Below are 221,548 nucleotides of genomic sequence, written 5' to 3'. Positions count from 1 at the left end.
ACACCGATCCTAAATAAATGAGCACCACTACGAGAATGTCCCAGACGTAACCGACAAATTGTGGTGTAAAATTTTCTGTGTAAGTATTTTTTCTTTTTAACAAACCAGGGAGGAGAGATTTCGTTTTTAATGTCGTCTAACCATTTGCCCTCTGTATGAAAAACTTGTTGCCAATAATTCTGAAAGTCTTGCAAGAATGTTCCTTTAAAATGAGACAGTGCATCTGTGTGTGGTATGGGAATGTTCAAAGCAGTATGTATCTGATTACTATTCACAATAGATTTAGCAAGATAATCAGCTTGTTCATTTCCTTCCACGCCTATGTGTGAAGGAGTCCAGAATAAAACAATATCTTTTGTTAGGGATAAGCATTGATATTTGTCTCTAATATTGTAAATGATGAAATTAGTTGTAACATTACATGTAGGATATTGTAAAGCTTTTAAAACACTCATGCTATCTGTTATAACGATCCAACTATTATATGACTGTTCTCCAATTTATTCTAGAGCAGCATATATGGCAGCACATTCTGCTGTGTATATACTAGCCAAGGTATTTAACCTATGACCAAACCCACTCCGCAGTTGTATGTCATAAACTGCCATAGAGACAGCAGTATTACTTTTAGATCCATCAGTATAAAGTTGGTTATAATTTTGCCACTCTGACAGCATACTATATACATCTTCCTTATATTTTAATGATTCATTAATAATTATTTTAATAGGTGTATGTTTTGAATTATATGAATTTAAATAACATGGTAAAGAATACAAGAAAATAGATTATGATCACAAGAAAAATGAAACAAATCAGAGATGCCTTCTACTTGATAGTAAGAATTATTGTCGGTTCGGTTAATATAGTCCTGTATCTTTTTTATTTTTATATGATAGGGGGCAAACGGGCAAGAGGCTCACGGGATGGGGAGAGGTGAGGCAACCGCCCATGGACATCCGCAACAACACGTGTGTCAAGAAATGCGTTGCCGGCCTTTAAGGTGGGAGTATGCTTTTTCTTGAAGGTCCCTAAGTCGTATCTGTTCAGGAAGACCGCTGCCGGTAGTTGATCCCACAAAGTGGCTGTGCGAGGCAAGAAATTTCGAACAAAACGGGCGGTTGTGGAATGCCAGACGTCTACGTGATGCGGATGGTACTTTGCACGTAATGTCCGGTGGTGGAATTCGGACGCTGGAATCAACCCGAACAGCTCCTCTGAGCACTCCCCGTGATAAATGCGGTAGAAGATGCAGAGAGAACCCACATCTCTACGCAATGCTAGAGAATCAAGCCGATCGGAGATGACTTGATCGTCGATGATTCGAGCCGCTCTTCGTTGTATGCGGTCAAATGGAAGAAGCTGGTACTGGGGAGCACCCGCCCAGAGGTAAGAACAGTACTCCATGTGAGGCCGAATTTGCGCCTTATAAAGTTGCAGGCGGTGGCTTTTAGTGAAGTACTGTCTCGCCTTACTGAGTACACAAAACTTTTTAAAGGCCAGTTTGGCCTTCTCTTCCAAGTAACCACGGAACTGAACGTCGCTCGATATATCGACGCCAAGTATGCCAATACAAGCTGTGGCAGTTAGAGGAGTGATCTCGAATATAGGGGATACGACAAAGGGAGACTTTTTAGTGGTGAACGCACAAACTTGTGTCTTCTTGGGGTTGAATTGGACTAAATTTTGTCGGCCCTATTCCAAGATTTTGCAAAGCATAGTCTCGATTTCAGACACAAGTTTGTTCCGGTTCTCGTCGACGCTATCCCGGGACATGTTGGCACGGCCGGTGTAGGAAGCATACCCTGTGCTGTCGTCCGCATAGCAATGAATATTGTTGATTTGCAGCATATCATTGATATGCAGAAGAAACAGCGTAGGGGATAGCACACAGCCTTGCGGGACACCAGCGTTTATGGGTTTTAAGTTGGAGCATGCACCGTTGATAACAACCTTGATGCTCCGATCAGCCAAAAAGCTAGTGACCCAGTTGCACAACTTCTCGGGAAGCCCATAGGATGGCAGTTTCGCTATAAGCGCTTTATGCCACACCCGATCGAAGGCCTTCGCTATGTCCAAACTCACCGCCAACGCCTCTCCCTTCGACTCAACTGCTTGCGCCCATTTATGGGTGAGGTATGCAAGAAGATCACAAGCTGAGCGACCCTGACGGAAACCGTACTGGCAGTCGCTAATCAGCTGGTGCCCCTCTAGGTATCCCAAGAGCTGCCGGTTGATGATCGACTCCATTACTTTGGAGCAAATGGAGGTAATGGCAAAGGGGCGGTAGTTGGACGGATCTGAGCGTACACCTTTCTTAGGGATCGGGTGCACTAAAGCCGCCTTCCATAATTTCGGGACTACGCCTGATGAGTAGGAGAGCCGGAAAAGACGGGTAAGGACCGGCGCCAGTTCCAGAGCACATGTCCGCAGCACTATCAGGGGAATACCATCGGGCCCGCTGGATTTTTGAATGTCCAAGGTGAGAAGCGCCTTAAGCACGGCACCATGCCGGATTTTTACCTCCGGCATATATGAATCGCACCGCGGAATATGCGGTGGTGGTGCACCTTGGTCATCTAGAGTCGAGTTGGACGCGAAGAGGGAGCCCAGGAGATCTGCTTTCTCTTTCGCGTCATGGGCCAGCGAGTCATCATCCCTGTGCAGTGGCGGAATGGCTGGCTGGCAGAAGTTTCCTTGGACAGCCTTGGCGAGCGACCAGAACGCACGAATTCCCGAGGGAAGGCGTGCAAGTCTCTCGCCAATTCTGCCAATGTGCTTGGACTTCGCGTCAGCAAAAACTCTTTTGAAGTACCTGGGGGCATGATTGAAATGTTTTTTAAGTTCGCTGAAATTCACATCCTTAGATAGCACCGCATTGGCCCAAGCCTGATAGCACTCCTGCTTTCGGCGAGAGGCCATTTTGCAAGAGCGGTCAAACCATGGTTGGGACCTGCCACCGATAGGCACAGAGGAGGATGGAATGAAGAGTTCCATACCTTGCAGTACCACATCAGCAACAGCGTCAGCAGCGGTATCTGGATCAGGCAGTGGTCCGACGACCCCAGAGGAGGGTCAACGGAAACTAGGTAGCCGTCCGGATATGAGGTCAACAGCGAAGGTGTATGATCTTGCACATCTGGGATTCGCGTTGGCGCAATCACCAGTTGCGTCAGATCATAAGTCGTGAACAGATTTCCCTGCATTATCGGTGGTACGTGAGCCTAGCCATTCGGCGTGGTGGGCGTTAAAATCGCCAAGAAACACGATCTCTGCAGTGGGGATCTGTTCACGACTGGAACGACCGACGAACGAACGAACACGGAATCTGAAGCCATTTGGATATGTTCGAGGAGCTTGTCAGTCTCTGCGTTACCACTATGAGACCTATAGGTATAGGCATGCGTAGATTCGCGGATGGTCATCGCAGTCTACACGCAGCCAGATAATGGATAGGTCCTGTCCTTCAAGAAAACTCAGGCGTCGAGAACAGACATCCTTTTAGCTTTTACTAAACAAATTAAATGATAAACATATACAAATGCTTAAATATTTTTCAAAAATATGAGGATTAAATACAATATAATAGAAATATTTAATTTTATAGTTAAAAAGACCGCCCTAAGCCTTCAAGAGTTCCCGCGCTCTTCTCACTGTTCAAAGACAATCGTTCTTGACGAGTAGGTAAACTCCAGTCGTGCGTCGGAGCTGACACACACACACTTTTTTTTTTGGTTTCTTCGTCCATTATTACAATAGGCAAAGGGTTCAAGCCCATACAGCCGTATTCATTATTCAAAAATTAGTTCTCAAAGCCATCTTTGCAAGATTTTTACAAAATTGTTCTATCTAAAAACGTAGAATAGCACGAGAAAAAAATAATTTTAAGAATTTTTGCTTTGTTAGGCCAAGAATAACTTCTTGCTTGCATACATAAGTACACCACAATTTATTTATTACTAAAATATCATAGAAGATATAAGAATTTTTAAATCGACTGCTACAGACAATTTTTACGGCTGACAATATTTTGACGGCTTGTCGTTTTTTATACAGATAGAGTTTTAAAATTAAATATTTTTACTTTTATTGTCTGTTATATTGCCTTTCTTGTGGTATATCGTGTAGCTTGTTCAGACAGTAAGCTCAGTGAAAAAAATAAATCGGCGCGCCGGCTCTCTTAAGTTGGCGGGGAGTAACAAATTTTTTATTAATTTTTTTTTCTTCTATTTTCAAAAATTAAATCAATAGAAAAAATCTAACATATAAATTTTTTCATTTTTTTTTTATACTTTGAAACTATCTCTTATGTGTTCGTCCAAAAAAACATCTGTTCGGCCTTAATTACGTTTTAATTTAATTATAAACTTTTTTTATCACACGTTAATTATTTTTTTTCCGCGCATGCGCAGTTATATGCGCCATAGGACTTGTCCACCACAGGCCTTGTGATTAAAGGACGATTAAAAAGTTTGTTTAGACGACTTCTTTCTCATAAGGCCCAATAACATTAAATTGATACTTAGTATTATTATTAGTTATTACTTATGTTAAATAAATTTATGATAGTGATGTAGGTATCTATTATTTACAGATGTGTCTGAAAGAAAAATATTCAGTAAACAATATAAATAAACGTATAAGGTTTTTCTTATCCCACATATTTTAAAAGAAGAATTGAACCATAACTATTTTAGAAAAAAAGGGCGGGAAACTTAAGATCGGTCGCACGTAATTTTAATAATTTTTCATTTTATTTTTAAATTTCATGTAAATATTTAGATATTTTGATCAGATAAGTTGTAGTTTGTATATATTTTAGTAGTTAGTTTTTATTAATGTGTTAATTTGTGTAAATTTCATCCTATTGGTAAGTCTTCTTTTCTTCACTTTTCTATAATATGATGGACCCCCCGGATGATCCTGGGGGGACAGCCCCTGATATAGGTCATGTAGTGACAATCTCTAATAATGACGAAGGTAGCACTATGGATACAGATGGTTCTGTGTCTCAGACATCTAGTGGCCGTAAAAGAGTGTCAGCTCGACCCAGAATATGCAGACACTGTAATAAAAGACGACGAAAACACCGTGGTGATAAGAAAGATATTAAGGAAAGTGATTGCAAATGTGTAGACATTACTGACAAACAAATTCTTTCCAAAGTCGATTCCTGCAATAATTCTTCTATAGTAGTAGAGACAATACAAAAAAATAACACAGACACTCCACAACAGCCACAGCCCCCTGTTGCAAGGCTGTTATATAACTCATTAGATGCTGCTCCTTTTGTTGTATACATTCAGAAACAGTATTCATCTCCCGATGATAATGTTACTTTACATCCAGTTACATTTGGTCGTTTTCTCAAAAGAAATTCTATTAAAAATATTGTGAATGGAAGTTTAAAAAGGATAGGCCGGAATAGGTTTTCTATTTCTTTTTCTAAGTACCAAGATGCAAATGACTTTGTTGAAAACAAAAATTTAGAAAATGAAAAATATAAGGCTTTTATTCCATCATTTCCTGTGAGTAGAATAGGAATAGTCAGAGGAGTACCAGCTGAGTGGTCTGAAGAGGAAATAAAAGATAATGTTTCTGTTCCTATTGGCTGTGGTCCAATGATGATTGATGGACAAAACCATCTTAAATGTACTGAGTCTGTGGTATTTACTTTTGATGGACAGTTTTTGCCTAAACGAGTATATATGTGCTACACTTCTCTTACTGTAGACTTGTATATATATCCTACTATTCAATGCTACAATTGTTGTCGGTTTGGTCATGTGAAATCTCAATGCAGATCTAAACCAAGATGTTTTAGATGTGGTCAAGGACATAGTGGTGATAACTGCTCTGTTCAAGATGATTTTATATCTTGTTGTTTATGTAAAGGTTCCCATATTGCAACTGATAAAAAATGTTTAGAATATGAAAGACAAAGAGCTATAAAGGAATCAAAGGCTAAAAACTGTATTTCCTATTCAGAAGCTTCAAAGATACATCCATCTGTCTCTCGAATTTCATATGCAGATACATTACTCTCATCACCTAACATCACTCCTAATACTTTTCCAACCCAGCATCAACATTCAACACCTAAAGCTATAAACAATACTTCATATAAAAAAACTGTTTTTGTTAAACCAAAGCCTCCACCTACACTTAGCAAAGGATATGACAAATCTGCTCACCAAGAAATTTTAAGGGATTTTAATATTCCCCAACCCTCTAATGGATGTGCATTTATTAACAAAGAAAATGAAAATCCTTTGGAATCCTCAGTAATTGATTTAATTATTTCTCTTATAAAATCTCTTAGTCAATCGAATGAATTTTCACCGTCCAACGCTGCCTTATTAGTTTCTGCAATTACTCAAATTTATAAACCAAATAATGGACAAAGTTCTTCAATGGAATTGTCAAAGCATCACTCCTAAAAAAAGTGATCTTATTTATTTATTAAATAAATATAAACCTTATATCTGTGCTCTTCAAGAGACATGGTTGAAACCAGGATCTTTATTTAAGATTCGAGGTTATTCATGTCTCAGAGAAGATCGTGTGGATGGGCATGGCGGAGTAGCCATGCTTGTGAAACACCCTCTTTCCTTTTCTCTCTTCTCTATTCCTTCTCACAGTAATGATTTTTCTATTATTGCTGCTTTAGTTGAAAATATCTGTTATGTATCTATTTATATACCTCATCCTTCTTCTGCAATCTTAAATGAAATTAAAGATATTATTTCCATTCTTCCGAAGCCTTTTATGATCCTTGGTGATTTTAACTGTCACCATGAATCCTGGGGTTACTTATCTTCTAATAGTTATGGTAACACATTAATAGATATATTTGATTCAGTGAATTTGTGTATATTAAATGATGGTCGTCCTACACGACGTTCTCATCCTAACGAGGGCCCAAGTGCTCCAGATTTAACAGTCACTACACCTAATCTTGCTTCTTCTTTGTCCTGGGATCCATTACGATCTACTTTTGGTAGTGATCACTTCCCACTATTATTATCATTTCCAACCTGCAATAATAACAATAAAGTATTACATAATACTTATTCTCCTCGTTTAAAATATAAGCTTAATGATGTTGATTGGGATTTATATAAAGATCTAATAAAAAACAAAATTATTACACTTCCAAAAATTAATCCAGGTACAGAATCTCAGTGTGCAGATTCTTTAGCAAGAATCTTTATTGAGGTTGCCAATGAGATATTTCCAAGTAAAAATAGCTCTTTGGGTTTTATTCCTTCTCCTCCTTGGTGGGATAACGAGTGTACTGAGGCAGTAAAGAGAAGAAAATATGCTGAAATTACATACTGTCAATGTTCCACTGATTAGAATTTTGAAATTCTTACAAAGAGTATGTCAGAAACTTCAAAATTTCTAAAGAAAAAGAAATTTGATGGCTGGAAAAATTTCTGCTATTCAATATCACCTGATGTCAAACCATCTCTTGTATGGCAAAATATAAGAAGGTTTAGATCTGCATACAAAGATTCATCTCCAAAATCAATCCCTTTTCATTTAGTTAATAGCTTTTTAGATAAATTGGCTCCACCTTTCGTTCCTGAAGACTTAATAATTGGTTACCCTGTAATAAATATAAATAATGATAACTGTTTTGGTTTAAACAGTATATTTTCTCTCACTGAACTAAAAGGTGTATTGTCTCATGTTAAGGATTCTGCTCCTGGACTGGACGGTATTCCGTATTCCTTTATCTCTCATTTAGATGATGATGCTTTATTTTATTATTTATCTCTTATAAATTCCATAGTGACATCTGGTAACATCCCCTCCACGTGGAAACGTCAAGAAATAATTCCCGTACTGAAACCTAATAGGTGTTCTTCAGACCATTCTGCCTATCGCCCAATCGCACTTTCTTCTGTTTTGAAGAAAATTACAGAACATCTTATAAAAATCGTTTAGAATGGTTTGTTGAGCATAACGGTCTATTATGTGAATCCCAATTCGGTTTCAGACGTGGGAAAAGTACTATTGATAGCTTAAGTATATTCATTTCTGATATTCAATTATCATTTTCAAATAATAAATCAGTAATAGCTGCGTTCTTAGATATAAATTGTGCCTATGATAATGTCGTAATAAGTATTTTAAAGAGTAAGCTTTTACAACTTAATATACCTCTGCTATTAACAAATTTTATCATAAACATGCTTTCCGAAAGATACATAATCCTGAAACTAGATGACAGGAAGTCAATTACTCGACTTGTTTCAAAGGGCCTCCCCCAGGGATCAGTACTTAGCCCAATATTGTATAATATTTATACACACGATTTAAAATCATCACTTAATAGTGTAAATGTTCTTCAGTATGCTGATGATCTATTAATTTACTGTCGTGATATTTCTATTGAAAAAGCTAGTTCTTCTATAACACAACCGCTGATAAATTTAAAAACTTGGTTGGACTTAAATGGCCTTGATCTATCACCTGAAAAAAGTACAATAGTTTTATTCACGAGATCAAGAACTCCTCCTCCTATTTCTATATTTTATGAGGGTTATCAGATTCCAGTTAAAGATAATGTTAAGTTTTTGGGAATTGTCTTAGATTCGAAACTAACTGGTATCCCACATTGTGATTACCTAAATGCTAAATGTGAGCGTACTCTTAATATTTTAAGATGTCTGTCAGGTGTTTGGTGGGGTGCGCACCCTTTTTGCATGAAATTGTTATATAATGCTCTTATAAGAAGTATATTAGATTATGGTACATTCTTGCTGGAGCCTGGTAGTGTTAAGGCATTTAAAAAACTAGATCTCATACAGTCCAAAGCTTTACGAGTAGTTTCTGGTGCTATGCGGTCAAGTCCTATCAATGCTCTTCAAGTAGAATGTGGTGATCCTCCACTACATCTACGTCGTCAATATTTAGCAGACAAATTTATATTCCGATCTTTTCAGTTTCTTAACCACTCTCTTTATAACAAACTTCAGAAACTTTCTCATTATATAGATTCATCTGCATATTGGTCAAATAAAAAACCACCTTGTCTAATCAATAGTTTTAAGAAATTTATCAACATAAAAGCTCCTATTCATCGATCCATTAATTATCCTCTTTTCAGTACTAGCTTTGAAGCATTAATGTTGCTTCCAGAAATTAATTTTAACTCAGATTTAAATAAGCACGATATTAGTACAAATTTTTCGTTTAATCTTCTTAAAAATACTGTTTGGGTTGATTACCATCATATTTACACAGACGCGTCTAAACATTCCTCCTCGGATCCCGTTGGTGTAGGTGTCTATCACGCTCAATTTAAAATATCACAGAAAATTAAACTACCTCCGGAAACATCGGTGTTTACTGGGGAATGTTATGGTATTTTTAAGGCTATTGAATATATTATTCTATTTAAACTTCCAAAAACAATAATTTTCTCTGATTCAAAAAGTGCCTTACAGACTGTAAGGCACTCAATAGGTTCCCATTTAAATCAAAAAACATTTCTTCTGTTGTCATAGAATTAAGAAATCTATTAAATAAATGCAATCACTTTGGTCTTTCTGTGTTGTTTGTATGGATCCCCAGCCATAGCGACATTCCTGGTAATATAAAAGCAGACCAACTAGCTAATGAAGCCGTGGTCGATGGCGACATTTTCCCTTATAAAGTTTTTTGCCAGGATCTAGGTGCTCTTCCTATAGTTCACCTTCAGGATTGTTGGAAAAGACTTTGGACTGAAACTGGTCAATCAAAAGGCAGGAAATATTTTAACCTTCAGCCACTTATTTCATTTAAACCATGGTTTTTCCGTGCCAAATGCAATAAGTTAGTATGTTCTTCTATCATAAGAATGCGTTTGGGTCATGTTTGCATTCCTGTTCATCTTAACAGATTAGGCATTGTATCTACTGACATGTGTGAATGTGAATCCGATAAATGTGATCTAGATCACATTTTCTTTTCATGTTCTCTATACGACCGCTCCTCATTCCTGAATGATCTAATATCTCTTAATGTTCCTTTTCCTACCTGTATATCCTGTCTAATTATGTATCCATGTAAATTTTATAAAATATTGTCATCTTTCATTCTTCAGAATCATATCAAAGTTTAAATATTTGTAATGTTGTGTAAGTAGCAAGTATATATGTATATTTATGAAATTTTTAATATCCGTTTCGATCCTCTTTCTACTTATCTGATCCTTTCCCGTGTTCCGTATCCTTTTTTAACTTAGTTTCCCAATCTTTTAATTTACGTTATTGGCAAAAAGTAAACGCTATTGCCAAAAGAAGAAAAAAAAAATAACTATTTTATTACCTAGGTATTGAATTTAAAATAATATAACAGACCTACAAATCACACAATTATAGCTGTAACAAAATACTGCTGTTACTTAGACCTACTAAATACTCCTAATCATTTGTATATTCTATTCTATTCTTCCTACTGTGGCTTTGATTGATTTTGATTTGATAATCTTGTCACAGTGACAACCGGTGATATTTTAATACCTGTGGGGCGTGGGCTGTGACGACAAATACGTCTCACCCATAATTGTGATTGTTTATTTGTAAAAAATATTATTGGCTACATAAAATTTAAGTTTTGTAACTTGTGGGATTTAATGGCGTGCTTATTTATCTGATAATTTTTGTTTGGAGTAGGATTTTTGAACAACAATTCCTTGGACATAGTTGTAGATACTTTTATTTGCGTAGATATCCGATTACTAGATTTGCCTTAGGTAACAAGGCAGTGCTATCAAAATGGATATAATGATAACACTTTTCTACGCTTTATTCTCTTTTTGTGTCGTGTATCCACCTTCAGAGTTTGTGGCAGCTGGCTTTACAATAACTCAAATTTTTGATAACTTCCTTGGTTCAGAGAGCACAAATTTTATAAAGTACCACATGAAAAGGATAACTATCACATCTCTTATCCATGCATCGTTACCGCTCGGATACGTTTGCACGCTGTGGTGCTGCGGTGAGCGCGGGGAATGGATGCCAGCCTCAGCACTTGGGGCTGCAATAATTCCTATGATTATGCTGTTTCAAATAATATTATGGTGGGAGCATGATAAAAGCAAGCATCCGGTTGTACGAGCTTTAAAACCGTATGTGAACCAAGCCACTGGGAGCGATTGGAGAATTTTAGCTGCTGATTTCAATATTGAGTTTCACAGGTAGTCATTAAATATTTGTAACATTTAACTTTATACACTTCCTACAAAATTGAATTATTAAAACTCATGAAAAAGTAGTAATTAAGTAAAATATTCTACCATTAAAAATTGTAATAATATTAAAGGTTATGCAGAAAATCAATATTCAATAATATGATGTATGTTATGTGTAAAATAAAGAATAAAAAGATCAGTCTAAGTTTCTGGTCAAATTTTGTAGTCACAAGCAATAGTCATAACAGCCACTGCTCTTTTACGGTACAAGTTTTCCTACCATAGTCTATTGTCGTTTATAGAAATTAATGCTTAGAGAATGTATAAAACGAAGTTTATTGTTTCATTTGATATGATACTTTTTAATTCTTAGACCAGCACTTCTCATTTGCCAGGTGGCGACCTGGTACCGGTCATCAAAATAAAATAATGGGTCAGAATGCTAGTGCCTTGTTGTAAAAATATTATCTACTATCAATTGATTGTTCAAATTTATCTCTCTAGTATGTTGTAATAAAGATGTTGTTTATAGAAGTGTTCTTAGTAATTCAGTCAAATTACATCCAGCTGACATCTCTGGTACTTTTATTGAATTAGGTGTTACTTTGCAGAAATCCATAATAATTATCGAGTTTAAATAGAGTTTTCTAAAGAAAACTTAAATCATTTGTATCTCTGGTACTAGCAGGATTTTGTCGTAAACAGCTGCTTAGACCGTATTACATGATTGTGATTAGAAAATGATTTTTCAGAGTGGATAAGGTTTTGCTACCTCTGAACAGTGTTAGCAAAGTGATAGCCACCCAAAACTGGTTGATAAAAGTAACGCCATATAATGTAAATATAGTAAAACAACTAGACTGTTCTCTGGTTGCCACGGCTGTGAGTATTATTCTCCTTAATATTTTTTATGATATGCCTGTGTATTGCTGCATTTACAGGCGGAGGAAACAAGCAGGATAAATGAATATGTATCTACGCTTAATGAGAATTTAATGCTATTTTACAGAATTATGTGACAGGTATAATTAAAACTATACCACAATTTAGAAACATATTTTTATTAATATTTTTACTACAATAAACCATATATTTTCATTTACAAAACAGTTGTGTTATGAAATTCTAAACAAATTGTTCAAAAATGTTTATAAGGTAAAAGTAACTACGACATAAAGACTTTCATAATGATACCTCACTTGCTGTTATTTTATAAAATAATTAATTAAAAACCCCATTAGTATTATTATCACTCTTCAACAACACACCTCTTACCTTTCAATGCCCCCTTTAGTATTGGAATAAGTATGTTGTCTCAAAATCTTGAAAATCATACAGAGGTGCTCCTAGTCAGATATGACACATTTAAAAAATGGGAAGCCTCCTCTGGCTTTTGCAAAAAAGCATGGGTGGTGGTGATCACTTGATATTTGATTTATTTATTTATCTACTAGTTGACCCAGCAAACGTAGTATTGCCATATAAAGTAATAAGAAAATTAATAATTAAAATTTTTGGGGTATAAAAAATAGATGATGAATGATTCTCAGACTATATAATATTTAGGTTATATAGTTACCTATTTTATAATTATGTAGGCTAATCATTGACGGGTGTGCAAAATAGATGTCATTGGATAACAGCTGTTATATTTCTGAATGTTGGCCAATAAGTGCTTAGTATCATTTAGAAAGAAAGATATATAAAATCTAATTAGTTATTTATTTTAAATTATTCTTTCAATTTGATTTCTGAACGACTGGGACAGACATCAAAGGAAAAACAAAATTTTTATTTATATTAATTTTTTTCTGAGAATTTTCATATTTATTCACCTTTTAAACCTTCCCTGGACTTCCACAAATAATTGAACACCAAAATAAGCCAAATTGGTCTAACCGTTCTCGAGTTTTAGCGAGACTAACGAACAGCAATTCATTTTTATATATATATAGATGTAGAGGAAACAAACAGCCTTTAAAATAAGATGAACATTGAGCCCCTACAAGAGGTAGAACTTAAACCACAGTTGTATTACAAATTAAGGTGAATTTTGCTAAGATAAAAATAACAGTAGCTGCAGTCTGGTACGGTTTTGTAGTTGAAAAAGTTTATAGTTACTACTTGAAAAGTTATATTCCTACATGCCGGGACATGTTGTACAGACTGATTGTAACTACCACTTAAATAGCGAAATTGATAGTAGGATTGAATCTTTAAGTCAATAAACTTAAACAGTTCTATAAATAAAATATTTTTGATATTGTCCTACATTACTAATATAAAGTGCTGCTTACAAAATCATTGATTTTAGAATATTGTAGTTAAATATTTTAGAAATCCTTTTAGGCTGATACACACAATCTATCACCAAGTGGAGAAGATGAAGTGCAATATGTGAATGTAGAGGTTATACCTTCCCGTGATGATGTCAAGAGGTTCAGTTTCCGGATGTCAAATACTGCACTAAGAGAACTGCAGCCAAGGTTGATGAGGCCAATGAGAGTTCCAGAAAGTATCTCCCTGATCCCACCACTTATAGAGAGATTTGTGGAGGTTTTTAAGACCAACATAGCAAAGAATCCTATGTATTACTATGACAATGATGTAAGTATTGTTTTAATAGGTATCATTAACGTATTTGTATCCAGTTTCTATAAACAAATAACTGAACAAGAGCGACTCTGACGCACCCACCGAGGGCTCACTTCATATTATTAGGTACCATATGTGGGTAGGTGGAATAAAGCTTTTTCTCATTATTCGTCATAAATCTAATACTTTTACCTATTGTAGTAAGTATAAGGCGGTATTACTTGTCAATTTTAAAGTTTTAGGTCATCAGAAAATACCTTATAAATTTTGATTTCTTTTGAGAGTGTCTAAATATATGTATATATTCAAATAAACATTTTTTACTTACAAATATAAATGTCGCTGAAGTCTAAAACGCCGCGTTTTTTATCCGTTTCCAGCCCCCTGCAAAGGGCGCAATAATACACAATCCTCACTAATTTCGATTTCTTTGTATCTTTAGTTATCAAGTATACTTAAACTTTGGATGTGGGTGATAGATATGTAACTAAAGCACCAAACTGTATCCCCATGACTACCTTCAAATGAAGCGCGTACTCTCACCTAGTGAGCCGGTTACGCTCGTGTATTTTCCCTGGTGTTGCAAAAGAATATGGTAGGTGGTGACCACATACCATCCGTACACTTGTTTCTTCTTCTATTCCATTGAAAAAAGATTCGTAAGTGGCTGTGCTCAGCAATGGGATAACAAGTCTAAATGACAAGGACCTTGAATATCTATGATAGAATGAGATGGACGCATGAGGACTCCGACAAATTGAAAGCAAGAGACTTACTTCTTTTTCTAAAAATCAAAAGATATTTTAAGTATTTATTTTTTAACCTAATCAATTTTTTTTGCAAATTTTGCAATGTATAATTTGTGTGAAAGTGTGTCAATTGTATTATTATTATAATTTTTTTTTAGTATATTTAACGTGGCTACGATCATCTATGAGTTATTAATATTTATTCACAGGAAGTAGAGCAATGTATTGGTTGCATGCAGAACCAAGCAGATGTGAAGATAGTCAACAGATGTGAGCCGGCGCAGCCCGGGCCCGCTGACGGCCAGCGACCGCAGCCCCCTTGCTCGCCGTGTAACTGCAGGTATTATGTTGGATTTACATTATATTGGAAAGTTCTATTCTATTCTTCCTACTGTCGCTTCTATGGAAGGTATGTCGCGTTAAAGTAGACCACCAACCTTACAGTATTTTTGTATTCTGATTTTATTGATAGTGATCGGTGCTAAAGATTGAAACAAGTTTTATTTTCTTAGTTAGAATTGTAGTGTCTTGACATCTAGTTTATATTGAATATATTATGTTGACAATCATTGCTTCTGTCATGACATTGACAGTGACATTTAGTGTTTTAACGCCAGTGTCAATCGGACATCTGAAAACAGCATCAAACTTATAGATATTTCTGTTTATTGTGTGTCTACATTTTTTACGTCCATATGTTATCTTCTAATATATAAAATTCTCGTGTCACGGTGTGCGGGACCGAACTCCTCCGAAACGGCTTGACCGAGTTTTTTTTCAATTTTTTTTTTTAAATTTGTTTGATTATGAGTCAGCATTAAAAATACATACAACTTCAAATTTTCACCCATCTACGATCAACAGTTACTTTTGTATCGCGATTTTAATATCGGCAATACTACGTTTGCTGGGTCAGCTAGTGTTTATATGAAAATACTAGCTGACCCGGCAAACGTTGTTTTCCATATAAAGTATAATTCACGTGATAGTTTTATAAGTAATAAATAGCCTATGTGTTATTCTGGTGTGTAAGCTATATTATTGTAAAGTTTAATCAAAATCCAATCAGTAGTTTTTGCGTTAAAGAATTTCAAACATACATCCAGACATACAAACTTTCACATTTATAATATTAATAGGATTGTATTGTGATCGGCCGTTGACGCGTGTGTACTTCGTGGTCTAGTTACACACAGTTACAGCCAGTATGCAGCAGGCATGTAACACCCGCCTGTGTGTTGTAGAGTGCTGTGGTGCGCCTCGTGCATGGCTCGCTGGTGGGCCACGCGAGGGCCCGACGCGCCGGCCCAGTGGCTCAGCAGCCGGGGCTCGTGTCCCGTCTGCCGCGCCACCTTCTGTCTGCTGGACGTCAGCTTCGCCTGCAGCCGGAGCATCGCCCCGCCTGCTGTTCAACACTGAACTGTACAGCTGTGACTCCTTTCTTTAGGTTTAACGGGATGAGAGGACACTTATTCCCGTGGACATGGCGACCCCTTTCGGATGATAATTCTAAGTTTTGTCCATCCATACCCCTTTGGCATATATGCTTGAATAACCTAGAGCTTCCGGGTTGGAATCCCGGAAGGTGCAAACATTTATATGATGAATATGGATGTTTGTTTCCTTACAATATTACATATTTATTAAGTAGAATAGATGTAGATGACAATTGTAATAACCAAAGATAGATCTCTTATTATTATTCCATTAGTTTTCCAGCAAGTCCCTTATTGCTGACGTCTCTAGAGGTAGGCAGACAATCTGTATTAGATATTATTGGACTTGTGTTAGGAAAGTACTTCGATGTTCCTTATATTTACAAATTAAATATGTACATGCGATGTTGCTTTTGATGTTTTATGTAACATAACCTATAAGTACTTATTTTATACATCCCCTATTTTCTTAAAAAACTTTTTTGTATAAAATTTAACATATAATCCAACATATTCGATAAAATGCAGTATTCTCGTAATCCCCCATATATTTTAGATTATGCAGTAATTACCAGATAGCCTTTATTTAATAATGATATAACATTTAGACCCAAACTTTACTTAGAGGGGTATCCTAGCTGCGATTTTTTGGTGAATAAAATCAAGTTCTTCTATAGGCATGCCTCTCCCATTTAGTTCTCGCAATAACGAATTACCAGAGGAGTACCTAACCTTTAAAGTGAGGGAGTCAGGGTAAGACCTACGTGACGGCAGAAGTCTCTTCCAAATATACCTATTTCTCAATTTGTCCTTTATGAAGTGTTTTGAGTGTAAGAAGAATGGAAAGGCTTCGCCTATTTTCATATAATATACCTATTCTTTAAGGCCTATCGCAGACGACAGACTATCCGTGACGCATTTTTGTGTGTTATAAAAAAACGGTGTAATAAACTGTGATAATAAAACCGATAGAATTATATGCAGTAACGCATACGACGAAAAAAGTGACACACAAAGTATCCTCGTAGATCTGACAGACCGCGCCGCACCTCGCCGTACAAAAAGTGTGCCAAAAAAACATAATGTTCGCGTCATCAGTCATCACGCGCTAACGCAGACGACGCTCACTTTAGTCTGTAGTCTGCACTTGCAAGTATTATGAATGACGTGTATCATGGCGCTAGATATCCATATATCGATGTTGATTCAAGAAATAGAAAACAGACCAGAACTGTATGATACATGTTTGGCAGAGTATTAAGACAGTTTATAAAGAAAATTGTGGGATGAAGTGTGCAAATTTATCTGGATATAGTTTTAGAACTGGATGTTTAATATGACAGTCCCTTTAATAATCTTTTTGAAAGAATAGGGTGAACCCAAAATTCTCTATTGCTTCTTTTTTTTATATTTCAAATACGAAATAACACACCGCAAACTCTGTGCTTCCATTGCGTGAATTGAGTCTGTGTAATCTGCCAAAACATTTTGCGCGCAACGCCGACCTTTTGTGTGCCGCAGACTCAAAAAAAAAAAGTGGGTTCTGCAATAGGCCTAATAAAACGTATAAAATAATTATACTTATTGATGGATACCGGTGTCGTTGCGCATGAATATTTAATATGTTTATTAATTAATTATAATGAAAAAATTTTATTTTCATTATATGGTCTGTTGACGGATCTGGTTTTTTTTACATATATAACGACAAGTTTGACTTTTTTAGTACCTACGTATATCACAAAATTACATAAAACTGGATTTTTTTTATCGGTACAAAAAAACTCCATACAATTCTTTACAGTTCTTGTGCTACATGATGCAATATTTGAATTTGAATTTTAATGTTGGTTGGTTTTGTCACAAATTGAATTTATTCACATTTTTAATTTTACCAGGTAGGTACCTAATTGTTATGAATGGGACGGCTTAGCCACATGCTATCTATTCTAAATGTTTTTAATGACATATTTTTATATCAGGGGTTAAAGTATGAATTATATTCCGATTTGTACTAAAAATTGAAATTAGATTTTTTTTATTTAACATATTTATTTAATTAAAATAATTACCATTATTATTGCTGCCATCTAATAGGAAGGTCATTTATGCCTTTGCTATAGAACTGTGGTGGTCTAGATTTTAAAAGAAGAACTACATAGGTACCATGTGGAAAAAGTTTCACTCAAAAATCTCAAAACATGAAGGTTCTCTGTTAATTCGAAGTACCTATTACAGTAAATCAGCAATTTCATACTATAACCCCTATTATAATATTATAGTGGTGCACGATATTGTACTTCATTTATTCTTATACTCTATGATACAGGTTGTCCCTAAGTTATGGGACATGAAGGGAAAGTACCTTAAATATCGAAGATAGGCTATTTTACTGAAAGAAGACTTTGTGTTATTTTTAAAAGTTAGTAATTCTGCATTCAAAGGTTTTCTAAAAATTACTTGCCTCGTCTGGGAATAGAACCGACTTAAATGTAAAAAAACACCCCTTCTCTTATGATGCCAATCGAAAGTATGGCCAAAAACTAATAACTCTTCTTAAGTAATATATTATTTAATCTTTGAATGCAGAATTACTAACTTTTAAAAATAACAAAGTCTTCTTTCAGTAAAATAGCCTATCTTCGATATTTAAGGTACTTTCCCTTCACGTCCCATAACTTTGGGACACCCTGTATGTGTATTAGGTATACTACCTACATATGTCTAAATTATTTTAAACCTAACTTCATGAACAAGACTTATTACGATCGACTCTTTTCTCGATAGTCTCTAGGATCTTTCTAAATGTATAGTTTTGTACTCTATTTTAACTTTTATTTTATTATTTTGTAAGGAATTATGATAAATTAATGTTGCCATTTAGAGTCTTAAGTTTGAGATTCATTTTGAAAAAATACGTTATTTTATACTTAAATGAGAAGGTATACTTGTTATGACGTTTATATAGCTTAAAAAAACTGATTGATTTGTGGTATATTTTTCTATCTGCAACCTTGCTTATTATTTAAAAGATGGGTATAACTTTAGATCAAGGATTGGTCTCCGCTGCGGTCCAACTAGATACCGTACTAGCTAAGAACAATAGCTTTTTAATGTACATCTTGACACTCATTGGCATCTTTCAAATTTTGTAAAATACGGTTCTTGTTATTTTTCATTGAAATTAATAAAATACTTACTGTTAATATGTGATCCCAGTGTCTTTCTTATTTCTTGTAGTATTTTTTTTTACAAAGTTTTACTACGTAAGCCGGCTTTTTAGTTTCAATTATTAGCAAAGTTTACCAGAACATGTGGCACGTCAACGTCACATATTGTTCCAGACTGGCTGGAGTACGCCCATTTGGTCATAGTAAAAGTTGGCGCATTTTGCGATTACGCCTGCAGTATCTACTTGGAGTACAAGAGACCAATTCCTAATCTTAGGGTATAACATAATATTAAAGTGTTGATTATGAAAATAATTCGAGTCCTATGTGTACCTTCTTGATACCATGTAGGTAGCATTGTTAATGTTTGATGTCTATATTATGTAGTTTAAAATAAACGCCATGATATATATTGGATCTTAATCATAAAATATAGATGTTTAAATGTATTATAATCGTGTTTTATTAATGTGTGTCTGTCTGGTACTAAACACATTAAGATGTCTTAAGGCCCGGTACGCACCAAAGCGGAGAGGAGAGGAGACGAGAGGAGATAAGCTGCAAAGCTGTCAGGTAGTGGACATGTGAGCTGTGAGAGATTGAAATCTGTCAAGTGATGTCTATATCAAATATCGCTTTCGGGTGTGCAAGGCGCGGGGAAGGGACGTCTCCGTTCTGCATCGCTCGACGCGGCACAAAATTCTATAGAAAAATGAGACATCTCCTCTCCGCTTGATTCATTTACACCGGAGCTAAGCGGAGAGGAGATTAGGGAATAACGATATCTGATTGGTTGTCAAATGGATACCGGGCCTTAATGAAGTTAGCAACAGCTGTCGTAAACAACGATAGAAGTTGAAGCGATTTACGAGTTGCTAAATTATCATCTCCATGAGGAGCATATTGCGCGAAATTGGCGAAATGTGATTAAGTAATCAGTGTCGCGAGGTGAAGATTGTTGAGTTGTTAAGATTCAGTTGGGATTCCACATGTTTTCATACTTACTCAAAAGAATATTTTATTTAAATGTGAATTACCCTATGAAAGAAAGAGATTCCAACTGCGGATGAATGCCGTGCATCTAGCAGAGATTGTATTTCAGTTTCTTTTGCATTTACTTACGGCTTGTACGATGTCCTATTAAAATAGTGGCTGGAATCGCTACAACAGCTCTTCGGAATAAAAGATTGATGCGACGTCACTAAACAAGTATTAAGCGATATTCACAGATTTATATTAATAATATCATGTATCAACTTCACAGATGATATTAGTAAGTGCGACCCCTGATCGAGTGGTATGTGTGTCTCCCTATTGCAGAAGGGTTGTGGGATCGATCCTCATTAATCTCTCTATACAGTTTCCCGACTATCGTCTTGTACTCCTAACGTCACCAGCCACATGTCTAGTCACAAGAACCTTTTTTTTATGGAATAGGAGGACAAACGAGCGTACGGGTCACCTGTTGTTAAGTAATCACCGCCGCCCACAATCTCTTGCAACACCAGAGGAATCACAGGAGCGTTGCCGGCCTTTCTAATCTGTGAACTGCGCGATCTCTTGGAGAACCCCGAAGATCTGTTTAACCACCAGGGCTCACCGTGCTGCTGAATTCCACTATCGCACAACATGCTGAATCAATCCCTGTATATTTGTGGCGTTCCGGCGCAGTGCAGGAATGAGGTATTATCGTCCCACGTCGATACGAAATATCCTCTAAAAAGCCGACAACGCTCCTGTGATCCCTCTGGTATTACAAGAGAATGTGAGCAGCGGTGTTCACTAAACATCTAGTGTCCCCTATGCTCGATTGCCCTCCTATTACATATACCTACATATAAATAGGAGTATGTACTTACATTTCGTGATTTTTTTTATATTGATTTTCGGCGAAAAAATTAATATAAATAGAGGCACGAGACAAGGCGACCCGATCTCTCCAAAAATATTTATAGCCGTCTTACAAAACATAATGAAAAACTTACCATGGTCTATGCAGGGCATCAGTATAAATGGAAATTTTCTAAGCCATCTACGGTTCGCCGATGACATCATTCTGTTCTCGGAATGTTCACAAAAACTAGAAAACATGTTAAACGACCTATACCATGCTAGTATAAGAGTTGGCTTAGAACTGAACCCAGACAAAACAAAAGCCATGACTAACCACTACAAGACACCCATCTCAGTAAATAACACTCCTCTCGAGTATGTAGAAAAATACGTCTACCTTGGCAAACAGATCTCGTTTAGTAAAGGAAGAGTTGCCCAAGAAATAGGCAGAAGAATAGCGATCACCTGGAAGAAGTACTGGGCTCATAAAGAAATATTTAAATCGCAGCTTCCGATGCCTACCAAGAAAATAGTTATGGACTCTGAAATTCTTCCATGCCTCACCTATGGCTGCCAAACCTGGACGTTTGATTTAAAAACGAGAAGTTCTTTGGAGGAGGCTTTTACCCAAAAGGGGCCCATACAAAAACAGAGATAGAGATAGTAACTTAGAATATTAAACAATTGTTATTTTTTTTTTGCATGGAATCAAATAAAGCTTCATTATTATTATTACTTATATTTCGTGTAATAACAAGGATTACCTACTTAATTTATTTTGATGAAGTAGGTACCGGCCTTATTGATAAATGTAGGTAGGTAAACATACCTCCTAAATATTACGTACGATTCGACGTTTATTTCCTATATGGTATAATTCCTCCATGGGTATTCGAAGTTGATGTAAAAACTAAAGCGGCTCATTTTTGATAATATACTACCTATGTTTGATACGGAGGTAATCAATTAGGTACTATTAGATACATATTATCATGACCTAACCCTGGTTATGACTGATATAAAAAACTGCAGGTAACATTATAAAATATGTGAATTGTAGTTCTAACAAAATAATAATCAGCTTTTAAAGCTAACACGATCAGCAGTCATATTATAATTACAAGTTGTAGATCTGATCAACAGAACGTTTAAAATCGATTTAAGCTGTAGTTAAGTTGATAGCGATCAACAATTAACGTTAGCGATTCTGTTTGAACGACGACTTTTAATGGCTCCCATTTAGTACAAATTATTATTAAAGTGGAGATATTCAGTGCTCGTGTAGGACGAACAATAAGGCCCGAAGACGAAATGAAGACTTATGTTTGTGTTATGAAACACTTCGTTAAGACGACAACTTTGCATGGTTTTAAGTATTTGTGCGCCAAATGCTACTACGATCGGTAAGTTCACTATCATGGTCACTTATAAGAGTCTTTTCTATACCCACAAGAGTAAACGGGAAAGTGCCAAGTGGCTGATGGAAAAACCCGCCAAAAGACATCAATACCAGACGTCAAGAGATCGGTTGCCGGCCTTTGAGGTGGTACGTCATCCTCATAATCGAGTAGACTTCTGAAACCCATATACATTGGCAAAACAAATAATTGTGTCAACTAAGTCTGTGACCACGTTATCTCTTAAAGCTCATTGGTGAGGTAATATGGTGACTGCACAGGACATGTCTGGGTATCAATAAGAAAGAGTTACTTCACACAGACGCTCACAGTTAGCGCCACATATCAATCATATCTCCCATATTGATCGCGTCTCTGGACTGATACATATCTCAGCTTGCTACTATAACTTGACTCTATACTTTGACTTGCGTAACGTCGCTTAACTTGGTTATTTTATCGCAATTGGCATAACACCTTTTGATCAGAATATACTTTATTATTGGGAGGCAATACAGATTACTCAAATCAGACCGAGAGGTACCAACATTTTTTACACATGTGTACAGTTTTTAATCAAAATTTAGGTCGTAGGAGGTAGTTACTATTTATTTAGGAAATTTTGGTTAATTGACTGATTTAGCTTAAAACCATCTAATGTACTTACCAGTAAGATTACCATCCGTCCGGATTAATCCGGACTTTTAGACTCTTATCTAATTGGTCCGGACTTTATTTTAAATTAGATGGAATATAGAAATAAAACTGCTTACATATTATTAACTAAGATCAAATAAGTCTTCAATCTTAATAAAAAATTAAATAAAAATAAACAGATTGCTTGTTTGAACAATAAATCACAAATTAAATGGTTTTTGGTAATAATGTCTCATGATTAACAAAATCAACAACCAATTGAGCTGAAAGATTCACTACGTCTGCGATGTGCGCTTCTTCCTGAGTGGATAACTCTGTGGGTCGACCATATGACTTATTAAGAATGTTTTTGGATTTATTGACGATGGTCGGACGAGGGATCCCAAATTGCTAGTCTGCTTCGTGTGACGAAATTACTTTATTTCGCACGAGATCTTCTGCAATGCTATTGCAGTAATCCGCATAACTACGAGCTCCAGGTTTTCTTCTGCTCCGTTTGTTTTACTCATTTTTTCATTCATCTGCAAAAGTAGAACACTTTATCAAATGTCAACAACGTCAGTCTCAACTACAAATGAATTTGTATTCAGTTTGATCGTTGGAGAAGCCTTTGCACATCATCGAGAAAATTCCCACTCAATAAAATCTTAGTAAAATATATTTTAATGAAATTCGACCCTTGACTATTAGACCCTAGTTTCCAGAACACCGCACAACATTGCCTACCAATTTATTTTTATAAAAACCAGTCCCTTTATTAAAAAAAATAAAGAATACGGTAAAAGACATTATCTTCATATCTTGGGATGTAATTCACTCACGAAAACATCTTTCCTATAGCTAGACCGATGCACTCCCACCGGTTTTTGTCGTACAACTGACGGAGTATGAATGGAGTTACCATTATAAAAAATTTAAATATTATGCTGCCCTAATAACAAATACTTATTCGGAATGATAGAATCAACTTAGTGGAAACTGGGAGTTAGCACCGCATAGTAAGAGGCACATTAAATATAAATCCAAAATGTGAGCGGTCTCGGCTGGTGAAGTCTAAGCTCCGACCCGCACCCATCCATATCCAAAACCCCGAAAACTTTCATCTCGAATTGCATAACCGCTTCGAATGCCTCGGTGACTGCGTAGACGTGGACGAGTATAATAACAGGTTCGTGGCAGATGTTCAAACGGCTGGGTCTAAGTTCTTCAAGGCCAGCCGTTCAAAAAGAACCGGAAAAATCTCAGACTATAAACCTAAAACCTAAAATTGATGGATGTAAGACACCAAATGACCCTTCAGTCCCCGGACGATGCTTCCCAGTGTAGGCAGCTAACTAGACAGACCTCCAAGTCATTGACTCGCGATATACGCCGCCACAATACAGATTGTGTGAAGGCGGCCATAGAGCGTAACAAGTATTGTAAAAAGTAAAAGTATTCGCACGAGATTTGTCTATTGGGCAGAGCCAACTGACGAAGCTGAAGACCGGTGACGGCAGGGTCGTTTCGGCTAAACCCGAACTTTTGAGGGAAGTCAAGAAGTTCTACGGACAGTTATACACGACCCCACGGGCACCTGTTACCAATAATGCTGAAGACTCAACAGCCAAATTAACCCGACACTATACCGAAGATATCCCAGACGTCAGCCTGTACGAGATTAGTATGGCCCCAAAACAGCTTAGAAATAACATGGCGCCGGGTGATGATGGAATTACAGCTCAGCTTCTGCGAGCTGGTGGTACCCTTGTACTTAAGACCCTCCAGAAAGTATTCAATTCCGTCATCCTCGAGGGCAAAACGCCGCAAGCATGGGACAGAAGTATAGTGATGCTGTTCTTCAAAAAGGGCGATAAAATGCTTTTGAAGAACTATAGGCCCATATCACTTCTGAGCTATGTATATAAGTTGTTTTCTAGGGTTATCACGAATCGTCTCGTGCGCAGGCTTGACGACTTCCAGCCTCCCGAACAAGCTGGATTCCGAAAAGGCTTTAGCACCATAGACCACATACATCCGCTGCGGCAGGTTATACAGAAGACAAAAGAGCATAACCAGCCACTATGCTTGGCGTTCGTGGACTATGAGAAAGCCTTTGATTCGATCGAGACCTGGGCGGTGCTCCAGTCACTCCAGAGGTGCCACATAGATTACCGATGTATCGAAGCGTTGAAGTGTTTGTATAGAAACGCCACCATGCCATTTCCAGGAGCAGAGCTCGAAGCCTATCCGACTGCAGCGGGGAGTCTGACAAGGCGATGTCATATCGCCCAAGCTGTTCACCGCTGCATTGGAAGATGTCTTTAAGCTTCTGGACTGGAACGGACTGGGCATCAACATTAACGGCGAATACATCACTCACCTTCGATTCGCAGACGATATCGTAATCATGGCAGAGACTATGGAAGACTTAAGCTATATGCTCGAACGCCTCAAAACAGCTTCCCAAGGAGTAGTTCTTAATATGAACATGGACTAGACGAAGATCTCATACTCCCATAACAATTGGGAACTGTACTCTCGAAATTGTCGACGAGTACATCTACCTCGGACAAACAATCCGGTTAGGCAGGTCCAATTTAGTGAAAGAGGTCACTCGTCGAATCCAACTCGGATTGGCAGCGTTCGAGATGCTCCGTAAAATCTTCTCGTCCCAAATGCCACAGTGTCTGAAGACGAAGGTTTTCAACCAGTGTGTGTTGCCAGTGATGACTTAGTGGTATAGCTGGTGGTAGGTAGCAGCTGGTAGCCTGGTGGTAGGCTGTCGGTAAATGCGACAATTAGGTACTTTTTGTAGTTGTATCATGTAGGGCAGGGTGGGCTGTCGGCTGCCTGGCGAGCGCGTGCTGCGCTGCCGTGCTGTGCACTGTGGTGTGGGCGCGCTACCTGCAGATGCCGGCGCTGCTGACGCTGCGGGAGCTGCGCGCGCACCACGCGAGCGTGCTCATGCCGCTGGTGGCCGTGTGCCCGCCCGCCGACACCGTGGCCACGCTCATGGCCAGACGCTTGTATGTATACATGATGCGTGCACCGTGGTGTGGGCGCGCTACCTGCAGATGCCGGCGCTGCTGACGCTGCGGGAGCTGCGCGCGCACCACGCGAGCGTGCTCATGCCGCTGGTGGCCGTGTGCCCGCCCGCCGACACCGTGGCCACGCTCATGGCCAGACGCTTGTATGTATACATGATGCGTGCACCGTGGTGTAGGCGCGCTACCTGCAGATGCCGGCGCTGCTGTCGCTGCGGGAGCTGCGCGCGCACCACGCGAGCGTGCTCATGCCGCTGGTGGCCGTGTGCCCGCCCGCCGACACCGTGGCCAAGCTCATGGCCAGACGCTTGTATGTATACATGCGTGCACTTTGCGTTTTTTGAATTTGGAACATTACAATGCTCCTGCAATGTTGTATGAAACGGCGTGCTGGGGTTATTAAATACTCTTTGATCGGATCTCTTTTGTAATTCTTGGCATACCATAGTCTCTTTGCTTAGTAGGTACAAATTGCGTTTATGTGGCTGTATAGCCATAAATGAGTTAGCCTGTCGGCACAGATGATAAAAAAAAATTGGCGATAAAGCTGAAAATTCGTCTTGATTTGTTATTTATAAACCTACTTAATAAATATAAACTTAATAATAATTAAAATGAGTTCCAATGGTTCAGAGAGTGAAATGAAGATTGATTGTACTCTACCAGATTTAAGATTAGAACCCAAATTGGCAATGGAAAACCTGTTTCCAGCGAAGTCAAAGGTAAATTAAATTTAATGTATAATTAAAAAAGTGGGTTTTATTTCCCTGCATTCTTTTGAGATAAGCACTATATATGCCTCGGCGGGAATTGCCAATTGCCTGTCTCGTATTTAGTGAAGTCCTCGCCTACGGCTCGGCCTTCAAACGCATGCTCTACCTGCAATTGCTTATTTCCCGGCCTTTGCAATAATGTACTAATACATAAAGCGTTATGAATGGCGATAGTTTATATCTATTCTTATTTATTTGTATATCTTATCGTAGCTCTTTGAATGATACGACTACTCAAAAAATCCGCGCTATATTTGGCAAGGTGTTGCGACGCAAATATACACGAAGCGATCGGCTGGCTCTGCTCGGTGGAATTCTGGACGCACACAAACTGACATTGACACAAGCGCTCTTCAAAATAATGCCCGAGTGTGACCATATCATTAAAATGTGTCAATGGCGGAGAGATACTGTGCCATGCTCTGCACTGTTTAAAAAGGCATTGACGCAGTGGGGAGTGTGCTGCGTGAAAAATCCGCTCAAGTAAGTTCTTTACATAATACTTATGTAACCTTTGGGCTTCCCCGATAATCAAAGTTATTTGTGAGTTCAGCCACAAAACTACTCGTAGGTATATAGTCCCAATATCAGTTCTCGTCTCAGATCTATCGCAATCCAGGAATATCTTGAGCAGTTAGAGCTGGTATAAGCTTTTAACTTTCCCCGAAAGTATTTTAAAGTGGTTTCATAACTATTTCACTTGATTACTTTTGTTTGTATACATAAACCGTATTATGGTTCTTAAACAAATTATCATCACTTTTTATTCCACTTCAAACCACAAAATCTAGGAAAGAAACCTCCTTCAACAGGTTTTCAGGCTTGATAGATGCCACATCACCTGATATAAGAGATTACAACCTAGCGAAACTCTCTAAAAAAAGTGATTCCCTCGATTGTATGAAACGTGCAGTCATTGATAGATTGACAGATGACGGCTATAATTTTGTAAAAAACGGAGATAGCCGATCCACTACGTTTTAAGCAACTCTCTTTTAAAATTAGCCGGATTGTACTTCGTCGCCAGTCTCCATACTGCAATTACTATTTCAAACATTCTGCAAATCATTGCGCGTTTCATACTAAACTAAATTTCAATTTTTACTTAGGCAGTCCCGTCTCTTATTACGTAGTATTTACATCCTCTTTGAGAGATTATAAACGAGGAAATTAAGGCCGTGGTAAGATATTTTTTGATAACAATATTAGATCTTTTTATGGCATATATTAACTCTCTTTTATTTCATTGTAAATGTTGTGCTCTTTTAGAAGTATTGAGCTACTGTGCCTATGCGACAATTTTTTTCAGGGTTGATATCCCCGTTCCAAAGAGATCACAATTAGAAATAAATAAAGTATTAACTCTGGCACTGCAATGCTCGGACGAGGTTTCACTGTACAACTGTGATGTGAGTAGTTTTAGTTTATTATGGGAGTGAGTCTATAACCATAGGTAAAAGCATCTTAAACACGCGGTCCATAAAGGTCGTCGTAAATTAATTTTGTTATGATGATATTCTGAATTATTTTCTTGTTGATTGTAAAGCTAGTACCTATACTTACAGACATTAACATAGTTGAGTCCCTATGGAACTTGCCTTTCGTGAGGACGTGGTTGTGAACCTTAATACTGCGACCATTTGATTCTCCTTTGCAACAGTAGAAGAATTAGGGCATTTATGGATGCAATAAACCTACTATACTACTATACACATTTTTATTTGTATCAAATTTATTACCCCCCAAGTGGTCTAATATAACGGTTGTTAGTGTCCTAAGCCTACTTCATTAAATATCACAGTAAGTATGTTTGTCCCAAATTTTCAACCCCCAGTCGTTCTGTAGAGTCATAACTTCTGTATCCTCCATACATTTCGGTACAAATATAGTATACTATATTTCTTTCAGTTCAATTTCTCCAAAAAATATAAAATAACAAAGTAAATAATAATTAACTACAGTTTTATTTAAAAGCTCTATAACACTGTCTGAACTAGATAATCCTGGTATATGTAGTGAGCGAAATCACAAAAACAACAAATTGATTGTATATTTTATTATTGTCTGTTAGGAACATAAAATAAGAATATTGTTCATCAGTTTTTCACCAAATACGATGTCGAGGAGTGGGTGGAGCCGTTCGCGTTGATTCCCGGCTTTAGCTACGAGGCTCAGTTGACCTTCACGTCGGTCAGCGATAGTGATGAGAGCGGAATGAGTAATCTCTGTGTTTATCATCAAAACTTCTCCAAGAGTAAGTGTTTGGTGAGTACTGAGTAGGTATTGTTATATAACCTATTTATTCCATGAAAAATCGTTAACAAGACAATGGAATTATTTAAGTTATTGATATTGAACCTTTTTTTTAACTCTTGAGTTTTCAGCAGGAATCAATATGCACAGGTTATACAATAATCGGCCACTAATTTAAATAATTATCGGCAACTACTCACATTAAAGATAACATCAATATATAGATTGGTTCATATCCACATATCTCGAGAGGACTCTTCAGATGACCGTTTTTCTGGTACAGCGATGCTAATTAGGTTGGAGTCAATTTTTGATCTTTTTTCATCTTTAAGAACCTCATCATTCCTATTATTTTCTAGAAAAGCCATTTTAATAGGTAAGTACTAAAAATTCTGAATATGTTTTCACCTCAGTTTATGATGCTCTTAAAATAGTCATTCGTTAATATATCAAAGTTAACCCTACTCCAATTATTGTATTTTTACCCTGCCACTCTGTCCACGATACCCCGAATATTCTTCTCCAATTCCACATCTTGATAGCACCTACCCGATTCTTCTCACTTTCACGTATGGTCCAGGTCTCTGCGGCGCGCGGCGTACAGGAAATCTAGAATTTTTATTTAAGTTTTTTGTCCTGTCTGTGTAAAAATTAAAGTCTGTCTGATCTGCCAAGAGATCTGCAAATTGCAATACGCCGCTTGATCCCTTTCAACGCATTTTTGGTTATCAAAATACCATACCAGCATATATTCTGTGCCATTTTGTTCGATGTCCGATCTTACTTCACTCTTTCAAAAAATGGCGTCCATTTTGTTTGACCAGAGCAGGGTGCATCTTGGAGAACAAAATTCCCCGATTGGAACTAACTTTGTATTACTCATACTAACACTGGTCCATAAACATAAAATATGTATTTCGCAACTTGCTTTACACTATTTCTTTTTGAGTATTAGTAAAATTTTAAAATGTAGCGAATTTCTTCATGAGTAATTCACTCATTTTGGAGAAAAAAAAATGAAAAATATGTGGACACAACATTTTACTAAAATTGTTTTCTTTTTTTTATGAAATTTTAACAAAAAAAAATTACTTATAACCCTTTTAATGTTATCAAAACCAGTCAAACACAAATAGTACAGCCGAAGTGATTTTATTACAACAACATAGGCTAATGAAAGAAACAATTCCCAGCAGACGACACAATGTTTTCAGCTCCTGTGTATGGAGGAGCGATGCGGGTGCCTGGATCCGTTACGGCTGACAATGCCCGGGGAGACTCTTGCGCTCGATACTTGTCACGTCCAGAAGTTGAATTGCTTGAGACATATTAGGAGAGGTAATCAAATATTGTGATAATGAAAACTATTAGGAGGTTCTTTAGTCGGGCAGATTACTTATCGTCTTTACATTCCATTTGAAATTAACAAATTGAAATTCAAATATTTTTATTCAAGTTAGGCTTTAAAATCATTATTGGATGTTAAAAACTACACTCATTCGAAAATATATGTCGCAGACCTGAGAAGAAAGGGCGCAAAAAACTCAGCAGGCTTCTTTTTTAATTAAAATCTCGTCACAATATAATATTTTACAATAAAATTTAATACCCATTAAAATCAATCTGTGCCCTGTGGCATCATTAAGAAAGATATTTATTATAACAGTACCACATATATTCCACATATCACCCAACTAGCAGTCAGCAGATAGATCGCGTATGCAGATGACACCGCACTCGTTGTACATGGTAATGACTGGAGTAGTGCCAAACAGCACGCCCAAGAAGCGATTAACATCGTGGCCGATTGGCTTTCAACTAATTTACTCACACTAAATATCAGGAAAACACAAATTCTTCCTTTTTCCTTAACATCTGCTTCCTCGGTTCCACCTGAAAACTCAAATATCATTATACATACTTGTCATCCAATAACACCCACCTGTAACTGCCCCTCTCTCAATATTGTCTCCAGCGTAAAATACCTCGGAATCCACATAGACTCTAACCTAAAATGGCATACACAAATAGAAGCGTTAAAAGTGAGGCTGCGGAAATTAATATACATATTTAAGACGTTACGACACTTGACTGATCCCAATACGGTGAAAACTGTATACCTTGCCTTATGCCAATCACTTTTGACCTATTGTATCCCTGTTTGGGGTGGAGCCCGCGTAACTATTATGTTAAGTCTGGAAAGAGCTCAAAGAGCTATTCTAAAGATAATGCTTTATAAACCTATCCGATACTCTACCAACCTCCTTTACTCAGAATGCCAAGTTTTAACGGTCCGGCAACTATATATTCTTCGGAGTGTATTAAGAAAACATGCGATCCTACCCCTCAACGTGACTGTTCTTGAACGACGCCGCACCCATATATGTCCCATAATAAAATGTAAAACGGCCTTCGCAAAACGTCAATATGATGCTCTCTCCTCTAAGCTTTACAATAAGATTCATGAGAAGACTTTTATCTACACACTAAGCAATTTTGAGGTAAAAAAGAAAACCACCACTTATCTTAACAAAATCTTTTAACAATTATCATATTCAGAAACGGAAAGTCTACTGTAACCTACTCACTAAGAATCACACACACACACACACACACACATACATTCACATTTAATTTTTATTTTTTAAATTTGTTTCGTTTGTCATTGTCATTTGTCGAGGAATCACTGACCCCGAAGACACAGTTTTAACTAGTTTCGGGGTCGGAGGTCTTTTAATATCACTGCAAAACCAAATTTTCAATGTTCAATGTATTGTTACAATTAGCGATAAAAAGATGTAAATAATTGGTATTATGTAATAAATATTGTACATTTAGTAATTTAAGTTATTTGCAGTGAGTGTAAAAGAAAATGAAATAAAAGTATTATTATTATTATTATTATTATTATTATTATTATTATTACTATTATTATTATTATTATTATTATTATTATTATTATTATTATTATTATTATTATTATTATTATTATTATTATTATTATTATTATTATTATTATTATTATTATTATTATTATTATTATTATTATTATTAAAAAAAAAAAGATTCAGCTCTGCGCCATACGCCTTTAGAAAGATAAGAGAGTACACGAATGTTGCGACCGCTAGATTAGTGTAATCCAGTTATTTTCACAGCATCATGACGTACGGTATTTTACTGTGGGGTCACGCTGCTACCATTGATAATACAGTGTTTGCTCTGCAAGTTCTGCTGTTCGTGCTATATATTAGCTTGGTTATAAAGAAAATTTTAAAGAAATAAATATTAGAACTGTTCATTGTCAGTACATTTATGAAAATTTATTATACGTTCACAAAAATCGTCACCTTTTTGCTCTTATATTGTTTGTCATTATTATAACATAAGAAATAAGAGATTCCTTGTAATTAATTCTAACATAATAGCTTTAAGGGTAAATGTATACACTTTTATAAAAAAGTCCCAGCTACTGTTGAGGCATTATCTATAAATAAATTTTAGAAGTTTTATTAAAAAATGGCTCTGTCGTAAATTCTACTACTCCATAGCTGAATATCGGACAGCCTGGGATTATGATTATTTTATAGCAATAGTAATGACAGTACAATATTGTATATTTTATTAAAAAGAGCACAAAAAAAGAATGCTGGGAGAATTTGTTGCGCCGCTTCATCTCTCTCAGAGCGCCATTTGTTTGCGAAGCGGTACTAGTATCTAGTATATTAGCAATGACATCAAAAAGAATTCTAAAGGAATCAATTTTGAGAAAATAAATATTTTTTATGCCGTATATGTTGTAAATACCTACTAATTATCTGATTAAACGTAAAAAAAGCTATTTTATAATCCGTATTAACCATAATTAAACTTTGAACAAAAATTATCTATCTATGATGCAAAACAGAAGTGAAAAGTGATGGTGTGAGTGAAAGGCACGTAACTCCATCATAAGTGCGATTGGACTCACATCGAGGTGCGCTTTAACCGTCATACGGGACGCGTTGTCAGTCAGGTGGCCATTTGCTAGATCCGTCACCAGTTCCTTAGAACACAGCACACAACATACTACTTATATTTAAATATTGAGATTGTACACAGAAACTTATTCCTGCGCCTTTGTCGTGAACATAATATTTTAACCAATCGTGGTTAAGGCATATCATTTAACGGCATGGTTCCTATAAGTTGGTACACTTGCAAACAGGGCCGGATTTAAACTTAATGCCGCCCCTGGGCACCGAAAAAAAATCCGCCCCAATACTGTAATTTTACATAAACATATAGTTTATATATTTTTTTTTCAAAAATAAAATAACTAATAATAATTTATTGCAGAAACTTTATCAAAAAAAATACAAATTAAATTGCTTTAATTCTAAAAAATAAACAAATCGATTATTATTTTAAATCTCCAAGGAAACAAATTGATTAAATCGTTTTTATTATTAATTTTTACTAAACGTGCCAAAATTATAATTTACAAATAATGGATAAAATGAATTTCTTGAATTATCAATTAAACCAAAAAATATTATTTAACAGAATTAATTAATTATATTGAGCAATCGTGATAATATTAAATAAAAATTTTTTCACTTTCAAAATTTTGCCGCCCTGGACACTTGCCCCAACTGCCCCTAGTGTAAATCCACCGCTGCTTGCAAATGTCTGCCAAGTTTAAATCCATGACGATTTTCCGTGATCAAGTAATCCAACATCCAAACATATTTCCACATTTATAGTATTTGATAGCGAGACTTCCTTATTGGCGTATGGGCATGTTCTCTCATGATCTTTGGACAGGTGTTTTAAATGTATGAAGAACCTTTAATACTACTCGTATATCAAAAGCTTTAATTGATAAAAAGATAACGAGTGATGCGTTAACAATAATCTTATTTAAATTGCAGACGATCCTCAATGTAACTGCTTACCTCCGTGCAAAAAAGTCACAACTGGTCTCGCACTAGTGCCAAGCAAAATGAATGCCTTGAATTACTCTGTGAACCCGTTGATGTAAGTAAGGCCCTATAGAGATGTGTTAGGCAACTCAAAATTTGATTTTTTTAAATTCAAATTCACACCACTTTGTTTTTCTAATAAATAGACCAGATTCAATTGTTTGTCTGAATCAAATGACTAAATCAAACGTAAATTGACGTCACAGACATATATACTACTATGACGCAATTGTGGGCATTTCAAATAAAGCAAATTTTTATATTATGCTTATAGCTATAAATTCTGTTTATAGTTAGAACATGTTTTTGACAAAAAATTGAAAATTACGAAAATAATAGGTATTTATAATTTTCAAACAACTATCTTTAAATTGTATTCATACTGATATTGTTTACAGCGCTGCATTAAACAATACATTGGCAACACTTTTGACTATCCAAGTGAGAATCAGTGGCTCTAGAATGTTTGTAGTTAATCCAACTGAAACTTGGATTACTTTGCTTTGTAAGTTATTTATTAACTAGCCTTCCACATTTAATTTGGTCGATTATAGCTAATTCTTCAAAGCAAATTAGATACCGTTCATACGGTATTTCTTTTAAAAACGTAATAGTTTTAGTTCGATGTAAGTTTTTTAAAATTACAATTAAGTAATATTTTTTTTTTCTTTCAGCATCCATTGGGGGAATTTTTAATATGTTTCTAGGCGTAGGTTTCTTCAGTGTGGTTGAGCTTTTATTTTTGTTTTTGTTGCGGTTGCCAATCGCTTTTCGACGATCCAGTGAAATAGAACAATCAAGTTGAAATTAAGATATATTGTGACATTTTATTGATGAAATAAAATAAACATAATATTAGTGGTTAATGTTGTAATAGTATGAAATTCCCGCTTTGTATTTTGTAGCTAGTTAAAATCCATACAATTTTTTGTAAGGTTAAATAATATTATATTTATTTAAACGAATATATTTACCCTTGTTATTTATTTCTGTCATCTTTCAAGCCATTTATTATTCCGGTAGAAGTAGGGGACCCCAATAAAATTAAGGCATTTTATATTACTTCTTGAAAATAATTTTTGTTTGCCATGTAATAACCTTACCGTTCCGGGAAACACTGATCACGCGATCAATGCCTCAGATCGTGGAGCTTGGTGAATAAAGGTTGACGAGTCAGGGCGTTCTCGTTGAATAGGCATCTGTTGTTATTGCTTGTAAATTGACCACCAAAAAGTTACCATCACTTTTCTATGGTTAAGCTTCGCTTTTCGGCATTGTTGCTGCTTTTGACCTGGATTCAACCATTGGGATGTTCGCTTGCGTTCGATTATCCTATAGAATCCACTTTTTAGCACACATCACACGCCTCAAGGTCCCTTTATTTCTGTGCCGGTTCAACATAGTGAAGCTTCAATGCGTGTGTCGCTCTAGGTACAGGTCTCTTAAATAACGGTGCACCCATTTTTCAAGTTTTTTATTTTACCGTTTTGATACAAATTGGTAAAAGTGCTAAATCTAAACCGTGCCAGTAATTCATTTGTAGTTTTTTTTTTATGAAAATAAGGTACGAGACGAGCAGGACGTTCAGCTGATGGTAATTGAAACACCCTGCCGATTACAATGCAGTGCCGCTCAGGATTCTTGTAAAACCCTAAAATTCTGAGCGACACTACAACTGCGCTCGTCACCTTGAGACATAAGTTGTCAAGTCTCATTTGCCCAGAAATATCACTAGCTACGGCGTTCTTCAGACCGAAACACAGTATTGTTTACACATTACTTCTTCACAGCAGAAATCGGCGCCGTTGTGGTACCCATAATCTAGCCGGCTTCCTGTGCAAAGGAGCCTCCCACTTGTAAAGCCTTTCTAAGAAGTAATAAAAATTATGAAAAATATTTATTAAATATAATAAAATAATTCTTGTCTCATTTCTAAGGTAATAAAATGACAATTTTTTATCACTGCACTGTGACAGAAGCTAATCCGTGGATCCGACTTCCACCTGGTACTAGTCTGTATCCCTACGCCAGAGTGTTTTTAAAAAGCTAGAGGTGCGGAGGGTGGCAGGCTCTGCGCGCTATGCAGTTTTGGCTCACACGGCTGCCCGTGCCTAGTAAGTAGTAACGCAAGGGTGGAGTGGCGCTCGTCCCACAGCGCCGGAGATGCATAGACCCTGATTCGTCTCAAATTATACTTGTTTTTTTTTTATGGAATAGGAGGACAAACGAGCGTACGGGTCACCTGTTGTTAAGTGATCACCGCCGCCCACATTCTCTTGCAACACCAGAGGAATCACAAGAGCGTTGCCGGCCTTTAAGGAAGGTGTACGCGCTTTTTTTGAAGGTACCCATGTCGTATCGTCCCGGAAACACCGCACAAGTAAGTTCATTCCACAGTGTTGTAGTACGCGGAAGAAAGCTCCTTGAAAACCGCACTGTGGAGGACCGACAGATGGTAGGGATGATATCTTAACTTGTGGCGAGTTGTGCGAAGGTGGGATTCGGCGGCAGGAATCAGGTTAAACAGCTCTTCGGAACACTTTCCATGATAAATGCGGTAGAAGACACAAAATGAAGCGACGTCTCTACGCAACGCCAAGTGATCCAGCTGATCGCAGAGCACTGGGTTCCCGACATTTTTTTTTAATTTTTTTTATGAGAGGGGGCAAACGGGCAAGAGGCTCACGGGATGGGGAGAGGTGAGGCAACCGCCCATGGACATCCGCAACAACAAGTGTGTCAAGAAATGCGTTGCCGGCCTTTAAGGTGGGAGTATGCTTTTTTCTTGAAGGTCCCTAAGTCGTATCTGTTCGGGAAGACCGCTGCCGGTAGTTGATTCCACAAAGTGGCTGTGCGAGGCAAGAAATTTCGAACAAAACGCGCGGTTGTGGAATGCCAGACGTCTACGTGATGCGGATGGTACTTTGCACGTAATGTCCGATGGTGGAATTCGGCCGCTGGAATCAACCCGAACAGCTCCTCTGAGCACTCCCCGTGTTAAATGCGATAGAAGATGCAGAGAGAACCCACATCTCTACGCAATGCTAGAGAATCATGCCGCTCGGAGATGACTTGATCGTCGATGATTCGAGCCGCTCTTCGTTGTATGCGGTCAAATGGAAGAAGCTGGTACTGGGGAGCACCCGCCCAGAGGTGAGAACAGTACTCCATGTGAGGCCGAATTTGCGCCTTATAAAGTTGCAGGCGGTGGCTTTAAGTGAAGTACTGTCTCGCCTTACTGAGTACACCAAGCTTTTTAGAGGCCAGTTTGGCCTTCTCTTCCAAGTGACCACGGAACTGAACGTCGCTCGATATATCGACGCCAAGTATGCCAATACAGCCTGTGGCAGTTAGAGGAGTGATCTCGAATCGAGGGGATACGACAAAGGGAGACTTTTTAGTGGTGAACGCACAATCTTGTGTCTTCTTGGGGTTGAATTGGACTAAATTTTGACGGCCCCATCCCGAGACTTTGCAAAGCATAGTCTCGATTTCAGACACAAGTTTGATCCGGTTCTCGTCGACGCAATCCCGGGACATGTTGGCACGGCCGGTGTAGGAAGCATACCCCGTGCTGTCGTCTGCATAGCAATGAATATTGGTGATTTGCAGCATATCATTGATATGCAGAAGAAACAGCGTAGGGGATAGCACACAGCCTTGCGGGACACCAGAGTTTATGGGTTTTAAGTGGGAGCATGCACCGTTGATAACAACCTTGATGCTCCAATCAGCCAAAAAGCTAGTGACCCATTTGCACAACTTCTCGGGAAGCCCATAGGATGGCAGTTTCGCTATAAGCGCTTTATGCCACATCTGATCAAAGGCCTTCGCTATGTCCAAACTCACCGCCAACGCCTCTCCCTTCGACTCAACCGCTTGCGCCCATTTATGGGTGAGGTACGCAAGAAGATCACCAGCTGAGCGACCCTTACGGAAACCGTACTGGCAGTCGCTGATCAGCTGGTGCCCCTCTAGGTATCCCAAGAGCTGGAGGTTGATGAACGACTGCATTACTTTGGAGAAAATGGAGGTAATGGCAATGGGGCGGTAGTTGGACGGATCTGAGCGTACACCTTTCTTAGGGATCGGGTGCACTAAAGCCGCCTTCCATAATTTCGGGACTATGCCTGATGAGTAGGAGAGCCGGAGAAGACGGGTAAGGACCGGCGCCAGTTCCGGAGCACATGTCCGCAGCACTATCGGGGGAATTCCATCGGGCCCGTTCGATTTGTGAATGTCCAAGGTGAGAAGCGCCTTAAGCACGGCACCATGCCGGATTTTTATCTCCGGCATATATGAATCGCACCGCGAAATATGCGGTGGTGGTGCACCTTGGTCATCCAGAGTCGAGTTGGACGCGAAGAGGGAGCCCAGGAGATCAGCTTTCTCTTTCGCGTCATGGGCCAGCGTGTCATCATCCCTGTGCAGTGGCGGAATGGCTGGCTGGCAGAAGTTTCCTTGGACAGCCTTGGCGAGCGACCAGAAGGCACGAGTTCCCGAGGGAAGGCGTGCAAGTCTCTCGCCAATTCTGCCAATGTGCTTCGACTTCGCGTCAGCAATAACTCTTTTGAAGGACCTGGAGGCATGATTGAAGTGTTTTTTAAGTTCGCTGTAATTCACATCCTTAGATACCACCGCATTGACCCAAGCCTGATAGCACTCCTGCTTTCGGCGAGAGGCCATTTGCAGGAGCGGTCAAACCATGGTTGGGACCTGCCACCGATAGGCACAGAGGAGGATGGAATAAAGAGTTCCATACCTTGCAGTACCACATCAGCAACATCATCAGCAGCGGCATGTGGATCTCCCAGCGAAAAATAGATCTGCCTCCACGGGTAGGATGCAAAAAAGCACCGCATCTCGTCCCACTCTGCTGACCTATAGTGCCACACGCGGCGACAGCCTAAGAAGCGGGGCCGTGTTGGGCGCGTGATCGGCACGGTGCTCCGGATCAGGCAGTGGTCCGACGATCCCAGAGGAGGGTCAACAGAAACTAGGTAGCCGTCCGGATGTGAGGTCAACAGAAGGTCCAACAGTGAAGGTGTATGATCTTGCATATCTGGGATTCGCGTTGGCGCAATAACCAGTTGCGTCAGACCATATGCTAAGGCGAAGTCGTGAACAGATCTCCCTGCATGATCGGTGGTACGTGAGCCTAGCCATTCGGCGTGGTGGGCGTTAAAATCGCCAAGAAACACGATCTCTGCAGTGGGGATCTGCTCCAACACGGAATCTGTAGCCATTTGGATGTGTTCGAGGAGCCGGTCAGTCTCTGTCAGTCAATTCGAGCTGCTCTGCGTTGCACGCGGTCAAATAGATCGAGCTGATACTGGGGTGCGCCAGACCAGAGATGACAGCAATACTCCATGTGTGGCCGGACCTGCGCTTTGTAGAGTGCTAGAATGTGGGCTGGCTTGAAGTATTGCCGTGTTCTATTGATGACGCCCAGCTTCTTCGAAGCCCATTTGGCTTTGCCCTCCAGATGGCCACGAAATTGGCAATCGCTCGAGATTTCGAGACCCAGTATTCCGATACTAGACGAGGCTTTAAGGGAAGTGTTGTCGAAGAGCGGTAATACGACAAATGGGGTTTTTTAGTGGTAAACGCGCAAACTTGAGTCTTCTGGGGGTTGAATTGGACAAGGTTTAATTTACCCCATTCCGCGACCATCTCGAGAGAGGACTCGATAGAAGACACAAGTTTCTCCCGGCACTGGTCGACGATTTCCCGAGAGAGACCTGCATGGCCCGTGTATACGGCATCACCAGTGCTGTCGTCTGCATAGCAATGGATGTTGGAGGTGTCCAACATATCATTGATTTGCAGAAGACACAGCGTGGGAGATAGCACACAGCCTTGGGGCACTCCAGCATTCACGGGCTTTGGGTTCGAGCAATATCCGTCGACAACGACCTGTATGCTGCGCCCAGTGAGGAAGCCGGAGGTCCACTTGCACAAGCTCTCGGGAAGCCCAAATGATGGAAGTTTTGAGAGGAGCGCCTTGTGCCATACACGATCAAAGGCCTTCGCTATATCCAGGCTAACTGCCAGGCCTTCCCCCTTGCTTTCAATAGCCGCCGCCCGTCTATGTGTTAGGTATACAAGAAGATCTCCTACCAACCGACCATGGCGAAAGCCGTACTGTGGGTCGTTGATCAACTGGTGACCCTCTAGATATACCAAGAGCTGGCGGCTGATTATGCTCTCCATGATTTTGGAGAGCAGGGAGGTAATAGCAATAGGCCTGTAGTCTGCCGGATCCGAACTGTCTCCTTTTTTTGGATCGGATGGACAAGGGCTGGCTTCCATGAGTTAGGGACTACGCCTTTGGAATAAGAGTGCCGGAATAAACGCGTTAGCACCGGCGTCAACTCAGGGGCACACGTTCTAAGCACGATTGGAGAAATGCCATCCGGCCCGCTCGACTTGTTGACGTCCAACGAAAACAGCGCTCGCCTATCATTTTTCTGTCTGAACTGTAATTCAGGCATAGAGCTCTGACACCGCGGGATGGTCGGCGGTGTTTTTCCGTTGTCGTCAAGAGTCGAGTTGGAGGCAAAAAGAGCGCAAAGGAGATCAGCTTTCTCTTTTGCCGTATGGGCCAGGGTGTCATTTCTCATGTAAAACGGCAGCAGGGACTGCTGGTTGAAGTTACTAAGAGCAGCTTTCGACAACGACCAGAACTTGCGTGTTCCGGTCGGGTAACTGGAAAGCTGCTCGCCGATTTTGACGACGTGCTTCGATTTCGCACGGGCGATTTGCCGCTTATAAAATCTGGAGGCACGGTTATATTTCCTCTTAAGAACTTTGCAGTTCGGATCCTTTGTACCCAGCGCCGCAACCCAAGTTCGATACGCCTGTTTTTTTCAGCAGGATGCTGCTTTAACTGACGCATTGAACCAGGGCTGTGATCTGCCACCGGTCGGTACTACAGAGCTTGGCATAAAAATCTCCATGCCCTGTAGTATCACATCGGTTACTGGAACGGCGCAGGCACTAGGATCGTCAGAAGGGAAACAAACCTCGCCCCGAGGGTAGGATGCAAAAAAGGAACGCATCCTATCCCAATCTGCTGACTTGTAGTGCCAAACGCGGTGGGTCGCTGGTGGTCTACAACGTTGGCGTCGGATAGGCACTACACTCTTGACCAGGCAATGGTCGGACGTTCCGAGAGGGGCGTCGACAAAGACCTGATAACCATCGGGATGTGTAGTCAGCTGAAGATCTAATAAGGACGGCATGTGGCTATCCACATCCGGGAGCCGCGTTGGCGACTCAACCAATTGGGACAGACCATACGCCAATGCAAAATTATGCACAGATCGCCCTGCGTAGTCTGTAGTGCGTGACCCAAGCCATTCGGCTTTGTGCCCGTTGAAATCACCCAAGACTACGATTTCAGCGGAGGGAATCTGTGCAGGCACGTCGTCAATTGCCGCTTGAACGCAGCCCATGAGATGATCGGTTTCTGCGTTACCACTATGGGACCTGTAGACACACGCATAGATGCGGACGCGGTCCTCTAAATCTACGCGGAGCCATAGAGTAGACAGGTCCCTACCCTCAAAATTGCCGAGACGGCGACAGCAGATATCCTCCCTAACGTACACACATACCCCGGCATGAGGCATGAAATTATGCTCAATTTTGTACCCGGGGTACGTTAAATATGATGTATGGCTAGGTCGAGTTATCTGCGTCTCCGTAAGGAAACACAAGGCCGGCTGCGCCGTCTCAAGGTGGCCTCCGGTCCTCGACACTAACCTATGCGAGACATAGCGGCACTAGGCTGCTACTTCACGCCGGTATTCTGTGCGAGTGTGGTAATTAACCCGGACGAGTCTGGCCCGATTATGCTGACGTCATAAGATGGCAGCGTGACTCTCCCACTTCTAAAAAGCCCTTAATCGTCTCTTACGACACCCATGGGCCTGGGACTCCCCTATTATTTTTACGCTCCGGGGAAAGCACAGGGCAAACTTGTTGTATATGATCACCCACTTTGAAAAGATGAAAGCACGAAAAAGACGAAAGTAATGGTAATAGAGGTTGATGACCTTAATGGTTAAGGTTTGAAGGGTCTGAGGTCAAAAATCAAAGGCAATCTGCAAATAGTTTGCACATAATTTTCAAAAGTAACCTAGCATAACCTCAAATGAGAAAGATAAATATAAATAAGACGACTACTTATAACGCTTCGGGGTTGAAGGGGGAGTTGCGTATAGAGATACGTCCTTTCCCCCTCCTTCACCTTCACCTTGGATGCGTATTACTACTGCAGACTCCGTTAGTTTTGATACTGGAAGTCGTAGTATAAAAATTTACCTTAATTTTCATCGTATCCATCTTTAATTTTAAAGCCTAGCTAAAATAACGATCGTAAGTCATATAATCTTATGTTGCATTTTTTTATAATGAATCTAGAATGTCACTTTATTATTTAACACAGGTTTTTATAAATTATTTTTGTTGATTCCCTACTATCCACCTAAACGTGGTGCTTATATTTTCTATAAATCTAACCATCCTGTCTCAATAAATTTAGAACTGACAAGTGACAACTGACGCATGACAGTTTTTGTTTTGATAGGTAGTTCTTGTAAGTTGTAATATTCTTCGTAAGTTTGGTCAATAGTTGTTTTGATAACACTATTATTTTTGTCTTTCGAATTTCGTTATTGTACAAGTTTGTGTAAGTTTATGGTGCTTTTTCTTTCAATACATATATAAAGAATTTACTTCCAAAATGTCTTCCTGGAAGAAAGCCGCAAAAGCAAATCAAAAAACCCATAAAGAGAGACATCAGCCAGAGTCTCGCAAACATTTAGGTCTTCTGGAGAAAAAGAAGGATTACAAGAAACGTGCTGATGATTATCATAAAAAGGGAGATACTCTAAAGCTCATACGAAAGCGCGCACTTGATAAGAACCCCGATGAATTCTATTTCCACATGATCAACTCTAAGGTTAAGGATGGTGTAAGTATTAGGTTATGATATAATCTTTCAGCTTATGGACAAGTTTTTTGTTTTAGTTTTTTTTTAAGTGCTAAATTTTTTTAAATACATATTATATCATATTAGGTAGTGATTCATTATTTAATTTTTCTTAAAGTGGTTTATAATCACCTCTATTTGTATATTTTAAGATACATCATGAATATGAAAAAGATGACGTACACAGCACTGAACAGATCAAGTTAATGCAGACACAAGACATAAAATACATTAATATGAAGAGGACTATGGAGACACGGAGAATTCAAAGACTACAGGTTTGTCTATTATGTTCCCAATATTTATTTAAAAGGCCGGCAATGCTCCTGCGATTTCTCTGGTATTGCAAGAGAATGTTTGGGGCGGTGATCACTTAACATCAGGTGACCTATTTTTTATGAAAGTTATTTACAAATCACTGTTGCTAGTAAGTCATTTCATGTCCCTAAATGAGAAATCTAATGAAAATACTATGAATTCATTATTCCACTCAGACCAGCGTGATTATGGCGAGTGCTATCAATGTGTATTATTTTATGTGTGTTAATAGATTGCCTATAATTTGGATGATTTGAGTGAATCTATCTGAAAGCTATTGAAACACATACATAGACCATGCAAAATAATCAAATAAGGGTCACACCTTTTTTTCTTTCTTTCGATTATGGAAGGTTAAAATGTAGTGACTGTTGTTTAATGAATTATTTGTTACAAATTCTTAGAACTTGTTAGGTCCAGAGTCAGAGACCAAAGACAGCTTTTATATTTTGTTGTCCCATAGTTTGTCAGCAAATGTAGCCACCAATACCTTTTGTTTTTGTATATTATTTAGCTTGATAGGTTCAATGTATGTTTTGGAGTTAAATTTAATGCTACAGATTGATATTCTGAGTGCCAACTGTATTTACTAAAAGATACTGCTTAATGGTCGACAGGACATTACACTGATGGAGGAAAGAACTATACTATGTATATTAGAACAAAATTAGTGAACAACTCTTTGTTCAAATATTTATAACAGCATGGTATAAACATAATTACATATAAACTGTATGTTTGTATACTTTTTTCTATAATTACTTTCAGATATAATGTCAAAATTACAGTCGACTAATTGTCATTTTCAAGTTTTTGAACACCATACTTTTTTAACTCTCATTTGAACCAAGGAGAAGTGTATGGCTGTAGGACCATCATGTTATGGCTTATAGAAATAGTATGTCATAAGTTTTTAAATTATCTGATTATTATTATAATTTTTTTCAGTCAAACCTACACATGACAGATCTGGCCGACTCTACACCAAACACACATGTTTTCTTTGTTGATGAAGATGAAGAGAAGAACTTCGACATTGCCAAGAGACTTGACACACATCCTGCACTTATCAATAGAAAATCAAACAGACCAAGATTGTCAGATCTTCATAAATTGAACTTACCTGCTGTAGATAAAAAGGTAAGAAAATATAACATTAATGTTCACATGTCTCGAATTTAAGTCTATATATATAAAAATGAATTGCTGTTCATTAGTCTCACTAAAACTAGAGAACGGCTGGACCGATTGGGCAAATTTAGGTCTTGAATTATTTGTGGAAGTCAGAGAAGGTTTAAAAGTGAATAAATATGAAAATACTGCTTAATTAAATAAAAACAACAAATTTGTTTTTCCTTTGATGTGTCCATAAATAATTTCTATGAGAGAATTTATTGACGCACGGTTTGACAGTTCTGCTGTGAAACAATTTCATTATGACAGCAGGGTGGATATTTTACGAAGTAATAACGTCTGTCGGGTCAGCTAGACCCTATTACAGTACTTAATATTTATTTTAAACGAAAGTATATTCTGTTGTATCATACAAGTTTATATATTTCACATTTAATATGACTAATGTCTACATTGGCCCATTGTATTGGTGCCGTGACATGATCAATAAATTTGAGGCAGGCTTGTCTCGGCGCGTGTATGTCAAAGTGAATACTGGATTAATCATAACGATCCTGAAACATAGTGTCAGTCAACAGTTTGGCTGTTCCAAATGAATCAACACCTACCAAAGTAGTGTTTTAGAAGCAAAAATTTGATTTGCTAGTTTCCTCACTGTGACGGGGATACTTAGTGTCGATTCCATTACAAAATAAAATGCTAAATGGTATACTACAAAATGCTTGCCAGAAATTTCACTGCACTGAGTGACAGGCAACCGAATATGTTCGTGCACTTTCCGCTCAAAACAAGAGACTTCCTGGATACCACACCTGTCAAAGTCACCAGTAACCCTCCTTACAGTTATGATATAGCCCCATGTGATTTCTTTTATTGCATAAAATAAAAAAATTAAGTGAAAAGGATCCAATTTTCGCAAGATGCGCTTACAGCATTTGAGAAGGCCCTAGAAGAGGTGTATGAGGCAGACTGGAAAAAGTGTTTCCAAAATTGGTTTTTACGGATGAGACATAGAGCCTGGTGGAGAGGGCTTTATTTATATTAAATCATTATATGTCAATTTTTAAAGCCATGCACATCTATTGTGCCACACCTGCATTGCTATGTTAACTTAATTGTTTCCCCAAGATATCCTTCATTTTTTCAACCACATCTAAACTATTTTAAAAAAAAATATTCCAATTTGTTCCAGACATTGGATTTTGCCTCGAATATAAAAGAAAAGTCATACAAAGAGTTGTCAAAGAGGATAGAAAGAGAGAAACTTTTAACTGTAGTACAACAGAAGATGGAACTGAAGCGACATCTGAATGATGCCAGAATTATGAAGCCCAAGAAGATACAATGTGGGACTGCAGTCTCTGCCCCGGTCTATAAGTTCCAGTACATCAGGAAGAAATAAAACTTTATATTTTTTTTTATATTTTTTTATTTCTTTATTAAGTTATACATTTGATCTCAATAATAAAAATATGTCTGTGGTTGCCTACAGAATTCAAGATGGTTGAATTCACTGTGAATTAAATACATACAAACCAACATTTATTAACAATTTTCAGTCTTCATAAGACTTTGTACGAAACTATAGACTATAAATTAAATTCAATACTGTCCTAAATATATCTCACTGTTGTCATTACTACTAGTTTGGTACGAGCTGGAGGCTCTTGTAAATATGTGAATATTATCTCAATGGGTATTTTAAGACACCAAGGTTAGCAGATCACAATATCTCAAATGTCATTTATTTGTCATAGTAATATAAGTTTTTTGCTTGTACACATTAAAAAGAAGAGAGAATCAATACTAGGGTATATGCATATTTTTATTCGGTAATTCGTAATTGTTTAAGTACCTACCTAATTTAAAAAAAAATAAACGCCGTAAAAGTTAGTCAAAGTGTATAAAAAAAATGTTTAAAATAGCCAACTGACTGCAGACAATTTGGTGTGTTTTGTCTTATTTCAGATTATCTGTGACTCTGCGCCTCACCAAATGGCGTTATTAGCGTAGGAATTATTGCACTTTTTAATAATTATTTTCTTGCTCAAAATACATAATTCCAAAATTTATTAATCTATTCATTTATATATAATACAAATATCACTTATTTAACACATTCACTGCTAACCTCGGAAAGTGAAATATACTCAGTCACTATAGTGATAGTGAGGCTATTCGTATATGTCTTAACGGTAGTGCGGACAACACGCCAAGCGCGTTATTTCTATGATCCATTATATTAGGACTATGTTCATGTAGCGTCAGAGGCGATTATTTTCTTTAAATAATATGCATATACCCTATTTCATCAGAGTAGCTCATTTTAATGAGCATTCTTGGATACTTAATGCATAATATCCATGATCAACTTATAAAGTTACTGGTAAATATAATATGTACATGCACACCAAAACTAGGTAAACAAATCACCCATCTTGTTATATTATAACATTTTTTATTCTAACAGTCAATACTTAACTTTATACGGGTAACTAAACTGGTAACTAAGTTAACATACATTTATATTATTAAACTTAAGGCTTAAAACAAATGGCCAGCGAGTAACTTTTTAGATGCCGAAGTCGACATTTACAGGGCTTGGGGTCACAACCAGTGATATGTGACCAGATATTTTGCTGATTCTTATCATTTGGTGGAGCTGGAGACAGTAAGTGTTATATGCAAAATTCCCTAATTTTGCAGAAGCAGTTAACATTGAATTTAGTAACGACTGCTCTCCAGGCATGACTACTCTTAGAACTATATAGCGATACACTTCGAGTGGCAATCGTTGTATCAAGAGATAATTCTACCGCAACATGTAACCGATTTACGTTTGGTAACCAGACCATAACTATACAGATGTTTGTGGCGGGTAATTATTGAAGACCGGCCGCTCACCACAGCACGCACTTGTGCTCGGGGTTCATGGGCGACCCGCTCGGACACTGCCAGGCATCCGCGAACTCCTTGAAGTTGCTGAGAGTGCCGATCACGCGGATCTTGTTGGGGCTATGGACTCCTTCCACCATCTTGGACTTTAGCGCGCCCACCGTTGAGTTGCCGCACCAGATCTGGAATTAATTGAATCAATTAAAATATACAGTTAGGGTGTGTGACATCTCTGCCAAGGTATCATATCACAGTATAGTGCTTTTATTTTAAGAAATGCCTGCATAATATTTATCCAGTTTGGTTGTATAATTATATATTAGAAGATCTGAGTGTACAAAGAGATCTTCGTCGAGAGGGATTAACGTTAGGTAACCGTGTTTACCACCATGTTAAAGCTCTTCTTGGTTCATTGGCTCTGCGTGCTGACATGTTTGCGCTCTTGGAGCACCACTCTTCGGGATTACCTGCGCGAATCCCAGGAAGAACAGCTGCGTGTCGGTGTAGGGCAGAGCGGGCAGGCGGCGGGCGGGGGCCCGGCGCGCCGCGTGCAGCGAGTACGCGTGCAGCGCGGCCCGCAGCCCGCCGTTGTCCGCAATGTTCTCGCCCTGCGTGTTGAACCCGTGCACCTGTGTGCGGAGGCAGCACGAGCATTTTATTATTTACACAATTATAATTCAACAACGACGCCGTCACAAGCTAGGTATATATCTGGCGTCTAGTGTGTCAACCTAGCCAAAATAATATAAAAAAAAAATGTGTACCAAAAAAGGGAGTACTTATTTACTGGGCTTGAAAGTTTTTCAATTTAAATCTTAGTGAGTCTAAAGTTGCACAAATAAAACTGAAAACAAAATTTTATGAACGATGCGGGACCGTTCGAACGGTTGGCTCAGTTGGAAAGGGCGCTCGCACGGAACGCGAGAGGTCGCGGGTTCGAGTCCCGCGTCGATTATACAATTTTGTTTTCAGTTTTATTTCTGTAATTTATCCCAGAAGTGATGGTTATTACTTTAAAAACAACAAATCGTTACTAAAAGTTGATGAGTATAAACTAACAGCTACCAGTCGTTGTTCTAGTTCTGCACGTGGTTGACAACATACCGTGTAGTTGGGCAGCTGCGGCAGGTGGTACTGGCTGTACTGCTGGATGATGCACTGCACCTTGCTGTGGTAGTGCTCCAGCGTGGCCGCCGACCACCACTGACTCAGGTTACCCTCCTCATCGTAGCGACGACCTGGATACAAATTAACATCAATGAAATCGTTTTCAAAATCAAGACCAAACACAATAAGTACCTTAGGATACTTAGTGCTAAACATATTACCGGAATGTTATTGTTGTTTTAAGGCGGCAGATATCACAAAACATTGAATAATAGTTGATAAAAGTACGACAAAATGTAATCCCCGACTCGAGTCAAACACTCGTACCTGCTAATTATTATAGAGACATATTTTGAGTGAATAACGCTCCTCAGCCGTAGTCGGCTTGTACTTTATAACTATAATGTACACATTGGGTGCTGAAACACAACAATTGTGGTTAATCGACCTTCAGTGTGGGGCGTTGTTTACAGAACTGTTGCGTTTACAAAAAGATTTAGACACTCGTGCTTTTTTAACACACTCAATGCGTTTTTGGAATAGCGAGGTTGTTATATAGCATGTCGCAAATTGCTCAACGCGGTATTTTGCAGTTTAGATAACATTAACATTTGAGATTTTTGACCTATAATTATATTATGAAGTGATTATCTATGGAATAGAATTCACGCCTATTTATGTACTTACACACTGCTTGTAAAATAAATAATAACTAAGAAATTTCGTTTTATTTCTACAAAAATTAATGTGATTCTTAAACTTAAAAAAAGGACAGAAAATAATTATGTTTTCTTTATTTATATTATTCCTTTATTCTTCCCCTTCCACTTAAATTCACTCTCTCGTCCAGTTTTTGTTTCCTATTTACTACTCCTTTATCTAAAAATACTTCATATAAATATATCAAAAAAAATTGCTACACTTTTACACATAAAATTAGTAACGCAACGATATTTTACAATACAAAGTACTAACTACAATAATTAAAAATAAGACGTATAATTTATTATTTAGTTCTAACAACTGATATAAAATAGGCATTGTTAGGAGCATCTCTTATATTGCACGTGTAAAGCTGCAATTCCCATTTTTAGAACAATACACTGTTTTCAACTTATCGCTGTCGGCACTATAGTGATACCGCGAAAGAGATAAAAATATTTTTGCAAAACTATAATCTTTCGCACAAACGGTCTATTGTTTTATTGAAACATAAAATATTTTAAATAATTCTACGAAAGGCACCTGCATGTCGTAGAATTATTATCAACATTGTATTGAAAGAAGTAGGTAGAATGTACCTTATGGTATTTATTTTATTTAATCTAATTTAGTAGGTATATTAAGTATGTATTTTAAATGTATATGTTATAAAAAAAACATTTAAAATATATTAAAGGAAATGATCGCCTTTGACGCTAGATGAACTCGCAAAGAGCACCCTCTATAATATAATAGATCACAAAAATTATGCGTTACGTGTGTTGAACGCATGACTGTCGAGGATATATATGAAATCGTAAGCAGCCGTGCGGGAAACACACAGCGCGAACAATTGCCGCCCTGTAATGAGTTCCATTCTGAGGTTAGCAGTAAATGTGAAGTGAACACTGACCTTGATCGTCAAATCCGTGCGTTACCTCGTGACCCATGATGGCGCCGATTGAACCATAGTTTAGTGCTCTGCAAGTGCAAATTATAATACAGGTATTAAAATATTTTAAAAGAAAACTAGGTGAACCTGTTTGGCACAGCAACTAGTGGAGAAATTAATACTTATGTAACTTTTTTATTATTAGGCTTCAGACATCAAGATGCAAGATGACGAGTACGTACCTACTTGGATTTTTCCAACAGTTTCGAATTACCTACCTATGTTTCGTTAGTCTTCATGTCGTCTTTGACATGAATAGATAAAGTATAAAAATGTCTCCAACACGTACAAAAATTATTTGAGTTTTCTTTAGTGTTAATTCCGCCAATGTTTGTCTTTAAACAATTCGACACGTATTTCGCCTCTACACGAGGCATCCTCAGGACGTGTTGTCTCCCTAGAATCTCGCACGAGACTGTAGAATGAGACTGACTCATTATAGATTTCCGAAAAGTAACGCCTACTTCAATAAATTTTCATAAAAATGTCTGTCTTTACTGCCCAAAAATATCCAACCATCAATTAGGTACCTACACAATGCCTTACAAGAGTAAAAAAAGCAAGTTAATACTAAATACAGTTCCAGGGTTTAGTTAAAACTAAAGGTATGTAGCACTTTTAAAGCATTTTCGTATCTGTCTCGTAATCATTTTTGTTTTAATACTCACTCAACACCGTTTCCGTAGAATGGCGGCTGCAATATTCCAGCAGGGAACGCTGTAAACAATATTAAAAAGTTAATAATGGCTGTTGTGTTGAGTATACAATATAATAAATCATACTGTGACGTGGACCTCTTAGCTTCATCATCTGAATATTTATTATACAATATATTCAATAGGTATTTTCAAAAAACTTGCCCGTACTTATTCTGAGTTGAAAAATAGCCGCTAATACCTAGCAAGGTGGGGGGTCGGAGTAGCGCGATCTAGTTTGCCTAGCGATTTGTAAATAAAATTTTGATTATATTAAAATGTATAAATATGTCATTTGCAAGTGTCATGGGTTTGGAGATTGGTTTTCATTCATAAATGTGCTCAAATAACTGATATACCAGTTTTTTGTTACGATCAGGCACAATACTAACGTATGTGTTTTCCTCAAAATGTTTATATTTTGTGGTTCATGTGGCGAAAATCGTAAAGTTCAACTTGAATTCACATATGGGTGTGTGACACAGGCTAGATTTTGCTTGGGAGGGGAAAATACTTAGACGTGCCCGCGTATGTAGGTACTGTGGACTTGGCGCTGGGGAGACTAACGAACAGCAATTCATTTATATATATATATAGATATAGATAATGTTATCTATGTATTAATTTAGTTTAGTTTAAAGTTCTACATTAGTCATAAGTTAGGTTAAGTAATAGCAAACAGCCAGGTTTTCCCAGTTTCCTGGATTTCCACCACCAACCAGATAATAGTTTTAAGCATAAAGTTTTATCCATCAACACGTAGATAAGGTTGTAGAAATAAGTTTCTGAGACCTAACTACTATAAGTCTATATATATAAGGCTTAATTGTAATTTGTATTATAAGTAGATTATAAGTAATTTTGTACATATTTTAACAGTAAATACAGATTTTTTTTTTTGCGGACGGCCAGTTCTAATCGGCTATCGGTTGCGAGCGGATGTCCCGGGGTACTATGGTATGGTAAAAAAAGATCAGTTGTTTCACTCGTGACCAAACGTGGAACATTATAAATATGACATAGTTTTCTTAATAATTAATTAAATAAAATAACATAGTTAACACTAATGGGTACTTACTGACTGAGTTGAGAGTTGCCGAGTAGAAGGCGTTGACAGTAGTCGCGGTTGCCACCCATCTACACACACAGATATACTTAAATTATTAAAACTTTCGTGAGACATGATTAACTTATTTAGTAATACGGTTTTTCTGTGGATTTCAAACTACACTCACCCTGATGAAGGACCTCCGAATTGTCCGAAACTAATCGGTACCCACACCGATAAATCGTGAGTAAAGCTAAGCGAGTATTATAAAATAAGATATTACTAAATAAGATATGCTTAACTTATAATATACTGAATTACAAGACTTATTTACTAATTCATCCTTGACATGAGGTATGTTATTAAGACTATTATATAAAAACATTGACGTCATTTATAAGTCAGACTATAGGCATATGGCCAGCCCAAAAATAATAAGTAATTGTCACTACTTTCCCTTATAAGTACAATATAATGTAAGTACAATAGTATTTTGATGATACCTATTTCTGTCCGGCTTTTCTCGCAAAGATTCGAAAGATTTTTTAACAGCGGTGTTCGTCAGCTTCAGGAAACTTTCAAAAAGGTTCCCTTCGACCACTTCAGCCTGAAAATTAAATATAAACGTAAGTAATCAATTGCTAATACTGTTAATAATAATAAATTCGAAAAAAAAACAAATTGTTGAATCTCTCGGGGTAGGATTTATTGTAGATAATCTGAATAAGCAGTAGATACAGCGCGCAAGAGCGTGTTGAACATGGAGAATAAGTGCAAATATATAAATAGAGGTTTAAAAATGAGTCTGTGAACTCACATGGTCGTAATGTTTGTCGAGTTTGTCTGGAGAGAGCAGCCAGGCCGGGAAGCCCACGAAGTTCCGTATGGCGCGCAGCTTGCGTAGTGTGCGCTCACGGGTGGAGCCATCCATCCAGTCCAGGTCTCGCACCGTGGCCGCGAAAGCCTCGCGCACGTCCTCCACCATCTCTATGGCCTGGATCACGAAACAGTGCCCGTACAATTGGGAAACAAACGATTGCCGAGATGAATTACCTAATATAACCATGCAAAATCTTTTTACTAAAACACTCTTGGGTATATTATTGGTACTTTTCAAACAATTTCAACCTCAGCTTGTTAATTAGCTATATTTTCTTAATTTATCATAGTTTTAGAATTACTGACCCTTCTACTTTAAGTTGCTCGAATAGTAATATAGCAATTTGATTTGCTTTGCTAAGTAGGTTATATTCCTTACTAGCCTCTTACCCGCGACGCGCGACGTTCTTTTACCGCGTGGAATAGTTACTTTGGGTAGCATTTTTATTTTTTAGGATACTTTGCAAATAAAACACATGTAACCTGCTCTTTCCGCTGCTGCTACTCTACGATATCCCTTGTCATTGAGGACAGTCTTTTAATAGCATTTCCCTGTGAACTTTAATCTCCTATTTTATCCCCATCTTGGTCTAAGTTTTAAAAATGCTCGATCAAATGTTTATAAATTACTTCTTATCAAGTGTCTAAATAGAAATGTTTATGATTTTATCTCCGAAAATGACGAATTCTCATGCAAACTTTCATTCCTTATTTTCAACCCGTTCATCCGTTTTACAAAAAATTAGTAGCTTATGTCCTTTCCCAAGGTCTAGTCTATTTTTGTACCAAATATAATCAAATCGTATTCCGAGTTAGGCGTGAAAGCGTGACGATGTTTTCACTCTGATTCGAATTTTCACATCCATTATTTCATTTACTACACAGGTCGAAATCTTGAGAACGCTAGGCAAATATTTATTTATTTCTTATCAAATGCCTACATAAGTTTTATGCTGTCATTTTCGATAGTGACGAACTTCAATACAAACTTCCTTCTCCCATTCCAACCCCTCCATTTACTCTAGTCTATCTCCGTACTAAATTTCATCAAAATCGGTTCAGCGGATAAGGCTTGAAAGCGTAACAAACAAACTTACATACACACTTATAATGTTATAGTTAGGATAGTCGGGATACCTTAAGTCTGGAGGTGTTGTCGAAGTGCCTGTTGACGTAGAGATAGGAGAGCGCCAGACCGAAGTTGGCGTTGATATTGGCAGTGCAGGACTTCCAGCGAGGAGCGCGCTGCCGCAGACCGAACACGTTGCGGCTGAACTCGAAGCCGAGGTCGCGGAACCGCTGCAGGGTCATGGGTGACACCGTCGAGAACACGCTCCACCACATGTACCGTTCTGTACACACGCAATGAACATTACTACTTCTTTATATTTTACACTATCTCACCAAATAGGAAAGTTGCAGTTAACTTTACAAAAGACGAAGACTCTTCACCCACCTTTCTTGGCATTACTCTTGATTCTTAATTACATTAGGGCTACATATTGAAGGATTGGCCAATAGAATTAGATCTGCAGCTATACGCGGTTAAAAAGATTAGGTAATTAACTGACATGGCGTGATTAGTTTATTGTAATTATTTTTTTATTTTATTTTAATTATTTTCACAGTATTGTTATGGTTATGGGGCCGTGCAACCGATATTAATTGTGCTGCAAAAAAGGGCTTTTCACGCTATTTATCACCTACTTAGGTTGTAAAGAATAATTTTGAGAAAAAATTTAAGAAATAAATAATTTAACTGTTACCGTTACTGTTATGTATGTATTATATTATGAAGATACATAGGCACATTATTGTATTTTCTTGAAATTCTGATAATCGTAATGTAAACACCAGGAACAAACATAAGTTTGTTATGCCTCGGCTAAGTCAAGTTAGTGAGTCTTGTTGGTCGAATTACGTATATGCTTGTATATCATGACTTTTTTATATATAAGAGGAGGCAAACGATCAAGAGGCTCATGGGAGGGGAGTGGTGAGGCAACAGTCCATGGACATCCGCAACAACAGGTGCCAAGAGTAGCGTTTCCGGCTTTAAGGTTTTTAGTGCTCTTTAGTCAACAGGAAGGTAGTCAAATATTAATAATTATAATTACTGGATTTGACCCAAATAAATAAACAGCGGAAGCCATATTAGACCGTTTAAAAATTCTAAAAGGCCGGCAACGCTCCTGTAGTTCCTCTGGTGTTCACTTAACATGAGGTACCCGTACGCTCGTTCGTTCTCCTTTTCCATAAAGAAATGCTTATGATGTAAATGTTACTATTACATGGTTTTCTTAATGAAACCTCATCTTGGAAACGGAGGCACCACCCTAAGGCTTTTTAGTATAATAATAATCCTACAAATATGTTAATGCGAAAGTTTGTGAGTGTTACTCAATCATTTTATAAATCAGAGAAGCAATAATAATTACATTCTAACTTTGAACATTACTGTGAAGTGTTAGAATCAACTTGGGGGTTGATGAGCCTAGGAAAAATCTTGATATCCATGAGAAGTTAATGATTAATGATAATGAATGTATTTATTGGAAATGGGTATTACCGATGAGAACTGGTTTGGTTTCTGATAGTAGTGTGGCGAGTTTCTGTAGATAGGGCAGGTCCATTACAATGAGGCGGTCCTCGTGCGGAGACAGCTCCACGGACGTGTTGCTGAAGACCAGCTCCAGGTAGCCCCGCCAGTCGTGCTGCAACAATGTTGGAACGTGGAGTTCAGTTAGCTAATGTTTAGTCTTCGACATAATACTTCATTTATTAGTATTATTGATTAAGTTGTATTAAATGTTATGAATATTTTTTTTATATTTATACTGCCAATAGTATTACCAGAAATCCAAAAGGGAGCACTTATTTGGCTCAATGAATCAACCTTGTTAATCAATGTACCATGTCTTGACACTTTTTTGTCACTTGCAATTATGACTAGTATTGTAAAAAAGAACAAATTTGATAAGATTGTGTAAATGAAAACAAATTACAATTCAATAACCAACCTGCTGCCACTCAGCCGGAGCGGTAGAGGAGCCGTTCACGAACTGAGAGACGCTGACGTCGTGGAACAGGTGCGTGCCACTGCGACGGACCTCCATTGGTGTCATTATCTGATCAACATAAACAATCACTTCATGTAGTTTTTATCTTTTTGAGACTTATTTGAAATCTCAATTTAACGTTATAGAGAAAAACCTACGGACATTTATTTTCAGGCGTTACTCTGCGGAAATCCATAATTATCCAAATGTTTTGAGTTTTCTTGTTTATTCCGCCAATATTTATACAAATGATTTAAGTTTCTTTAGTGTTAATTCCGCCAATATTTGTTTTTAAACAATTCGACACGTGTTTCGCCTCTACACGAGGCATCCTTAGGACGTGTTGTCTCGCCAAAATCTGGCACGAGACTCGTGCCAGAGACGATAGTACAGACATGTTAATACATTCTGTACGAACCTATAACTTGGGGAGATTTGCAATCAGTGCTTACCCCCTTAAGCACAGATTGCTCTTTTTGTCACGGTCCTGATATATTTGCCAGGCTTCTTCCACCTGCAACCTACCTTACAGACTCTAGCTCATTTCCCAAAAACTTTCCACATTAATCATAAGAGCATTCAATCTTCTTTCAACTCCTAATTAACTCAACATGTTCTACTCATAAATTATTGTAACTGCTTCTTTTTTTTTCCTTCATGTCGTTCTCTAATGTATGTATTTCTTCTGTCACTGAAATTTAATCCACAATTACTACGCCTTTACGTTGCTTTAATTTTTTCTTGCATTCACTACTGTAAGTGTACGCCTCTATTAACAGCAAGACGTGCCTTACTTGAAACATTCTGGCTGCAAATAATCGCATGCGGGACGATCAGTAATACATTTTCACTCTATTTTAGTATGACCTTTATCGTTTCCATCTCCCGTAAGCAAACTTCCAGGTATGCAAACTATTTCAATTATCACACAACACATCTAGTTCCAATAAGAAGAAATAACGTTACAATCGCTTTCAAGTAAAGGGCTTTGTGAGGAGATAACAACAAATTCAGTAGAAGTGACAAAGATACAAAATAGCAATTGGGTCAGTTCTGTTGTAGATGTGCTAGGTCGTCTTCGTTTTCTTGATGATTCTTTTCATACATTTTGTATATACAAAATGAAATGTATTTTGTGGTACTTTAGTGATATAGATCGCAGCACGCAGTAGGTGCCTTAGATAACTAGCTCTGAAAACAAAATTTTATGCACGATGTGGGACTCGAACCCTCGATCTCTCGCGTTCCGTGCGAGCGCTCTTTCCAATTGAGCTAACTGTTCGAGTGATGTATCGGTCATAAAATCTTGTATTATGCTTTGTTCTGTTTTATTTGTGTAATTTAACCCAGAAGTGAGGATTAGCACTTTAAAAAAATACATCTAACTAGCTCTGCTAATCTCCGATAAACAAATAATTTATAAAAATTATAATAATTTTAAGACTCCATTTAAAACTCTTCAAAAAGAGTTTTTTTAATTGGTCTAAATTTTTGAATATCACGTAATACTTAATTCATGGCAGTCAGACATTTAAATCATTACCTTGGCGAGGGCTTTGCTGAAGTCGATGATATCATCAGCGAAGACGCTGGCGTTAGTGAGCGGGTCCATCACTGTGATCATCTCTCGGATGTAGGTCCGGTACTGCGAGATCTCCTGCGCGAACTGCTCAGGCTGCAGCAAGTAGCGCTCGCTGAAGCCCGGGGTCACTTGCTCCAGCTACAAACCAAGTGACTAATTGTTACTTTCAGTAGCAACGAAATGAATACGGTCTATGTGCCGTTCACTTGAAGACATTTCCTCTCAAGAATCAATCAGGGTGGCAGGCACAGAGTGACAATAGTACAGATTATACAATATGACATTACACTACACTTTATAGTACTTGTTCGATCGATATGATCAAATTGTCGGAGTAGATGCTTCTTAACATCTGCAGTCCTACTAGCTGCTCATTCTGTGACTTAGGTATTGAATTGGTCACGTAAACTGTAAAAGTTAGTACCTATTATTGCAAGATATTCAGAAATTTATTGGAAGACGCCGTGTTAGTAGCCCCTCCCAAGATGGACCGGCGAATTGGTCAAGATCGCCGAAATACGTTGGACGAGGGCAGCACAGCACCGATCGTCATGGAAATCTTTGGGGGAGGCCTTTGTCCAGCTGTGGACGTCTACCGTCTGATGATGATGATTCACTAATTTTAGGGATTTGTGGATCATTTATCTTTTACTTACATAATACTTGTACGACGTACCTACGTGCAAAATAACAATATGTTGATATATTCTAAATACAATATAAGTTACGCAGAACTAAGCTACCGAGACACAATAAAATATTTTCAAGCCGGCTTAGATATAAAATAAGGGTGTAGGTTATCACAAAAAGAGTTTAGAAGAAAAATTTTATAACAAAACGACGGAGTACTTTAAAATTATGCCAAAGGAGAAATGAACTGTAGCACAAGATATACATCTAGCTTCCAAATTTCCACTTTGAAACACAAAAAGAATGGAAAAAAACTTCATAGGGCTCTGCTCCATGAGAAGAGAAACGTAGCTAAAAGTGTCTATCGTTCCTATACTTTGCCTTAAGAAACGAATTACTAGATTAAAAATGGTCAAAAGAAAGCAGTGTTTTTCTCAATTTGACCTTGATCTTCCACGTGTCATACGGAATCAGTTGTAGTACATTAACGCTATTTTTTTTAATTTTTAACAAAGATAACCTTTATCAGAGTTCAAAATGTACATCTACAATGTTATAATAGCAGAGTACATTAAAATAAGCTTTTATGTCGTGCTGATCTGAAGCAAGGACACAACTGGTCACGAATCCGGCGGCAGATTCATATCGACTGGAATTTTAATACGATTAGGTTATGAAGTTCGTGATTTTGACTGTTCATTGCTTTCAATAATACGACTTGTTTCTTTTACGAAAATAAATATTTTGAAAAATAAGCACATTTATTTATGTTCTTCTTTAGTAATTTATTCGTATAGCACTGTATCTTACTATCTGTTCAAAATTGTATATAACATGAAGTTTTTGATTCATAAGATTTAATTCCTTCATTAAAATCTGAATAAGAAGGTAATAGTTAGTAAGTAATAATAAGTTTGAAATGATTGAAATTCTTTGATTGAAACTGAAGGTTTGAAATTGTCACACATTAATACATACGCTTGCATCGCTCAGACGACAACGATGGCATTACTAATAAAATAAAAATATCAGAGAGGATCACCAAGTATCATCAGTATCAGAGAGTATATTTAAAAAAAAACTGTTGTTTCGTTAAAAATACTTACCTACCTCTGATGAAATGTAATATTTTGATTAGAATAGTTGCAGGTTGTGGAACAGTTTTACAGTTATACTGAAATTCACCATATTTTCGCCTTGTTTCACGTCCGCTTTTGAACACAAGTTATTATGGTAAAACCGTACTAAATACATTCAGTTTGAAGAGAATTGGCTCGCTAACATCGTATGGTAACCGATTCTTAATTGATTAAAGCCAAATTAAGAGTGAAAAATAGGTTTTTTCTTCGTTCGTGACGATCAGCTGATGGTAATTGATAAGTCCTGCCCATTACAATGCAGAGCCGCTCAGGAATTTTGAAAAACCCAAAAATTCAGAGCGGCACTACAATTGCGCGGGTCACCTTAAGACAAGATAAGTCTCATTTGCTCAGTAATTTCACTAGCTACGGCGCCCTTCAGACCGAAACACAGTAATGTTTACACATTACTGTTTCACGGCAGAAATAGGCGCCGTTGCGGTACGCATAATCTAGTCGGCATCCTATGCAAAGGATACGCCCTGGTCAGAACTATATACAAATTGTATGCAAGTAACTATCAACTATTCGGAATTAACTTCAATCGTCTGTGAACAAAATGATGTAGTATCGATAACAATCCTTCAATCCTCGTATACATACACCATTGTGTGAGCAGTAACATTAATGAAATTGATTAGCGAGTAGGCTTAGATCTATTCTTCACAGTCGTAGCAGAGGCCAGGCATATGTTAAGTAACGAATTCTTTGACTAAATTCTTAGATCATACTTATATCTACTACTATCATATCGTTGACAGTATTAACTTCGGTGTTCGTAACTATTTTAAACTAATTACGATGAAAATGTAAATCTTGATTTAAAAGAGTGGAAATGAGTTTCTTGCTACTTATTCTCATTAGCTCAACCCTTTACGAAGTAGCGGTAGATTCAATAGGATAAAATATATATTTTTTGACATTCATAAGTGTCATTTCCGTGACTTACATGAATAAAGTGATTTTGATTTGATTTGATTTAGTAATTTGCTATCCGTGAGGACTTTTATATTAATTGTACGGTGTTGGTCTTCCTATATAAATAAAATAAATAAATAAAACACTCAACTATTCTTAAATTATTGGTAAATATCTCGCTCAATAGTGTGCACCTATGATAGTTTAAACCAAAGTCATTGAAAAGAGAATTGAAATTCAATTCATTCAAAACGCTAACGGCAAAGCGCCTATATACGAACTACGTTATTTGTTAAGATTTGTGTGATCAAATAATTTTTCTTTAGAATAGTAGGACTAAGAGGTCACCTCATGTCTAGTGATCATCGCTGCCAAGTCTCTTGGAGCACAGGACTCACAGTAGCGTTTTTGGCCTTTTGTGGTTGTACGCGCTTTTTTTTAAAGGTACCCAATACGTATCGTCCTAGAAACACCGCGTAAGAACGTCCATACCATCATGGTTTGATATTATGATTAGGCTCTGTACTCTATGGATTACGTTGAAGGATTTCCTTGAAAGACTAGCGCTGTGGAGGAACGATAGTCGATACACATTCATACGATGTAACGTGTCTGTCCCGGCTGGTCATGAAATGAAATGCAATTTTTATTATTTGAATTAGGGTATGACCAGATCTTAAATATTACATGTGCCCTCTATTATACACTAATTTAAATATTCATTTAAATTATAGAAACTATTTTCAATCAGCCATTTAAAGTGTTTTGGTAGAAAAATTTTATTTGGCAGTATTTTCAAGGCCTCAGGCAATTTTTTATATAATTTTATACACATGTCATGACTGTTTTTAAGGTCAGCTCACCACGACTCTGTTCCTGCTGGTGTTCCGCACGTCCTCGGCCACCTGCACGCTGACCAGCACGTTGAGTCCCAGGCGGCGTCGCGCGCGTCCTGCCACCTCCTCCCACGTCAAGTTGGCACTGGCCTCGCTGGGCGGCCGCGTCGGCAGGCCCAGGCTCTGCAGGAGGTTCTCAATGGGCTTGATGCCTCCCACTTCCATTTTTTCTAAAAATATAAAACAAATAAACAGTGGTTGCTGGGGCTGCTGCTTTGACTGCCGAAGATGACAATCGTCGCAAATATGTTGATTTCTGTGAGTCATACATCTTTGTGCCGTTTAGTGTCGAGACACTTGGCCCATGGGGCCGTGAGACGACCTTTGGGCCTCAATAAGGCTACTGGAAACCCAAGCGCTGGCAGCTATTGCGGTCAACGGATCAGCCTAGCTATCCAACGCGGAAATACTGCCAGTATTGTTGGTACACTTCCACGTAATGATAGTTTCAATTTAATGTAGTCATAGTATTGTAAATATATTTATAGGATTTGTTTTGTTTGAATAATAAAAGATAATAAATTGTAGTGTTGTCAAACTTGATTTTTGTTAAGCATCACATCATGATGGAAGGATCACTGAACAATAAAGCAGTCCTTAGCCATATCAAGACAAGACGACTAAATGCATAATACGAAAATATTCTTCACGTTATAACCTACACTCATTTTATTATGATGGATATAACAGATAATAATTATTAGTTAAATGTGTTATTACAATAAAGTGCAACCATTAAATTTATATCCATAATAAATTACTTTGACACGCAAACTTGTATAATAATGGGATGAACATCTCAGGAATGTATAGAACCCAAACGCGGAATTTACGAGAAGTTGATTCACTGGAGTCCGCGTCGTGGCAGGACGCTACTGTGAGTAGCGACTTTCAAGATAGCGGCGAAAGCTGCCAATAACCTAAAGCGGAGGAAATACGCCTCCCTTAGTGATGGATATTTCGTAATTTGGGGTGAACAGTTGGGGGAGGGGGGTTAAAATATATTAAAAATAAAATATGAGTTCATTTGGTTTAGTTAAGTCAATTAATTTATAGATTCGAACCTATAAATAGAAAATGTAAAATGCTATAACTGGTCTGTGACTGTTACAAGATTTTGCACTGATATTACCTAGATATTTAATCAGAAACTAAAGCATATTCTATTAAGGAACAATAATATCAGCAAAATACCTGTGTCAACGCAGGTCCTATATAGAGCCTTAGCTTTCAGCACACTCTTAGGAGAATTGGGTTCATCGCCAGCTTCTAGAAGGTCCCTCAGGTCCACCGTCAGCTGTTCCCTGAGTTTTGCGAGCTGGTCCCATGAAGTGGCCCATTCTGGCACAGGGTTCTTCTTGATCCAGCCTCCACACGCAAACTCGTAGAAGTCCGTGCAAGGTGAAATGTCTTTATTCAAAGCTGAGAGCACCCTGGAAGCTGGATGGAAGTAAAACATTTCAGGTGTACTCTAAAAAATAATTTGCCGATAATCTATTTGATATAGAAATTTTGAAACCTGTAAAAATTTGGCAAATGATGGTATTCCGCAAAACTAACATTAATAATAATAATTCTAATTTTGGTTACTTACCTTGCTTAGTTATTGGTAATATACTTTTTATAATTTAATAATAAATATAAAAAATATAATGAGATTATATCTTTTATGTAACCGTCTATTGCATACTTTAAATATATACATTCTTCTTTATGTAGTAATTGAAACTTTGTCAAAGCTTATACGTACCTACGTTAAAAAGCAGTAATGTCATATTAGGAGACATTGTGAATACTTTCAATATAACTTTCTATACCATAACAAATAACTAGGCTGTTGGCACCAGCACCTTTGTCAGTGTTATGATCTAGTACCTCAATAATTTTATATTTATTGTCCTTTTAATAAAGCGCATATGTGAACCGTTTACATAAATTATCGATGTTTGCTCCCAAAGCACACGTGCTTACGAATTACATCGACAACTCATGGCATCTACGCATCACTGGTTGATGCAATCTTCGTAATATCTTACTAGTGAAACGTAATTTAAAATAATTGGATCACCACGTGTACTTAATATTTATACATTAGCAATATAGGTAAAATACAGATGAATTACTACGCAGTTATTATAAAACATAATACTTATATTAAAATTTAATTAACTACGTTATTTAACATTTTAATTAACCGTTATGATGTAATTTATTAAGAACAATGGTTTTAAATAGTAAACTTTATAAAAAATTGTGTTATATTTGCATTTGTTAGAATGAAATGTTTTAATAATATCGTGTTATAAGTATAATCAACATGTACATACCGTTTATCTACTAATTTTATGAATAATATTTAATATAATTGTGGCATAATTATTGTTCATTAGTGCAGATGCGTATGCAAATCTTACACTCGTGTTCATTGTAGGTACATCGACATTCTTTATTATAATGTCAGTCTTTAATAAATCATAGTGGGGCTCAATTAATGTACGATAATTACCAACGGATTATATGAACCTTAAAAATGAAAGGGATCGATAGAACGACAGCTAATAGTTGGTGACAGCTGATAGATACACGCGTTGAGTACTCACAAGTGGTAACGCAAGCTTCTGTGAGGCAGGGCGGCGGGTTGGTGTGTTCTGTGATGAGTAGCACGGCCGTGTACACCCCCAGGAGCACGAGGCACCCCGCCAGCGATATGATGAGGACCGACGAGCATCGGATCGTACGTTCTCTGTGGAAAACACGATATTATGTTATTACTTATAGTCTTCTATTACTTATTGTCACTTGTATAAGACACATATCATCATCATCACCATCAGCCGAAAGACGTCCACTGCTGGACAAAGGCCTCCTCCAAAGATTTCCACGACGATCGGTCATGCGCTGCCCTCATCCAACGTATTCCGGCGATCTTGACCAGATTGTCAGTCCTTCTTGTTAATATAAGAAATGTCATCAGTTGTTAATATAAGAAAAACATAAGAAAAACAATGTAAATTAACATATAGCTCTGTGTAGAAATAAAACTATATGAGGCTGTGTTGTTGACACCACCGTGTGTGTTATGTTATAAATTTATTGATAATAGTCTTTTTTGGCTGTACGCAATTTATTTATTTTAGCTATTTTAGGAGTCTAAACCGAATAAGAAATATATAGAAAATTGTTATTAACGAAATACTAAATGCTATATTTTTTCATATTCATTTGCTAATTTATTTGCATTTTTATATGTACATACTTTTCATACATTTTGTAGACGTCAATCCGAATCGAATCGAAATGAGCCATCGCTCATATTTTTAGGAGCTTTATCAAGAATTAACATTTTTTCCAACTTAATGACTAGCCTACACCGCGACCGTCCAAACAACATGCTCCCAGTACTTGTTTCTAAATAATTAGCATTTACTGTTTTTTATATAAGAGTTGGTAAGATGGCAAGAGCTCGCGTGATGTGAGGCCCAGAGGTCAAGATAAGCGTTACCTTTAAGCTAAGCGGCATCGGTTCGGGCAAACAGCAGCCGGTATTTGAATCCACTAAGTTATTTGCGAGGCAAGAAGCTTCTCGCAAAACTAAAGCGTAGAATGCAATATGTCAACATGATGTTATCAAATGGAACAATCTGGTACTGGGAAGCGCCCGCCCAGAGTTGAGAACAGTACTCTACGTGAGGTCGAATTTGCGTCTTATATAGTTGCAAGCGGTGGCTTGAAGTAAAACACTGTCGTACTGAGTTCACCATTCTCTTTAGTGGCCAATAAGGCATGTAGTTTTTCGTTATTTTCTTGGAATATTCTATAATTTTAATAATCGATTATAGCAGCAAACATAATCATTAAAATGGCGTTTGAATCATTAAATTGTTTGAGGAATTATGAAATTTATGGCATCCCGATAAAGAAACATCTTTGTGAAATAATACGTAGTTGTACCATAAATACTGAAACAAAGAATTTAAAAAAATTCGATTGCAAATTATATTTATTACTTTTACAGTGTGTTAGTTTAATACATAAATATAAACCAATTTAAAATATAAAAAGCTTATTGGAAGTGGTCTCCGTTGGCTGCAATACAGTCTTACAAACGTTGAGGCCAGTTATCAATAAAATCACGCACTCTTTCCATGGGAAAATTCTACCATATCGTACTATTCGAATAATCGTACTATTCTAAGTACCTAAAACAATCCGTACGAATGACAATTCGTACGGTTTGTTTTACGTTCGTTGCCAACCAAGACTGCATAGGCCGAGCTTTATGACACGGCGCCGAGTCTTCCTGGAAGCACCATTCTTGGTTATTGAACATGGTGTTGTTAAGGGGCTTCACTACCTTCTCAAGAATGGTATCTTGATACTTGATACAAATGTGCCGATATTTTGATACCTTTTTCACAAAAGTTGGGCTTAGTCACTCCATCATATCTAATACCCCACCAAACCATCACTGAAGTAGGATAATGCCCACGTTGCACTCTATCGACTAATTGGGAAGCTTCATTAGAGGTTTGAGCATAAATTAGGTCATTTTGTTTGTTAAAATGTTGCTCAATTGTAAAATAATCTCATCCGTAAACAAAATTTTTCTGTGTCCTCCCTTTGCGTACCTCTTCAGCAGTTGTTTCGATTTTACCACCCTATTCTTTTTTAAATTATCAGTTAAGAAATGTACAGTATGTCTCTTATATTTCTTCTATCTGCAAGTCCTAAGTAATTCTTTTAAAATACGCGACAATGTTCTAGGTGCTACAATCAGTCCCCAATCAGGTAATTATTGAGAAATCTATGAATGCAGTTTAATTTAAATTTGAAATTAAAATATAGTCTTCTTTCAGTAAAATGTTACATGTACAATATTTAATGTGGCATAGCCCTCGGATAGCTAAATGTCATATTGTCATAGCAAATGCTCGGCAAACGACGAATATTAACTTGTAAAGAGACTCTAATCTATTGTTGGTAGAGAGTTCCAATAATTGTATATATTAAGAGATATTAAGAGACTTTCTCAACGGAAAGAAGTGTAATTTAATTATTATTATGCGTTTACAATGTACTAATAACTATGATTTGTTCGCATACACCATGGTACGGTAGACCGTCGACAATGGAAAAAGATAAATAAGGAATTTTTTATATTACACACTTGGAATGGCTTCGTATTGATGCGATGGTGGTGGTAATGCTTGGCCGAAAGTGCATCATTATTAACAATAATGACGGTAAAGTTGTTTGAAAATACACTTTAAGTACTTCATATTTTGTTTTTTTTTTTTTATATGGATATTGGAATTTTTTGCCAATTAGCCTTAAAGGGTAATAGAATATATTAAAAATATTATATTTTCTTCGTTTATTGTAATTTGGTTTGTCTTGTTACCAATTATCTAAATAAATATATAAATAAAAATAAAATAATAAATAATAATTGGATATTAAGTGTTTTGAAAGATTGCTATACTGGCCGATTACAGTAGCTACATTACATTATTTGATTGATTTGTATGCTGTGATGAGAAAAAGAGTTGCTTGCTTCTGGGATAGACTCCGTAAATCTCTGAACCGCATTCTCCAAACGGTTTGTGACGGGATGCCTAGCGATATTTTTGTAGTATCTGTGCATCAAAACAAAAATAGTAAATAAATGACAGTGCCATGACCAAGACGCCTGGGAAGAGCTTTATTAACCTTTCCAGATAGTTTATAAGTTTTGTGTATATTTTACTTTTTATCTTTATATAATGTATTAGAATATCATTGTACCTATTTGTTTCATAATATGTATACTGGGTAATTCTGCCTTTAATAAAAACGTATTATTATTATGTACAAGTGTCCTAAGACAACATACTCAACCACTAAAAATGTATATGTAATCTTTGAAATAAACGAAACTTATTTATTATTTATGCAAAAGCTATGTAACCAATAGTTTAAAAAAAGCTGTCAAAAAGAATTCAAATAGCTTGTAGTGTTTTCTTATTATATTTATAAACCTAAAAGTGAACAGTTATAATAAGGAAGATTAAATTTATTCCACCTAACACTATGAAATACCGAAATAAGCTGATATATCAAGAATAGATTCATTCTTACAGAAAAAGATATTATCTTATGCTGAAATACCTTTAATATCAAAATCACTTTTGTTATCACTTCGGTAAAGGCTGGGCTTTAATATTATTAGACGAATTAGGATGAATCAAAAAGAATAGTTATTCGATGAATAATACAGTCAATATGACAACAACTCACTCAAAATCTGCCTGGACTACATTCAAGTACTGTAAAAAGTGGGTGTGTACTTATGTATGCACGCAAGAAGTTATACTTCTTTGGCCTAACAAATGGTATACAAAGGTATACACGGGTTAGGTTTTGGCCTAACAACGGTATACACGGGCCATGCACGTCTCTCTCGGGAAATCGTCGACCAGTGCCGGGAGAAACTTGTGTCTTCTATCGAGTCCTCTCTTGAGAAGGTCGCGGAATAGGGTAAATTGAACCTTGTCCAATTTAACCCCCAGAAGACTCAAGTTTGCGCGTTTACCACTAAAAAAACTCCATTTGTCGCATCACCGCTCTTCGACAACACTTCCCTAAAAGCCTCGCCTAGTATCGGAATACTGGGTCTCGAAATCTCGAGCGATTGCCAATTCCGTGGCCATCTGGAGGGCAAAGCCAAATTGGCTTCAAAGAAACTGGGCGTCATTAATAGAGCACGGCAATACTTCAAGCCGGCCCACATTCTAGCGCTGTACAAAGCGCAGGTCCGGCCACACATGGAGTATTGCTGGCATCTCTGGTCTGGCGCACCCCAGTATCAGCTCGATCCATTTGACCGCGTGCAACGCAGAGCAGCGCGAATTGTCGGGGACCCAGTACTCTGTGAACGGCTGGATCACTTGGCGTTGCGTAGAGACGTCGCTTCATTGTGTGTCTTCTACCGCATTTATCACGGGGAGTGTTCCGAAGAGCTGTTTTACCTAATTCCTGCCGCCGAATTCCACCTTCGCACGACACGCCACAAGTTAGGATATCATCCTCATCATCTGGATGTGTGGCGGTCCTCCACAGTGCGGTTTACAAGGAGCTTTCTTCCACGTACTACAAAGCTGTGGAATGAACTTCCTTGTGCGGTGTTTCCGGGACGATACGACATGGGTACCTTCAAAAAAAGCGCGTACACCTTCCTTAAAGGCCGGGAACGCTCCTGTGATCCTCTGGTGTTGCAAGAGAGTATGGGCGGCGGTGATCACTTAACAACAGGTGACCCGTACGCTCGTTTGTCCTCCTATTCCATAAAAAAAAAACAAAGCAAAATTCATTAAAATTATTTATTCCTCGTGCGTAGACGTAACGTAGAATAACATTTGTAGAAAGAACAATATTGTAATCTTGCAATGATGGCTTTGACAATTAATTACTAAATAACGAATACGGCTGTACGGGCTTGAACCTTTTGCCTATCCTAATAATGGACGAAGAAATAAAAAAAATAACGAATGTCGCAAACGTCGGAAAGTTTTTGGAACCAACTTTACCCTGTTGCTTTTGTGTTACAGTGATGCGCACGCATCTTAAAATTTCACTCTCATCATTTTTTATTTCATAAAGTAGTATAACTGCAATAATATACTTTTAAATTTGATTTAGAAAAAATTATTAAAATTGATGCGCAGCCCTCGCCTGTAGCTATCAAAACTCATTAATTATGAATACAATATAATAGAAACACATTATCTGTACCACAACCAAGCGTTCCATAAGAACCATTTAATTGTTATTGTGTATTTATTCAGTAACCATCAGTCACGCACTTTTTTCTTGCTGTAAATCACTCGGCTGCCACCATTTAATTTAAATTTAATTACCATTAACAATTCATTAACGGAGCTATCGCATTAGTTATAATGTATCGTCAATTAAATATGTAGGTATTATGGTATGTGTCGGTGTATTTTATTGAAGCTGTAGGTACTTCTTTAGGCGCGTTGTGAAAAAATGATGAGAATTAAATTTTCTGACGTTTGGTTTCTTCGTCCATTATTAGAACAGGCAAAGGGCCCATACAGCCGTATTCGTTATTTAATAATTAATTGTCAAAGCCGTCTATGTAAGATTTTTACAAAATTGTTCTTTCTACAAACGTACAGTAAATAGCTCGAGGAATAAATAATTTTAATGATTTTTGCTTTGTTACGCTTAAGAAGTAGGTATAACTTCTTGCGTGTATACATAAGTACACACACACTTTTTTTAATAATACTGCTGTCGTGCATTTTTTACTAAAGAATCTTTAGTACTTGGTAATAAGTTAAATAAATAGTAATAAGTTAAACCTTTTTCTATAAACACTAACCCCCTTATTCATAATAGTCTGCTAACTTAAAGCATTGCTAATTCTCACTCTGTCTTCTTCTATTGACCTAAGTCAGAATGAGAAAAAACAATCCTTAGCGGCTGTTATAAGTTAACGGACCATTATGAATAAGGGGGTAAAGCACAGAAACATTATCTACCGATAGTAATGTATACCGGCAAGTGTATTTCATGTTTTTTATTTCTTTTACTTTTATTTTTATTAAATTAAAGTTATTATATATTTTTATATAATAGCTAATAAAAGACTCGCAATTTTTTTTTATTTACAGTATGTATATTGATGTATCAATAACTGTACTCAATCACTCTTGTGTTTTACTAATTAATTTACATTATTTTTTATTTACGTAAGGCGTTTAGTATTTTTCATCACTTTGCATAGGTATATTGTAATTGAAATTATTTTTTAATTGAATGAACTTATAATGATCTGTTTTGAAAAGAGCAACCTTAGAGTTACTTGCTCGTTCTTCTCTAAGGAAATCTGCCTTCTGATTTGACAAAACCAGCTTACAGCCGTTCCCATATTCAGTCTATCTCTTACTTGAAATAAAAATCGTAACAATCGTTGACTTTTCTGTCGGAATACACTTATCGACGATAACTCACTTTATCCGTACACGCTGTCTGTCGATGGGACGACGCATATAGCTTACCAGCGATAGAATTTTGTATGAAAATTTCAATTCACGCGTCCCAATGTAAGGCGATAAGAATGACTTATCGGGTATATTGGGACAGCTTCAGATTATTGACAGCTAATTACTGATAGTAGAAGGTAGTAATTCATCTCTATCTGTAGACACTATCGGCTGTTATTATATTCGATTCATTGAATATGGCTGACTGGAACCCATCCTCAACGATGACTTACCCGTTTCTACAAAAGACTAAATGTAATATAATAATAATATTGAAACACTTTTTACACAAATTATCTTGCTCCAAATTAGGCATATAAAGCCTGTGTTATATTGTTGTATATGTTATATAACGATATATTTAATACAATATAATAACTTCAACATACATATAAATAAACATACATAAATACATATAAACATCAATGACTCGGAAACAAACATCCATATTCATCATATAAATGCTTGCACCTACCGGGATTCGAAGCCGTAAATGTAAATGTAGGTAATGTTTATGACTAATATGACTGGCTATTTTTTGCTCATCCTTTAATCTTTGCATATATCACTAAACATTTACCGCTTACGAGATTATAATGTTTTTTTTGCATTCCGTCGTTACAATGTAATATTATAATGATAAAAAGGCATAAAGGCATAAAGGCATTTATTTTCTCAAAACTGATTCCTTTAGAATTCTTTTTGATGTCATTTCTAATATACTGGATACCTACTACTCTCCCAGCATTCTTTTTTTGCGCTCTGTTCAATAAAAATATACAATATTGTACAGTCATTTCTATCGCTATAAAATAATCACAATCTAGTCCCAGGCTGTCCGATCATTTAGATATTCAGCAGTGGAGTAATAGGATTTACGACAGAGCCATTTTTTTATAAATCATTTAAATTTATTTATAGATAATGCCTGAACAGTGGCTGGGACTTTATTGTAGAAGTGTATACATTTACCCTTAAAGCTATTATGTATCTTATGAAGCCTACTAGAATTAGTTACAAGCAATCCCTTATTTCTAGTGTTATAATAATGAAAATCAGTATTAAGAGCAAAAAGTTGACGATTTTTGTGATTGTGATATTATAGAAATCTGACTGTAAATGAGATATTGATAATAAGTTATAATCTAGGTAGGTTTCACGAAATAAAAGTAAAAACATCTGTTTTCGATGACTGTATGACGTATAGACTATATAGGGTGTGTGATTTAAAAGCCATTGGTTGAATAATAAGTGTTGTGGAGGGCGGGCAGTAGTACTACTACATGTTTTATAATAATATCATTATAAATATGATTTTTTATAAGAGTAATTGTTTAGTTTCAAAGTCAAAGTCAAAAATATCTTTATTCACTGTAAAACTTTATAAGTTGTTTAGTGCAAGTCAGGATGAAGTACAAAAGTTACAATAGCATTCAAATGAGTTTAACAATATTCATTAACAAAATTTAGAACATTAATTCCAACTATCTTTATCATTCAAATAATCTTTCACATTATAATAGGCCTTAGATGTGAATTTATTTTTTACGATACATTTAAATTTATTAATATTTTAATATCATTTGGGAGTTTATTATAAAATATAACACAATCCACTTTAAAAGATTTAGCAAGTTTACGGAGCCTAGTAGATGGAATTGCTGATTGTGAATACAATCGGATAAATAAGCAGCTTAACGATTCATTGTTGTTAAAAATTATTTAACTATTAAAGATTTTTTTATTAATGTACATGAACAAAAATATAGATTGCCTTTGAATTTCAATACGAACTAATGAGGTCACAAACGTTCGCTGTTCTTAGACGTTGAAAAACAAACTAAGCTGGCTGAAGTTAATTAATAATAATAAAAACAATAAATATAATAAAACATAATATGTCAGACCACCATTGCAAGCATTTATTTTCAAAAATCTGACAAACTGCAGCAGATCGTCAAAATATTCGAAGTTATAATAAAATTTGCGGGAAGTACCTATACTTAACTGTTGTAGGATCAGATTTTCATCTTACGACAAATTAGCTGCACATGACACGTTATGGAAAGGAGATTCTTATCAATTTTATAAATACATTTCCTCTTTCAACAAGCCAAACATTAGTAAGAAGTTGCGGCCGTGGCGAGTGCGGTAAGTACATAACAGGTACAGTATTGCAGCGGTGACCGCAGGCGTGCGGCCTGCTATTGTGTCGGTTAGCTTCCCTCTCGAAACTTGTGTTTATGTCCTCGCTGACTCAACGGTTAACAGTACCCCATGTTATGGTTGCTGCTAAGGTTCATTGCCACCACTTTAAGTACTGTAAGTCACCGCTATTATTCGATATAATCACTTCACGTACGCAGCTTTCTAAGATATTCGACCAGGTAAAAGACGAATGCTGATAATTTAAAATGTGGGTCGAGTTAAAACAATAGGTGATTTACAATAATAATGCTGAAGATATAGAAATGTTTGGGTAAACGATTTGAATTGCCGCTTGTATATGTAATTTTTAAGATCCATTTCATACCGCGTCTGGGTGTTTGTAATGATATTTATATATAATACTAGCTGTACCCAGCAAACGTTGTATTGCCGATATTAAAATCGCGATACAATAGTAACTGTTGATCGTAGATGGGTGAAAATTTGATGTTTAATGTATTTTTTAATGCTGACACATAATCAATCAAATTTAAAAAAAAATGTCAAAAAAAATAAAAAATTCGTGTGGACCACCCTTAACATTTAGGGGGATGAAAAATAGATGTTGTCCGATTCCCAGACCTACCCAATATGTACTCAAAATTTCCGGTTTTTTTAAATTTTCATTGTTAACTTCATAAAAATACCAAGAAACTGCTTTAGGTATGTGGACCAACAGTTCAAACGCCACCATGCCACCACACTTCAAATGTTTCCCAGCCCTATACATACCGAGGCAGCCTCTTGACAAGTATTAATAAGACGGAAACGTTGTCATTCAAAACAGCACCGGCGGTGAAATGTCATTTACAAAATGAAAGCCATTGATAAGACTTGGACCTAAATCAAGGAATGGACTTAAGGCGACACTAAATGCCAGCGACCTTGAGCGATATGAGTTCACGGCTGCCGGCCCGCCACCTATGTAACAAAGCCAATATTTTCAAAATTCTTGCGTGGAAAATATATGATTACAATCCTCGTTATTCACTACTAATCTGAATAAATGCACCTACACAAAAAAAGTACAAGCTATTAGAATAACTTTTCTGAGAGTAGTACTAAAAAAATGCGTCATGCCATGCCAAAAAACTTGTTTAACTGCAAAGAAAAGTGGTAGTTCAAAAAGGCTGTGGAGTGTTAAGTATAACTAACAGCAAGCATTAGCCTGCAAATAAGACTTAAGGGTATGTGTAACAGGATTAAGTAGTGTTCATAGCTCCAAATGCTACTTTTTCACCACTAAACTTGTCTAAAAACACCTTGTTTGCTAACCCTTCGCCTTAATGGATATATTATCCAGAGAAATATGGACGCCCATGTCTCATCCGATAAAGAAACATAGTTCAGCTCTCAAACAAGCCGACAATGCTCCTGTGATTCCTCTGGTGTTTCAGAACATGGGGGGATGATCAATCACCATCATGTAGGCTCGTTTGTCTACCAATGAAAAATAGAGTAGCAGCGGAGGTGTGAGGCTGGTATGGTTCACTGTCACGGTAGCGCGGTCAGCGGCGTGAGGGCTAGCAACCTACAATTAAATCAAGCCACGTGCTCAGCTTTCCATTGTTTTATATATTATGTTGAGGCCTAATCTATAAGTAGTAGCGACTTAGCTGAATGTTACTTAAGTCACATTTTCTTGTCATTATGAGTATTCAGTAGGTAATAATTTGTCGAAATATCTTAATATATATAAATTACGTGACACGTTGTTTGTCCGCGATGGACTCCTAAACTAATGAACGGATTTTAATGGAGATTACTTCATGGAGTGCAGTTTGGTCCAACTTGAGAGATAGGATAGTTTTTATTTCGATTTGGGACCCATAATTATTTCTATTTTCAATATTTGTTTTTTATGGACATATTTTCTTTGAGAGAATTTCGTGACGCACGGTTTGACAGTTCTGCTGTGAAACAATTTCATTAAAGCAGAAAGAAAGAAAGCAATTATGAAATATTATTGACAAATTCATAAAAAACAGTTTTTATCTATTATGATGCAGAACAACGTCTGTCGGATCAGCTAATAGTTATATATGTTATACCAAGAACAAAAGGACTGCAAGTTTTAAACTTTAATATCTAATTTGGTTGGGATCATATCGAAACCACTTAATTAATATACAGAATTTAGCAGAAAACGCCCATAGGTATGCTTTTGTTTGTCCTCCTCTTGAACAGTGGCCATAAACAAGTCTATCCGGTATTTAGTATTAAGTCAAAGATTATAAAAGAACATTGCATAATAATAAAAAAAAAAAAAATTTTATGTTTATATGTAAGTGTTACTGTTAGTTCCCTACCCATTAATAATTAATATGACAATTCAGAATTGAGTTTCTTGCGCCCATTCTTCTCAGGTCTGAGGCAGTCTCTTTCGAATGGGTGGTAGTTTTTGACGCTCAATAAGTGATTTTAAATCCTATTTCGAATAAAAATATTTGAATTTGAATTATACATGAAGAAATTATTAACCATATATATTAGATAATATTTCGTAGAAATTTTTTGGAGAATTGACTTTAACGTATAGGGGAATAATCACAAAAACAAAATTCATTCATCTTTCTTAATATTAATAAAGCAATTTTATATAAATTTACTTCGCTTGTAAATTGCACCATACATAAAGTTGTATTATCTTCATTCGCAGTTAGTTGATTACGCTCGCGTAGGTACTCGTATACGAGCGCAACACATCACCCGCTATAAGGATACTTCACTACTTTCTCTTCAATTAAGTGTTCACTTTCGTCGATCACAATCGTAATATTACTTCACGTTCCTTATAAGTCGCTCATTATGTGGTCACATTTGAAGCACATAGATTATAATATCATGGTCGCATTATGTCGGTTCAAAGGCGAAATATATTTACAGGATAATTGATGGAGCCAGCTAGTGGTCCATCTGATGGTACACCTATACAACGTATGATCTGAGTTGAGAGTGAAGCGATCTATGGCGCGGTGTAACGAGATAAGTTCTTACATCACAACAGTGCAAGTGCATCGTTGCTTTGCGGCAGAATTAATTGTGATGAAATTTAAAAGAGCGTCGTTGACAATGGCTAGCGCCGTGACTTTTGATCCGAGGGCGCTGGTTCGACCCCCGCCCGCCACGTATTAATGTGTTTCCACTTTCCCGATTTGAATCATTGGTGGTTGCTAACCCGAACGCCCGTTTGTCCTCCTTTTCCATAAAGCTTTTACGATGGATTCAATTCAATTCAAAATAAACTAATTTACTCGCTGTACCTTATACAAGTTATTAAGTGCAACGTAAGTCTAAAATAAAATATTTAAAAATCTATAAAACTTTACTTATAAAACTTTTAACTTTACTAAAATTAGTATATTATTTTTGTTTATTTTAATTAAAATGAAAATCTCCGTCCACAGACATTTACAATACCAGAAGTCAAGACATTCGTAGCAAATTACAACGAAATTTACAAAAGCATTAAATGAAATATAATTCGATCGGTCATCAGGGCGTATCAGTTACCATCAGCTGAAGGCCCTGGTCGTCTCGTCCCTTATTGTTATAAAAAAAATGTTTCAAATGCATAAGTGCAATCTACGTGATTACAATTAGTGAATAGAAATTTTTATTTAAATACGTCACAAACAATATCTTTACAATTTTTCATTTTTAAGTGCTTTCCCTCATTGGCAATGATAACCCGTAACCTCCAGAGACCGTAACAAAATCCTTGTTTCAAATAAATAAAACTGTACCCTTATACGATAACTTTAACAAGATTTACACTAAAGTTGATAAGGAAGTATTACTTTCAAAAAAAGCTTACGACAATATTTTTTTGCCAAAGACATAAATATTTATAACGATTTAAGCAATTACATTTCCTTCACACCTCACCGGAGACCGGAAGTGTAAGTTACCACAAAGGATAAGCACCCCAAGGTCGTAGACATCATCATATAAATTATTATAAATAAATGATGCGCGCCAGAGATTGTTCGATTATTCATGAATTTTTAATGAACTGCGGTTTTCTTCATATTTCTACCATCGTAATTGTAAATAAATAACATAGTTATTATAATTATTATGGCCTTTAAGGATAAAATATCTGCATGTATCTTTTATGAATTAAATTATTTAAAAAATCAGAGGACTAAAAGACTAGAGTATTGCTATCATCTCTGGTCTGGCTTACCCCAGTATCAGCTCGAACAATTTAAACCGCGTGAAACTCAGAGCTGCTCGAATTGTCGAGGATCCAGTGCTATGTGAACGGCGTTGCATAGAGACGTTGCCTCATTGTATGTCTTCTACGCATGTATGTCATCTATGAAGAGGATTGTTGTTAAGAGCTGTTTGGCCTGATTCCAGCCGCCAAAAACCACCTTCACACGACTGGCCACAAATTAGAATACCAACCCTATCATCTGGATGTGTGGCGTTCCTTTACAGTGCGATTTTCAAATAACTTTCTTCCACGCACAACCAAACTATGAAATGAGTCCTTCTACGTTGTATTCAGGACGATACGAAATGGGTACTTTAAAAAAAAAGCGTTTAATTTTTTTCTAAAATCAACGGCCGGCAACGCATCTGTGATTCCTCTGGACTTGCACGTTTACCCTCACGCTCGTTTATCCTGCACATATATAAAAAACAGAATTCTAGTTATCGTATTTAATTAGTAATCGATTTTATACGAATATTTTTAAGATGTCCTAAGAAGACCTATTGTGTTGCATTGCATATTACGTGTTCATTTTTATTCAATTAATAGCTGAGCTGTTCAATTTAATCATACACAAAAAAAGACTTCGCTATCATAAATAATAATAAAAATAAATGAGATTAATAAAGATAAAATTACATATTTCTAAAATTACATAAGAATTAGGAAATTTCTTACGAATTCGTCTGTCCCATGATTTCTTTTTCTATGGAGAAGGCGTCTTAAGTGGTCGTAAAAGAGAATTAATATAATATAAAGTATAGCTGAGCTGTCGAGTACTTTCTTTGTTGAATTTTAAATTAAACATTACTTTGCGGTCTTCGTTTTTATTTAAATTTGAATAAGTTTGACAACGGTATCACTTAATACAAAGTGACAAAGGAACACGGTCATACTTATCTGAAAAATCTTTTGAAAATCCATATCTTGAACACATACTCAGAAATAATTATTAATAATTAAAATATATTTAAACTTTTACCAACGTCGAATTTTAACATTATTTTATTACTCTTAAGAGTTTATTTACTCACAATACATACATTATATTTTATTTATTTGAAGCCGATATTTGACGTGTTTTGTCTGTTAGGTGTAATATGCTGTCGCGTCGCTTTGCTAAGTGTACTGACCCAGTGAAGGTGACGCTGTGTAGAGCTTACTGTCTATGCTTTTATACATGTCAACTTTGGGCGAAGCACACTGGGCGTGCTATTAACAACACCAGGGTGCAATACAATGTGTACCATATCCTGATGAAGTTGTATCGCTACTGCAGAGCGTTGGACATGTTCGCCGGGGCCAGAGTACCGGATTTCCTAGCGATCATGAGATCGCGTATCGCAACTTTCTGGAGCCGGTTGCGAGAATCTAAGAATGAGATCCTGAGCACGCTGGCCAGGTATCTGGATTGTTCAATTCTCAAGCAATGGTTTTCGGTGCACCAGAAGGCGAATAGAAAATAAATAGACCCAAGTACGGAATTGTATTTTAATTAATTTAATTTTTGAAATTTAATTGTATTATAAAATAATTGTACTTTATTCATATGTTATTGTAATTTTAACTGGGTGTATTGAATTTAATAAAGATATTAATACTATTTCGATCCAATTGCATGGGTCACGGCGGAACTGTGGAGGCGGCGAGAAGCTCTCGACACTTGACACTAATAGTACATCAATCTGTCCACGTGGCGTCTAATTCGTTTCAGTCTTTGATTCCCTAATTCACAACACACAATACTAACAAAGTCCATACATTTGGGTCTTTTTATTGTATTGTTAGGATTGGAAAATTTTATGGAGGTTTTGCGCAGCTTTCAATTGACACCGCTCTCACCCCGCGGATGGTACTATTCTTTTACAAGGTACGTATAATTTGATGTCAAGTAGACATTGACGTTTGTACATAAACACAAAGAAGTTACAGATCAGATTACAAAGAAAGGTAGAAGTCACTTTTCTCTCTCTATCACAAGTTCTTTGTATTCGTGTAACAAATAAGAGAAGATTATTGTTATACAGCAAATACAAAAAGATGTGTACAAAAGATATAAATTTCCAAGAAATTGTGAATCTAATTGGATAATTTTGGACAATAGTCGGACAGTTTTGTAACATCGTTCACACTTGGTTGGCTCTGAAGGTCGGGGCGTAATCTCTTTTATTTTCAGTTTCTTATCTTAAATAACAATATTTTAAGAATAAATTTATAATCATGTTCGATGGTAACGCTTCTTTGATTCCTCTGGTGTTTCTGGAGATTGTGGGCGGCGGTGATCACTTACATCAGGTACACTCGATTCTCCTCCTCTTCTATAAAAACAAATTGATGCTCCAACTCTATCTACATATTATATTTTCTTGTAAATAAGGCTCACAGTTCTTCTTATATGTATTATTTTTTTATATAAGAATACAAAATGTCACAAGAAATTGAGTTTTTAGATAAAACATATTATCAATGTTTTATTTTGCCTAAATATTGACAAAATGTCGGCCATTTTTAAAAAAATATATTTTTGAAACAAAACCAATAATACGTTAGGTACGTAAACTGGACTTGGGGGCTTAGTAGAAACAGTTATTTTTTTCAAAAATTTTAAAGAACAAATATGAAGCATATTGTGGAGACTTTAGAAACTTTTATAAGGGAACCTTCCTTCACGATATTTTATTCGTTTCGATATATTTAATAGATGAAAAGTAAAAAAAAAATACTTCTACAATCTACATGGTAAATTCTCATCAGAGTATTGTGTGCTGTGATAAAAATATAAAATTTTTTTTTACAATGAAATCAACTTTAAAACGGACACACCTAAACACTACTGAGAACAATCTCGGTAGTGCTTAGAGTAATACTCCTAGTATATAGACATAAAAACTGAGTTAAATAAATAAGAATAAAACGATAGTAAAAATATGTTTGATACAATAATACCATACAAAAGACTTCAACGGGAGTAATGCTCGTACTGAGCGTTGCAATGGGACGATGAACGATCTAATTCCACACGAATTCACGAATTACGAATTTCCTCCTGTTGAGATAGTCCTCAAAAAGATATTTGATTCAGCTAAGAATCAAATATCTACTATTCCATCCTTATAAATTTTAAGATGTTACATTATATAAATTGTTTGATTTTACTTTGTTCAATATTATTTATAATCTGTATATTATCTTATACTCATCTTAGAGTACATAAAAAATATGGTACGTAATGTCTGGATGTCATTATGTATGAAAGCTCAATCATTAATCTTTCATTTTTTGTATTCGTAAGAATTCTTAAAGTCCGATCAGGCGGAAAACTCGCTGGGGATTCCGTACATATCGGAAACGTACCAACAGATTTGTTATAGCGTTAAGATTTTAATAAGATCGAATTATTATATCTATTAAGATCTCGCATCGCAGTCGCAGCAAACTAACTTATACTGTAACACAATTTAGATCTGATGTCGGACATATGATATTATTTTTTTCAGTAAAATTCTAAATCGAAAATGTAATTTGACTTTGGATGATGATAGCCCACTTTGCCCACCAGCCTATGGTATAAAGGAGTGTTCCAGATTATACCCTGGGTAGGAGAGGTAAGATGTATCAGCCAGATAAGATATATATGTATAGGTTTATATATATATTCACAGGTTTCTCAGGTAGAAAAGCAGGGCTGGCTTAGCTGTCTCCAGATAGGAGTAGACGTCAATAAAATTTGAGCGAAGCCCCGTGATGTTACAAAAATCCACAGCGGATGTGGAGGAGGGTGATTTGAGCCTCTTGTACTGTTTGCCTCGAGTCAGCACAGGTTTGCCCCAGAGTCGCGGGGCAGCCCAGCATCCACTATAGTAGACTAGGTACAGGTCCTAATTATCGACGCCCAGGGACTGATTCTCCAGCACTATATAGTCTGGAGAATCCTGGAGTAGTGACACAATATGGCACTACATTATTTCCTCGTAAATCGTATTATTTCGTCATAAATTATTTCCTCATATTGATTCATTTTATTTAATTCCAGTCATGTTACACAAAACTTTTTATCAATATCTTTTAATTTCGCAATACATGTAGTAAATTTCCTAGGATATATCTTCAGGAACGTAATATACATCGCCTAGCACTTACGAAACAACATTTACGAAAGCCCAATTCAAATTGTAGACTTATAATATAATTATTACAAATTCATGGCTTTTGCGATGTTTTTTTTCTGGGGCGCAAACAGAATTAACCTCCCACGACCCTGGCCAGTGCTGTGTGAGAGTCATGCTGCCATCGACAACACAAATGGGCCAGCCTCGACTATTAGTACTCCACTCGCATAAAAAGCCAGTGTGAAGTAAGAATATTTTCCATTAAAACTTCTATCGAGTCCTCTCTTAAGAGCAATCAGTTTCGATTTTATGTCAATATAGTACTTTTTTCACTTTAAAGGTCGTGGAATGGGGTAAAATGAATCTCGTTCAATTAGCCCTCAGAAGTCTCGAATTTGTGCGTTAACGTGTGGCGTTCACCTACAATGCAGTTGTAAAGGAACTTTCTACCACGTGCGGTCAAAATGAGTTTTTTTGTACGGTGTTTTCGGTACACAGGGGGCAACCACCACCACCTTCAAAAAGCACGTACGTCCATACTTTTAAATATATTTGGTAGAGAATCATAAATCCAGCGAGCTGATCTCCTAAATTGATAGGACAACATCGAAAGTATTATAAAAACCAAGATCGTTGACCCTGCGATTCAGTCCATTTATAACGACAATAACAGATACAGTTTGAACTCAACCTGTATGAGACTTGGGCATTCAATGCATTTTGAGACTGTTTTTGTTTTTTCATTGTTGTTATAAATTATAACTCAACCTATTTATTATTGATCGAACACTAATGCTAAACTAAAATGAAGTCTAATCATCCACTTCGTCTTTTAATACCGATATAACTAAAAAATAACTAACTGTCTTCAAACTGACGACTTACTTAAGGTATACTTTTTTATAAACCAAGAAATTGTATGCTAGTTATAAGGCGATGCCCCCAATTCGATAACAGTTGCAAACGTTTAAAATTATGACCAACTTGAATCACTGCAGGCGTGGGTATCAAATCAGATGATGATAGTAGTAACATAAATGACAGTTATGATTTCAATTTGACATGACAATTTACCGCTAGCGTAGTTCGCACACACGATTAACATAATTAGATAATTAGTGAGCACGTTACATGATAATGTTACAATACGGACCAACGATTATCATCTCGACAATACACGACGAACATTCACGAGAGCAGCCGTGTGTAGTAAATTGTTGCTGCCTGAAGAATCCTCGAGGTCAGACATCGCTCACTAATATACTAAAACTGACATTTATTAATATGTAGCATTATTTAATCATGAGGTTATGATACTGTAAATAATAACGATAGTTAGTCCGTCTTCAAAACCTGCTCTGCACTTTCAAAGCTCGGTTAAAAAACAACTTATGAGCATTGTAACTGAAAGCTGTATGTGTTATTCTTGCAGAACATTACTTTTTTGTCAAATTGTTAAATTATAAATACTTAGTCTGGCCATAAATACTGTTACAATTAAAAATAAACATAATATTACTTTTGAATTCGGAATCTGTCATTTTTATATGATTGTTCATTGAGTTTTCTCATTTTGGTACCAATACATTGTAGAATATTTTACGATATTAAAATGGAGTGGAGTGATAAAGAGAACCGAATCGCTGTGATTACATTACACAAAGTAGGGCACTATCCAATTTCAGTGATGGTTTGAATACCCCACGTATTAGCTATGAAGGAGTCACTGAGACATACTTTTGTGAAAAAGGTATCGAAACATCGGCACAAGTGTATCAAGATACCATTCTTGAGAAGGTAGTGAAGCCCCTTAATAACACCATGTTCAATAACCAAGAATGGTCCTTCCAGCAAGACTCGGTCTTCGCAGTCTTGGTTGGAAACACACGTTTCGGACTTTAGAAATTTTCTAATTTCTATACTTTGATATTCTATCTAAGATAGATTTCTGAAATTTTAGTATAGTAGATATGAGCCAATTGCAAAAGATATAAATTATTGTACACCAGAAAATTCAGTAAGACAGCTATTAGCTGTATATAATATTGTAACCTATGACGAAACCTGGTTTATTGCTTTGAAAGTGATAGAAAAATCCAATCGGCGCATTGGTGTTTTACTTTTGAGGGTTTCCCTTAAATTATATAATTAATATATGTGGCATTATTAATGAGAATCCAAAAGGAACAGAATTGTACCTCAGACGTCAGAATTAGTTGCCAGTTGTTATCGCGATGACGTGACGTCACTAGATAAATCAACAAAATATAATTAAATTATGTATATTTTAAAAGTAATATCTTGAACTTATCAAATTAAGTATAGTAGGCAAGACAGAGTTAGTTAGGGGGTAAATTCTGAAGAGTTTTCTGTATAATTCAGATACATAACTGAATTCCAATCTAAATTCTGCTGTTTAGACGAAATCATGGGTTTAAGACTTTAAGTCGCATATTTAATAAATAAAAGCCTTTATCCAAGCAATGAAATACTTTATAATATGAAGTCGAAAAAAATTTTAAAGTATAAATGTGCAGTTATTATTAACAAGTAATCTGTGCCAATTAACAGATTTAATAAGTACGATAGCAACAGGTAAACTGATATTGAAAACTAGTTTTTTAGCAGCCCATTGTCTTGACTGTATTGTCTTAGTGCAAGGTATCTAAAAGTACCTGAGACTTAAGTCTAAGATCATTAATGATGGAAATATTTTTCATTGAATCATTCATTCTTAAACAGTAAAGAGATTAATTGATTCATCATATTAAAAAATAACTGAATTTTATTAAAGCTACAAAAATTTCTATATTGAAATTGTTCTCAATAATTAATTAAATTTACTGCGAAAATTTATTAAATTAGCCGTTATTTTGCGGACAGCCATAATCATCCAAATGTTCTAAGGTTTTTTTTGAGTGTTAATTGTTTTGTCTTTACCGAATTCGACACGTTTCGACTCACTAGTCGTAACAATACCATAAAGTACTTAAACACTAATAAATAATTGTTCATACATAACACATTATAGAAACAATTAAATGTGAGATTAAATAATTCCGCCAGCGTGTAACATAATTAACATAAAAACAATTTCCTGATGATCATCAACGTACAGCCACTTGCCAGCAACACATGCACGAACATGGGATCGCATGTCAATATGGTAAATGATGCATAGGCCTGCCAATTGCGCAGTTTCTATACTTATCTAGTGGTTTGCCCGTTGTTACAATAAAATTATAAACATTCTTCTATATATTTTTGGTGTTGAGTAATACTAACAATTTTGAACTCCTAATTAAGTCCCTAGAAACATAATAAGGCGTTCAATTGACTAATAAGTTGATTAATTACATATTTGATAGAAAAACGAACAGTAAGTAAGCACAAGTAAATAGGAAGAGTACCAAGAAAAAGAGAGTGTAGACTGTCTTTAGGGAGATCCATTTTCTGTAGTTTTAGAACTAATATTCAGAAACTTGGTTAAGTAAAAGTATAAATATCATTGAGGTACTGCTTCTCCTCTATACTTCTAACGGCCGTCCCCAATATACTATCTACAGATAGAAATAAATTACTATCTACTATTATCAGTAATTAGCTGTTAATAATCGGAAGCTGTCCCAATATACCCTATAAGTCATTCTTATCGCCTTATATTGGGACGCGTGAATTGCAATTTCCATACAAACTCCTCCCATTGACAGACAGCGTGTACGGATAAGGTAAGTTACCGTCGATAAGTTTATTGGGACAGAAAAGTCAACGATAGTTACGATTTTTGTCTCAAGTAAGAGATAGACTGAATAATGGGAACGGCCGTAAGAGAACTTTATAATAATTTGTGACAATCCGGAAGGTTTTCTAAAAATGACAGAACAACTAATACGAAATTAGAAATGTTGGACTGTCACTGAACGTAAATGAAAGAGATGTAATAACTTAACGCGATAAATTTCCAATTCTAACCATAGGAAACTATTAATATTGATTATTCGACCATGGTTCATATAAATTTTAAGAGAAAACTTTAAATGAGGGTATTCTATGCTCAAAAGCAAGTGAAGAAGTAGGTAATCTTTAAAACTGACGTGCTTAGAAAGAGATCTAAAGGTTTCGCATCACGTAATGTATAGATAATAACGTAATGTGTTATAATTTTTTAGATACGAGTAGCTTGAACGTATGATTCTTTTTTACTATAACATTCAATTAAACTTCTGTTTGTTACATATGTTAAGTGTAGTTAGTTAACGAGTGCATGTATGTTAGATGATTCGTTTAGCTCTTGTTCAGTTAGTAACTCGTTATAACACTTCCGATGTGTCAACACGCGGTGCCCCAATATATCTTACGTCTTAATAGTTTTCACTTTTACTTTCAACAATAACTTTGATAAGTTTTATGAAATAAATAAAGGTATAGCAAGCATGCTCAATTGTTTATTATTATTGGAATTGGCTTTTTAATTAATTAATAATAATTTATTTATAAGTCTTTGTAAAAAAATTGTTATATTTCTTACTCACTTCTGGGTTTAACTACACATATAAAACTGAAAACAAAATTGTTTTTTAACTTTTCCACTGAGCCAACCCTTCGAGTGACGTATCGTTTATAAAATCTTGTATGCCTTGTTGAAATCTCAGGTTGTGGCTTCATTTACAGAATCTACTTACAGTTGATAACCTGCTCAACCCCAATAATTGCATATTAGGAAATTGACTTGAGATGTCACTCTTGCTAATCTAAGCAATTTTATTTTTAGAGTGATTGCTCATTGCTGGGATTGATTACACAAATAAAAATGAAAATTTAATGAATTAACGACACTCGAACGGTTAGCTCAGTTGGTAAGAGCGACGTCGTGGGTTTGAGTCCCGCATCGTTCATATAATTTTGTTTTCGGTTTTATAAGACTTTGTAATTTATCAAACAAACAAAGAGTATTCATATACTGTGGAGCTCTACGGTTGCTAGAAAATTATGTAAAACCAAGTTTAATAAGTTGATTGTTAACTTAAAAAGTATTGAAACTACGTACAATTTCTCCTCAAGTCCCATGTCTGAGGGTCGCTGACTGTCGCTGTCTGCATCTCTGACCTGAAAAAATGACACGGTGATAATAATTGTTGATGACATTGATATAATAATTTATCGGAAGAATGTCGTCAAAATGATTCTGCTGTTTATCACAAAGGTTTTATCAGCCTTCCAAGAGCACACGGTGAAAGAAGATAGTTCCTTAGTTATCATTTCATTATGCATTTAAGAAAGTTGCACTGCAGATGAAGATAACTAATTCAGGGGGTGGGGCTGGATAATTAAGTATACGTTCATAAAATGTAACGCTTCCAAAGTTTTCTATAAATAATAATGCATAAAGAATAAATTGCATCGAGAAAATATTACGGCGAATTCATAATTGTATAAATAGTGAAATATTTGGAAAACAATAAATATTTCATAAACATATTAACATGTCATTTTAAACTTATTACTGAGAATCCAGAAACATTTAGTATTACCTAAATGTAAAATGGATTAGAGATTTGGAAAGATCATTCAAGTGCGCTATGATGCATGAGTCCAAAAGTTCCCCAAATTTATGTCAATGAGAACAAAATATCTGTTCGCACTGCTTATAACAATATTACAATAGCATGACATCAAAATATATCTCCACGACAACAATATAAACAAATGACATAATGATAGCAATCCATTGTTCTCAAGAGAGAGGCGAGGGCAAGCCTCACTAATATTTACACACAACCTCACACAGAAATACTAGCATCTCTTTGAAGGTTTTACTTTTTTACGGCTGTTTTCAATAACCTATGTACCCTTAGTTTAACTTACGGATACATTGCTGTCACCGCTTAGTGACAAGATATGTCCAAAATATAGTTATAGTCCAATTCTATCCGTCAATAGGTTATTGAAATGTAAGGAAGCGTAAAAGGATAGATTTGTCTACGTCTAGTAAGTTAAACTAAGGATAGATAGGTTATTGAAAACGGTAGTTAGATGCACTTCGTTTTGTGGATATTTAATGAGTCTGAGCTGTCACGTTCGGTGACGACAATCAGAGCGCCATCAGTCAGAGGAAAATTTACGAAAGAAAATGATTCATTATTATAATTTCATAAGTATATTGCAAATTTATAAATCGTTACTTTAGGTTCTTTTCAATAAATAATAAAAAGTTATTGATGAGCAATAACTCAATTTGACTACGTTACTAAACTCATCGGTGTATCGAATCCTCTCAAATTTCATCAATTATCTTGAATGCTAAAATGTTTACGAAACGTTATAGTTTTGTTGTTTTGCCTTATTATTTGTAATCGTTGGTTAACAAGCTCTAATAGAGACACTAAAGTCAATATTGCAAGATACAGTTACAATAATAAAGTTATTTTAATTGTTATCTACTTTTACTGCTGTTTCTATGAATTTCCCTGTTCATTCATGGATGTGGCACATTTCCTGTTATTTATCACCATTTGATGTAATACATACTTAAGCAACATTATTATGATAAGCTTACTACTTAGTATAACATTGTAAAACGATATTTCAATATGTAATTTCTATTCCGACTTAGCATCTTCAAAATACATGGTCATATTACAAGCATCTGGATATAAATAATGAATTTGAACATAGGCCTAGATATTGTTTAAAATAATATTTATTTTTTATTACTTTAATATATGGCACTATTTTTTATTGAAAACATACTTACTGCGCATGATTACGCACAGCTGTAAGAAATAAGGCTACTCCATACAGAATAAATAATATTAAATGTAAATATAAAAATAAACCAATTTACAATCTAATTATTTAGTACAGTGAATTAATGGGGTAACATTTGAATACACAAAGTAGGAAAATCTTTGTTGAATAATTATTATTGTAGTGTATAGTTTGATACTGATCACTGAAGTACGGTATATTGTTCCAGTGGAGTGAAGTATTTGCTGTCGTAAACCCACTGTCGCTTTCTATATCCAATCCTAAGCATAAATTGGTCTGCCGAGATACTTATAGCATTTATATTACATTACAGCAGATATTTTGTTTAGCATGCCTTTTAATTTAATGAAAGACATAAAAGTTTAGCTAAGCAGGTCTACTTAATTTGTTGCAAGTTCTAGGTACAGGATCTTATAATATAACAATTTTTACGATAGTCACACCTTTTTTTAATGAAAATAAGGAACAAGACGAGCAGGACGTTCAGGTGATGGTAATAGATATACCCTGCCCATTACAATGCAGTGCAGTTCAGGATTCTTGAAAAACCCCAAAAATTCTGAGCGGCATGCACTAGGTACAACTGCGCTCGTCACCTTGAGACATAAGATGTTAAGTCTCCTTTGCCCAGTAATATCACTAGCTGCGGCGCCCTTCAGACCGATTCACAGTAATGTTTACACATTACTGTTTCACGGCAGAAATAGGCGCCGTTGTGGTACCCATAATCTAGCCGGCATCCTGTGCAAAGGAGCCTCCCACTGGTAACCTTACTCACGGGAATACATAAGAGACTAGGTTTCCGGAATGGAAAAGCCTTCAAATCATGCAACCAGAACAGGAGAAGAAACCGACACATTATATACAACCAAAACAACTATGGAGATTTACGGCCGTTCCCAATATTCAGTCTATCTCTTACTTGAGATAAAAATCTTAACTATCGTTGACTTTTCTGTCCCAATAAAATTATCGACGGTAACTCACCTGTCAGATGTCAATTATCTAAAGCTGTCCCAAAATACCCGATAAGTCTTCTTATCGCCTTATATTGGGACGCGTGAATTTCAATTTACTTACAAACTTATCGCTGGAAAGCTATACGTCTTCCCATTGACAAACAGCGTGTACGGATAAGGTGAGTTACCGTCGTTAAGTTTATTAGTATGGAAAAGTCAACGACAGTAACGATTTTTATCTCAAATAGGCCACAAACAGAGGTAGACTAAATATTGGGAACGGCCGGTAGCCAATCATATGATCCGCGGGTTAGACTTGTCAAGTGTTGCCTACGTAAATTGCCTGCCGACAGAGCGTTAAATATCTACTTCTTAATTCAATTTTGTTGATATACAATTATGTTACTGACAATAAACAATTTCGACTTGATTTACATTTGAATTGTAGGTACTTTATGAATCTTAAACAAGTAATAAGGTGAGAGTGTATCGCATGTTTGTAGCAGACCGTTTGTGATTTCACCACGAGCGACACCGTGAGACAAGTGTTCGCTACATTTTTGCTTTCCCTTTCATTGTCGGCGCCATATTCTAATGTCAATTGCCTCAAGGAATACAATACGAACATGCATGATACACGATCAACAAGCCTCGCCTGCTATAGAAGACATGGCGAACTAATTTATTTTGTTTTATACTTTAGTGCAACTAAAAAGACACTGATAAGTTTGTGGAAAAAAATGAAATGCGTATGAATCATCGGAGTGTTAGCGCTACTTAAAATTGATGATCACAATCCATTAAGGCGCGGTCGTACCTCAATATCTACAAAAATTGGTTTCTTAGAGAGTCGATTACAACGAGACGCAATGAAAATATTCCGACGCAAAAAATAAAGTAGAAAAAGAAGGACTTAAAGAAAAATTTGAACCGAATAGAATATTTACATATAATTTGAAATATCCAATAAAAATTTGGAAGTTGCTACCCAAAAATAAACTTTAAGTGTTAAAAATCTCTGAATTTTCAGTGGTTACAATATTCTTTTTTTTTTTTAATTTTATAGAATTATTATTGTTCTAAAACTTAAGCCGAACAATTATTAAATTTAATATGCATATTTTGAATAAACGAAAGAAAACCAGTAAAATAAATGCCCATTTGCAGCTTAGCCACATGATCAACACAAATATTGTACTATTGTTTGTAGCGTTTACAATCCTAGTCAGTCCGTGCCTTAATAGAACTTACCAAAGATAGTATCGATATGAAAACACTACAGAAGAAATTACATTCCACAACAGCAATTCGTTTGAGTATTGTTTAATCATAAATACCTAAACATAATATTAATTCTTGTTCAAGTGTTCGTATAATAGTTCGTAAATAATTTTTGAGTCAGACAGTCGGCTTATAAAATTACATGGAAATCTCTATAGGTTGTAAGGTATTACAGTAAGCAATGTAAAATAATAAATTGAATACATAGAGATCTACCGACAATATATGCTATAACACATAGGATAAGCCTGCTGCAGTTATCCAATCTATAATATCGTGGCAAAAAATAGGTATACGAGAACATATTGTTACACAAAGAAAGACATTAAAATATTATGTTGATATAAGGTAGGATAAATAAAAGTAAGCCATTGGGACTGGCCATCTGGAATATAATTATTTAAAAACAATTATGATATTTGAAAATAGAACACTCCGAGAATAGGTTATAATTAGTTTGTGTGATTATCGTTACAGCTGTAAGCGAATCTAACATTAGCAATTCAACGAAAAAATGTCAGTATATTCGTAGTATATTATGTCTTGGTATGAGCCAAGTGCAAAATATTGTCAGTGTACACCTGAAGATTTAGAACCTTCTCTATGGATACCGTGTGATTTAAACGGATGAACAGACTGCGTGTAGAGTGCTGTCGTGAAATAATAAAAAATATAACGAAGGATAGTCATTGGCTGTATATAACATTGTGTATACAGGACGACACCTGGGTATATTGCTTTTAAAGTGAAAATAAAAGACGATCGGCGGATATAGTCTCTCCTTGTGAAGTTTTGCGAGTAAACTAGAGAAAAGAAAATGGTTCCATCTTTTTTCAGCAAATCGGGACATTACGCATTTAAAAGGTCGTGTAACTTTCGATTCAGATTATTGCTACGTTGTGTCGTAATAGAAGAGGTTTTAGTTCGGTCGTGATCCGTGAGGGCGGGGTTGTCGGTTGCCACACGGTTTGGCACCGCCATGAGGTCGGCGGACAGTGAAACCGCAACACTCACTATTGCTAACGACACGCCGACCAAGTTCAAGAACCATGGGCTTTGGTCAAGTTTACAACATAACCAATGCAACAGTAATCGCGAAATCTTAATCGTTTTGTGTCAACATATTATTTTACTTTTGAAATATTTTACCGTCGATTTCAAGTAAACATCTAATTACACTATTTGAATCGAAATGTAGATTTATTTGTTCGCGAAAAAGATTTTTTACTTAGTTTGTTATCTCATATCGATGCCGTTTATGGAGCGATTTGAAGTATTTCTTTTTCCTTTGAATGTGTATACCTACGTAGTTTCAGATTGGTTCCACTGTGAATTAGATCTGATGAATGAAATCCATTTGTAATTGAAGGAGCTTGTCGAAATGTAAACGCATACACACAGTGTTTTTATTTTTTTTTTAACAACAAACCAAACATTTTCTACAGATGGTTGATTCTCTCTCGGATTGAGTCATTTGACAGGATTGATTCCCGTGAACAGTGATCAAACGTGAAAGATTAAAACATGTTTTAGGATTGAAGATTTTCACTTGGGCAATACTTATATATAATACTATCATAATTTGATCAATGGCTTCTCATCAACTGGGAAACAGAATTCGAAAGATCAGCGCAAATATTAAAATGATTTTTGTGAACAATCTCGTCATCGTGGTAATAAATATAACATCTTAATATATATATAAATCCATTGTCCAGATGTTTGTTACCAGTGAACTCCTAAACTAATCAATGGGGATTACTTCAAGGAGTGCAGTTTATTCCAGCTTGAGAGATAGGATAGTTTTCATTTCGATTTGGGACCCATAATTATTTTGTTTTCCAATATTTGTTTCTGAATATGGACATATTTTCTATGAGAGAAATTATTGTCACACAAACAAGTTAATTATAAAAACAGGGAGCATATTTTACGAAATAATTCTTGATGTTATGATATATTATTATCAAATTCATAAAAAAACAGTATTTTATTTATTAGATATGTTACAGAACAACGTCTGTCGGGTCAGCTAATAGTAGTATAATAATTCGGAAGCGCACCGATATGAATTTAACGATAAAAAGGCATAAAAGGCATTTATTTTCTCAAAATTGATTCCTTTAGAATTCTTATTGACTCAATTTCTAATATACTAGATACTACTACCGCTTCGGAAACAAGTGGTGCTCTGAGAACAAGCGGCGCAAGAAACTCTCACATACAATCTCAAACATATGAACGTTAGAGAACGCGGTGAAGTAAATCTTTTTTTAGTCATTAGTGCAATTTTTTCGCTTTGTTTTTGCTCGTCAACGGCAATATAAACTCATATTTTGAGGAGTATTAAAAAATATACCATAACTATATTATATGACGTAACAAGTCTAATTGAATATAATAGTAAAATACCTACATTTTTATTTATTTATTGATGCAATTGTAGTGTTACTGGGACTCATTTTAAACAACTGAAATTTATTTTATTTAGTAAATAACATAATAATTACCAGTTATTATTTTGATTTGTTTTTATTATCAATTGTATATAAAAAATAAAATGCAGGCAGCATCTCTTATTAGTCGAGCTTGTTATAAGAACTATAATTTGTACAACATTATTTAAAAAGCCGAAATTGCTCCAACAGACTATAGAGCAGTATTTCCGTTCGAAACACTGTCTGCGTTACTATTAAGTCGTGCCTAAAGAAGTTTTAGTTCAAAAACTAAAGGATTGCTACTTGAAAAATTTCACAACGTCAATAATACTTAGATATATTTATGTAGTTACCCTAGAACGAATGTGAAACAATACGGTACCTTTAAGTATAATAGAATGTCTTCTACATTTAACGATAATGATGTCATTTATCATGACATGGACATATAGAAAAAAAGTTTTAGACAAAATCACGACCGAGACAGTTTGTATTAGATTCTTAACCACTTATTAATTCTTACTTTTATTTTTCGTAATTTCACACTTGTCAAATTATAATTATTCGCATTGTATAGTTTCTAGAATAAAGATTAATTTTTTCTTATTTAAAATGTTGAATGTGCCAAATTAGAATAACCAACCTAGAATTAGTATGTAAGTGCAAATCAATTGTTAATGTTATTGTTGGTACATCAAATAAAAAATAAATATATACATTTTACCAAGCAATGATATACGATATCTCATAGATACGGGTGGCACATGTAGTACCGTCCTACTAACAAGTTAGCCCTGTGTCCAACTATTATAGCGTCACGTACAATAACAGTAACAATTACGAATGGCAATTAAGTTGCAATGCGGATGAACAACCTGCACGGGCACATCTTCATACATTATTCACGACACATCTTCACCAGATAATACCATATATGCCGACAACTGACACTATTCATTTGAATAACTTCCAATTTCCCGATCAATTAATGATATTGTTATTATTTTTATCTTAGCTTCTCTCTTGTTTGTATTCTATCCTAAAATATCCGGACGACCGACCCTTCCTTTGACCCTTGCATTTTTAACAATGTACAAAACTTGAACAAAAATAAACTAATAGTAAATCTGGATTCGAACCGGGGTCTTCTGCTTTCCGGATCACCCAAAGTCCCAAATTAATGTATTCTAATGTTATTGTAGCTGTCTCTCATTAAAACATGGATAAAACTACATTTTTTTTATTGAAACCTAGTTAGATCGATTTATCGCCCTCGAAATCCCCAGTATATTAAATTTTATGAAAATCGTTGGAGCCGTTTCCGAGACTCAGATAATTTATATATATACATACAAGAATTGCTCGTTTAAAGATATAAGAGAATGTCTTTCACTTTATCTTGAATTATTATTATTCAGGATATGAAAAATTACAGTGTAAAACGCACCGACATGAATTGATTTTTACACTACTTTAGCATGCTTATTGTTTCAAACTTGCTCAAATACTGTATAACATTATATTTCCTTGGATATCCAATATTCCGGATAAATTTAGCATATATCTATATTATTCTATCCTCTATCACAGGCTCTTCCTTACAAAATAATTTCATTAGGATTTTACCATGGGATTGGAGGACAAGTGACGATGGTTAAACTAAGGGAGGGTCAAGTAAGTGATCACTACCGCTCCTGAGTTACAAGAAAAAATTGTTTCTCATGATCAGCTTCACATCATGTTATAGTAACATGATGTCTATACACATTTTAGATTTAGTTTGTACGATATTTATAACAGAAATTCAATTTCGTAATTGTTGTGTGTCTGTTTATTTAATATTTTTATAATATTGACATTTGGCACACTATTACACAAATTATCTCGCCCCAAACTAGGCGGTACTAAGGGTTGCAATGTAAATTCATGGCTCATGATATTCTCTCTCTGTTCGCGACAGGGTCACTAACCACTGGGCTATATGACACCTATTTAGATTTGTATTTACAAATCGTATTTATATGCGAAACAAGTAACAAATTTTATAAGAAATCATTTTTTATTTCAGAAGAGTAATTAGGTTTTCACGCAAAAAAAATATACTTCTTGTCTAGAGGCAAATTTAAATACGGCAAGTAAGTTTATAAAGTAAATAGGAATCGATCGAGGCCGAAGAACTGCTGCTACCAGCTGTCAAATATCGAAACCATTGAACACTGTAAATAGTATATTACGAAAATGATCATCAACAAAGCCAACAATCCTAGACCAACTTTTGTAATGATAATTACGTGTAGCGAAGCGAAGGATTGACTCGATCGTAGTTCACAGAAACTAAAGAGTCTTCATTGAATTTAAATCAATAACAGCAGCGCAAGAAATGTCCTAAATATAAGACGCCGATGACGAAACGTAATTATTGCATTGTACTAGCGGTGTAATGTGATTGGGTATTTACTTCACTCGCATTTCTGTCATTACAGTATTGTTTTTAGCAAGAAATTCTAGACACAGGCACCTCACCAGGCGCTTATTTCTGCCGTGAAGCAGTAATATGTAAACATTATTGTGTTTCGGTCTGAAGGGTGCCGTAGCCAGTGAAATTACTGGGCAAATGAGACTTAACATCTTATGTCTCAAGGAGACGAACGCAATTGTAGTGCTGCTCAGAATTTTTGGGCTTTTCAAAAATCCTGAGCTGCACTGGGTCCTGCTCGTCTCATCCCGTATTTTCATATAAAAAAAAACTTTTATCCACACTGTATTACTACATCAGATGAACCACAGGAGCATCGCCACAGGATTATGCGATATTGAGACTTATTATTATGTTCAAAGAGAATAGGCATAAAAAGGAAATTATTTTCTCAAAATTGATTCCTTTAGAATTCTTTTTGATGTCATTTCTAATAACTACTAGATACTACTACCGCTTCGGAAACAAATGGCGCTCTGAGAGAGAAGAAGCGGTGCAAGAAACTCTCCCAGCATTCTTTTTTGCGCTCTTTTCAATAAAATATACAAATATAATAATAAAAATTTAAACACTACGTACAATTATGTTTATATTAACAGTTAGGAAAACACATTAAACCAGTTTTTAGTAATTTATGATGTGATAGAATTTGTGGATGAATTACAAAGGTCAAACTCAGGAAAGCCTTTAATATTATTTCGATTATTAAGTTCATTCATGCCAAACATCTCTTCGGAAAACTTGCATCTACATTGAGGCGACGTTCGAGCACTTTTCAGTAAAAAGTTTTCACAGTTTTAAGCACGATTCACAGTGAAGAGTTGATTAGAACATTCTGTTACTGAACAAGATATTAATACTGGCAATTCTCGCATCATTTCTGTAGAGTGGCATGAGAACGTGGTCAGCTTAGTGTTTGTGAACCGTCCGGTAACCCGATTGTCGTCCTCCTGTTACACAATAAAACAATTGATATCTTAAAACATTCGTTCCAGTGTGTGACGAGTCAGCAGCCCCTGAAGATGACTTGTGTAGAGGCGAAAAACTTGTTGAATTGGTTCTGTCAAACTCAGCGGTTTTGAGATAAAACATCATCTTAATATGTTCCAAAAATTTTAAATAACAAAAGACTTCCACACTATAATGCGCTTAAGTCTTTTAATTATTAAAAAACGAGGCTTATTATTTTAAAATAAATGATTTACACCATATAATACAAAATGAATGTCACCATTACGTTTTTTCGCATAAACCTAAAGGGGGGAGGGGTGATTATTACTTAAATTTTATAGCATAGATTTAAATATTATGGTTTGAAAATTCCTGGTTTGTTTTGACTAAATAATATGTTTGTTAATCGAACCTAATGTAAAAGATAGGTTGCCAAATTACATTCACAAAAAATATCATATCTTAATATATTATATAAATTACGTGTAACGTTGTTTGTCCGCGATAAACTCCTAAACTACTGAACCGATTTTAATAACACTTTGCACACTGTTTGCAATTTGATCCAAGTTGAGAGATAGAACATTTCTTATTTCGATTGGTGACCCTTATTATTTTGTAATTTTTAATTTTATCTCTGTATGAATGATTCTATAAAATATGATTTTTTGACGCACAGTAGTATTTTAATAGTTCTGCTGTGATGTTATTATATTTCAGTAAATTTTTATAATTCAAATTTTATAGCGTCTTTGGCGCAATATGTTGAAACACTGACACTCACCAACGAGACCCAGGTTCGATCCTCGCCCGCCACATTCGGTTTATAAGTTCGGCAACGCTCTTTTGATTCCTCTGGAGCATAGTTTCTCAACCTTATTTTGCTCAACGCCTACTTTGAGAATATGTTTTTTTCTAGAGTATTTTCGTGTATTTTTTTCCTTTTTAGACAATATATTTTAATCTTCCCACGCCCCATCTGCGCCATCTCAATGCCCCCGAATTTTCTCTGGGTCTTCTACTGCCCCCCGATGTCTCAAACGCCCACAAGGGGGCGCTATCGCCCACGTTGAGAACCTATGCTCTGGAGTTACAAGTGACCAGTATGTTCGTTTATCCTCCTCTTGTGTAAAATATAATATTAAAGAAAATGTTCAAGTGCGAGTTGCATTAGCACACGGATAGGTATGTAGGTACCTACCACAGTAACATATAAAGCATTATCTACTGTAACAAGGAGTTCTTATTCGTATATAAGAACTCCTTATTATAAGGTTGGCCGTAAAGTGAAAGAATGTTTTATTTTAAACTAGCTGACCCGACAGACGTTGTTCTGTATATAATAAATATAATGTTTTTATATGAATTTGTCAATAATATATCATAACATTAAAAATTACTTCGTAAAATATGCACCCTGTTGTCGTAATTAAATTGTTTCACAGCAGAACTGTCAAACCGTGCATCAATAAATTCTCTCATAGAAATTATGTATGGACACAACAAAGGAAAAACAAACTTGTTGTTTTTATTTAATTTAGCAGCATTTTCCTATTTATTCACCTTTTAAACCTTCTCTGGACTTCCACAAATAATTCAAGACCTAAATTTGCCAAATCGGTCCAGCCGGTCTCGAGTTTTAGCGAGACTAACGAACAGCAATTCATTTTTATATATAAGAAGATTTATATATTGACGCGGATGAGAAAATAATAGGACAGATTAGATCATGAAGTAAAGTAAGAACGTTCGGCCTTTGACCCAATATAAAATATAATATGTATTAAGGTATAAAATGAATATTATGCATTAGAGAGTATAAGATTGTTTGATTCTGCAACGATCCCGCGTGTGAGGGAGGACTCACGGGCTACAGTACCTACTCTATACTTTTGTAAAGAAATATGTTTATTTTTTTCAAATTTGCGCCGCAGCATTTCTAGATAATCTTTTTGTGTATTATATTTTGTTAGAGTGTAGTCATTATACACAATTTTCTTTAATTAACCGAGTTAGGTAACGCGTCACACATTTAAATAAAACACTTTTAAAGGATTAAAACGCGTGTAATTGTAAATATGTCTTAATATTCGATTTTTGCCTGACAGACTGACTTATCCCCCTGAAATTGAGATCTGGAAAGATCAAATATGATGATAGAGAGATGGAAAGATAAATTGAAAACAGTGTAAAAAAAATATATTTTATTGTAAAAAAAAGCGTGGGGTGTAGAAGAATTATTATTTTAATAATATCTTAAAAAGCTCTCTAATGTCTTAAAATATCTTAAAAAAGAAGAATTATTATTTTAATAATATCTTAAAAAGCACCCCACGCTTTTTTACAATAAAATATATTTTTTACACTATTTTCAATTTAAATTTACTTTCTATTTTTTAGTTGAATTTTATATAAAGCGTGCTTTTTAGTTTTTTTTTAACTATTATTTATTTTTAATTTTTTAGTCAAATTAGTGTAACGTCATCTGTCCTCGATAAATCTACAAAGTTTGAACGAAATCTAGCCGTTTAAAGTGGGTCAAAATCGCGCCCAAAGAAGTCGGTTACAAACATACAGGTGAAGCTAATATAAAGCGTATAAAAATACAACTTTTACGCAAAAATCTAATGTGAAAACAGACAGTCACACGCGTTTTAATCCTTTACAAGTGTTTTATTTATATATACACAATTTGTTAAAAATTATTGTTAGCAGACTATTTCAGTTTATGCAGTTACACTTAACCCGACACAAAAGCAAAGTTTCTTGTTATTGACGACCTATATAGCCGAATGGTTAGTGACCCTGACTACTGAGCTAGAGGTCCCGGGTTCGAATCCCGGTAGGTGCAATCATTTATATGATGAATATGAATGTTTGTTTCCGAGTCATGGATATTTATATGTATTTATGTATGTTTAAGTAAGTATATTGTATTAAATATATCGTTGTCTTGCACCAATAGTACATGATATGCCTAGTTTGGGGCAAGATAATTTGTGTAAAAGTGTATCAATATTATTATTATTTTTTTTTTTGTTCTAGACAAAGTTTGATAGCTAATTGCTGAACTATAACACGTGGGTAGTTGTTAATATTGTAACTGTTGTACGATTATCTATTGTTACAGATCCGAAGGAAGTATGCTGGCCAATGAACCTTATTAAGGATGATGTATGGTGCTCCCATTTGGAATTCTTAACGGTATGGAATGTGAACACTTAACGGTACAAAATAAAGGTCACCAAAATTGTGCATGCGATCCTCGGAATAAATGTTTCCATATCGATGTAAGACGATATACAGATGAACTGGTACGTAAGAATAACTTAATCTTTTATTTTTTTATCGTGAACGGGCGCTGCTTGTGGTGGCAGGATGATCCTGTTGCCGGAGACTCGGTTTCAGATTCTTATATTTATTTATTCAAGGTCTACCGACACAGAATACACAAGACAATTCATAAGATTGTAACATAAATTTCAAAAATCGTGTGCCTGCAATTACAGGTGAACACATCATGCACATAAACATACAAACAATTTAGTTGTTAATTATATAAAAGTAAATTGAAGTCCTATAACGCTAACATGTCAAAACAATTTAAAAAGATAAATTAATTCCACAAAGCATTACAAGCTATAACTAGCTATATATATATATATATGTTTATTTATAATCGCTTATAAAATGCTTACAGAATACCTTTATTTATTTACGGTGTGTGTGGATGATGCAGCTACTGTACACAATAACGTCATTTCTTATTAATTTACATTTACTTTTTTTTGAGTTACTCGTGTAAGGCATTTACTATTTGACGTTTGAGTATGCATTTGCATAATTTTACGTTATATATTGTAATTGAAATGATGGAAATGTAAATCTTGATATAAAAGAGTGTCAATGAGTTTCTTGCTACTTCTTCTCATTAGCTCAACCATTTACGAAGTAGCGGTGGATTCGATAAGAAAAATATTTTTTGTCATTCATAAGTCTCACTTCCGTTACCTACATGAATAAAGTGATTTTGATTTGATTTGATTTAGTCTTAATATATATAAATTACGTGACACGTTGTCTGTCCGCGATGGACTCCTAAACTAATGAACGAATTTTAATGGGGATTACTTCATGGAGTGCAGTTTGGTTCAACTTGAGAGATAGGATACTTTTTATTTTGATTTGGGACCCATAATTATTTTTATTTCCAATATTTGTTTTGTATGCACATATTTTCTATGAGAGAATTTAGTGACGCTCGCTTTGACGGTTCCACTGTGAAACAATTTCATTATATGAACAGGGAGCATTTTTTAAGAAATAATACTTGATGTTTTGAAATATTATTGGCAAATTTCTATAAAACAGTATTTTTTTTATTATCTACAGAACAACGTCTGTCAGGTCAGCTAGTATAGATATATATAATAAATGCGTGCTTAGTCACCTGTTCTAGCTTTTTTTTTATGACAATAAGGGACGAGACGAGCAGGACGTTCAGATGATAGTAACTGATACGCCCTGCCCATTACAATTCAGGGCCGCTAAGGATTCTTGAAAAAATCAAAAGTTCTGAGCGGTACTACATCTGCGCTCGTCACATTGTGACATAAGATGTTAAGTCTCATTTGCCCAGTAATTTCACTAGCTACGGCGCCCTTCAGACCGAAGTGCAATAATGTTTACACATTACTGCTTCACGGCAGAAATGTGCGACGTTGTGGTACCCATAATCTAGCTGGCATCCTGTGCAAAGGGGCCTCCCACTGGTAAGCTTCAGTTTGTTTCTAAGTCTTACATTTTATCCTTGCAATTAAATCCAACTAATGCCAGTTTCATGTCCTAACCTAACCAAATTTAATAAAAAAAACAACTAAAAACTAAATAAATATTTTCTCTACGATAATTTGAAGCTTCCAAAAACTTCGCAGCATTGTTTTAAAGTTCGTACATATTTGCATGTTTGATTCAATGATATTTAAAAGATTCGGTAAATTTTTGTGAATAGTTTTTTTTGACACTTTAAAGTAAGCTTATCCGGTAATTGATTGCACACACGAGTTAACGAGTTAAAAGTAAAATGATCTTAATACGATATATACTTAATATACTTAATAATAATGAAGACTTCTTAGAATTGTTACACGCTATGTAACAATTCTAAGAGTCTTACCCCCTTATTCATAATAGTCTGCTAACTTAAAGCATTGCTAATTCTCACTCTGTCTTCTTCTATTGACCTAAGTCACAATGAGAAAAAAAATCCTTATCTAAATCTAAACCAATCTCAAATTCACTGGAACACTCTAAAACAATCATCAAAATCGGTCCAGCCATTTAGGAGGTGGTTCAATTGTAAATCTAAACCATCCTCGAATCCACTTGAACACACTCAAAATTTCATTCAAATCGGTCCTGCCGTTTTGGGAGGAGTTCACTGTCAACAAACGTACAGAAGAATTATATAAATAAAGATATATTGGTATACTGGTTCTATTAAGAAGTTCCTTTCCCTACCTTCCGGCTTCATCCGATGGTAGGTACTATTTCCATTTCCGTTTAATTCCTATTCAATGTAGTTGTTTATAGTCTCGTGAAATAATTACCTTTAAAAAGTTCCGATCAGTTCATCATCCGGTTCACTTTACCAAATAATAATTTATTTATGTTGCTGCTTGGTTTGTTGTTGATAAAACCAAACATACTGTAATACGGAGCTTCCTCAATTACTCATAGATGTCATCTTCCGGTAAATTTTCTTACAATGGTAGTACCATCCGGAAAGTTTCAATCGAAAAATAAATAATGGTTTCTTTAAATCTGATTAATGGTACTTACTTATATATTTTGAAGGATGCTCTTTTGCCTTTTATAAGTATTTAGTGTTGTAATTTTAAAATTAAATGTATTATTATTAAAATTTTATCTTACTTTAAAATAATAAATAAATTAAGAATAAACACTTGAACGCGGGAGGCATTCATTGGATTAAGCAAAACAGTAATTATCGAGTTATATATTTTGATAAATATATTGGTTCGGTTCGATGTCGGAATTCATTCCTTAAACATTGCAAAGCATAAAAAAAAAGGCATAAAAAGGCATTTATTTTCTCAAAATTGATTCCTTTAGAATTCTTTTTGATGTCATTTCTTATACTACTAGATACTACTACCAAGCGAGAGGAGATCCTTTTGTCGGCTGCCGGTAGCAGTCGAGTAGCAGGCTCAGTAAATTGTTTTTATAAATTACAATCGCCACAAATAGTTGGACATCTGACGGACGTCATCAAATTGAATTATTAATTTGATTAGCTGGAGAGACAGTTACCATTGCAAACGTCATATATCTATATATATAAAAATGAAATTGCTGTTCGTTTGTCTCGCTGAAACCCGGGAACGGCTGGACCGATTTGGCAAATTTAGGTCTTGAATTATTTGTGGGAGTCCAGAGAAGGTTTAAAAGGTGAATAAATAGGAAAATGCTGCTAAATTAAATAAAAACAACAAATTTGTTTTTCCTTTGATGTGTCCATACATAATTTCTATGAGAGAATTTATTGACGCACGGTTTGACAGTTCTGCTGTGAAACAATTTCATTACGACAACAGTATGCATATTTTACGAAGTAATTCTTATGTTATGATATTATATTATTGACAAATTCATATAAAAACATTATTTTATTTATTACATACAGATCAACGTCTGTCGGGTCAGCTAGTAATAAATAAATTAAGAATAAACACATGAACGCGGGAGGCATTCATTGGATTGAGCAAAACAGTAATTATCGAGTTACATATTTTGATAAATATATTGGTTCGGTTCGATGTCGGAATTCATTCCTTAAATATTGCGAAGTGAGAAAAGATCCTTTTGACGGCTACCGGTAGCCGTCGAGTAACAGGCTCAGTAAAGTGTTTTTATAAATTACAATCGACGAATAGTTGGACATCTGACGGATGTCATCAAAATTAATTTGATTAGCTGGAGAGACAGTTACCATTACAAACGTATACATGTCGTGTACATATATTATGATATATATATCATCTCATCTAGCAATCTAGAACCTATAAAACAGTTCGATAACATAAGGGCCGTGAGGCACAGATTTTATATTTAAGTAAATAAATATTAAAGCCTAGCTGAGAGGTCCTAGCTGAGAGGTGCAGCCTGATCACTTTATCTTTATAATATTATATTATATAATACTACAAGCCAAATTCTGACTTTGACTGTGAACGGCCGACGATTTATATAAATGTTTTGGGAACAGAAAGCGTGGACAATGGTGTATAATTAAATAAATATAACATATTTTGTGTTAAATGCATTGTTCAACAGAATATCTCTGGTCATTTAATATCACATGACAAAATTATCTTGTACCAAGAAGTACCTACTTACGAGTAAGTGTGAAGTGATGATCGATAATACCAGTTTCAAAATATACCTTACTGATACCTTGGCAGTTGGCGAGCATAGTGCATAGAGAGAGCTTTTGAGGATATGTACATTAAAGGCTTTTTGTTTAGTTTAATGTTATTTTTTATTTTTACACGCTTTATTAACTTAACCGACTCATTTGGGCACGATTTTGACCCACTTTAAGCGGACAGATTTCGTTCAAACTTCGTAGATATATCGAGGCCCGATGACAATACATTAATTTGATAAAATTATTCAATTTTTCAATTTGCAAAATAATATTTTTGTTAATTTAAATAATTTTCATCTTTCGTTTTTCTATTTTTTAGTTCGGTTTTCTATAAAAAACGTGTTTTTAAGTTATTTTAAACTATTATTTATTTTTAAACATCACAATTTTATTTTGAATAAACTAATATTAATAACTAATATTTGCTTCCTAATTATGAATGTTATTTACGTCTATAATTGAAGTAGCACTTAACTTATATTTTTGTGTTTATTTTGTATGTATTAGCGTATACTTTTGTTTGGTGGATCGTATCGGATGGATTATCGTCGTAAGGGAGGTTATTTATTGTACGTGGTAAAGTTCCTTAAAAACCACACTGTGGGGAGCACCAGCTATTGCTTATAAATTAACTTGAATATTCGCAATGTGCAGGTTGTTCCTTACTTGAGTAACTATAACAAATACTTGTAAATTTGCAAAATCAACAAGGGAAACAAGAGAATAAAGGCAACATTTAGCACTAAAACAGAGTCTCGATAAGAACCAAAATTCAACAAAATATACAATAATTTATTTGAATACGCGTTCGTAGTCACTGATTGCTACTTCGTTGTTTTTTTTTATGATCGATAATGGCAGGCTAGTCAAAATACTCAAAATCGGCCATAATTGTTTTATTACCTCGAATGTATTGATACTTTTTGCGTAAGGCGTTGGGCTGCTTATAATATATCAATAATACTCAATTATTATAATAAAACTTACTATTATCTAACTTATAACTTGAAAATAGTCGGAAACTATAAATTAGTACTTGTATTAACGTACCAAAATGAGGGTAAGCGTAAAATTATTAACTTATTATAATTTTTGTTTGTTAAATTATAATTATTATTAATTAATAATGTTTCAACTCTGAATCTGATGTACATTTTGATGTCACGGATCCTTTTGGCATATAATTATTAATTAAAATACTTATAATAGAAACATACCTTATATTTCATCTTGAAATTCTTCACACACACAAAATCTAAACGCAATTAAATTAATAAATATATAATAAACTTTAATTTAATATTATATCGTAATTTATAATTTCGATAAAAACTTTGTATGTACAGAAATCTTTTTTATGTCCCGGTATTCGCGGCAAGTGGTGTCAACTGACAGGAGCCGCGCATGCGTACTCGGCGGCTCGAGTTGGACAATGGTTGCGCTTCAGGCAGCGCAGTGGTTTTGCTTGCTCGCCGCGAAGTGCAACGACCCGTGATCTAAACATCATCGCTCGTGGTTGGAGGAAGGAAGATTCAGACACTTATTATTGTATTGGATGAGACCTAAGATGACACGCACGAAAGAGGTTTAGGTTCAGGTGGAATAAAGATCTTACCTTTTTTTTCTGAATTATTTTTAAGCCGGCCTCCTTTTCATCAACTATTTGTAGGTTAGCCAAACACTTGGGTTTACTAGTATGCGACAAGAAATTTTTGGTGGGGTCCGGACACTGTTCGAAAATTTTAACGAGGTCCATTAAGTGCTACCTATTTATTTTATGGTTTCAAATAAAATTCAAAATTATAATGATGTGAGAAGTTGCACTGACTGTCTTGAGCCAGTTTTTTATAGTTTGGTTCTCGAGAAGATCAACAAATTCAAAGTGTGTCTTCTAGATGGGCGTCCGTTAATCTCGAACGATATTTGATATTGATAAACATGTTTCACATACGTATTTCAGTCATACAAAGTGGATAAATTGATAACTAGTTTTTCGCAATTTTCATATTTTTCTTTATCATATATAAAAATCAATTGCTGTTCGTTAGTCTCGCTAAAACTCGAGAACGGCTGGACCGATTTGGCTAATTTTGGTCTTGAATTATTTCTGGTAGTCCAGGGAAGGTTTAAAAGGTTTGAATAAAAGTGAAAATGCTCGGATTAAAAATAAAAACAACGATTTTGATTTTCCCCCGTCGTTTAGAAATAAAATTGAAAGAATAGTTGAAAATGAATAACTAATTAGAATTTTTATATCTTTCTAACTTTCTCAGGAGGTAAAAAGTTGACTTAATTTTAGGTAACTATAGTAATTGGTAACTATCTATCAAATTATTTTTATGTAGATTAATAAATCTTAAGTTTTGTCACAATTTAAATTTCTGAACACAAACAATTTAATTTGACATTTGACAACAAACTACACTGGCCTGCAAAAGTAAGTATCACACTTTTCAAACTAAATTTTTTTCTTAACTATAGAAGGTAGAGATTTAAGATTAAAAACGTTTTGTTGCAAATTTTATAGGCTTTAATTCTTAGAAACTAAAATTATACATTAAAGTAACATTTTTTACTTAAAAAAGATAAAACAATGAAAATAGACATTTTTAGTTTAGTGTAAAAAAATTCAACTAAAATGTATTACATGTTATTTAATTTTTAATAACTGGTATTGCCTCCTCGAGCTCTGATTACAGCTTCGAGCCGGTTTGGCATACTGAACACTAGGTTTCGGAGCCGATGTTGGGGAATATTCTCCCATTCTTCTACCAGGGCCTGCTTTAGTGCCCTGAGGGTACTAGGTGGTGGTCTGCGATTTCTGACTAGCCTCCTAAGCTCATCCCAGGCGTGTTCAATCGGGTTGAGATCAGGACTCGCTGATACCGACCACCTTAATATACTCTTGTACGATATGAGCCGTGTGTGGCCGGGCATTATCATGCATCATGATCAATCCATCACCCATATTTGCTAACTACGACCCTGCATACTCATTGAGAATCTCTTGAGCATATCTTTGCCCAGTGAGGGTGCCATTTTCTTTGGATACTAGCTCTGTGCGACCTTCTGAAGATATGGCAGCCCATACATGTACACTGCCTCCACCGCATTGGACTCTTTCTGAGATGCAGGCTTGAAGGTATCGCTCAACAGGTCGCCTGTAAACACTTCGCCTTCCATCAGAAGTATAGAGGGAGAATCGAGACTCTTCTGCAAGCAAAATTGTTGACCATTCTTCTTCATCCCACTGCGTGTGTTCACGGGCGTATCACAGTCTCGCTACTTGATGCTGTCTCTCGAGTTTTGGGCCACTCGCTGGTCTTCGGGGTTTCAAATTTGCTTCAGCAAGTCTTCTTCTCACTGTACTGTCACTAATGTAGTCCCTCCGGGTCTGAAGTAGCTATTGCTGGACTTCAACTGCATTTTGGTGGCGATTTCTTAACACAGTGGAAATAATATAACGATCTTCTCGGGCACTGGTACACCTGGGTCTGCCATTACAAGGTCTCCTCAGATGGTGTCCAGTCTCTTCGTACCTTCGCTTTACCTTCAGGACCGTTCGTACCGTCACACCCACCATACTTGCAGTGCGACGCATACTGATGCCTAGTTCCAGAAAAGCCATGACCCTAGCACATTCTTCAACTGAAAGAGGCATGATTAATAAATGCTATGTGCTTTTTAGCATAAATATTTAAAACAAGACCCATCGATCTTGAAAAAAATTTAAAACAGAAAGAAAAATGTGAATGGTAAAATTGTAATTCGGAAACGTCCACTTTGAAAAAGGAATGGTTTTGTTTTTGAAGTTTTTTTTTAGCCAATTCTTAAAAGAAGGTTACCGACTATAAAGTTTTTATGTGCAAAATTAAATTCTCTTTGCAGTCCTTTTTATTTCGAAAGTATATCTTGTGAACTTAAAACGTTATCCCAATTTTAAAAGTGTGATACTTACTTTTGAAGGCCAGTGTATATTATAAGTAAGCAGTATCATGTGTAATTATATCGGGTATAAAAAAATAATAATAAAATTTCATTCATACCGAGCATTTCATTTTATTTCATTTAATAAGAAAAGGATGCCTTTCGTTTGTTTTAACTTTATTTTATACAAAAGTATAGGTCTTTTATTTATCCATTGAGGCAGTACGAGGTCTGCCAGGTCAGCTAGTTATGTAATAAATAAAGGTATAGTATAACGTATCGACATATTAATTTGTGGTGTACAATACATTACAATACTTGGCGGACAGCGGGCCTCCTGTTGCTGATCCTAGGCCAAAGCAATTTAATTGTAAAACTTTGCACAGGATGCTGGTTAGATTATGGGTTACGCACCCTGTTTCTGTCGTGAAGCAGTAATGTGTAAGCATTATTGTGTTTGGCTCTTAATGGCACCGTAGCTAGTTCGCTACTGGGCAAATGAGACTTAACATCGTATGTCTTAAGGTGAGGCGCGCAATTGCAGTGCGGCTCAGAATTTTTTGGGTTTTTCAAGAATCCTGAGCGGCACTGCATTGTAATTGACAGCGCGTATAAATTACCATCAGCTGAACGTCCTGCTCGTCTCGTTCCTTATATAAAAAAAATTGTTGACTCTCATCACACTACCAACGGTTCCCCGTACCACGTATGTGTTTTCAGATTTCGAATTCATATTAATATATACGTTTATAGGACGCCGTAGGAATCGCATTGATCTCGCGATCCCTCTGCTGTAATAGGAGGAGAGTAAGGGAGTGGTGATTTCAAACCCTCACGTGACCCGTATGTATGCTTATTTGTTTGTTTTCCTTGTCTATAAAAAAAATAAGCAATGAAGGTTTTTTAGCTCTAGTTCCATAGAGGGAGCGTGGGTGCTAAATAGGTTTTTTAATTGCATTTTTATTTTATTAATAATAAAGCATAATTTTCATAATTTTTTTTTAGATTTTTAAGCTGATATTAATATTATGTCATTTTGTGAAAAAGAGTTTCACTTATTTCGGTTTCATAAAACCACACAATTGGTTCTTTTTAAATATATAAAAAACATCTTATGTTTGTTTTAAGAATGTTTTTTTGGAAATATATTTTTTGGATATTACTTTAAAATATGAGTTTAATTAAACTTTGCTCGTTGAAGTTTCACTTCTACTATGTGTCCTAGCACACATTTCGTTTTTTTTTAGCTTAGCAGCAATAATAACTGGACCTCAGGAAAAAAAGGTGTATGTTTACTGTCTTCATAGACATTGGAAGCATATTTTAACTTATAATTTGGAAGATATTATTTTTCCTTAGATTCCAAGATTTATATAGTTCCTTTGTTATATATAACAAAGAACCGACTTCTAAGTTTCTGCACAAATGACTCAATGAACTGTATCACAATGGTATTGATATTTAATAAACAGCTAATATTTTTTCTAGATATACCAAGAGGTGGCCGTTAACTATACTCTCTAATCTTCGGTCCTCGATATTTACCTATGCGAAACATAGCGGCACTAGGCCGCTACTTCACGCCGGTATTCTGCGAGTGTGGTAATTTACCCGGATGAGCCTAGGCCGATTGTGAGGACGACATAAGACTCCCCTATTGGTTTTACGCCCCGGGGTAGCACAGGGTAGTCTGGATTGCGCTAGTTGTCGCGCATGCGCGCAAACTACATGCGAACATTTGACGCGCGCGCCTAAAAGAGCAAGACGGTCGACGGAGCAGTTGTTTGTTTAACTTGATTAGAAACTATAACTATTTTTTAAGTGTTTTATGTACGACGCCTCCGCTGCATATATTTTGAAGACTGTGAATCTTGTTCCCGAATATTCTGTGGATGCTATTCCTGATTGATGTTTTAGGTCCACTCTGCTGCGACGACAACAAGCCAGGAATCAAGACTGATCGGCGAATATTCCGCCTTAGGGATACTCTAGATTCAATAAAGGTGAGGGGATTGGTTATTTGATTAGGTAGGTCTTAAACGCCCTAACAGTATCAGTAAGAAAATCATCGTTGTTGTAACCTTTACCAAATCTTTTTATATTCGTAATAGGTAGGTACATTTGTTTTAGAATAGTAGTAGTTTGTTCCTGATGTTAACATTATGGTTATTATAGTTTCTGGGAAATTCACTTATGTGCCTGTGTACATTCATAAAATTATCATGAAAATTTTGAGAGGCAACAGTTAAAATGTTTATTTCGTTAAACTTTGCTCTAGGTGATTATTTAGGACCTAGGTTATATATAAAAAGGGTGAAAAGCCCTCTTCTGAAGTACAAAGATGGTATTAACATCGACAGCACTGCCCCATAACAATTATATACCTCAGGACATAATACTTAGACGATAACTAAAGATAACTAGTCGTGCCATATCTATGTCAGTTAAGTACACTCAGCGGCACGGAAACTTGGCTACGCTTGGTCTCACAATATTATCAATTGTAACTATTTTTAAGGATTGTTATTTATGAAGATAGCTTAACAAAATATAACTCTTGGTAAAATAGAGTAATTCATTAAGTTTAAGTGTTCTTTGTAAGAGTTTTTTTGCAATTTATTCAAAGAGAGTCATTTCAGCAGTTAACAAACGTGTCTATCAACAACCAAGAATTCCATGAACACCAGAACAGGTGGCACAAGCTGTAGCACTGTTGTGACAGGGTTTGACTCGGTGTGAGTGGCTGTTAATCTCAATATAGCCCGTTCTTTCATGCAGTATGCCCTGAAACGCTATCAAGAAACTAAAACCTATTCGCTTAGACCAGGCAGTGGAGGCCTAAGGTGCGCGTCTGATCGAGATGACTATTTTATTCATTGAGACATATTGAGAAACCGCCGTCCTTTAGCAGTTGAGATACGACAGCGACTTCAAATTGTAAGAAACATAAACTTAAACGAGAAAACGATCAGAAGACGAATGGAAGATGCAAATTTAAAAGCTTAAACCAGCACGAGGGCCAGAACTTCTCAGATATCATCGAGTAGCTCGCCTTCAATTCGCCTGAGAACATATCAACTGGACACACGAGCTGTGGGCAGATGTACTCTACAGATGAATGCCGTATCGCTTTGAGAACTCCGGACAGTTGGGAAAGGGTCCAGAGAAGGAGAGAAGAGCGACATTTGTCCATCACCAACACACAAAGTGTAAGTTCCCATAAGGCTCGATAATGGTCTGGGCGGGTATAAGTTCGGAAGCTCGTTCAGAGTTGGTGTGTTTCAACAGCAGGCTAAATGCTCATCAATACATGAAATACATTCTCTAGGGTCATGTTGTGCCCTATTCTGGCTTCATAGGGTCCGAAGAATTTTCTTTTGATGTACGATAATGCACGCCTACACGTCGCTCGATGTGTCGAGGAGTACCTTCAAGCAGTAGGTATATAATGACTGTGGCCAGCTCGCAGTCCGGACTTCAATTCAATAGTACAATACATCTGGCACATGCTTAAAAGAATGATTAGGTCCGGTGTCAACCCACCACAAACCCTTAACTAGCTCCGCCATGTAGCGATCAACGCTTGGGAGATCATTTCGCAAGTGGACATTAAAAACAGGATCCCGAGCATGCCTGATCTGACGCAAGCAGTCATTAGAGCAAGAGGGGGATGTAAAAGTTATAAATCATAAAAGAAGTTATAAAAATATTAATTTATTTAAAAAAGTTGATTCTTGTGAAATTAGTGCCTTTATTTCTCTATTAATTATTTTGGAACAAAAAACGTTACGGCAAGCTTGTTAAATTTTTGCTGAATAATATATATTAAATTAACAAAAGTACAATAATTACGCACCAAATATAACATTAGGGTATATGCATGTACCTTATATTTAGTTCAAATATATTTTTTTATCTTTACCATTAATGATTTTATCTTAATTAATTTTTTTGCATTAAATTTTTGTTGAATAAAAGTATTAAATAAACAAAAGTGCAATAAATACGCGCGCAATATAAAACATCGAGACTCTTACGCTATTGGTCGAAACGCATTGTGACGTCAAACTCCATAATTCTATAAGCACTGGTACGGTTCCTAGACACGGACGAGTAAAAAAATAAGGACTCCGTGGCACCTTACATAACAGTGAGGCACCATAACAAGCCTGTAAACGTGTAAATACATAGCCCCACGCATACAGTTACTAACTACACTAATACAAGCCGATCGGTCGCCATTATGAGATTTGCCATCGTCTGTGACAGATCAGTTTGCGTAGCAATAAAATATTTTAAAAATGCCGTTGTGCGTTGTGAAAAAGTGTAAAAACAATAATATAAAAGTATTTGTGGATATATGATTATCTACGGGAGAAAAAAATGTGTAACCAGTTACGGGGTATACCAGTATACCCCGTAACCTCACACACTAGCATAAGGGTGCTTCACTTGCTAATATAACGGCGCGGAGTCCTTCTTTTTTTACTAGTACGTGTTCCTACATAGTATTTTATTTTGTTAACGATATATTAAATTATATATTGGTTTTTTATTATTCAATGTTCTGTTTAATTATTATTTACAAAAAGTGGATTTGTTAAAATGCAATCAGATAATCTTTCAGAAATAGTTTCAAATCCAGATTTTATTTCTGCTGAATTTAATAAAGGGAAGGCTACAAGGCAATTATGTGACAATTAATTTAGTTTTTAAGTTTTTTCAAATTCATATTTTCTCACATTAATTTGTAAAACTAAACATAATCTACAAATGCAGAAAATAGAATTTAATTGGAATTACCATAACGAATGTATATTAAAGTAAATTTTTAATTTTTAAATAAAAAAAGTTCCTTGAAAACCGCTCTGAAGACGTTCTAGCCGTTCACAGAGCACTGGATCCACGACGATTCGTGTAGTTCTGCGTTGCACGCGGTTAAATGATTACTGTTTACACTACTTTGCTTGGATAGTTGAGTCTCTTGGAATTAAAAAAAATACTTATATCTAAGTGCACGAACTTATATCGAAGTATTTTCGGCACCAGAAAATACTTTTAAGTAAGTTTTTGCTTTTGGTCAATTATTATATAAATCACAAAAAATAATAAGTTTTAATGCATTTCACCAGAATTATTACAAATTTGTTTATACAAGACAAGTGCTGACCCGGAGAATAGGTACCCCGCGCCCACTCATTAAATGAATTATCACTGAATTAGTTGTATTGCAAGTTTATAGGTATTTCTAAGTCAAAAAAATATAGGTCCCGGATAAGTAATCACCAACATTTTAAGCTATTACATAGCTTCTATCGCGGGCCTTGAGCGTGGAGACCGAATCCAGAAATTCCGTAACGAAAATAACCTAACACTTACTTACTAGATGTATATAGATATTTCGCCACGGTCATTTCAGTTGCCGTGGAACAGCGGTTATCACGTAAGGTTTTTTGTGCAGAAGGTTATCACGTTTTTTATTTTTTATTATTATGACAAGCATTTTAATTTGTTTCACCTGTCCCGTTGTCTGTCTATAATCAAATCTTGCAAGTTAAATTTTACTCACTTCCCGTTTGCTTTTTTTTAAATTAATTTTATTAAAAAAAAAATACTGCATAAATAAAATAAATAAATAATTATAATTGCATAAGTTGATAAAAAATGCTTTGCAATAGCTTTACCGCGGCAGTCCCCGAGTGCCACACGTCTTTTTTATTTATTTAGATAGAGACACCAATAACATATCATTATACAATTAAAATTTTAGCAAGTACACAAGCGATTGTACAATGCGACATGTCTCTACAGGTGTAAACAACATTTACAAAAGTGTGAAAAGAATGACAAAGTTGAACAATGAAATATAATAAAATTAAAGAAATGAAGATTTTAACAAAATGGATGACGAAAATGACTTAATTACGTTATAAAAAGAAAATTTATAAATGCAACAATACAATATTTCACTTATTCTACAATTCACAATTTATCATTATATTTCGATGCAGTTGGTTTTCAATTTATTGATATTAAACATTGAAAACTATCTATATTACCAGCTCATTATTTTGTTTAAGGGGGCGTGTTTACCTATTTAGTTCTATTGATTATTGGGCCGAAAATAATTATGATAGGGCATCTTGGTCTATTTCTATGATTCTACCATGTATAATCTTATGTAAAGTTCACAATACACCTATTATTTTTCGTCTTATCTCCAACGATTTTGATGGGGGGATGACGAGGTCGGCAGATTAGGATAGGATGCGTTCCTTTTTTGCACCCATGGGGCAAGGTTTGTTTCCCTTCGGATGTTCCTAGTGCCTGCGCCGTTGTAGTGGCCGATGTGATACTACAGGGCATGGATATTTTTATACCAAGCTCTGTAGTACCAGTCGGTGGCAGATCACAGCCCTGGTTCGATGCGTCATTTAAAGCAGCATCTGACTGCAAAAAACAGGCGTATCGAACTTGGGTTGCGGCGCTGGGCTCAAAGGATCCGAACTGGAAAGTTCTAAAGAGAAAATATAACCGTGCCTCCAGATTTTTTAAGCGGCAAATCACCCGTGCGAAGTCTAAGCACGTCGTCAAAAGCAGTCGAGGAGTAGCTTTCCAGTTACCCGACCGGAACACGCAAGTTCTAGTCATTGTCAAAAATGACACCCTGGGCCATAGCAAAAGAAAAAGTCGATCTCTTATTATAGCCGATTACTATTATTTAATAAGTATAAAAAAGGGCTTAATGGTTTAACTTGACGCAATTGCGCAATTTTAAAATGTGTTTTTAGTATTTTCTGCGCAAAAAAAACGCTAAAATCATATCATTTTAGGTTTCGAAACGCAATTTTATTTCATTCATTTTTCATAAGCGATCCAAACGCCATTTAGTAAAAGGAACTTCATGGTACGAATTTTAATGATTCAGTTTGGGTACCTAAACTGAACTGCATCGGATTAGCATCGCTTATTATAAGTTGATGGTAGGCTCTCTGATTCCTGCGGCCGAATTCCACCATCGCACAACACTCCTCAAGTTAGGATATCATCCTCATCATCTGGATGTGCGGCGGTGACCGTGCGGTTTTCAAGGAGCTTTCTTCCACGTACTACAAAGCTGTGGAATGAACTTCCTTGTGTGGTGTTTCCAGGACGATACGACATGGGTACCTTCAAAAAAAGCTCGTACACGTTCCTTAGAGGCCGGCAACGCTCCTGTGATGCCTCTGAAGTTGCAAGAGAATGTTGGCGGCGGTGACGGCTTAGCACCAGGTGACCCGTATGCTCGTTTGTCCTCCTTTCCCATAAAAAAAATAGTAGAAACAAAAGTCCAAAAGGTGTAACCGAGTCGTCATATAACGCAGAAATCGGTATCCAAATAACAATCCCTAATCGTGAATTTTAAATAAATCTAAAGAAAAACACGATATCACAGCATGAGTTTATTCGGAGATAATTGATCATACATCAAGCTTCAAAGAATAAACATATTATAACATTATTCATAACTCAACAGAGTTTTTGCTTTTAAAGTATGACAGACCATCTAGCAAAATATATTTAAAAAATAACGAATTTTGAGTTAAGGAAAAACTGTCACACGGTTAAAGTCACTGTCGATGTCATGACAGTGATAATGTTTGTTATCATATACCTGTTATATAATTCCGACGGAACTGTATTTACATCCTCTTTGCGACTAGGTGTCAACTCAAGAATAGACAATAAAAGTGTACTGTGGCATAGAAATAGTTACCTATATTATATAATGTACTCTGTGGAAATAATGTTTTATCTGTGGTTTCCTTCCATACCATGGTATATGCCCGAGAGTTTAGAAAAAACGCGGGAACTCTTGGTTGCTTAGGGCGGTCTTTTTAACTATAAAATTAAATATTTCTATTATATTGTATATAATCCTCATATTTTGGAAAAGTATATAAGTATTTGTATATGTTTATTATTTAATTTGTTTAGTATAAGTAAAAGTCTATATATTTAGTGATTTAGGTTTGTGCTATGAGATGTCGAAAAGGCGGAAAAAAACCAAGCCGGAACGAGATAAAGGTGAGTATTTTAGATTCCACCTCTGAAAGTAGCGAATACTCAGATTCGCGTACAGTTTTGGAAGACCACAAGAACTTTTATTTGCCATATAGGGTGGCCGACTATTGTCGCCGATATCCGGAAGACGCAGGTGCCGGTCATGAATTCAGTCTTCATAGAGAGTGTCACTGAACAGCCACTTGGTAGTCGTGACATGCTTAATCTTAGTAGCTACTTATCGCGCTTTATTAAAGGCATTAAATATCTTAAGAAACTCAACAAATATAAGATAGGAGTAGTGTTTGAACGACCCAATTTGGCTAATACATTCCTAGACAACACGACATTTTTAAGCGAACAAAATATTAAGGCGTCCATCCCAGCTGGTGCCACTGAATTGTCTGGAGTGAATTCCTCCGTACCCATTGATGTCCAACAAAAAAATTTTCAAATCTTTGTCAAGCAGAAAAAAAACAAATCCGATACTGGTTTTATATTACAACCTACACAGGCAGTCATTATTACCTTTGCGGCATCTACTTCACTCCCAGATTACGTTCACTTAAAGATGTGGCGTCTACCAGTGCGACCTTATGTGCCGCCAGTTAAGCAGTGTGTCCGATGCCTTAGGTTTGACCACTTGGCTAAATTCTGTAAGAATGCTCAGCGTTGCTCAATCTGCACTGAAAATTATTCATATAAAGAATGTACTATACCTATTGACAAAGCAGTATGTGTGCACTGTAAAGGTAATCATCTTGCAGTATCAGGTCAATGCCCTATAAAACAAAAAAAGATATTAGATAGTAAAAATAAAAGTAAAACACCATTATCAGATTTATTTAAACATCCAACAAACTTTCCATCACTTAATAAGACAGAGAACACACAAGACATCATTAATTTAATTTTATCCAATCCAGCAGCAATGAACCTAATCACAGAATCAATAATCAAAGTCATTACACTAAATAAAACACAGAATCAAAGCATTAGCTCACACGCAATTAGTTCAGCTATTAAAGATACCATAGAAATTAAAAATAAAACATCACATTCAACTGTCACAAACTTAACATAGTACAGTGGAATGCTCAAAGTCTGTTGAGTAACAGACTTCAGCTTCAAAACCTTCTTTATGAGCAGGACATACACATAGCACTTATATCAGAAACTTGGCTTAAACCAAATATACAGTTTTCTATCAGAGGTTATACAATACTAAGAAATGATTGTGGTAATGATCACAATGGTGTAGCAATTTTTGTTAGAAATGGCATTTATTTTCAAAAGTTAGAAACATTTTCTGATAACTCCTTGCAAAATGTAGCAATCAAAATTAAATACAAACAAAAAGACATCTCAATTGTAAGCTTTTATAGTCCTGGCAACAGTGTACCTAACTTTGACAAATCTAAATTTAATAGACTGTTGCATAGTATTCCAAAACCAATAATAATTGCTGGTGATTTTAATGCTCAACCCCCAATGCTTAACCCCAAATGGTATGGCCATTTGGGGTTGTAATAGAAACCAATTCTAGAGGTAGAGACATCATGGATGTAATGGACGATAATGACTTAATGCTCTTAAATAATGATCAACCAACTACAGTGGGTACTAATTCTTGGAGACCAAATGGACTAGATCTAACAATAGTATCATCTTCATTATTCCTGTGCTGTGAATGGCAAGTTCATCAGGACTCTTTGGGCAGCTATCACTTGCCTACAATCACAAAATTTTCCATGGTAGTGTCGGAAACTGAATCTTCTTCAATTCCATCCAACATTCCTCCACACAGTAATCTGAAAATAGTAAATTGGGACCAATATGAGAACTTAGTAAATGACTTGTTAAAACAATTTGATATAAATAATTGTAATCTACAGAAGTCTTACAATAACTTCTGTTCCATAATTCTTAGAGCTGTAGAAAATTCAGTACCTAAAACCAACTACCACTGTAACAATATTACTAATCTACCTGAAAGAAAGCGACAACTTCCTTGGTGGAATGGGCAATGTACTAAAGTGGTAGAAGATTGCAAACAGGCTTATCTGTTATTCAAACCAAATTGCAATATCCAAAACTACATTCAGTTTAAGCAAGCTCAAGCAAAGAAAAAATGTATATTAAGACTTGAACGTCGTAAATCCTGGACAGATTTTTGCTCCACCATAAATAGTTTAACACCAATGAAACAGATTTGAACAAAAATGAGGAAATTTAAGAACTTATATTCTAATAATAATTGTTTCTCTAGCAATAATTGGATATCCAACTTTTTACACAAATATACTCCAGATACAGTACCAAATTTGACAATTATTCACAATAATCATCCTTTAAATAGCACCAACTCTTTTATGATTGCCCCTTTTACTATTGAAGAATTAAAAGCTGGTCTATCATCAAGAAAGGACTCTGCATGCGGTTTGGATTGGTTCTCCTATAAAAAGTTTAAACTCCTAAACTCTTCTAACTTAAATAAGTTTCTAAAAATATTAAATCTCCTATGGAACAACTCCACTATTCCAGAAGAATGGAAAACAGACTGTCTAATTCCAATTTTAAAGCATGGGAAAGATTTTAGTTCAGCTGATTCATATCGTCCTATCAGACTAAGCTCGTGTGTTGGTAAAATTTTTGAACAATTAATAAAACAGAGATTAATATTTTATATTGAAAGTAACAACCTCTTACCTAATAATCAATTTGGATTTCGATGTGGTCGTTCTGCTTGTGAGAGTATACGGCATTTATGTCTTGACATCCATAGTGCCCAGATCGACAATAAGATATTGGCTGGTGTTTTTTTGGATGTTGTAGGAGCATTTAATAATGTTGATTTAGAACAATTATCATCCAATCTTCTATCCTTAAATGTCCCTGATAAAATAGTTAGTTGGATATTCAATTTCTTGCATGGTCGTAAACTTTATGTTAGAGTCAATAACCAATTAATAGGTCCTCGATATAATAAATTAGAAAAAATACAAAATAAATGCTTAAGGATCATAACAGGCGCTTTTAGGTCTACTCCTATTATATCATTACAGGTAGAATGTAATATTCCCCCACTAGCTCTTAGATTCAAATATCTACAAACAAAATTCTTTCTCAAATTAACTTCTATTAATAATCATCCACTCCTATTAAAGATACAGGACTATATTAACCGAACTGACAATAATTCCTACTATAAAGTAGAAGGCATCTCTGATTTGTTACATTTTTCTTGTGATCATAATCTATTTTCTAGTATTCTTTGGCCATGTTATTTAAATTCTTATAATTCAAAATATACACCTATTAAAATAATTATTAATGAATCATTAAAATTTTCAAGAAATTCATAAGGAAGATGTATATAGTATGCTGTCAGAGTGGCAAAATTATAACCAACTTTATACTGATGGATCTAAAAGTAATACTGCTGTCTCTATGGCAGTTTATGACATACAACTGCGGAGTGGGTTTGGTCATATGTTAAATACCTTGGCTAGTATATACACAGCAGAATGTGCTGCCATATATGCTGCTCTAGAATATATTGGAGAACAGTCATATAATAATTGGTTCGTTATAACAGATAGCATGAGTGTTTTAAAAGCTTTACAATATCCTAAATGTAATGTTACAACTAATTTCATCATTTACAATATTAGAGACAAATATCAATGCTTATCCCTAACAAAAGATATTATTGGAGTTGTGTTTATAATGTAAATTTTAATGTATAAATGTAAATAGTATATTTGTAGTTATACCTTAAATTAGTTTCATATTATCTTATAATTATTATATTCAACTAATATTCATCATTATTACTTATAATTCATGTATAATATATTTCTTATAACGTATACGAGATTTATATTTTAGTATTATATCATAAAAGTTTATTATTATTAAGCCCCGGGCAAAGCTTGATCTTCATTGGAACAAGAATATTATCAATAAAAGACTTGACTTCGGCCTTTCATGCGAACCTATATGTATATGAAGAAAATGAAACATGAAGAACACGAAATACTACTTTTATGTGAAATTGTACTATTTATGTTTGAAGATGAAGATGATATAAAGACTTAGCTGGACTTTGAACAAGCTGTGTAAAGTGAAGAATAGAAAAATAAAAATGAAGACTTGGCTGTATGGGCTTTTGACCCCTTTGCCTGTCCAGATGGACGAACAGAACCGAAAAAAAAAGGTCTATGCCCTATGGATCTAAATTACTTCTGTGCCGCAGCCAAACAAATAGTAATTATTGCTGATTTTGAGCTCTTATTATTGTAATTTTTATCGTGTTTTTGGAAACTTAAGTTTAATTATGTCGCGTGATATTCGTTATCACCCGCGTAGTAACTATCGGCCAGATCCATATAGACATCAGCATCTCCCTCCGGCAAGGAAGAGAAGCCGTAGTCCAGTACGCGAGATTATACAGCGTAGCAGGTCGCCGAGGATTCACGATAAGAACAATGTCATTGATGATAATATTTTGAGTGAAATATCGAAACTACCGGAACCAAGTGAGCTTTGGGACAATCAGATTCAACCTGAGGATTACGACGCTCTGCCTCCTAACTTCCAAATGGATGTAAGTAATATACTTCATATTATAATAATAGTAGCGACTTGTGTCTTTGTTCTTCTAAGTGTGATAGGTAGATTGTTCATTGTTATAAATAAGCCCTACCAGAATTTGTGGTGCTTACTTTTTATCACTCCCAAACCATGTGTAGCTGAATTAACAGAAATTGGGTACATTCACAATTGAATTGTATAGACACAAGTTTGTAGCTCATTCTGAAAAATTGTATTACAGGGATCAGCGTATCAGAATTTCCAACCCTCATACCCTGGAGGGTACAATGATTTTTCATCTGCACCTCCAGTTGTGGTGCCAGATGTCAGCAGCTGGAACCAGATGTCACTTCCTCCCCCACCCATTCCACAAGTGCTAAGTGTCGAAGATCAAATCAAAAAAGAAGGTATTGTATCTAACAATGTATTAAGAAATGTACCTTTCTGAGGAGAATTTAAGAAGGTACATTTCTTAGGAGGATTAGATCTGTTACAGATACTATGTATTAATGTTTAAGTGGAACTGTGATTTTCCTTGAATTGTTATGCACTGCAACATTGCCAGAAGACATGTAGGTTATATATACATATTATTTAATTGTAATTTAAGGTCTTCAATCGGCAAATTTTAAGATATTTACATGTTCTCTTTTATTCTAAGAAAATGGATTGGAAAACTTTTAATTTTCAAGCAAAATAATTAATTTAATTCTAATCAAGATTCATAATAATGTTGAACAGTTAACAAAATCAGGCCAAATTAATGTGATACAACATTTAGTTATGAACAACACTAGAAGGTGGTAAGGTTGGTTTATATTTGATTAGAATATGTTAATGACTGCTATTTTACTGATAAAATAATATATTTTCAGATATTTGTGGTATACCATTTGCTGCACTATAAATGCTGTGAAATTTTCAAACCAAAGCAGAGTCCCATTATCAATCTCCATGTGATCTTCAATAATTAAAAATATTATGTGTTATTTGCGACCATGTTGACATAGGTGTATGTATAGAGTTGATATATAACATTATATTGAATTTTGTTTTCAATATCAACATTCTCTCACAGCTGCCATTGAATCGGAAATGAGACATCAGAAAGCTGCATTGTCGAAACAAAGAGAAGACTACTTAAAGAAAACTGCTGTTTTAAAGAAAGAACTGGATACACTTAAGGATCAGAGAAATGAGTTGCGTGGTGATGCTAAACGTTCCCCTAGCCCGGATACCAAGAGGTTCCTTAAAGAGAACACAAAGTTACAGGTTTGATTTTATTATGATGATTTTTTGTCAGATACTATTAATTTTTGAAATGTTTGTGCAACAGCTGTGTTTAGGACAGAGTTGTCTCGACATGGTGCTTTTAATAGTTATAAGCTTGAATGTAATCAATGAACCTAGTTACAAATTTTAACCTTGCAACAACTTGTTATGCATTTCTTTAGTTGGAGATTCAGAATAAGTTGAAAACAATCAGTAATGTGGTGGACATGTTAAATGGCATCATTGGAGAAGAAGCTGCAGTGTTACCTGAAGTAGATGATTCGGTATCAGAGCGCACTTCTAAACGAAAATCCAGGTTTGTATTAACATGTAACTACATTTTTGATGAAAGGTAAAAAATCTTTTAAATTTATAAAATAAAACAATTGTTATCATTTAAATTTGTCTTCCATTTAAGTAATGTTCTACAATTCCTGGTTTCAATGCTCCTTTTAAGGTAAGTATGTACATAGTTATAGAATCATTATCATTCTTAAATTTTATAGCTGTATGCATCAATATGGAGGCTTTGCTTAACTCAAGGTTTTTTACAAGGAAGTCATCAAAACAGACGATGTTTTGGATGGAGTTCTGAAGAATAAAATGAAGAATTTCTAAAATGTAATATACAAGGAATAGAAATTTGCAAATGGATAAAGAAACTTGTTGTTTAATGTTTTATTGATTATAATTAGTAAATTAAAGTATTGTATGGTAAAATTTGATGTATATATAAACATATTATTTTATTGTATTACTTTTTTAAAGGGCTTATTCACAATGTAGCAGATTTTCATAGGCTAGATAAAAGTTCTGAATAAAATAAATTGTGTTTCACATTCACTTCACCACTATGTCAGGTTGGGAACCTTGCACTAAATAGTTCTGTTTCTTATACGAAATAATGTAACACAAGCTTGATGGCTTTTAATCCAAATTTATATCATGTTTTACAATTTTCTATTTGTATATCTCTAAATGGACGGGTCATATGATCAGAGGCCCAAACAAGTGGTCACAGAAACTCACCCATTGGTACCCGAGAGATGCTAAAAGAAAGAGAGGCAGACAGATACTAAGGTGTGAAGATGACATAAACAAAGTTGCTGGACCAGTTTGGAGAAGCGCGGGAGAGAGAGCACTGGAAGGTCCTAGAGGAGGCCTATGTCTATGCCTAGTGGACAAGCTAGATACATTGTTAAAAAATAGAGGAAATAAAAAAAAAACATGTTACTACATAATTAATGTCTATAAATAAAGGCTATCTTTATCTTTATATCTCTAAATAGCACTACTACCATGACTATTGTCACAATAAAATTAATCATCACATATTTATTTTGCACTGTCGTATTTCACATTTGAGAATGTCAACTGATCACTTGTCATGAGCCTGTCATAATATTCCATAAGTCATAACATATTATCATGTAACAAACATAGTAGAGGAGACCAAGCGAGGATTTTGGAATTTATTCGAGTGCGTCAGAATAACATAAGAGATAAGCAAACTTGCACCTTGTAAAGTACTCCCACCATAGCCATATAGGGTCGAACATCGATCAGATTAGTAAAAAAATCGATCCTTTGAAAAACTCGTGCGAGTTAAGGGTGCTCACCCTATAGATTTATGCTTTGTCAGCCAAAGTAGAGCATAGCAACAAGTCGTACGTACATTTACTTTACACATGTAGAACCTTCTGGAAACAATATTGCTGATGTACCAAATTACTTTCCCACAGAAATGTGACTCTCTTTGTTGGCATAAGCTATATAATGTAAGTCCGTAAAATTAAGTAGTCTGAGTTTAGTCTTAGCTCCGTAAACATTGTAAATAGGGTTTATTGAATAAAGTTATTTTTTTTATAAAGTAACGATTCAGTTATTCCTTGACTTGCGCGTCAGATTGAGCTAAGGTGCGTTAATTATATGTAGTAAAGTGTGCATTTCCATAATCTAACAATTTCAGTGTGAAGGAAATCCGAAAGTCACTTAATTTTTAAACCATCAGATTAAGGAAATTCCTACCAATAATTGTCAGATTATGAGTCAGTATGACAAGAACAAGAACATCTATAAGGTAATCTGACGCGTTTGAGTATTACATGGTCAGGATTTTTTTTTGCATATTCAAAAGTTGGTCACTAATCGTCAGTCTTTTGACTAATAGCTACACTAAACATCTCGTCGTAATGACGCGCAGTGTAATATTTCTTTTGCTATGGCCATACGGGCACCCTCATTATATAAACCGGCAGATTAATATATTTCCGTTCTCAGAAACACGTAGAGATGTGGGTTCTCTCTGCATCTTCTACCGCATTTATCACGGGGAGTGCTCAGAGGAGCTGTTCGGGTTGGTTCCAGCGGCCGAATTCCACCACCGGACATTACGTGCAAAGTACCACTCGCATCACGTAGACGTCTGACTTTCCACAACCGCGCGTTTTGTTCGAAACTTCTTGCCTCGCACAGCCACTTTGTGGAATCAACTACCGACAGCGGTCTTCCCGAACAGATACGACTTAGGGACCTTCAAGAAAAAAGCATACTCCCACCTTAAAGGCCGGCAACGCATTTCATGACACACCTGTTGTTGCGGATGTCCATGGGCGGTTGCCTCACCTCTCCCCATCCCGTGAGTCTCTTGCCCGTTTGCCCCCTCTCATATATAAAAAAAAAAACACGTGGGGTCATACACTTTTGATATCTGAACTTTTTGAGTATTTTTTTGGGACAGTTTTTTTACATTTTATAAACTTTTTTTTACACACACATAATATATACTTTTTAGCATCTAAACTTCACAATCCAATAGGGGCATCTATCTACACGACATTCGGGTAAATCCCTATTTAGTCTTTTGTGCTCCCCTACCATTATCTATATAAATTGACTTTTTTTTGTCGAATGCTTGTCAATCTATCAGGCTATCCAGTACCCGGCAGATAACTATGATATTTGCTACTAGATCCATCATATAATTTAAATGGGGCTTATCTGCTAGATAACACTATGCATACATTGTGAATCGCAAACGATGTCTTTATTCGCTAAATAAGTAGCAAGAAGCCTATTTGTAACTTAACTTCTACATTGTGAAACAGCCCTTTAATGCCATGTTTGCGATATAAACCATTTTATTGTTTGTGTGATTCATTTATTTTGTTAATGTGATGGCCGCAATATTTATTAATAAAAATATATTTAGATTGATTGAATATGGTGTTTTATTTGATGATAATTTTAAATTGAAATAACTTATCTTGAAAAAAGATAGGATACAAACTGCAAGAAAAAAACACTCTCAGGGGTGTTTTGTATTATTTAAAATTTTATTTTACAGTAATTTTGAACTGTTTTCATCATAATGGAACATTTAATTTTAGGTCACCAGCCAACAAGAAGTTCAACTATGTCTACTACGATCCTGAAATGCACTGGTGTCGAGTCTGCATCGAGTTTCCTCCCACTGCTAAGGATTACTTGAACCACTTGCATTCCCCATCACACCACAAGTATGTATTTATTTCAAATATTAATTAATACAAATTGTCCGACATGTTGTACAAAGCAGTTGTTCCGTTCTTCTTGAACCACCATGTGGTACACGTTCACCATTCCATAATTGTCCAACTCTCAATCGACTGTTTCAATTAAGTGGTGCCAGAGTTTGGCGAGTCAACATCCCTTGAGCATGCCTCGTGTAGAGGTGAAACACGTGTCGAATTGTTAGAAGACAATATTGACGGAATTAACACTCAAGATAACTCAACTTGAACACATTTACCTGTTCAGGGATTGTACAATACCTCTCAGATTATCTTTTTATTTTAGGAAATAAAAATCTCATAAGAATTTGAATGAATAGGGAATATGTCATCAGTTGTATGTTTGATACCTAAAACTCATTAGTTACCGTAGCAAAATGAGACAATGTGTTGTCATGAAGGACGACTATGCAGCTTTGAAATCCTCTGGCGCTGAATATTGTGCACTTGGCTCTTGTTTGGTATTGATTTGGTTTATTTATTTATTTATATATTTGGGCAACTAACAAATTACATGCTTAAACCTAAACTATAATAATAAAATGGATAAGAGTTAATTCACTTATAAGCTACCACAGCATTCATCATTTTTACTACGCTTATAGGACAGTAGTTTTAACAATTTATAAACTAAAATCTAAAAATATTGTAATATATAATTTAAAATAAAAATTAAAATATGAAAACAAGGTTTCTAAGTCACATGTGTAAATTAAGTATTATCTTTTTATATTGAGCAAGCGGAATGAATAAATCAATGTTCTGCGATTTGGCCAGTGAGTTATATGACCTACAGAGCCTAGAAATAGGTTAGGTCGCTATGCGACCTTCACGAAAATCCTATCTAAAATCACAGAGATAATTATGTCCATTTGAAATCACTGAAATAGTGAATTCAGAAGTGGACATCTTAAATGGAGCATATTTGCCAAGTTGACTAACTTACTGAACCACCGTGAAAATCATGACAAATCATGGCGTGAATATTTTCGCAAGATAACTTGCACTGCCGCTAAACATTTCACAATGCAAAAACCTGATTGCAGGTTACAGTCGTGTTTGCGTGATTATTATTTTTTGCATTACGGTATTTAAAAAACTGAGAGCTCTGTTTTTCATTGTATTTGTATTTTTAAATGTAATTGTTTTTTAAATAATTGCATTATGAATTGCCAGTCCAGATACTTTTAGTATAGCCCATAATAGTAAAAAGCGCGTACACCATCCTTAAAGGCCGGCAACGCTCCTGTGATTCCTCTGTTGTTGCAAGGGAATGTGGGTGGCGCTGTTCACTTAACACCAGGTGACCCGTACGCTCGTTTGTCCTCCTTTTTCCATAAAAAAAAAATAGTTTATTTACATGACCTACATATATTTCTTTTTATATTTTGAAATGGTACTTAGTACAAGTATCATCTTTTTTGAAGGAGCCATAGTAGGAAGAATAGAATAGAACTTCTAAGAATGTGTGTGTGTGTGTGTGTGTGTGAGTGTGTGTAATGCTTATTAGTCTTTACCCTTACCAATACTGTTTACTAATTATTGAAACAACCATGTGTAAAAAAAATAATTTTACTTTTAAATTTCATTGAATTAATCTCTTGTGTGCTAACTTTATAACAGCATACTAAACGGTGGTCTCATGCCATTGCCATATGGCAATGTGAGCAGACAGGAAGTTAAATGCAAGGTGATTTATAAAATAATAATTATTAAAATGTAATATCACCAGAAATGCGGCAGCACATATGGAAGCACCATGGCACTCTGTGACTGGAGCTAATGAAGGTTTCCCCAACTACCCGTCAGCTCCAACCAAGCGCACACCTATCAAAGGTACTTAAATAATGGATTGACTCATTACAAATTGAATTAAACTAACATAGTGTATCTTAACTTCTAAACAGGATAGATTCACATATACTTTTATGTATGTTTTGCTTCTAATCAATAAACTATCAATAATAACACTCTTATTATTGTAATTAAATAATTAATACATAAACAACATTGCTAATATTATATTGCAACACTTTCTCATCACTTTTATCAAATATAGTCCAGCTTAACACATTCTAATTTCTAATTTAAATGTCTAATTTTAGTAGATTAATAAAATTTTAATTTTGCAGGTTTGCAATTTTTCGTGCCATCTACGGCATGGTACTGCAAGCTGTGTGACCAGTTCATAGGAGACCTGCACTGTGCATCTGCTCACCTCAAGTCTCTTGTGCACGCCCGAAATTATTCAGTGAGCATTTCATTATTATTATAATTTTGTGTTATCCCGAAAAGGAGGTGAGTTTTGTTTGCTGTGGAGACTCTTTTGAATTATTTCTCTGTGGTCTCATAAGGCCCTGTTTTGACAGGACACCCTCTACCAAAGGTCATTGGGCATTTTGACCCGGTACCTCAAGTACCTGTGAATTATTGAAATGTGTTTTGTTTTGGAGGTTTAGGGTTAACTTTCTAGAATCTTAATAAGATAGTTTCGGGGTTTGCTTTGTGAGCATAAGTTTTGTAATTTTGTTGTTATCATATGTATGCGTTAACACGGTTAGTCATGCTCACTAAAATGCCGTTGCTTGCGGCGGAGTCGTGTGCCGGGTCGTCTCCTTCCCTTAAATATGTGCGAAGGGAACGATAGCTGGTCCATGCATCAACTCGTGAATGGGTGCTGCTTGTGGTGCCAGGTCGACCTGTTATAGTTAATCACAAAAGGATAATGCATATCTATACAGTTTATTCTCAATTACTATTTATGAGATATTTGATCTTTAAAACACTTTGGACTTTTTTTTATTGGTTCCACTCTTAAATGGAATTCTAAGTGTTCAAATATATTATTGTTCCTATATACACAGCTGCCGTCGTAATGTATAAAGCTACAATAGATACTCATACAAACGTATGGTTACAAGATTTTTATTCATTGATATTGATGATGTAGGTAGGCAACCATTTTCATGTTTTTTCGGGGATTACTCACCAACTAGTATTTTAATAAATGGGTGTCTGGGAAAAACTGCAGGCAACAAGATATAATAGCTCCTGAACAATCATGTACCTCTTTGGGAAAAACTTGTAATTTGTAAGCATTTTATATTTATAGAAGGATTTTTTTTTCTTGTTTTGCTATAATTCCCATAGTTGAGTAATGCTATCTCATTAAAAAAATAACTTTCCCATACTTTTAGCAATGTGCCGCATCTCATTGGAAATTATTCATGGTCTTAACCTTCCAAAATCAGGAAGTGCCCTTTGGCACTATATCTTTCATATACACCAATATCGAAAGTGCCGTAGCACACTACGCCCTGACCACGTTCTGACCCTGATTTTGTTTATAATATAGTTAATTTCATAGGCACATAAGTGAATTTGCCAGAAACTATCATAACCATAATGTTAACACCAGGAACAGACAAACTGATGATGCCTACTACTCAGCTAAGTCGAATTAGTTAGTCTTTTGTGGGGCGATGTATATGCTTTTAGAACAAGATCCCAGAAAATGTTCAAAACAAAAGTATTACGTTATTCAAAAGAATTGTTAAAAAACGTTTGTGTGGTAAAGGTTACTATAACATAAATGACTTTCTTAATGATACCACAGATTGGGAATGGAGTGACCGCCCTCAGGCTATTAAATAATAAGTTTAATTGTACAATATTACTTTGTAAACATATTTATTCGATGAAAAAAAAAAGCCCACTGAGTTTGTTGCGCCCATTCTTCTCAGGTCTGAGGCATTCATTTTGGAATGGATGGTAGTTTTTTTTGACTTTCAATAAGTGATGTCACATCCTATTTTGAATAAAAATATTTTAATTTGAATTATGTTGCATGGTCTTATAGTTTGTTTCAATAGCTTTCTTACACATTCCCTCATATCATGCTAATTGTAAGCAATCTATTATAATACTAATACACGTATAATAATACGCATTGTTTCGTGCTGATCTATGGCATACCGCGGCGCGGGGGCACTTGCCGTTAAGACTAGTTTGGTCACAGGTCCGGACAAAATTCCCATATACCTTTATTTATACTATAACATTATAAAGCTGCAGAGTTTGTTTGTTTGAACGCGCTAATCTCTGGTACTACTGGTCCGATTTGAATGATTCTTTCAGTGTTGGGTAGTCCATTTATCGAGGAAGGCTATATGTTTTTTTTTTTCAAAATTAGGGATCCGTAATAAAATTGATATTTTGTAACACAAGGTGTAAAATCGAAAACCTATTTTTGCGTGCGCTGCAAAAACTATTGACAATAGAACAAAATGATGTACAGGCTATAATATAGGCAATATTTTACTTCTTATAAAACTATCGCGTGAATTATACTTTATATGGCAAAACAACGTTTGCCGGGTCAGCTAGTTATGAACATATTGTGCTTTTTTGGTCTTTATTACTGTTTAAGTTTTTTAACTTTCATTCTATTTCTATTAAAGTTGCCTCTGATTTCAAAGAATTACGTGTTTTCGATTACATATATTATTTGATTACAGAACTTTGTGGAGCAGAACCCTCACTGGGAGACGGACTGGATGTCGGACCGGCAAAAGTCCTTCGAGAAAGCTCGAGCAAATAAAAAGGAGAAGGTGCAATACACCGCGCACACGATCACCTTCAGTAAGGATGGCTTCCACACCAGTCGCAAGACTCCATCCAGAGAGGTATGTTTATAACCAACACAAGTTACCCCCCACATCGTCTATTTGCTTCTAGTGTAACTCGGACCATAGCAATATGATGTTATTAAACACAAATTTGAAAAAATTACATACAGTGACATTCATTAAGCATAAACGGGCTTACAAATAGAATTGGCATAAAGTTATAACTGAGCATAAAGCAAGAACATGTAAAATGTTTATAAATAGACATTTTGCTTACGAATGGTTTGTTCGGACGTATAACGTTTCCCGCGTTTATTTGCAAGGCAGCTTGTCATTCGGAAAACTTCAGAATTGTCATTGTATTGACAGTGTTGTCAACGATATTGTAAACATTTTGCATTTTCTTTGTTTATCATCAGTTATAACTTTATACCAAGTTTATTTGTGAGGCCATATGTGTACAAATCAACATCTTGCAATACAAACATTATTAAAACATAATATATTACTTGTTAATATAAATAATATAGAATAGAATTTTGGAAGTAAGTAAATTATCCCTGTATTGTAAATTCCATCAAATTTATTTAAAAGCCGGTTTCGGGATACGCTGTTATATTCTTAATATAATTACCTCGCTTAATATTTTTAAATAAAACACTTTTAAAGGATTAAAACGCGTGTATTTGTTTTATTATCATTAGATTTTTGCGTAAAAGTTACATTTTATACAAGTTACAATGTAAAACCGTTACAATTACACGAGTTTTAATCCTTTAAATGTGTAACACTCGCGTTAATCATAGTTATTTATGCAACATCAAAAATGGCGGGGATTCGAATAATCTACTTTCTTATAACGGCGCGCGGCGTTCTGGTATTGTGGAACGCGCGAAAACGAAAATGTTCTTTTTTTGAAATTCATACAGATACCACGCATCGAGCAATAAGAATGTGGCTGTTTGTTGAAACTCTTTGCGCATAAAGGGATCGAAAAAAAAAACATAGGGGTGTTGCTATGAAATTCAGTACAACATTACAACACTCGTTTGGATGACGTAATGGTTATTAGAACATTGGGTGTTTTAATGTTGGCAATAAGCTAACTGTTTCAGAATCTTTAATAGAGGTTTTAAAGCATGGGTGTAGATACAAGAAAATACTTAATATTTTTAATTATGTATTGATTAAATGAAACTCTTTTTATTATATTTTCATTCCTTTTTATTTCAACATTTAAACGAAGTTTGGCATGTTCTACTATTATAATTAGGGTGACTAACATTTTGTATGGTTCTATAATTTAAATTATTATTATATATTATATAGTTATTGTTATTCAAATAGGATATCAAAATATAACATCCGTTTGTTAGAAGAACGGGCGCAAGAAACTCTGCGAATCTCTTTTTTTCTATAATATAGAATTTGGTGTTCTTCTTCTCAAATTCTCATGGTGTAATTTTGGATTTCTGATTAGTTATGACATTTAATATTATTATAGGTTAAAATTATTTTGGTAACAAATTGGTCATAAAGTAATAATTTAATTAAATGTTAGGTGTGATCTACACGAAAACCAATGCCTTGTATATACGAATACTCACACTTTTTATTTCTATCACAGGAAGATGAAGGAAAGAAGAAAGACAAAAAGAAGAAGAAGAAGCGAAACAGCAGTAGCAGCAGCAGTCGCTCAAGTAGTTCTAGTACAACTAGTGAGCCACAGAAGAAGAAAAAGAAGAGTAAGATTAATTAAAAAAACATTTAGTAAGAGGATACTTCCTAGTGTTACATAACAGGTTTTTTTTGATAATTATACCAATATATCAAGTTAAATATTATTCAAGTTCGTGTTTAATGTTGATGACTAATGAGCAAAAATAAAATGGAATGTATTAAAATACTTTTTATTTAAAATATTCGTGATCTGATTATATTCGGGCATGTCCAAAATTTATCTGTTGATCATTCAAAGTCGTCTATAAAATTTCAATAAACAACAACACAAAAGCTGTCGAAATTTTTAATAATTGTGGTCCGTACCATGCAAGTGGTCTGCAGTGTCGTGTGATAAGTGAACCTAGGCTTTGCAACTCATATTCTCCGGTCTATATCTAAAATAGTCAAGTTTATTAGGGATCTCTTAGTTTATACAAGTTGTAATATGCAACAAATTAAACTTAAACAATAAAGCATAACATTATCACAATCCTTAGAAATTCCAAATGGTATATGTAAGGTAATGGTGCTTACAGGCAAGAAAGAGAAAGTCAAGAATGATGTGGAAGAGCAGCGGATCAAGGAGTGGATGTCGTCCGTGCACGCTGACCGGTTCACCGAGGCGGACAGGAAGCTGCTCGAGAACCTCAAGTCCAGGTACACTCCAGCATGTGACATGGGGAATAGAGTAATTCAAATTCAAATATTTTTATTCAAAATAGGATGTGAAATCACTTATTGAAAGTCAAAAAACTACCACCCATTCCAAAATGAATGCCTCGGGCCTGAGAAGAATGGGCGCAACAACCTCAGCGGGATTTTTTTTTCATAAAAATATGTTTTACAATTAAAGTAACATTTACAAAGTAACAAAGTAACATTGTACAATTAAACTTATTATTTAATAGCCTGAGGGCGGTCGCTCCATTCCCAATCGTGGTATCACGAATTAAATTAAGAAAGTCATTTATGTTATAGTAACCTTTACCACACAAACGTTTTTTAACAATTCTTTTGAATAACGTAATACTTTTGTTTTGAAAATTCTCTGGGATCCTGTTGTAAAAGCATATACATCGCCCCACAAAAGACTTGTTAACTCGACTTAGTCAAGTAGTAGGCATTATAAGCTTATGTCTGTTCCTGGTGTTAACACTATGGTGAGGTTATGACAGTTTCTGGCAAATTCACTTATGTGCCTATGAATACATTATATTATCAAGAATATATTGAGAAGCAACAGTCAAGATGTTAATATATTTGAATTTTGCTCTCAATGATTCCTTAGGACCTAGGTTATAAATAGCGCGAATACCCCTTTTCTGCAGCACAAAAATTTGTATTAATATCGGCAGCGCTGCCCCACAGCAATATACCATAGGACATAATACTATGCAAGTAACTAAAGTATACAAGTCGCGCCGTATTTATGTCAGTTAATTGTCTAATCTTTTTAACCGCGTATGCTGCAGAACTAAGTCTGTTCGCCAATTCGTCAATACGGGGGCCCCACTGTAATTTGGAATCCAGAGTAATGCCAAGAAATTTAGCAGATTCCACCGATTTTATCACCTCTCCGTTTAACAAAACACTTGCATCAACATTTTTGACATTTGGTACGGTTAATTTTATATATTTCGTTTTCTTGCTATTTAACAACAGGTTATTAGCGCTAAACCAGTACACAATGTCGGATAGAATATCGTTCACTTCGTCATACATAGCTTGGTTTCTTTTCACTTTGAAAATCAGTGTAGTGATCAAATCAATCAAATCAAAATCATTTTATTCATGTAGGTCACGGAAATGACACTTATGAATGTCAAAAAAATATTTTGTTCGTATTGAATCTACTGCTACTTCGTAAAGACGAACGACTGCTACTACGAAGTAGCAAGAAACTCATCAAATAAATTTAAAACTAAACAGTTTTTTTTTAAATTAATAAGTTAGTAGGTACCTAATACAGTTACATTAATTTACGAATTATAACATTATAAAACACTACCTATGTTGGTAGTGTTTTATAATCACATGTCACATGTATGAATCTCCTAAAAATTTAATGTTGACAAAGATTTAAAGATCACCATCATGCGAAAAAGATATAATTTTTAAAGACCAAAAGAGCTGCATTAGGTCAATGTGTAGTATTAAAATAAGGGATAGTTGTAAACCCTTCTTTAACCAACTTAAAATTCTTACTATGACCTCACTATATATCTATAAAATAGCATTATTTGTAAAAACTAACCCTGATACATTTGTCAGAACATATCAAATCCACAATATTAATTTGAGAAGCAAGGATAGATTACGTTTACATGGCAGCAACACAGCTTCGATGTACAATAGTGTTCTTGAAATGGCGCCGAGAATATTTAACAAGATACCTACAACTATCACAGAACTTAAGTTGACATGTTTTAAAAAGAAACTATTTAATGTGCTAGTGACAAAATCGTACTATTCCATAAAAGACTTCTTTTCAGATACAACACTCAATTAACATTTTTTAAATATCATATTACTTAATTTAATTTCTTTTTACAAATTTCACTTGTTCTATGTTATTTCAAAATATTCAATTATTGATATGTACATCAATTAACTGTCATTGTGTATAAATATATTTGTTTGACTTGTTATTAATTACTATTTGTACGCCACAGCATGCGGGCAAGAAATGGAGAACTTTTATTGTGATTTGAAACATCTATGTATACCCATGACTACAAATAAATGATCTTATCTTATCTTACCTTGCTTGTCACAAGTGATTGTAGAACACTGACCTGTATAAATACCACTAGACAGGCTGTTCCATATGTTTGACAGCAAATTTTTTGTGCCTATTTGAAGCGCCACTCGCGAGCGTCCAGAGAACTAATTTTGACGCATAATACAAATGGCTGCGGAGGAACGTACAGTACTCTGAAGTATTTGTACAATTTGAATTAAATTCGTTTGTTTTCTGTGTTATTTACGCTTCAACAATCAACGTAATACAGTACACATTTTTTTTTGCAAATTGTTTGCCACGATCTATGTTGTCCACTAGGTTGTCATCACTAGTTTTTGTACTGCGCAACTCTCGCTACATGGCCAACAGCGCCAAAATGGCGAATATCAAACAGGCACAAAAGCACTTTGACTGCTGCCAATCCAGTGATTTATAGTATAGGTCGTCAATGTTGTAGAATGTATTTTGTTACAGAATGAAACGCGAGGAAGCGGAGGAGGTCGCGGACGAAAGTCGCCGCGAGCGTGAGCGACCTGTCAAGCGGTGAGGAGTGCGCGACACAATTAGAATATCATGTCATTGTTACTAATATAAGTATAATATATATGAATGTAAATTAAGTCCTAACAATACATATACATCTTATTAAGATAACCATCACAATACTTTTAACATTTAGATCATTTAGAATATTATATAAACATAAGTAATAGAATGAGAATAAAATAATTTTTATGTAGATGTGTGTGTAATTCATATTTATTACATTACCACCATTATGTGTTTTACAGTTACAGCGCTTCTTGTTAACTGTTGAACAGTAGAAGGACCTTGCTGACAGCCAAATTGATCATTTATCAGTTTATCTTTAGAAACATGCAATTGGCAACGAAATATTAATGGTATTTTAATGTGGTTTGTGAAATACCTTAACCACTTTCCATGCACATGGAATGTATAAGTGATAGGCATTAAATATGCTTGTAAGAAACACTAGAAGGCCAATCCAAATTGTCTTGGAAGAGACTGGTGGTCATCAAGATAGCGACACACTACTTCAAGCCGGCCCAGATTCCAGCGCTCTGGAAGGTGGTCTGGCCACACATGGACTATTGTTCTAATTTCAATTCTGGTGGAATAAAATTCATTTATGTTCTCAAAATTACTACTACCGCTTCGGAAACAAATGGTGCTCTGAGAGAGAAGGAGCGGAGCAAGAAACTCTCCCAGTATTATTTATGGTGCTCAGCTGAAACTATTTGGCTTAGCAGCTGCTCGAATAGTTGGGAAACCAATACTTCGTAAACGCGCTACGTAGAGAAGTGGCTTCGTATTTTCACTTCTTCTGCAATTTGACCTGATCTCAGCCCATTCTCAGGTTCGCATCACACGCATCAAACCAATCATCAACCTCACCATCTGAATGTGGAGTTTAAGGAACTTAATCCTACGAACTACTAAACTATATAACGGATTGCGCGGTGTTTCCAGGAGGATATGACACCTTATGTTACTATCGACAAAATTGAAGCGTGACACAACTTATATAAAAAAATTCTCGTGCAAATATAAACCTAACTAGTGTTATGTAGCCACACCCAGCTAATTATAGGGGGTATGAAGGGTACAACGAGATACTTGCTCCAAAAACTGTCACATAACGCTCATCAAGACTTTTCAAAAGACATTTTATCAGCCAATTAATGGTATAGAAGAAGCTGAAATTCAGACAGAAATGATTCACAAAATGAAGCAAAAGCAATACCAGACTCCCAAACAGAAGAAACGATAACAACCCAGCGCAAACTACGGTAGAAATCCAAACAGACTCCCTTAAGATGATTGAACATATATTCTCAAAGCAATCCGAAAAAAAAATATCTTGTCCTCCAACAAATGAGTACTTTACTCCAACTAATAACGTCATTAATCTCCAGATTGGCTTAATGGTTATTCTGAAGATGTACCCCAACACACATGAAGTAGAAGTACTACTTCATATGCATAAATTAGACATATTATTAATAGCAGAGACCCATTTTGTTAGTAATAGCCTGGTCAAAATTAAAGGATATGTTCTTATTCCACACACAACTCGTCCAGAAGGAGCGGCTCATGGAGGAACTACAGGAGCAGCAGCAAATTTTGCATAGACCACATCCAGACCACTTCTGTTTCAGTCGCAGATAGAAACGGTGATCTTAATGTCTCAGCAGTATATTGCCCTCCAAAGCACAGGATAATGGAAGAGCATTTCACCGAATACTTTAAAAGTCTAGGGAGTCGTCTGGAAGAGACTGGAACTCTAAGTATCTTCAATGGGGCTCTAGATTAGTTACTACTCGAGGAAAGGAATTAAAAAAAAAGGATTGATATGAATACACATCGGCCTACAAATCCATATAGACTACCAGATGTTTTGGACTTTCTTATAAGTAAGGGATTGTCACGGATGTTCTTTCGGATTGACTCCTGCTTGTATGGTTTTTCTAACCATATTCCAGTAATCTTAACAGTTAGCACAATACTGGTAAAAATAAAAGCAGACCATTCTACAATAAAATTACAAACTGGCAGTCATTTCGAGAGATAGTAACTAACTTAACATAAGAATTCGACTCCAAAATTGCCCTTAAGACTAAGATTGATATAGACAAGGCTTCGAAGATTTTTATGACTACAATCCAGGCTGCATGCTGGAGGGGCACTCTTGAGAGGGAACGCAAATTTCCTAGACAAAATATGGTTTCCACAGATATTAAAAGCCTTATATTGTAAAAGAGAAGATTACATGGGGTTTGGCATTGCAGTAGACACTAGGGCTTCCAATCCCGCGGCCTGTATTCAATCTCGGCATTTGCGGGACTACGAATTTTCAATCCCGTGGGATCTCGGTATTTGCGGGATCCCGCATATTGAAAATAAGCACATTCTTAAACAATGAATTTATCAACTCCACATTTATTTACGTACATATTACTATTAAAATGAGATCAATCAAATTATACTGTTTTTCTCACAAAAAAAAACAACAAATTCTGAATAAAAAGCAAAACAAAACAAATCGTTGTCAAAAAATACACAAAGCAAAATTAAAAAATCAACCAAAAAAAAACACATTTTAAACTGATAAATTATTACTTAATTATTAAGTTTGTCAGCTTCTAATCTTAACTGAAAATGTTTGCGAAGGAAACACAACATGTCTAAACTGTCGTCTGCCAAACTATTGCGTATTTTAGAAGGAATATAGCCTGCAGCAGAAAATGCCCTTTCTGATTCCACACTTGTGGGTGGTATTCCTTTTAAGGGTTTTTACGTGAATGAAAGATTCATGTATCAATAAACTTCACAAAAATACGAAACAGTTAATAACTTGAGTTATTAAGAATAATATTTCACGCACATTATCCTATTTAGTATCGCATGCACGCTTTGTTTCAGTCCCGCAATTCCCGCGGATCCCGCGCCAATATCCCGCGTCTCGCGGGATTGAATAATGGCGCGGGATCCCGCAATACCGAGATCTCGGTATTGGAAGCCCTAGTAGACACCCAGATGATAAGGCTGCATTCAATAAATCCATTAAAACGCTGAAGAATGCAATACCTAAAGGGAAAGAAGCTGCATTGGAAGTACACCTGGAATCACTATCTGCGACTAGTACTACTAATTATTCACTTTGGATAGCTTGTCGTACAATCAGTCGCCTTTTTGAACCAAAACCTCCTATTAAAGTTCAAATTAATAGTTGGGTTTCTAGATATAAAAAGGAAAAAGCAGATGCCCTTTGGAAACATCTAGCCAATGTGCTTACTCCCACTAAACCTGATCTAGAAACAGATGAAACAGAAATATAAAATGTATTGCTCCAAGACTATCAGTTAGATTTTCCTATAAAAGCCACTAACATGAAAGAAGTAAATGGTGTTATTAGGCTAATGGTGGACAATAAAGCTCTAGGCTTCGATTTAATCGACAAAAAGATACTCATAGAGCTCACAAGAAAAGCTATCGTCTACCTTGTTATGATTTTCAATGGTATCTTTAGAAATGGATACTTCCGAAATTGTGGAACCAATAATAATAAAAATAATGATCCAAAAACGGGAAAGCCAATTTATGACATGAACTCCAACAGACCTATAAGCCTACTTTCAAGAACATCTAAATTATTTGATAAGGTCTTTCTGAAAAGACTATCTAGAGCTCCAGAACAGATCCATTACACCTAACTACCAGATTAGGTTTAGAAAAGAACACGACACAGTTGAGCAGATACAAAGAGCATGCAAAGTCATCCGAGATACATTTGAAAATAAGGAATACTGCTTATCTTTATTTCTGGATATTAAACAGGCATTTGACCGAGTTTGGCATAAGTGCTTGCTGTATAAGATTAAATTCCTTCCGTACCAATACTTTACTCTCATAAAATCATATTTAACTAATAATAACTTGTTTCAAATTAAAGAAGATCAAAGAAAATCCAGATTTCACTAGATACGGGCAGGAGTACCCCAGGGCTCCGTTTTGGGTCCAGTCCTACCTGATCTACCCCATTGCAACGATTGAAACGAATGAAAGTGACAGATGTCACGGCAATTCCAGCTCGCAGCCTAAATCAAATTGAAAACTGGCTGACTAAGTGGAGAATTAATGTCAGTGCCCAAAAGTAAGTTCAAGTAACATTCAGCATGAGAAGAGAAGACTGAAGCTTTTTATGAAATATAGTAAGTTGTAAGAAATAAAACAAATTTACTACGTATTTCTGAATGTTCCATATAATGAATTCCTTACCTTCAATGTGTTATTTTTTATCCTATTTTGAATAAAAATACCTATTTGAATTTGAAAATTTAAAGCTAATAGAGACATATACGTATTGTAGACACCAGGTGGAGCCACGACGCGGGTCAAGAACCCGGGACGAGCGACCGCGCAGCTTTGTCGACAGTAGGCGGCGTGACGTAAGGCGGGACGAACGACGTGACGTGCGCCGAGACGAGCGGCGTGACGACCGACGCGACGACCAACGTGAAGACCAGCGGGACGGCGGACGCAGTGACAGACGTGAAGAGCGACGTGACGAGCGACGGGACACGAGACGCGACTCTACACCCCCGAGTGACGTCAAGAAACCAGAGATTAGAAAGATGCCATTTATAGGTATTTCTTATTAGGGCTGTGTGGTACTGTGTAGTATTTGGATTAGGGTCCGGTTTCTATAATGAAGCGTCATAAAATTAAATCTAGAAAAGATAATACTTAATCGTCTTCATAGGCGTATTCTTTAAATTAACTTCAATAGAAAGAAGAAAATATTGGTAACAAGATTGGGGATAAAATTATTGTTATTGCTACATCTCTATCACCCACATCCAAATCTTAATTATACTAATCGAGAGCTTAGCTGTCTAGTATGTATAGTCTAGACACGTAGCATTCGCTTCTAATCGTTTTGATGTCGTATTTCGTTTCTTTCGTAGCGCACTAACAATTACAAAGTTCAATTAGTGGACAAAGTAACATCTGAATGAAAACTTAAAGGCTGTGAAGTTTAAAGTGAAATATTTGCCAGGAAGTTCGCTTCAAGATCACGCGACAACTTTATAGAGAAATATCCGTAGGTATTATTCTATATAAGAAGGGGGCACGAGGCCCGTGTAATGTGAAGTTGTGAGTCAACCGCCCATGGATATCCGCAACACCAGGGATCAAGAGATGCGTTGCCGGCCTTCTCCTGTGCCTTCATGTTGATACTTAGTGCTATTGAATATATTACTCAATATCTAGACTATAGTTCGGGTAACCCTACAGACAGCCTCCTCCAACTTTCTCCATGCGTCTCTGTTTTTGGCAATTATTAATTGTTATTTCCTATACATTCGCATAACATTCAAACATACCACGTATACTCTTATATACCTCACTCAAAAAGTTGTTGCGTAACTTATAATCACAAACCCTTCTCCGCGAACTTACCACTACAAGCTACTATAAATAAATAAAGAAATTAAGTGTTAAGACTAACTTCTAATTTAGAAGTACTCCTTGTACATAAGGAAAAACAAAGTTTGAAATCCAAATTACTGAATATTTTTATATGGAAAGGACAAAATCTGTCCAACTAGTAAGTAATAATAATTGTTAATTGAAATTATTAAAGTAAATTGATGCTCAGGTAAAATGCCAGTGTTCAAACTCATGGGCAAGGGAAAATCTGAAGAACAGAAAAAAGAGGAAGAGAAAAAGAAGGAAGAAGAGGAGTTGCAGAAGAAAAAGCGGGAGACTGACGCTGAGATACAAAAGAAGGTGAGAATTTAATTTGCTACAACGAGAACAATCAAAATCATTGTTTTGACACAAATCTGCGTGCCAAGTGTGAGATTTTTTACCTATTCGATCGCGTAAAAGTTAACTACGATTTGTATGGCATCGAAAGAGCGCCATCTAGTGAAAGTAGAGGAAAACATCATCGACGTATATACTGTATACGATATAAGTACTAACCATAAGTCGCAATAGAAACTACATCCATGGATTCACCATGGGTCTGTATAAAAAACTATTAATTCGGCCGACATTCTTGATCAATGGAGTAATGCCTTAATAAGTGTCATAGTTTAAAACTTGCTGACCATTTTCGGTTCGGTGGCTATTCACAATCAATCAGTCTGCTTGTTAAATGGCCTAACATGAACATAATGTAACTTATTACCAAATGCAGGTTGCAGAGTTTAAGGAGAAGATAGCTCGTTCGCAGCTAGAGCGGCAGCAAAACGAGCAGCAGCAGCAACTGATGACGTCAGCGCTGCTGCCCGCCGCCTTCCTCGTACAGCCACCCGCCACCGTGCCCGCGCCCGCCGCGCCCCCCGCCCCGCCGTGAGTAGATCCCTACCAGGCAGCTTGCTCTGGCAGCAGAGGCACCAGATATTGACACCATCTCTGCCGCCCGCCCCGCCGTGAGTAGATCCCTACCAGGCAGCTTGCTCTGGCAGCAGAGGCACCAGATATTGACACCATCTCTGCCGCCCGCCCCGCCGTGAGTAGATCTCTACCAGGCAGCTTGCTCTGGCAGCAGAGGCACCAGATATTGACACCATCTCTGCCGCCCGCCCCGCCGTGAGTAGATCCCTACCAGGCAGCTTGCTCTGGCAGCAGAGGCACCAGATATTGACACCATCTCTGCCGCCCGCCCCGCCGTGAGTAGATCCCTACCAGGCAGCTTGCTCTGGCAGCAGAGGCACCAGATATTGACACCATCTCTGCCGCCCGCCCCGCCGTGAGTAGATCCCTACCAGGCAGCTTGCTCTGGCAGCAGAGGCACCAGATATTGACACCATCTCTGCCGCCCGCCCCGCCGTGAGTAGATCCCTACCAGGCAGCTTGCTCTGGCAGCAGAGGCACCAGATATTGACACCATCTCTGCCGCCCGCCCCGCCGTGAGTAGATCCCTACCAGGCAGCTTGCTCTGGCAGCAGAGGCACCAGATATTGACACCATCTCTGCCGCCCGCCCCGCCGTGAGTAGATCCCTACCAGGCAGCTTGCTCTGGCAGCAGAGGCACCAGATATTGACACCATCTCTGCCGCCCGCCCCGCCGTGAGTAGATCCCTACCAGGCAGCTTGCTCTGGCAGCAGAGGCACCAGATATTGACACCATCTCTGCCGCCCGCCCCGCCGTGAGTAGATCCCTACCAGGCAGCTTGCTCTGGCAGCAGAGGCACCAGATATTGACACCATCTCTGCCGCCCGCCCCGCCGTGAGTAGATCCCTACCAGGCAGCTTGCTCTGGCAGCAGAGGCACCAGATATTGACACCATCTCTGCCGCCCGCCCCGCCGTGAGTAGATCCCTACCAGGCAGCTTGCTCTGGCAGCAGAGGCACCAGATATTGACACCATCTCTGCCGCCCGCCCCGCCGTGAGTAGATCCCTACCAGGCAGCTTGCTCTGGCAGCAGAGGCACCAGATATTGACACCATCTCTGCCGCCCGCCCCGCCGTGAGTAGATCCCTACCAGGCAGCTTGCTCTGGCAGCAGAGGCACCAGATATTGACACCATCTCTGCCGCCCGCCCCGCCGTGAGTAGATCCCTACCAGGCAGCTTGCTCTGGCAGCAGAGGCACCAGATATTGACACCATCTCTGCCGCCCGCCCCGCCGTGAGTAGATCCCTACCAGGCAGCTTGCTCTGGCAGCAGAGGCACCAGATATTGACACCATCTCTGCCGCCCGCCCCGCCGTGAGTAGATCCCTACCAGGCAGCTTGCTCTGGCAGCAGAGGCACCAGATATTGACACCATCTCTGCCGCCCGCCCCGCCGTGAGTAGATCCCTACCAGGCAGCTTGCTCTGGCAGCAGAGGCACCAGATATTGACACCATCTCTGCCGCCCGCCCCGCCGTGAGTAGATCCCTACCAGGCAGCTTGCTCTGGCAGCAGAGGCACCAGATATTGACACCATCTCTGCCGCCCGCCCCGCCGTGAGTAGATCCCTACCAGGCAGCTTGCTCTGGCAGCAGAGGCACCAGATATTGACACCATCTCTGCCGCCCGCCCCGCCGTGAGTAGATCCCTACCAGGCAGCTTGCTCTGGCAGCAGAGGCACCAGATATTGACACCATCTCTGCCGCCCGCCCCGCCGTGAGTAGATCCCTACCAGGCAGCTTGCTCTGGCAGCAGAGGCACCAGATATTGACACCATCTCTGCCGCCCGCCCCGCCGTGAGTAGATCCCTACCAGGCAGCTTGCTCTGGCAGCAGAGGCACCAGATATTGACACCATCTCTGCCGCCCGCCCCGCCGTGAGTAGATCCCTACCAGGCAGCTTGCTCTGGCAGCAGAGGCACCAGATATTGACACCATCTCTGCCGCCCGCCCCGCCGTGAGTAGATCCCTACCAGGCAGCTTGCTCTGGCAGCAGAGGCACCAGATATTGACACCATCTCTGCCGCCCGCCCCGCCGTGAGTAGATCCCTACCAGGCAGCTTGCTCTGGCAGCAGAGGCACCAGATATTGACACCAACTCTGCCGCCCGCCCCGCCGTGAGTAGATCCCTACCAGGCAGCTTGCTCTGGCAGCAGAGGCACCAGATATTGACACCATCTCTGCCGCCCGCCCCGCCGTGAGTAGATCCCTACCAGGCAGCTTGCTCTGGCAGCAGAGGCACCAGATATTGACACCATCTCTGCCGCCCGCCCCGCCGTGAGTAGATCCCTACCAGGCAGCTTGCTCTGGCAGCAGAGGCACCAGATATTGACACCATCTCTGCAGCATCCCGTGTAAAGGAGACTATACAATTGACAATATTTTTCTGAAGTAGATTCTATAGATGTACCTAGATAATGAAGAATGTCCACGTCGCACCATAACAATTTTTTGTAGGCCCCCCACAAGATGGACCGACGATCTGGTCAAGATCGCCGAAATACGTTCTTTGACGGCAGCGCAGGACCGATCATCGTAGAAATCTTTAGGAGAGGCCTTTGTCCAGCAGTGGACGTCTTCCGGCTGATGATGATGAAACAATTAATTGACATACGTTGAACTAAACATGGTGAAGCTAAGTGGTAGCTGGTTGTAGAAGGAACCTCCTGTCAACAAATGTTGCTACTTTCTGTCATTTCCACAGCGTCATACTTTATACAGAGCGTAAACTAAATCTTCTCCTTGCAACTGTTAATGCTATTGGCATTTAAGCGAAGAGAAACATAGTTGCAGAAAAATTATTTCAAAGTTTTTTGTGGACATTTTTAGTTCTATTATCTATTAGTCACATGGTACGTGGATTTTTTATTTTACTTTTAAAAGTTTGTACACATTTAATATATTATTAAGGTTATTTCAAAAAGTCCCTTCTTATGATTGAAGAGAAGTGTTCAGCAACACAAGATCTGTTGGTAAGTGACACTGTCTAAACTGTGAGCCGCAGCACAATACTTGACGATTCTAAGTCAAGCCCACTGGTAACCTTCAAGCGAATATTTAGCTCTTTGAACCTGCTTGCCTTTCATACAAGCTATCAGCTACAAGGTCGCTCCAGTAAGTCTGTGAACACCCCATGAGTGTTCTAAACTTGTGGAAGGAGCTGGGCTGGTTGGAATGACTGGCCAACACTGCACTCAAAATAGACCCAACTGAGCGGTTTAATTGCGGAAACAGGAGTTCCTTACAAATACCATACAAGCTATCATAAGTTTCTAACACCTGTTTACTCCCTGATAATGCATATAATATAAATAATTCTCTTTCTCCCCAATGCTCCCGAAATTACGAAAATAGTATTATACCTCAGAAGAGACTCAGCAGGCTACTTTGGCCACAATAAAAATTATTATTAAGGAGCCTTAGGGCGGTCGCTCCATTCCCAGTCAGTGAATAATTAAGGAGGTTATTTATTATAATACTAGTGGACCCAACAGACATTGTCCTGTACACACGTCTTAAATTTGAAAAATTGCCGTTTAGGAGGTAGTTTATTTGTGAATCTAAACCATTCTCGAATCCACCTGAAGACACACACCAATCTCAAATTCACTGGAACACACAAAAATATCATCAAAATCGGTCAGGCCGTTTAGGAGGTAGTTCAATTGTGAACCTAAACCATCCTCGAATCCACACACAAAAGACACACAAAAAATTTCATCAAAATAGGTCCAGCCGTCTAGGAGGAGTTCAGTGACATACACACGCACACAAGAAATATATATATAAAGATAATGTACTTATATTCATAACTCCAGTTAAAGTTCTCTACGGAACTATGGCTTGTCTGTGGATTACTTGACATAAAAAGGAAAATATTATTTAAACAGTATGAAATAATGATCACACCACTAGGATTAAAACATCAAAGGGCCCCGCTTCTAGATTTTTTTTTACATATGACAATACATACTCTGTTCAAAAACGGTCTCAAACAAATTCAAATCATAACAAATCGAAGTCAAGGTTGGTATCACTTTCATAATAAATACCCACTCGTGAAATATCTTTGATTTGATAGTCGAAGACGGTAACTACTATATATGTGTTAAAATTTACAGCTTTACGGAAATATTTTTCTCAAATATTTAGTTATTATACATATTATTAATAATTATAATCCATGTACAGAGACCTACTATATAGGTCAATCTTACTTGTACAACAATTCAAATGCTCTCCGCTGCTGCGACGAAATATATTTCTGATTTTAATTTATTAATAATATGAGGGACTATTAATAGAGTTAATTAGATAGCTATGATTTAAAAATGGACATTGCATTTTTGTAGTAAAAATAGTCTGTATCACATGATATCATTTTTTTGTGATTTAAATTCAGAATCATGGTTTGTTTGCAGCCCCCTACTCATAGTATGTAAAACTAACATAACCTGTAATATTAACAAAATATTTAAATCCCATCATATTAATCTGTTGATATTTGTTGCTACAGAGGCACGCAGCCGCCGCCAGTGAACCTGCCCAAGGACTTCCAAGATGCCCTGGACATCATATTCCCAACTGACGTCAAGCCAGACATGAATCATCAACAAGAGATGTTCCCGGGGCTCGCGTTCCCCGGACTCGGACTGTTTCCACAGGTGCCCCAGGTAGCCCAAGTCCCGCAGGTGCCCCAGATGGCTCAAGTCCCGCAAGTACCCCAGATGAGCATCCTGGGCCAGCCGCCCTTCCTGACGGGCTTCGATCTGAACCACCCGCTGTTCCCGCATCACCTCTACGACTCCCGGAACATAGGCAACAACAGTAGCGGCAATAACAACAACAGCCACAACAACAAACGGAATAAAAAGCAGAACAACAAACCGGCACCTGCCAAGAATATGGAGACCAAGAACAAGAAGATTAAAGCCGAAGAGGATAAGAAGAAGGAGGAGATGGATGATCTAGCGCTGCTTGGCATCGACGCGTCCGACGTCGGCTCGGGCATGTGAGCGAACGAGTGTAGTAATGACTCGGGGCGCAGTGTATACCTCCCTCACTACTTGTTGAAATATGAAAATGTTCACAGAGACATAGATCATCGAATAGACTTACACACGACAGTCATGTCAGATATGGAGGTAGAGAAGAATAAAGAACCTAGTCGTAGTAGAGGCTGTCCTCCGAAAATAATACATACAATTGATTATTTCAGTGCATGATAGGTATTAGCGGTGTGTCTTCCACAGCTCCCACGTCTTAAAGTGAAATTAAAAGTGAATGTGAAATCTTCATTTGACTACATTGATACTTATTATAAAATGTTAAATAAAACCGGTGCGTAACCGTGGTTCAAACCACTAGGTTCCAATTCGGTGTTCAATAATTTTATTTACATGACACTCAACGATGACTCTGGCGTTTAAGATTTTAAATCTTCATTAGATAATCGTGACAGAAAAAAGTTAAGCAGTTGCATGCGAATATGACATCTATTTTAAATAAGCTAAATCTGACTATCGTGGAGTTATTTGTTAGCCGCACCTTCCAGCGTCAAATAGTCAAATTTGTCTAAGTACTGCTTGAGAAAGTGATAACAGCTGCATACGAATGCCACAACTGTTTCAAAGCTTTTAAAGAAATAAACATTTTGACTGTGACTTGATAATGCATGTTCTTCTCATCATAAGTCAATTTCCTAATATGCAAATATTGTGATTGAGCAGGTTATCAACTGTAAAGCAGATCCTGTAGATGAAGCCACAACCTGAGAGTTGAACAAAGCATACAAGATTTTATGACTATATGTCAATCGAACGCTTAGCTCAGTTGGTAGAGCACTGGCACGGAATGCCAGAGGTCGTGGGTTTGAGTCCCGCATCGTTTATAAATTATGTTTTAAAATTTTATTTGTGTATTAAGAAGTGAGGGTTATCACTTTAAAAACATAGTTTAGCTCACGTTCACGTATATTATAATATACTATTCTTATTGATACCACAGACTAGCAATGGAGCGATCGCCCTCAGGCTATTTAATTAAATATTTTATTGTGCGATATTACATATTGTATTGTCACGAAGGTTGATAAAAGCCCGCTGAGTTTGTTGCGCCCGTCCCTCTATCTTTGAGCGGCCAATCTAGTGCTCTAATTAGATTGATAGCTCGAAAATGAAAGGGTATTGATTTTTACATTTAATATTATAACATCTACAAAAACCAGTCTTAATAAAACTTCCTTTTGGAACAACTATTACAATTATAGTCGCCAAAGCCATTCGCCATTTATAATTTGTAGCCAATTATATCTATTATTATTTTCTATCTGAGGTTTGACGACATTGGTCCCCATACTAGGTACGTTTTAGGGCATTTCTAATTGTTTAGAATGTTGTTTGGTTATTACTATATAGCCAGTTGGTTAATATAAAGCGTACTTTGAGCGATATACTGTATAAAGTACAACAAGTAATATAGTACAATTCTAAAACTTAGAGATATATCTATATCGTAAGGACCACCGTAGGACTGAAGATATGCCAATTTGGGATATTTTTTATAAACGGATCTAATTAATGGAAAAAGTTGACAATAATAAGATTTCCACGTTCGTCACAATCATCATGCTTGTGTTGTTTATGTTAAGTTGTGCCAAACTAGTTAACAATGTACAAGGGTTTTTTATCTTGGAACATATTTGTGTTGCTAGGTTACTGTATCTCGGGGATAACGTGTTTTTTCGTGTTAACCCCCAGGTCCCAATATATATAAATGCGGCGGGGATTACTTACTCTCAACTTCGTTTTTTGTCCATCTGTTTATGTATATGAGAGTTAGCGAAAATCAAAGATTTTTTAAAAGTTAGTCTATGCAATATTATTTCAAATTCTTTCAATAATTGTAAACAGCTTTGGTCTGTCACTACATATTCGCGTCTATACGACAACGTATTCTTATTTTAATTGTATACCTACTCTGTTTGTAATGGATAAGATGTTATTAACTGATAGCTGATGAAATTTGTATTTTGATACAATAAAGAAAATGAAAGTACTTTCTGTTGTGTTTCTTAATACTTCCAAGATATAGAAAAATACACGAAGGTAAGATCCCACCGCTCGAAACTACCTTTTCTAGGACCTTATCTCTCCATCGGATAAGAGGTGGTACCTAAACACACGATGTGAAAAACAGCTGGTCAAGAGATCCGCGGCTTAGCTTTGAAATGGCATACTGCCCTAGACCTGCACCCATAGCCGTATCGTTTGGCATACAGCTGCCGTCAGCACCTACTAAAAGTTGGTTGCGCGCGGTTTTTTTTTATGAAAATAAGAGATGAGACTGGTAGGACGTTCAGCTGATGGTTATTAATACGTCCTACCCATTACAATGCAGTGCCGCTCAGGATTCTTGAGAAACCCAAATATTCTGAGCGGCACTACAATTGCGCTCGTCACCTTGAGACATAAGATGTTAAGTCTCATTTTCCCAGTAATTTCACTAGATACGGCGCCCTTCAGAAAGAAACAGTAATTTTTTCACGTTACTGCTTCACGGCAAAAAAAGGCACCGTTGTGGTGGCCATAATCTAGCCGGCTTCTTGTGCAAAGGAGCCTCCCACTGCTAGCAGCTGGTAGGTTCTATGTCGCGGTTGAATGAAAGAAAAATTAATACGTGAGGAATTTTGATTGAAGAAAAAAATTATGCAAGTTTTAGTGTGTAACACAAACCAATAGTTTCTTATACTTATATTTTACGTTCGATGACGATTACAGACTACCTATTATGTAGTAGTTCTGAAACCAGATGGACCGGGCAAATTAAAGACCCGTCATCCGAGAATTCTCTAACAACCGTGGAGAATTCCACGGTTGTTAGAGACGCGCTGGACAGAAGCCCGTGCAGGAGGTCATGCGCTCAAGATGCAACCATTATCCTCTAACCTCTATGGTATCCTCCAACCACTATGGTGTAGTGACCACAATCCTCAGACATAATAGACCGACCCCAGGGAAAGAGATTATGTAGTAGAATATTCAGTCGTACGAAGAAGTTTGACCTTGCATATTTTCTTTTGCAGATGTATTGAAGTATATCAAGCGACTCCACACATTCAAGTAAAATGTCCATCTTGTTATCTTTGCTAACAATCTCAAAGTGGCAGAGAAGGAATTAGGTATAGGTAAATCGTTCTCAACACCTTCAAATTTCCTTCACCCTTACAAAATTCAGTTTACTCAGGAAACAAACCATCAGAACATGCAACGCGCCGGCGCTTCTTTCAATAGGTAATAGAGCAAATTGAAGTAAATGCGGATTTAAAAAAAATCTTCGATGAAGCGCAGTGCCACCTGAATGGCTTTGTCAATAAACAAAATTGTTTGTAATTTGAGAATCTGAAGATCCTCACACGATGCATAAGCAACAAATGCATCCACAACGGTACTGTCTGGTGCGGATTTGGTCAAGTGGCGTGTTTGGGCGAGGCCGGAATAGCAGTGACTGTGAACGGCATTCGTTACAGGAACATGATAACGGAGTTGTTGTGGCCCCAACTGGATGGCGTATGGTTTCATCAGAACAACGCCCCCTGTCACACCACACATGAACAATCAATTTATTGCAGCAACGTAATTGTGCCTCCGAAGTCATGCGATTTAATGCCGTGTGATTTTCCCTCTGTGTGGTTTTGTGAAATACCGTGTTTTGACCAAACCAGAAATAATTCCTGAGCTCTAGGTCAAGATAGATCAACAATGCCCGATATTTTATTCCATACTTATCAGACATACATCTACTTTACGATGCAAAAAAAATACGACAATTCACTCAATAAACACGTGTTTTTATTTTAAAATGAAATCGTGATATGAGATATATTGAGACACCTTTATGTTATTAATAAATTCATAGGAATTTGAGAGCTTTATTTAGATTCCAACTAGATAGAAGAAGACAAGGTCTATGGAATATCTAATGATAAGCTTTTGAAACCGTCATTGAGCTTACTGGTTGTGTCACGGTTTGATAAGTGAGAGATAGCGGTTATCGCGGGCTCGTACGTCGATACGCGGTCAAACAAACATCTCCTGTTGTTTTCGTTAGCTTTGTGACCTAGTGATCCGGTTATGTCTAGATTTTGAGGAATAACGGAACTATTATGATATAAAATATATTGCAATAGTCGCAATTCTAACAGTGTAAGTGACTTATACTGACCACTACGAAGTAAGTATATTATGATGATTCTAATAATCGTAATTTATTGAGCTTGTTACATTTTAAATGTTACTTGACTTCACTTTGATTTGATTTGATACTATCAACATAAATATTTTTACTTATTGAAAATATTGTATCCGCCACTGCTTGTGATCGACAACCTAGCCCAATAGCTATTCCATTGCTAGATTCTGCAGGTAGGTACCTGTTTTTTAACCGACTTCAAAAAAAGGAGGAGGTTCTCAATTCGTCGGTATTTTATTTTTTTTATGTTTGTTATTCTATTTTGTTTGAAAGCTGTGCTTCCCGTGTGGTTCCCATTGTAATTTGGTCCAGATCTGACTATGGCATCCATAAGAAAATCATAAAAGTCTTAAATTAGCTTTATGTGCGTAACAAATTTACGAATAACTCATTATTGTGCCAACCGAATTCCATGATTATTTTTTATTGTAAAGGACATACTTCAAAGATAATTTGGTAAGGTTGAAATTATGGGATCCATGATAAAGTAACGGAACTCTTCAATTCTTAGAAGAAAATAAATTATTTACAGTAAGGGTGCGATCTGTGGAAAATTTTCTGTCTGTAATCAAATTGCAATGTGCTTACGGTCACTGCTGTATTGCAATATTTAGTAGAACTAGACAAATTATTATTAAGTGTGCATCAGATTCACTAAAAATCTAGAAATTAAAAATATAACAAAAGAAACAACCGACTTCAAAAACACTATTCCAAACACTACTAACACTTATTCCAAAACAATAGATATAATTAATGCACTTAAAAGTATAAAAATAATTGCGTATTCTTAGACAATCTAATTAATTAAGTCCCACATCTTTCATAATAATTTAATAAAGTGTGTGCTGATTTTGATATATTCTTTACAAATATTAACTTGTTTAAAAATACTCTTTATAGAACTTGCTAGTTTACGTAAAATAATTAAATTTTCAACTTAAATTTCGTCATAATGTAATTTCTGTTTTGTCCACTTATTATTTTTTACTGTATTTGGTGAACGATGTATACAATTTTAATTGGATCTCAGGATCATAAAAATATGCTGTAATTGTTATTAGATGATAGTTTTATCTTGTTATCTGTTATTGTACCTACTTGTAAATAAATAAATAAAAATAAATAAAGTTTTTAATAAAATTTAATTTGTGTAAACCATGGTTGCCAGTTATAAATGGCCACAAGCAGAGGTTGCCATGATTTCAATAAACCATTCTCGCTCCAGTTAAGTGTGAGCGAGTATATGTTTTTTAATATTAAAACCACACGGTGTACCATATCGCGGCTATCGACTTCAACCGCCTGCAACCAGCTAGTTAGTTCGAATTTTCAGACATCCTGTACCTACTCTGTGAACGGCTAGATCGCTTGGTGTAACGTAGAGATGAAAAAATTATACGAGGTGTTAGGTACGCCTTTGTGATACCTGTGCTATTGCAGTAGTGTTGGCAAAGTATTCGTATTTCACTTAATTATTGAATACTTTCTACTTACTTATGTGTTTTTTACGTGAAAAATATTTTCTTACGTAAGAACACCTTGACGTAGATCTGTCGCAAGTAAATATTTCACTCACGATCAAAAACAAGAATATAATAAATTCAGATTAATTCTACCATTGCCGTATGCAACAACAACACACGTCAAATAGCATAAACATAAGGGAAACACATAATATTATGCTCTTTGTTGTAAAATAGTAATTATATCAAAATTAATCATAAGTTAGGCTAAGCCGTTCCCTGGATCAAATCCCATAAGTTGCAAACAAGTCTATCATGAATACCTATGATTGTTTGTTTTCCAAGTTATCGGTTGAGAAGCAAGGGGTGTGAAGTATTACATCATACACAATGAACGGTATTCTGTATCGGACGTAGAGATGTATTATAAGTTATAACCGCACTCCACATTCACAATAACACAGGCAGACGAAGCGACGACTCCACGCCAAATACTCGTCAGTCGTCTCATAATAATTGCTGATTGCATCATCGAGTTCGCGATAAATTATCCGTGAAGATACTGTAAGTGGATAAATTTTACTGAAATTTATAATCCGACTCTAGTTGACGTCTCATAACTTTTCAGGAAGAAGGAATTATTTTGTTTGTGAAGATGTGCTTATTACGTTATAATTTAAATCTAATTAATTCGTATTGATAGTTATACTACTTAGTTTGTTCAATATATGCTACTAGTTGTAAAGCAATAAACTGAAATATGGTAAGTTCGTACCTACACAATTAACTTTTCCTTAATGCGCAAGACTCCCAGTAGCTAAACGTATGTACCAAACCGTATTCTTTTATTTAAATCTGTTGATTTTAACTGCTAAATAAATAAATAAACTGCTCTGTTTATGTGCACACATAATAGGTACATACATATTATTTTATACTCTGATAGGGTTGCCATTTGAAAACCGTGCTCATAAACTATTGTAGCTACTCAGATAATATGTAGCTTGAAATACAATAGTTCTCTTAACCCTATAATGGAGTTCATTATATGATCGGCAACGCTCTTGTGATTCACATACCATCAGGTAACCCTTATGCTCGTTTGTCCTTCTTTTACATAAAAATAAATGAGACATCCTCTACTTGATAAGTTAGATAAAATTTTATGAGCCCTAATATGTATAGAACGTCATTGGTCCAACAGAATATTAAATATTTTATACACACCAGCGTGTAAATGATCACCGACTTGTTGTCATGGTAACTGGTAGAGTTAAAATCATTTGAATCATTTTCATGGTAAGATCTTAACTATCCTATATAAAAGAAGATACTGGCAGATTTCCCCCTTTGAATAGCTAGACTAATTCTTTGTCCGAGGTAGCTGCCAGCTCTTCGGTCTGAAGATATTTCACAAAAATAATAAGTGTCTTAGTGTAAATAGTTAAAAGTATGAATAAATAAATAGGGATCTAGATTTTGATGATGAAGGGCTGATATGCCATGTTTTCTGGAAAAATAAGAACTTTTTTAAAATGCTGATATTACTTTAGCACATTACGAGCTTGTATATTATAGTATTTGGATAAAAATTAACCTTACCTTCTGGATGTTACATTAAATATAGTTCTAAAAAATTAATTAAACACTTTAATTCAGTCTTAATCTGTAAATAAATTCGTACCTAGTCATTATGTTTAGTGATATTATAATTCAGACATGTTTCATATTCCTTCCCTAACGGTAATGTTATCGCTATCAATGTCACTGTTTTCGTCAAAATCTATTTTAATTTGTAATATTTCCATATCACTATCGTCACTGCTAAAATATTCCATTACCTAGGTATTAAATATTTATTAGAAATCTCCTTATTCTCGAAAGGCTATTTGGCCGCGCGCCGCGTAACCGACCGATGTTCACAGATTACCAAATGACGTTAGCTGATGAACGGCCGTTCCCAATATTCAGTCTATCTCTTACTTGAGATAAAAATGGTAACTATCGTTGACTTTTCTGTCCCTATAAACTTATCGACGGTAACTCACCCTATCCGTGCACGCTGTCTGTCAATGGGACGAAGTATAGCTTACTAGCGATAGAAGTTTGTATGGAAATTGCAATTCACTCGTCCCAATATAAGGACATAAGAATGACTAATCAGGTATATTGGGACATCTTCAGATTATTGACAGCTAATTACTGACAGTAGAAGTTAGTCATTTTTCTCTATCTGTAGATAGTATATTGGGAACGGCCGTTATGCTACGTCTATCGGAGAGTAGCTGGAAACTTTTATTGAAATGCAAGTAAGAACAATCGGTAGGTATGTGAGTTTCTATCTCTAGTAGATATCCGTCCTCTGAATGATAGATAGCCAACTTCGGTAGAAAATGCTAATTGTCGATAAGTTATTGAATAGTTAGTAAGCGTATAATGATAGATATGTCTACCTCTATTAATTAGATCTAAAGATATATATGTTATTGAAAACGGCCGTATATCATGCTGATTGAGAATGAAAATGATACTTATATAGATAAAACCTTGAACTTGGTGATTATAACTGCCTGTTTGTACAGTCTACTGATAAAATACGGTTAGAAACACCAAACATACAATACGATTCCGATTCTCTTTTATGGCTTGAATTTTTTAAAGTAACCGTCTAAGACCTTCACATAACAACATGACCTGACCACGACCTGACTGACTGACGCTCGAAATTTGAGTCTCAGTATCCCGATGGTAGGCGAGGTATTAATGGGACTCAGTTGTTGAAGTGCGGTGATACGACACGATGGCAATTTTTGTTCTTCCACGTATTACATACTTGTGAAATAAGCTTCTTCATGCGTGTTTCCTTCAAAAAAAGCGCGTACACTTTCTTAAAAGGCCGGCAACGCTCCTGTGATTCCTCTGGTGTTGCAAGTGAATGTGGACGGCGGTGATCACTTAGCACCAGGTGACTCGTACGCTGGTTTGTCCTCCTCTTCCATAAAAAAATGTAAAGCTTATGTTTGAAGAGTTTTAGTGAAGTTATTTTTTAATTCTTTTGGAAGTTTGTTAAATATTTTGAGACACGCAACAACACAATTTGTCATATACTTAATATATAATTTTGTCTTCAAACACGGTTCTTAATGGTTCCCACTGTGTTCTGTTATTATTTTCATGTGCTTTTTTTAAATAAGTTATTTTATATACAGAAATGGATAAGTCGTAAATATATAAAGATGGTAGTGGTAATAACCCCAGACGGTTGAATGAAGATTTGCGTGAAATATCAGATGAGAAGGGAGGGGGAGAACGGCTCTGATGCATTTTTGTCCAATAAATGCTGTATTGAAATTAGTCATTTTTTAACTATTATATAATTATTTAATATTTGTGGAAAATAATGAAATTTGATCTTTTCTATATGTATTTAGATTATAAATGTCTGTGTATATCATGTTTGTGTGTGTAATGGGGTATTTGTGTTAATGTCATGCATTTTTACATTATTTCTTTTTATTGTTAGTTACTGTAATTGAAATGTAATTGGAAAATAAACATTGATTAGGGACTTACAATGTCTGTAGTTTTTGTAGTAAAATAATTATAATGGTCCTAGGACGCTGCCTTGCGGTACCCCGATTTAATTTGTAATAGGTTAGCGCATATCACTTATTATAACACCTCGCTAGATACTTTTGTCTGAACACATCCACTTTGTGATTTCGTGTGCCGGCTGCTATATTCCCAAACCGATACGACTTAAAGACATAACGGCAACGAATCTCTTTGGTTATGCTAATGTTCATGGGTGGTTGTTTTTTTGACTTTCTATCAGTTAAGCCACTTGGCAATTTATTTCTGATATATAAAAAATTGGTGTTAATAACAACTACGTGCATATAATAATATATATTACAGACACCTTTTTTCATTATGTAGGCCTCAATCATATTCACATAAATTAATCTACAAAAGGTACTTGTGCCAAGTGTAATTTCGCATGTAAAGCTCTACAGCAAGCCTTCATAGACGAAGTAAACTTATTAAATTCATATAAAATCCAAACTTACATAGAGTGAGTACTTATAAGTTCGGAATTAAACACAATTTCTAAAAAATTAAGCTCGTATGACACGAGTCATGTAGAAGAAACTAGCAGCTTTTTAAATAGATTTATTTCCAAATATCGACATTAAAATAGTTTTACGATCCATTAAAACAGAGAAACAGGAAGCCTCCCAGGAAGTATCCCATCAAAAATGTTAGAACCATTCACTTTATGTGAAGGTACATACACTTTATCTGAAGTAATTAATTAATTATTAAAAGGTAAGATTTGCATAAAAAGGATCGCAAACCTTACGCTGCCAGTAGCAGTCTATGGTCGGGCAATCCAAGAGGCCCGTCTCGTAACAGTCGGGATGAGTAGTCAGCAGAAGATCCAATAAGGACCATACACCTCATAAAATTATGCATAGATCGCCCTGCGAAGTCTGTGCTAGGAATGACTTCTTTTGGTTTTTTTCGTCTTTTGCCAACTAAACACAGCCCATGAGACGATCCGCTTCTGTGCTATCACTATGGGCCCTGTAGAGACATATGTAGATGCAGACGCGGTACTCAAAAAATTCAAAGTATGTGGTTTTGAGTTTTCAGTGGATGATATAAACAACATGTTCGTGACAAATGTCCAGGCAGTAGATTCCAAGTACTGTAAGACCCGCTGCAAACTACTTATGGAACTCAAATACTCATATCAGTCTTACAATAAGTGATATCATATCATATTCTATTTTGAATAAAAATTATCTATGTAAATTTGAATTTGAGACACTCGATGACACGTGATAAAATGAGATTGAAATCTTCAATTTAAATGTCATATTATAGAACACCCAATGGACAGATTTCTACTACTCTCTCTTTCTTACGTATTAAAGTAGCAAAAGGGAGGAATAAAAGCTACAAGTGTTTGCTAGAAGAATAGCGTGTGGACACAACTGAAGACTTTGGTCTTTAGGCGGCAAGATCATTCAGTCTAACCCTGAGATTTTTAATGACTTGAGCTTATTCTATGGAAAGTACTCCTCATCAACTCAATTTACTCTTATTTACCTAGTGACCCGGACATCAGCCTGTACGAGATTAGACAGATATGATAAATAATACGCAAATTAAGATGTGTTTCCTGCGGAGGTTGATTTTAGCATTAATTGTTTACATTTCTGACATAAGACCGCAGTATCTTTAAACCTTTGATGCACTCACCTAGAACTTTACTTAAAATATTGCAGTTCACAGATTAGAGACTTCTTTCTTGCGAACTTTGCATCAAAGCTCCACATAAGGATATTATAACGGTTCGTCAAGGAGTAAGAGGTTAAGTATATTGTAATTAACATCTAATTTTTTTTACTTCAGAAATATAGAAGATGGCGGCAGACAAGGTGTTCCACTCGCGATCACAAGGTATACCATCAGAGGGTGTGAAGGACCAATATGCGGACGGCAAAGCGGCGAGGGTGTGGAAGAAGTACATCGGTGACAGCAATCAGAGGACTAAGAACTACAGAGACTTCCTCTCGGGGATCCTGAAGAAGCACGGCTGCGTCAGGGTGCTGGATGCCGCCTGTGGCACGGGGTGAGACATGTTGCTCCTGTTTCTCAATTTATTGTTATATAACTTCTCAAACAAATCAATAACTATGTATTCACGGGGTACTTTCCGCAACTTGATGGCTACTCTAATTACGCTTGTAAACAGCCCTGGGCCCTTAACCCGTTTGCGTCTGTAGTTTTTAATCGACCACGCTAGCCCAGTGCTATACAGTCACCTTCACACACACCCTCTGAATTTGTGTGTAGATTTCCTCACAACGCTATCCTTCTCCGTAAGAACGTTGAATAAACTTATAATATGATTGATATGAGTGTGGTAATCGAAAACACATTCTTATGTTCGTGGCGGGGTTTGAACCAAGGCATGCAACCAGGATAACCAGCAGAATTTAAAATAGAGTTCTTATAGATTATAAGCACCAGATTCAAAAAAACGGAATTGCTTAAACAATTTAGGTACATCTTCAATTTCGTCATATCTATAAAGTTCATTATTCTTTATGTAATAAAGTAAGTTTCCCGTGACTTCGTTCGCGACTCCTTCGGGAACCTTAACAAAGAAGTCACGTTTCGTGTGAAAAATGTGAAACATCGTAAAGAAGAAGCATTACTAATATATTAAACACCTAAAAAAATTGGCCTTGAATATCTAATTCAAGTACTTTGTCTGGCACACAGACATTTCAACTTCAATTTCAACAACATAACTTACGTAGGTACACAGTCCCTCTCAAAAATTTATAAATTAGAGAAAAATATAATGGAAGATGTTGATATATTTGATAACAATAATTTAAAATAACAATGATTATGGACCGAAACATTATCAAATAACTTGCTATAATATTATATTTTCGCGATAAGGAGACCTTATCTTATAGAGTTATTTATCATGTTACTAACCTACCTAGAAGTTGTGCAAAGTCAAAATTCTAACTTTTAGATTTTTGTTTGACTGAAGAAAAAACTTGTGTCTTCTATTGAAGTCTCTGTCATAAGAAAGTTGCGGGATGAGGTGAAACCCCAGTAAACTCTATTTTATTTATTGATGACGATTTTTCTAAACGATTTTCTTAATGACACCACAGACTAGGAATGAAGCGAAAAAAAAAAAAACCTTCAGACTCTTTAATTATAAAAGTTTATTGAAGTAAAACTTCTTTAGACGTGACTTAGGGGTAACTCAGAATATTTTTCTGACGGACAGAATATGTTTAACCATTATAATTAACCGACTTCAAAGAGGAGGAGGTTCTCAATTCGTCAGTATGTTCGTTTTTTTTATGTTTGTTACCTCAAAACTTTCGACTGGGTGAACCGTTTTTGATAATTCCTTTTTATTTGAAAGCTGGTGCTTCCCGTGTGGTCCCATTTTAATTTGGTCCAGAGATCTCGCAATGGCATCCATGAGAAAACCATAAAAGTCTTAAATTTGCTATACATAGGTAGCAAAGTGGATGATAAATTTACGAATAACTCAATATCTCGTCAACCGATTTCGATGATTCTTTTTTTATTGGAAAGGATATACTTCAAAGATATTTTGGTGAGAGTTTGGTTAGGTTCTGATTACGGAATCCATGACAAAGTAACGGAACTCTTCAATTCTTAGGAGCAAATTAACGATACTCGGCCGAATCTTTTTTATGCTCACCGGATATTTAAGTCATCTACCATAACATAGTTATAGTCAAGTAATTATCGTAGTCGAATATGATGATCAATAGGACTCCTTAACGACTCACAGTAAGGGTGCGATCTGTGGCAGAATTTCTTACTGTCTGTAATCAAATTACAAAGCACTTACGTTCATTGCTGCATTGAAAAATTTAGTATATCTACACATATTTAGACAAATTGTTAGTAAGTGTACTTCAAATTCACTAACAATCATAAAATAAAAAAATGTTTAACAAAAAAACAACAGACTTCAAAAACACTATTCCAAAACAATAGATATAATATGCATTAAAAAGTATAAAAATAATTGCGTATTTTTATACAATCTAATTAATTAATATAATAATTCTAGTTACGATTATTGTAATTTTTGTATTTATAGTGGTATAAATTAATTCTACTTGTATTTCAACTTTTTAAGAATATTTGTTATTGTTACTGGATGTCCTAGAATATGCGGTACAAACAAGGGCAAATGAAAATAACATATTTTGTCTATGAGCTTTCAGATAAGCAAAAAAAGTATAATATACAGGGTATCCCAAAGTTATGGGACATGAAGGGAAAGTACCTTAAATATCGAATATCGAAAAGGCTATTTTACTGAAAGAAGACTTAATGTTATTTTTAAAAGTTAGTAATTCTACATTCAAAGATTTTCTAAAAATTACTTGCCTCGTCTGGGAATCGAACCGACTTAAATGTAAAAAAAAAACACCCCTACTCTTATGATGCCAATCGAAAGAATGGCCAAAAACTAATAACTCGTCTTAAGTAACATAGTATTTTAAAAGAAAGTAGTCAATTAAGTGGGTATTTTTTTGTAAATTAATTTATTAAATGCTCAAAATGTGATCCCTCTTGTCTTACGCAAATCGCCAATATTTTAATTAGTCCGCTGCCTCTTTATTTTCTTATCATTTTATGGTGAATACTCGATATGATATGGCACAATTCTGTTTGTAACTCGCCCACGTTCTCGTATCGTTTTTTGTAAAGCATATCTTTCACGTATCCCCACAAGAACAAATCTAAGGTGTAAGGTCCCGGGATCTGGCCGGCCATCTAATCGGTCCATTCGTACCAATCCAAGTAGGAAAACATTCATTTTACGTTTTTAATTTTTTTTAAAATACTATGTTACTTAAGAAGAGTTATTAGTTTTTGGCCATTCTTTCAATTGACATCATAAAAGTAGGGGTGTTTTTTTTTTATATTTCAGTCGGTTCGGATCCCAGACAAGGCAAGTAATTTTTAGGAAATCTTTGAATGCAGAAGTACTAACTTTTAAAAATAACATAAAGTCTTCTTTCAGTAAAATAGCCTATCTTCGATATTTAAGGTACTTTCCCTTGATGTCCCATAACTTTGGGACATCCTGTATACAATATGTATCTGTTAATTATTCCTAAAGTTAATTATAATTAAGTTTTACCTCAATCGCGCGTAAAGATTACATGCACATACTTTTTTTGTACGAAATCACATTGTAATCCATATTTTATATAAAAAAAGTCCGCTGAGTTTCTTGCGCCCGTTCTTATCAGGTCTGAGGCATATAGGCAGTCTATTTTGAATGGGTGGTAGTTTTTGACATTCAATAAGTGATTTTGAACCCTATTTTGAATAAAAATATTTGAATTTATGCTTTAACCCTCCGCTATACAGGAATCACAAATCAAAAGTACCGTTTACATTCTAACGATTGCTCACTGCATATTGACGTCTCGCAATTGACGAGAAAAGGTTGCGTCCGTGTTACTAAGCACGGGGTTCCATCATAAAATATCCCACTGCGACCTCACATCGAACATGCCAATACTAGCCTTAGACATTTCAAACAATTGCCAGTACTCATATCTTATCGGCTATTTAGAAGACAAATCCAAAATGGCATCGTAGATCACGCTATCTAATACTGACAATAGCTTGATTATCCCATAAACAATGTGTAGAATGCAACAATTTAATATTAGTTAGTTCCTGTCAATTGAATATTGATTATGAATGTCAGATCAATGTTCGAATTTTAAATCTTAAATTAATTAGAAATTAATTGTGAACACAGACTTCTAGATCAGAAGCGACTAAATCTAATATAATTATAAATATTAAGTATGGCATAAAAGGCATAAGATTCACATATGCATAGCTAATTAAGAGAATATATGTAGGTATAATTTAAATTTCAAATTTTATTTCTTAGCTGATTAGTGATTGTAACTACTTACGATTTTATCAATAAAAATAACATTATTTAACACTTTAGAATGATTTGCTCAACTTCAAAGAAAATGTGATCCGATTCGCCTCGGTCTACCCTACCTAAGGAAAATTTATCGGAACTTCAGTTAAATAAACATTACACAAACAGTTGTACAAGCTGCTAAATGCGTCCCCGATGTTTTTAATATCAAATGAAATAGCTTCCTGGTACCTACGTTCTTTTGTTGGAAACTGACCCATTATATCTGATCTACCTACAAGCACATAATGCCGTACATGATTCATGATCCTGGCTAACGATAACTGGCAATCGTCGCAGTCCAACCAGTCGTCTATGGGTGCATTTTCGTATGGCTCCATGTGATTTGCAAATCAGGCAAAAATAATGTTCGGTAAACCCGGTTCGGTGCCGGTTCTATATAGAACACCTGACTTTAGAAAGAAAGAAAGAAAGAAAGAAATCATTTATTCTGCAACTTAAACCTAGTATACAAGTAAACTTAATTATTCATTTACATCGACATGCAGAATGGGAGTTCACCTCAGCATAATACTGATCATACCCACAGGTGATATGATCAGCGCTGGTCTTCCGGAGAACCACAGGTGGTCTAGCGGATTGTCAAACTACTTAAAGGTTATACATATTATATGAAGGGTTACAATTACTACAACTAAACTACTACAACTAAAATAATAATAATATTACAATAAAAAAAGTACTAACACAAAACAAAAATTACATAAAATTTCATGACCTAATTCAATAATTAGTAATATAAATAAGAACACTAAAAGCAAATAATAATAATAATAACAAGTGAGTATAATTGCGTGATTGATTGGGTGCTAATTCTGCTGATATTAATAAGAATCTCTCTAAAAATCTCTCTAAAAAGACAAAAACAGGTCAGGTAAAAAAACAAATGACAATAACAGGTCGTATAATTTATTTTTAAATAGCACTAGTGTCAAGTAAAAGAGTTTCCTGTACTTTTTGATGAGTATTAAGGAACACTTTAAGTTTACTACGAAAACCTAGTTTATATTGGAGGTTCCTTATTGGACGGGGGATATTATTCCATATTTTGGCTGACGCGAATCGGAAACTTCCTCTGAAAGTAGCTGTGGCATGACTCTGCGTCAAAAGCTGCGTTGCGCATTGCCGTGTGCCTAGAGAACGACGACTTGATGCCCATGACAACTTATCATACAAATATGAAGGAGCTTTATACTTAATGACATCAAAGAGAAGACAAGCGAGATGGAATTTGCGTTATTTAATTTATTAGGCGGCAATAGGCATTACATAGACAGCATTCTGGGTTTTTGGCGCTCGCAAATAGGCCGTTCCAAACAAAGTAGCAAAATCTTTTTGATTACTTATTCGACACACGCGAGTTTTCTGGAATATCGCCACAGTATGCTCAAAATAAGTTTTCAACGGCCCTTAAATGCTAGCTAGATATTTAGAGGCTGCATCCTGTGCGTAGTGTGTGGTGCCAGTGATACAAATATAACATGATTCTTAGAGGCTAGTTCTAGAACACTTTATAAAAGTCATGCCGGCAGTTTCATTTTTAAAGGATTTGGGATATTATTTGTTTCAGCATATAATAATGTATAAGTTGCAGAAAATCTTCCTTCGTAAGGCTAAAAAAGAGATTGCACATATGAAACAAGTTGTGCACATTGTGCACGGTGAAATTGTTCTAAACCTGTTTTAGGCGCCTTCTCAGAGTTGAGCGTTGTCAGAACGAACGGGTCACCTAGTGCTAAGTGATCACCGTTGTCCATATTTTCTTGCAACACCAGAGGAAAAACAGGAGCTTTGCTTTTTTTGGAGGTACCTATCCATGTCATGGTGTCCCGGGAACACCGCACAAGGAAGCTCATTCCACAGTTTTCTAGTGCGTTAAGGAAACCTCCTTGAAAACCGCACTGTGGAGGCCACCACACATCCAGATGGTGGGGATGATATCTAATTTATGGCGTGTCGTGCCAAGGTGCCTACGCAACGCCAAGTGATACAGCCGTTCACAGTGCACTGGGTCCCCGACAATTAAAGCTGCTCTGCGTTGCACGCGGTCAAATGGATCGAGCTGATACTGGGGTGCGCTAGCAGTTTCTAGTTTCGAATCTAGCTGTTTTCTTACTTACAATATGATATTAGCTATACCTAAAGGTTAAGGTATTAAACTGTCATCAATAGTTACAAGTAGGTACTCATTCCATATTTAGTTTCCCTAATCTCGAATGTTTGTTTATGATGTGCTCCACAGTATAGACTCCATGATGCTGCTGGACGAGGGCTTCCAGGTGGTGTCAGTGGACGCCTCCGACAAGATGCTGAAACACGCTCTCAAGGCGCGCTGGGAGAAACGCAAGGACCCCCGATACGATGAGTGGGGTGCGTAACACCAGATCACATGTCTACTTACAGTTTTATATGAATGGAGGATCAGCGGGAACGGCTTACCTAATGGTTTAAAGTGATCACTTCGGCTAAACTATTTTGGAACACTAGAGATTGCATACCTAGTCTGAGCGATCGCGCTTATTTAAAAAGAGGTGGGTTTTTTTTTGCTTGTCACCTCAGAACTCCGTCGCTTCTGAAGCAATTTGTTGTTTAATTAGAACTGGTATATTTGTATTGCATCCAGAATGGCTTTGTTATAAAAAATTAAAATGTTATGACGAAAAAAATTAATGAATTGAACAGCTCATCAAATTTTTACGAATAAAGCGATTCTAGTTTTTTCAACAACTAAACAAGCATTTTGATACAATAAGGATGGCGTGGAACAGATGAAGAAATGGCTACCGGAACTATTAAATGATTGAAGTTTTTGGTTTAAGATTTTTATTGTAATTCATTTTTAAGAAGGGCTCCATTGAAAATGGTATCATAGTTGATTTGATCATGAAACTGGAATGTATATCGATGTATACCTTCCGATATAAGTTCCAGTGAACTCTTTAGTAAAATGATGTAGGTGTACACCTATAATAATGAGATTCATTTAATCTTTATATATATTTTTTTCTTCTGATATCGACACAACTCACAAACCGAGGTAGTAACAGTAGAACTAAAGCCTCTAATATGTGCAGTGACGTCCAGGATGTTTTGAGGTACCTATACTCACTACATAATGGTATCTATTTCTGCCGCAACACAGCAATGCACTTGTACACTTGTGTTCTGGTTTGGAGGATGTTGATTTCAGTATGATAACACACGTATGAGACATTACTAGGGTGCTGTCCACAGTGCTAGATTTAGATAGTTTTGTGATTTTGTGTTATGACTTAGATTAAAGGGCAGATAATTTTGTTTAACGTCATATGGATATTTTTCTTGCTGTAAACCTTCATATTCGCATAAACAAGCCCGAATTCCATAGGTACACAATCGGATGCTTGAGATTAGGAAGAAACTGATTAATTGTGTATCAAAACTTTTTCAGTTATCGAAGAAGCAAGTTGGGAGACTCTCCCGAAGGATGTGGAGTCTTTCCTCCCCAGAGCCAGGTTCGACGCGGTGATATGCCTGGGCAACTCATTCGCCCATCTCCTTGACGAGTTCGAAGACCAGCGCACGCAAAGAATGTGCCTGGAGAACTTCGCGAAGGTGCTGAAGCCGGGCGGGCTGCTTATCATCGACCACCGGAACTACGACGCGATGATCGACAGCGGCGCTACTCCGGGACATTCGATATATTATAACGTTAGTCACATCATCTTTCTGTCTCACATTATTTTTCTCGCAATAAATGTCACCCGTACACGTCTATGTCTGGCATTCTGAATAAACTTCTTGCCTTTCACCTTATTGGCATCAGCTGAAATGTATCCACACACACCGTAAATAAATAAAGGCAATATGCGAGCATTTTTTTAGCGAATATAAAAAATGTAACTACTTAAATTAAAAAAAAACATCAAGCAGGGTTTCCGGTAACAGAATCATCTAGTCACCACAAGTAGCGCCCGTTCACAAACATGACGCATGGAGCAGTCATCACCTCCTTCACCTTTATGTTAGGGAAGGGAACGGCCTGCCTCACGTCGCCGCCACAAGTAGTGGCATTTTAGCGAGCATGACGAAGACTGACACGAGAACTCAACGAGATTCTTGAGAAATACTTACTAAACTTGAATTTTAAATTCGAGCTTGCAGTAATTTAAAATCGGAAATTCCCTTAGCTCCTTGTTCGGTTCTTTGAGATACAATAATGGTCAAAACGTTTTTGTATCGTACACCAGATATTATGATCAATTATGCGAACTGTTCACAAAAAGCAGAAACTCATTCGATCGCTCAATATGAAAACTAATCTCATTTAACCCCACCCCAACCCACTTACGATACCCAAAAGTCGGGTGGTCCCACTATATCATATAAGTACTAAATCCAGCCTGTAGATATCAGAAATACATAAGTATTATTGGCACTTGGCATCATTATAAATAATATAATATGTAATGTGGCAGTGCTCGTACCCGGTGGACATCAAGACCTCGGTGCTGGTGGTGCGCGGGAAGCCGGAGCTGGTGGCACTGGACTACTGCATCATGCCCGGCGACGACGCAGACAGCACCGACAGAAGGTGACCCACATCAGTCACTATATGACCTGACCCGTAACGCTTCAGACCACCGGTCGAGCGAGTTCGAGGCGAACTCTCATACGAAGGATTCCATACTATCGTAAAATATGTTAAAACACTCTGTACCCCACACACTAAGTCAATATGTATACTTTCCACTATTATTTATTAATTAGGTCCCATGCTCTCTTGCAACACCACAAGAATCACGATCACAGGAGTGTTGCCGGCTACCACCCTTATGTGGAAAAGCTATTTTTACCACACTTCCGCGGAAAGTTCGTTTTTTACGCTGGTTTCCGGGAGGAAGGTGGCACAAACAGGGTATAAGGGGGATTTTTTTCTTAACTAGTTTCGTAATAAACTATAAATACAAATGCCATATTGATCTAGTAGAACTAAGAAAGTTCCAGTTTAGTTCTACGTAGTAAAATATTTGTAAATAATTGCATTATGGTTTTAAATGGTTATACCATACAGCTATTCGAAATTCTATTGTTTCATGACCCCTTTAAAGTAGAGCGGTGATTCTACTTAGATGTTCATCAGCGGGGGCGTAAGTAGAATTTCTGCTCTATCACAGTATAAGTAGAATCAAATCTTCATCATCTATTTCTTGTTTTTCTTTTAAGAAACGTTCGGTCTAAACATTAATATATAAACTGATAATGACACCCAATAATATTTATTAGCAGTAATAATAGAATCTTAGTAATTAATGATGGCGTTGTATGTCCAATGAAATATAATGTTTATGTTGACAGTGAATTTCGTCTCTGCTACTACCCCCACAAGCTCGAGCGGTTCACAAAAATGTTGGACGAGGCTTTCAACAACCGCTGCAAACACAGCATCTACGCCGACTTCCAACCTCTGGATCGAGTCTCCAACCCAGCTTACTACATACATGTGATGGAGAAGCTGTGATTATTATAAGATTGTTTATTGTTACTTTATCATTTAGGAGTTGTTATTTTATTATATGTTTTTGAATTTTTGCTATGTTTTTTATTTAAATTTGTTAAGCTACTTATTGATATTATAATATAGATTTGGCATTTTTTGTTTACAATAAAATACCAGACAGAAATATAGATTGCAGTCGTCCAAACTAGCTCCGTATATTTTATATATTTATTTTTGTGGAATATTAAATAATTCAATTTGTTACTACAGTTAAAAATGTTAAGTGTAAATGTTATCTGTGTGTAAATGTGAAAGGGAATGTATGTAAGTACGAAACAAAAGTAAATAAACCGAGTGACTTTAAAACTATACTCACAGCACCATACCTTGACCCCGTGGTGGAAACTCTCAACTTGCAAGTAAAACAATAATAATTGTTTTCATAACCACGCATTACATCACACGAGTCAGTTTAAATTAACATTTTCGCCATTTTATGGATAAAATAATTCCGAACCTCAAATAAATAAATAAACTCTGCTATATATTTTGACTATATATTTTGACCCCATCGTTAAAAAAAACCCTCAACATTAAAGTGAAAAGATAATTATTGTTTAGATCATCCTGCATAATATTCATCACACTAGACAGTTCAAATAAACACATTCGTCATATTACTGGAACAATAATTTCTTAACTTCACACAAAATAAAGAAACCCTGCTTCATTAAAATTTTTTGCTCGTACCCTCATCTTGTATTATCATCAGCAAAGCCCCTATAGAAAAATCAAAGGCAATATTACAGTTTCATATATTTGCCGACAAATCACATCAAGGCTGTAAAAACACTATCCTATCATTCAACATAACATTGGAGGACTGACGTCCGAGCGCTGAGTTTTCTTGTACACAATTTTGAACATTAAATCATGGCAAATTTTGAATTTGCTGGGTGCCCCAACGCACTAGATAACACCATGTCAATGCAATGTCGCCGATGCAATGACAATTATCATGTTGCGTGCACACGAATTTCAATCCAATCAAGATTTTAGTGTCATCACTAAGTTCATCAACTCTGAAATGAAAAGTTCATGGATATGTGATGTATGCAGATGTAAACAACCAAGAGGAGATAATTCAAACACTCCAGTTAGAAACTCACCGGTGTATATGGAGTTCGTAACTAAGCGCGTAAAAAGTCGTTCCACTTGCTCCTGTTTATCGGCTAATAATGTACGAGAAATAATCAGAGACGAATTACGCAATATTTTCAGTAATGATTTACACCCTAAAATTCAAGAAATAAAAATACACTTGCCTCATTTTAAACTTCTTTATCGTCATTAAACCAAGACATAGATAAAATAAAATCTGAACATACAAATCAATCCACACAAATGCTACATATTATTAAAGAGAACGAAACTCTGCGAGCAGCCAACCAGACTATTACAACTCGTCTCACGCAGCTTGAACAGCAGACACGAGCTTCCAATATTGAAATCCAATGTGTTCCAGAAAACAGACAAGAAAATTTGGTCAACACAGTACAACATCTAGGCAAAATCATTAAATGCCCAATAGCCCCAGAAAATATACATTTTTGTGCAAGACTAGCGAAAATGAATTCTATAAGTCCTCGACCAAAATCGGTTTTAGTAAAGTTCAGTAGTCCTAGACTTCGTGATGAGTTTATAGCAGCTAGGGGAACATGGGTATCAGTGGATCACGGGGAACAGTGAATCATTTAATATAGTTCTGTATCTATAGCACCCGCACATACACGCGATGGTTTCAATAACGCTCTTCCATACCCTGCGCGGCCCAACTAGTCGCAATCTTTCCATCATAGCGGGAGGACGCGCGATAGCGCATCAATCAGTAGGTAAGTATCCAAAAAAAATTTTACGTGCTACTTAAAATTGTCTTACTTCAAAGTTACTTGGATTTTTGTTATTAAATGCATTTTTTCTTTATATATATGTACTCAATTGTATAGAAACGTACTGAGGTTCAGGAAAAAAGCAAATTATTTAATGTAAATATTATTAGTATTTTTGGTACTTGGGTGGTACAGTGAATCATGTTGTTATGGGTTTCGTTGGATCACGATCCATTGTACCCCACAGAGCTTCAATCTTCAAAGTACTTTCTTTACAGGTTAAAATGCCACGTATACGTAAGCTTGCATACGAAATGGCGTTGCTAAATAATATCCAGGTACCCCAAAATTGCATGAAACCAAACTGGTAGGTATTGAATGGCTTTATGGCTTTAGGAAATGACATCCTGATCTAAACCGGCTTTAGGAAATGACATCCTGATCTAAACCTAAGAAAACCTGAACACGTTGACAGCTGGATGATGCGCAATCCAGTGAAAACATTCTCCATTTATGAAGTTGCTGGGTGTGTTAGAGATGCCCATTTGAAAGCATCATTGCTTTCAAATGGGCAAAACGCCGGCTAACATATGCAATAATTATTAGCCTTTCCTTAGCCTTTCGCGAAACAGAGATTTTCCCTTTCAACAGAGATATTGTACTGACGAGGATTTTGCACCCAGTGAAGTTACCGACAGGCCACACTAGCAAAACCCAGACGACAAACAACATAAATATATTTTCAGAGACGACAATGACGAGAACAGAACAAGAACTCCTTCACCAACAATAATGCCTTTAGAACTATCATCGGTAATTGTTCATGACGAAACATCGTCTTTAGCCGACCCTCAAAATACATCATCTGCAGAATTTGCCAAATCAGCTTCGAAAGATATTGAAACCTTAAATGACGTCGAACTAGTGCCATTGATATCCCCTTCAGAAAAAATAATCTTTCATCAACTATTAACTGAACCAGCTTCTTGTACACCAGTCAAACAACCACCTTGCACTGCATTTAATAGCCCATCGCCAATTTCTAGTACATTTATAGACTCAAATGCACAAGCTAGGAAATTCATTAGTCCTTTGAAATTTTGTGGCTTACCAAAAGCTGATCCTAGAAAAGGTAATAGAGCAGCAAGACGAAAAGGTCAAACCATGATTGCTACAGATACACCCGAAAAAGACCAAATCTAAAAAAGAGCAGAAGATATACATAAGCGAAAAAAGACTAAGATACAGGCTAAAGATGTTATGAAAAGAAAAGTCTTAAATAATAGCTCCAGTGAAGAAGACGAAGAAATGAGCATCTATTCGGAAGAAGAACCTGTGTTTGAAGAGGAAGCTGAGTTTCTAGTCATTAATCCTAAATTATTAGTATTATTTAAAGTGAAGAGTAAAAATATTTATTACAATGCAAAAAATAGGAGAAAAGAGAAAAGGAGACTGAGGTCAGTTTTCTTAGGAAATCAGTCAAAAACTCAAACAAATTTCACCTGCCTGTTGTTCTAGATCTTGCCACGGTCACATTGCTCGATATTAAATTGATATTGCCTAAACCCGGGTATACTGGGAGCATAAAAAGGACTCAAGGTCTATATTATTTCGACGTTGATTTTACAAACAGAGATTTACGTTAAGTTTTAGTTTTCTTTTCTGTTCTACATATGTTCAAAAGTTTGAGATAGGCCATAAGGTTAAAAATTGATCACATAATATTTAATATTGATTTATATTTGGATGCCTTATTTGTTCATTTTTGTTTGACTGTGGCCTAGATTAAAATTTTTGTAGTTTGAAATATCTATATTTTTTATGTTATTAAACCTATCTTTAGTTACTTTCTAGATTGATTGATCTTTAAGACTATTTTGTGATTTAGACGCTTTATAGACTGATTAAAAACAGAAGCTATGACTAATTATTATATCTTTTTTGAACTAATAAAGAGATTCATTTAACAAAAACAAGTTTTATTGAATTTTAAATACTTGTGATTCAGGGTGCCCCATTTGATCCATTGTAGCCCGAACCCTGATTCTTTGTAACCCGTGCATGGGCCACATTGAGTCAATTCCGTGCACTAGAAAAAACTATCATATAAAGGATACTAACCTATAAAATAGGCATTTTAAGCACGTATCCCAAAGATTAGGAATGCCTTCGCATATTACATTAAAAACCTTGGTCAATAAAGAAGAAACTCAATCCAAAACATCAGTATAAAAAAAAATGATCCACTGATACCCATGTTCCCCCTAGTGGTTTTTACGCTTCAAAGAATGGCGGCGGTGTACTTAAAGCAATTAAATTCTGTGCGGCTCTTTAATTTCGAGTGTGAGTACGAGGATCATTGGATTTGCGTAGAAGTAGAAAATGACCAAGGAAAGCCTCAAAACTTTATATATGTGCTGTGTATATCCCCCCACCCGTCCTAAAACACATTCTTGAGTATTTGATTAATAATGCAAGTCGAGTATTCGAGTCAGTCAATGACAATATAATTGTTGCTGGTGATTTCAACCTAAGTAGTATATCATGGTCTCTGGAGCCACACGGGCATCTTTGTGCAAGTCACTCCAATCTAATCTAATCTACAGAATCTTTTAACGGACTTCCTCTCGTGCAATGAATTGGACCAATTTAATAAAATCTCAAACTCTAAAAATAAGGTACTTGATCTCGTATTGTCCAATATTAACATTGTTGATATTCTACCATGTCCAGATCGTGTCACGTGTTGATCCCCTTCATCCACCATTGGTTTTCACAATTCATTTTACAAACCTAGCATCACTAACTTATTGGGGAATAACACCATTACAAAATTTTGTTTTCATAAGGCTGATTCTGAAAACATAAGGAGGTCTCAATGACTGACTGGAGGGAAATTTTGAGTGAATGTCCTTGTATTGACGATATGGTTCTACTGTTTTATGGTGAAATTCGTAAATTAATTATGAAATATGTACCTAAGGCAAAATCACGCAGTCATAAATGCCCAGTTTGGTTCACTCCGTGTCTGCAAGACGTATTAAAGAAAAATATAAATATAGGATGAAAGTTCGCAAATATTCTTCGCGTTAACTATCCTTTGGTTTATTGAAAAAAAAGATGTGAGGTATTGCTAGCAAGCTCCTACGCTAAATATGTTGAACGACTAGAACTATCATTACAATCAAAAGTTCGTATCCTTCAAAAATTAAAAACGATATTATCTCTGTTTCTAATGGGACAGACATTTGTTATGTTTTAGATAATTATTTCTCAGGGTATACAGTTCCAATAATAGTAATAGTAATAGTAATAATCAAAATTTAAATTTTAATAGTATTTCTAATCTTATGAACCCTAGTTGTAATGTGTACCTTGATTATATATCTTATACAGTGCACCAAGTTTATAATGTTTAAAAAAGGCTTGATATTAGGAAGGAGCTGGAGCAGACGGTATTGCGCTAGTGCATTAGCTTTACCACTTGCACTGATTATCAACAAATCTCTTAGGACTAGTACATATCCAACCTTATTGAAAAAAGCCCTGGTGTTGCCTTTATTCAAAGCCGAAGACAGAGAGGAGGTAAAAAATTATAGACCTATTTCCATAATTTCTGTCTTTGCAAAAGTGTTTGAGCTACTTATATGTCCTGCCGTTTCACGGCATTTTAAAAGCTTTGTTACATCTGAACAGCATGGGTTCGTGAGAGCTCGATCATCAGTTACCAACCTTGTTTCCTTTGTGGAAGACATTACTGAGGCTCTTGATACTGGCAAATCCGTCGATGCAATATACACAGACTTCAGTGAGGCCTACGACAAGGCTGATCACTCCATTTTACTAATGAAACTCAAAGGCATAGGTATAGCAGACCCATTGCTGGACTGGTTTAAATCGTATCTTGCCAAGCGGTCATCAACTGTTGTTGTTAATGGGTATGCTTCTGAGCCATTTTTTGCCTATTCTGGTGTACCTCAAGGGTCTCATCTAGGGCCTTTGTTGTTTAACATATTCATTAACGACATCAGTATTTGCCTTAGGAATTCTAAGTTTTAATTATTCGCGGACGATCTAAAGATATTTAGATGTGTCTCTTCAAATATGGGTCACTAGCTTTTTGGCTGATCGGAGCATCAAGGTTGTTATCAACGGTGCATGCTCCGACTTAAAACCCATAAACTCTGGTGTCCCGCAAGGCTGTGTGCTATCCCCTGCGCTGTTTCTTCTGCATATCAATGATATGCTGCAAATCAGCAATATTCATTGCTATGCAGACGACAGCACGGGGTATGCTTCCTACACCGGCCGTGCCAATATGTCCCGGGATAGCGTCGACGAGAACCGGATCAAACTTGTGTCTGAAATCGAGACTATGCTTTGCAAAGTCTCGGAATGGGGCCGACAAAATTTAGTCCAATTCAACCCCAAGAAGACACAAGTTTGTGCGTTCACCACTAAAAAGTCTCCCTTTGTCATATCCCCTCGATTCGAGATCACTCTAACTGCCACAGCCTGTATTGGCATACTTGGCGTCGATGTATCGAGCGACGTTCAGTTCCGTGGTCACTTGGAAGAGAAGGCCAAACTGGCCTCTAAAAAGCATAGTGTACTCAGTAAGGCGAGACAGTACTTCACTAAAAGCCACCACCTGCAACTTTATAAGGCGCAAATTCGGCCTCACATGGAGTACTGTTCTCACCTCTGGGCGGGTGCTCCCCAGTACCAGCTTCTTCCATTTGACCGCATACAACGAAGAGCGGCTCGAATCATCGACGATCAAGTCATCTCCGACCGGCTTGATTCTCTAGCATTGCGTAGAGATGTGGGTTCTCTCTGCATCTTCTACCGCATTTATCACGGGGAGTGCTCAGAGGAGCTGTTCGGGTTGATTCCAGCGGCCGAATTCCACCATCGGACATTACGTGCAAAGTACCATCCGCATCACGTAGACGTCTGGCATTCCACAACCGCGCGTTTTCTTCGAAATTTCTTGCCTCGCACAGCTACTTTGTGGAATCAACTACCGGCAGCGGTCTTCCCGAACAGATACGACTTAGGGACTTCAAGAAAAAAGCATACTCCCACCTTAAAGGCCGGCAACGTATTTCTTGACACACCTGTTGTTGCGGATGTCCATGGGCGGTTGCCTCACCTCTCCCCATCCCGTGAGCCTCTTGCCCGTTTGCCCCCTCTCATATAAAACAAAAAAAAAATTCAGATGCAGAGTTTAAGAAGACTTAAACAATTTGTTATTGTGGTGCCGTAACAATGGCATGTTAAATTCTAACATGTGTCATGTTATGAAATTTTCTAGAATGAAAACATCTCTTGCAACAACATATCACATTGATGGTAGTATTTTGTCTGAAGTTCCTCACATACGCGATTCAGGAGTTAAGCTAGACAAGAAGCTCCGTTATAATATCCATAATATTGTTAGCAAGGGTTTTAGGACTCTTGGCTTCCTCTTTCGTAACTGTAAGCAATTTAAGGATGCTCGAACTAAAATAATTATTTACGCAGCTTTGGTACGCAGTATGTTGGAATACGGCAGCGTTGTATGGAATCCACACTTTAAAACTTACTCACAAAGAATCGAAAGGATACAAAAGAGATTTCTTTTGCATCTATCTTACGATCATAATCTAGTTAAAACTCTTAGGAGTTACGAGGATAAATTAAAGTACTTCAAACTTCAGTCACTCTCGAATCGAAACAGCTCCTCGATCTTACTTTCTTATATAAGTTGGTGAATGGCGTCATTGATAGTACCTTTTTATTAGCTCAATTAAATATTCATGCCCCACTAAAGACAACGTCTTTTATGCCATTCATAGAAAAAAGCACACGCCAAGCACAGGCTCACATTTTGGTGCTACACTAGGTACACTACACAACGATTGCTAATAAAGAAAAAGATAAAAAAGTTGATACTTACTGATATTTTTTCAGACAATATTTCGTCATTTAAACGGAATTTATATTCATAAAATATTTTTTTTGTAAATTATAGGTAAAAAGCATAGCAAAAAATATGTTTTATTCAAATAATTGATAGATAAGTTTATGTCTGTTTTATATAATTATTGTTAAATGATGCATGTTTTAATTATTATAAAATATTATTAATTTTACAATTTAATTCAATACTTGTATTTGTGTCTATGTTTTTGAAATGTGTGTAACACATAATCAAGCCAACACTTAGAATTTATTGTAATAATATTATTATACTTTTGTTAGTGTTTGTCTTGTTGGTGTTAAATAAATAAATAAATAAGTAAGTATAGTAGGACTCTTACGGCTGTTGCCAATATACTATCTACATATTGAAAGATAGAAATAAATTAATACCTTCTACTGTCCGTAACTAACTGTCAATAATCTGAAGCTGTTCCAATATACCCGATAAGTCATCCTTATCACCTTATATTAAGACGAGTGAATTGCAATTTCCATACAAACTTCTATTGCTGGTAAGCTGTATATATATATATATATTTAATATGTTTACCACTGACATACAGGGTGCAGGGATAAGATGAGTTACCATCAATAAGTTTATTGTGACAGAAAAGTCAACAATAGTTATGATTTTTATCTCAAATAGGAGATAGACTGAATATTGGGCACGGCCGTTACTGAGTACAAATTAAAGAAATATACTAATAAAGAAGGCTTACTATACTATAGCAGATAATAATTCATGGTTCTTGTTTATATTATGTTATGTGGTATAATATTATATTAAGAAGACTAAGCAATTTTGTTATTATGACTTAAATTTAAAATATGGGCTGGGAGTTTCTTTTAAGTTCTTTTCCCCATGTCAAAGGCCCTTTAACACATTCAATGCCACCACGATTTTCTAATACTTCCCAGCGATGCCGCCCTATAAAAAACGCAAACATGCTAGGTGTGCTCGCGGCACTGCAGGATGGAATTACGTAGCACGCTAGGCGTGTTCACCGGCACTGTTAAGAGGTAAAATCAAAGAAAGCGTTATTTCGGCTTCAACCGTGTTTATTGATCAGTCTTTCTCGAGTTACTGAAGAGATATTTTGTTTTTAGCAGTGTTTGTGCTTTTGAAAGTTAAATTATGGCAGTTAGTAGATTCCAAGGTAAGTATTTATCGTAATTTGATCAGTGAATTTCAACCTTTGGTTACTTATTTATGATTTTTTAGGGAAAACAAAATATGTGCAAGAAACAGTGGAATATGATGATGATGCGACGCAAGCAGATAGCCCACCCTCACAAAAAAGGCGTCATTTATTTATTTATAAACACTTACACCAACATTACAGGTTATTACCCAATGCGTTGATGTCGTATACATGTCATGCATTATCTATACGGTATCATTTTTGTCAGACCTCAGTTGCTCACAAACTTTCAAACTGTAAACATGGCGAAGTAAAAGCAAAAGACGTCATACAAAAATAACAGACTATACCCAATAAGATTAAATAAGATTGTTTTTGTGTACATAACTACTAAAACTAGTCTGAAATATTTTTAGAATTCTGATTTTTCTTCTCTCCATTTAACGACACCTCTCTATAACGCCATAAAATGCACAGTCCCTTCAGTGTCGTTATTCGGAGTTTACACTGTATTTGTTAAGATTATTATTTTTCACGTTAATGAAACGAACTATGTAGGTATCTTTCACATTTATAATAAGAGTATAATTTAACTTACCACCGTTTTAAGCGAAGTAATTAGCGAAGCCGGTAAGGATACCAAATTCTTCACAAGGACAAGCTGAGCTCGTCGTAAAAACAATCACAAAAGTAACACTAGTCGGGGTCTTTGCAAGAGTAATCACAAGGTCCAATAACACAAGCGGGGGTCTATGCAAGAGAAATCACAAGGTCCAATAACACTAGCCGGGGTCTTTGCAAAAGCAATCACAGGGTCCAATAACACAAGCCGGGGTCTTCGTAAGTATAAACGTAAATCCAGTGAAAGGAAGAGATCGTAGGAAACATCCGATGTCGAACACTTCGAACACTGATGTAAGGAGCTATACTAATGTTAAAGACTTGCTGCCCGTGGTGCAATAAAACGTGGGAATAGGACGCCGCCTGTTGCGCTCTCTGTTACAGACCTTACGGCAGGCATGGTAACGTCCCAATGTGCGGCTCACCTAATCTTTTTATGACACTCGGGTTTGTTTTATTACCAAAAAAATAATTGGCAAGCAACTGAAGTAAATGGTATTCCTACTAGGGACTTTATTTATAAACGATCGCCAAACGTATCTAATATTAGCAGTGCCCCGCGGTTTTACCCACGTCTTACGGGAACCATTTACTTTTTAGGGATAAAAAGTAGCCTATAGCCTTCCTCAATAAATGTGCTATCAAACACCGAAAGATTTTTTCAAATGGGCCCAGTTATTCCTGAGATTAGCGCGTTCAACCAAACAAACAAACTCTTCAGCTTTATAACATTGGAATAGATCCTGGGCAGGGTTTTGTCTTCTTCCGATGAATGAAAAGATATTGGTGAAAGAGAGAGAAGGAAACAGATCCGAGTTACACAACAGCTGATAAGCGTTTATAATTAGGTACCTAAAGGGGTACATTATAGGTAAATATTTTATGCAATTTATTTTATCTTTTTTGTTCAACCTAAGTGCCAAGGAATAAAATAAATGATAACTTATAAAAAATATTCTATATTTTATTATTGGCATTATAAATGTAGTAAATTGACCTAATAATATAAAAGATTGAGAACTGCTGGAGATGAACACGCCTGGTATGTTCGCGGCATTACATAATAGATTATTTTTGATGAACCTTAAAAAAATATCAGATCCTGGAACCACTTCAGAATACTTTAGCTTACGGCAGAAAGTTTATGCTCAGAGTCTTTCGGACAATAATATTGTCTAATCTTTGAGATATAGATGAAAAACGGTGAGCACGCCCGGCGTGCTGGCGGCATGCAGATAAGAATTAGTGTGGACACGCTAGGCGTGTCAATGGCACTGAATGTGTTAAATGGTGTTCACCAAGTGTTGTTGCAATATGATGTAATTGTCATTCCCTATGGCAAATAAATATATTTCTATTTCAAATCTAGCCATTATTTTATTCTATTATAGCCATTATTTTATGCTATTCATAGACCACTGGATTGCTGACTACTCGAGCAGCTCTTGTTGCAGTCAAATATTTTGCGCTGTCAATAGGGTGCGCCAGACTAGAGAAAATAGCAATACTTCATGAGTCCTGACCTGCTCTTGGAGAGCTTTGATTTCAAGAGTGCCATATCAAGTAATATTTCTGGTCTTAAATGAGACTTAACATCTTATATCTCAAAGTTACAAACATTATTGTGATATACAGAATCTTGGGCTCAATCATGTATCCTGGGTGGCACTGCATTGTAATGGAATGGCAAGGCATTTACCATGATGCTTGTCTCCTCCCTATTTCTCAATAATAAATGTAAGTATATTAAACTACTATGTACAGTAATCATTTATTTTATTACAATTGCTATTTACATCAAATTACTATATCATTTGTATTGTAACAAAAATTTGAAAAATAAATCTAAATACATATTGGTTATTTTTAATCAACTATATTAAATAATTTAACCTTTGCTCTAAATGAAACAATTACATAAAAATATGAATAATTTATTGTATCTATAAAATAAAATAATGAAATTGAAAGTGAGAATCAGGTATAACTTAACACTTAAAAGTAAGTTATGTTCTAGGTTTACTTAATGATAGGTGCCCAGTATTGTTCCCACTAACTTTATTGCAGGCATTTTAATACTCATGGTGGACAGGCACCATAACATACTAGTTACTAGGGTATACAGAAGAGAGTCTATGATCCGACAATAATGTTATTAATGGGGATGTGAATGAGTTTTACAAAGAATCCAATGAAGCCCATGATGCAGAATCCAATAGCTGTTGCAATTGCGATCTTTTGAAATTCTGCAAAAAAACAATTAAATTATATTCATAAAGAATAAGAACCTCACCCTAAAATACTCATGTTTACTGCTAAGAAAATATTTGGGATTAATTGAAAACGTTAATTTTAAACAGTAAGTTTGTTACTTGTACCCTAAAATTATTTTTATTTAAATTTGTGATTTGTTAAGTAAAGATTTTAAATATATTTACTGAACATTGTAGTAGTCTCATGCACTTCAAATTGCAAATTAACTTGTTATTAATTTCAAGTTTATAGTTCTCCAAAAGGTTTTGTATTTTAAAATTATAAGCTTGACATGTTAACATGTTATGGGCTCTTAGCAATGTTTGTAACCAGTTTAGAAAAAATATTGCTGGTTTTATATAATCAAAGGTGTAGTGTAATGCCAACTCAACAATTTTTTGCTTAATGAATATAAGATTTTCAGTAAAATAATACCTTTTCTGTCGGGTTTTGTACATCTTCTCACTAATCGGAGGGAGTCCTTAGCAAACTGCTTTCCAGGCTCAACAAACTTAGTGATTTGGTCCATTTTCTGAAAAGAAAAACAGACTTTTAGGAAGGTCTTGACGATAATAAAACTGGCAAATAAAATGAAACTCAATTAAAATATTGTAAAGATACAAAAATCGCACCTTACTAGCAGCGTATTAACAAGAAAATACGTAGATTTACAATTTAAAAACGCGTACGTTCCTTAGCTTTCTCCAATAAAACGAATGACAAAACAAAATACAAATGAACAAATCGAAGGGAAACGTCAGCCACGTTTCGACGTTGTGCGTAACGTCATCAGTCATCACTCATCAGTGATCAGACATCACATCTATGGCAGGTGTCAGACGGTCAATAAATATCGTGATCCTTGAAGATATCGTCAATATTTATTGATTGGTAAACGCGGCCGAAATAAATATTGACACAAAATCTAGATTTTTTTGAGTTCAATTTCTGTCAATATTTACTGAGCGTACTTACACAGAGCGTGCATGCTAACATTATCGTTAGTACGTAATCGATCTTTGTGAACTGCAGAGTAACTGTAGGTGTGACCACAAAACATTGAGTGCGGCTCCACTATCTTCTATAGAAGACACTCAACAAAGTAATAACATAGTTGTCAAACAGCTTATTCAACTGTTTGAAATGAGTTCTGGAATGTCACAAATGACCACTACAAAAACAAATATAAAAGAAATGAAGAACTCGAACGTCTTTTGTCTATTTACAAAAAGTGTCAGCCAGACGTCTCAAGAGAGGGGATGTTCGAAAGAAAATAAACAGCCTAAGATTAAATTTCCCTAGAGGCTTAAAGAGAATTGAAACATCAAAATGTTCCGGTATAGTTACAGACGAAATTTACAGGCCCAAATCATGAACATTTTATGCATTCTAGTTTAATGCCAATATTATGGCAATACAGGCCTTACTTTTATCGTCCGTTATTACGGACTATAAAAAAATATTGCTGGTTGTATATAAATTAACTATTCCAATCAAAGGTGTAGTGTAATGCCAACTCAACAATTTTTTGCTTATTGAAAATTGGATATTCAGTAAAATAATACTTTTGCTGTCGGGTTTTGTACATCTTCTCACTATGTAATTGGAGGGAGTTCTTAGCAAACTGCTTTCGCCAGGCTCAACAAACTTTGTGATTTGGTCCATTATCTGAAAAGAAAAACAGACTTTTAGGAAGGTCTTGAAGATAATAAAACTGACAGAACTTTACTTTACACTCAGAAGAATAACCGTCTGACCACTAACTATGGACAGTAAATATTGCGATCCAATATCACAATTTTGATCATGTATTGAGCCTTTTGAGACCCATTTTTTTTTATAGTTCATTCAACTCTCCCTAAAAACAAAAGATTGCTATACCAGTCTAACATACCCAAGTCCGGTATGGATTAACACAAATCAAAACAGCTATCGTAAGCTACAAACAGTACAAAATAGAGCCCTTAAAACCATTTACCGGACGCACCCGCGATCAAATCTTAAACGACTATACGTAAAGAACAACTTCCCAACAATAGAATAACACATACAAGAGGTATCTGGGAGTTTCTGCAGAGGGCCACGTCGACTGAAGAGCGGAATAAACCCCACCCTCCGATCGACTTGCAGTTGTTAGTCACTAACAGAGTACTGCCTCAGCCCAAAAACGTTATATACATGCACATCGCAATTGGTTAGAGCTCACAGAACACTAGCGTACACACACGAACACAGAGTTGTCGCTAGTTGCATATAAGTGTAAAACCAATATTGTAAATTAGTTTAGTTTTAAATATTAAATATTCGGTGAAAACTGGTCTCCCATTTCCTTGTTTTTATTGACCGTCTGACCCCTGCATACATTAGCTTACCTACTGTTAATCGGATAGCTGTAGCATAATCGGAAGTCAAGAGTTAATGTATATTGTTGGTGACTAAGCTTGAGATGGTATTAATACGATTTACGATAGGGATTAGGGGAACACAGGGAAAATGGTAACATAAGCGTGTGGAAAACGTCATAGCAGTAGCGTAAATTTTAAGTTTATAGCGGCGTATAGCACATCTATAAAAAAAATGTCAGTTGTAGAGACTGATCATAGAAGTGAAAACTTAGAAATTTTTGAATTAAAATTTCATATAAATAATTAAATTTTTAATTTCAATTTATTTTCAGTCACCGCCAGATCAGAACAGATCTTTCACCCAAATGAGTATGATCCTAACGAGATGTTTATGCCAGGCAATACATTACTGTGATTTCCAAACAGAAGAGGACTTTATCAAGCTCTGTTCACCTACAGAAGTTCTGAGCGAAATATAATATAAGTTCAAAAAAAGCTCCCGGATATGATTTGATATCCGGGGAAATTTTTCATCAACTCCCAAGAAAAGGTCTTGTTAAATTAACGACCTTTATTAATTGTGCTATTAGATTACAAGTACCAGATCTGTGCAAAGTTGCTGAAGTCATCATGATTGCAAAACCAGGTAAACCACCGAATCAAACAAAAAAAACAAACAGCATCATACAGGCCCATTTCCCTGATTCCTGTAATATCCAAGCATTTTGAGAAGTTGCTACTTAAATGGCTAAAGCCTTTAATTGAGATTAAAAATCTGATTCCAGTTGATTTCCGAGAAAAACACTGAACCATAGATCAAGTGCATAAAATTTCCAATATCGTACAAAAAGCCTTACAGAATAAAGAGGACTACTCCACAATATTTCTGGATGTGGCGCAGGCTTTTGATAATATTTGGCATGAAGGGCTTATTTACTAGCTAAGAATGACTTTACCGAAATCATTTGCAGATATTCTTGAATCTTTTATTACCAATAGATATTTTCATATTCGACAAGCGGATATCTGTTCAGAAATGAAGGACATAAAAGTTGGAGGTCCTGTACCTAGTATACACAAATGACATTCCTGAAATAGAAATTGCTTGGAATTGGATCAGAAATCGGACTAGTGCGTAAGCAAAAACCGAAGTCTTCTAGACCTGTATTTTCACTGATACGGATCCAACTCTGATGGGACGTAGTGCAAAAGCGCTCAATGGTATAAACTAATTTTTCGGAAAATGAACGCTCTTGACCGCGCTAATCTTAGAATATTGATTGGCGCTAATATATATATATATATATATATATATATTTGGTTGATATTTTATTTAACCCGGCAAGTGGCATTGTCGAGTTTGAGTGTCAAATGTCAATGACATTATGACGTTTATGTTCAGTGGAGTCACTAGAGTCTTGACACGTCACATTCAATAAATAAAATAATATACCTACCATGTTTTTACGATAATAAAGTTTGTAAAATAAATCGTTGTTAACCGGTATAACATACTATATAAATAAGAAAATAAAAGACAGTTGAGCATCTTATTGAGTTATTCAAAAGTGAACGTTGGTATTTTTAAATATGTTTTTTTGAGGAATTAGATCAAAAAGTTATTCATTATTTAGTGTTTTTATATTTTCCTCGATATTTATAATTAAATATCTAATAATGTTATGAACTTTATAATTTTTTTCGGATAATGTTTAATAATCATCAAGTATATTAACATTGGCTTCTTAGTTTAATATTCAGCAATTAGTTTAAATATAACCACTACAATGGTTATCTTCAAATCACAATTTATTTTTATGTAACTATTTCAATACATTTCAGAATAATGGCTGGTGTAGAACAGCCTTGTTATACCTTGATAAACTTTCCTACTGACTCTGAGCCATACAATGAGATGCAACTTAAGATTGACTTGGGTATGTACATTTAGGTTTATAATTTTTTCTATCTACTAGCACTCAAGTAAGAAGTGCTAGTTGAATGTCTTGTGTGCTAAACAAATAATGAGTACAAAACGGTGGCCATATTATGGCAATGGCAGCAAACAGGAGGTTAAATGTCCCACAAACCTTGAGCATTAATAATTTGCTGCCAACAAATTTCATTTTTGTTCAAATGTTGCAGTGGTTAATAATGCAGCTAGATTAGAAGAAGTTAATTAATCACTTGATAACTATAATCTTATATTATGATTGGATATCATACATATTAATAAACTTAAGTTGTCTTTATCCTTTTTTCAGCAACATTTAAATGAATTATTGATTGTAATAGATGTAAAATTTATTTTTCATAATATGTTCATGGTTCAAGGCACTTGAGCATATATGTTTTTCCTCTTTTTACTATGATGAAATTTAAAAGACATATCTTCATAAGTAATATAATTACAGAGAAAGGAGATATTAAGAAGAAAATAGAGGCTCTGAAGAAAACAATTGGTATCATACTCTCTGGAGAAAAGATCCCAGGTCTTTTGATGATCATCATAAGGTTTGTTCTGCCCCTGCAGGATCATACAATCAAAAAGTTACTACTAATCTTTTGGGAGATTGTTCCAAAGACCACTGCAGATGGAAAGCTCATGCAGGAGATGATACTTGTCTGTGATGCATACAGAAAGGTGAGTCTAACGATGTTGTATACATGAATAATCATTATTGCTTTAAAATATTGGACTGCTTATCATCTGTCATAGAACTCTTCAGATTCACAATATACCATGGTGGTATGTAAATATGATTTTCAAAATGGAAATATACAAATGATTTAAGTTTTCTTTAGTGTTCATTCCGCCAATATTTGTTTTTAAAACAATTCGACACATGTTTCGCCACTACACGTGGCATCCTCAGGACGTGTTGTCTCACCAAAATCTGGCACGAGACTGAGTCTAGTGCCTGATTTTGATAAAAACAAATATTGATTTTGGTAAAATCAAATATTGATTTTGATAAAATCAAATATTGATTTTGATAAAATCAAATATTGATTTTGATAAAATCAAATATTGATTTTGATAAAATCAAATATTGGCGGAATTAACACCAAAGAAAACTTAAATCATTTGTATAATTATGGATTTCCGCAAAGTAACACCTAATTCAATAAATTTTCTTAAATAGAAAGATATTTAAAAATATTAGGGATTTTTTTTCAGAAATACTGTTTTATTACCTTTCTGACAGTATTTATATATTCAGAGATAATCCAATTTCAATCATTTCTTCCAATTTCAAATCCTTCTAAGTTAACAGGAATGTATTCTGTGAAAAATGTATACTAAATGTTTAAGGACTTACAACATCCTAATGAATTCCTCCGTGGTTCCACTCTACGATTCTTGTGCAAGCTAAAAGAGCCAGAACTACTGGAGCCCCTGATGCCAGCAATCAGAGCTTGTCTTGATCACAGACACTCATATGTTAGAAGAAATGCAGTACTTGCTATATTTACCATATACAGGTAAGTTTTTTTTTGTTTCTACAGTATAATATGCATTATTGATGTAAATCATCCCACCAGTGTCTAATATTAACATTCCTTTTGAAATGTAATGTGTAAATGATTGTATTATCTGTATATTCAAAATTATTTTCGATAGACTTTATAAATTACTAGCTGACCCGACAGATGTTGTTCTGTCAATAAACAGTTTGAGAGATAACGTAAATGTGTGGATGAGTGTGTGGGTGGAATTGGGAGATGACAAACTATATATGTTATCCTTCCTTGACCTTCAACAAATCTATTACAAAATATTTCATTGAGATTGGTCGAATAGTTTAGGAGTTATTAGGGAACATACAAACATACATTCTCTTATATGTATATATATATACTAGCTGACCCAGCAAACATTGTATTGCCGATATTAAAATCGCGATACAAAAGTAACTGTTGATCGTAGATGGGTGAAAATTTTAAGTTGTATGTATTTTTTATTACTGACTCATAATCAAACAAATTTAAAAAAAAATGTCAAAAAAATAAAAAAATAAATTTAGTGTGGACCACCCTTAACATTTAGGGATATGAAAAATAGATGTTGGCCGATTCTCAGTCCTACTCAATATGCTCACAAAATTTCATGAGAATCGGTCAAGCCGTTTCGGAGGAGTATGGGAACATTGTGACACGAGAATTTTATATATAAGAGACCTAATTAGACCCTGTTTTAAAATATAATTAAAAAGTATATGCAGTTTTGAAAAATGTTCTATTGTAAGTATTACAATTCCCAATATAATTTTCAGAAACTTTGAGTTCCTCATCCCAGATGCGCCAGAGTTGGTTGCAAACTTTTTAGAAAATGAACAGGACATGTCTTGCAAGCGTAATGCGTTCCTGATGTTGCTGCATGCTGACCAGGAGAAGGCACTGTCTTATCTGTCATCCAGGTTGGACAGTGTGCATGGCTTTGGAGATATTCTGCAGTTGGTCATTGTTGAGCTTATCTACAAGGTTGGTTCGAAATGACATTGTAACTACAACATCTTTTAAATTTGCACAAAAATTTATGAATTCGGGATTTGTGCTAGCGCCTGTCGAGATTACGCCTCAAGGGACTATTTTTGCACCATTCCTCTTTCTTATTTACATAAATGATTTACCTTAGCTTGAAGAAAAATAACATAAGGTAGTATTGTTTTGCAGGTGACACTTCAATCTTATTCAAAGTGTAAACCAAGGTCCTACAGATTTTTTAACTTTAAAACTGAAACTTTGAAATTAACATTTGAACTTTATTTTATAAGCACATTAGTGAAATTGCTAGAAATCGTGACAATCACACTAGGACTGAACATAAACTTGCTATGCTTACGCGGTTGAGCCAAGTTTGAAAGTGGAATGTGGTCGCCCCTCCTCCACCGCATGGTGCTGTTGTTGCATTTCGCCAGTAATAAGCGATCAAAATATTTGAATTTGAATATCTCTAATGGTGGCAACAGCTAAGTCAATGGTCTCATTCCTACCTTTTTTTTATGGAATAGGAGGACAAACGAGCGTACGGGTCACCTGGTGTTAAGTGATCACCGCCACCCACATTCTCTTGCATCACCAGAGGAATCACAAGAGCGTTGCCGGCCTTTAAGGAAGTTGTACGCGCTTTTTTTTGGAGGTACCCATGTCGTATCGTCCCGGAAACACCGCACAATAAAGCTCATTCCACAGCTTAGTAGTACGAAAATGAAAGAGAGACATCGCACACGACATGGATCCAAGCCAGGACTGTTGTGGGAAGCTCCCAAATTGCGATGGTTCCCGTGTTTAATCCTCATGAAGACAAGCAAATCGTTAGGAAGGGAACAGTTAACGGAGTTTGTGAGGAGATAGCTTGGTTGTGGCAGAACAGGTCAATTGTATTGTAGAAGAATAAAATAGTAACTATACTTACCAAGTATTACTATATAACCCAATAAGTATACTCTGTGGTCTATACTCTATACATCTGTCAAGTACATCATGTAATTAATCGTCAGGTGTGTCACGCCAACCCTGGCGAGCGTTCCCGTTTCATTCGCACCGTGTATGGCCTGCTGAACGCTAGCAGCCCCGCCGTGCGCTATGAGGCCGCCGGGACCCTGGTCACACTCAGTAACGCGCCCGCTGCTATCAAGGTTCTGTATTATAATATTCAACTCTATATTATAATATCCAATTCAGAAAAGTCATAACATGGCTAAATGAGTAATGAATTGTACTTACTCAAATTATATCAAGTAATTTATTGAATTAGGCGTTATTTTGCGGAAATCATTTGCTCATGAGATGTTGTCTGGCCAAATTCTGGCACGAGACTCAATTATAAAATTATGTCAAGAACATAATTCCTAGGTAACACTGAAAATGTTTAGAAATTGAAAAACGGCTTAATGTAGAAAGTTGCCAATATTGTTATTGATTTATCATTAATATTTATTAAGTTATCTCCGTTTCTCTCTCCACATCGTCGCATTCGATGGAACCACTGAGAAAAGCAGTGGGCCCATTCTTTTTAGGGGGTCTCTTCTATGGCATTTTCGCTCGTAAAGCGAATACCTCGAATTTTATCTTTAGTTCATGGGAATAAATAAAAGTAACTAATGGGCGGATGACTCATTATCGCGACACCTGCCATAGTCAAATATTCAACAGTCCGTTTTGCGGAGTGCGCTGAAGCATTGTCGTGGTGAAGGAGGATCCTGCTTCGAGGGCGCTGCTGTCGAATTTTTTCCTAGACAACAGGAAAACAGCGATTGACATACCAGTCTGCAGAAACTGGCTTTCCATCTTCTAGCACAACTGTCGCGAAATGACCTTTCCCACCAAAGAATGAGGCAATCATCTAATTTCCTTAACTTCTTCCTTTCTTTACCTCAGTTTGTCGATCCTCCAAAGGAAACACCCACTGAGCTAATTGTCTTTTGGTTTTGGGTTCGTAGCAATATATCCAGCTTTCATCACCTGTGACGATGTCAGTTACAGCATTTGAGTCACCGCTCCATAAGTCCAATTTATTTAACATTAGGCGACACCAGTCCGTGCGAAAGTTTCTGGTCGTCGATTAAAGTATGGGGAATCCATCTGGTATAAAGCTTCCTGACGCCTAAATGTTCATGTAATATTTTTTGAACTTGACTCATACCAATACCTAGGCTTGCTCGTATCTGCTGATAGGTCACTCTCTTATCTTCCTCTATCATGCGTAGCACAGCACTGATGTTATCTTCAGTAGTCGCTGTTAAAGGACGTCCCTCACGCGGTGCATCATTGACCGAAAATTTTCTCGCGTTAGGTTCATTTTCACGTGTAAAAAGAGTCTAAGATTTGCTGCCAATTCACAAAAACAAATGACAAATGAATGCAATATACTACATTAGGTTACCAAAGAGTCCTAAAATTGAAATTCAAAATAAGTTTTCCTTGACTATGTTTCCAACTGGCCAGTTCTAAACATTTTGAGTGTTACCCACGTAAGAATAAGTGTAATAAGCCTACTTATTCAATTATTAATAAAGCTTGAAAATAATACACTTAATTGTTGTAAAGTTTTTAATTATTTTTACTGTTACTTTATTGATGATATAGTATGAACATTGACAACACGAAGATCATGTCTAATGTCCATGTCGCACCTACTCCTATAACAATTGGGAACTGTACTCTCGAAATTGTCGACGAGTACTTCTACGTCAGACAAACAGTCCAGTTAGGCAGGTCCAATTTCGCGAAAGAGGTTACTCGTCGAATCCAACTCGGATGGGCAGCGTTCAGGAAACTCCGTAAAATCTTCTCGTCCTAAATGCCACAGTGTCTGAAGACGAAGGTTTTCAACCAGTGTATGTTGCCAGTGATGACTTACGGTACGCAGACGTGGTCGCTAACTATGGGCCTTATGAGAAAGCTCATGGTCGCTCAGAGGACAATGGAGAGGGCTATGCTCGGAGTTTCCATGCGAGATCGAATCAGAAATGAGAAGATCCGTAGGAGAACCAAACTGAAGTGGCAGTGGGCAGGGCACATAGTTCGATGGACAGATGGCCGTTGGGGCAGTAAAGTCCTCTAATGGCGACCACGTACCGGAAGACGCAGTGTTGGTAGTGTAGGTTCTACTGTTCGTGTGGTCCCCAGGCGGCGGCGGCGTGCTACATCGAGCTGATCGTGAAGGAGAGCGACAACAATGTGAAGCTGATCGTGGTGGGCAAGTTGCGCGCGCTGCGAGCCGACGGTGGAGAGGCGGCCGCGCGAGCCTTGCCCGACCTGGCCATGGACGTGCTGCGGGTCCTGGCCGCCTCCGACCTGGACGTGCGCCGCCAGACGCTGCACCTGGGTCAGTCACACGACACTACACACACACACTGGCAGAGAAGCACTACGATTCACTAAGGAAATGGTTTATTGAAATAGATATATTAAGCCTATATGGCCTATATAGGCTTAAAAGAACGGTAAATTAGAAATATCAACAAAAAAAAAACATTTTTTTCGAAATATAATCAAAAACAAGAAAAAGTGTGTGCGTGTAATCTTTATGTGCGATTGAAGTAAAACTTAATGATAATTAACTTTAGGAATAATTAACAGACACATTAATATATTACATTACATAAAGCCGTGTTACCAACTAAGCACTCACGTGTTACTGAAGAGCTAGGAGCATTGTTCGATTTTATGCTATTTTTCTTCTCGGAAAAGCTGACGATATTACTTACTCTTTTGAGAAAAGTTGGCATTTCCTCTACCTAAAATAAAAAAATTATTGAGATTTTATATATTTTACAAAGAATGATATAATCACAATACATCAGAATATAAACACTTACACTTTTTTCAGGTCAGGTCATTATCAGGTTCTTGATTTTCTCTTTTATTCTTATTTATTGATGAAAGAGTAAAATGTTCCTGGGATTCCGCCATTTTATTTAACTGATTATTATTTTCATCATATATTCTATTTATAATTCAGTAATACCATTCGCAATATAACTGATAATAAGAAATTAAAGGTATATTATTATTAGCACATATCAATATGACGTTGTTATTGAATATTATCTAATATGGCTTAATGGGCTCGTACCCTTTGCCTATCCTAATGATGGAAACGAAAAACAAAAACCGAGAACAAATTAACGAATGTCATAAAATTTCTGAAAACTCATATATTATTAATTGAAATAGTAGTAATAGATAAACAATAAAAACACTTGGAGATTTAAAAAAAAATATTACTGAGCAATTTGAAATATTTTTTAAAACCATTAAATTATAACTGCTTAAAAATTCTTTCAATTGACTTTTGTACTGAACGTTACTTCCATCAGAAAAAAATATTAGTTAACTCCCAAGTCGCGCCTAAAGAAGTTTTACTTCAAAAATCGTAAACAATTAATTTATTTTTCAATAGGGTGAAATTCATGTTTACATAACAACTACTAATCAATTAATGTTTTTTAAAAGATAATTAAATAGAAAACAATACTTTAGTTAGTTGTGATTGTATCTTTTGTGCCATTAAAGCTATTAAATTCATCATTTTGGTGTGTGTAAACTTGCAGGAACTCCTACACCAAAATGATCCTGAAGTGAACATTGGCTGAACTTTTTTTTACTTGACTTTATCACATTCATAAAATCATAATTATCATTTGGATAATACAAAGTCTGTCAAGGCAACGTAACCAAATATTATCACAACTTTAATACACCTATTCATAAAATGGATCCAAAATCAATATTGAAAATTACTATCCTTTTATAAGGTATGCGCAGAGTATTAAAAATTTTGAAAAAATAATTTACTCACAGGTTTAGCTTGCCTTAACAATCTTAAAGCTCTCACCAACCGGGATTTTTATTCCTGTATTATATGGTTATGGAAAGAAATATTCCTGTTTGATGTAGTATACACGGACTACAATAAGGTCTTTGATAGGATACACCGCTGTTTGCTTATTATTAAACTTAAGAAATAAGCACAAGCGCCGATTTATTGCGATGGTTCACATCATAATATCTTCATAATCAAACCCGGGCAGTGGCTACTAATAATTTTATATTTAATAAGGTTTCATTCCCTAGCGGCGTCCCACAAGGTTCCTTTTTAGGCCCTTTTTTATCTCTTTGTCATATTTGTCAACAACATACATATATGCCTACACCACTCTCAGCTTCTTTTTTTAGCGGATGACATATAAATATTTATGAAAATCACATACTCGCTAATGTGTTTGCAATCTGATTTGCATCATCTCGAACACTTCATAATTCTTAGTTGTTATTGTTATTTGGTATGTGTTCTATCAAATGTATAAACTTATAATTGGTTCTGTTAACTATTGTTTAAGTTTAGCTTTTCGTTTTCCTATTAAATAAAATTTATTTAAATGAATACTTAAGCTACTGTCTGTACTTAAGCTACTTAAACTTCTGTGCTTTAATCGTGTGGTACAAGAGAATATATAAGAACGGGAGGGAATCAATAAGGTATTGTCATTGATTGCAGCACTGGAGCTGGCGACGAGCCGGCATGCGGAGGAGCTGGTGAGTGTGCTGTGCAAGGAGGCGGCACGCGCACACAGCGCCGACCACGACGACGCACACAAGTATCGCCAGCTGCTGGTGCGGGCGCTGCACCGCGCCGCGCTCAAGGTGAGATTGAAATAAATAAAAAAAAATGCGTGTGTACAAAGTACACATGTCAGAAGTGAAACCTGCATTGTGCATGAACCTCTAAACTGCATATGTAGTCCTGGTACATGTTGCTAGGATGACACATGATTTCAACCGCTATGAAAGACATTACTAACACTGCTACCATATTTATGTTCTCCTGGTGTCTATGCATATATTAAGATATACTATTCGCGTCATACATAAAAATGAAATAGTATGCATATTTCTGTCAAATTCTTTGCCGGCTTCATCCTACACATTTTTGTATTTGTGTCTCTTACCTGTCGTTTTTTCCGTTGCATCTGGTTTGAAATCACAACGATTCTAAAGGTTTCACTTCAAAAACAAAAATTGCTTATGTAGGCCATACACGCTACGGTCTACCGGAGAGGTAATCTGTGCAGGTTATGCCTGCGCAGGTAGACCGTAGCGTGTATGGCCTACATTAGGGGCTATGTAGTATCTGGAAACATAAAAGGCCTTAGATCAGATAGAAACTGATGTATTAATGCACCTCACCTGTATAGCTAGCATATACAGTTACACACACCTGACAATTATCTCCGCGATCGCAATCAAACTATTCGTAGTTGCTTTTTCTCGGATTGTTGCAAAATATTTCCTTTCCCTTCTCATTGCATTGCTGGTTGCCAATCCTAATTGTGATCTATTTGAGAAGTGAGATAATGCCTTCTGTGAGAAGAATGCATGTTAGAGTAGTTTTTTAATAATTAATATAACAAATAACAAGTACCACGGTCTTTATTAATAATTAATATAGCAAGTAACAACTGCCACAACAAGAAGAATAAGAAGGAGTAACACGGTCTGTTCGTTATAGTTCCCCGAAGTGCTGGACAGCGTGGCTCCGGCTCTGCTGGAGATGGTGGGAGACGGGAGTGAGGCGGCTGCGGCGGACGTCATGGTGTTCCTGCGCCACGCCATGCACACCTTCCCCGACCTCGGCAACCAGATATACCCCGTGAGTCTAAATATACCTCTTGATACAAATGGTGCCATTCTGGAAACATCGCACAAGGAAGTTCAATCCACTGTTTGGTTGGAATGGAAGCAAGTTCTTTCAAAATGTCACTGTGGAAGACTGCCACACCTCCAGTATTGTTTCATTTCGTGCAAAGATTGAATCTGTGGCTGACTCCTCCATCCTCGGCTGCTAAATTTAATACATGGCTCTGTTATCATGAGTAATATATTTGATTTACACTCATGCTTTAAATCCTCTATTAAAGATTCTAAAACAGTTAGCTTATTACCAACATTAAAACTCCCAATGTACTAATAACCATTACATCATCCAATAGTGTTGTAATGAAATTCAGTACAACATTATACTATCCGTTTTCTTAGCACTCGTTTTGATGATGTAATAGTTACTAGGACTGGCTTTTTTAATGTTAGCAGTAAACTAACTTTTTCTGAATCATTTATAGAGGATTCATATTATGGGTGTAGTCTTGTATTGATAATTAGGTATTAAAACACTCATGTATTATTATTATCACACTATGCTTCGCTTCGGGTGATTAACCCACATTCGTGTTTTAATACTCTTCATAAAACAGCAGTTGCATAAATAACGATTACCAATGATATGTAATATTAAAGTTTAGTGTGTGATGCCCAAACAGGAAACTTTGTTTTTTTCCTCAGTAATGGCAGTTCTAATTATATATATTAAGAACTAAATATTGTCTATTACATGTACACATGCTTTAATATGATGAACAAAACATAAATTGCTAAAATACAAACCAGTCAGTCATTTCTCGAAAAAATTATGTTGAGAAGATGCTGTTGGTATGGATCAGATAAGACTACGAGCTCGATATCTGTCCGTTGAAGACTAAACAAAGTTGTAAATTATGTCGCCAAAAGGATATAAAAGTATATTGTCACATACTCTATTATTAGTCTGCTCGACATTAAAAGGCGACAGCATATGGGAGGGACTTGAACTGAAATGATCCGAAATGAATCGCGGTGTGCATGCGGACAAATCCATTCAAAATATTTTATCCCAACCAAGAAAGTTTCCGCCTCTTTCGATTATTGTATTACAAATGGTTGCTGGAAGAGATCACTATATAGTCATAAGGCCGCCATTTGCACCATATATGATGTAATTATGTATGTTAGTACTTAAGTTATATTTTGTTGATGTGGTGTCAAAAAAGTGTAATAAATAAATAATAAAAAAAAGGATTGTGTGGTTTTATGAAAAAGTGAAACTTTTTTTCACATTATAGACATTTAACTAATAACATTTACATTAAACACTGACAAAAACAAACAAAATAGCGTGGAGCACTGGCACAAATGAGTAATAGTCCATACACTACACGGTCAGCTGCTGCGAACTATAGGCGCCGCCCGACCGTCACGCGACATGCAACATACAGACCAAAAAGATTGAGACGATGTAATAAAAGCTTCACTCTAATAAAGTTTATTGGTATGTGTATCCATATATTGTACATGGTGGTCCATGATGTTCCAGAAACTGCTGGAGTGCATGAAAGGTGTCCGCGTGGGCAAGATGGTCCGAGCGGCGCTGTGGCTGGCGGCGCAGTTCGCTGACACGCCCCCACGGGCAGCCATGTTGTTGGACCTGCTGGCGGACAACGTGCCCGTCGCCGGGGACAAGGTTGTATATACCACTCGTAGAATAAATATGCATACGCTCAAGTCAAAGACGCTATTCTCCGATAAATAAATTGATGTTAAGTAATAAAAAGTTCGTAAAAATCATAATTATGCGCAACGGATTTATCTGGATTTGAAAAAAAACCTGCACGATACAAGGTTAGTAGGGAAGATGTTCTACTTACTAGCGGCCGCGCGCTAAACCTGCACGATACAAGGCTATTTGGGAAGCCCGAGAGTAAGAAATACTCTTCAATCGGTGTCAATCGCTCTCTCCCTTGAATGAAAACCTCCTTCTGTTCTTGAACAAAAACGTCTCAAATTTCCGTGACGGTCTATTCCGTTTCATTTGTAAAAAATTTACCCTCATGCCACTTTGAGATTTTTAGTCAATGTTGCCCACTAGTTATACCGAAAGACAAATAGTGCTCACACACTATGTAATACCTATAACTTACTAGCTAAAACACACGCACAATTCACAAGACGAGATTTACTGAACGGATTAACAAAAATATACGAATTTAATTTATATACTTTATTCACATTAGGTATTTTAGTGATTATACCTCCAACGCTGGGAGCTCCTCATTAGGTTAGTGCTAAGCCATCCCTCTGGTACCTACATAAATCTTGTTATGTTTTTTCATCTTTTCAAATGTGGCTTCATTTATAGGATTACCTTTTCAGTTGATAATCTGCTTAATCACAATAAATACCGTAATAAGAATTTGATTTTAGAAGTGGTTCTTTGCAATGTAAACAATTTGTTATATTTGAATAATTTCATATTGGATATTATGTTATTGCCACAGGCACGGGTTGCGATCTCGCATCGTACATAAGTTTGGTATTAATTAAATTAATAGATTTAATGTTAGCTATTATTTCATCGATCAAAAAGGCATAAAAAGGTAAGTAAACTATCTTACAATCTAATTCATAAGAAAATGTAATCAAATCTTTGTCCATATCGATTTGATAGAGCGCATAACAGATTCCAGCAATGTGAACTGTTTTCTATCAGTGCAAAAAATATTCTGACAGAAACTTTTTATTGCAACACCACAATAATTTGGAATTTTACGTGTCAGGAGGAAGAGGAGCAGAAGAGTAAGAGCGAGGCGCCCGCGCGGCAGCTGGTAACGAGCGACGGGGCGTACGCCACTCAGTCCGCGTTCAACTTGCCGCAGTGAGTCACGCTCGTAACGTACGGTTGTTCACCTGCGATTTCCTGATGCAACACCTTCTGTTATATTAATACTAGGTCCTCGTCAACGGAGAGTTCCAAGAACGGGCTGGCGGTGGCCCTGGGCGAGGGAGACAGCTTCACGGCGGCGTGCGCGTGCTCCGCCCTCAGCAAGCTGGCTCTGCGCTGCGAGGAGCTGGCCTCGCGGGCGCTGCACCTGGCCGCGCAGCTCATGGCGCTCCACAAGGTGGACCCGCGTGAGTCTACATACTATGTTCTAGATACTACAATTACAGTTGGCACGTTTGCTTTATTTTAATTACTAGCCGTTCCGAATTTTAAAAGAATATAAATTAATGAAGGAACGTGGAATTCGAAAAATAAGTAGCCATAAACCATCTAGGATAAATTTCGTTTCGAACGGTGGTAGTTTCATGTCGATACGATCAGTGGTTTAGGCTTAAAAGAGCCTCACACTTATGATAGATAGATGTTTGTTCAAGGAACAGTGACCGGTGACTACACCTACAATTATACGTATATTGTCCCTGTGTAGTCTCATCAAGTTGCGGGCGAACTTCTTTGGGAGCACCGTAACCGCATTCTTTGTTTGCCTGCAACTTTTGCTGTTTCTCCATTCTGTTAGGTGAGATTGTTCCGTTTTTTCTCGCAGCCATTTTTTAATTTCGGCCTGAGGTATGGGTAGCAATGGCTCCGGTCCATATGCTACAGCTTCGGATCCCCTTTTGGCTAGTTCATCTGCGGCATCATTTCCCAGTGAGTTGCTGAGTCCTTTGATCCATTGCAGAGTGACTGTTCTGGTTTACGATGGATTAAATGATGGCATAGTGTTCTGTCCATGGGTGCATCAAGAATCAGTGGTATTTCGTTCAAGATTCCCTTTAGGACGCTAAGCGTTGTAGACTTTGTAGTTTCGATTTTACTGTTATCAGTTGTGTCCTGGGCCACCATACAACTGATAAATGGGAAAGGGGAGGTCTGGTGACGGATGTTTATATTATATTATTATAGTATATATTATATTACTATCTTTGAGTTGATACCCCATCTTTTGCCTACTAGCCTTTTGCACTGTTAGAAGGCAATACAGGCCTTCCTTGTTTTGGCTTCGATGTGACTCGGTCAGTTTAATTTGTTATCAAGGATGACGCTCAGATATTTCTCTTGATTTGACAAGGAGAGTTTGGTGTTAAAGAATTTTGGTGGTTGGAATTCCGGTAATTTCATTTTGTTTGTGAAAAGGATAAGTTCTGTCTTCTGTGGATTTACTGACAGTTGATGTTCGTCACACCATTCTTCTACAATTTGAAGGGCTGAACGTATTACTTTACACACTATTCTCAGAGCTTCCGTTTGTCAGTCTTGCTAGGTCATCTGCATTACCAATAGTTGTGTATCTTCATTCGTTTAGCGTCCTCAACGGCCGTAGCGGCCATCAACTACTATGTTCTATAGGAGTGGTGAAAGGGCACCCGTTTGGGGGCAGCCTGTGACCACTTTGGTTCTCATTGTAGTATTCACCACTATCTGAACCGCCCTTTTGCTGACTAGTTCGGTGATCCGGCCAGTGCGGAAGCTTTGATTGTGATAGCCGTTTCTATTTTGTGCACCACCGAGTGGAGTGCTGATTCTGTTGATCTGCCTTTGGGTGTAGTTTTATGTTTGAGGAACACTCAAAAACATAGGCTAAGTGTCTTCTCACTTCTGTTAAGTAGTTAAGTTTTGGTTGCCATTTTCGAGTGTACCCGGGGCAAGTGGTCGCTGGGTGCGTTTCGTTGCACTACCCGTCCGGTCAGTCTGGAGGTCACCCATTAGTTAGTCGGCGGTCGGACTCGCAGTGACGTGTGCACGGAAACCAAACCGCATGTTAAGCCATTGAGAGTAATATTTATGTATGCAGGCAACAGCACGTTGACGGCGGATGACTGGGAGCACTGCGCCGTGTGTGTGTGGGCGGGCGCCGTGCGGCCCGCGCCCGTCCGGGACGCGCTGCTGGTGCGGTCGAGGGCCGCCCTGGCCGCGCTGCTGGCGCTGCCGGAACGTGCGCTGCAGGTAGATTACCACATATGTACTCATCACGGTATCTCTGGAACCATAAGGCCCGGAGTCTTAAAATTTTTTAGGAATATTCCTTTCGTCCAAGGTGAGCTAGGATTTATGGGTTGCGGGATTTTTTTCTTTTTAATCGCATTTTTTAACTTGGCCAAGAGGGGGAAAACGGGCAAGAGGCTCACAGGATGGGGAAAGGTGAGGCAACCGCCCATGGACATTCGCAACAAGAGATGTGTCAAGAAAAGCGTTGCCGGCCTTTAAGGTGGGAGTATAATTTTTTCTTGAAGGTCCCTAAGTCGTATCTGTTCGGGAAAATCGCAGCTGATAATAGATTCCACAAAGTGGCTGGGCGAGGCAAGAAATTTCTAACAGAACGCGCGGTTGTGGAATGCCAGACGTCTACGTGATGCGGGTGGTACTTTGCACGTAATGTCCGGTGGTGGAATTTGGCCGCTGGAATCAACCCGAATGCTATGTACAGGTGTAGAGTTTTTGTTGCTTATAACATCCACGTGGACGAAGTCGCGGTAGATAGAACCGTGATATCAGCTGTTACGTTGCTGGCTGCGCTTTCCTTACTGAATGGTACTGCAGGAGGAGGTGGAGGCCAAGAAGCCGGAGCGCACGGTGGAGGTAGAACAGGGCATCTCGTTCTCGGCGCTGGCGGGCGGCGGCGCCACGCCCCAGCGCGACATGTTCGAGGTGTCTCTGTCGCGCGCCGTGTCGGGCCGCCGGCCGGCCGGGGACGGCGGCGGCAAACTGTCCCGCGTGCGCCAGCTCACGGGCTTCTCCGACCCCGTGTACGCCGAGGCGATCGTGTCCGTCAACCAGTACGACATCGTGCTCGACGTGCTGGTCGTCAACCAGACAGGTGCGCACTCACCCCACTAGAGCTTATCTAACGTGATGCCCAAGAAGACTGTAGTGTCCACAAGTTCCAATCTCTGATTATTTACAAGTACGTTGGTTTTTACCTCCGCTGTGTTTGGAGTAATGAACCGAAAGCACTTTGTTTTTTTACTGTTTAAGTGCTTAATTTTGTTTTTTAAATTAGTCTCAAACCAACCCACTATCTTTGAGAGTGCATTGTTTACCTAGTCATCAATATCTGCACGTCGCTTCACTTTAAAAATAAGTGAAGTATCATTAGCAAACAATACAATCTCATGTCTATCATCTACCACAAACGGTAAATCGTTAATATATATATATAAGATACAAGAAAGGACCGAGAATAGAACCCTGCGGAACACCTTATCCCACAGGTTTACTCGAAGCCATTTACATCGACTATCTAAACTCTTTCGCTTAAATATGATATTAAAAGATTTAGGGCTGTTTTTTTACTCCATAATGCTTTAGTTTTAGGAGTAAAGTTTCACGGTGGACGCAGTCAAATGCTTTGGACAAATCACAAAAAGTGCCCAATGAATCCCATGCAGTGACTTTTTCCAGGCGTCAAACATGTGTTCAATGAGTCTAATACCCGCATTAATTGTTGATAAGCCCCTAGTGAAACCAAATTGATTATTGTAGTCTAAGAACTGAACCTAAATCGACCTTCACCGAGGTGATAATAGAATAAAATTTATTTTATAATAAATTTAGTGTGCTAGCAATTATATTAAGAATGGGTTGCCAAAAAATCCTGGACAGAATATTATTAATAATTAAAAAAAAATGATTTTTCATAAAATGTTGCAACATCAAGATAATAAGAAAATATTATCCTGACTTCAAGTATAAAACGTATAGAATTTGCAGCCGATGAGCTGTCTATTATTTACCTGGATGAAATGCTGGGTTGCCAGGTGTAAACAAGTATGTCTATATCAGTTACTTTCACTGATTCGATAATATAAAAAAAAATATTTCAACATAAGCGCTGTTTTGTTGCGAATACTCTGATATAGGGTTGTCTGCAAAAATTCGGTCCCAATAGAGGTTTTCGAATTTTAAAGATTTAAAATTCAACGCGTGGGGAGAGGACTGACAGAGAGGTCCGAGATAAGTATACCGTGTAATAATAAAGGACGCAACATTAGCGTGGTGTCTGATGGAACCCTGAATATATCAAGGTGCGTACACTATTATATATTTTTTTTTAAATTATCGAATCAGTAAAAGTAAATGATATCGACATACCTGTTTATACCTGGCAACCCAGTAGTTCGTCCAGATAAATAATAGACAACCGGCTGCACATTCTGTATATTTTATACTTCAAGTCAGGATAATATTTTGTTATTATCTTGATGTTGCAATATTTTACGAAAAATGTTTTTTTTTTTTTAATTATTAAACATATTCTGTTCAGGTTTTTTTGGCAACCCATTTTTAATATATTTTCTAGCAGAATTAATTTATTATAACATAAATTTTATTCTATTATCAGTTAGGTGAAGGTCGATTTAGGTTTGGATCTTCTACTATTGTTCAATAATTTACAAAAATGCATTTGTAGCTGCTGAAGCAAAAGTTTTTAAAAAATGTTACTAAAAACAGGCAGCACTTAAATAGGCCTGTAATTAGGAGGGTCAAAAGAATTGCCCGATTTAAAAAAAAGTATAAAATTGGTGTATTTCATAAGGTCAGGGAACACACCCTCATCTATGTATTGGTTAAATGTGCTAATTATTCAGGTGCTATAATGTCAAGGTTTTTTTAAATATAGTTGAATGGCCTCATAGGTCCCTTGTATTTTTAGGTTACATGATTTGAAGATTTGTTGTATATCCACTACCTTTAACATACTTAAATTTCAAATTAATGGAAGATACTGATGTGTAATTTAAGCATATACTGTGCTGCTTTTGGTGAAGAGTTTAGGTACTTTTCGTCGTGATAGTTGGAATTTCCTAGAAGTATTTATCAAATTCATTTGCAATTTCTATTTCCGAATTTATAACGCGATTATTAATATTTAAACACCCTCTGTCACGGCAATTCGATCTACCAGTTTCATTGTTAATTACATTCAAAGTTGCTTTTACTTTATTATTACTGTTTTTAATTTTATCTTCTATGAAACGTGTCGCTTCGTGACAAACTATTTCAAAGAGTTTGTAGTTTTTTTTACATATATTTTAAAATCTTCACTATTATTGTAATGTTTCTCATAATAATGGTCATATAAGCGTTTACGGCTTTTGTGGATACCCATTGTTGCCCAATCATTAAAACAATTTTTGTTGTTTACTGTTATCGTTATTGGAGTTAAAAATCCTGTCAAATTCCTTACAGAAGGAATTGAAAAGAAAGTTATAGTGATACTGCTAATTTTCAACATACAATACATAAAATTTGTTTTGGTTTAAATGTTGAAGTACTTGTAAGGAGGTGTGTTTTTATCTGAGTGTGAGTATTGTTATCTGTTATATTGATATTACAAGAATTACGTGTGTCTGGTTGTTCGTTTGAATTGGGATACAAATGTTTCGAAGCGCGCGAAGTTTTTACAGGAAGATTTTCAAAATAGGCACAATGTTGTATTTTATTTAATTAACGCGAGTCCTACACACTGAAAAAAAACATTTTTTTAAAGGATTAAAACGCGTGTAATCCCTGTGTGTTTGAAAAGGTCACGAAACGTCGGGTTAAATAAAATAATAATAATAATGTCACTTTTACACAAAACCTAATGTAAAAACACAGTCGTAATAACACGCAATTTAATCCTTTAAAAAGTGTTTTATTTAAATGGCACAAAGATAGCAAGAGAGGAACTGAATAAAATTTGCATATATACAGGTGTCCCAAAATTATGGGGCATGAAGGGAAAGTACCTTAAATATCGGAGATGGGATATTTTACTGAAAGAAGACTTCATGTTATTTTTAAAAGTTGGTAATTCTGCATTCAAAGATTTTCTAAAAATTACTTGCCTCGTCTGGGACTCGAACCGACTTTAAAGTAAAAAAAACACCCCATGTGAGAAAGTAGTCAATTATGTGGGTATTTTTTTGTAAATTAATTAATTAAATGCTCAAAATGTGATCCCTCCTGTCTTACACAAATCGCCAATCTTTTAATGAGTCCGCTGCCTTTTGACTTTCTTATCATTTTATGGTGAATACTATCGAGTATGATATGGCACAATTCTGTTTGTAACTTGCCCACGTTCTCGTATCGCTTTTAAACTAATAAAAAACTATGCTATAAAGTATTTTAATTATGAAGTGGGTACATATTTACGAATAATCAATGCTATCTTTGGAATGATAATATCTCTACTTTTCGGACGTCGTCGTCGGCAATAAACAACTTTCTTGAAATTTGACTCAAACATTTTACGTTGTTCCTTTCTTTTAAAATACTATGTTACTTAAGAAGAGTTATTAGTTTTTGGCCATTCTTTCGATTGGCATCATAAAAATAGGGGTGTTTTTTTTTACTTTAAAGTCGGTTCGAGTCCCAGAAGAGGCAAGTAATTTTTTGGAAAATCTTTGAATGCAGAATTACTAACTTTTAAAAATAACATAAAGTCTTCTTTCAGTAAAATACCCTATATACGATATTTAAGGTACTTTCCCTTCATGTCCCATAACTTTGGGACAGCCTGTATATATATAGTTGTTCAATCCTAACTGACACGTGGTGGTCCAGACGACACGCTCCAGAACTGCACCGTGGAGCTGGCCACCCTGGGTGAGCTGCGCCTGGTGGAGCGACCCGCGCCCCTGGTGCTGGCGCCGCGGGACTTCGCCTCCATCCGCGCGCACGTCAAGGTGGCCTCCACCGAGAACGGCATCGTGTTTGGCAACATTGTCTACGAGGTGAGTACGACCGCGTGAAACCAATCTCAGCCTTATTTTATTATTCTTTGATCGTATTTCACTAACCAAAGTTGTTGAGAAAAAGGGTTTAATAGTCCCACGCGAAACGATATTGACCTATTTAGCACAAGTGTTACTCAGGCGAGACATGTGCTCAGCATTAGCTTTCCAGAAGTGCCAGATTTCTTACGTTTAAATGTCTTTTTTCTCCCTATTACTTACGTGGGGAATTAGCATTTTATTTTGCTGTCAAAATTATTATTCTACTGTTATGTTGTAGCGTAATCGCTATGTGCTGCAATTTGCAGCTTATAAAATATGTTTTTAAACTTTTATCATCGGGGAACTTTAATATTGTAATTATTATGACGGGTACTCACAATATATATATATTTTATTGATTTGATGCTGATATTCCGATCCAATTGCATGAATCGTCGTCACGGCGGGACTGGGGGCCTACTCCTAAAATCGATATTCGATAAATCGTGGAATTAGTCGTGTCGAATCCTACTCTTAGTTACATCGTAATCAATGTCGAAACGATAATTGAACGAACGAAACATTACTCGATATTATCGGTGCTAACCCTAATCTTAGTTGAAAATGTCAGAGACGAATATTCGAATTTTACAAATAATCAAACGTCACTTTTACGATAATCTCAACGACACCTAGGCTGTCGATTCTATTATCGTTTCAAGTTGTATAGATATATTTGCCATACAATATACATACTTAATAAATATTATTGAAATAATTATATTTACTATTCAACAGGATTTTTTTACTATTAAGTCATTTAAGTCATTTTGTTGATCGTTAATCCGTAGAAATAATGCAAATGGCCGCCTGAGAAATAGGAAATCGATGAGAAGGGTTGAGTTACTTTTTGTTACATTTTATTATCCGCAACTTTTGTATTATTTATTCAATTCTAAATGGTCACATTATATTCATTACATATTTTTCTAAAATTTACATTATGTTTAAATGATACCAAATTGGTGGTGCAGTGTCTGGCATGGTCCTTAGCGCCTAAACTATGTTATGACTGTTGACACTTAACAGCGACATAGCACAGATAATGTTTAGGTTTGAACATATTTCTTTCACACTAACATCGTAAAAAATCAAAATTTTAATCTATGGTAACGATAAACGATAAGGAATTCGAACATTTGTTAAAGTAGGATAGTTGCGATATATTCGGAGTATTTTCGTATCGTTCCGAATGTATCGTTGTCGATTTTGCGAGTAGACCTCCTGCAGAGGCGGCGATAAACACTTGACACAGTTCCGCCCCCGCGCGTCCACGATTCTTGCAATTAGATCGAAAGATCGGCATCAAATTAATAAAACATATATCGTAAGTACCCGTCATAATAATTACAATGCTGTTTATAATCAGCGAGAATATATTTGATATACCGGCCCGATAACACATTTCTCTATACCTCAAAGACAAAAACGCCATAATATATATATAATAAATTGGAACGCAGTAAGTTTTGAAACAAGGTCTGCTTTCAATGTCCTATCAATTCCACTCCATCATTCCGCCTCTTTTAGAGGAATTTTTGGGTACTGTGTCACCACAAGTGCTGGAATGATATACCACCACCGTTTCGCAGCTTGAGATTGTTGAAAGTTTACCGGAAAAAAATTAAAAACCTTATTCTTATGTCTACTTGAATTATTAAGTATCTCTTAATTATCAATTATTAAGTAAGCTCACAAGTTGTGTGCATAAGTCTTATGTTATTACATATTATGTCTATTAATAGAACATAAAAACTGGGATCGAACTTTTTGTGTTTCTGTTGCTAATAATTCTAAAATTGCTATTATTTTAATATTTATATACCTATATTCTGAACAGTAGTATCAAATTTGAAATTATTTTCTTTAAAAAAAAATATTAATGGAACCTTTAATAAAAAAAATATATTATTTAACAATAGTAGTTACTCAATTGATCACCAGGGGGCTGCTGAAAATTAGCGCTGTCAGCTCCTTTTGATAGCAATAACTGCCACACAGTACTTTTAAATTATGATAATGACTATAATATTATACAATACATATATTATTTGTATTTTTTACTTTTTGTGTTGTTTATGTTATTTATACTTAATTATTTTTGTTTACCTCTGTAAGTCTTTTTTACTTGTATCATTATGTGTGGTTTGGGTTTGTTTTCATTGATTGTGTGTCGCGGCGCCAGGTGGCGGGCGCAGGTCTCGACCGCGGGGTGGTGGTGTTGAACGACGTGCACATCGACATCGTGGACTACATCCAGCCCGCGCACTGCTCCGACGCAGACTTCCGGCAGATGTGGGCCGAGTTCGAGTGGGAGAACAAGGTGCGACACGACCGACAGACCATGTTCTGTACATAATAAATTAAATACTGTTTATGATAATAATGTCACATGGTAAATGTATTTATCTACACCCATGCTTTAAATTCTCTATAAAAGATTCTGAAACAGTTTGCTTATTACCAACATTAAAACACCCAATGTCGTAATAACCATAACATCATCCAAACGAGTGTTGTAATGTTGTACTGAATTTCATAACAACACTCCTAGGTTTTTTTTTCGATCCCTTCATGCGCAAAGAGTTTCAACATACAGCCACATTGTTATTGCTCGATGCATGGTATCTGTATGAATTTAAAAAAAAGGACATTTTCGTTTACGCGCGTTCCACACTACCAAAACGAGGCGCGCCGTAAAAAAAAGTAGGTTAGTCGAAACCCCGCCAACAGCACACCGCCGGATATTTAAAACGCTGCAAAAGAACATAATATTCAAGTGAATTTTAATAATTGCACTATACAAAATGTAAATTACTACTTAAATAAATAATTCTTGAGTTTATTTGTACATAATCAGTAATGGATGATATTAAGTTACTACAAGGACGGCTGGCTGTTTTAATGTTAGCAGTAAGCAACCTGTTTAAGAACCTTTTAAAGGATTCATATTCTGGTTGTAAACACAACAGTTGCATAAATAACTATAACAATCACTATTATGACATCGACAGTGATTGATAACACATATTTAATTCAGACTGGATGTCATCTCTCAATATATTATTCATAATGTAATGTGCACTTGTACATAGGCACTTTAGCTTATTCTAAAACAACTTATAATCATTATGTTAACACCAGAAAAAAACTTGTTATGCATACTGCTCGGTTAAGTCGACTAAGTTATTTTTGTGCGATCCCAGAAAATGTACAAAACAAACGTGTTACGAAATTTAAAAGAATTGTTATAAAACGTTTATATGATAAAGTTTACTATTTTCTTAATTATACCATATTTTGAGAATGGAGCGACCGTCCTCAGTCTATTTAATTAATAACTTTTATTACAACGAAATTAAAAATGAGCCCGCTGAGTTTCTTGCGCCCGTTCTTCTCAGATTTGAGGTGTATATTTTCGAATGGGTAGTTTTTGACGTTCAATAAATATCCTGTTTTTATTAGCACCAAAATCTACAAATTCCGTATCTCCGTCAAACTAAAGTTAACGGTTTACGAGTTTGGGATTCGCTATGTTTAATGGTGTGCGATCGTCCGCAGGTGTCTGTGAACACCGGCATCACAGATCTACGAGAGTACCTGGACCATCTCCGAGCCTCCACCAACATGAAGTGTCTTACACCGGATAAGGTAAATGTGATCCTATTTTGTTTGAGGGTAGATATACAAATTCTCCACTACCTCTATAGTTCACTGAGGTACTGCTCATCAATGGTGTAGATTTATTTAGTTTCTAGTTGACCCGACAGACGTTGTTCTGTATATAATAAATAAAATAATGTTTTTTATTAATTTGTCAATAATACATCATAACATCAAGAATTACTTCGTAAAATATGCACCCTGCTGTCGTAATGAAATTGTTTCACAGCAGAACTGTCAAACCGTGCGTCAATAAATTCTCTCATAGAAAATATGTGCATACAAAACAAATATCGGACGACGGGGGACACATCAAAGGAAAAACAAAATTGTTGTTTTTATTTAATTCCGAACACTTTCATATTTATTCACCTTTTAAACCTTCCCTGGACTTCCACAAATAATTCAAGACCAACATTAGCCAAATCGGTCCAGCCGTTCTACAGTTATAGCGAGACTGCAATTCATTTATATATATATAGATAAGTCTTATGACGCGTTGGAAAAACATGATGGAAGTGAACGCAATTAATTTCACGCGCTCGCAGCGACACGTTTTTCTGACACCATGAAGTGTGTCGATAGAGTATATAGTAGAGCTATATGTGAAGTTATGTATATTATATTCGTGGTATTTTTTAAGCAAGTGCTAATGATAAAATATAACATTAGGTATTTATAGTAAATAAGACCAAAGTATCCACTACAGATTTTCACACTCTAAAAATATATAGAAGTTATATGCCGCGGCCAAATTGTCGCGATTGGACAACCAATTCTTCATAGAAGTTACATATAATTTTTGTAAGATGACGTCATCGTGTCATTTATTACCACGTCATCTATTGGTGTCATAATTAGAGCGGAAGAGGGGGGAGGGGACACGTGCAGATACAGCAGTGTTCTATCAGCAATCGGTGTAACCAATACCCGATTTACTACTCAACATCCGCGTCGTGGAATCAATAAATTGTGCGCCGCCGATCATCGTTTTTATTAGTCTAAGTAGCATAGTCTAAGTCTGCCTAAATAGAAGGTGTACGCGATATTTTGGAGGTACCCAAGTAGCAGCTCATTCCACAGGTTTGTTGTATGTGGAGGAGTTTTACGAAGAAACATGCATGTTTAGTTTTGAAAGAGCAACATCTCAAGTCAATTTCCTAATATGCAATTGTTGGGGCTGAGCGGGTACAACTGTATAGTAGATCCTGTAGAATGTAGATGGAGCCACAACCCGAGAGTTGAACATTACATACCAAGATTTATGAAACATCCGTCACTCGAACGGTTAGCTCTGTGCAAGAGCGCTCGGACGGAACCCGAGAGGTTCGAGTCTCGCATCGTTAATAAATTTTGGTTACTAATTTAATTGAATGAATCCCAGAGGTAAGGGTTACTTTATGAGCTACCTGTCTGTGTCAGGCGCTGTCGGGCCAGTGCGGCTTCATGGCCGCCAACCTGTACGCGCGCTCCATCTTCGGTGAGGACGCGCTCGCCAACCTGTCCATCGAGAGCCCGCTGGGCCGTGCGGCACCAGTCACGGGCCACGTGCGCATCCGGGCCAAGACGCAGGTACACTGCTACTCAATATTTGAGTGTTAAAATTCAATTTGATATCAAAATGAATTCCAAGATCACGTACACACGTGACTTCTTCCAACATGACTCTATTTAAGTCATAGGGTCATCATAGTCATCTCAACGTGGGCGATAACGCCCCCTTGTGGGCGTTTGAGACTTTCGGCGAGGGCAGTAGAAGACCCACAGAAAATTAGGGGATTGAGATAGCGCAGATGGGGCGTGGGTAGATTAAAAAATATAGTCTAAAAAGGCAAAAAAATACACGAAAATACTCTAGAAAAAAACATATTCTCAAAATGGGCGGTGAGCAAAATAAGGTTGAGAAACTATGATTTAAGTGATACGATGTAGGCAACACGTTCTTATTTTTTTTAATTTAATATGATTGCATTTTTTTACATTAAGTGACATATCTTTAAGCTTGCACCAATTTTCCAAATTATTCAGTTCGTCCTGCAAATAATAAGAATCGTTCAGTGACTTGATAACTATATAGACCTTGAGATCGTCAGCAAAAAGAAAAACTTTGGAATACTTAAAACACTCAAGGATATCATTAATAAACACATTTAAGAGGTGCGGTCCCAGATGCGATCCCTGTGGGATTCCTGAGGTCGCTATGTTTTTTTATTTTCTCACAAAGTACCTCCACTCACAATAAAAGTTGAACTTGTTTTATATTAATTTATCGTGTGCTTTTATACGTCACAACTCATTTACATTTTCAAACGATTTTTTTTAATTGACAAAGTTAAACTATTTAACTAACTTATTCATACAACAAAAAATGGAATTTGGTGATTGATAGTAATGTTAGTGTCCTACTTGTTGCAGGGTATGGCATTGAGTTTAGGTGATAAAATCAACACTATGCAGAAATCAATACCACAGAAGCAACACGAGAGTGCAATACCGGCTGCGTAGAGCTACAACCTGTGAGGAGATTCGTTATAGTATTTAAAAAAAAAACGATTAATATAAATGTATTTTAATGTATTCAATGAGGTATCTATAATTATAAATCTAGATAGATTTGGATTTGTAGCCCTTCTTGTAATATGAATCAAGCTGCTATCAGAATACTTATTCTGGTAAGTAGGAACGAATTCTAAACTTAGAAAATTAATTTGTATTTCGGTAGATGTGACGATGTATTGACGGTCGTTATTGTATTTTATGAATTATCATTATCTCTGCAATAAAGTTTTATTTACTGATCTTGGTTTGATATTATTAGACATCATATCTATTTCCGTTCCAAATCACTAAATGTAGTAAATCCGCGGTATTCAAAAACCGATACGACTTAGCGACGTATAAGGTTGAGCATAGGTAAGGAGTACCTTTAGGGCCAGAACCCATCTCATGACTCTGGGTATTGCGGATGTACGCGGGCGGCTGTTCACTTTACATCACGTGAGTGCGTCTAGCTCGTTTTCCCCCTCTTATGAAGGATGGCGAGGGTGGTTCCTACCAGTGGGAGGCTCCTTTGCACAGGATGCCGGCTAGATTATAGGTACTACAACGGCGCCAATTTCTGTCGTGAAGCAGTAATGTGTAAACATTACTGTGTTTAGGTCTGAAGGGCGCCGTTGCTAATGAAATTACTGGGCAAATGATACTTAACATCTTATGTCTCAAGGTGACGAGCGCAATTGTGGTGCCGTTCAGAATTTTTGGATTTTTCAAGAATCCTGAGCGGCATTGCATTGTTATGGGCAGGGCGTATCAATTACCATCAGCTGAACGTCCTGCTCGTCTCGTCCCTTATTATCATTAAAAACAATGGCAACATTAAACGAACGCTTGGGTAGAATGTATGTAGTAAATGTAAAAAATAAATCAAAAATAAAAATACATACTTCACCTAAATATAACGTAAAATATAATAAAAATAGTTGGAATTAATGTTCTAAATTTTGTTTATCAATATTGTTATACCCATTTGAATGCTATTGTAACTTTTGTACTTCATCCTGACTTGCACTAAATAACTTATAAAGTTTTACAGTGCATAAAGATTTTTTTGACTTTGACTTGACTAAATAATTAAATTTTCCATAACAACAATTCGCAACATTCAGTAAGTAATCTAGTAGCCGCGACCTACCGTAGGAACTGACGCTTACTTCGTCCACGCCGCGCCGTAGCCGTCAAAACTCGTAGGTCAATAGAGCCCACATAAGGTTGATTCAAATTTAGTTCTTTTAATGTTTTTGACAACCTGTATAGCCGAGTGGTTAGCGATCCTTCCTACTAAGCTAGAGGTCCCGGGTTCGAATCCCGATAGGTGCAAGCATTTATATGATGAATATAGATGTTTGTTTCCGAGTCATGGATGTTTAAATGTATTTATGTATGTTTATATGAATATATGTATGTTTATATGAATATATGTATGTTTAAGTAAGTATATTGTATTAAATATATCATTGTCTTGTAAGTTGAAACCCATAACACAGGCTATATATGCTTAACTTGGGGCAAGATAATTTGTGTAAAGTGTCAATATTATAAAAAAAATGTATAATTTGTTTCAAAATATCAAAATTTCAGTTTTTTTTTTGATATATTTATATATCAAGCGTTCGACGAACACCCAGATGTGAATGAGACCGCAGATACATGTGTGCAACATAGTTGAAATTACATTCAATATGGTCGAGAGAGTGCAATACTTTATATATCTGCTGTAATTTGTGGACGATGACGGGCTATCACCTGCGAAGTAGATCCTGTAGATGGAGCCACGGGAGAAGAGTCGAACTCACCATGTTTGATGAACGCTGAGTTTCTTGCGCCCATTCTTCTCAGGTCTGAGGTAGTCTCTTTTGAATTGGTGGTAGTTTTTGACGTTCAATAAGTGATTTTGAATAAAAAATATTTGAATTTGACAATGTTTGAAGAACAAGGCGCCACTGGACAGTTAACTTAGTGGGATGAAGTTGGTAAAAGCGCCAGAGACCTTATCCCCGCCATGTAAACTTTGACACACCACATAAAAATAATAAATATTGAGAAAGTGTAAGTTTAAAATGAGAGTTATGGGGTTCCGCATAATATGTGAAATACACATCGCAGCTCAATGAACTGTGTAGCGCGGTAGAAGCGATGGCTAGTACTAGGAGTGCGGTGTTCGTCCGTTGACAGTATGGGTCGCTGTGAGGACACACCGTACGGTGTGAAAGGTAACAACTGCTTTGATGTCGTGTATTCAGGTAGTTGAATGTAGCTAGTTGGTTTTTATACTGAATACTTATTTGTAAATAGCTATACTAGCTATCAATCGTACTTCTTACGCGTTTACCAGTTTAACCATATTAGTTGGGTTTTTTTTTAATTTAATTCCAGTTCCAAAGAGAATAATCACCGCTTCCAGCGCCACCTATTAGTCGCTAACGTAACTTTGTTCGTCGGTGTCGTCATGTCGCGCCTGTTCTCGAGCTTTAGGTGCATATATACACATGCTCTTATAAACATTAGACACTATGGGTGTAGGTATGTGAATTTTATTTGTAAATGTCGTAGCTAAGGTATATTATAGATTCAAGTGGGCGATGGTACTGAATGCGGCCATGGAAGACGATGTTTGAAGCGAATTGAAGAAGCCTCCCTCCTCCCCCCTCTGATCCCATCTGCAGAGCCCTCTGACAATGCGTAATCGTATTTATCGTATGGCGTTTTATTCTTTTAAAAAGTTAAATAAGAAAGTTACTTTATAACTTTTTAATTCAAACATTCTTAGCGCTTATATTTACATAAGTAAATGAGCCTTAAGAATGGATATTTGGAAATTTTACCCAAAAGGATTTAAAAAACGAGATGGAGATTTAGTATAGTAAATCCGTAAATCTATACCTATATCGGTTTTCAAAATATATGGGCAGTTCGTTAATTTTCAAGGAAATAACGCACAATGAAGTTTGTTGAACAATTGAAGTGACACTTCTTTAGGATCGTTGTGATTTAAAACGCGATGAAACGAAAAAGCCAGACGATAGAGACACAAACAAGTAAATGTATAGGTTACAGCCGGCGAGAGAATGAGACAGACACATAAATTCATAACTTTACTACTAGATCTAACGTGGAGAAAATGAGATAGGAAACATTATACGGTGTTTTTGCACCAGGCATAGTTGAAGAAGAGATTGTCTTTTATTACTACATAGACAGCAGGAGAACATAAATATGGTAGTGGTGATAGTAATGCCTTTCATAGCGGTTGAAATCATGAGTCATCCTAGCAACATGTACCAGGACTTCATATGCAGTTTAGAGGTTCATGCACAATGCACATCTTAAAATTATTATACAAACGCAGACCAGTTGTTGTTTTTGTTCGTTGATGTTCGTGTTCTCTTTGTGCTCTGCTTCCTACCCCCTCCACTCGTGTTTACCAAGGCAAACTCCCACAGTTTGCTTGGGTCTTAGCGTTGTACGTGTGTTAATACGTGTTTGTGCGCGCATTGCACACATTTTTTTTTAAATTTTAGAAGTTACATATCCGCCGGATGTTCTTTTAGATGCTCACACAGCCTGTCAGCAGAATGTTTCTTTCCGCACTAAGTGAAAAAAACCACAATATCTTATTTGATAATTAGTTTATTGACGTCACAGTTGTTGGAGACGTAATTCGGTCCATGTATGAATGAGAAGTATAAATAATAAAAATAATTTGTATTAAGTTAATGACTTGGTTAAATAGTACAGTCCAACACGTTTGACCCGATGCGAGAATGACTCTTTCCACATATTATGCACCTGAAACAAATTACTTCAATTAGACACCTCCAAAATAGATTTAATCCACTTAGATTGTTTGTATTACAATATTGTTGTTTTGGTTTTCCAGCACAGATATAAGTGTAGATGTTGCGACGAATTGTTACTCACTTATTATTCCTCTTCTTCTTCTTCCTCTTCTTCCTCCTCCTCTTCTTCTTCTTCCTCCTCTACTTCTTCCTCTTCAACGACTTCCTCTTCTTCTTCGGGTTCTGGCTCGTACACGGGCTCTTCGTCATCTTCGGGCTCGGCTTTCACGTCCTCTTCGCCCTCAGGAGAATCAGTCTCTCCCTTCTTCTTGCCAGGCCTCTCACCGAACCATTTCGGCAGTCTCGCTGTCATTGGTACAATAATTTATTAATTACAATAAATTACAGGTATCTAAATTAGTTTGATTCATTAAGAATCTATTTTATCTAATCTATTTTTCTAAGCTACAAAAGACATTTTTTTCTTCAAATGCATTGCATTGCAGTGGTACTGTAGAAAGATAGTAAAAGAGTGATCCCATAACTACTTAAAAAGTTTAAATCTATGTAGAAACATCTGGATCTTCATAATTTTCGAAATTTTGTAAAATTCCAACTGTTGGTGCTAATAGTTTTCAAAACAAAATAAGTCAGTTAGAAATGTAAAGTAAAGCACATCATTAAAGCGCATTACAATTACATGAGACTGAACATCTGAAATATTTGATATAAGTTTGAGTGATATGTACTTACTCTTCTGCCTGCCTCCGAACTGTTCGGCTCTCTCATGCCACACCTTCTCTAGGAAGTCCTTGTTCAATTTCTCGAGGTCCTGCAAGAAAACCATGGTTACTTAATTATTAATCTATAATATATAATCGATTAGGATTATAATATTAGAATGTAGCATTAAGCTTAGTAGTATTAAGCTGCAATTTCCAAAGTGGTAGTAAAGATTAATCAATAAATTTTGAAGCTCTCGATTATACATTCTCTTTCTCTAACTTGACGGGTTAATTGGGATCACATATCATCAGTATTTTGTATTTTATTAATTTCAATGTAAAATAACACGAAGCTTATGTAACAAAATTTGAAATATGCCATTGAGTGTCAAGATGCCATGCACGCAAGCATGTAATAGTTGCCGTAATAAAAAAGCTATTGTTCTTAGGTAGTGCGGTATCTAGTTGGAGAGCAGCGGAATAGTCACTACTTTGTATTGTACTGTTTTGCAACTGATAAGTGTCAAACTTCAATTATTAAGTAGGCTTGTTATCATTAACATAATAACAATAAAATGTACTTACACCTTCGAAGAGTTTCTTCTTGTCGTCATATGAACGTGTGTCAACACGCCTTTCATATTTGGACGCTACTTGAATTTTGGGCTGAAATATGAAAATGACTATCAGTAATATTCACTTACTTGTAACTAACGTATTTTTGTATTAATATTACTTACGGGGTGCTTGCCTGTGAGGGCCTCAGGGTCGAGCCCCTTTTTGAGCGCTTTGTGCCTTAATTGTTGTTTCTGTCTTTCTTTGAGCTCTTTTAACTGTGGACAAAATGAGTTTCTACTGTTTAAAAACGAATAATTTTATAACAATTATCAATTCAGATATCAATATCAATGCGGAAAAATATTTAACAGAAAACAAAACATCTTACGTCGTAGTCCTGTCTCTTCTGTCTCTCCTCCAGATCGTACTTTTCTGTTTCCAGTTTGACGATGCATTCCCAGAGTTCTGTGGCCTTCTGCCGGAGTTTGTCTACCGAGAGACCTTCGATGGTGAGGGGCTTGATGCGGATCGAAAGTGAGATTCTCTTTTCCTCTTCCAACTGCTCTTTTGTCTTGTTACGTTCCAACTGGGCGTTGCTGAGGCCGAACTGTCAAATAAAAAACATGTTCTAAGTTATCTACATACTGTGTAACATTTTCAAAGTCGTTGTGATACGTAATATAATATAAGGCCATAATTAAGTACTTACGTTGTCAGCTTTCTTTTGAATGGTGAAGTTAGGTCCGGTTTTGCTGGATGCGTCTTTCATTGCCTGAAGCATAGCCTGCCTCTTCTTTTCGGCCTCCTCTAACCGCTGCCTCTTCTCCTCAATATCGCGCTGTTTCTTCTCCTCGATCTCACGAACTCTCCTCTCCTCTTCTTCCTTCTTCTTCTGGGCGAGGCGTTTTTCTTCTTCAGCGCGTGATACCTACAGTTAAATTCATACTTAAAACGTCCAAATAAATATTTTTGTATCCAAAACAGTTCGGCAGGTGTTGTATGATTAGAAACAAAGGTCGTGGTTACATTAATAAGTTGGAAAATTTAATATTTGGATTTGATATTAAAGTCTTTGTACTTCACCTTTCGCTTGGCCTGCTTTTCTTTAAGACGTTTGAGGTCATCTTCCTCCTTGGACCGCTGTTTGCGCCATTCATTGATGTATTCCTTCAACTGCTCGTCCAAATCTGACCGCTTCTGATCTTGACGCTGTTAAGAATAGTAATATAATATTAAGTTCCCTATTTTGTTTAAGGCAACTCAAGTTGGCATTCGAATATTTCGAATTCGATAGAAGGACATTTCCCCAGTTTATGTCTAATGTGAAAAAAGTATTTTGTTTATGATGAGTAGCCCTAACAAATTATGGTGTGATACTTATTTATATTTAGAACTTAGGATTGTTCGATCTATCGTTAATAGAAGAAAAATTATAATATGTATAAACTAAATACCTTGATGAATTCTGGGTCTCCCTCACCACTGGAAAATTCAATAAATAGTATTAATTTAGGAATTCAGTTAAATATTCATGTTATGATGCTTAGTGGGCAACTTGCGATGTTATTTTATAAACACGAGCAATGGTTTGTAAATTGTAGCGTCTTTAAAATAATGTCTACTACCAGGATTAGATACACTATTTTTAAGTTATTAAAAATATTCGATACAAAATACAATATTATGTACTCCATTCAAAATGTGGACACTGCCTAGTCATTTTAAAAGTCGGTATCTAAAGCGTCAAGTTTAATCTGTCCGTTAACTTAATTAATAGAGTTGAAGTGCAAACAGTAGTAAAGAATTAGAAATAGAGTAGTCATGCTTTGATAAAACGTAAGTTACATGCAATAAAACAAGTGTGAGTCGGGTAAACTCAATCTGACCGAGATTTTAATTGGAAATGGCACGGGCGCAGCGCGGGCTCTCAAAATAGATCGCGCGCTTCAGTTAAAAATACTCAAGTCACACTGCTGCCTGTATTATTTATATTATCCCGGTTATTTATCTAAAAGTTCGTAATTTTATTACAAGGATTTATGCCAGACGCCCGAGCCATTTCTGTTAATGTGTACAGTTAGTGACACCATAGAGCGGTGCAACTTACGCGATTGATGGTCTACTCCTAGAAAGAGAAAACAAAAAATCAGCATCTAGGCGCATGTACTAAGACAATCAATAAATGTAGGTACTTATAAAAGAAAGGAAAGCGGAAGTGAGATTAATTTTTTGGCAAACAAAGTGTTCACTCCGTGATTATAAAGTGTACCATCCACGTCTCCAGTGTTAGTTATTGCCAGTGCCTAAGAGAATCCTGGAAGCTAAGCTATGTGTAATTATTTTAATAATTGGGACTTACTCTTGTTTGGGAGCTGGCCTGGATCACGCAGAGCAGATTTGAAAAAGAAAAAAAGTCGGAGTTAAAAATAGTTTAAAGAAAAATGTATAGCAATATGTCTTAAGCGATAATAAAACTAATACTAATTCATTGATCATTCTGATGATCTTGATGCGATGGTGAAGCAGACGACTCGCAGTCCTGAATCTAGCAACTAAGGAAGCGTTGTTTGTACTACATCTTCACTAGAAGCCAAGTCATGGAATCTTAGCCTAATTGAGGGAAGCAATGCATGGGCTGATACAGAATGGGCGCGTCACTTACTTCCTGCAACAAAAGAGAGAATAGGAATTGGTGAGGGCGTGCATCTAACTCCGCTAAGTGTTTGGATACTATATGCATTTCCAACTATGTATTACTAAAAGGTTATCAATTCATGAAAATACTATTCAAATAATAAATCACACTACAGTTAATAAAATAATAAAATAAATTGTTCGGTGACCGCGTTTGCAAATGCAAAATCAACGACAAGCAAATTACTTGAACTTAAAACAGTCCTAATAGTATATGTTTTTTATTATAAATAGTATTACTTACGTCTCCTGAACTTCTTCTTCTACTTCCTCCTCTTCGGAGCCACTGTTAAAAAAGAAACAATGTTGAGACTTGAAAATAATGCAATAGATAAAGAAAGATCAAAATGAAAGGACATGACAAAAACAAGAATCAAATCATGAAAAAAGAGTGTCTTCGATATTATTTTCGTATTAAGTAAATTTCTTTTGGATCAGGGCTATCAATTAGATACTTCATCTTTCTGAGATCAACAAATCTAATTTACTACTACACCTTATCGGAAACTGCCTTTGTATCTTTATTTATTTCGTATTTATTTACTATTTTGTTTGTTTCGTGCAAAAACTTGTATGATAATCCATTACTAACTTAGTTTAATGTTAGTAATGTGTTTTCATTCACTCTTCATTGTATTGTGTTTTTTCAAAGCTCTCAGCGTAGAGATAGATGCAATTAATTTGCTAAAACTATAATGATTTTGTTTTTTTTTATACTTGTAGGTGTTGGTTAAAGCAGTATTTATCACTCAAATGAACCGGTGTATTAAGGTAAGATTATCATTACATCCAGGAGGATCGGATCGGAGGATTTCTAGGAAGAAATTGCCAATTGTTCCTTTGATGAAAAATGTTCTAATAATTATTTTAATATTAATAGTTGTATTATTTTCTTACTTTACATTGATACTAATGTTTTTTTACGTTATATATGCATGTTGATATACTTACGAGTATTCTTCCTCGTCAGACATGTTGATAGTTTATAAATCTGAAATATAAATTATATTTTTAATATTCCGATTTAAGCATAACGACAACACAGTGACATAAAAGTAGATAAGATTGTTAGAACATTTATATGTTTAGATAGACTATGACAGCTGTGAAAACGTCGAAAAAAATTGAGTATAGAACATCACTATTTTGAGCGATTCACACACAAGAGTGTCATACAAATCGCGATTGTAACACGTAGCTTGTCACGCACACTATACTAATATTCCTGGCCTGTTTTTATCGGTTGTCTTACAGCAAGACTCTATCTAGAAGTATAAATTATCGAAGATAAGAATATTGATATTGGTAAAGTAACTTTACGTTGTAAAATTCCCAATGGGCTTTTGACCACACTATTAGATTAGTTTATGAACTGACTATCAAATTACTGATTCTCTAGACTACTTGTTAAGTTTTTCCGTAAATTGGGTAAATTTAAAAACATCTTGAAAATCTTAGCTCGAAAAGCAATGCAATGTTGTTCATTTACGACATCCGTTTCGACTCGGACTGTACCTGCCTGCCTTGTGTAATGTGTTCATAACTATATCGTAATACTGTAGCGTCTAATAAATAATATATTGCAGGTAGTACGAATAATGCTATCTGTAGAGTGTGATATACACACTATGTGACACTAGGTTTACCAGTGGAAGGCTCCTTTGCATAGGATGCCGGCTAGATTATGGGTACAACAACGGCGCCTATTTCTACCGTGAAGCAGTAATGTGTAAGCATTACTGTGTTTCGGTTTCGGTCTGAAAGGCGCCGTAGCTAGTAAAATTACTGGGCAAATGAGACTTAACATCTTATGTTTCAAGGTGACGAGCGCAGTTGTAGTGCCACTCAGAATTTTTGGGGTTTTTCAAGAATCCTGAGCGGCACTGCATTGTAATGGGCGGGGCGTATCAATTACCATCAGCTAACGTCTTGCTCGTCTCGTCCCTTATTCTCATAAAAAAACTACCCATTAGCTACTAATACAATATTTGTGCTGCAGAAGAGGGCTATTCGCGCTATTTATATCCTAGGTCCGAAAGAATCATTGAGAGCAAAATTTAAAGAAATTAACATCTTGACTGTTGCTTCTCAATATATTCTTGATAATGTAATGTATGTTCATAGGCACAAGTGAATTTGCCAGAAACTGTCATATCCATAATTTTAACACCAGGAACAGACATAAACTTATGATGCCTACTACTCGGTGAAGTCGAGTTAGTAAGTCTTTTATGGGGCAATGTATATGCTTTTACAACAAGATCCCAGAAAATGTTCAAAACAAAAGTATAACGTTATTCAAAAGAATTGTTAAAAAACGTTTTTGTGGTAAAGGTTACTATAACATAAATGACTTTCTTAATGATACCACAGATTCGGAATGGAGCGACCGCCCTCAGGCTATTAAATAATAAGTTTAATTGTACAATGTTACTTTGTAAATGTTACTTTAATTGTAAAACATATTTTTGATGAAAAAAAAAGCCCGCTGAGTTTGTTGCGTCCATTCTTCTCAGGCCTGAGGCATTCATTTTGGAATGGGTGGTACTTTTTGACTTTCAATAAGTGATGTCACATCCTATTTTGAATAAAAATATTTGAATTTGAATTTGAATACAACGCTAGAGCTTCATCAGTCTCACAGCACTAGTTTTTTTTTAATTATTTCTTATCATCGTTGGATTTATTGAATTCGGTGATGTACCTGTTGATGAGTCATTTATAGGTATGTACCTAACTACTTAGTAAAACTAACTAACTTTTGTCTATCATTGTAACTCTATAGTTATATTTAAAAAAATATCTTCAGCGATATATTCTTGATATAATAACACACCTCTCCATTTATTGTCTCTATTGAAAAGAAAGAGAGCCTTTTCTGTTCTTATTTATCAATATAATAGTAATTATTTGATACCTACAGGTAATAATTTTAGGTACTAAAACTCTTCATTCTTTCAATGCTATTTGTTTTGTTTAGAATTATATGGTCGAGATGTAAACTATTCGCTGATGTAACTTGAAGACATCCAACCTAATTGTTTACGCAAAGAAATCTATTTTGGGTGGGTTTTATCTTTCCAACCATTAAGTACACCTACGTGTCGGGAGCTTGGCATGAGTTCAACAAATATATTTGGCTCCTGTATCGGACTGCGCCTGGTCACTTTTAGCGGGTTTCAAATAGTTTGCTGCAAATTAATTGGCCATCGTATTTGCTAACCTGAACGTTTAATATTTTAAACCTTTCCGTTTTACTACTGAAATACTTCATGTCCCAACTTTCACGGTCAATTTACTACTCTTTATTTGATTATGTTCTATGTTAATGTAGTACTTCACTAGATTTTTAAACATTCCCCCAGCTGTGAATAAAACATATTTATATTCTAGTCTCTCAGAACCATTTTGTTCCCGAATTGATGGTAGTTATGTAACTGACGTCAAAAAGAATTCTAATTTGTATTGGGAAAATTTGTAAAAAATAAACCTTATCACTAAAGATTTCATTAATAAGGCGGAATCTACTAAAACACTCGTTTTAAGGAATCAGATATCTGCTACAGTCAAGTCAAGAGAAAAAAAAATTAAAACTTGCTCAATTTTGGTATTTAACAATCGAAAATATACCTAGGTTCTTTAATATCGGTATGCACGTTAAAATAATTGTCAGAAATCAATTGAATTTAACTCTTATGTTACCTTTTATGCGATTGAATGGGTATTTGATTAATAATTACTGTCCAATGACATGTAGCATTGGTAATTATGAAAATGTCTGAATTTTTGCAGTAGATTACTGTTCTTTTGTCGATAAAACGTGCTGAAATTTATCCAAGTACTTATTTCAAAATATTAATGAGATTAGTGTTCACAAAAACTGTTAATTTTTTTTTGCAAAGAGATACATCCTGTATGGACATAGCTCATTTTGTTAGTCCAGCCTACCTAGTGTACAGTGTGTAGTATGTGTGTGTGTGCGTCAAGGTAATGTAAAAGACGGGCGGACGCGGGGCGCGCGTAACATAATCCGCGCTATACATGGTGCGTCTATTTACGAAGCGAAACCCGATTTGGCACACTGTATTCTTAGCTCACAATCCTCGCTTTCCAAGTGATCACTTAATGTTCCTACACACTGTACATCGAGGCACTGCACTGCACTCCACTTACGTCGCACGGGTTGAAGTCGGTCACTCAGTCACTGGGCTTGGTGCGTGGACCGGCAGCACAGCGGCGTTGGAATGTGGAGTCCGCGGCGACCGTAGCGGCTCTGAGCGGGTGCGGGTTGCGACCAGATCAGTGCCGCCCGCGACACCCCGCTCCCCGCTGTTTATTTTTAACCGCGGTCATTTTTGAACCGTTTTCAGGCAGCTCCGGTTTCTGGACGGTGAAGCTACGTCCTGCTTGCAGTGCGGACGTGAAGGGCGTGGCGGTATTTACTGATATTATCTCATGTAATTTGAGGGCCTTGGAGTCTGACGTCACTTATCAAATACATTATGGAATTTCACTCGCTTTCCACTATCTATCAACTGTTTGCAATATATTATTAACATTATGAATACTCAATCCCGCCAAAACGGCAAGGTTCTTCTGATGTCAAGTGAAAATCCGTGCTCTTGGTCCACGTACAAGATGCGATTCGATGAGGTCTAGGAGAAATGAGTCAACGGTCTATAAGATTGCAGTACCTATGATTGAAGGATTACCAGTGAGAGGCTCCTTTGCACAGGAAGCCCGCTAGATTATGGGACCACAACGGCGCCTATTTCTGCCGTGTAGCAGTAAAGTATAAACATTACTGTGTTTCGATTTGAAGGGCGCCGTAGCTAGTGAAATTACTGGGAAAATGAGACTTTCGCCGCTCAGAATTTTCGGGATTGTCATGAATCCTGAGGGGCACTGTATATATAATGAAGGGGCGTATTAATTACCATCAGCTGAACGTCTTGCTCGTCTCGTCCCTTATTTCCATAAAAAAAGGTTCCAGTTTTGAGCGACAGAAACTCATTCCCAATCGGCCTAAAGAGGCGTCATAACATGGGCAACCCTTACAGAGCAGTGTGTTTATAATATATAATGATGCATAATGAGAAGGTCATGTCGTATTATCTTGGTACCTGTAAACATCATCGAAGTTGGAACTTCGGAATCACTTGGGAATGTCCGTAGTTACTACGTAAGTCGGTATTGGCTAGCAGTCGATCTAGTTCATAGCTATCAGATCAAACATATCTATCTATGTTTGAAGCGTTAATAATCAATCATAAATGTAACTATAAACACACTTCTTAGTCAGTGGCAACGCATTCATCAAAAGGGATACAAAATCTGTCCCAAAGGTAAGATGCAAAAAGGCGCACCCTACCCCAATCTTTACCGCTGAGTTTGTTGCGCCCGTTTTTCTCAGGTCTAAGGCGTACTTTTTCGAATGGGTGGTAGTTTTTGACCTACAATTAGTGATATCATATCCTATTTTGACTAAAAGTGAATTTGAATTTAGCTTTAATATGGCCAATATAGCTTGTAGGCATGCTACATGACACGGCTAGTCGCGGGTGATGTGGTGGGCACTACGCTCGTACAGTGGTCGGTTCCAAGAGTGGCATAGACGGAGCCTTGCTATCTTTTAAGATGTGTTGAAAATAGAAGATCTTATACATTTCACATTACATCTCGTATTCTATCATCTGTTATGGGTAGATGATGCCGCCTTATATAAGGTTGATCCATCTGATCGTTCTATAATAAAAAACATATAAATGTTAAAACATATAAAAACATGAAAAAAATCGGCAACATTCTTTCTTTCTGAAAAAACTTTTAGTGGATGCCATATTTAATTTCATCACACCAACGCAGCTGCGGTCTTCCTAAAGTTGTTTTTTACCCAAAGGCTTGCACGCTAGAACCAATTTGCACCAAGACTCTTCGTCTCTTACAATATGACCAGCCCATTGGCACTTAAGGCTTGTTATTAGTTTGGAAGAATCTGTGATCTCTGTTTTCTTGCACGTGGTATTGCCCTCTGGGTCAATTGTTTTTGTTGATATTTTCTTTTGTGCAGGTTTCAGCATATCATGAGGTACCTACCTATATCGTTTTTACCTGCTTATGTATCCAGATTGATTATATTAGCCATGTTGTATCTAATACAACGAGCAGAGAGCGTTCACACTCATTTCAAATTTATTTAAATTGGAGTTATTAAATCTCTTAATATATATATATTTCTTGGTGCGTCTGTTGTAACTGAACTCCTCCTAAACGGCCGGACCGATTTTAATGAAACTTTCTGTGTGTCTTGAGGTGGATTCGGAAATGCTTTAGATTCACAATTGAACTACCTTCAAAACTGGACCGATT

General features: G+C 36.3%; 9 protein-coding genes and 1 long non-coding RNA gene across 14 annotated transcripts; 6 read left to right on the top strand and 4 right to left on the bottom strand.

Moving 5' to 3' along the window:
• Nucleotides 1-8,964: 8,964 nt before the first annotated feature.
• Nucleotides 8,965-19,584, top strand: LOC126977021 (E3 ubiquitin-protein ligase TM129). Its single transcript, XM_050825674.1, has 5 exons — nucleotides 8,965-11,191; nucleotides 11,938-12,067; nucleotides 13,535-13,792; nucleotides 14,739-14,869; nucleotides 15,774-19,584. The coding sequence occupies exons 1-5, from the start codon at nucleotides 10,770-10,772 to the stop codon at nucleotides 15,946-15,948; spliced, it is 1,116 nt and encodes a 371-aa protein (XP_050681631.1). The 5' UTR covers nucleotides 8,965-10,769; the 3' UTR covers nucleotides 15,949-19,584.
• Nucleotides 19,585-22,300: 2,716 nt separating this feature from the next.
• LOC126977143 (uncharacterized) lies at nucleotides 22,301-34,840 on the top strand. Its single transcript, XM_050825844.1, has 8 exons — nucleotides 22,301-22,371; nucleotides 25,833-26,030; nucleotides 28,131-28,230; nucleotides 28,922-29,086; nucleotides 30,289-30,412; nucleotides 33,985-34,090; nucleotides 34,434-34,540; nucleotides 34,710-34,840. Exons 1-8 carry the CDS (start codon nucleotides 22,301-22,303, stop codon nucleotides 34,838-34,840), a joined length of 1,002 nt encoding a protein of 333 aa, XP_050681801.1.
• Nucleotides 34,841-42,640: 7,800 nt separating this feature from the next.
• LOC126977027 (probable U3 small nucleolar RNA-associated protein 11) lies at nucleotides 42,641-45,904 on the top strand. Its single transcript, XM_050825682.1, has 4 exons — nucleotides 42,641-43,015; nucleotides 43,186-43,311; nucleotides 44,300-44,491; nucleotides 45,678-45,904. The coding sequence occupies exons 1-4, from the start codon at nucleotides 42,785-42,787 to the stop codon at nucleotides 45,885-45,887; spliced, it is 759 nt and encodes a 252-aa protein (XP_050681639.1). The 5' UTR covers nucleotides 42,641-42,784; the 3' UTR covers nucleotides 45,888-45,904.
• Nucleotides 45,905-46,656: 752 nt separating this feature from the next.
• Nucleotides 46,657-104,315, bottom strand: LOC126977002 (endothelin-converting enzyme 1-like). The gene is made up of 17 exons (XM_050825637.1): nucleotides 104,114-104,315; nucleotides 85,621-85,679; nucleotides 63,588-63,730; nucleotides 62,182-62,427; nucleotides 60,955-61,157; nucleotides 57,366-57,542; nucleotides 55,784-55,891; nucleotides 55,333-55,477; nucleotides 53,901-54,115; nucleotides 52,702-52,878; nucleotides 52,388-52,491; nucleotides 51,915-51,973; nucleotides 50,810-50,858; nucleotides 50,103-50,170; nucleotides 48,485-48,618; nucleotides 47,848-48,009; nucleotides 46,657-47,562 (listed from the first exon to the last, which is right to left on the bottom strand). Exons 1-17 carry the CDS (start codon nucleotides 104,123-104,125, stop codon nucleotides 47,386-47,388), a joined length of 2,238 nt encoding a protein of 745 aa, XP_050681594.1. The 5' UTR covers nucleotides 104,126-104,315; the 3' UTR covers nucleotides 46,657-47,385.
• An 11,373-nt stretch (nucleotides 104,316-115,688) lies between these two features.
• On the bottom strand, nucleotides 115,689-118,294 carry LOC126977121 (uncharacterized). The gene is made up of 2 exons (XR_007732150.1): nucleotides 117,576-118,294; nucleotides 115,689-116,677 (listed from the first exon to the last, which is right to left on the bottom strand). It is a non-coding gene; the product is annotated as an uncharacterized LOC126977121 (long non-coding RNA).
• Nucleotides 118,295-118,923: 629 nt separating this feature from the next.
• On the top strand, nucleotides 118,924-147,363 carry LOC126977107 (zinc finger matrin-type protein CG9776). Of its 3 annotated transcripts, XM_050825802.1 has the most exons (15): nucleotides 118,924-119,475; nucleotides 119,704-119,869; nucleotides 120,541-120,734; nucleotides 120,917-121,050; nucleotides 124,124-124,252; nucleotides 126,018-126,121; nucleotides 126,418-126,536; nucleotides 128,803-128,970; nucleotides 130,541-130,658; nucleotides 131,172-131,292; nucleotides 133,853-133,921; nucleotides 138,270-138,547; nucleotides 139,563-139,693; nucleotides 140,109-140,263; nucleotides 144,823-147,363. In XM_050825802.1, the coding sequence occupies exons 1-15, from the start codon at nucleotides 119,206-119,208 to the stop codon at nucleotides 145,319-145,321; spliced, it is 2,655 nt and encodes an 884-aa protein (XP_050681759.1). In that variant the 5' UTR covers nucleotides 118,924-119,205; the 3' UTR covers nucleotides 145,322-147,363. The 3 variants fall into 3 exon arrangements, with proteins under 3 accessions (XP_050681759.1, XP_050681761.1, XP_050681760.1); XM_050825803.1 differs by lacking the exons at nucleotides 118,924-119,475; nucleotides 120,541-120,734; nucleotides 120,917-121,050 and having other exon boundaries at nucleotides 119,729-119,869; XM_050825804.1 differs by lacking the exons at nucleotides 138,270-138,547; nucleotides 139,563-139,693; nucleotides 140,109-140,263; nucleotides 144,823-147,363 and having other exon boundaries at nucleotides 118,935-119,475; nucleotides 133,853-134,080.
• Nucleotides 147,364-149,507: 2,144 nt separating this feature from the next.
• LOC126977108 (glycine N-methyltransferase) lies at nucleotides 149,508-166,157 on the top strand. 3 transcript variants are annotated; one of them, XM_050825809.1, is made up of 6 exons: nucleotides 149,508-149,537; nucleotides 156,443-156,662; nucleotides 162,829-162,956; nucleotides 164,017-164,276; nucleotides 165,044-165,159; nucleotides 165,924-166,157. In XM_050825809.1, the coding sequence occupies exons 2-6, from the start codon at nucleotides 156,454-156,456 to the stop codon at nucleotides 166,084-166,086; spliced, it is 876 nt and encodes a 291-aa protein (XP_050681766.1). In that variant the 5' UTR covers nucleotides 149,508-149,537; nucleotides 156,443-156,453; the 3' UTR covers nucleotides 166,087-166,157. The 3 variants fall into 3 exon arrangements, with proteins under 3 accessions (XP_050681766.1, XP_050681762.1, XP_050681765.1); XM_050825805.1 differs by lacking the exon at nucleotides 149,508-149,537 and adding an exon at nucleotides 151,420-151,585; XM_050825808.1 differs by lacking the exon at nucleotides 149,508-149,537 and adding an exon at nucleotides 151,650-151,784.
• An 11,445-nt stretch (nucleotides 166,158-177,602) lies between these two features.
• LOC126977106 (protein transport protein Sec61 subunit gamma) lies at nucleotides 177,603-178,735 on the bottom strand. Its single transcript, XM_050825801.1, has 3 exons — nucleotides 178,570-178,735; nucleotides 178,373-178,469; nucleotides 177,603-177,930 (listed from the first exon to the last, which is right to left on the bottom strand). Exons 2-3 carry the CDS (start codon nucleotides 178,464-178,466, stop codon nucleotides 177,818-177,820), a joined length of 207 nt encoding a protein of 68 aa, XP_050681758.1. The 5' UTR covers nucleotides 178,467-178,469; nucleotides 178,570-178,735; the 3' UTR covers nucleotides 177,603-177,817.
• A 2,953-nt stretch (nucleotides 178,736-181,688) lies between these two features.
• LOC126977123 (coatomer subunit beta) lies at nucleotides 181,689-207,666 on the top strand. Its single transcript, XM_050825826.1, has 19 exons — nucleotides 181,689-181,856; nucleotides 182,125-182,219; nucleotides 182,697-182,926; nucleotides 183,599-183,768; nucleotides 184,560-184,767; nucleotides 185,787-185,924; nucleotides 187,918-188,116; nucleotides 190,292-190,437; nucleotides 191,303-191,443; nucleotides 192,980-193,126; nucleotides 194,220-194,317; nucleotides 194,393-194,571; nucleotides 196,236-196,387; nucleotides 196,982-197,258; nucleotides 200,993-201,162; nucleotides 203,390-203,527; nucleotides 204,766-204,855; nucleotides 206,290-206,439; nucleotides 207,283-207,666. Exons 2-19 carry the CDS (start codon nucleotides 182,129-182,131, stop codon nucleotides 207,370-207,372), a joined length of 2,814 nt encoding a protein of 937 aa, XP_050681783.1. The 5' UTR covers nucleotides 181,689-181,856; nucleotides 182,125-182,128; the 3' UTR covers nucleotides 207,373-207,666.
• Nucleotides 207,667-211,035: 3,369 nt separating this feature from the next.
• LOC126977099 (troponin T, skeletal muscle) lies at nucleotides 211,036-219,503 on the bottom strand. Its single transcript, XM_050825795.1, has 15 exons — nucleotides 219,353-219,503; nucleotides 216,131-216,170; nucleotides 215,424-215,465; nucleotides 215,148-215,150; nucleotides 214,845-214,862; nucleotides 214,593-214,610; nucleotides 213,940-213,967; nucleotides 213,569-213,694; nucleotides 213,195-213,413; nucleotides 212,874-213,092; nucleotides 212,668-212,760; nucleotides 212,513-212,593; nucleotides 211,956-212,034; nucleotides 211,345-211,568; nucleotides 211,036-211,212 (listed from the first exon to the last, which is right to left on the bottom strand). The coding sequence occupies exons 2-14, from the start codon at nucleotides 216,151-216,153 to the stop codon at nucleotides 211,348-211,350; spliced, it is 1,170 nt and encodes a 389-aa protein (XP_050681752.1). The 5' UTR covers nucleotides 216,154-216,170; nucleotides 219,353-219,503; the 3' UTR covers nucleotides 211,036-211,212; nucleotides 211,345-211,347.
• Nucleotides 219,504-221,548: the final 2,045 nt, after the last annotated feature.

This window comes from Leptidea sinapis, chromosome 43, assembly GCF_905404315.1.
Source record: "Leptidea sinapis chromosome 43, ilLepSina1.1, whole genome shotgun sequence".
In the NCBI taxonomy this organism is placed as follows: domain Eukaryota; kingdom Metazoa; phylum Arthropoda; class Insecta; order Lepidoptera; family Pieridae; genus Leptidea; species Leptidea sinapis.
The sequence above is the reverse complement of the archived record's forward strand: the minus strand, read 5'-3'. Positions and strand labels throughout refer to the sequence as shown.

Excerpts from the sequence above, each read along its gene's own strand:
- LOC126977021 (XM_050825674.1), top strand. The coding sequence starts at position 10,770 with ATGGATATAATGATAACACTTTTCTACGCTTTATTCTCTTTTTGTGTC. Across the intron at positions 11,192-11,937 it reads TTCAATATTGAGTTTCACAG|AGTGGATAAGGTTTTGCTAC; the intron begins GTAGTCATTAAA and ends ATGATTTTTCAG. Across the intron at positions 13,793-14,738 it reads TGTATTACTATGACAATGAT|GAAGTAGAGCAATGTATTGG; the intron begins GTAAGTATTGTT and ends ATTTATTCACAG.
- LOC126977143 (XM_050825844.1), top strand. The coding sequence starts at position 22,301 with ATGAAACACTTCGTTAAGACGACAACTTTGCATGGTTTTAAGTATTTG. Across the intron at positions 26,031-28,130 it reads ACGCTCATGGCCAGACGCTT|GGTTGATATCCCCGTTCCAA; the intron begins GTATGTATACAT and ends AATTTTTTTCAG. Across the intron at positions 34,541-34,709 it reads AACTTGGATTACTTTGCTTT|CATCCATTGGGGGAATTTTT; the intron begins GTAAGTTATTTA and ends TTTTTCTTTCAG.
- LOC126977027 (XM_050825682.1), top strand. The coding sequence starts at position 42,785 with ATGTCTTCCTGGAAGAAAGCCGCAAAAGCAAATCAAAAAACCCATAAA. Across the intron at positions 43,016-43,185 it reads ACTCTAAGGTTAAGGATGGT|ATACATCATGAATATGAAAA; the intron begins GTAAGTATTAGG and ends GTATATTTTAAG. Across the intron at positions 44,492-45,677 it reads TACCTGCTGTAGATAAAAAG|ACATTGGATTTTGCCTCGAA; the intron begins GTAAGAAAATAT and ends AATTTGTTCCAG.
- LOC126977002 (XM_050825637.1), bottom strand. Across the intron at positions 63,731-85,620 it reads ATGGGACTTGAGGAGAAATT|AGAACGTACGATCCGATGCT; the intron begins GTACGTAGTTTC and ends TGTTTTCCACAG. Across the intron at positions 52,492-52,701 it reads TCGACAAACATTACGACCAT|GCTGAAGTGGTCGAAGGGAA; the intron begins GTGAGTTCACAG and ends TTTAATTTTCAG.
- LOC126977107 (XM_050825802.1), top strand. The coding sequence starts at position 119,206 with ATGTCGCGTGATATTCGTTATCACCCGCGTAGTAACTATCGGCCAGAT. Across the intron at positions 121,051-124,123 it reads ACTTCTAAACGAAAATCCAG|GTCACCAGCCAACAAGAAGT; the intron begins GTTTGTATTAAC and ends ATTTAATTTTAG. Across the intron at positions 131,293-133,852 it reads CTCGAGAACCTCAAGTCCAG|AATGAAACGCGAGGAAGCGG; the intron begins GTACACTCCAGC and ends ATTTTGTTACAG.
- LOC126977108 (XM_050825809.1), top strand. The coding sequence starts at position 156,454 with ATGGCGGCAGACAAGGTGTTCCACTCGCGATCACAAGGTATACCATCA. Across the intron at positions 162,957-164,016 it reads CCCCCGATACGATGAGTGGG|TTATCGAAGAAGCAAGTTGG; the intron begins GTGCGTAACACC and ends AAACTTTTTCAG. Across the intron at positions 165,160-165,923 it reads GCAGACAGCACCGACAGAAG|TGAATTTCGTCTCTGCTACT; the intron begins GTGACCCACATC and ends TTATGTTGACAG.
- LOC126977106 (XM_050825801.1), bottom strand. The coding sequence starts at position 178,466 with ATGGACCAAATCACTAAGTTTGTTGAGCCTGGAAAGCAGTTTGCTAAG. Across the intron at positions 177,931-178,372 it reads TACAAAACCCGACAGAAAAG|AATTTCAAAAGATCGCAATT; the intron begins GTATTATTTTAC and ends GTTTTTTTGCAG.
- LOC126977123 (XM_050825826.1), top strand. The coding sequence starts at position 182,129 with ATGGCTGGTGTAGAACAGCCTTGTTATACCTTGATAAACTTTCCTACT. Across the intron at positions 185,925-187,917 it reads ACGCGCCCGCTGCTATCAAG|GCGGCGGCGGCGTGCTACAT; the intron begins GTTCTGTATTAT and ends TGTGGTCCCCAG. Across the intron at positions 201,163-203,389 it reads TTGGCAACATTGTCTACGAG|GTGGCGGGCGCAGGTCTCGA; the intron begins GTGAGTACGACC and ends TCGCGGCGCCAG.
- LOC126977099 (XM_050825795.1), bottom strand. The coding sequence starts at position 216,153 with ATGTCTGACGAGGAAGAATACTC. Across the intron at positions 215,466-216,130 it reads TCTGACGAGGAAGAATACTC|TGGCTCCGAAGAGGAGGAAG; the intron begins GTAAGTATATCA and ends CTTTTTTAACAG. Across the intron at positions 212,035-212,512 it reads AGAAGAAACTCTTCGAAGGT|GACCTCGAGAAATTGAACAA; the intron begins GTAAGTACATTT and ends GTTTTCTTGCAG.